The 288,358-nt window shown below is 32.0% G+C and overlaps 9 protein-coding genes and 4 long non-coding RNA genes across 23 annotated transcripts; 7 read left to right on the forward strand and 6 right to left on the reverse strand.

Moving 5' to 3' along the window:
- Positions 1 to 277: 277 nt before the first annotated feature.
- Positions 278 to 2,070, forward strand: LOC143072653 (uncharacterized). The gene is made up of 3 exons (XR_012977269.1): positions 278 to 506; positions 916 to 1,001; positions 1,784 to 2,070. It is a non-coding gene; the product is annotated as an uncharacterized LOC143072653 (long non-coding RNA).
- Positions 2,071 to 3,077: 1,007 nt separating this feature from the next.
- Positions 3,078 to 9,374, reverse strand: LOC143072652 (uncharacterized). Its single transcript, XM_076247695.1, has 5 exons — positions 9,299 to 9,374; positions 6,465 to 6,495; positions 6,018 to 6,167; positions 4,102 to 4,383; positions 3,078 to 3,308 (listed from the first exon to the last, which is right to left on the reverse strand). Exons 1-5 carry the CDS (start codon positions 9,299 to 9,301, stop codon positions 3,160 to 3,162), a joined length of 615 nt encoding a protein of 204 aa, XP_076103810.1. The 5' UTR covers positions 9,302 to 9,374; the 3' UTR covers positions 3,078 to 3,159.
- Positions 9,375 to 13,179: 3,805 nt separating this feature from the next.
- LOC143072656 (G protein-coupled receptor kinase 5-like) lies at positions 13,180 to 43,462 on the forward strand. Of its 3 annotated transcripts, XM_076247702.1 has the most exons (18): positions 13,180 to 13,372; positions 15,598 to 15,693; positions 16,543 to 16,655; positions 23,516 to 23,647; positions 25,957 to 26,034; positions 27,139 to 27,242; positions 28,236 to 28,328; positions 30,030 to 30,234; positions 31,367 to 31,557; positions 33,842 to 33,879; positions 35,352 to 35,441; positions 36,337 to 36,425; positions 37,288 to 37,410; positions 37,901 to 38,038; positions 38,648 to 38,785; positions 39,189 to 39,320; positions 40,253 to 40,276; positions 42,601 to 43,462. In XM_076247702.1, exons 1-18 carry the CDS (start codon positions 13,321 to 13,323, stop codon positions 42,616 to 42,618), a joined length of 1,854 nt encoding a protein of 617 aa, XP_076103817.1. In that variant the 5' UTR covers positions 13,180 to 13,320; the 3' UTR covers positions 42,619 to 43,462. The 3 variants fall into 3 exon arrangements, with proteins under 3 accessions (XP_076103817.1, XP_076103818.1, XP_076103819.1); XM_076247703.1 differs by lacking the exon at positions 40,253 to 40,276; XM_076247704.1 differs by lacking the exon at positions 23,516 to 23,647.
- An 18,552-nt stretch (positions 43,463 to 62,014) lies between these two features.
- Positions 62,015 to 64,864, reverse strand: LOC143072658 (uncharacterized). Its single transcript, XM_076247707.1, is given in 2 exon segments — positions 62,015 to 63,754; positions 64,498 to 64,864. Coding segments are annotated over 2 exon segments (1,101 nt in total). The 5' UTR covers positions 64,570 to 64,864; the 3' UTR covers positions 62,015 to 62,725.
- Positions 64,865 to 75,371: 10,507 nt separating this feature from the next.
- LOC143072657 (uncharacterized) lies at positions 75,372 to 85,941 on the reverse strand. 2 transcript variants are annotated; one of them, XM_076247706.1, is made up of 3 exons: positions 85,891 to 85,941; positions 77,449 to 78,323; positions 75,372 to 76,791 (listed from the first exon to the last, which is right to left on the reverse strand). In XM_076247706.1, the coding sequence occupies exons 2-3, from the start codon at positions 78,295 to 78,297 to the stop codon at positions 75,763 to 75,765; spliced, it is 1,878 nt and encodes a 625-aa protein (XP_076103821.1). In that variant the 5' UTR covers positions 78,298 to 78,323; positions 85,891 to 85,941; the 3' UTR covers positions 75,372 to 75,762. The 2 variants fall into 2 exon arrangements, with proteins under 2 accessions (XP_076103821.1, XP_076103820.1); XM_076247705.1 differs by lacking the exon at positions 85,891 to 85,941 and adding an exon at positions 80,335 to 80,472.
- Positions 85,942 to 92,753: 6,812 nt separating this feature from the next.
- LOC143072659 (ubiquitin carboxyl-terminal hydrolase 3-like) lies at positions 92,754 to 118,085 on the forward strand. The gene is made up of 16 exons (XM_076247708.1): positions 92,754 to 93,120; positions 94,565 to 94,625; positions 95,268 to 95,354; positions 95,909 to 95,995; positions 96,258 to 96,311; positions 96,932 to 97,073; positions 97,192 to 97,277; positions 97,796 to 97,903; positions 98,519 to 98,632; positions 99,572 to 99,792; positions 101,003 to 101,083; positions 101,552 to 101,670; positions 112,535 to 112,654; positions 112,971 to 113,047; positions 113,556 to 113,596; positions 114,829 to 118,085. The coding sequence occupies exons 1-16, from the start codon at positions 93,036 to 93,038 to the stop codon at positions 114,966 to 114,968; spliced, it is 1,623 nt and encodes a 540-aa protein (XP_076103823.1). The 5' UTR covers positions 92,754 to 93,035; the 3' UTR covers positions 114,969 to 118,085.
- Positions 118,086 to 120,003: 1,918 nt separating this feature from the next.
- Positions 120,004 to 121,315, forward strand: LOC143072660 (uncharacterized). Its single transcript, XR_012977271.1, has 2 exons — positions 120,004 to 120,521; positions 120,987 to 121,315. It is a non-coding gene; the product is annotated as an uncharacterized LOC143072660 (long non-coding RNA).
- A 6,379-nt stretch (positions 121,316 to 127,694) lies between these two features.
- Positions 127,695 to 165,785, reverse strand: LOC143072661 (uncharacterized). Of its 2 annotated transcripts, XM_076247710.1 has the most exons (24): positions 165,695 to 165,785; positions 162,501 to 162,696; positions 161,695 to 161,789; positions 160,760 to 160,953; positions 159,013 to 159,071; positions 152,808 to 152,977; positions 149,062 to 149,120; positions 146,152 to 146,231; positions 145,396 to 145,541; positions 144,125 to 144,244; positions 143,241 to 143,726; positions 142,944 to 143,017; positions 142,334 to 142,404; positions 141,328 to 141,461; positions 139,946 to 140,475; positions 139,274 to 139,350; positions 137,744 to 137,916; positions 137,157 to 137,234; positions 134,592 to 134,806; positions 133,456 to 133,574; positions 132,814 to 132,965; positions 131,259 to 131,338; positions 130,672 to 130,710; positions 127,695 to 129,032 (listed from the first exon to the last, which is right to left on the reverse strand). In XM_076247710.1, the coding sequence occupies exons 2-24, from the start codon at positions 162,683 to 162,685 to the stop codon at positions 128,991 to 128,993; spliced, it is 3,378 nt and encodes a 1,125-aa protein (XP_076103825.1). In that variant the 5' UTR covers positions 162,686 to 162,696; positions 165,695 to 165,785; the 3' UTR covers positions 127,695 to 128,990. The 2 variants fall into 2 exon arrangements, with proteins under 2 accessions (XP_076103825.1, XP_076103826.1); XM_076247711.1 differs by lacking the exon at positions 130,672 to 130,710.
- On the forward strand, positions 154,638 to 155,747 carry LOC143070929 (uncharacterized). Its single transcript, XM_076245028.1, has one exon. The coding sequence runs from the start codon at positions 154,674 to 154,676 to the stop codon at positions 155,745 to 155,747; it is 1,074 nt and encodes a 357-aa protein (XP_076101143.1). The 5' UTR covers positions 154,638 to 154,673.
- A 331-nt stretch (positions 165,786 to 166,116) lies between the features above and the next one.
- LOC143072666 (uncharacterized) lies at positions 166,117 to 220,904 on the forward strand. Of its 7 annotated transcripts, none has more exons than XM_076247715.1 (20): positions 166,117 to 166,328; positions 188,901 to 188,984; positions 189,447 to 189,563; positions 190,145 to 190,201; positions 191,550 to 191,843; positions 192,333 to 192,376; positions 193,206 to 193,355; positions 194,437 to 194,506; positions 196,800 to 196,947; positions 198,344 to 198,379; positions 201,041 to 201,112; positions 201,555 to 201,581; positions 205,828 to 205,941; positions 208,111 to 208,203; positions 209,803 to 209,961; positions 210,577 to 210,672; positions 211,146 to 211,523; positions 212,999 to 213,124; positions 215,302 to 215,370; positions 219,004 to 220,904. In XM_076247715.1, the coding sequence occupies exons 1-20, from the start codon at positions 166,284 to 166,286 to the stop codon at positions 219,174 to 219,176; spliced, it is 2,352 nt and encodes a 783-aa protein (XP_076103830.1). In that variant the 5' UTR covers positions 166,117 to 166,283; the 3' UTR covers positions 219,177 to 220,904. The 7 variants fall into 7 exon arrangements, with proteins under 7 accessions (XP_076103830.1, XP_076103831.1, XP_076103832.1 ...); XM_076247716.1 differs by having other exon boundaries at positions 215,305 to 215,370; XM_076247717.1 differs by having other exon boundaries at positions 209,815 to 209,961.
- On the reverse strand, positions 220,875 to 221,791 carry LOC143072668 (uncharacterized). The gene is made up of 2 exons (XR_012977273.1): positions 221,715 to 221,791; positions 220,875 to 221,002 (listed from the first exon to the last, which is right to left on the reverse strand). It is a non-coding gene; the product is annotated as an uncharacterized LOC143072668 (long non-coding RNA).
- A 14,156-nt stretch (positions 221,792 to 235,947) lies between these two features.
- LOC143072662 (uncharacterized) lies at positions 235,948 to 241,903 on the reverse strand. Its single transcript, XR_012977272.1, has 7 exons — positions 241,656 to 241,903; positions 240,914 to 241,164; positions 240,471 to 240,539; positions 239,917 to 240,119; positions 239,479 to 239,547; positions 237,308 to 237,372; positions 235,948 to 237,060 (listed from the first exon to the last, which is right to left on the reverse strand). It is a non-coding gene; the product is annotated as an uncharacterized LOC143072662 (long non-coding RNA).
- Positions 241,904 to 263,000: 21,097 nt separating this feature from the next.
- Positions 263,001 to 267,752, forward strand: LOC143071064 (uncharacterized). The gene is made up of 6 exons (XM_076245140.1): positions 263,001 to 263,055; positions 263,258 to 263,434; positions 263,857 to 264,189; positions 265,089 to 265,171; positions 266,966 to 267,257; positions 267,544 to 267,752. The coding sequence occupies exons 2-6, from the start codon at positions 263,260 to 263,262 to the stop codon at positions 267,750 to 267,752; spliced, it is 1,092 nt and encodes a 363-aa protein (XP_076101255.1). The 5' UTR covers positions 263,001 to 263,055; positions 263,258 to 263,259.
- The last annotated feature ends 20,606 nt before the right edge of the window (positions 267,753 to 288,358 follow it).

The raw sequence follows: 288,358 nt of genomic DNA on the forward strand, positions 1-288,358 counted from the left end.
TAAAAAGCAAACTAAACGAATGATTAACATTTTGATGCACTAAATGAGAATAAATGAATATTTATAAACAATGTTATCGATAATGTGATTATTTGCACATTTTTCTTCATGCTTTTACTTTAATTAATATTTTCCCCCTGTAATAACGGTTTAAGAGAATATTATGTAATGATCATTGTTTGTTTATATAATAAGTATGAACATTGTAATTTCATCTGTATATCCCTTCTGTATTGAGAAAAATATCTATATCTGTTATATGCACGAAACCAAAACATAAATGCTAATTATATTCTTTCAGTGAGAGTCAATCTTCAAAATGAACACAAAAGTCGCCATTTGTCTGATCCTTCCGTGTATTATCGCACTGGTTTCCTGCGCTTATTACCCAGGATACTCCGGAATGGGATATTCTGGATACCAACAACCAAGACAGGTAGCTCCTTATGCAGCATATGCTGCCAATAGCTACCAGGGTCTGAAACAGGCTAGACTCTTCAACTACCGTGAGTATATCTTATACTAGTAGGTCCAAATATTAATAAAATGGTCAAATTGGTTGGGTTTGTAGCTAAACACAAATGAAATCGTAATAATATAAAGCAAGTATGCTATACATAAGATTTGAATTATCGCGGCAAGTCAAACTCAATATTAAGGAATACAGTAACCAAGAATTAAAAAAAGATCTTATCCTTTTTTTATTTATTATTTGTTAATAAAATTACGAAGATATTCCCATTAAAAGATAGAATATGAATACTTAAAATGCGAATTTCAAATGTAATTATGTAAGCATGAAATCTATAGAATGTAAGTATGCAAAAGTGTACGTTTCATATATATATGGAGTCTCAAATTTATTATTTTTCTCATGTTATTATTATTATCTATATCTTGTATTTAATTTTCTAGTTCTCGGAGGATTATACTTCTTAAACCTCTTTAACGTCACTGGAAACAGAATCGCTGGTTAGAAACATTTTTCATGAGCACCAATGGTAAGTTATTGTATTAGAATTTTCTATTTTCAACAGAAAAGTTTTAAAGGGGAACCTCGGTTTGCCGTGACCAAATTTGTCCGCCCAGTTTGTCATTGGAATTTTACAAAGAAAATAAAACGTTAATATAAATAGCATTTAAAATCATTTCTGCAAAATTGAAAAATGGCTCATTTGTTCTGTTCTTGTTATAGTATTGCATTATTAATGCTTCAAATACTAACATCCTTATATATAAATAGTGTTTCATAGTAATTGTTTTTTGTAAAAGACCCCTTTCCTGTAAACATGCTTTCGTATTTAAATTATGTAAGATAAAAAAAAGTACAAAACCCTTTAATTGTAAATGAAGGGAATCCAGGTTTTTCTGTCAATCAAAGGCCATAACTCCAACAGGTAAAATTATAAATATCGACAACCCTCTCCCCGATACCCCCTACCCCAACACGTCCCATTTTGTCATCAGTAACAACATTTGAAAAGCTGCCCAATTTATTGCACACAAAAAAACCGACATACAATTGTTTTGCCAATCAATCAAGGATGGCAGAAATGAAAAGAGTTAATATCAAATTGATCTCTATTTTGTCATCAGTAACCAGAATTTACATAAAATAATGATAAACATTGTTTGAACGGTCCTATATTATTGCAAATCCGTTTAAAGTGATCAGAAATTTCAAGTTGCAGGAATCAAAATTTAAGATTACGCTTATACAATGGTATATGCAACATTTCTTTTGTCGCTCAAATATATTTCAATCGTGATATGTTTATTGTAGGTTTACTAGCAGTACCTTTTACAGCCATGGAAGTGCTAAATTCCAGACAGGGTGATGCAGATTTTACTTCAATTCGGATGGCCTTATGTAAATTTTATACTATTATATGAATTGTATCATACATTACTTTGAATTAACCGATCAGTACTTGTGAATATCTGAATTTTTTTTTTTAGATTAAAAAAATGTCTGTCCTTTAAACCCTTCACTATTTTACAATACTTCTATTCGGCATTTTTAAGATCTAAAATGTTTTACAATTGTTAATAAAAACGTACGTAAAAATATTTTTGTTATTTGTAATGTCGGTGTCTTTACATCGGTTATGGCTATCAACAAATTTTACAAGAGTAACAATAGCGGTGTCATTGTTGTGCATAAACTTCTGACCCTTCCGGGTCATTTGAACGCAGCTCCGGAATTTTTATATCTTTAGATTTGTGTAGCTAGAAATTTCATTTTTCTGTATACTATAGTAGTAGCATGTGCCTTATTATTAGTCAATGTGTCTATTTTCTGTATCTTCATGGTCATTGTCTAGGCTGTTTTCAATCTTCGACTCGTAAAATGCCCACACGCCCTATTTATTTTTTCTTTATACTGCAAATGCAATGAATGTGTTAATGTTTGTGTTCCTTAAAAAGATTGAGTTCCCCTGCTGTTCAAATCAAAATATTGAATCAAGCGTCAACGGCAAGTGAATATATTCACACTCAGCACTGCATGCAATATAGCTTTCAGCTGTAATCTTAGTGTTCAAGCATTATGTTTGCCAGGGAATTGATATGACCAACTCCGTGCATATCTGTAGGGGTATATAAATAAAGACGCAAGATACTAAAGGGACAATCAAAAAATCTCAATCGTAGATAAATTAATTATAACATGGCAAAAAAAAACGAAAAGACGAACAAAGGCTACATAACGCTAAAAAGCAAACTAAAGACTGAACAGCATAAACCCCACTGAAAACTGAAGATGATTTGATGTGCGCCGGAAGGGTAAACATATCCTGCTCCACATGTTGCAGTTGTCGTGCTACTCATGGTATGTACAATTTCAGTGTTGTTTCATTCGGCGATTTCATAATCGAGGGAAAAAAATTATGCAGACATAAAGGGATTCAATTTATAAGTGTTTTCTTACTAGTAACTATCACAACGAACAATGCGTTTACCAAAAACTGAATGCAACGATGTATACGAACTGGTAAAAGATCGATAATATATGTTTTTGGCTGCATCAGATTATGGACTTTATTTGTATGACATTTTTTCATAAGACACACAACTACTTGTACGTTTTTGTATCGTGTAATTTGCAAATGATATAAATATAATGAGACTTCTTCACGAAAATAGTTTATGTTGTTTTGTCTAATACTGGTCCCCTGTTGGCGTTCTCTCGATCTCACCAGTACTTTTTGCCATTTGTCGTGGTCCACCTCTCGCCGTTGCTAATCCTTTCCTGACACTATCTCGAGCTGACAACGTCTCGTCTTCTCCGTGCAGAAAGGTTACCAAATCTGAAATGTATTAACACTGTACCTGTACCAAGTCAGTAATATGACAGTTCTTGTCCATTCGTTTTTGATGCGTTTTGTTATTTGATTTTGCCATGTGATTATGGACTTTCCGAATTGATTTTCCTCTGAGTTCAGTATTTTTGTGATTTTACTTTTTATACTAAATTAGCTAAAAGTTGCCACTTCAAGTAATTTGAAAATGTTCTAAAATAATTCCTTCGTGTACGGCGATTTTGTAATGTCTGGCAAAAAAGTAATAATTATGTTTTATCGCACCTGCCTATAGCATACACCTTTGGTGATACTTGTTTGTCTGGTCGTGAAATATTAGTTTCATAAAACTTGTCAAAACAAGTTAAGTGGGGATGGAAAATTCCATATTTTACAAAATGTCAATAAAATTACATATTCGCACATCTAAATGAAAAAAATATATATGAAAACATGGAAAATATCTTAAAAGAAACATTTAGCCATTTGATGCCAAATAGGTGTTTCAATTTGTATTTTTACAATGAGTATTTCATGGGGGGGGGGGGGGGAGGGGTAAAAATTACGATATCGACCACTTCCTATGCGGAAATTATCACAGGACGGCTTATGGCAAAACAGCAAAATTCAGACAAGCTTTCCAATCGCTACAGCTTCGTATAATGAGGGTGCATTTTAGACCTCAACTATGGAAATGACACTCGATTAAATTTTAAAATACCCGTTTAATATTATAGTTACTTTATTGACATTTTAACATTAACAATGTGGTTGGAGAAGGCAATGTACATCTTTTTCATACCTTTTCCATCTAATATCCCAGTTCCTGATGTATCAATTGCGGAAAGCTCTGTTCGAATAAGATCAGCTTCCGTTTTATTTAAAGGTTCGCTACCAGCGTTTTGCAAAGCATCCATGAGATCGTTGAGTGGAATTTTCAGATTTCTCATATCACGTGATGGATTGTCAGAATATCTTGAGAACAAAACTTCAAGTGACGAAAATAATCTGTTTTCCATTTCATCTTTTGTATTCCACCTATTCTTCATCCATGATTTGAATTCGTAAAGACTTATTCCATCGTCTACAAAGAAATATAAATGTTCAACATATTAGATGAAGATGACCAGAAAGGAGACACACAAAGCAGTGTTGTTTATCCAATAGGATTTTTGGATTTTTAATTTCGCATATTTTTTTTTACCTTTTTTGACAATTGCATGTTGTTGGGTTGTCTAGTCCATTGACTTTAACCCAATAGTCTCTATTCAGTTCTGTCAAATTGAGTATCACTACTCAACAGACATTCAGAAAAGAGATCATCGTTTGTAAAAAACAATATTTAACGAACAAAAAAAGGTCGGTTGAATCTTGTTACAGGATATTTAGGATGATAAAGTGAAAGTTAGTTATGAATATGTCCTGCTTTGTGCAGGACAGACACCCTGGGTTGTTTTTTAAATGATCTAGCTCATGATGTACATATCCACATTGCGTCATTTAACCCTAACCGACCCATCATTCAGACTCCGAATAAACCTGTTTTAGGTCCTTGTGTTCCTTAATACCGGCTGATTGTGAGAAAAGAAGCATTTGCAATTTTTTCAGTTTTTGGTTTTAGTCGTTCGGGATGGAACTATGACACACGACTGTATTCACTCAAGGCGAACTCTTCTATATATAGAGGAAAACAAAAAGAGCAACTATGAATGTTATCGCCATGCAGTTGAAACAGTGACTTCATACTAACATATAATTGTTATTGTGAATTTTGTATAACACGATTTAAAATATCTATATAAAGGTCGAATGGTAGGATTTAGAAGAAGGTGTTATAAAATCTTATTTAATACTAGTAGTCCCTGTCGACCTGCTTTGCCAAAAGATCAAACTGACGTATATAATTTGAATATGCATGACATATTCGGCATAAAAGAGGGACGAAAGATACCAAAGGGACAGTCAAACTCATAAATCTAAATCAAACTGACAACGCCATGGCTAAAAATGAAAAAAGAAATAACAAACAACAGCACACATGACACAACATAGAAAACTAAAGAATAAACAACACGAACCCCACCAAAAAACTAGGGGTGATCTCAGGTGCTCCGGAAGGGTAAGCAGATCCTGCTCCACATGTGGCACCCGTCGTGTTGTTTATGTGATAACAAATCCGGTAAATAGTCTAATTCGGTAGGTATAAGCTATATGTTATAACTAAACAGGGATATAAACGTTTGAATGGTTTAACACTAGTAATTTTAAGGCCCTTTATAGCTTGTTGTTCGGTGAGAGCCAAGGCTCCGTGTTGTAGACCGTACATTGACCTATTATGGTTTACTTTTATAAATTGTTGGAGAGTTGTCTCATTGGCACTCACACCACATCTTCCTATATCTATAATTTCTTGAATTTGTACTAGCAATATTCTCTTGGAAAATGTCGGTCTCTTTTCTCCATGATCAAGCAACCCATCTGACTGAGATGTATAACGATGAAGAGGTATTTGAATTAGTACAGTTGTCCAGAAACATCATAAAATTGGTGAATGTGTAAGAGAACACAAATCGTCATAAGGAAACAGTCTGTTTTATGTCAGCCTGTCACGGTAAATCAAAATATATTTTTGCGGGGGGAAAATACCGCTCGCTTTCAAAGATGTTCAGAACAACACACATCTTTATATCACATTTCCTAGATAATTTAAGTACATACCATTTCCGTCTTTATTGTGTTCAGTGTATATAGATTCGATAAAGGTGTTAGTCGGATCTAGATGTAGCCCTCGTAACACAGAGATGAACCCCTCCTTGGTGAGTAACCCAGAGTCGGGATGACAGTACATGTAAAACAACTGTTCAAGACCTGAATAAAAAATCATACTCATCATTTTTCATTATATAACACTGCATATTTATTTTGCTAACATGAAGGCTGAAATTGGATAACTAATTTTCTAATATGTCTGCGTCATCTTCAAACTCCTGTCCCAGTGATACTGATTGTGGCTTTAATTTTGTCGTAAAATTATTTTTATAATGAAACAGAATTTTTAACATAAAGATTTTTTAATACAACAGAGAAAAAAAAATAATATGGAAAACATTCATGACATTCATATTTAGGAAAATATCAAACCAATAATTAATCATATATATTTACGCTCTTTGTGTTCTTCAGGAACGTCGTCCTCCTGTAAAACAGAAATTATGAGCACGTATATAAATAATAAACATAAACTTTTGAACATATATCGCTTTTTAAATGCCTTAATTGATCAGGAAAAATGGGGGTTCCAACGGCCCGGACCCACCCTTATGGATCCGCCACGGTATATTCCATTTTGGTCGATTCAGACAGTTGAAGTTATGTTTTTACTGATTTAATGAAGGTCATTTAATTTGACTGAGTATGGTCAATGCTTGTGTTCTGTATTTCAGATTCGGTCGACTCGAAGAGCTAGGCGGTTTGACAAGATTCATGAGATCAGTTCCATTGATCTTATGTATGACGAATGTATTGCTACTATCGCCATTATAATAGAGAATTAATAGAGTTAAGGAACTATGTTATTCTAAAAAAGTAGCCTTTAGGTTGAGAAAGTCAGTTCAATTGAAACAATCATAATTGCATCATTTGAAGCTAGGTTCACACTGCCTATCAGATCAACTCGATGATACCGATTGTCCAAATTTCCACGACCAAGCTCAACCAAATTCTTGATCGGGCCTGTTTACGACTTCTACCCGACCGCCATCCGACTTTACACGACTTTAACTCGACCATTCACGACTCCTTAATGACTCCATCACGACTTCACCCCGACAACAAAATGAATATTTATTCGATAATTCCGATCAATTCACCATCTTTACACGATCTGTACTCGACTATCTAGACCAAATAAACTATTCACGATCTTAGCCTGATCTCGACCAGACCAGATCGACCAGATCGTATATGTGTTGTAGGGATAATCGGGATTTGGTCGGGTATGCACAATTTCAGTATAAAAACGTCCGAAATTTTTATTCCCCTCCGCTTCCGAGTGGGCTTTAAGTGTAACCCTTGTCCGTGTGTACGTCCCAACAATATTAATTTTTATTTTGACTCAACCAAATTTTATGAAACGCACAATGCTTATTACCATAAAACACAGATCAGATGCGAATAATGACCCTTTATAATGTTATATATGCTAGCTGGACACATTCTCCGCTTATTTGGTTATATATTCAGTAGAAGGTCCGAGTAAAATCATACATTTAAAATATCTACATAGAAATAAAGCAGTTGGATTTGTGGGCAAGATGGTAAGAGCTCAGATAGACAGGTTAATATTTATGACGAAGATTGAAGAGTGCATAGAAGAATGATGTAGACAGCAATGGGCGCCGAGAAATCTAGGTGAGGCAGTGGCTGACACGATCGAGTACTGATCGGTAAAATTTTTGTATTCCGACCAAACTCGATCTCTACACGATCCTTTCTCGATCAATTCGACCGTTACTCGACGAATTCTCGATCTCTTCTCGAGGGAATTGCTTCTCGATCCTTACTCGAATGTTTTTGACATGTCAAAAACTCTCGGGTAGAAAGTCAGATCGATAGAGATTAAGGTAGACTATCCCGAACATGCTTGCCGATTGAGTCAGACAAGTCTCTCGATGACGTTATTTGTCTTGATCGGGCTTGATCGAGTTGATCTGATCGGCAGTGTGAACCTAGCTTAAGATCAAGTGGGTCGTATGAGTAAAAAGTCAATTTGGTCTAATCATAAGACAAATTAACAATTAGCTGGTTTAAAAGGATTAACTTCAATTGCATTAGCAGTATCAAATGAGACCAGGCGAGTCAATTTTTCAATTCAATTCTTTATTACTTTAAGCACATTATGCTTATCAGTGCAATAAATACAAATACATTTCTATAACACAACATGACATAATACATCAGAGAAGCAAATAAATATCAAGTATTGACCAATAACAGTTTGGTCCTATGATTAAGTACATTAAACAAGAATTTAAACAAATTACGCAAATCTTTTACATTTTCAGTGCTGAGAAGTTGCACTAATTTGAACGACGATGGACGTCTATAATAATAAAGTTTAATAAACTGTCTCCTCAAGTCTCTATAGCTTTCACATTGTAAAACAAAATGGAATCCATCTTCAGTGATATTCAAAGTACAAAGAGTACACTTTCTATCTAACATATTTACCCCATGATAACGGCCTACTTCAACAAACAAATTATGAGATGACAATCTAAGGCGAGTTAAATACACTCTAAAATTCATATGTTTAGTTAGATAATTCTGTAAACATACATTATTGACAATATATTTATATAAATAACACTTAGATGAAACGTTCAGTTGATCATTCAAAGTCTGTTTTGCTTGATCATATATCCTTGTTTTTACAAATAATAATAAATTTGTATCAATAATCAAATTGTCTTGGTTATACCAGATCTCATTTAAACCTAAGTTAAATAATAATTGTTGTAGTTGATAAATCCAACTGCTTCTAATATTACAGAAATTAAACAGTTGTTCCCTGTAGCAGTTTTTAGGAATACAGTTGCTTGTGGATTTGTTGTACATTGTTTGACACCTAATATGTTTTTGCAAAAATCAAGTTGTATTTTTTTCAATATTTGGAGCTTTATGGAAGCCCCATATTTCACAAACATAACATAAAATACTGCTAATGTAAGTATCAAATAAACAGTCAACACAAACAGTTTTACAGTCAAGATTCAACTGAGTTAAACAATAGTATAAGTTTAATTTGGTTAAGTAAGTAGATTGTTGAAACAATGCAATATGTATATATTGAATACGGGTGAGGGCTAAGTTTGTCTTTCGGAAACAATCCGCAGTGTGAACATGGCATTTAGTTGTATCTAACAAAACACAATTTAATGTCATGTTCAAAAAACAATATGAAAGATAATTTGACAATAAGTTGAAAAGCAGTTTCTTACCATTTTGTGTTGTGTAAGTCCTTAGATACAACGAATCCGTTTCACTAGTGACCCATGCTTTTGTCACAAATACAACAGAAAGAATTTAAACCCTTTTCAGAATTGTGAAATGCATCATCGCTTTCATAGTACTCAATTACAAACTTAGTATCGGAATACATTGATTAAATATGTGAAAATATTCAGTTTATATCTAATATTTTCTTACCCTTTCTGTGTGTGAGTGTTTGTGGGGTTTAGGAATAGCAGGTTGTGCATTTGTACTATTAGAACGTTATTGATACAAAAAAGAATCGAGATACTAAGAAGATGTTGTATGATTACCATTGATACATTTATCCACCAGAGTCCAATTAATGTACATGGAAGATAATGATATATAGGTAGCTACCCATACCACATAGTAAGCTTCAAAATGTTATTAAATTCATAAAAGACAACATACAGCATGATTTAACGAATTAAAATATAACAACCATCAAATAACTGTGGCAAAATCCTGAATTGGACACACAAATAAAGAATGCGGCGGGTTAAAAATATTTCCCCTAATCCGGGACTTTGGTGTAAAAACACAGCTTTGTTTTACATGTAAAAAATGCTGAACGGATTATGTTACAAACGTTTTGGGCATGGATCACGCTTGGACATTTTCTTCCTTTTTCTAAATATTCTCTTACGTTTAAACGTTGTTTTCCACTGAAAAACACTTGAAAGTACTGTTTAACTACTGTTTTAAACAAAAGTGCTAGTTAGTATATGCCCTGAAAACAAAGTACATGTAGTCTAAATTAGTCTGATAAACTTCTTTTTAAGGCTAGAGCCCTAAAGTTTAAACCTTTAGACTATTTGGAAATATAACCAGAGCAAACAATGCATCCATTGAATGGCGTCGGGCTAAATGACCGTATAAGTTTAAACTTAAAACCAGTTGTTGGCATTACACGGGTTATGTTCTTCTCATATATTTTATGATGGTATATTACTTAACCCCTAACGGGAGGGATTGTGTCTGATATTCATATGATGAAGACATAATCTTTCAACCAGTGAGGTCTGGAGCTGGCATGTCAGTAACTGCTAGTAGTATGTTGTTAATTTATGTATTATTGTCATTTTGTTTATTTTCTTTTGTTACATCTTCTGACATCGGACTTGGACTTCTCTTAAATGAGTTTTACTGTGCGTATTATTGTGCGTTTGTTTTGACTACATTGGCTAAAGGTATAGGAGAGGGTTGAGATCTCAAAAAACATGTTTAACCCCGCCGCATTTTTGCGCCTGTCCCAAGTCAGGAGCCTTTGGCCTTTGTAATTATTGTATCATTTTTAATTTTAGTTTCTTGTGTATAATTCGGAGTTAGTATGACGTCCATTATCACTGAACTAGTATACATATTAGTTATGGGGACAGCTGAAGGATGCGGGAGTTTCTCGCTGCATTGAAAACCCATTGGTGGCCTTCGGCTGTTGTCTGATCTGTGGTCGGGTTGTTGTTTCTTTGACACATTCCCCTTTTCCATTCTCAATTTTATTGTATATATCCAGGTCATGTCAGCCTTAATCCTTTTCAATTGCACAGGTTTATGTATAAACTATAAAACAAAGCCAATTCAGTATGAGGAACCTTAATTACTTTACTCAGTTGTATTAATGTGCCAATAATTTGTATATACCCTCAGTTCGTGAAGTATAATGTATTTATTTATAGATAAAGCTTATACCATATATGGTTCTCATTTGCCCCTATAGGCAAATAGATGATACATCACACGTTTTGTTCTGATCCACATCCAATAGGAATAAGAAACAGGCGAGGTAAACGTATTTCATTTTCGGGTTTACCCAAAATATCACATATTTTATCAGTCTTTCTGTTCTTCAAAATTTGGAAATATATTTATTTATAGTGTAAATCATAAGAATCACTTTAAATGCTCAAATTATATAGTCTTATTTTCGTTTGATATTTGATTAAATATTCTACAAGGCATATGTCTATATATTGAAATCCGCAATGCGCCTGGCACATAACAAAAACTGTTCAAAGGGAGATAACAAACTTTCTTTTTATCTGTTTTTAAAACACTGGGTCTTCATCAAATTTACTGGTGCAAAAGCTGATCTGATCATCTGGGGAGACTTCCTCTGGAGCTAAATATTAAATTTTTATTATGCATCTTATTAGAATATATTCTGATGAGATGAATATGTTTGCTAAAGGATCCTTTGTTTTGTCTCAAAACTTGGACTCTTTGGGAATAAATATTTTTGGTTTTCATATGTAAAACATGTTTTAGAAGAACGGTACGGATTTGGATACATCAAAAGAAACATTCCTCAAATAAGATAAGTAAAACTACGAGACAACAAAGAAAAAAATGGAGCGTTTTTATGAAAAACTCATTATTTATCAGTAATCATGTAATACTAAATAATACAAAAGAAAAAGAGAAAAGTTTATTTAGAATTTTTTTATGATAAATGAGAATATGGCACTACAAATTTTTAATGATAAAGATAACATTACATACATATGCAGCCCAGGATCACCCTTTCAGATAATTAAGATCTGTTCTTTTTTAAAACAGTTTGTCGAAAGTTCGATAAAATGGAACGTTGGTCACGAAATTTCAAAATGTTTTCAAGTATATATGCTAGTTTTTAAATGTTTTTAAACAACCTAAATATTCTAAGCTAGTTTCCATTTTCGCATTTTTCTGACGTCAAAACATCAGTAATCCATTCTTTCTCACTGGTGAACTACAGTTTAGTATGATGACATTTTGGTCTTATTCGCATTTTCAACTATCAGAAGTAGTAATATATTTTAATGCCATGACTGTAGTTTCGTTATACTATGATTATTATTTCAACTTAAAGGCCATTACTAGAGTACCGCGGACTTCCGGTTTCATGTATCATGAGTCCGAACTAAGTATTCTGTCTTCTTGTAAATTAGAAACGATTTAAACTTCGGAAAAAATCTAAGAACTACAATGTTTCATGTATAGTCCGAACTAAGTATTCTGTCTTCTTGTAAATTAGAAACGATTTAAACTTCGGAAAAAATCTAAGAACTACAATGCTTAAAGTTATCATGACTTTTAATGATTGTAATGTTACCCGTTAATTGTCGTTACATATTGTGTATCTCGTGTATTCATAGAAAGATATAGTAATTTTTATTGAAATAAAGTACAGATATTTGACTTTCATCAATGAACATCATGTGTTTACATAGTTGAAAAAAATAATTTTAACAACAGCACATTGAACAGAACAATTTTCACTCAGGAATGAACTAATTGGAAGTTGAAAAATGTTTCAACTATTATATTGTTTCAATCAAAAATCATAAGCTGGGACTGTTATAGTAAGTATGGTTAGTATAGTTAATATAATAGTCCCAGTCAAAATGGACAAAGTTTTTTTATAAATCCCTTTTCCTCACCGACCATTTCAGAAAGAGCGAACGTCACTGAAGACACCTACCGATACGCGAACGTCATTAAAGACATTGTTGCTACACCTGGTGTGAAAGTGAACGTCACTGAAGACACAATTGTCATTAAAAATTAAGCAAAGGCTAGACATAGAAACTAACAAAAATTATATAATTTCTGTATTAACTTCTAGATTTATTGACATATTTGTAAACAAACACAATAAAATTTGATTTAATCAAAATTGTATCAATAAGATTATGTTTGTAATCTTTCCCTTTTGCTTTTTAAAATGACATAACACATTTATTTGCTACTCTTAAGTACATGTTGACAAACATCAATGTTATCGATTATTATTTGAACAGGAGTAGTTTCCCTTTCTTTTGCCTTCATCGATTTCGTCGACAGAAACCTATTTTGACCAATCAGATCACACGACTCTCTCATTTTCTGAATGTTCGCCATATTGTTGGATTTCTTTACCACACCCTGGGATTTTAATAGCGAGTTAGTGGACTCAATTAGGGTCGAAATTGACCCTTGTTGATCTCCATTATCTCAAAACAATAAGTAAATGGAATTGGAAAATATCGTTGCAAATACTGTGTATTTAAAAGCACGCGAGGGTAAAGTATCGACACAACTGTCATTTCTCTCTGTCATAATATTCATTCAATTTATATTTTAAGTCGACTATATTTTATCGGTATTGTGTAGCACTATTTTCATTCAAAACAAAAGAAATTCATTGTTTTCTCAAACTCTTATATCATTTGCATATAAATTTTCCATAAATTTTTGTTTTCATATGTGTGTATGGTGTATAAGTTATTCGGAATAGCTTTTCGGAATACACATTTGTATGCAGACGTCAATTTTGGTTGACCAATATTAAAAATTGTAAATGAATATGGAGCTTCAAATGATGTTCTTTTTATTTATTTATTAAATGGAATGGAAACATGAAAAACCCCTTTTGCTAATTTCATAATAAATGCATGCATAATGATTAATACATAATTGTGACTGTATGTATACAAAAGATGAGAAAGACCTCAGACCTTTGTCTGGTCAAGCACTGCTTTCAAACTAGCAAGGTATCAAGTTAATTGACCTATGATTACAGGATTTATTCTAAATAATGAAAAAAATAACTCGTCTAGCAGTTTACAACATCTATTAATCATGATTATGTTTATATAGGTGCCTCAAAACTTATATGTGCATGCGCGTGTAACCCCAAATTCAAATGTGGAAAAATATTCATTAAGGGAAAGAAAAACAGTTTAATTCAGGAATGTGATAAGTGATTAAGTCAATTATCTCTGTCGTAAAAGCATGAATTGAAAGATATTTTTGAAATTTGAATTCTTGACATAGATAATAAGTCTATTTTATGATTGACAGTCGGATAATGTCAAGAACATGTAAATTGATAAGTTAATGCAAGGGACTACATCTTTTTCTAACCGTTCCTTGGTTCATTTTGATACAACCTCATTTGAGAAGGTCTTGACAGTACCAATTTTTAAGTCCAGAGAAGTGAAATTATCAATATTTATGCCACTAGGAAATCCAGTTAATTCATTACAACTATAAACATGATAAATGCAATAATTTTAAATATTGAAAATTTCAAATTTACCGATAATTTGAACACATTCAGCATTGATGATTATGTGGTAAACATTTTTAAAAAGAAAAAAATCTTGATTCTTTTACTTGTACATGTACATTGTAAATGCATGTACAATGTACACAGATTACTGAACATGCTAAGGTGGCAACTATATACGTATATGTACATACATCTTATTCTAAATATCTAAATACATGTAATTCATTCTGTTTGAGAAAAGTTCAAGAATTACATGTATATTTATTCACCTGCATGTAAATGTACATGTACATGTACAGTTTTTGTACAATGCGTAAGCCCATGGTTTTATAGCTTATAATATTTATTATCATGTAAGCATGGTAAAGGTCAGATTGTAATTAACCATTTGAGGTTATACATGTATATACTCCCATTAATTTACATGTACATTTTGTAGAAAAAGCATGCCAAAAATTGAAATTTATATTTGTTACTCTTCTGTTACTGTATTAATGGAGATAATGACAATTACATTTAAGCTGATTTGAACAGATGTTTATAAGATAAAAGAAAATTATTTAAATGTACAATGTATCAGCAACATTATATTTTATTAAAATTAAAGAAGAAAGGTAAAAAATGTAATGCATGTTAAATGGCTCCTTCAGAAACTGTCACACAAAGACCTAAAAAGAGATTAAATGTGAACAAATGAATTTAAAATTATTGTATATCTATGATAGACATACAATTGAAATTTAGTGATGGCAAAGAGCGCTTCATTTACCACAGAATATTTGAAATCAATAAGAATTGAAAAAGAGGGTTTATACATAAGGGTGAAATGGTTTGAATAACCTGAAAATCATGGATGCAAGTTTGCCTGATGACATTTTAATATTATCATATAAACAATGCATGTTTTTCTGATATATATAAATATATTACAGTTTTTGTTAGATACATGTATTCATCTCAACATGTTCATTTATGAGAAACATGTACATTGTATACATGTATGTTTTGATAAAAAAAAGGTGGCAAAAATCTTTACAAGCAAGCAAAATACTCTAGTGACCACTTTCAATTTTAATAAACATTGTTTCAACTTTTTCTTATTGACCTGCAAAACATGATTTGTGCACGAAAACAGGTACATTGTACATGTACATGTAAATATTTTTAAAATGTAGTTATTTCAGCATAGCCAAGGTTATAAAAGTATTCAAATATTTATCATATTCATTACAGGGGGAGGAGGAAAAAGAAAAGGAAAGAGTAAAAAATGGAAACAGATACTGAAATTCCCACACATTTCAAAATGCTTACACAAAAAAGATGACATACGTAAGTAAAGCTCTAAATTGCTTTGTTAAATTTCAGTTTTCATGTCAAAAATAAAATCTTAATTGCATACATGTACATTTATTGATTAAAGAGCATAAAAAATGTACAAAATGGGATGGTTGGGGAAACTTGGACTGCAACCTCTCCACAAGTCATCAGATTTAATGTCTCTATAAGCTCCACTTTGGAAAGGTTATAATGTCAGTTGGAAGAGACAAAGCATGGCCATATTTCTATTACCCAGTATCCTTCAGGGGGTATTGATAAAGAAGATGGTTACAGGTACAAATGTATGTTGAATGTAAGTTTATTAGATGTAGGAACAAAACTTTAATATTGTTATCTGGTGAGCAATTGAGTTCTCAATAAATTTCATATCAATGCAAGCCTGACTAGATTTGAAGGATACCCTAGAAATATTTTGGTACATCTTACATGTACAATATTATGTATGTAGGTTTTGATTATACATATGCATGTACCCAACACCATGCAAATAATATTCCTGTCCCAACGTTAATGTTGTCTGTTTGGGCAAACCACATTTGGAACTGACAGGAAGTAGCAAATCCAATGAGGAAACAACTTTGCTCTGTGTTAAAGAGCTTGGGTCTTGTAAGTAAATGAATAAATTTATACAGTTCCATTACTAAAAAATGTTTCATAGCAAAGAGTTTTAAGTAGATTAAAAATCATGGGTATTAGCAAACAAATATGGTTGTAATTGATGGAAAGGCCAGGCCAGGGGTGTTAATGTCAATTAACGTAATTATGTTGGGTTTTATTTGAATTTCTTAAATAATGAATAGACCACCTCTAACTTCAAGTCTTTAAATTAATTGATTTCAGATATATCCTATGAGTTTTTAGTGGAGCAGCAACCAATAGGGAACCAGTTATTTAGACTATACTGTAGCACCAGGCCAGAGCTTGCCAAAGCCATCAAATTCCTTGACCAAGTGGTAAATATCTTTCTATTATAATCACAACCAAAATTTCTACGAATGTACATGTAAGTGTTTTTTAAAGAGAAATCGGTGCTCTGCTTTGTCTGTTTTTTTCCAATGCTACATGTACTTCATTTTTGATTTTAGGGAAACAGGCTATTGGACTGACTTCAATATTAAACCTGTATTATAATTCTATGATTTGACACACTTCAATACACATGGTTTCTGATTACCTGTGTACATGTACATGGAAGTTGTTTATTTTGTGTTATGTCATTGTTGACACTTCCTGTAGTCTATATGTATAATTTGTAATATAAATATTATGTTCTATACAGCCTGCGCTGTGAAGCATAAATGTACCCAGCTTTAAATTTCATCTATGTTATTTTATAACCTATCAGATACTGGTTTGTCCATTGTCAAAACACAGGCAATAAACCTTAAAAGAGTATTTCACTGGTTTTATGTACAATTTATTGATAACATGTACCTTAACAGGATCTTTCTTTGATATTCATATGCACATGTAATAGTTATCAATAAATATCAAATGAAGAGAATGCTTTAAAGTGCACTCTAGATAATATCATGCTCTTATTGAAAAATTAAATATGGGTTATTTACATGTTAACATCCTTAAAGGCCCTTTAAAACTCAGGGAATAAGCTTTACAGGGGCTTGGTAGCCAATGCTATTGAAAATGTGGTGGGTTCCCTAACTTTTTACAGATCTAGAATATTCCCATATGGTCCATGCCAGATATTCACATTTTGCCAGTTGGGCTCTTGGAGTGGAAATATAAAGCTTGTTCTCTAATTTTAACTGTGCCAGAACAATAAAGAGCTGTTGGTCATAAGATTACTTCGTGGTATTTTTGTCCCAATGTCAATGTACAATCAACTTGTATCTTTTCTTTCTACTGATATTTTTATTAAGAAATTTTGATAACATTTGAGTTGTACTGGACATTTGGGTTTTTCAAAGTTCTGCAGCAATGCAATATTTCTGTTTGAATGTTGAAATAATTTTAGTTTTCTGTGAAGTTCTGAACTGTATACTGTAAATTCAGAAATTAGTGATTGCATTTATTTGTTATTGTACATGCATTTGATTTCTAAAGAATGGACCAAAATGCGAGATTAATTATTGCAATGCAAATTCATATTATTTTGACACCTGCTTAGTCTCATTATTCACATTTAAAATCCCATTCGATAATTTCTGAATTTATATAGTAAACTGATGATTGTAACGTTACATCGAACTCTCACAGTCCCACTTGCGGATTGTTATTATACTGTCCCAATCACATTTACAAAGATCTTTTATTGCTTGAAAAAAAAAACATAAAGTTTTGGGAAAGAAATCCATTTGAAGCCTTGGCCTATAAAGTCATTTGAAATTATGACCAATCCAGTGTGGGACATACAGACCAGAGTTAATCAATATGAACAGCAGTCATTGCACCATAGGAGTCACATTTTGTAAGAATAGATCTGTTTCAGTATATATGTGTTTGCAATAAGAAACTCAATGGAATTGCTTTTGCCCTTCAGTTGTGTACATGTATGGTATCTATGAAATACAACTCTTTTTGCAGTACAGTTTCTAATGTTAGTAATAAAATAATCTTTGTCTTGAGTTGATCACCATTTTACAACGTATCCCAAACTCTGTCTGAACGACAAAATGTCATTCGGTCAGACAGAACTTTTAAGATTTTTTGGTTGAATATATAGAAGAAAAGTTCAAATTTCTCTTTCGGTCAGACAAACCCTAAACATGCTAAAATAGTTTGGCACAGACTGATTTTTAGTTACTGTAAATTCAGAAATTATTGCGTGCATTTAATATTGCGATTTTGTCATTTTAGACTTAAATCAATTTTAATTTTTACGATTTGAGAGAAAAACGTGTAATTTCTGAATTGACAGTACTCTGAATAATGGTTCAACAATTTTTGCCTTTATTTGGTCTAAAGAATCTGTTCTATATAACAAAGCCCTTCTAATTTGACCTCATTTTTATTTTTCAACAATCCTTGTTCAGGTCATTTTTAGCTCACCTGACCTGAAAGGTCAAGTGAGCTTTTCTCATCACTTGGCGTCCGTCGTCCTGCGTCCGTCGTCTGTCGTCCGTCGTCCGTCGTCCGTCGTCCGTCGTCCGTAAACTTTTACAAAAATCTTCTCCTCTGAAACTACTGGGCCAAATTCTACCAAACTTGGCCACAATCATCCTTGGGGTATCTAGTTTAAAAAATGTGTGGCGTGACCCGTCAAACCAACCAAGATGGCCGCCATGGCTAAAAATAGAACATAGGGATTAAATGCAGTTTTTGGCTAATAACTCAAAAACCAAAGCATTTAGAGCAAATCTGACAGGGTAAAATGGTTGATCAGGTCAAGATCTATCTGCCTTGAAATTTTCAGACGAATAGGACAACCTGTTGTTGGGTTGCTGCCTGTGAAATGGTTATTTTAAGGAAATTTTGCAGTTTTTGGTTATTATCTTGAATACTATTATAGATAGAGATAAACTGTAACAGCAATAATGTTCAGCAAAGTAAGACCTACAAATAAGTCAACATGACCAAAATTGTCAGTTGACCCCTTAAGGAGTTATTGCCCTTTATAGTCAATTTTTAACAACTTTTCGTCATTTTTTGTAACTTTTCTAAAAATCTTCTTCTCCAAAACTACTTTGCCAAATTTAACCAAACTTGGCCACAATTATCATTGTGGTTTATAGTTTAAAAAATGTGTCCGATGACCCAGCCTGCCAAACAAAATGGCCGACATGGCTAAAATTAGAACATAGTGGTAAAATGCAGTTTTTGCTTTATATCTTTGAAACTAAGACATTTAGGGCAAATCTTTCAAGATTTAAATGTCCATCAGAATAAGATATATCCCCTCACAAATTTTGAGTTGAATCGGACAACCTGTTGTTGGGTTGCTGCCCTAAAATTGGTGATTTTAAGGAAATTTTGCAGTTTTTGGTTATTATCTTGAATACTATTATAGATAGAGATAAACTGTAAACAGCAATAATGTTCAGCAAAGTAAGATCTACAAATAAGTCAGCATGATCAAAATTGTTAGAGGACCCCTTAAGGAGTTATTGCCCTTTATAGTCAATATTGAACAACTTTTCGTCATTTTTGTAACTTGTATAAAAATCTTTTCTAAAACGACTTGGCCAAATTTAACCAAACTTGGCCACAATCATAATACTAGGGTATCTATTTAAAAAAAAAGTGTCTAATGACCCCGCCTACCAACGAAGATGGCTGACATCAGTAAACACATTAACAGGTGAGCGACACAGGCTCTTGAGAGCCTCTAGTCTTAGTTCCTAATTAGAATATAATTAGGTCAGCTTAATTATGGGTATTTATTTATCAATGTTTGGAGACCAAATGTGTTACTGATAAAAAGTTCAGTTTTCTAGATACACTTGTACCTGAAGTAAGTGACTGCCAACATATTAATAAGCTATACTCAATAAGGCAGATGATAAGTTTCACTGTATATATGAGCACATGTACTTATTTCACTCAAGTTGAATTCATAAATTGTTTACGCTGGAACTGAGTGTATATTTTATTGTATATAAATATAAGTATACCATTGACAATTATTAACACTTAACATCCAAGTCTAATAGAAGTGATTGTCAATTCCTTATTAATAATTTATTACCTTTCCTAAGTTTCATAAGTGACGCAGCTCCTTAACTTCACTGTATGTTGTGTATGGTACGTGGAAAAGTATTAAAATGAAATATATCAATTCAACTATTCGTATTTTGAGACATTTTGTTGTTATATCCTTTGAAAATGAATTAAATTTCTATGTTTTTTGGATTTAAAGGTTTAAGACACTCCTAAAATCACTTATACATGCATGGATTTAAATTTGACATTTATGCCATGTTTTTTTTATTTTTTAGAAAAAATTAACTTATAGCAAAATTATTTGTTCAAAGAAGTGGTCAAATTGATGTGTTTCCACTGAATTTTGAATATATATAAATTCTATATTTATTAAATTTATAAATATAGACAGGTGATCACAGGTGGTAACATTAGTTATAGGTCAATGATACAGCAACCAAATGATAAAAATAACTAAACATTATCTAAAGAGCAATAAACAGTCATCAACTATAGACAGGTGCCAAACGAAATATCAAGCCTTTAATCACAGTTAGTCTAAAAAGCATTTTCACAGTTAGTCTAAAAGATGGAATACTAATAAACTAAGACATTCAAACATATATGTCATTATCACCAAAGTATTCAATTGAAAGAAAAACATTAAGGTCAAGATTTTCCCAGGTTGTTTATGATGTCTTTAACACTAAGTGCATTTGTTTCTAACCCGAAATTTTGTCATCGATGACTATCGTTTAGTAAACGTTAAGCTGCTAGAAACAAATACATCGTTTAATAAACTTTATCGACCCCACGTTGTCAGACAAAAATAGATTACACTCACGCACTGTAAACAAACAGTTGAAAGTGCGGGAAATAAATAACCAGGACTTTGCGAAAACAACACGTGCTCGTAATTATTTAAACGACAGATGCAGAAACAAATTTATCGTTTACACTTCTCAACGATAAACGATCAACGACTACGCGACTATTTTGCGCGTACATCGTTTATGTGAACGATGTCAACGTTGACCAAAAAATGTAAGAAACAAATGGATTAAACGACTACGTGCGTAGTCGTTTACATCGTTTAGGTTAGAAACAAATGTGCTCTAAATCTGATGGTTGTTTGCTGATTGATAATTATTTATTTATTTGTTATATTTGGCTTTAAACTAGATTTTTCTGAGATCCATATTTTGTGTCAATTGTCTTTATGTAAATTGTGTTAATTGGCTTTGTGGCAATCTGATAATTCAATCCATTTTAAAATGATTTTGACATTTTGTTCTTATTTTGTGGTTTTGGTCAGTTAAAACCCCTATGGTGACCTACATGTATAGTCATCTACAGCCACTTGATTTGACTCTGATATATAGTTGTCTGATTGGAAGTTGTACCTCGTCACTTTATTCATGTATATGGGAGTATTAAACAATTTGGGGGGGGGGGGGGGGGGGGGATTTTCCCCTCCACTTTTTATCTCCATTATAAAAGTCACAAGCAAACTCAGAAGATGGAAAAGACGATGAAAACAAGCACAAACAAAATAATGATAAACTGTTGTATCCAAAATGCTCCAAGTTACCAAATTTTTAAGCAAGCGTAAAGTTACCTACTAGACTTGTTGATTTTAATTCATGCCTGGCATACTACACACTGGATTTTAGATACTAGGTTATACATGTATGTTTATACAGACTTAAAACCTTAAAAAATTAATTGGACATATTATCTGCAAAATGATGACCCTTCCTGGTGATCTATAAGATTAGAATCAGAAGTAATACAGTTCCTTTGTTTTATCAAGTACAAATTGAGCAAAGAAATCAAACAGGTATTCAGAAACATGCTGTGCGTGTTGTAGTTTTTGCTATCATTTCCATGATTTATAACTTTAGCTGTTATATACATGTAGATAGATATTAATGATATCCTTAATCTTATATTCATCTTAAAAAATGTAGATTTTTATAGGCACTTCATGTTACATTTTCCCATTAAATTAAGATAGGAGTAAGTAGGTAAAGAGATACTGATCAGGGGGAAAGCTGATTACTTGATAGAGATATTGCTATAAATACTTAAGGGTAACAGCTTTATAATTACAGAGGTTGGAAGTATTATACGTCATACCGCTTGCAACTAGTTGTACTTGTTTCATCCAAAATATCATTTATAATGATGGCTTTGTAGAAGAACTTGAAACATTTTTGCCGATTGTAATAGAAATAAGAGAAAGCGTTGAGAGATTTTTTATCACTGGAATGTTATTCCAATAATGTCTTAATTGTGATTTTAAGATAGTTATTGCTTACTTAAAATGGTTAATTGAATGAAAAAGACAGCATCTAAGTATAAGAATGTACCACATTTGGGGTACTAATTCCAAAAATTGAAAAAAGTTTGAAATTATATTTCGGCTTTATTGGGTCTGTTATTATTATTTTACAAAATTGTTATGGTGCAAATACTACAGAAAAATACTCCTCGATCAACCAAATACTAAATACATGAAAATTGGCAGGCTACCAAACAAGATATTTAAAGATTTTTTTTTTCTTGAATCTGAATAAAAACAAATGGTATTTCCTGTTCTCATTTTCTGTATACAAATTTTATAAATTACGCAGGTAATCAGATAAATTCACAAAGGTTTTTTTATCAAAGATTAAAGATTATTTTGTTTTTCGCTAAACATGCTTAATAGTCTGAACATGTAAAGTCAGCAGTGGGTCACTGACAGACAAAATATGTGTACATGATGTAACTTCAGTGCGTAAATTCAATTGTTTAAATTCTTTGTACATGTATAACTAGTCTGATCCATTCAAATTTATTATAATCTTTTGTAAATGTGACATAAGATTTTAAGATTTTTTACAGGTGACAAGTTCTTAAAAGAGCTTAAAAAGTTACGTGTTATGCATTTTTAACAACCAAGATATTTTCAGGGAGGTTGTTAGTTTAAATGGTGTTCAAGATATAATATTCAAACTTTATGCTTATATTATTTTCTTTGAAAGGCACTTACACATATTGGGTCTCTAAAAATATATGATTCCTTCACAAATAGTTAATATTATGCAGTGATTAACAAATAGATTGATTTGCGTGTGTGTGTAAAATCAAAATATTGCTAGGATCATAAATTAAAAAAGACCATATTAAATATACATTCTTATAGTTTATTGTGGAAACCTTTTTATAGATAGACATGTACATGGATCTGGCTGATAATGTCAAAAAGGGAACCCAGACAGTCCAATTGATGACTGCCCCAAAACCAAATGATTACCACCACAATCATTGTAGAACCATAATGAACTACATATTGTTGAAGGTATAAAACTAATGAAATTATTGTGTGGGTCTGAAATTTTCAATCATATAAGGGTATCATACATTCCAATAGGTAAATGGAAAACTTTTTGGATTCTTTGTGATCACCTTCTATAAGACCTTTATGGTCCTCTTGTATACTTGTATTTCACATTTCAATGGATCCTAAAGTAACATTTTCCACTTGGCTTGTTTTCATTTACCAATCAAAATGTATTAATCCTTTCCAAAATATTTTCTCATTTTGAGAATAAATCTTTTCAACAACTATTTAGATATTGAACGAAAGATGAAAGAGCTATTTTAATCATGGGTATGTCAATTTCAGGAATATTTTATGAATGTTTGAGACCTTTTTTTTCCTCATATTGATTTTTTTCTACCATATGTTCAACTATGAAAATTCCTTTTATTTTGCCTCAGGCAAGGACATCTCGTTGGTTTTACAATAAGTATGTCATGTCAAACAATATAGGACTACTACCTTCCCAAAACTGTTGAGGAAGAGAAAAAGATTTAAAAAACTTGATTTTTAACTTGAGTCACTTGAGGCCCATTTAACATCTAGAGGGAAAAGAAAAATGATTATTTTACATAGATCAGAGCAGACAATTTTTCTGGAATATTTCAAACAAAATTTTCATGATTTGATGTGAAAATGAACCCTGTTTTGTGATATTTGTACTAGACAGACCCAGTGTTTTAAATTGCATGCTTATATTAATGGTAACGGTCACCAGGAAGACTTATCACCAAACTTGGACACATTATCCCAACTCCCAGTTGTCTAGTTATTGCTTTAAGACCTGAATGTCTTGTGATAAGGGTAAATATGCTGTATTCAAACCCAAAATACCACACAGATGGTGAAAAATTGCAAGACGTTCGATTCCTAATGCAATGTATACAGAAATGTACAGATGTATTCTTTTTGTGTGCATTTATTTTGAGCATGAACACTAAAGAAAGTTACACTTTGTATTGTAATTGTGAAATTTTTCTTATGTATTTTTTCTTATAAATTGAAGTGTATATATTTAGTGCATGTATAAAACAAATGTGCATTTGTTTTTATCGTTCTCTTAAGGATTGAGATTAACTGGTTTACATCTCTCCATAAAATTGGAAGTTACAGCTTGAGATATCACACCAAGCTTTATTTGGCTATTCTCAATCACATTATCACTTTCTTCAATTTTCGTCTCCTCTATATATGCTTCTCATTTTTCAAATGTCGTGCACATATATATGATTTTTTTTACATTTTTCTTTGTAAGTTTTAAGCCAAAGGCTATTAGCTTTTGATTTATAGCACCAAGCTTCATCTAGTTATATTATGCAGTGCAATACCTATTTTAATTCCTTCAATTTTCTGCTTCCTCTCTGCCGAAAACTTCATTTTGAAAAATTAATGTACATGATCAAGGTCAATATTCTTTTGCCTCTGTATATATCACTTTGTGGGTCCTTGATAGGTAACAATGTATGTTGGTGATGTTGTATCAGAAAATTTTGTCTTATTTTCTCAGCAGCAATAGGTCATTCTTTTTTCATGTAGAGGGTATGATTAATGAGCTCATAGTATTGGTTTGCTGATTTTAATACCTGTTTTTAGCAGAGGTTCATAAATCAACAAACATATCAGACATTTTAAGGGTCAAGCACATGCTGATTTTATATCAAATTCATGAACATGTATATCTTGTGTCTGACAGTGTATTGCTGTAATTATTGATAAAAGTAGCAAAAGATCCCCATTTAAAATGTCCATTATTTCAGGAGGAAAAATGTTTAAGTATATGTTTATGCATGTAGGAAAAGGAAAATTAACATTTAATGTTGAGCTTTTCTTATTGTTCATTGACAGTTACTCAACGCCCATAAAATTTTGTTTAAAGTTAGTGTATTCTTTATTCACACCTAGGCCTTTAAAACAAAGATAACAAACATAATGTGATGTTAAAGGTCTTATGTCTTCATTCTCACTATATGTTCCGGTCCTAAATATCATTCACAATGAAAATTTATGTTTTTTTTTCATTTAAGAGGTGGAAAATTGAAAGTTATTGCAATTTGGTCATTAAAAATATCTGATGCTAATATATTCCAAAAAGACATACCTATATAGCTTTATAGTGATTGTTTTAACTATTTTCATTGTGATAATTGCCATTAAATTCTTATTTGAATTTTAGCTAGAAACTGGGACAATGTTGGGGCTTTATCTTAAAAACTTTATGTATTATTGTAAGTGTACATAAATGAATGAATGGATGAATTTCAAATCTGTTTATTTTATTTTATTTGTAGTCCACATTTGAAGTCAGTCCTGCCGAGAAGAGATTAACAGATGCTACTTCTATATTTGACAAATATTTAGACACAAAGGTATGTTTTTAAATTTGAAAAAAGCCAAATCCAGGAATTTAAGAATTATTCATTTCCATTTCTTGTCTAAAAGAAATGCACTACGAAATAACTGTGTTTTCAGACCTAAGAGTTATATCAAAAGAAATGAAAGATGAGTTTTTATAGAAAAAGAAAAGGATGTTTCATATTTATTCCTTATTTTTGAGGAATTTTATATAAAAGAATATTTTCAGACCATAAATGCCACATTAAGAGACAACATAGTATCAATGTATATCTGAATCTCTTAGTTTCTGCAAATGTAATATTGCCCCCAAAAAATATATAATGTTATAAATTTTCCAAAAATGTTTGATACATTCTGGTATTTCGTCAGAAATGTCAAAATTATTTGATATAAAAAGTTTGGTGTTTCACCAGAAATGTCACTACAATTATTGAGGTTTATAGATAGATGTTGATATTCATAACCTGTTGTTTATTGTTAGCTGATATATTACTTGAAACTTAAAAGCCAATAAACTGAAAATAATGGGTCACATTTATATCATTGTTTATATCATCTTGTATCACATGTTCAGTCTCTCCAGATTGCAACTGCATACAAGTTTAAAAGGCAAATCACAATATTTTTGGTAAAATTGTTGTAAAAGTGAATTCAGACTTTTCAGCATTTAAGGGAATCTTATTATGTACATTGTACATTGAAATAATAGGTTTAACCCTGCCACAATTTTTAACCTGTCCCAAGTCAGGAGCCTCTGGCCTTTGTTAGTCTTGTATGACTTAATTTTAGTTTCTTACGACGTCCATTATCACTGAACTGGTATACATATTTGTTATGGGGCCAGCTGAAGGACGCCTCCGGTTGCAGGAGTTTCTCGCTACATTGAAGACCCATTAGTGGCCTTTGGCTATTGTCTGCTCTATGGTCAAGTTGTTGTCAAGTTGTTGTCGCTTTGACACATTCCCCATTTTCTTTCTCTATTTTACTTGAATCTTTGTCCTTGCAACACTGAAATGAGACATTGCTTCCATATCAGTTTTGATGTTTTTATTAGGGTTGCAAGATAATTAGGAGGAAATTTATTAATAACCTGTATGCTTTCTTTCTACTTTCAGTCTCCGGACTATGTTAGTCATTTAAATGGCGTCCAGGTCTCAAAAATAAAGGAAGCCATTGCAGATAATAGTGCTAATAAGGACCTTTTTACCTCGTGTGTTGAGTAAGTATGACTAGTTAAGGCAGTGTATCCCAAACTCTGTCTGTCTGACAAAATGTCAGCCAGAAATTTTAAATAATTTTGGTTGAATATATAGTAGAAAAGTCCAAATTTCTCTTTCGGTCAGACAAACCCTAAAACAGTTTGGCACAGACTGTAAAAACATATTTGTTTTATAGATAAGGGCTAATCAGATCCTTTATTAGCTGAACATTAAACATTTTATGAATTTAAGGAAAGATAAATTAGGACCTTGCAGTGTGATGTCTGTTTATCTGTGTACAAAAGCATAGACAATATAGATATAAGAAAACATAGTATGAGTGCCAATGAGGCAACGCTTCAAACAAGTTACAATTTGTAAAAGTAAACCATCATAGGTCAAAGTATGGCCTTCAACTTGGAGCCTTTGCTCACGCCAAATCAAGTTGAAATGAAAATATTAAACCCATGATGGAAAAGTTATAACCCTTTGGTGATCCATACATGACCTTTTTCAAGTCAAAATTTAACTGTAATTTTCCCATGCCAAACATTCATGTACCTCTTTTTAAGAAAGCTTTATATTATTTCTGTCCATCATTGCAGTTAACATGGTTAACTCCCTTTGTAAATATCTTCATGATTATTATATTGGTTTATTGTTCTTGACCTATACATACTTTATATGGATAAAAAATATTTTACATAAGTTATGATGAGAAAAAGACTGGAAACAATCTTAATTAAATAGCAAGTAACCAAAAAAATGATAGCATTGGTAGGAGGAGGCAATTGAAGTCTTATCTACTGAAGACTGTACGACTCAAAAATACATTAATTTATACACTTTTATTGTCTCTCCATGTATTCTGACCATAAACCATGCTTACAAGCCCTTCGACTTTCTGTGCCCCTCTACTCTTAAATTCTAGATATCAAATTCTGAACCAGTTAAACCTACATTTAAATGTAATGTGCAAACTTAGATCTTATTTTATGATTTATTTCCAACAGAGCTGTGACAGAGCACTTGCGGAGAGATCCATTCTCAGAATTTCTAGAATCATTGTTTTTTAAAAGATATCTGCAATGGAAATATTTAGAACAGTAAGTAACACAGTGATTTAAAAAAAAAATAATCCAATTAAAATGCAGATCCTGAGTTCAAGCTTTGCTTACATTGATTTGTAACCATTTTACTTCCTGATCTCGTAATTATTCGAACAGCCAATGAAATTTCAGCTTTCAAATTTTTGAAGGTGTATATTTATCTTAAAGAACCTGAGGATCCCAAAAAGGCTTTAAAACAGAAAGTAGAATGGGGGTTTATCAGATCCTTGTAAGCAAAGCTTGGACACAGGATTTGTATTTTAATCTGATTGTTATAAAAAACATGTAACAAGTTTGTGACCATGGCTGGTGCAATCTCTGTTATAAACCTTTCAAAAACATGACTTTCAATAAAATGAAATTGATATAAAATTGAACAAAATAAATATTCAAATGTTTACAAAAAATTCCACTTATATAAATTTCTGCATATTGGCTTGTGTAATTTAAAACTTTAAATTCACACTTTTCTTTTAAAAGGTCATTAAACATACATTATGGTATTTGTGCCAGAAATAGAATTTACCTACTAGGCATGACAAAAACGGCTTACATAAAAAAAAAAATGTTCTTTCCATTTATAAATATTTACAGGTGACATTGACGATCCATTACATGAACAATAATATATATTGATTTTTGGTAATAGGATATACCTGTCAATATAGATTGGAGCTTTTACAGAATTCCCTAATCTGCTAATTTAAATACAGTAGAGAATCAGTTTAGAGATGAAAATGTGGACTTAAATGTCAAAACTGTCTCGCACCTGTTTGCTAATACCATATGACTTGTAATATTAATTAGCTGTTAGTATCTCCTACTGTGATTATATTGATTAGTTTACCAAATTGATTTTTTGTTTGGTAAATGTGTCGATTGTTTTTAGGACAACTGTTGAAAATATAGATATACATACATGTATGTATAAGTTTTTTGGTTATTATTAGGATAGATATATAACTAAAGAAAAGAATTGTTATACCACAAATAAAGAAAACAATAGATATCCATGTATTTTATAGTTATTTGGTTACTATTTATAGGATAGATATATAACTATAAAAGATGGATTTTTTTGTTGGTTAATGTGTAGATTATTTCATGAAAACTAGAAAAAAATAGAATACATTTATAAATCAGTCTTATCACACACTTGTAGGATTGATATATTGATGAAAAAAATATTTTTAGTATCTCCTCTTAGAAATGTGTACATGAGAGCAAGATTTTATTGTCATTGTTTTCATTTTTTTTTTACAAGTGTTTACATAGAAGTTGACTATAATTACCCAATCTTCTGAATTTGGACTGTCAGAACAGAAAGTATGAATACACGTTTGTTTTTTTCAGTTTAATATTGAAACCATACCAATTTGAGATTTTGTCATTGATTTTGAATATGTGCAAATGTCTGAACCATGAAGATAATTTGTTACAAGATGTTATGTGCAAATATGCTTTATGGTAAGACCTTGGTTTATATTTAAATTTGCCAAAATTATGTTTAAAATGGTCAATTTTATTACATCATAATGACATAACAACTGATATTTGTGTTCTAAATTGTCAAGATTATGATATTCTTTTCAATTATGAAAAAGAACCCACATAAATTGTAGCCATGGATAATTTTTTTTGGGGGGAATTTTAAGGTTTACATATAAACTCTTTTCTGACTTATTTCATTTATTTCAGGCAACCTGTAACCAAGAACACGTTTCGTATGTACAGAGTGTTAGGGAAAGGTGGCTTTGGCGAAGTATGTGCTTGTCAAGTACGAGCAACTGGTAAAATGTATGCATGTAAAAAGTTAGAAAAGAAAAGAATAAAGAAGAGAAATGGAGAGAGAATGGCTTTAAATGAAAAGCAGATTCTTCAAAGGATAAACTCGAGATTTATTGTAAGTGTTGTTTCAGAATATTCACAGTTTTTGTTTTGCCTGCTATCAATGTCTTCTAAATATATTCTATTCTTATGTCAATAACATGTTAACAATTGTATAAGTTTGATACAATCAAAAAGGAAAAAGGCTAGACAAATCATTGTAATGGCCCGCCGCTATAAGAAGGGGACATTTAGTGGTACGTTAACCGTATGATCGTCTTTCCTGCATTCAATTTTATGTAACTGTAACACAATACTAAGAACAAAACTTAAAAAAACTTCAATTGATATCAAATGCTGTCAAAAAGTATTTACGAATATCATAAGCAAGCTTTGGTGAGAGCATTGGTGTCCTCATGCATATTCTTCTTTTAATTAAATATGAATAGATTATGGTCTTAGATTAAGGTTTAAGTTTATATTTGTATAATTCTTATATGATTTGCATATCTATAAATACTTGAATTGGATTGGTCAATTAGAATTTTTCTCTTAAGTTTACACTTCGATAAATCATGTTTCCGAAACTACTTTTGTAATCTATTCATGCGCGATACACAAGCTTGCAGTGATCCCGGGATTTTCAGCAAATTGAGATTTAAAAACAATTGCATAACAGTTGTGAATATTCTAGCGCATATATAACAAAACAAAGAAATAAGTTTACAGCACTAAAGCTTCGAAAATGTATAAAAATACAATTTAATAAAATTCCGCGAAATTTCATGAAGGATTTGGCGAATTTACGTCATGGCAAAACATGACGTCATACGAATGGAAATTTTCAAGGGAAGGATTATTTCGTTATGTGTACGCTTCAAATTTGGATAACATTTAATTAAAATGAAGTTTTTCAGGTAGGTGCTATTCCATTTAAGATTCCGTTGTATTTATCGGACATTTATGGTTTTTAGAAAGTCAAGATGGCGGCGTACTCCTTCGTTACGACTTGCCATTGTGATTTTGATGGTAAATATATATAGTAGCCATCAACAAAATAAATGTTAAATATCACAAATGTTTGGCTGAAGAATTATATGGATTAAACATTTGGACTTTTATTCAGTTAGTGAGTTAATCGCCCTGGTTTACACATCAATAACCTCTAGAAAAAATGTGTTTAATCCTATAATATTTTCTTTTAACAGGTTAATTTAGCCTATGCATTTGAAACAAAAGATGCACTGTGTCTAGTGTTAACCATTATGAATGGTGGAGATCTGAAGTTTCACATACACAATATGGGCAACCCTGGCTTTGAAGAAGATAGGGCTGTTTTCTATGCAGCAGAAATAACGTGTGGTCTTGCTGACCTTCATTCAAAGGGCATTGTTTATCGGTATGTAAAAGGCAGTTTATCTGTATGTGAAAATATGGCATTATAAATTACACACTGCAAGGGGTTATTTTTTTAGTTGTTCTATTTTATTTCTTTATAACCATGAATTGAAAATGAAAAAAAAAAAAGGAAACCAACACTTAATAATTTCAAAAAGCTTGTTATAAATCATGTCATTACTGAAGTTCTGACCACTGAGCTGATGATATAAGGAGAAGGATTAACAGCACTTGTATGTAGGGCAAAATGTCGCAATACAAAAAGCCACCAGAGGAGGGACTACTTTCTGTACACAGTACACAGAATTGTCTTATATTATTGATCTATCTCTATGATGATGTGTCATTTATTACTACCAGTCCATGGTGTGAATATCACCTGGACATCAGAAATTTGTTGAATGAGATTATAAACATTACCACTAATCTACAATCAATGATTATACAGTCTACATACATATGTACTCAATAAATGAATTCAATAATTGTCTTTATTTACCAGGAATGAACATATTTATCCCCATTTATTTTTATGCCCCACCTACGATAGTAGAGAGGCATTATGTTTTCTGGTCTGTGGCTCTGTTTGTCTGTCCGTCCGTCTGTGGTTCCGTTCGTCCGTCCAGGTTAAAGTTTTTGGTCAAGGTAGTTTTTGATGAAGCTGAAGTCCAATCAACTTGAAACTTAGTACACTTGTTGCTTATGAGATGATCTTTCTAATTTTTAAGCCAAATTAGACTTTTGACCCCAATTTCACGGTCCACTGAACATAGAAAATGAAAGTGGGAGTTTCAGGTTAAAGTTTTTGGTCAAGGTAGTTTTTGATGAAGCTGAATCCAATCAACTTGAAACTTAGTACACTTGTTGCTTATGATATGATCTTTCTAATTTTAATGCCAAATTAGATAATTACCCAATTTCACGGTCCATGGAACATGGAAAAGGATAGTGCGAGTGGGGCATCCGTGTACTTTGGACACATTCTTGTTAGACTGCTAATTCTCTGGGACCTATTTCTGATTAATTCAGCATGGATGTACCTTAAATAATCATTCATTGTCTTGATTTATTTGAGATTTTCATTTTTTGATACAATACAAAATGCTATTCTTTTTTGTTTTTTTAAATAAAATCATAATTTTTAAAATTCTATCACAAAAGAGCTATTATTATTATTATTAGGGACTACATCAAAAGTTCAATGTAGGATAAAAAACTTAATTCACATAGTTTTTTTAATGACCCCCCTACCCCCCTCTTAACTTAATTTGGGAAAAATTGATTGACCCATATGGATATATGTAAAATCGATGTAGGATAATCAAAACTTGCAGCAAGTTTAACCCCCCACCCCCAAACTATTTGAATTAAGTTTTTTATCCTTCATTGATCTTTTGATGTCGTCCCTTATTATTATTTGTTTATTTTCTGTGACTATATTTGTCCAATTAGCCAGTAATTGAGCTAGTAGGGACTGGTTTTAATAGTAATGTCCTATTTAAATTTCAATTTACCAGTATTTGCCAGTATTTCCTGGTATTTTCACAGGTATATACCCCGGACCTGGTCAACACTAGTGTTGACTGGTATTATGCAAATGTTGGTGGCTTTAAAAGGTTTTTCATTGTTATATAATAACTAATTAGATGCATGATGAAATATCATGAAAAATTATGAGAATTTAATTAACATGTATTAAATAGTTATTTTCACATCACTATAATTTATATTTATTTTTGGGGTAAGATGTCATTAATAGTTACAGGTATGTAACGCATACGTGATAAGTATGTGCGACATGAAATGCCATTTTTATAGAAATTGTGTGTCATTAGCATGAAGTTTTGATCATGTAGTAGAACTTTTCCAAAGGTACATAAGTATTTTCACATAAGATCTTGTTAAAATCTAAAAAAAATAATTAATATTTTGAAGCATGTAGTTGTGTTCCTTCTCTTTAAAATTTCTTTGTAATTTAAAGATAAAAAATAGAATTTATCTTTTGGTGTAAAAGGATCTAATTTCCAAAACTTCAATGAGCTGGAACTTGATTCACAATTTATATGATATATTTCAAATTAAAACATTCTGACAATCCCTCTGGCATGGGTATGGGTCAATAGTGGGTCCAAAATACTACAAATTGTTCAGCTTTTCCTGAAATCACAATAATTTATCTTGCTTTTTTGTCCATTCTGTAAACATTGCAGTAACAAACATGACAAATGCACACAATTATTTTCTGAATTACAGTATCATTAATGTTTGAATGTATATTATTTCAGAGATTTGAAGCCAGAAAACATATTGTTAGATGACAATGGTGAGTTATAAATATCTAATTACATGGTTATTTTCAGCTGTAATTAACGTCTTCTAAACATAGATTGTGTATAATTGTTTTCCATTCAGAGAAAAAAACAAATCATTTCATTTAAAGTGAATACACTATTCTTATTGAAATCTGAAGATGAACACAATTTTCCTGATTGCTCTTCAAAAATTTTACTTGCTTTAATAATAATCAGAAGTTGATGGGCCACCTGTCAAACGTTATTTATGGTTGCATATATTTTCATGCATGGTATGGGTTTAGCTGCAGTGCCTGCTTTGTTTCTCTGCTATGTTAAAAATAAAAGAAAAAAACATTTTAGGAAATTTTAAAGAGTTCATTTCTAGTTTTTATTTCCCCATACATTCTCTTTGTTTTGCTTGGCCCATTAAGTATTAAATTTGATATTTTCTAACTTCTATTGTAAAACTGCGCCTGGAGAATAAACTTTCAAAAATGTCAATTTGAATTAGTAAATACAAATCCATTTTTAAAACAGGTGTGCTTTCTCTCCTAGAGACTTCTTTTCCAGACAAAAATATAATATTTCAAGCTTATTTACCTAATTTGTGACCTTTAATTTTGATGTTTTCCCCATTATCTATTAAAAAGAGGTCATTTTCTTAGATAAATAAATATCCATGATTACCCTAAGTTGTTAAATATAATACCAACCAATTCAGACCTGCCAACTATCCCTATTTATGGGGGATATCTCCCATGATAGGTGCTGACCTGAAGTTTGCAATTCTTTATTATATAAACCATGCAGCTCAAAACAGGAATTCAAATGAGTTAAAAGGGTATTTAAGCACATATCATGCATATATACTAATTTAATTAACATAGTATTAGTTTCAAAACACTAATGTTAATATAAGAGGAGCATCTGCTCCTTTCGGGTTCAAATTGACCATAGAGATTTTGAAAATTTGGCAGATATGCCATTATGATTTATGCTTCAGAGTATCATGATTGAAATGTCAATAAAACTGTTACTTGGTACCATCAATGCCTTAACAGTGCATGTGTTCCTTAATTCTGTCAAAAGGTAGCTATAAACAATCCATATTAACACTTACTACTGTTAATCAATATCATTCTATCTAAAAGGCAATGTATAACTACATCAGTAAGGTCAATCCTCAACAAAGCAAGTTAGCTAATATGGACTATAAAATTTGTAGACAAAAGCCTATATAGACTGAAAAAAATTGTTGAGGTAGTCAAAATTTAGCAAATAATGGTTTCTATGTCTATATATATATAGTTACTGTTTACAGTTAATTTGAGAACTTGTCAAAGGAGTCATGTTGTATGGGCAAACACTGTCTATTTTCCTTTTCACTCTATTTTAAAATTAATTTATAAATACTTCCCTCTACAACATTTAGTTTACATGTGCTTGACATTTTTTGTGGTATAGAGCTCTTACAATCAACTAATTATGAATATAATTACAGGTCATGTTAGAATATCAGATTTAGGACTAGCAGAGGAAGTGCCGGAAGGGGAGACAATTAAGGGTCGTGTAGGAACTGTAGGTTATATGGGTAAGTATTACAATGAAGATTTGGAATGGTCTCCATAGCAAAATTTAGGGTATTTATTGTCACCCTATATATAGAGACTACTAAATTGGTTATTATATATATGAAATGATTTGTGAAATAGCTGAAAGAATGTTGATTGAGCAAATACAAGTTTTTTATGTCCTCTGCATGGATATTTCTATTAAAAGTAAAGTACCATTTACCAACTAATGTTTGTAAGTAAAATTGTGATTCGTCTGCAGATGGTCTGTTGTAAGGCTGAATATGTGCTTATCCAAAATGCAGGCATTCTTTTTTAAGTCACAATTCATATTTTTTGCTCTTCTTCAAAGTGACCCACTTTGGGGAATCTAATTCTTTGATGTATTGCTTAATTGGTTCTTATCCTTAATATGCATGAAAATATGCATGAAATATTTATCATTGACGTAAATCAAACAAAAATTAATTAACCAAACTCTAGTATAAATATATTTTAGAAGATATTAGAAAACTGTTGTCTAGGTTTGAATGCGATTAAAGTTTCAAACAAAAAATGCATGAAAAAAAAGTAATATACTTAAGTAATGACGTAATTTTCTTCAACTTAACTTTAAATGATATTTCTTTTTGTGCAAAGTGTACTCTTAGTTTGAAGTATAAATATCCATTTACACCACTTATACCTGAGTATATACTTCATGCATCAAAGTATTGCACCAAAGTAAACTATATTTGTTTGTTAGATGAACCTTTAACTCATTGCAAGCTATTGTAGATGTATAAATAAACTGACCAAACAAAAATTCCTGGCTTATCTTCATCCTACGTGAACTTGTTTTGCCTTTATATATCTAAGTGTAATGGCATACTTTATTAGAAGATGTTAAAACAGTTACTTTTCTTTATCTTTCAGCTCCAGAAGTAGTGAAAAATGAAAGATACTCATTTAGTCCTGATTGGTGGGGTTTAGGTTGTATTATTTATGAAATGATAGAAGGCAAGGTAAGAGTTATCTACCATTGTTTAAGAAAGTGGGGGTATACTATTTAACCTCTGTCTGTCCATCCATCTCTCCTATAAATATTTTCGTTGCATCTTTCTAAGGAACTACAATACAAGGTTTTCTGAAGTTTGGTTTTTAAGGTTTATATGAGACAGCTATACTGTGTAATGCATTTTCAGATTCATCACTTGACAACTTCATGTTTACCGTAAACTTTTAGGGGGGTATTTTTAGTGAGCAATAACTCACAGATTCACTTGTTAAAGCTGAAAAAGGGATAAGTTTTATTCTACATTAGAAAAGTTATACTGGGAGAATTTAAATTAATTATTTAGGATCATTATTTAATAGCTACTCCAAAAAAAAAATTATAAGAAATAAAATTTCAACCGTAAATCCGAATTGTGACCTTTGTAAATATTTTCTGAAGTATGACTATCCAAATTAAAGATTACTAATCATATGAGAGCTCAATCTAAGCTGATTACACCTGGTTTATAAAGCTTTAATTATTTAGAAGTATTTTAAGCACACTTTTATATAAGAATGTCAAAATAGTTACTATTTAGAAGTATTTTAAGCACACTTTTATATAAGAATGTCAAAATAGTTACTATTTAGAAGTATTTTAAGCACACTTTTATATAAGAATGTCAAAATAGTTTATCATTTATTCATACATCAAACTTGTGATCCGGTTATAGAAAAAAAACATGTTAGGGAGATGATAAAAAAACATTGTCAAAGAAATGCAAAATTCCCAAAGTTATGTATAATATTGTTGATATATAAATGTCAAAATGTAGTATTATATTCTGTTTAGGTAAAATTTAATCAACTGTTAAACTTTATACTTGACAGGGACCTTTTAGGGCAAGAAAAGAGAAAGTTCGGCGAGAGGAGGTGGATCGTCGAGTCAAAGAAGATAGAGAAGTCTACTCATCTAAATTTTCTAATCCGGATTGTTGTGATATTTGTCAACAGGTAAGGTTTCTTTTACAAACTTCATTTCATTTAAAATCAAAACAAATTACAGAATTACTACTTTTGACAGGCTTATTGGATTTATCAGAAATATTTTTATCAAATTGGTTAGAAAACTAAAGAAATGTAATACAATAAGAGTAGGTTTATTTTTTTTGTAGTTCAAAATCTGTCTGAACAGAACAGAATTATATCCAGACATGTTTGCCTATGATAGTTGGAACCTCTAAAACTTCTGTTGGCATGAATGAAGCTTTAATGTTTTATAATATTTTAAATTGAAATTTAGACTTATTTAATATAATTTCTGTACTAATAACACTATCATATATATGGTAGCTCTTACTCGTGAGTATAAAATGATCGGGAAACATATATTTGAATTGACCTTTTTAAATGCTTTCTAAAAATGAAATATATGGAGAAAGATTGATTTATTCCACATATATCTTGATACTAAGTATTTACATTATGTTTTCATTTCTTTCAGCTTCTACAGAAAGATCCAACAGGTAGATTAGGTTGTTCGGAGTCTGGTGCCAATGCAGTTAAAGCCCACCCATTTTTTAAAACAATCAATTTTAAACGATTAGAAGCTGGAATTGAAGATCCACCATTTGTTCCAGATGTAAGTTTGTGTAATATGTGTTGAATGAATTAATCTGCCTGTAGAATTTACAGAAAGTTCTTGAACATTTGTAAGGCAACAAAACTATGAGATAAGTCATTAAATATAAATCTTGTAAAAGTTACAACAGATAATCTCTTACCAATAAATTTAAATCCTATGGTTTTATCCGTGTCCATCTACAAATTCATTATTTATGGCCTTCAAAATTAATATTCACTGTGTACCACATTGGTAGTAAATGTTGGCCTCTGAATTACAAATCTTTCTTCCTTTTTAGACTTACTTCTTTTTTACAAAGTATGACCTCTTGACAATGCAAGGGAACACTTTCTTTATGCAGCAGTCTTATAACTTACATTAAAACAACTTAAAATGAGAAATATACCAATGCATTGGTGACATTTTCTAAGAAGTGGGAGATTTTAGCTTCTGCACAGAAGACCGAAACAGACTGGTAATTTCAAGAAAGCTATAGCAGAATCTGTATCTTTACATTATGTCAAGTTCTAAGTTGTGAATAAAATTCAAGCTATAAAGTTAGTTGTAAAAGTATGTCTGTATTTTCTCAATGGCCCTTTATATGATGCATATATCTTTTATTTTCAGAGAAGAGCTGTATATTGTAAAGACGTTCTAGATATAGAACAATTTTCTACAGTAAAAGGAGTAAATTTAGATCCCACTGACGATAAATTTTATGTAAAGTTTAATACAGGCAGTGTATCTTATGCTTGGCAACAAGAGGTATGTTTAGTTTAACTTATTTCTTGACCTTAGTCAAACAAGAGACTCTAAAATTAGTATTTAGTATTTGCTTTTATTGATTAAAGCAAAAATCATATTGGATTAAAGGCAAATCTAAGTTAGATTTAGAGTTCACATAATTTGACTAGTTTGGATGATGTGCTATCCTGCAGTTTAAAGATCTGATACTTTGTAAGCTACATTTTCAAGTCCATTTAGTTGTGTACATCAAATAAATAGCAGTCTATATTTATATCACACTGTCCTCCTAGATATGTTTGAAAAACGATCAAATGCACAAATAGTCATTTGTTTTGAATACTATTGAGAGATAATTTTCCACAGTATTATAATTAAATATTCCTGTAACTGTCATGACATTTCATAAGCTATTTATTTGTAGATGATAGAAACAGAGTGTTTTAAAGAATTAAATACTTTTGGTCCCGACGGTGGTCCATCACCAGATTTAGAAGACCCACCTCCTCCAGAAAACAGAGGTGGTTTATTAGAGAGATTGTTTAGACGACCGAGGGTAAGTAAATTAAGTATAGAACAAAAGCCTTTTTATATTATTTGATTTATCAATATCAACTGCTAGTAGCTACTTCCATCACTTTATGTCAATCATCTGTTAAACTTTCAACAAATTCCTATAACCTTTTGTACAACTGAACAAAACAATCAACATTACCTTCAGTGAGTTTAGTTTTAAAAATGTATCTTGATTTTACATTGACAAACCTGAAAAATCAATATTTCTAAAAATAGGACATATCCATAAGTTTGAAACTAAATATAAAACACACGTAAATCATCATATAATATTTCGCTATTTGCAGTCAGATTTGGTTTAATTTTGTCAAAATAACCTCAAAAGCTTAGAAGTCTATAATTCATGTTATTTAAATTTATATTCATGTGAACTTCAATTCAACCCTCAACTTGGGTGGGTTAAGCATTATTATTTATCAAAAAGAATAGATTGTCAACATTGACAAGTGAAACAAGGCAGCCTCTGGGAAAATCCCTCTTTCTCTCCTAAAAATATTTGTTCAAATATAGATAGAACGATTTGACATATTTTTTATAGTCTATGGCATCAAATCAAAGACCTAGAAACATCATCATTATATGATTGCACTTGCTTGCCTTTGTATTTATATTTATATTCATTTTTACATCGGGTCATATGACCTACAGAATTCTCAGAAGATTATCTCGCTAGTTAATTAGATTTAGAATCTTCTAAGAAAACACACAAAAATGTTGATACACTACTACAAATCCATGCTAGTAACTAATTTGCTTGTGATTTTCAGTAATTTAGATAGACTTTTTATTATGTTATAGATATTATAATGAGATTTTGAGTAAAATACATGTAGGTGAACATGAATTTGATAGCAAATACCCCTTTAATACTTTTCCATATGGTGTTAAGTTTTAAATTGACTATTTTTGCAGACAAACCAGCACACTTGCTGTTATGTAAGTAGAACATAGGTTTAAGCATGTATTTATAATTTCTCCGACTCTGGCCACTCTTAAAAAATCTTCGTTTGATGTTGCCTACCCATGCCTGGTTTAAATGGATTTTTTTTAACAAAATACACAAGTTATTAGGCAAGAAAAGGACATTCAAGTAGGGAATTATTTAAATAAAAAAAAAAGTGAAGAAATTGAAATTATTTTGGGTCGTAGAATTTTTCTGGTAGGTAGATAGGCAACATCAAACAATTTAAATTTTATTTTTCGTTTCATGTCGGACATGTTATTATGAATAACCTATTCAGTTTATGGACACATTTTTCGAAAAGTAGTTTAATTGAACTTCTTGAAAGATTCAAATTGGAGATGCCTTAATCTAGAGCCTGTATGTAATATAGTACCAATGCAACCATACATGCATTACAAATATTGTATGTGGACCATCACCGAAAGAATACTATTGTGATTATACAGAAAATGATCAATAATGGTTTATACCCACTATATGCTCAATGTTCATCTTGAATATTGGTTGAACTTATACTTCAAAGCAGGATGAAAGATGACTAGTGTTTAGTGGTTCAATACTCCATATCTTATCCTTACTGTAGCCATTTTTGTCTAGCGAGACATATGTGTTGCTTTTCCAGCAGTGTCAAGTTTTGTAAAAGTTTTCTGTGGAAGTCTGTTTGAAGGATGGCTTGTGATAGATCAATGATAATTTCTATAAAGTTGCATTGTTATCAGTACATATGAGAGTGCTGTCTTGTTTTGATGCCCTGTCCCATTAGCCATGGTCCATTGACTTTAAATTAATAAGCAATTTTCAATCTTAAGTTTTCTGCTCAAAGGGACATTAGCTGTTGAATTCATGTTCACCGATTTGACTCAAATTCTCATATATTTGATTTGATAATGTACAACAATGTATCTCCAAATGATAAAATTCTTAAAATAACCAATTAACAATGCATGGACTCCTTCAGCATTTCATGTGTATTTAAACCAGACGTCATCTTATTATTCATGGAGATGACCATTGAAAAATGCAGACAGTAATATATTGGATAAAAACATAAGTTTAAATAGATAGAAAGCACTTTCAATTGGATTTTCTAGGTCTGTTTGTTTAAAATAATATGTTAATCAAGGTATTTAGCTGTATAAGAATGATTTCTTTGTGATTCGAATCAGTCAAGGAAATGGTTTATATTTCACTTTCCATGTCTACATTGTTTTCCTTTTAATAGCTGAACATACCTAGTACATGCATAATCCATCTCTAGCTACTGGTTTAAATAATAGGTCACATGAAAATGGATTCAAGAGACGTTAAATTATTTACTTGCAAGTAAATAAAAAACATCAGTGATGAGATTGTTTTGGACAAATTTGGACCAAACTGACTGCTTTATAAAGAAATATTATTTCAAAATTTTGCTTTGATAATTACTTGAAATAAAAAGAATTTGTCTAAATTAAAGCTTATGTCCCATTAAGTTTGTTTGTTTGATAGGAACTGCTTGTGATAGATCAAAGATATTTTTTATGAAGCTGCATTACTATCACTATAATTACAGGGGCAGATCCAGCCATTTAAAAAAGGGCGTTTCCAAACCCAGGACAAAGGGAGGTTCCAACTATATGTCCCCATTCAAATGCATTGAGCGGTCAAAGAAAAGGGGGGTTCCAACCCCCGGAACACCTCCCCCCCTTTGGATCCGCCAATGAATCAGTACATATCAGTTTGACAACAGTTAGAGGCCATCCCCCCTATGTCACGGTCCAGGGAATTTGAATTAATTAGCAATGTTGCTGTCCATCAGATTGGGTTTTTTTTTCCACCATCAGGCGAGACAATTCTCTGTGTTAACAGTTTATGATTGACTAATGTTGGGTTCACATACTCAAGATAGAAATAGGACTGAATCACCTAATAATGAACTAATTACAAAAGTATAGATCTACAGTTCTGTGTTAGAATGATGAAGAATTATGTATTAAAAAGAGAGGCAAAAGATATCGAAGGAACATTGAAACTAACAAGTCGAAAATAAAAGGGCAACACCATGGCAAAAAAAGAAAAAAGACGAACAGCAAACTAACACAACATAGAACACAAAAGACTGAGCTACAAATATTTTTTTTTACAGATATTTAAACTTTTGATTTTTGAAAGAGGTTTGAAACATGATGATAATTGTCTTTGGTAAAAATTCAGAACAAATCTGAGATATCCAATTTACTTACTTCCTACATATGTAGAAAAAATATTTCTCAAGTTACAAAATCATTTAAATGTTTTTTTTTTCTTTTTTTAACAGAATTCAGAAGGACACTGACAGAGGTATTTTACCTGGTGTTAAAGACACTCAGTGATATTATTTATCAAAGCTCAGGATTATGTCCAGGGAGATAAACAGAGGATAAACTGTCTTAGGGGAAGATAACTCCAGACCCGACAGCCGTCTCTGAGGAATGATTTTTATAAATTCCCTAGTATAATCAACAACTTTGCTAGTTCCTTACTTTATTTTTGTTGTTGAGAGAGATCTTGATATAATCTTATTGTGTTTATCCAAACAGAGATAAAAATATATGCCATCATTTTTTTCTGTGAAGGTGGATTATGCACCTCCAGAATATGTGAGATTTAGGATTGTAGTGCTCCTGTGATAAAATGTGAATAGTGGTCACTTGCTTAGATGATATTCAGTAATAAGGTCATTGGTCAGCTAAAGAACTCAGGTTCCTTACCTAGATAATGCAGGGTACTACTACTAGATATCAATCCAATGTCTTTTTTTTTTTATTTTGAATGGAATCCTTATTCCTGTAATTAATTAAGGGAGGCTTGCCTTGGTAAAGGGATGCAACTATATGATTTATTCTTTTTTTGAGTAGAAAGTTTCATCAATACTTTTAAAGCAATCTTGTGATACAGAATTTCAAAATCTATGTTACTTAGAATCATAGAATATATTCAAATTCTAAAAATTTATAATTGATACATTAGTACAAACGTACGTATTTTTGTTACTGATTTAGAAAACAAAAAATCAATTTCTTTTCATAGAGAAAAGGAGTACTTTAAGAAATTCGACATGGGTTCAGTTCCTTAGATCAATCCCCTGCATGTTTTGAAAAGATAAAACTTAACACAAGATTGAGATATTGTTATAGAATCATATTCAAAACAGTGTGGCTGCGGCCATTGATTGACGACCTAAATTATCCTTTGAATTGGACAGATTATGTGAACGTTTGTCTGTAACGACCACTGCTCACTATGTATTTGTTGAAGACACTTCAATTGTAGAGTCACCAAAGGTTCTCAAAACCTAAATAAAGTAATTCGATAAATTAATAAGGAATAACACGATGTTTTTATTTATATCAATAATATAAATCAAAATATAAAGGTTATTCCTGATTAATTTTTCGATTTCTAAATTATTAAAGGCATTAAGAACCTTTGGTGGCCCAAAAGTTTAAATTCTTTAATAAGTAAGTAGTGAGCAGTTATCCTTACAGACAAACGTTCACCTAATCTGTCCCAGTCAATGGGATAATTTAGGTCGTCAATCAATGGCCACAGCTACACTGTTTTGAATATGATTTTATTTTAATAGTGTACATTTATATATTTTGTGTTTCTTAGGATTTGCATATTATAGCAGACCTGTATACTTCTTTGCAGAAAAGAGAATAAAAATGTTTTTTTCTTTCCGTTGAAAGAGTTTTAAAATGTAGGCTAAGTGGCTAATTAAAAATCCAGTAGTGCTTGGAAATTTGTATTCCTGATTTAAAACTGAGTCCCATTTCTGTACTGGTTCAGTAAAATCCAACCTTGTTTTACTTCACACTTTGAACTAAAATGAAGTTATTTAAACTTCTGATACAAAACTGAGATTACATGTGAAATTCTTAGTTTTTAACTTTCATAAAGCTGTAATAAAATTAGTGCAATAAGACAAAGGATTGCTTAAATAAATCTTGTTGCATTCACAAATTATTATTTTCTTTTAGCTTTTTCCAAGTTATAGACAATGAACAGAAAATAATGTTAATAAAAAAAATCACACACCTTTTTCAAGGACTAAATTTTTTTAAAACTATCAGAAACATGGTTTTATTTTGTAGTTATGAAGGATTAATTAAGACAAAGAACAACAATAAAAGTGCTGTGTCTTTGCTAATCGTTTTGTCAACTAAATGCATGTAGGGATTTTGAAATGAATTAACACCATGTCCCCTCTTATCTTTTACTCAAAAATATGGGAGTAAGTTTTTGACCAAGTCCAGGTCCATCATGGCATGGGAACATAACTATATATTATACCAAACATTATATAATCATTATAGAATAGGGCATTTATTTATTCTGACCACTATTTAATAAGACTGAGTTGTGACCAAAGTTGAGATGAGAAGTTTATTTACTTTCACACAATGGCTGTCCCATATATATACACATGGAGAGAGGGACACACTTATGGTCTGATCCCCAAACATAAAGTGTGCTCCTCTCTAGGAGTATGTTAACATGGGATGGCTATAAATGTGACCAAAAGGTAATTAATGCCTGTATCTAATAAGTGATAGGAGCTATGATGGCAGCTTGCTAGTCAAGATTATTTGTACCTGGTGTTCATTTAAATGTTGTCTTCCTATAAGGAAATTTCGTAGATAGAAAACTTGCCAGTATTTTGTCAAAAAAAAAAAGAATTTGTTTACATTGCAAGGTAATGTGCTCATAGTAATATGTTTTGTTATAATTGTTAGATTTTTATTTCTCCTCAGTTATTGTATCATTGGAGTGAGAGAACGTTTTTATAGTGTGAATGATTATCTGCCAGTATTTAAGATGTATGTATATTCTTTGTTATGAAACCCATTTGATGACTGTCAAGTTTTCATTTGTAGTAAATAATGCATCAAATATAATACAAGGATTTTATTTTGTCCAGCGTTGAAGTTATTTTTCATTTTTGCATTGTAGTTCTGATTAGGCCAGACTTGCATTGTTTTTTAAGGAATTTATATATATATATATATTGAATTTTGCTATAAAACATAACTCACTTTCCTTAAATTTTTTTTTTAGAGAGAAAAAAAATCTTATTAAGAAAATACTTGGCTTTCTAACTGGAAATGTTATTTTAGCATTTAAAATTCTGCACCAATTGTGGTTAACCTAAAGATAATTAACATGCTTGTAGTTGATATATTTTTATAAATTTGGATGTTAATGGTCTTAAAGTAATTAACATACTGTCACTGGTTAAAATTGTCACCTGTAAGAAAGTTATAATAGTATTAATGAATCACATACATCATCTGTCTCTCGCAGAGCGCTCCCTTTCTAGATCTAAACTACAAACTTAGACAGGCATAGCAGTATGTTGGTATGTTTGCCACAATCTAAGACAGGCATCACAGAATGGTTTGTCATGAGATAACATGTGCCTTAGCCCAAGATTATTCAGAAGGTAAAGGTCACAGATAATCAATTAATTCAAATGATGCAACAAAAGGTTCAACAAGATGCTGTCATAACCATGACACATTATGACTACATTATTCAGTTTGTGTGAAACTTTACAAAATCTACAGTCCAGTACTTTAAACAAATCTAGCAATGTTCACAGACGTTGCATATTGAGTGGTTTTATTTCTTTACAAATTCTACAGTCTGGTTTAATCAGATAGATCATTCGTGACCATTTGATAAAGTTGATATATCTTCTACCTCTTAAAATGATATTAACACCAATAATTTGTTAGAGCTTTACGTAATGCCTGACCTAACACACAAAAATCTATGCTTTCAATACACTATAGATACCACACATCTAACATAACTAGATATTTGTTTATAGCCATTACGAACAAACATATTTGAAGCATTGTAACTATATTTTGTTTGATTATAACCTTTCTTTTTAATGAATTTACTGGGTAACACTCTCAACCAGGAAGTGAAAATAACAAATGGATTGTAAATAAACATGGTGAATAAGAATAAACAATTTTCTATTAAATTTAGTTTCTATTTAATGAAATTTATAAGAGAATTAAATATGGTTATTAAATATTAAATCATGAGATTAAGAAGAAAAAAGTATTAAGACTTTAATATTTTTTGTCAATAAAGGTTGGTGAAGGGTGCTGTGAAAACTGGAAATAGGATAGTCATTTTTCATGAAAGTAATAAAAAAAATCTGCCTTCAAAATTGCATTTCTACCTATTAGCAGGAAACATTGCCAATAACCGCCTTTCAGCAACAACAAAAAAAAATTAAAATTTGCAAACATGGTTATAAAAAGCAACCTTCAAAACTCTTTACCAACTTCTCTATAATATTCTCATTATACATATTTATGAGAAGTTTTCCTTTGATAAATAGAATTCAAATTTTTCAGATAGCATATTCCAAGTTAAAAAGTCCAATATTATAGCATAGATATAGAGTACTCTTTGTAAATAAGTAAATTATGAGGATTGTGACTACATAATGAGTTAATAGTATTGTATGAATGTGAATGTGACAAAAATGTATTAATACCAGTTAATTATTGTTATGTGCTAGAGCAATGTGTTCAAATGGTAGATTTGAAATATAATTAAATAGAGAATCTCATTAACGAATCTCTGCTTCAAAGTGCCAGGGGCGGATGCAGGAATTTTCGAAAGGGGGGGTGCTAACCCAGGGCACCCAGGGCAAAGGGGGGGTGCAAAACATATGTCCCGATACAAATGCATTGATCGGCAAAAATAAAGGGGGGGTGCGCACCCCCGGAACCCCCCCCCCCTGGATCCGCCACTGAGTGCTGGAAGATAATTTAACTTTCATTTATCCAGCCATGAATTAAAATCATTAGATTCAACTATGTATATATTTTCTTATAACATCTCTTTCTGATTGAAGTTTAAGAAAATCTGATGGCTAGGTAAATAAAATGACAAAAACATATATAGGTAGAATTTACCTTTAAAGCTTTTTCAGTACAAGATATCCACTCCAATGAATGCAAAATATTTCTGTTCAACAAATAGTACTTATCATTGTTAAATTATCCATATTTAAAAAAAATACTAACTACAGGTATTTTAAGTGGACATTTATTAAGCTGATCAACACTTTCTCATATTGTGGTTAGATATAGCGGAATGATGTTTCCATCACATTTTTGATAAGGAGGCATTGTTTTGTCACATTTTTCTACTTGATTCAAAGCTATGTCAATCCTGGTTTACACAAAGCTTTTTTCAATTTTGCTTGACACAAAAGTTTATTTTTAGAAGGAATCTAGGTGCTCATGGTAAATGTTGTCAGTGCAAAATCTTGTAAAGTCTACATTCAAATGAAATGAGAAATAATTTAAGATATTGCTTTGTAAAATGTGCATTCTAAAATGTTATGCCGACAAGAGATTTATGAGAGTTACTTAACTTATCTTCCTTTGTTAAGTGGACATGATAATCTGATTTAAAGCTCATTGATATTTTGCAAATGAAGGTACATTCTTGCTTGGTTATATATCTAATGTGAATTTTTCAATGAGGGGTAAGAGAATTCAAAGATTTTCCTTTTTTTTTGCATAAGCCCAATTTCGCATTGAAAAATATTACCAACGTCAAATTGATTTTGACATTGAATGAAAGAAATTTTTGTTACTCAAAATATAAAATGAATGTTCGTACAACGGTTTCTATTGATGTTTGTCATATGAATTTCTTACAATATATATATATAGCTATAAAATTTGACTTGTACAAGAATAATCTTTTTGCATGGTAAATGGTGTGGATGTTTATCAACTTTTAATATAATAATTGATCTCTTTTATTTGTGTTTGGAGAAAGTATTTTATTTGCTTCATCTGTTGCTTTCATGTTTTTACCAATCATTATTAACATGATAAAGATCCTATAAATTGTCATTAACTTCACATAACAATTTTGTGTTGATTTTCTAACGATAGGACTGTGTATAATTGTAGAACAATAAAAAAAAAAATACACTAATTGAATATAGATTTTACCTAAATATAACTGAGAATTTTGTCCTTTACATGTTTGTTTTAACACGTGTCTTTGAAAGCACCATTTACCAAGCAAATTTTGATACTTGAATCATATTTATTATTGTATGTATGTGCTGCAGGATTCAGCTGTGTATATATGTCCTGATTATTTTAATGTGAATGTTTTACATTTTATAACTTGTCCGTTTCTCTCGGTAACCTCATCAATGTTTAGAAATAAAATGTGCTGTTTTCTTTGTAAAAAAATATATATTTCTCCGGTGTAATAAACTGTACATTGGTGCTTTTCATAAAAAAAAAATCATTTTGAACTAAGAAGTTTACATGTATCACCTTGAAAATTCTTTTAACAGATTAGTATGATTTTAAGAGGTTCTCTAGAAATTAATATATCAAAATACTTTAAAATTCAGGTATAAAGTTTGGAGGAGGAGGCATAATAAGAGCCATTTTTTGTGACCCATGAAAAAAATTATATCAGCCTTGTAAAATAAAGATATCATAATGATGATATTTTGGCAGTCTTTGTTTAGCCCCTATGCCAACACAAAATACAAAATTCAAATCCAAATACTGATGGCTAACAAACATCTGAAGATTTTTTGGGGAAAATTTATAATCCTTTTGACTTTTTGAATTCAAGGGACCAAAATGTGGTCTTAACACACCTCCTTTTTATACGACCGCAAAAATTTTAAAATTTTTGGTCGTATATTGGTATCACGGCGTCGTCGTCCGAAGAAGGATGGTTTCTGGATAATAACTTTAGTATAAGTAAATTGAAATCAATGAAATTTAAACACAATTTTTGTAACCACAAAAGGAAGGTTGGGATTGATTTTGGGGGTTATGGTCCCAACAGTTTAGAAATTGGGGGCCCAAAGGGGCCCAAAACAAGTATTTATCTAGTTTCAGGACAATAAGTTGTGTATAAGTATATCAATTGATCTGATATTGTACCACAATGTTCATACCATATAGTAGTAGTTTGAGATTTATTTTAAGGGTTATGGGGCAAACAGTCTAGGAATTAAGGGCCAACAAGGGGCCAAAAACAAGCATTTTTGTAGTTTCGAGACAATAACTTATGTATAACTGTATGGATCTCTCTGACATTGTACCACAAGTTTCCATATAGCGAAGGGAAGGCTTTAATTTAGTTTGGGGTTAATATCCCTGAACATTTTGGAATAAGGGGCCAAAAAGAAGCATTTTTCTAGATTACAGGCAATAACTTGGGTTTAAGTGAATGGATCTCTCTGAAATTGTGCTACAATGTTTCTTACTACAAAGGAAAGGCTGGAATTGAGTTTCGGGGTTCTTGTTTCAAGGTGGGAAGGGGGTTTTAATAAATGAGGATTCTAAAAAGGGGCTCAAATAAGCATTTTTGTAGTTTTCAGTCAATAACTAGTGTTTAAATGTATAAATCTCCCTGAAATTATACCACAAGTTTCCATACTACAAAGGGATGGTTATGGGGGGTTATGGCTCAAATCATTAAGCAATTCGGGGCAAAAAAGGGGGAAAACAAGGGTTTTTCTGGTTACAGAACAATTTAGACAATTTAAAAGCAGTGTAAAGGAGGTAATGTAATTAAAATTTATGTCAAAAATTTGATCACAATCCAAATTCAGACAGTATCAAGCTTGAATATTGTGACCAAATTTGCCCCGTTCAGGGTTCGACCACTGCAGTCGTATAAAGCTGCACCCTGCAGAGCACCTGGTTCAACTTAAGGTACCAAATGTTTGAGAGAATTGTTTTGATTAAATGAATAGAAATGTCGGATAAAGACAAAATTATAAAATAGCTTTCAGGATAAAAAGATTTTTCATTTTCATTAAAAAAAATACAGATGTACAAATGTATAAAATAAAATTAAATATGTGTTATTACTGACAGAATAATTATTTTTTCAACATATGTAATATTTCAAAACAGCACAGGGTATATTCATTACATTCACTTTATTTTACTACATTGACAACTTCCTGTATTGACTGCATTTGATCAATACTCTATAACAGCATTATAGGCTATATTTAGTAGGTGATGTAACCTCTTTTGATACCTTTCTAGTAGATAAGAGAATGAGAAACGTGTAAAAGTTATATGAAAATGTGAATGACAGCTCACTAATAAAATGTTAAATTATACATGTATTATGGTTGTGCTTGACATATGGCTTGGAAATGGTTTAAATAGTTATCAAAGGTACCAGGTTTATAATTTAGTACACCAGAATCTGGTGACCAGACGTGCATTTCGTCTACATAAGACTTGATCAGTGATGCTCAGATCAAAATAGCTATAAAGCCAAACAAGTACAAAGTTGAAGAGCATTGAGGACCCAAAATTCCAAAAAAAAAATTCCAAATACAGCTAAGGTAATCTATTCCTGGGATAAGAAAATCCTTTGTATTTTGAAAAATTCATACTTTTAACAGGAAATTTATAAAAATAACCATATAATATCTTGATAACCCTTGTATGATCACAGAGACACATTAGGGACAATACCTCATGTAATGCACCATATTTGGCATCAGTTGTTTCAAGTCAGGAAAAATATCAAATTTTAAAGGAGTACAAAACATATGAAAAAAAACACTTTTGGTCACAATAGACACAAGTCAATATTATATATAAAGTTCTAAAACACAAAGTTTAGTTAAGTGGTTGATTTAGGAATAGGGACAATGAGCCTATATTTGGCCAAAATGTTGTCATAAAAAATTCTTAATTTGTCCGAACTTAACTAAGATAAAAGTTATTCATATTTAACAAGTTACCATGGCAACAAATCACGACAAAAACTAGATAGTTTGTAAAATTTCTTCAATAGTTGATGTGCAGAAATTGTTATACAACCGCAAAAATTGAAAATTTTTTGGTCGTATATTGGTATGACGTTGTCGTCGTCCAAAGACACTTAGATTTTTGATTATGGGCCCAGTTTTCAAGTTGATCCAAATCGGGGTCAAAATTAAACTTTGTTTGATTTCAACAAAAATTGAATATATGGGGTTCTTCAATATGCTGAATCTAACCACAATAACTTTAGTATAAGTAAATAGAAATCTATGAAATTTAAACACAAGGTTTATGACTATAAATGAAGGTTGGGATTGATTTTGGGAGTTTTAGTCCCAACAGTTTAGGAATTAGGGACCAAAAAGGGCCCAAATAAGCATTTTTCTTGGTTTTCGCACAATAACTTTAGTATAAATAAACAGAAATCTATGAAATTTTAACATAAGGTTTATGACCACAAAAGAAATTTTGGGATTGATTTTGGGAATTTTGGTCCCAACAGTTTAGGAATTAGGGGCCAAAAAAAGGTCCCAAATAAGCATTTTTCTTGGTTTTTGCACAATAACTTTAGTATCAGTAAATAGAAATCTATGAAATTTTAACTAAAGGTTTATGACCATAAAAGGAAGGTTGGGATTGATTTTGGGAGTTTTGGTCCCAACAGTTTAGGAATCAGGGGCCAAAAGGGTCCAAAATTTAACTTTGTTTGATTTCATCAAAAAATGAATTATTGGGGTTCTTTAATATGCCAAATCTAACCGTGAATTTGAATTCTTAATTTTTGGTCCTGTTTTTAAATTGGTCTACATTAATGTCCAAAGGGTCCAAAATTAAGTTGATTTTAACAAAAATTTAATTCTTGGGGTTCTATGATATGCTGAATCTAACCATGTATTTAGATTTTGGATATTGGACCATAATAGGTAAATGTCCAATTTTAAATTTTTAAGTTTTTAAGTTTAAGTTCTTAGATTACATTCATTCTGTGTCACAAACCGATGTTGTGTCAACTATTTAATCACAATCCAAATTCAAAGCTGTATCAAGCTTAAATGTTGTGTCCATACTTGCCAACTGTTCAGGGTTCGACCTCTGCGGTCATATAAAGCTGCAACCTGCGGAGCATCTAGTTACTTTATACAGACAAGTGGTGAATAATTGAACAAAGACAACTTTAAGGTCTGTTGTCAACATATAATTCATGAAATCAACAAAAAACACAACCATTATTAAAATCAGGAGATGTGGCATGATTGTCAATAAGACCAGTAGCCACCAAAGATTAAATAAAGTGGATGTAAACAAATATTGGCAATTAAAGGTAACCGTTATTGACAATTACTTATTACTTAGAAGAAGAACATTTACATGTGGCAGATATAACTAGATATCATTGAGATGGGAGCCATCTCTGTGGGCCCCGCTGTGAATAATGTGCATTAAAAAATTGTATCTTTACCATAGGACATGGGTTTGTCAACTGAAATCAAAGTTTTTGACCTTGACCTTTGACCTAGGAAGTTGTAAATAAATTATGACACACCCTTTGGTGTTGGTTTATATACATGTCAAGTATAAACTTTGAAATGATAACGGTTCTCAAGATATAGAGCGGACACGATCTTTACCATAGGACATGGGGTTGTCAACTTAAACCAAAGTTTTTGACCTTTAACTTTGCCCTAGGCAGTCGTTCATAAATTATGACACACCCTCTGGTGTTGGTTCATATACATGTCAAGTATAAACTTTGAAATCATAACGGTTCTCAAGATATAGAGCGGACACGATCTTCACCACAGGACACAGGGTTGTCAACTGAAACCAAAGTTTTTTTACCTTGACCTTTGACCTAGGAAGTTGTACATACATCATGACACACCCTCTGGTGGTGGTTAATAAACATGTAAAGTATAAAGTATGAAATCATAATGGTTCTCTAGATATGGAGCGGACACAAAGTTAAAGTGTTACGGACGGACGGACGGACGGACGGACGGACAGACTGATCACTATAGGGCGACCCGCCTTTGACCTAGGAAGTTGTACATACATCATGACACGCCCTCTGGTGGTGGTTAATAAACATGTAAAGTATAAAGTATGAAATCATAATGGTTCTCTAGATATGGACGGACGGACTACGGACAGACTGATCACTATAGGGCGACCCGCCTAAAGGCGGGGACCTAATTACAGATTTTTCCACTTTAAACCTTTCAATGGAATAAGAATATGTAAATATACAAAGCACTGTGTTCTATGATATGTCAATAATAATCACAGTAAAGCCCCGGTCACAACAGATTGTACGATTTTTTGTCGTGGAAGATCTATAAAATAGTAGTCTTGGCTTTGTCGTGCAAAATGTCAAAAAAATATGTCGAGTAGTCACATCAGCTACGATATGTCCACGATAGGTATAGGACAGGTAAAAACATTGTATTTGTACTGTCGTGGGTTTGTCGCAAGTCGGTTGTGGAACAGTCGTGCGACAGTCGTACGACAATCGTGAGTTGTTTGGGGCTATTTTTCAGGTTTTCATGTCATGGGATGCGTATGTTACTGTTGTGTTACTATCATGTAACTGTTGTACGACTGTCCCACAACGGTCGTGGGTCACTCGCGCGTTTGACTACTAACTACTAGTATGTAAAGAAGGCCCAATTTATTGCGTGCCATTTGCCATTCGCTTTCAATATTATACAGTGTCATTATATAAGTTCATTCCAAGTAAACGAGTTATTTCATATTAGTTTATATTATAATTGTTCAGCGAATTTAAACCAGAATGCCCCCGAAAAGAGAACGGTGGTAGCAACGCTAACAGGACCATATTTTGCTCTTGTAGGAGTCCGTCAAGTCGCCTATTCAGCAGGGTCAAGCGTAATCGTTCTGGTGGAATAGCCATCCTCTTTAAACGGCAGAATGTATGTTTTTCCAAATATTCATTCCCGCCGAATTGTATTCTTCTTAATAAAACGAAAATATGTTGCACGATGAACGTACCACTGGCATACGACAGACAATCAATGTTGTGCAGGCATCGTACGAAATTTAGTATTCGTGAGATAATCGTGCTACTGTTTCACGAGTGTCTTGCGACAGTCGTGCGATTGTCGTACGACGGTCATGCGACAGTTGTACGATTTATTTGTATTAAAATGGTTTATGTTGGTATCCACGACAATGTGTTTATTGCAAGACAGTCGCACGACTGTGATAACTTAAGACACTCACGACAGCCACAAGACAAAAACTGTAGAGAAAAAAGGTGCATTTTCAATTTCCGTCCCTCGACACACGACAGCGCCGCGATGCTCAAAATATCGTGCGACTGTCGTACGACGATCACAGATGACCCGCGATTTGATGAAAATTCATGTTGTGGCGCTGCATAGATGTGTTTAGGGTTCGTTGTGACCAGGGCTTAAAACAATGCAATAATAATAATCAAAGTAAAACAATGCAAAACTACAGGTTATTTGTTATTATATCTGTCTGATAGTCAAACACATAACTGGATAAACGCATTTCTTTCGAACCGTACACAAACTGTTGTCATAGATGGAAAGTCATCATCCACTGTCCCTGTTACTTCTGGTGTTCCGCAAGGTACTGTACGTATTGGGCCCTGTCTTGTTTCTGGTCTACATTAATGACCTACCAGACTACTTGACCCACAGCAATTAAGCTCAGGCTATTCACAGATGATAGCATTATATACAGACTGATCAGATCCCAGAGTGACTGATAAACTCCACAAGTAGATCGAGACGCGGCAGCTAGGTGGGAGAGGGACTGGTTGATGGCTTTCCATCCAGATAAATGTACTGTGTTATATGTCACCAAAAAGGAACAACATATACAGCAAAACTACATGTTTAAATTGTCATACATTTGAATCAGTAACATCTGCTAAGTACCTTGGTATTACAATACATTTAAACATCAAATTGGACAAAGATAAATGACATTACATCCAAAGGTAACAAATCACTGGGTTTTCTAAAACGAAATATAAAAATAACAAACCCACACATAAAATCCAAGGCGCACCATGCACTCGTCAAACCCATTTAAGCTCTATGGTCGGATTGTTGTCGCTTTGACACATTCCCCATTTCCTTTCTCAATTTTATTGGATATTCTTGTTCTGTTTAGGACCATTACACAACCGAATCGGTCTCCAAAATTGAGATGTTCCAACGACGAGCTGCTCGATATGTCTGCAATATATACCATAATACGCCGAGTAATAAATGTTACAAACATGCTCCCAACATTAAAACCATCCCTAGGAGAACGTATGCTACGCACAAGATTGGTAAAAACTAATGATGTACAAAATATCATACCATCTTGCTGCTACATGTATTCCATCAGTCATACTCATAAAAGCAGACTCAAGAACTAGAGAAAAAAAACATCCACTTCATATAACATATTCACACACCAAAAGACTCATACAGATATTCATACTTTACGTATACAATACCACAGTGGAACCAGCTCCCTGTGGTACTAGTTCGGGCACCATCCATTGATAACTTCAGGGAACAGCCCACTTCGGTTGTTTTCTGTTCTATTAATTAATAGCATAAATTTAAATTGTACATAGTTTTAATCACTAATTTGATATTTTCATTGCACTTTTATTACATTTTTTTTTAAACTGAGGTACACATTTTGTAAATATGTCACGTATGCGAACAGTATGTAATCATCGGATGTCGATGGAATATTGTATATCAAAAGAAGAGAGAGAAGATGGCAATGTATGCCACACCTTAATTCTATACGCCAAATATAGTTGATTTTCAGACCTGAAACAAACGTTGATTCTAGAACCATAGACATTTGGTAATTGACACTTGCAACCATTCTTGGGAGAAACAATAGTGTGTCTTACACCTAATATAATGGTATTGGTGGAAGTACCGGCAATACAGACCATACTAAAATACTATAACAAATGGACCATGAAAATTCGGTCAATGTCATACGAACCTTGCCAGACAGACACTTACACCTTAAAATCATTGCATGTACTTAATATTGTTAAACGGACAAAATTAAGAACAATTATGATTGACCAATGAACCAAGAAAATGAGGTCATGGTCATGTGAACCTGTGAGACAGACATGTACACCTCACAATTGTTTCAGTACACTGAATATAATAGACCTATTCAGGGACTGACCTATTGCTTATAATATCAGATATTGACAAAACCAAAAAAAACTAGATTTGTAATTGCTAGCAATAACGGATGGCACCCTTCCCCCATTGCCAGGGTAACGGCAGCCATTTTGAAAATTCCAAAGTCAGACGGGGCATCTACACATGTCATAAAACATTGATGTAAAATTTTATAAAGTTTGGAGCATTTTGAAATTTTTGAAATTTTTGCTGTTTCCATGGTAACAATTACCATTTCCAAAATTCCAAAGACAGGTGCCCCTTTGAAACATGCCATGTTACATATCCATGTAGTTTCATTGAGTTTGACCTTCCTTGTTAACGGAGTAAATGGTACTTTCAGGTTTTCCCATAGGGTTTAATGCTAAAGATATTTAGTTTCTATGGCAATTTAGTAGTTCCAAAGATTCTCAAAATCCTCTGAAACCTGTATATGGTGGACACCAACAATATATAAAAATTTGATAATTCTAAGTTCAGGCATACTCAAATTATTAACCAAAAACAAAAATTATATTTTTCACATATGTTCTGTTTCCATGGTAACGGTGGCCATCTTGAAAATGCCATACCCCGATTGCAAATCTGCACATGCTGGTTAACATTATGGTAGAGTTCCATAACATTTGGTTCATCCAATTCCAAAATATAAGCTGGACAAAAAAAGTGGAAGAAAAATAATAATAAGAAAAAAAGAAACGTAGAAAAGCAATATGTCACCCCAACTCCGTTGAGGGTGCCATAATTACTAAACGTGGTCCAATGAACCATGAAAATGAGGTCGAGGTCAGATGAAACCTACCAGAAGGACATGTACACCTGACAATCTTTCCAGACGCCAAATAAAGTGGGGATTTTGCTTACAATAACTGAGAAATATACAAAACAACAAAAAGTTAAAATTGCCAAAAGAGCTATATGACATTGATGTCAAATTCAGATGAAATCTTTCAGTCGGATATGTACACCTCACAATCATTTCTTACACCAACTAAAGTTAATCACCTATTGCTTCAATATAGTTTTGAGATACGGACTTGACCACGTAACTTAAAGTTAAACCTTGATCACTGGTAAATAGACTAAGGCCAGGTCATCTGAACCCCACCTGATAGACTTGTAGACGTTGCAAGGAATCCCTATATTAAATGCAGTTATCATATTACTCCTAATAAATGAGTATTTTTAGTATTTAATTTATTTCACTTTACAAGAAAACTGTGTAATTTTATTTTCATGCAGTCACCGAACCATGAAAATGTAGGTCAATGACAATGGACACATAACAGACGTGAACTTTGCAACTTAAAGTATCTGCACACAAGGTATATGAAGCATCCGGGTCTTCTAACTTCTAAAACATTAAGCTATAAACAAATAGTTTACTCTGTCGCTGCCGCCGGGTGGTAATAACTAGGTCTCGCATAATCGAGTGATTTCCGATGTTGCATACGTACTCTCCACCTTCACGCACTGGGCTTTAAATCTTCAGAAAACATAACCAAGTATTGTATAACCTATATAATACTTCAAGTCATGATAGAATTGTATTTTTAGTTGTGTAATAGGTCATCATGGTTGGTTGACTCACAGAAAATAAACACTCATAACATAAAGTCAAATTCAATACTCCTAATTTTATTTTGGTTTTCTTACGTTTTGCATTTCTAAAAGAAGCCGCTGAAAAATATATTTTCTTTAATAACATAAACCAATATAATGTATGTTTTTTACACTGCTTAATCATGCTATTCGAAACAACAAATATTTGTTAAACCATCTATTGTCTGTTTTCCTCAATCCCATCAAATTATCCTAACTAGGTCTGTTGATTTTTTTTCAGGAAACTATTACTCAAATACAGGTAATTAGTTATCAAAGGTACAAGGATTATAAGAGAGAATGGCTTCTTTCTTCCCTTAGCTTCTTTCTGTGTTCATACCAATTGATTCAATACATAATGTGTCCCAGTTTCCCCTTTTTACTTATCGAAGCAATTTCATATGACCGTACACTTTTAATGAAGTTAATTTTATATATGAAACGTCAATAGATATGTCTGCTTATCAAAGAACGACTTCATGTATTTTGAGGAAATGTTTAAAGTTACTATTCGGGGGGAACTTTATTATTGAATGGGAACTGTTTTACTTTATACGTCTTTATGATGCACAGGTTCTTGTCTCTGAAATGTGTTCCCCTATTTACGTGTTATATCAAAGTATATAGAAGGAAAATTTCAGAGCCAAGTGCATGAGATATAATATCTATAAAACTATACAATATCTAAATAAATCAGTTGATGTATTGATGCTTCAACATGATTTTCCATCAATTAAATGGTACCTATCGTTAATTAACCATTTTTAGATGATGACGTTCCCTTGTCACCATCTTATGGTGTTTATGTATCTCAATTTGTACGATTCGCTCGTGTATGTAACAACGTATTAGATTTTAGCGAGAGAAATTTATGTATTACTGAAAAATTATTACACCAGGGTTTTCGATATCACAAACTAGTCAAAACATTTACTAAATTTTATCATTGGTATAAGGAAATAATTCGTAAATGTAACTCAACATACAGACATCTTATATGTTCAGTTATTTCACATCCAATCTTTTATGGTAATATTCTTTACAAAGCACAAAAAAGTATTCACCTCAAAAGCTAACAAAACCTTTTAACAGGTCATTAAAGATTGCATATTTTGGCTTTAATATTGATTCACTTATAGGGTCTTTGCATCGGAATTTAACACATTTATTCTAAAACAAGTTGTTCGCATGACACGGGTTATGTTTTTCTCATATATTTCATGATGGTATAATACTAAACCCCTAACAGGAGGGATTGTGCCTGATATTCATATGATGAAGACATAATCTTTCAATCAGTTAAATTGAGGTCTCGAGCTGGCATGTCAGTAACTTCTGGTAGTCTACTGTTATTTATTTATTATTGTCGTTTTGTTTATTTTCTTTTGTTTCATATTCTGACATCCGACTCGGACTTCTCTTAAACTGAGTTTTACTGTGCGTATTAGTGCGTTTGTTTTTCTACATTGGCTAGAGGTATAGTGGGAGGGTTGAGATATCAAAAAACATGTTTAACCAAATTTTGCGTCTGTCCCAAGTCAGGAGCCTCTGGCCTTTGTTAGTCTTGTGTGATTTTTAATTTTAGTTTCCTGTGTATAATTCGGAGTTTAGTATGACGTCCATTATCACTGAACTAGTATACATATTTGTTTAGGGGTCAGCTGAAGGACGCATCCGGGTGCGGGGGTTTCTCGCTACATTGAAGACCCATTGGTGGCCTTCGGCTGTTGTCTGCTCTATGGTCGGGTTGTTGTCGCTTTGACACATTCCTTTCTCCATTTTACCTTCTAGGTTTTTCAGTTACCTTTTTAAATATTCAATAACAAAGTAAGACTACCTATTCGTATTTCTCAAACCAAAACCACGTATATAATAATTTGACAAATTGTAAAGTTGTATATATTAGTGTCGGTATAGGTTCAGGTAACAAATAAAGGCAACAGTAGTATACCGCTGTTCAAACTCATAAATCCATGGACAAAAAACAAAATCGGGGTAACAAACTAAAACTGAGGGAAATGCATTAAATATAAGAGGAGAACAACGACACAACACTACAATGTAACACACATAGAAACGGACCAAGCATCAGACAAAATCCCACGAGAAAAACAAATGTAACACCAAAACCAAACACATGAATCTGGGACAGACAAGCACCGCGACACGTCTCACCGCAACGTGAACCCACACTCAAAACCAAGAGAAAACAAACGACGCAACGCCAAAATGTAACACATACAGAAACGAACTATAATATAACAATGGTCATATTCCTGACTTGGTACAGGACATTTTTAAAGAAAAAAATGTGACGGGTTGCAAAAGAGATAATCTACCTGAGAGGTTTTAAGCGAGAGGACAATCATCCGATAATTATAGATTATCGTTGATCATCTGTACGAGATTGATTTTCTCTAAGGCTTTTCTACCTCAAGAATAGAATACCTTAGCTTTTGTATTTGGCAAAACTTTTAGGAATATTTGGTCCTCAATGCTCTTCAACTTTATACTTCATTTGCCAAATAATCTCCATGGAAATGAGATATGCCAATGTTTATACAACTGCAATTATCATTAACTAACCACTAGTGACCATAAACTGACTTATCACAAACAAATATATGAAAACAAAGGCTACGTATTAACTATAAATATCAACGAGTACTCGAATGCTCGAGTATCGTCCGGTAGTACCAAGTATCAATTACAAAAATGATTCTCGACTAATCAGTTTCCTGTTGTTGCTTTCTTAAGTTTAAACAAAAAATATTTTTATTGAGAGCACCTCCCGGGAAATTATATATTATTCAAAATTTAAAAATAATAAAATACTTCAAATGTTTGCGTTTAACTGTCATTAAAAATACCTCCAAACAGAGATACATGTAGTATTAACACATCTCAAATTCTATCATCATGGTTTTGATGAAAATTTTGATCGCTTTTCTGAACAAATTTCAGCCCATCTTTAATTACTTTGACCTTGACCCTTGATCTGTTGGCCTACTATTCAATGGGGATTTCCTGTCATTATTTGTGACCATATATTCAAGTGTAAGGTTGCAATCTGATAATAAGCATTTAATTTAGCACTGACGGACTGGCTGTTACACGGATCAAAAGCTGTATCCCCGGCTTAGTATATTTCTAGAAATTCGATTGGTTAACGAACGTCGTTACAAAACACATAGCCCCTGGGTGTTGCTAACCCATATCCCCGGACGTTGCTAATCATTATCCCGGGGAACTTCACTCAAGTTTTCCTTAGTTCCATGATTGCTCCTTGTGAAATATTGAATTCTGTAGATTATCCATGACGTTTGTAATTTAATATTTAATTCATTAACGATTTTGTCCTATTATGCCGATCATTTACACTCATTTCATTAAATGCATTACTTAACAGCCTCATTGACAAGGAATGGGACTACTGACCTAGCTATGCAAATGACCCACGTTGACGTCACACCATCTATGACGTAACTCTCAAATCATTGAGCGCAAAATTTGACTCAATCCAGTTTCTCTGTCTCCATATTAAAAACGTCTTATATTTGACTACCTGTAGGGTTCTACCAACGGTAGTACCCTATACCCCGTAAAAAATATGTAAAATTTCCAAATTTGAATAAAACTTTTTTAGATAATGAAAAAAAACGTTGTTTTCACGTTACACTTTGTACCCGAATTTCCATAAAACTCGCCCGATTCGGACTAAGACCGGGGATAAATGCGTTATCTACGTTTATATCCGTAGATATGGATATTTTAACACCCTTCAGTACCCTGTACACCCTTCGGCTACGCCTCAAGGTGTACTGGGGTACTTCAGGGTGTTAAAATACCCATATCTACGGATATAAACGTAGATAACTAATAATATTCACTCGCTGCTTCGTAGCTTATGGTATAATAACGGAACCATATCACAGAGTTAAATTCCAACAGCATATAATTGAAGAACAATGTCATTTAAAATATATCCTCATCATTTTATAACAACAGCACGACATAAAATCAAATTTTGCAACACAAGACAGCTGTAGCGCTGATTAGTTTTATTTTTAATTTCTGCATACTCTCAATATTACTTATAAAGTATATTATTATTATTATAATTATTATATATATATATATTTATGTATATGATACTTGTTTCCAAATAATAGGGACAATGTCACATTTATGTGAAACTTGTTTTAGATCTCCAATGAATGAATGAATTGGCACATTATTTAATCTAAACCTTTACATAATATTGTAATAATTCTTATCAGACAATCCATACATACAGCGTACCAACCGATTATTACAATATTACACAATTAAGCAAAAATTTGCCTTTACTGGCTTAGTATGGAAAATAGATGTATTTCTGAGAATATCACCATGTAAAATTTCTTCATTATTCTATATAAATTTAAAATTTTTAAGCTATCATTTACAGAAGCTTCACATGATCGTTTCAATACTGAACAACACTGAACAAAATATACCTCATCAATGAAATTTAGTTTTTAGTATGTATACGTTCAAAGATAATAATCATGATAATTGTAATCACTATGAAAAACATTTTTTAAAAACATTTCAGTCACATACTATTGAACAACAAAAACAGCACTATATTGTCTAACGGCTAACTACCTGTAACATTAAATCCAAGTATTTGAAACTTTATGTCAATATCACATCTGACTATAGATATATGTAAAATTGATATAGTAAGTTTATAAATGTCTCAACTCAAATCTGGGCATTTTTATGTCCTCTTTCAATTAATTTGATAAAAAGCATCAAACTGCAATGCATTCTCAGCAAAGCGTTTGGCAGACGGACGACGTCTTGACTGACGGTCCCAACATTCATGCAGCAGACTAAGTACGTTACTATGCAGAGAGACACCGGGAGGTATTTCTGGAGTAAGGCCCAACTCACCAACTTGTTTTCTCAGCTGGTGGTATGTTAAATTGTAAAACGGTTCTTCTTCGCAACACACTTCGAACACAATTAATGAATATGAATACATATCTGACATCTTTAAGTCCCCAAGGTGGAGATATTCACCTCTCAAATTCTCTGGAGATGAGTATCGAGGGGTTCCAATGTTGCGTACGCAATCTCCACCTGCTGACGTTGACGTTTCAGTTTAGTTTTTCATCATACTTAGTCCAAAGTCTGTTATCTTAGCAACAAGTTGTTTACCAGCAACATTGTCAAGTAGAACATTCTGTGATTTCATATCGCAATGAACAATTTTTTCATCATGCAAATATGCTAGACCAAGCGCAGTGTGCTGAATTATCTTAATTTTTTCTTTCTCTGAAAACTCCACGTCATCTTTGATATGCAGCGCATCAAACAGACTCATCTGCATATATTCCATAACAATGCACAAATTTGGAGTGTCGATTGAAGCACCGATGAACTTGACAATATTAGGATGTTCTAATTTGCAGAGAAGAAAAATCTCATCTGTAAATTCCTTCAACCTACGCTTCGACACACTCTGCTTACGAAGTTTTTTGGCAGCAACAACAGTTCCTTGCCACTTAGCAAAATGAACGAAACCAAATCCACCAAATCCGATCTTCTGCATAATTGCGATGTCTTTAAAATCAATTTTAATTCCTCTGTAATTCTGCAGCACCCGATCAGAAGTATGTGGTTCACGTGTCGAACTAGTTTCCTTTTGCCATCTCATCACCTCCTCCATTCTATGTATATGACTAAGGGCCACATCACAAGCTTCGTTTTGCTGTTCTTCATTTAATCTAATACTGGAGTAATCGATTTCACCCGCCTGAAAATAAGATTCAAAATATAAATCCATCATTATATTATTCAATAGTGCCCTAGAGTGAAAATGTTCACATACAATTTTTACAATCCGAGAAAATCCTGTTAAAAAACAGGTGAAAGGTACTAAGGGGATATTCAAAACACATACCAAAAGAACTCTCAAAACTCACGAATCGCAAAAAACCAACAACGCAATCGTGAAAATCGAAAGAAGATGAGAAGACAAATACATGTACATACAAAAGTATATAATACTTCAAGGAGACACTCAAAACGCATACGTTGCGAGAAACTAACAAGACCATGACAAAACACGTAAGAAGATGAAAAGACAAATACATACAAATGAGTTAACATCGCAGACTTCAGTGCACAAATAGTGGTACAAAACAACGTTACAGTTACTAGTACTCACTGCCTACTAAGTTAATGTAATTATAGAAAGCCATGTGCCATGTTGCGGAGGAAGCTGAAAACAATGTAATATGAAACTGGTGGTTTTTATCTCCTTTTATGTAAGAATTTATTTAAACAATAACTACACGATATATTTTTTTAAATTGATCGTGATCATAACTGTCGATTATAACTAATATACATTTTATTTAAAACCCTAATTTAAGTTACATTGAATATCGTGATCCCTTCCCAAAAGTTTCAAACAAGCGCAAACGATACTAAGAAACTAACGAAATTATAACATATATTTTCATACACTACAAAATTAGAATAAACCCAACTTACTGGATTCCTCATATAGTTTCTGTATATATTCGAAGCTTCAGAAGTAATTATACTCTTTCTGGAAATAGGCATAGATCTTAGAGGCTTTCCAACTCTCCCCTTTGATCTGTTGAAAGAGTTGTCAACATAGTTTTTGGTTGCCTGAGAGGATTTTAAAGATGAGTTGTTTGAATGTACAGCAGCACCATGCGGTAAACCAACTCGCCCAAGGCGACGATTGAAATGATTATCTTTGTAGCCTTTGACTGTCGGTGATGGTAACGGAGATCCATAGAACGATGCCCCAATACCACTATCGCTGCATTCGCGTCTGTCGTATAAGATATCATTATATGACTTCGTTCCACTGCTAAAAAGTAAAATCACAAAAATACTGAACTTAGAGGAAGATCAATTGGGAAAGTCCATAATCACATGGCAAAATCAAATAACAAAACGCATCAAAAACGAATGGACAAAAACTGTCATATTCCTGAACTAAACTTCGATTGGAAGCGTTATCTACATATGTCTTTGTATTTCCTCCTCCATAACTGCTACCACTGCTGTAACTACTGCCACCGCCACTGTAACTTCTGCTACCACCGCCTTTTGAACATGATACAGGCCTACTTCCGTGGGCCATCCCGACTCTACCCATACTTCTATTCATTGAATTATCAACGTACGTTTTCGGCTTCATTTTTATTCCAATCTGAAACTGAAGAAGGAAAATTATAATCGTTTATTTGAAAATGTATAAGTCTGCAACCTTACAGTCTGTCTTGAAGAGTTATTCAATTTCCGCAATAAATCTTACGATCAAGATTTGTTTTCGCTGATCGAATAGCTGTATGGTAACTACAGCCAAACTAGGAGGAGATCGGAATGAACTTAATTGTTATATCTTTTCTTGGAATTTATTTGAAAACGTTTTGATCATCGATGTTTACAATAAAATTGAGAATGGAAATGGGTAATGCGTCAAAGAGACAACAACCCGACCAAATGGCAAATAAAGTTTTTCACATACCTGACGTACAGGTTTTCTAACTTTAGCATTACAATTTAGAGGTTTCAAACATATTCTTATTTTCGAGAGACATGCACGTGATTATTGTTCTCTCTCATTTACATGCACGTGTTGGTAAGCCCTTTAGATATTTAACCACTTCAGTAAAAATTAAAGAGACACTAGCTACGAGATATATAAAAAATCTAATATATGATTTTTTTGTTTTTTGTTTGTTCAATTATTAATGAAAGTGAAATAGTGAAATATTAATTCGCCTTTAGAATCCAGTATGGTTTAATTTTGAAACATTAATGATAATTTTTTCACTTGCAATTGAATAATTCGACCTCATTAAATCCATATTCATGTGAACTGCAATTTAACCCTTTACCAAGAGATGGATAACACGTGAATAGTATGTGTAAAATTATTTAAAGGAAAAGAATGTCAACATTGAAAGTGAAACCAAGTTAAATCATTTAATAGACTGATTCGATAAAAAAAAACGATGATATTAAACATATATTTTTAATATGTAATATGAAATAAAACAGACCTAGACAAATCAAATAGCACGTGTTCGGTTAATCTATTATGTTATGTTTACATCGCTTATATGGTCATCGGATGACTTAGGAGGTCAACTTATTATACGTATTATCATACCCATGCAAATTGGTGAACATGAGTTTGACAGCTAGTGTCCCTTTACGTGGATTCAATGGTATTCAAGTTTGTTTAATAATGTTTACCAAAATTTTGTCAACAAAAACAGGTCATCATTGTTGGTTGACTTTCAGAAAAAAACACGCATAACGCGTAGTCAAAATCAATGCTAGTACTTTTATTTTCGTTTTCTCACGTTCTGCATTTCAGGAATCTAATATAATGAGAAGCAACCTGATTTTTTTATTTAAATAGTATTAAATATTATTGTATAGCAATATAATATTTCCCACAGAAAGTTACCAAAAGGGTGCGTGCAATAAATTCCAATATTGCACTAGTGCAATAAATCTTCAAAATCATGACGTCATCAACGACAAAAACTTAGTTTAAACCAATTTTTTCTTTCAAATATTATATTGCTATACAATAAAAGGGTTATTGCATGAATATTGGGGAATAATGTCCCTCGTAGAACATATATTGCACTCGCAAGCTCGTGCAATATAAAATTATACACGGGACATTATTCCCCAATATTCATGCAATAACCCTATAAAATTAAATAATATTAAATGATGTTAAAACACAGCTTTATTATTTTTTAAATAATAGTTACGTAGTATATTGATATGATAAACCATTTATTGTTTGTCGGATTTCCTCAATCCCATCTAACTAGGTCGGTCAGTGGATTTTTCAGAAGCTACCACTTGAAAGAATGGATTCTTTTTCCCAAGTTGCATCATGTGTTCATACAAATTTTATTTTAAGACTTATGTCCCAGTTTTTCCTTCATAGTAATCTTTTATGAAATAATTTTATATGAATTCCAACGAAAGATTTTCTACTTTTTAATATAAGATTTTAATATAAGATTTTAAATATTTTGTGGAGGTTTTTGAGTTGACGGCTCAAGAAACATATAGTTTTGATACTATGTTTTTAATGCATACGTCTTTATAATATAATGTTACCAGTGAATAATGAATGAAATTTTAGTAGAATTTGGTTGTGATTTTAAACCTTTAATCTGCTATGTTTTGTGAATACACTTACCTCTCAAAGAGTTTTTAATAAACTTATCAAATATCTAACTAAATCAATGTCTTGATAACAAGATATTTCCCGCAAATAAATGGAACTTTCCGAGTGATTTCGGTTAAATACGTTCTAAAAATAAAAAATACCAATATACTACCTATTCGTATTACACAATACACCGAGTATAACGCCACAAGCAGGATGTTGGTTATGTTTGACACGGGTGATGGTTTTTAAGCACAGAAAAGGCGAAGAAGGGAAGTAAAGTATCCGAATTTCTTTTTTGAGAATTGTAAGCACCAAATAATATACTCCACGGAAGGAACCGAACCATGATCTATTTCCAGCAAGCAAAAGGAGACGTTTCCAGTGCTCCTTTTTCTCAAACATCCTAAGCAAACACTTCTACCCAGTTTTCCGCGGAGCAGATTTTGCAAGTTTCAGGAAAAACACTACTTTTGGTGATTTTGTTTCAAATGATATATATATATATAGAAATGAATTCTTTCAAACAAAATTGAAGAGAATGCCAGTTTCTTAGGTTGAACTTTTTTTTTTTTTTTTTTTTTTTATAAAATTGTAATGTGTCGTTGGGGGTGTCGGGCGGACGGTTTTTGCGTCTTCATTAAGGACATTTCTTAAAACAAGGATCGATTTGCCTTTACTTCATTCTTTATCTGATAGTTTGTAATTCAAACTCATCTACTATGTTATTATGACTCGTTACAAACTTATCTTTTTTCATTCAGTCCAGGTTTGACGTAATTAGATATAGGAAGATGTGGTATGAGTGTCAATGAGATAACTCTCCATCCAAATAACAATTTATAAAAGTAAACCATTTTAGGTCAATGAACGGCCTTCGACACGGAGCCTTGGCTCACACCGAACAAAAAGCTATAAAGGGCCCCAAAATTACTAGTGTAAAACCATTCAAACGGGAAAACCAACGGTCTAATCTATACAAAAAAAACGAGAAACGAGAAACACGTATAAATTACATAAACAAACGACAACTACTGTACATCAGATTCCTGAGTTAGTAATGTTCATTTTTTAAAGTTTTATACCTGAACATGGTTTTGTTTTCCTTTTCAGTTACTATCATGATCAGCACGAATTCACGACTATGCTTTAATTCTTCAAAACGAGGAGGAAAATCAAAGAGCAGAAAAGCCGTAGAAGATTTGCACTAAGTTATCGATAGCTAAAATTCAACAAATGTATTCACCAGTTTCCTCTTCAAAACACACGTGCACGACGTAAAACGGACTTCCTACAAAACAAATTCTCTTTATACTCTACACACAAAACTAACCATCAGCTTCTATATTGAAAAACAAGAACTATCTTTATAAAAGATATCCGACGTATTTAAATTTGAGGATATGTTTAAAACTATCATTTCGATAACCTTCAAAAAAAAAATATGCATAAAGACATGAAGAGGATGACACACCTATATTTTAAACGATTTCAAAACAGCAATTAAAAACATAGAAAAAACATACTATTAACATGATGGAGATATAAATAGTTTGGTATTTGTAGAGTATTATGGAAGAATGTTTGAGGTTACTTTTAGCAGAAATTTAAACTTGTAAAAGACCTCAACTGAGGTATGTGAAATACACAAAACAAAGCGTATTGCATGGCGTGTCAATACAAGTAATTTCTGTTCAAGATAGACATAGATATAAGAAGATGTGGTATGAGTGTCAATGACACAACCTCTCCTTCCAAGACACAATTTGTAAAAGTAAAACATAATAGATCAAAGTACGGTCGTAAACACGGGGTCTTGCTCCTTTGGCTCACACCGAACAGCAAGCTATAAAAGGTCCCAAAATTTACTAGTGTCAAACAGGAAAACCAACGGTCTAATCTTTATAAAAAACGAGAAACACTTCAAATTAACACGAAAGTATGATTTGGGAGTACTCGCAGTTACTTTTTTATTTTTAGCCATGGCGTTGTCAGTTATTTTTAATCTATGAGTTTGACTATCCCTCTGGTATCTTTCGTCCCTCTTCTACTGAAAGCTAGTTAAAAGCCGAAAGCAGTTAATGATAAAAAAAATCCTGCATCAGAGACTAAAATCAACTCGAATCACAGGGATTTAGTATTTTTACGTCATGGACAGTAAAAAAAGATATGACTTGTACAATGCTAAAGGTTAAAGTATCGATGTAATGTAGTACATAGATAGAGTAATATCTATATAGAAAATAATCGTGGGTGTGTATTAATACATCCCAAAATATAAAACCCGTTTAAAAAGAATACAAATTTAGTAATGTTTAATTTGCTGATGACAAAATCGATACTTGTGCCAATGTGAACTATATTCAAAGATCTAAAATACAACATTGGTAAGATAACCTTGGTAAGATACCTGATTCACGACAAGTATACTAGTTAACTATCTTGATTCGGAAGGAGCCACAGGATACCAGTCGTCTTGCTCCCCAAAGGGACAGAGGAAAACAAAATCAAGAAAGTGCAGCATGATCATGTTAGTTGAGAAGGGTCTTCCGTCTGGCAGTTAAAACTTGCCAAAGTGTATTATTCGTTTGGTTGTGTGGGATTTATAATTACACAGCCACGCCCAGTTTGGTTGTGCGAGATGTATAAATGCCTCATGTAAAGAGAGTGCCAATCTCCATCACGTTAAGAACCTTTGCAACCAATCTTTTACAATCCCAAACGTTACCGGAAATCTTTCCAATGCTTAGCTTTTTTTTTTAGTTCAAAACGACAGGAAAGACCATTCAAGGGATTTATTTAGGTATTTTCGTGCATAAGTCGTGTATTTTGATTAAAGATCGTCAAATATTGTGGGTATAATTGAGGTTGATTTTTTTTTTTATTGAAAATAAATATTAAGATAAAAAACATATTTGTCATGTGATTTGAATCTGAGGAAACCGCTCACCTTGGTCTGTTTAAAACAACATTGTAAACGAGAATGCATGACAAAAATCCTCATTTAGGGGCAATTATCTCACAGTCTTCTAACTGTATCGGCAACATTTTACTTGTTAGTTGATCCTTTTTGATCATTTTGAAAATTTAAAGTGTCTATATATCTATTATAATTTTTATCATATAAATTATATATAATTAATTTCAACCTTAATTAAAGAAAAGTGATTCGTTATCACATGAGGTTAAACAAGCTGGTGTTGGTTAACTTAATATACATGTCAAGTATAAACTTTTAAATATAACGGTTTTTAAGATCATCTTTACCATAGGACATGGATTTGTCAAATGAAACCAAAGGTTTTGACCTTAACCTTTGATCTAGGAAGTTGTACAAACAGTATGACACACACTTAGGTGTTGGTTAATATACATGTCAAGTATAAAGTATGGAATTGTAACGGTTCTCTAGATATAGAGCGGACACAATATGTTACGGACGGACGGACAGACTGATCACTCTAGGGCGATCCGCCATTCGGCGAGGCCTTAAATAAACAACTTTTATTGATCAAGTTCACACACACACCACGCTTCTTGTATAATGGAGGAAAGCTTATGGCATAGATTATTTTCTGCATGCGCAGATTCTTTTCTGAAATGTGTTCAAACAATATACTAGTAATCGTATTAAACAAAACTTTTTTTTGTCAATTAATCTGAAACTTTTAGTACAAAGTATATGATTTAGCATTTGGAAATCACTTTTCTTACAAATTCAGCCTTTTTTTTGTAACTTTGACCTGTTTACCCTATATTCAATAGGGCCTCCCATTCATTATATGTGACCATATATCCAAGTGTAAGGTTGTCATCTGATATAAAGGTCACATTCTTGTAATTAATTGCTCCTTATGCTAACATGAAAAACAGCTGATCTTTTTTTTTTAGTTAAATGGTACATAGGAAAGCAAATTCATGTACATATCCTGTATTTAGTAATGTGAAATTGTGATTTAATCGAGATAAAAGGGGTTCATGCCACGAAGAATAACTTCAGGCTCCAGCACGAATAATGCAACCATTATACTTTTGCTTTAGTTTCAGAGATATAAGTAAAAAACTGCATTTCCCCCATATGTTCTATTTTTGGCAGGTACGGTCATTAGACACATTTTTTTAAACTAGATACCCTAATGCTGATTGTGGCCAAGTTTTGGTTTAATTTGTCTTAGTTGTTTCAGGAGAAGACTTTTGTAAAAGATTACAAAAATTTACAAAAAATTGTTAACAATTTACTATAAAGAGCAATAACTCCTTAAGGGGTCAATTGACCATTTTGGACATGTTGACTTATTTGTAGAACTTACCTTGCTGAACATTATTGCTGTTTACAGTTTATCTCTATATCTATAATAATATTCAAGATAACCAAAAACTGCAATATTTCCTTAAAATTACCAATTCTTGGGCAGCAACCCAACAACGTATTGTCTGAATATTTCAGGGCAGATAGATCTTGACCTGATAAACAATTTCACCTGTGACGTCACTTTTTTAGCTTTATCATCGTGTGCCAATGCATGGTTTTTTGTGCTGTCCTGGGTAGTTTTGTGTGTTCCTTTTTATTTTGTGATTAGTCATCACTTCGATGTTAACATGAACATCAATTATATAGTAATTTTAATAAATTTACTGTTTGCAAAAATAGCGAATTATTCCAAATACTAAGGATTTTCTTTACCCAGGCATAAATAACCGTAGCCGTATTTGGCACATTTTATTTGGAATTTTGGGTCATCAGTGCTCTTCGACTTTGTACTTGCTTTCTTCACGGTTTCGATCTGAGCGTCACTGGTGAGTCTTATGTAGACGAAACGCACGTATGATGTATTAAATTATAAGCTTGCTACCTTTGATAATTATTAGCATGTCGAAATGTTCTATTGTAATGTTTCTTTGTGTATTTCTCTATCCGTAATGTTCTTGCATTTATTTGTACTGTAGTCCTGTCATGTAGTGTTATCGTTTTAGTGTTACATTTAACATTGCCACAAAAGCGCGAGGTTTGGCTAGCCGCAAAACCAGGTTCACCCACCTTTTTTCTTAAAATGTCCTGTACCAAGTCAGAAAAATGGCAGTTGTTATCTTAAAGTTCGTTTCTGTGTGTGTTGCATTGTCGTTTTAGTTTAGTGTTGCACTTCATTGTTTCTGTTGTTTCGTTGTTTTCCTCTTAAAATTGATGTGTTTACGTCAGTTTTAGTTTGTAACCCGCATTTGTTTACTCTCAATCGATTTATGACTTTGAACAGCGGCAAACTACTGTTGCCTTTAGAATGAAATTCAAAACAGTGTAGCTGTGGCCATTTATTGACACATTAAAACCATCCATTGACTGGGACAATTTAGGTGAACGTTTGTATGTAACGACCAATGCTCACTATGTACTTTTTAAAGACACTTAAACTAAGGGGTCACCAAAGGTTCTCAACACCTAAATAAAGTAATTCAAAAAATTAATCATAAATAACACGATATTTTGATGAATATCAATTATATAAATCAAAACACAAAAGTTATTCCTGATTAATTTTTCGAATTATTTTATAATTAAAGGCGTTAAGAAACCTTTGGTGACCCCACAGTTTAAATGTCTATCGTAGGTACGTCGTGAACAGTGGTCGTTACAGACAAACGTTCACGTAAATTGTCCCAATCAATGGATGATTTTAATGTGTCAATCAATGGCCATAGCTACACTGTTTTGAATTTCTATTTACCCCTGTCAGATTTGCTCTAAATGCTTCGGTTTCAGAGATATAAGCCACAGGCTACATTTTACCCCTAAGTTTTATTTTTAGCCATAGCGGCCATCTTTGTTGGTTTGTCGGGTCATCGGACACATTATTAAACAAGATACTCCAATGATGATTGTGGCCAAGTTTGTTTAAATTTGGCCCAGTAGTTTCAGAGAAGATTTTTGTAAAAGTGAACAACGACGGACGCCAAGTGATGATAAATGCTCACTTGGCTACAAAGAACTGAAACCCTGAAATCAAAACTATTGTTTTCTTTTTTCTGTTGGCTGTTTATACTATCCATCACCACTTACAGCAAACATGATGTCTTCAATTCTGCATAAACTTTTAAGCAAATAGAAATAATTGAGTCCAGATAAAAAAAAAATTTATAGAAAAAATGAACTATTTTATTCCACTCCATGTTTCATGCACCGGAAACTGGAGTTGTAATACAAGACTGGTACCAAAAGCATTTGATTGAGCACTGACGGACTGACTGATGAACGGATCAAAAGTTATATATACACTCGCTGCTTCGTAGCTTGTGGTATAATAACAGAACCATGCCAAAAAAAAAAAAAATTCAAATAGAATATATTTGTAGAACACCAACATGACATAAAATCAAATAATGTAACACAAGACATCTATGGCGTTATTTGGTTTTATTTCTAATTTCTGCATACTCTCAATGTTATAATATAGATGATGTACTATCTATAATACTAAGGCAGCAACCATTTGATTTTCTGGGGGGGGGGCTATGTTTTTTTTTGGAAAAAAAAGTTTGTTTCCAGTTTTTGGAGAAAAAAATAATTTTTTTTGAATTCTGAAAAAAAAAATTGTTTGTTACACCCTCAGCTGCCACTATATGTAATGCTAAAATTGAAAGAAAGAAATTGTTTTCAACTTGTCGCGAAAAAAATAGTTTGTTTTTCGGCGCAGGCGAAAAAAAAAGTTTGTACAGAAAAAAAAACCATAGTCCCCCCCAGAAAATCAAATGGTTGCTGCCTAAAATAACGAGGTCCAATTTGTCAGCCGTCATCGGGTAAAAACAACAAATCAAAGAATTCAACTTTATATATAGATAATATAGGACAATGGTGTAGATTAAAAATTACACCACTCCAGACCCTTTTGTTTTCCACATAATTAATATTGCCAATAATTAACACGTTCCGGGTCGAATCCGATACCGATACCAATAGTATATTCACCTGTTACCTATTACCTTATCTGTACGCTCCGCATCTGACAGGCGCACCACCAAACGCGTATTTAGGATTTTCAGAGGCGGATTAAGGGGGGTTTGCAGCCCCCCCTTTTTGGGAAAAAAATTGGTTGCTTATATAGGGAATCACTGAAGCGTGATGGAGCCCCCCCCCCCCCCTTTAGGCAGTCAGTGGGCCCCCACTTATGAAAATTTCTAGATCCGCCAGTGATTTTGCTATATACACGGGTCATAATCACGGGATTAACACTACTAAATTCAAGCATTGTCAAATTGTTCCCTGTTGTAGTATTTTAATCAGTAAGACTTTCTAAGATAACAATACGAATACTAAAAATCTGGACTTAAAATAAGGCGTATAGGTACAGTTTTCAATTTGATAGCGGACATGGCATAAAACATCGAATCAAAGAATTCAACTTATAAATAATATAGGACAATGCTGTTGATTAAAAATATTCCATTCCAGGACCTTTCGTTTTCCAAATAATTAATATACCAATAATTGATAAGTTCCAGGTCGACGGGTTCAAACAGAAAAAAAATGAAAGCAGAGAAAACAATGTATCTTATAATCGGCATGACTTTTAATATCAGATGACAATACCAATACTAAAATAAGGCTTAGCAGGGCCGTAACTACATTGAGGCAAAAGAGGCAAATGCCTCCTGTTGAAAATTTAAAAAAAAAAATGAAACAAAAGGTTGTCTTCATATCAAATTGTTTTCATGGAAAGTGTCTTGCAAGAATCAAGTTCTTTTCACTCTGATGTTTTAGTTTTCAGAGTTGATGGTCAATTGTTTGTACTTCTGTGTCCCGGGTTTGTCCTTGTATTATTATAATCATTGTATATACATGTAAATGATGTTTTTTTACTATAGAGACGGTGTCACAATTATGTGTAACTTGCTTTAGATCTGAAATGAATGGATGTATAGGCACATTATCAAATCATATACCTTTGCAATAATTCTGTAATAATTCCTATCTGACAATCCATATATACAGTATACAAAATGATTCAGATTAACTGACTAACGTGATCAAGGAATTCTTGGCTTTACTGGCTCAGTATGGAAAATAGATGTATTGTACAGGCAAAACAAAAATCCCGAATAGCTCATTCCTGTGTATAAATAATAGTTAATTTATGGCTGTAAAAATCGTCTGTATTTTATAGGAGTGTAAGATTTTTTAAGTTATATACAGGAACTTCAATGATCTTTACTTTACTGAGCAACGATATACAATCAAGACTCTCACGAATGAAATTAACTGTTTTTAATTTACGAAAAACAAAAAAAATCGTTCTACACAAAATTCGTGATAATTTTAAGCACTAACAAAAACATTTTGATTCATTTCAGTCACATAATTTTGAACAAAAAAATAACAGCTAACATATATAAACATTCAATACAATTCTTCGTTCTTGAACAACACAAACAGCTAACATGTAACAGCTAACTACTTGAAACATTAAATTCAGTTTCTTTGCATGTAACGTTTTATCATTATCAAATCCTACTGTAGATATAGGTAAAGTTAATATAACAAGTTTTTGAATGTCTCAACTTAAATCTGGTCCTTTTTATGTCCTCTTTCAATCAATTTGATAAATAGAATCAAACTGCAATGCATATTCAGCAAAGCGTTTGGAGGTTGGACGCCGTCTTGGCTCACGGTCCCAACATTTATACAGCAGACGAAGCACATTACTATGCAGAGAGACGTCAGAAGGTATTTCTGGAGTAAGGCCCAACTCGCCAACTTGTTTTCTCAGCTGTTGGTAGGTTAACTTATAAAACGGCTCATCTTCACAGCAAACTTCGAAAACAATCAAGGAATATGAATACATATCAGACATCTTCAAATCCCGAAGTTGAAGATCTTCACCTCTCAAATTCTCTGGGGATGAGTATCGAGGGGTTCCGATGTTGCGTACGTAATCTCCACCTGCAGAAGTTGACGTTTCAGTTTCGTTTTTCATCATACTAAGTCCAAAGTCTGTTATCTTAGCAACAAGGGTTTCACCAGCAACAAAGTCAAGTAAAACATTCTGGGATTTCATATCGCAATGGGCAATATTAGCATCATGCAAGTATTCTAGGCCAAGAGCAGTGTGCTGGATTATTTCAATTTTTTCTTCCTCTGAAAACTCTACGTCATCTTTGATATGTAGCGCATCAAACAAACTCATCTGCATATATTCCATTACAATGCACAAATTTGGAGTGACGACTGAAGCACCGATGAACTTTACTATGTTGGGATGCTCCAATTCACAGAGAAGGAATATCTCATCTGTAAATTCCTTCAACCTACGCTTTGAAACTCTTTGAACACGAAGTTTTTTGGCCGCAACGACGGTTCCTTGCCACTTAGCAAAATGGACGTCACCAAATCCACCGGAGCCGATTTTCTGCATGATTTCAATGTCTTTAAAATCAATTTTAGTCCCTCTGTAATTCTGCAGCACCCGATCGGAAGTGTGCGGGTCACGTGCCGTACTAGTCTCCTTTTGCCATCTCATCACCTCCTCCATTCTATGTATAAGACTGAGGGCCACATCACAAGCTTCATATTGCTGTTCTTCATCTATTTCCATTCTTGAGAAATCGATTTCTCTTACCTGCAAAATTAATTTCAAAATATAATTCAATCATTAATATGTTACTTTACAGTACAGTAGTGTGAAACTCCTCTCACACAATGTTTGCAATCAGAGGAAAAAACATAAATAAAGAGATGGAAGAAACCTAGATAGCACTCATAATTCTCAAAACTCATAACTCGAAAGAAACCAATAACGCATTAAAAAAACGAAAGTAGACGAAAAGACAAAATCATACAAATATATGATAATATATCAAGGGGACACTCAAAACGCATGTTGCAAAAAAAAAAAACTGACAGCATCCTGGCAAAATATGAAAGAAGACGCGTTCATATGACATTATTTGTAAAGCAAAGACACAAGGATACATTTAGAATAACTCAATGAATGGCGTACTAACTTAAACGGTGAATAGAAAGCCATCTGCAAAGCTAGAAACATTTCCATAATTATTAAACTGATTTTTTAACATAAGACATAATTGTTTTTAATTTCTCCGTGTCAAGAACTGTCTATTATAGATGATATACAATAATTCAAAACTCTTGATTACATTAAAAATCGTGATCTCTTCCCAAAATTCAAAAAATCGCAGTCGATACTTGCAAACTAGTGGACGAAATTACAACAAATCCATATTTTTTCTAAGGCTAAAAAATAATACAAACTTACAGGATTCCTCATATAATTTCTGTATATATCCGAAGCTCCAGACGTTGTCTTACTCTTTCTAGAAATAGACATAGATCCTAGAGGCTTTCCAACTCTCCCTTTTGACCTGTTGAAAGCGTTGTCAACGTATTTCTTAGTTACTGGAGATGCTGGTGCAAACGAGTTTCTTGAATGTACAGCAGAACCATGCGGCAAACCAACTCGTCCAAGACTACGATTGAGAGGATTATCTTTATAGACTTTGGCGGCAGGTGATGGTGACGGAGATTCGAAGAACGAGGCTCCAATACCACTATCATTGAATACATTTTCTCTGTAACTCATTGGACTTTTGCCAGATACCACAGCAGTACCATGTTCCAATCCTACTCGTCCAATGCTTCTGTTGTATGAGTTATCGACATATGACTTGGTCCCACTGCTAGATGCTCGACTCGAGTTATCACTTGAGCCACTCTTTGAAACAACCATGCTACCAAGTGGCATTCCGACTCTACCTAAACTACGGTTAGACGAGTTATCTACATATGTTTTGGAACTAGTATCACCAGAACTATAACTACTCCCACTAGAACGAGATACTGGCATGCTACCATGGGGCATACCGACCCGACCTAAACTTCGATTGGAAGCGTTATCTACATATGTCTTTGTATTTCCTCCTCTAACGCTACTGTAACTACTACCACCGCCACCATAACTACTACCTCCGCCACCATAACTACCACCACCGCCACTGTAACTACTGCCACCCCCACCACCTGAACGAGAAACAGGCATGCTGCCGTGGGCCATCCCGACTCTACCCAAACTTCTATTCATAGAATTATCCACGTACGTTCTCGGCATCTTTTTTTTTTTATTTCAATCTGAAACTGAAGGAACATTTTAATTATTTTATTGAAAAATGTATAAATCTACAGGTGTCTAGAAGTGTTATTATAAATTTCTGCAACACATCTAATAGTATAAAGTGAATTTAACAGAAATACCAAGCGGGAAGTCTCTAAGCAAATGGCAAAATCAAAACCTCAAACACATCAAACGAATGGAAAACAACTGTCATATTCTTGACTTGGTACAGATTTTTTTCTTTCGTAGATATTTTGAGTCTTGTAAGATTTGTTTACGCTGGTGAATAGCCATCTATGTTATAATTTGTGCAGAGCGGAACAAACTTGATATAAGTAAGATAAGATAAATTTTATTTCCAATAGAGGCCCATGCATTATAACTAGTGTCAAGTTATCTAGCAATTCTCATCCTACAATTCTCTTTATAAAAAGCTATCCTGCAGTTAAGTCCAGGATGTGATTCGTATTAACGCATGTTTAACCAACATTTGCGATTTTCGAAACTCATATTAACGACTAAAAATATAGAATCTATAGATTTGATGTAAAATAATTTGTTTCATGGTATACCCGACTTCTATTTGGTACATTTTCAAACCGATTGACTCGGCAGTTTTTTCTGGCTAGGGATTTTATAAAGAACTACCAAGACAATAGGTCGATAAGTGGGTGTCCCCAATGCGTACAAATGTATTTGATCGAATTTGGCATTTATTTCCATGTTTCAGACGACATTTTCGGCCTTTAAAATGCTTACCACAGAAATTCATTCCCCTCCCGCTGTAGTACTATCCAGTAGCTCGTCGGAAATGTGAGTTATGAAGTTGTATTGTCGGTATACCATGAAAAAAAATCATTTTACATCAAAATTCTATATTTTTAGTCGTTAATGAGTTTTGAAAATCGCAAATGTGGGTTAAACATGCGTTAATACGAATCACATCCTGGACTTAACAGATAATACTTTGTTTGAATCGTCGTCAGGATTTTTTTTATATATTGTGAATGCTAATTAAAAAAAAATCATAATTAGAAATCTACAAACTAAAGTTAGAATTTTGTTAATGGGATATAAAAATCTTTATATAAATCTGACGTACAGGGGTCAGGGGTTTAACGTTAGAATAATTTTGAGGTATCAAACACTTCGAATTCTCTCTCATTCAAGTGCACGTGTTGATACGACCTTATGTAATAAACTAAGGATGTGAAAATTATTTAAAGGGAATTCAATGCCGATACTTAAATTTTAATTATTTCTCAAAATTAAATTTAGTCCTAAAAACTCAACAAATAGCATATGAACAATGAAGCGTAAAAGTCGTGTAAAATTTGTGTATTTTATGGGGTGTCATATAGGTCATCATGGTTGGTTGACTTGCAGAAAATAAGCACGTATAACGTTATAAATACTCGTGAACATTTAGTCAAAATCAATGCTCACACTTTTCTTTCGTCATGTTCGTTTTCTCACGTTCTGAATTTCTGAAATCGAAAATAGTGAAATCCCACCTCATACGTTAATTAAATATTAATAACATACATCAATATAAAATTATGTTTTAAACACAACTTTATTAATTTTAAAATAGCAAGTATAATATTGTTAATCCATTTGTTGTCTGTTTTCTTCAATACATTAAATAATCTTAACTAGGTTAGTCTGCTGATTTTCCGGAAACTGCCACTTTTTAATACATATGTAATATGAGAGTATGGCTTCTTTCTGCTCAGTCTCAGTCCAGTTTAGGCCCCAGTTTGACTTTTACTAAATTGTAATCATAGCAATTTTATATGACATTACAATTTTGAATGAGTTTTATATGAAACGACAGCACATCTTTTTCTGCTTTCCAATTCATGAACGACTTCACGTATTTTGAGGAAGTTTTTCAAGATTCTACTCGGGGAAACATAAGTTTTACTGAACACGTCTTTATAATGTCAGGATCGAATGAAATTTCAGAAGGACCGTCTGCCAGAGATTTTAATCTTTCAATCTGCGATATTTTGTGTTTACACACTGACTTACCTCTTAAAGATATAACACTATTCAATATCTACAAGTCAAAACATAATTTTCCCGCAAATAAATGGAACTTCTCTGGGTTTTTCAGTTACGTTCTAAAAATAAATATTCAATAACAACGTGAGACTACATATGCGTATTACACAAACAACAAACACGTTTATATATAAATTTTATTTTCCAAATTAGGTCCTCAGGGGGCATATACACATAACATATATGATTGATACAACATACTGTATTTTACATAACATTGTAAAATAAACTATTGAAATAGTCATACAGGTATTATTTGTTAAATAAAAAAGTATTTGAGAGTTGCTACTCCAGAGATGTGGCAAAGCCCCATTTATTTATTTACTTTTTTTTTCTCACTTGATTTTATAATATTTTGCTGAAAATGTATAAATATAAAATATAAAATAAATGATTGTTTAGCTGCAACAGACACCAAGGGACGATGCTCTAGGATTGTGATCTTAAAAGCTCTAACAATCCTCCTCGTATCTGATGCAGAAAAACAAACATAAATGAAAAAAGTTTGTGTATATTCACAGCGAATAACATATACTGCAGTAAACAGGTATTGAGAATAGTGTAGGTTTCCCTACTGCAACAGACACCAAGGGGCGGTACTCAAGGAGCTGTGGTATTTACACAGTCCTCCTCGTGTCTGAAGCAGACAAGAAAGCCACATAATTAACAATTTTTCGAAATAAATTTACATGCAGCAGTGAGAATAGATTTATCTTCTGTGTTCATAAGCCATATCAGTTTATCTCTTGCGTTAAGAGTTAAAAAGTTGGGGCAACTTTTAGTTATCTCTTGAAATAGATGATTGCGGTCATCATTAAATTTAACACATTGGAATAAAAAATGATATTCATCCTCCACATCTCCGGAGTTACAACGAGTACAAGTTCTGTCATTTAGGAGAGTACCCTGATACCTTCCGGACTCAAATCTTAAGTGGTGTGATGACATTCTGAGCTTTGTTAAGCTTCGTCTCTGTTCAAAATTCCCAATAATGGAAAGATATTTTTCTCTTCCAAAAACTGATTTAAATGTAACATAAGTTCTAAGTTTACCATCTGAATGCTTTACCAATTCAGTGTTCCACAAGTCTATAAAATATGATTTTAATATTTTTTTCATATTAGCTTTGAAGCTATTAATTTTTGGTAATGGTGAAGATAGATGATTGATGTCTGGGATCATTTCAAGAATTGACTTCATAGAGCCATACCAAGATGTTTTTTTTTGAGTGAGAAAGATTCTGTGATGTTACATAAGCATCTTTAAGAAGAGAAAATTGGGAATCAAGATTTTCCAAGCGATACCAGTAATTTAACATGGATTTAATCACATCATAATACAGTGGGAATCGTCCTAGCTCGGATAAAATTCCAAAATTCATGGATTTTTTTATGAACACCTAAAACCAGTTTACAAAATTTTATATGTAGTCGCTCACATTTTAAACTGGAATAGATTTTTTCAAATGGTAAAGTTCCATTTCTGAATCTTGCTGCGAATGGATTAAAAGTTCCCCATATTTCAGACCCATATAGGAGTATTGGTTTTATGGTATGATCAAATACATGTAAGCTGGTACTTATGCTTTGATTAAGTGATAATAAATTCTTGTACAATTTATAATAAGCCTTCAAGGAATTTTTATACAGTTCATTCTGAGCATATGAAAATGACCCTGATGCACTAAAGTGCAAACCAAGATATTTATAATTATTAACACTCTCAATCAACATATTTTCATAAGTAAATTTTTCACAAATGTGTCTGCCTGCTTTGTTGAATATCAGAACATTTGTTTTGGTGTGATTTACACTTAAACACCAATCTTTACAATATTTTTCTAGGATGTTTAGTCTTGTTTGCAATCCTTTAGCAGATGTTGATAAAAGGACCAAATCATCTGCATATAATAAGCAATCAACTGGTTTCTCATTAAGTATAACAGGGTCTTCACTTTCTTTTAAATACTCTGGCAAGTCATTTATAAATAGATTGGGACTTAAATGGTCCCCTTGTTTAACTCCAAGTTTTATTTGGAAAAAATCTGTTACTCTGGATTGAATTTTAACACAAGATTTACTTGATTCATACATGTGTTTAATAACATTATAAAATGAAGTACGCAGATAGTAATTTCAACTTAATACCAGTATGAATGACTGTGTCGAAAGCTTTCTGAAAATCCACAAAGCAGGCATAAACCCTTCCATCCTTTGAATTACAATATTTATCAAAAATACATTTAATAATAAACATGTGATCTGAAGTTCTAGCTTTTTTTGTGAAACCTAATTGACATTCATGAATTAATTTATGTTTCAATAAAAAAATCATCAAACCTACTATTTAGAACACTATTAAACACTTTTCCAATGGCACTGGTCACTGTGATTCCTCTATAATTGTTAGGATTTGTAATGTCACTAGATTTGTGAATTGTTGAGATGCAACCATCACTCCAGCACTTGGGATAAATTCCAGAAGAAAGACAAGTGTTAAAAAGTTTTTTAAGAATAGGTAATAGAATTGATTGACCATGTTTTAACATATTGTTTGAGATGTTATCCATCCCTGGACTTTTGTTAGGTTTTAGTTTAGCTAAAGCTTTTGATATTTCAGTGTCTTTTATGGAAATATCAAGCTCATTAAAGCATTTTACTGTCTCTAATTTATCTAGCTGTTTTTGTAATTCTTTCAGGCGTGCCTTGAATTTGTCCTGTAAAGTATTCAAATTTTGAAAATGTGAAAACCATGTAGATGAATCAATTGTAGAATAATTTTCATCATGTTTTTTGGTGTCCTTCAAGTCATTTATAAGGTTCCAGTATAGTTTTGGATTGTCTGCGTGTAAATTTTCTAATTGATTAAGCAAGGATTGTTTGTATTGTCTGTATGTAAAGTGAACTCATGGTTCTCAAGCATAGATTGTATTTAAAAAAAAGCTGTACCGGTACATACACACATACTTTTATTTTTGGCATTGTACTACAACTACAAGTCATGTCTTATTTGACTGTCCATGACGTTAAATACTATAAAACCCTGGGATGTGTTTTAGTTGATTTTATAGTCTCTGTGGTGCAAGATTTTGTATTCATGATTAATTGTTATTCGCTTTTAACTAGCTTTCAGTATCTGCGAGTACTCTCAAATTGTACCTTAGTCCTTGTTTATTTGACCTGTCAGGGGCGGAAACAGGATTTTGGAAAGGGTGGGCGAAGTAATTTTTATTTTTACCTTTTTAGGCTAAAAAACATAAAATAAGTGTACAATGAACTTTTTACACGGTTCCTGAAGTTGGGCATGCATATTTTATAGTTGCTGTAAAGTGTAAGGGTCGGACATTTTTGATGCCGTATTCTCCCATTATAAAATGATTGGATAGATCGAAAGCCATGTACTAATATAATTGATGCAGTAAAAAATGGACATGGAAATTTCTCGTTTGTTTATTTAGTAAAACCTCACAATTTATTTGTTGTAAACAACATAGACGCCCAGTGGCGGATCCAGAACTTTTCCTAAGGGGGGGGGGGGGGGGCGCTGACTGACCTAGGGGGGGGGGGGGCTCCAGTCATGCTTCAATGATTCCCTATATAATCAACCCCCAGCCCCCCCCCTGGATCCGCCTATGACGCCGGGCTATCGATGCATGGAATTTACAATAGACCTACACGAGATAAGAAACAAACAAACATTTTTTGTCCAAATGTTTGGTTGAAATGATTCAGCCAACAAGGGAAGTGAGGGTTCCAAATTAACCAAAGTCTACGAATGAGTCTGAAAGGACAACGAATTTATGAATGACGGTCGACAAATGGAGACATAATGGCCACACCAAGCAGGCAGGTTGCAGTCGGGCCTTAAAAAAAGTATTCAATATATCAGTTCGGCGAAACAAATATTCCGGTCAGATATGGGATTTACATGCAAACCCCGGCAACAAAAAATAACACCCGTTTAGTATTCATCATGTTCATTTTATGCTAAATTATTATGTTTGAAATTTTTGTTTCTAATAGCAAATAAGTGGACAAAATTATTGTTTTCAATCCAGATATATACGACCAGAATTTTTGATTAAGACAAAAATCAGGGTAAGATTTTTTCTCTCAAACTTCTCAGATCATTGCCCCCTCAACGCCACCCTCTGGATCCGCCACTGCCTGTTGATACCATTTGTAGTGTGTTTTTTTTTTTATTTATTTAATGTTTACTTATAATCATAATTAAGTGTTTCTCGTTTGTCGTTTTTTAGTATAGATTGGGTCGTTGGTTTTCCCGTTTGAATGGTTTTACACATGTCATTTATGGGGGCCTTTAATTGGTGTGAGTCAAGGCTCTGTGATGAAGACCGTACTTTGGCCTCAAAAGAAACTTTAAGAACAACAGTTCAGAACAAAACCGCCAAATTTTGAAATCTTCGGAGGAATACAAAAAAAATGTAGATAAAGCAATTATTGCACATAGAAAGAAAATTTACACATTGAGACTCAGATCCAATAAATCAAAACAGTATTGGAAACTACCTAACAGTAGAAAAAGAGGGACCAACCTGACATCCCTATCAACAAATTGTTCGATTTTTTCAAAAGTCTGAACGTCGCCTCAGTTGACGAAGAAAATACAAATATTCCAACTCTAAATTTCACACTGGTATTATTCCTGACTGTTGGTTAATTGGTTACATTAAGCCTGTTTATAAAAATAAAGGTAGCAAGTTGGACCTCAAACATTTTAGACCTATTATACCATTTGTTCATGCTTAAACAGAATAAAGACTATTCTAAACGAATGTGGTATCCCAAATGTGTGTGAAACGCAATCTTTTATAAATTGCAAATGGTTAGTTTCATTCATCAAACTCAGACTTATAAAGATCAGTTTGTACACGTCTGGCATTCTTTACTTGAAAACTCACCAAAAGCAATATATTACAAACTTTAAAAAAAAAATTGGGAAAAGAAGGTTATTTTGAAATTCTTGGGAACAAACTGTCCATTGATTTGTGTATATTTAGAACACAAATCACAAGCTCCTTCTGAACAAAGTAGATGGAATAATATAGTTAGAAACAAACGACTTCTATGTAAAAACAATGATATTGGCAATGAATTGCATTATATATTAGAATGTAAATACTTTGAAGAAAACATGAAACATTACATGTCACATTACTATTTAAAAAATGCAAATTTCGTCAAATACAAGCAGATTACGTCTTAAAAACCAAATCAGAATTGATTAAACTATGTAAGGTCATAAAGATTATTAACACAGGTGTATGTGCTCCTGGCTAAAACAGACTTCATATTATATTGTCTTAGCAACTATTTTGTTTGTTCTGTCTTGTTGTAAATATTGTACATAATTGTCTTCTCTATACCTATATGTATATGGTTAATTTAGAATAAAGATATATTTATATTTACCTATAATGATTTATTTTTACAAATTGTGACTTGGATGGAGAGTTGTCTCATTGGCACTCATACCACATCTTCTTATATCTATATGTATTACATCAACTTCCCAACCAGTATCTACTCCTTTGCAACATTTATCAAAGATAAGCTAAATAGAAACTCTCTCCATTTCTGGAAGGAAAATAGAAATAAAAATATTTCAATCAGATCAAGTAAAGGCAAGCTCAATGCTTATTTTTCCTTTAAAACTCTATTTTGTGTTGAAAAACAATTGGATCTGTGTATTAGATTAGCACAATCAATCTGTAAGATTAGAATAAGTGCTCATCCATTAAAGATAGAGACTGATAAATATGCAGAACTCATAGAAAATGTTTACACTGTACATTGAATAAAGTTGAGGATGATATACACTTGGTGACTGAATGCACTGGCACTATTTGTCAAAAATAGAACCATAGATGTATGGGTTTACATCTATGATAGAACTGAGTGCTTTACTGAAATTTCATTAACTGCAATAATTTTCAATTTTAGACAATTTTTCGAAGTTTACATGTATATTTACACAAGAAAATTTAGATGTATGTAAATGTTTGGGAAAGCATTTAAAAAAAATATGGAGATATGGATGAATATTTAATTGAAATGCAAATAAGTTACACGTATATTCTTATTTTGAGTGGTATAAGGGCTATAGTAATGGACTGTTAATGTTATTTGTATAATCTGGTTCTGTCCCGGCCTTATATAAGTTATTGTCTAACAAAACTTTAGTACATAAGAGATGATTTCAACTTCCAAGTTGTGAACTTTACATTTCTATATATAGCAACGTTCAAGTGGAACCTGCATATGGAGTATATATCTCCAAGTTGATACGATCTTTCAGAACTTGCATTTCCCATCATGATTTCCTTGAATGAAGTTTCTACTTACTAGGAAGTTATTAAACCAACTTGAGTCCCAAGTATAGGGAAGTTGACAGCATCCCTTCAAAAATTTTAAGATCGCTATCACGAATTGGGTTTAGTTTAAACATATTTTATTGTTCAAAATGACAAAAGGATCAGACACAAGTTCTGTCCTCTTTCCCTCGAATTTGACTTACCTAATCACTCTCAGACATAAGCCCGAATTTACAATATACATTGTATTTCTACAAATTTATCTCAGCATGTGATCAGTAATCTGTTATAGATAAATAATGTGGTCACACTTTCTAAATGGTTCACAAAAATAGAATTGCTAAAATTAACTTTTATTTGCCTTTTAAAATCAATTTGAAGTTTGTCATACACAGCGTGAAATGAATAGAAAACAAAAACTAACAGATTTTGGGAAAAAGGGGGAGGGCTAACAAAAATTGTCCTTGAGTACTTTGATATATGGTGCAATATTCTTACTTTAATAAATTTTTAAAGATAATTATCGAATTTTAACTTATTTTGGAGTAGACGGTTTAGGTTTTATCATGTATTTGACTTTTAAAATTATGAGTCCTAGGGATTTTTCTCTACACGGCATTTTTTTGGGGCTAAATTCATCTTCCCGAGTAATTTATTTCCAGGGACCAAAAGTTTTCCCTTAATGTCTTTAGCAAAGGATTCAGGTCTAAAGTTGCATTCAATTTCCCCAGACTATAGTTTTAAAAGACACCCTTGGCCCTCTACAAGAAAATCTGGCATAGACCTGTGCAAAATGAAGACCTTCTGACAAGTAATTCTGTATAAAACAATTTTCATTTTTTGGCATTGAAACTCATATGCCATTTGTTTTCCCAGTCTACCAATGCTGATAAGTCTTTCTGGAGAAGTTCAGTCTGCTTGGTTGGCCCACGGTGATGTTACGAAAGAGAAACCAGTCATCCGCGAATTATTTGGTCTTTAATGTAGATGCTGTTTCTAGCATGTCGTTAATATAGGCCAGGAGCAGTAAAGGTCACTGAATTGTGCCGTGGGGGTACTACAGAGAGTAATGGTACTTGGGTGGAGACAGCTCTCTCTAGTATTACGCTCTGATTCCTGTATGTAGGAAGGAGCGAATCCATTTGTTGGTTTAAGTATATGGTTTTAAGTTTTATTATATAAACTGACATCTGTACGCTATGTTCTAACAGACAGATATATAAATACAAATGTACCATACATGTCTCTGAAATTAAGGTCTCTTTTAAGTCATTATTCAAAATTTCGTGCTAGTGAAAGAACTACAAATTTTAAATAGCGAAAATAAACTTAAGACTTAACAAATAAACTCATCATAGATACCAGGATCCAAATTTTATATTTACGCCAGACGCGCGTTTCGTCTAAAAAAAAGACTCCTCAGTGACGCTCGAATCAAAAAATGTTTAAAAGGCCAAATAGAGTACAAAGTTAAAGAGCATTGAAGACCAAAAATTCCTAAGTTTTGCCAAATACAGCTAAGGTAATATATTTCTGATGATTAGACTTTTTTTTTGCAATGTTGCATGATGTATTATTTTATTTTGATTGGTGTCAAAGTCAATGGAACTGAGTAATTGGAGAACTACACGTAGGGTAAAATGTCAATTAACAACGATATTTTAATTTCGATGATATATATGTATAACGGCTTGAATATGGGTCTTTAAATATGTATTTTTATTTCTTCGCCCATAATTTTGTTTCTTTTAGTTTTAGAATTAGAACCCTTTCAAAATATCTCAGAGTATTTTTTCTGTACTCTTTACTCTTGTATTTGAAATTATTCTCACGCAAAAACAATTTGCCTGACTGGTCAAGATATTCGACCGAAGAAGGCTCACAAGCTAGATGATCATCTATATTTATCTGACTTTGCTTTGGATATGATTAGTTAAATCTCGTTGCTTCAATATTGCCCCCTCCCCTTCCCAATGTTGTCGATGGTTTTTTTTTACTACGACATATTTATACTATCGCAAAGAGGATGTCCGGGGAAGGAAAATGTTCCATAAGACTTGAATTTGTAAAAGGTTGTGAACCAATAACAGCAACTAGACTGTACAAGTCGACTCGGTATATCATATAGTGTTAAGTAGCGATTCTACTACATAAGGTAGAAATAGTTTTAAAATATTGAAAAGGTTTTTTATTTGTTTACAGAGGCGTATAGTTGCAACGTAAGTTACGACGACGCCAATGATTCGAGCAACCTTTTTTATAGGGGCTACCCCGGCGGCAACTTAGAAATTTCTTACTTTCCAAACTTCTTACTTGCTAAGGACTGGATTCTTTAAAAGAATGTTATAAGTCCACTAGACGGAGAATGAGACAGCAATTCTTCTGTAACTATTTATGTTGCCGTCCTCACCACGCTCTTCTTACGACCTGACTACGTTCATACTACGATCATCATTATCATTGTCATTTTCACATAAAATATATTAAATCTGTTCATACTACGATCATCATTATCATTGTCATTTTCACATAAAATATATTAAATCTGTTCATACTACGATCATCATTATCATTGTCATTTTCACATAAAATATATTAAATCTCTCCAGGTTTTGTTTGTCTGTATGTAATTAGGACTTCTTGTCCATTTTCTCTAACGGCTCAACCATGCTTATCGTTTTTATATAGATTAGACAGTTGGTTTTCCGTTTGAATAGTTTTACGCCAGTAATTTGTGGGGCCCTGTATAGCTTGCTGTTTGATGTATAGCTTGCTGTTTGGTCCGTGTAGAAGGCTGTACCTTGGCTTATAATGGTTTACTTTTATAAATTGTTACTGACTTGAATGGAGAGTTGCCTCATTGGCACTCATACCACATCTTCCAATATCTATTGACAGACCTGTGTCATCTCTGCTATCGTTCACTAAAATATCGTCATTTATGCTTGATGGACCAGCAATAGTTTGTATATTTGTTGGGTTGGTCAAACCGACATCTCTGTTGGATCAGGATTCGTTACTATCAGAGCTCCCTCTCAGGGGTGGATCCGGCCATTTTAAAAGGGGGGGGGGGTCCTAACCCAGGACAAAAAAGGGGGGTCAAACTTCATGTCCCCATTCAAATGCATTGATCGTCCCCAAAAAAATTGGGAATTCCAACCCCTGGACCCCCCCCCCCCCTGGATCCGCGCCTGCCTCTGCCTCTACATCAACCTCTACCACCACGCCCACCGTGTTCTAGTAGATTTTGGTGGAATAACTGTATTGTTTCCGAAAAATCTACGTATTAATCAGAAATAGAAGGAATGGAACTGTATTTATATGGAACACGATGTTGACGTTATTGCTAAGAACGTAGTAAAATCGCGGTATGAACGTAACGTTAGTATAATCGTGGTATGAACGTAACGTGCTATAATTGCAGTAGAAGCATGGTAAGATCGTTTTGCAATCGGATAATTCATTGTATGGGCGTAGTAAGAATTAACGTGATGAGCGTACAGTGGGGTGCTCATTTTCGCCATATCTTTCCGCATGTTTTTTTTTCAGTTTATGTTCAGGTCTTTATGTTTTTGAAGTATACAGATATTTCTATATGAAGATAACTTCAAATGCAAAATATTCTTAGCTTTAAAACGTGTTTGTTTTGAGAAAAATCATTTGAAATGTTGGATTAAAGGGTGTTTGAAATTTCCTGATGTTTTGTCAACGGGGGACACATATTCGCCGTTGTTACACATCTATTTAAAACCAAATAACTGCAGCTTATATTTATCAAATACATATCATTATAGATGAATAGCAGACATTTGAAAGGTGTAAAAAACTGAAATTTAGGGCAATCAGTCAAAGAATTACTAAAGAAATACTTCTTTGAAATCGTTCTTTCATTCAGGAAATTGGCTGAAAAGTTTTGTCTGTTTTTCGGTCCCTTTGGTCTCATTTTCAAAAATAATCATTTTTGTTATAAAAATATAATTTACCGGCATCATATTTCTTCAACTTCAACCATCCTTTGAAGTTTTTACACCTCAAAATCATAAAACGGCGAAATTGTGTCCACGGCGAATATGAGCGCCCCCACGGGGGGGTGGGGTAACTTCCTATTTTTGGGTATACGGGGATGTGCCAAAAATATGGGTCATAATTTTGCGAGATTTTATATAACAAGAATGTGTCCACAGTACACGGATGCCCCACTCGCACTATCATTTTCTATGTTTAGTGGACCGTGAATTTGGAATAAATTCTCTAATTTGGCAATAAAATTAGAATGATTTATTTATTTATCAAAGGGAACATGAATACTAAGTTTCAAGTTGATTAGACTTCTACTTTATCCAAAACTACCTTGACCAAAAACTTTAACCTGAAATTTGCACTATCATTTTCTATGTTCAGTGAACCGTAAAATTGGGGTCAAAACTCTAATTTGGCATTTAAATTAGACATATCATATCATAGGGCACATGCATACTAAGTTTCAAGTTGATTGGACTTCAACTTCATCAAAAACTACCTTGACCAAAAACTTTAACCTGAAGCGCCGGGACAGACGGACGAACGAACGGACGAACGAACGGACGGACGGACAGACGGACGGACAGACGGACGGACGAACGGACGCACAGACCAGAAAACATAATGCCCCTCTACTATCGTAGGTGGGGCATAAAAATGACCCTACTTTTTAATGACATCCTATATTAAAATGCATTTACGTTTGATAACTGTATATTGATTTGGGGTATGATCTACATATCATATATAAATATGCTATTGAGAATATATAACGATAAAATATATGTGCACCAAACGATGTCAATTCATATAAAAACTTATGGGTAGCTGGTATATTTGTGAATTATGAGTGATGATGAGTTAGTGCTTATATACAAGCATGGGTCATATTTTAAATATTGTATATAAGTATAGGTCATTCTGTCTTGAATATTTATATAACTATAGGGACTGAATTTCAGTGAATGTTATATTAAAATGGGTACATTTTTTGAGGCAAAAATGGCACACCCTACCAAAAAAATATCGAAGTTACCCCCCCCCCCCCGTGAGCGCCCCACTCTAGCCTGAAAGATCTCGATAAGCGTAGTGAGGTCGCAGAATAAGCGCGGTGACAACGTGGTATAATCGTAGCGGGATCGCTGTAGTGTCAACGTATATTTGTTACACCTAACAGAAGTTCCAATTGAAACATGTGAAACTTTGTTATAAACAATGTCATAATATCAATTCCTGTTAGAACACATATTCTGTACCATTTATTCCGTTAGGAACATTTACTGTAATATTTATTCCAGTGGAAATAATATTCCAGAATGATGTTTCCATTTGGAACTTATATTATGAAGGAACTTCTATTCCGTGACAGTAGAAGTGTAACTGGATGAGGACGTAGTTGCATCTTGAAAGCAACGAAAATTTACATTTTCATGCCGCTCATACCCGGCCGCGACCTCACCACGATCCGTTAATTTATTTTAGATCGCGGTGAGCGTGGTTCGATAGTGGTCTAGTGAGACAGGGGCTTTATATTCTAAAGATTGACATGTACATGCACAAACTCCGAAACAGTGATCTGGCTACGCTTCTTTTGTATGACCCGAACGATAACGCTGTATGGAGTCCTATGGAGTTTGGCACATGCATAGCCGACATCTATGGACTATCTTCAATCATGAACCTATCCCCCTTTTAATGATAGCTGATTTCAGGGGACGGACAGATATATGTGAAGCATCTTGGTTTTTTTGCGATATGCATGGCCGATTGACCAGATCTGACTTATTGTCAATATTTTATTTGAATGGCCTACAATCGGAACAACTCGGCCTTTCTGGTTGCACGAAGAAATAAGCTATTGTACTGCGTAGCGAGAATGGCCGAGTAGTTACGATTGAATGGCCTAATCAGTCAGTTCAAAGGGAGATAATCGCACTTTTTAAAAGACTTGTGTAAAAGTGATCACATGATCTAGCCAAATAACTACGTTTAAAAATATAGTTACCAACAATTTTGCATTGAAAAACATTACCATTGATTGTCACACAGAATGAAGACGATTTCGTAAATGAATTTAGTTCGTTTATTTATGTTCCTTATTGACATGAACGATACTTGTTCAATCATGATTATAAAATCATAATGAAAGGCGGAATAATTTTAGCACTGGAATATGCACGACACGCAGTCTGAGGAATCGCTGTTGATCATTTAGAGCTAAGTTCCATTACAGTGGTACGCAGTATTTCATAAGTGACTGCATTTATTATTTGTCCAAGCACAGTATTAAAAAAATACCTACATTTTGCATTTTATGGAGTGTCCGCACCTCGAAGAAGCCGTGAAAATATTAGCGCCACCTACAATTGCAGACACAAAAACGCATTTTGTTTGTGCAGGTGAGATATTTGTCATTTCCCAGCAAGATATCCAGTTTTCCTCATTATATTTATTGAATTGCAATTTATTATTTTATTGTGTAAATGAATCGTTCCATCTTCAGAAAATTTCAAGAACCATGTGCTTGAAAAATTGGGTCACGCGCCGTCATTGAATGGCCAAATGTCAGATTAAGTTAAAATCGTTTGGTTACTCGAAATTTAAAAGCCGATGCATAAGTATTGAAATGTGTGTTTTGACCGTCATCTTTGGTATAGCTTTACAACAAAGGATTTATTTATAGCGTTACTATACATAGTTGTGAGCAATCAAAACAATGGCCATTCAAAAGATTAGGGGCCATTTCAAAGAAAAAAAGGCACAGCAAGGCCATTCTAACAAAAAAAATTATAATAATAATTTTTGATCATCACTTAATGAAGTATTGGTGAAGCAATAAGGAGTGGTGGCATGCAAATAAATCCAAAATCGGAATACCAGAATGAATTTGTTTCAATTTCTCTCATACAAGTTCAAATTTCTATAGTACACCACAGTTCAAGTCTGTTGTTACATGTATTATTATATTATTTCATTACAATATTATAAATAACCTCCATGCTTAACTTCCAACACAGTAGTCTAAACTTTAATACCAATGCAATGTCTGAAAAATTAAAATGTGTTACCATTATCATCTTTGAAATTTTCCCCATCTCTGACAGTTACTTTGTTATAATGGGTGGCTATGTAAACACAGACATATGCACCAGTGTATCAGTCAACTGTAAAATCCAGAAGGACAAAGAACATGAAATCTACACCTTAAATTAGATGTCGGCAAACCTTGTTTAATTTCTGAAAATATTTTTTATTGCAGCTCATTTACATATGCAAGCATTCAACTCTGACATTAAGATTAAGATGAATAAACTATGAAGGTATACTTGAGGAAGTGAAGATAACATTACTTTTCTCTAGTCTACAATATTATTTTACACATATTTTAATAATTTATCACAAAAAAGCCATGGATAGCAGGGAAAAGCAGAGTTCTAATTTTTTTTTTATGTCTGGTGGTTCACGAAGAAAAATTGCTGGTCTTCTACTATTTCTATTACAAAATATCAAAAATTGTGTCTGTCCTTTGCCAAAATTGGTGATAAAATCTCTTGTACCATGACTTTTCGTGAACTCTGGAACAGGGTTCAAACATAATTTCAATTATACACATTGTATATTTATACATTATATGGAAATGAAGGTAAATAAACATGCATGGAAAACTTCTGGAGGGGGTACTTAGCATATTTGAGTTGTATTGTGTAGATATTTATACATGTACATGCACTAGTATTTACATAAATTTGTGTCATTGAAGTCTTTATTTTTTTAAATATTTAAATTTTGTTTGTATTTCATGTTTGATTATAGAATTGAAAATCAATATTTTTTCTGCTGCAGTATGTAACACAGAAAAGAATCCATGGATTTGCACAAACTGTGGAAAAATACACTGTGGGCGGTGAGTAGTCAATATATGCAGTTATATTTTTAATACCTAAAAAAAAATCAGTTCAGGACCTATTATTGTTGCAAAATTCAATCACTCATCAAACTTTTATTTAGAGGTGATGTATTTTTTTGCTGATAATTTTGTGTACAAAACAGTATCACTTGGAAATATTTGTTATTTTACCTGTACAACAGTTGTGAACAAACTTTCAAAATCAATATGTCAGACCATAGAAACAACGTTTCATACCAAATTATATTACAACTGATGTAGATGACTGATGGTTATGTTGGTGAAATGAAATATGACTTTTTCCTTGGGTGGAAAAATATTTTTAATGATTATTGTAAAATTGAGTTTAGTAAATGTGTTTAGATTTACAATTATAGAAAACCATATGCTAATTCAGTAGAAAATTACAATGACCTCTAAGTTGTGGTATGGCTGAAGTACAAATGAACAGTAAAGAGATGATTTGGTCAATCCTTACAATCGTCATTTGAATTTAAAAACATGTCATGTAAATTATTCACATTTGCTTAAATCGTATCCATTTTATCTGGCTGCACCCTTCTGTCAAAAGATATTTCATGGTAAACCACAGAAATGAGTCTTTAAATTTAAGATTGTATTTCAATTTGATATATTTAGGTATGTTAATGGTCATGGAAAGTTACACAATGAAGAAAATCCCAACCATTCAGTATGTATGGACTGTGAATCCTTTGCTGTATTCTGGTAAGTATATCATAATATTATACTTGTCATGCCCAAAATTACAAAAGATAAGCACAAACATATTCATTAAACTATAGAAGAAAACAATCACTTTTAAGAAGCCTATCTTGCTGTTAGTTGATTCCAAAATGATATTGAAATCATGAGTAACTCTATAGAATTTACAGAACTGCAGTATTCAACAGAAAGAAAAAAAATTAAAGATTGCATGAATGCTTATGAACACTTATGTGGCTAAGAAAGTTACATTAATATGTTAATTTGTGCATGCAATAAATATCTGTTCTTCTACAAATCAATGCCATTGTTTGTGTGGGAAGTAATATTTAAGATTAGAGTTGTCTTCCTTTGTCCATAACTGCAGTATAACTAATAATGCTAAATACACTGCAATGTGTATTATTTTTTATTTCTCACTGAATAATGAATGATGCAATTATCACCCTGTTGCTTTTTCTACATTATTTTAATCTACTGAAAATAAGTTGGTATATTAATAAAGTTTGAATTGTAACACTCCAGTTTAGTGTCTAATAGATTACTTTATATTTCAGTTATGCCTGTGATGAATTTGTAATAAATGATACAGAACAGGGCCACCTAGACAAGTTGCGGAGACATGTGGTTCAGCTGTTGATGAGGTAATGCTATACTATATCAGTCTCCGTTAATAGTTTTCATGATAATTAATGTAGCCATTATGCTTTAAGGGAAACAGTGTTTTAATTTGTTAGTTATGCTCACAGTTATTTAAGTGCATTTTATGACTAAAGTTGAAGAAGCAAGAAGTAACATCCAGAGTCACAAGACTCAACAAGTGTTAAAAGTTTGATTTATAGATACTTTTGTATAAAACAGATTTTTTTACTGGGTTGGTAATTTAAGCATGTTTTAATTTTTCAGAGTTGACACATGTTCAAAGCATGAACATTGTGATGAAAATTCAGAAAATAAAAGGTAAGTGAAAAGAAGTTGATCAGTAAAATACTCTATGATTCTTTTTGAGGATTCAAATTATCTGTCTGCACTGTTTTATTTTACAGAGGCACATTTACAATGGGTCCTTTTTATTATCCTTTCAGTCAATTCAGATTTGCCAGCTTATATGTGAATGTTACTGTTTCAAACTCCATTCCTAAGGATTTGGTTTTACTTTTACCCCTTTTAATTTGTCTATAATGTAGACAATGTGTAACTGAAAAAATTGAACCAATCACAATTACTAAAAACATCCTTATACTTATTATTTATTGTGTACATCTTTCTCCAATTTTTTGAAAGTTGTAAAAACCTTTTATTATCTCCATAGCTATCATGAAATAAAACTGATGTTCAAGTGATAAGAATTATTAAAATTTTCAACCTTGATATTACTGACTTGTATGAACATGATGAAGTTGCCTTCCAAGATTTTAAGTACTAATCATGTGATGCAGAAATTTTTCCTTGAGAAATATTGCTCTCTGTTCAGCACATTTTCAGTTGTATAATGATTCAAGTTACCCTTGTATTAGTAAACATGTTTGGTATTTCATGTAAGAAAATAAAATGTGTAAGTTTAGATGTATCTTTTGCAGTTCACAGAATCGCACACAGTTAACATTACGACCAAAAGTTAGAAGAAACTCAACAGAATCACAAGAAAATGTCCCAATCAGTAAGCGAAGAAATTCAACAGAAACGCAAGAAAATGATCCAAAAAGAAAAAGATTAAAAAAGGTAATGCAAAAAAAAACTATGCTCAACAAAAATCATTAAATCACAAATAAAATATGACTTGTATTAATTTATAAAAAATTCTACTTGAAAATTTTAAAGTTATGTTTTCTAATTTCAGGAAGATAGAATATCTCGACCCAGATCATCTGGTCTCCGTAACCTTGGAAACACATGTTTCATGAATGCAGTATTACAGTCACTAAGGTAGAGATTATATATAATTTGTAATAGTTGATATATTTGTAATGGCTTTGGTACAGCTTTTATTCAGATTATATAACCATGCATATATGTGACTAAAAACAAACTATGAGGGAGAAGGAATAACATCAGTTCTTTGGTTTATCATGAGTATTTCTAACTTGTCAATCTTATGCAAAAAACAAAATTGATGTGTTACAATGTATCTATGTTGTAAATCTATGAAAACAAACAAACAGCCTTTGTTGCTTAGGAATCGAGTAATATTTTTGAACTACACTCTTGGTTTTAGAAACAAAAAAGATTGTATGTTCATTGTATAATGGTAATTATTAATACTGGTAGCAGTTATATATTTATAGAATATTTTCCAGCATGCTGTATGTGATATGTACAAATGTTTCTTTGAACTTACTTTATTATATAATAGGTTTATATAATTACATAAAATCAGATTTGACTGTGTATGAAATATTTTTTTAGTATAGAATATTAATAAAGCATTCTCTCCTTATTTTTAGTAACATACAGCAATTCTGTGGGTATATCAAGCAGCTGCCATCATTAGAAGAAAAGTCAACAAAAAAGAAACACATAACAAGAAAAGCCTCAAAAACAGAAGAGGATATGTAAGATTATATTAATTGGTGTACAGATAATAGTGTTTTTGTGATGTTTTAAGATTTATAGAAAGTTCTGGCTCTTTATTTTTCATTGAGGAACTCTTGTACAGGCCTTCATGCTTAATTTTTGAGTTCACAAGCCAGAAGCTCGTTTTTTGGAAAATTTTAGTTGGATTCTGTTTGCTTGTAGAGAAGAATTTTACAAGCCAATGCCTTTCGACTTGTGGTTAAGTGTGAGGACTGCTAGTATACCATTAAGATTTGTTAAACTGCATGTTTATGATGTCTGTTTTGACTTTATTAGTGTAGAATTATATATTGAAATTTCTTCTCTGGTGGAAATGTATCTTAAATTCAATGAAAATTGGACTAAGTAATGTGGACTTTGGCTGACCTAAAAAAACAATGTTGAGTGGGAAAGTGTTAAATTGAATTGGATTTATAAATAGAATGAAAATAAAGTTTGTAGCCACACATTTCACACAGCATTCTGGTAAACAGATTGTTCCAAACAGTATTGGTATTTTTTTGGTAATTTTGCTTGTTTATCATGATTTCTATAGGAATAAGACCCATGGCTTTGTTCAATGAGTATTACATTTTCAACTTTTTACTTTGTAGATTGTTGATAGAGGAAGTGAGAAAAACATTGATAGCATTATGGCAGGGAACAAAAGGAGCCATTTCACCTGAATCTCTTTTCTGTGTTATTTGGAAAGTAGTTCCTAGGTTTAGGTAAGTTAGCCAAAAATATAAGTTATTAATAAATTTGTATTTATATATTGGAACAAAAATACTAATAAAATTGAGAATGGAATTTGGAAATATGTCAATGAGACAAGAACCAGACCAAAGAGCAGGTAACAGCCAACAATGGGTCAACACAGCAAGAAATCCTGCACCCACAGGTGGGCCTCATTTATAACCATACACTGTAATGAAGTTGTGGTATTCACAGGAAGAAGCCTGTTTTTCCCCCAAGATAATGAATTAAGTTTATTGTGATGTTTTCTTAACAACATTTGACAAAGCTGACTAATAACTATGCAATTTTCTGTTAATCCCCCCTTCTGAAAAGAAAACCAACCCTTAATTATTTACAGGATAGTCATATATCATGATATATAGTGTAAATTTTGATAGTCTATTGATAATGTTACACAGAAGGGACTTAGGCATGCTATTTTTTCATCATTGGTGCCATCTCTGTATATATTATCAATTCTGTCAGTTTAAATTGAACCCTTTATTGTTAGACGATGATAAGCCGTTCTTGAACCATGATGCAAATCTAATAAATGGTGTTATGTATAATGTAGGACTAAACAGATCAGTGACGAATCAATCAGCCGACATCCTTACTCATCTGATAAACTGTGATATCAAATGATAGGACTGAGATCTGTCCAATATTCTATTTGATATAGGATAACTTTTTCGTGATCTATTCAGGGGGAGAATTTTTTCCTGATCTATTGAGTGGGATTATAGGTATTTATATCCTGTGAAACCAAATAATTATTTTATACTGAAGCGTTCAGATTTTTGTTCTAATTACTTTTCCTACATGATATTTCTTGATACTACTGATGTTCCAGGTTGAGTAATCAGTATGTATATATGAACAATTTCAACTAATGTACATTTTAGTCATTTATTCTTTGTTCATTTCAGAGGTTATCAACAACAAGATGCCCATGAATTCATGAGATATTTATTAGATAGACTGCACACAGAACTTCTTTCATTGTTACCATATCCAAATAATAATAGTCCGTTTATAGGTCCGAAAGGAAAAAGTACAATTGTAACTGCCATTTTTGGTGGATTACTTCAGAATGAAGTCACATGTTTGGAATGCCGAATGGAATCTAAGAAACATGACCCATTTCTAGGTTAGTAATGCTGACACAGACACCTACAGTGTTCTAGGATTTTTTTGGCACCTTGACTTACCACGGGTAAGATCAATAAAAAAATTACTTACCCACATCTAAAAGTTAAATCCGCCAACCAATGTGGACGGCGCAAAGTATACCCCCTGGTCCTTTTTTCAACATCATACAGTTTGTCTCTCTGCTTTTTGTCAAGTTTGGGCTTTTTTGGTGGGGGTGATGCTTGATTTATATCGTTTAACCTTTTTGAAGTAAATCCAAACTTATGCAAACTCATGATCTACAGATTCAGTTTGAATTTTCCGCCATAATAACTTTGAATATTGTAATTTACTGAACAAAGCTGGATTCGGATACGATTGAATTTTGTACAAAATTTAAAAAAAACGATTTCTTACTAAATTTGACAAATATGTTATAGTTATTACTATGTCATTTATTAAGAGCTATAATAAATGCAACTGTAAGTTTATTTTCCTCCGATGACAAGAAAAAAAATCGTTTATGTCCCGATTTAAGCACCAGTTATCAATCCGGATTTTCCGATTTTACCGACACCGTGACCGACTTTGAGAATGATAGGAGAAGAATGTGGTCTCTTTTGCGCTTGATTACACCTAGTAAACGAGTGCTTGAATAAAAGCGCTGATAGACATCGACAAAATCTTCGATCTTTTATCAAAGTTTTTTCTCGTGATTTAATAAAAATAAAAAGCAGATATGGGAAAATTGAAGAGGACCGGGAAATTTCAAGAGTTTTTCGGCTTCCCCGAACTTGAAAATTGACTTACCACCGGGTGACAAAGGCTAAAAAATGACTTACCCGTTGTCCTAATCCACTTACCCCGGGTAACGGGTAATGGGAATCCTAGAACACTGCACCTAGATTACATGCATAAACATTGAAATAGGAATAGTTCATAGAAGTTATCAAATGGAGATGTGGGTAAAAAGTACCATTATATTAATAATACATGGGTGATGGGTATCAGAGCAACTTTTCACACTATAATGCACTATAATTCTAAATTACAATAGTCTGGGTGGCGGGTGCTGACAAAAACTGCCTTCCAACCCCCATACATTTTTTTCCTGGAGTAGCCCTTGAAAGTACCTGGATTGGATACCTCATACATGTTTTAATGACAAACCATTAACATACATGATTTATATAACCACATTTAGCTTATTGTTGGTTTTTTTTTTACAGATCTTTCACTTGATATTCCACCTCAGTTTAGTACCAGATCCTCAAAAAATAAAGAAGGTGATCCAGTATGTCGTTTAGAAGGTACACAATAAAATAGTAGAACCTATTCAAATATATTGCAACCCTTATACCTCAGGAATTATGAATATAGTTTGTCAATTTCTTAGTAAAATATGACTCGAACGCATTGACAACAGCAAAATTTAAAAATGTTTAACCAGTCATACTGTTAATTTGTTAATGTTTGTGAATTGAGGAAAAGTGTTTTCGAGGATACTAGGAATTTGTGATTTTAATGAAATTTTGAAGTCATGGTTCACCTTTCTGACTAAATCAAGCAGTATATGTCTATTGAACTCGGCATATAATAATGATTTCAAAGTACATCTGTTCACAATAATGATTTGGGAGTTAAGTTGAAAATTCTGTCAACAAAATTAATGAATTGTACATAATCTGTAAAATAACTGTTTATTGTCCTGAATAAATGATTTGGTAAAGTAGCATTATTTGTTAAAGAACAAACATGTATTCGTTTTCTTTTTCCAGATTGTCTTTCAAGTTTCACTGAGTTAGAAGAATTAGAAGCTTCTGAACTGTATATGTGTAGTAATTGTAAAAAGAAACAACGTTCCACAAAGAAATTCTGGATCCGCAGGTTGCCAAATGTAAGAAAATTCAACAAGTTGTTAAGACAGTGTTGGCTGTTTGTTTTTTTTCTACCTATTTTTAGTGTAAAGCTTGTGATTAACAGTAAACTATATCATGTATGTATAGCAAGTAGGTACTACCAAAGAAAGATACAGATTCACTTAGAAAAATAGTTAAGTGAATGCAGAAAAATGAAAGTAAACAGATCAGTGATGAATCAATCTGCCGACATCTTTTTTGTCTGATAAACTGTGATATTAAATGATAGGACTGAGATCTGTTTTACTTCATAAATATCCCGTTTCAACATCTTGAAGTGTAGCTTTTCTGATCTAAAATGACATGAACAACAGCTAATAATCTTTTCCATTGTAAAATTCAAGGATTTACTTTCCTACGCTTTATTCAGATATAATGAATCTGGCCTTTGCATTATTATTTTTTTGCATCACATCAGTAGTATTGTCTTTTATTACACTGCATACACCTCTGTTGAAAGTAGGGAAAGTGCATTCTCTGGAGAAAAGTGCTCACCAGGTCTTGGAACTGCTCAGCTTTTCATATGTTGATCATCATTATCTAGAGATATTTCCTCTCTGTCTCTCATGATTATACATTAATTCAACTGTAGAATTAGATTTAGTGTTTAACAACGATTAGAAAAAGGCAAAAAAAAAGAATTCTGTAAAGGCCTTAAACTAAAATAAAGTGTTGCTATGCAAAGGAAATTAAAAGAGTATTATTTTTATTAAATAAGAAATGTTATTTGTGACACACAGTAATATAAGTAATCAGATCAGTGATGAAATAATCAGCCGACATCTTTTTTGTCTGATTCACTGTGATTTTAAATGATAGGACTGAGATCTGTTTACTTTGTTTCATTCCATTTACCATCTCAAAGATTGTCTGATTTGATAAACATGGACAGCAGCTGAATTTTTAACCTCCATAATAATGAACGAGGGTATGTTTTCATCGGAGTACCAGAGGATTTGCGTTCATATGTTTTATCTTTATATGATGTGACAAGCCTATGAAAAAGATCAGCATTGCCTTTTTATCAAGATGTAATTATTGCATTGCTTCTGTTGTTCACTTTGCTTGTTTCAATTTTGTGGCATCTAAAGAGATTTTGTGAGAGGGTTGTGGATATACATGTTAACTCCCTGACATCCCAACCATATTTAACAACAATCCTAATCAGCTTGTGCTTTTCAATTAATTTTTTTATTTCTAAGTGTGTTTTTCAATAGAGGCTTTAACCTTGGATATTTTTCCCAACGGGAATTGAAAATATTGTTTACTGTTTTCTTTAGAATTGTACTTCTGTGTTGGTAATGTTGTACCCATGTTCATTTCATAGTTTTGAGAAATTAACATGAAGATTTATTTCAGAAAAGTTTCTCGTGTGTCGAGAACTGTTGACTAAGCTTCAATACCACTGTAAAATTTTCTTTGGTGTTAATCTATACATAGATGCCAACCATTACGATTTTTCCGTAGTTTTTCTGATTTTGCGAAAAAAACTACGCTATTACGGTCAAAGTCGAATAGTTACGGATTCCCAATCATCGACGTTCAATTTTGTAAAACGCGGATTTATATCATTACTTTTCCGTCCTGGTCCAGTATTTAGGAAACGCCAATGTAATGCTTCTGGTTTCTCGGGAGTTATCAACCTATTGTTGGGTAACTAACTGACTTCCGAAGAGGCAAACTTGCATTTTATTAAGTAGCTTTCCCCCTTTCTCTACTTCTCCTTGACAAAACAAAAATGTTTGAGTCGAGAACATCTGAACAATTAATGAATGGAATACACAATTAGAAAAAAAAAGACAATAACAGAATTATTTAAAGGTCTTAATGTGATAACCCTTTTATTAAGAAAACTTTGATTTTAAAAATAACTAGTTTAAGTAAAATACAGTAGAAGAAAAATAACAGATCAGTGATGAATCAATCTGCCGACATCTTTTTTTGTCTGATAAACTGTGATATTAAATGATAGGACTGAGATCTGTTTTATTTCATTATTCTTGATTCATTCCATTTCTAATCATGTAAGTACAGATTGTCTAACATAACAATGTTAGAAGTACAACAACACTTCAAGTTCAGGTCAGGAATTTTTTTTTTTACCAAACATTGACCAAACATGTCTAATAATAAATACCTGGTAAAGACTTTGATAACTGAACAATATAAACTTTTTATGGAAGATTAAAATAATACTTAACACTAAAACTACATCTTCTTGTATATGTTTTCTCTGTGGTTGCAGAATTGCAATCATATTGAAAATATTAACCTCCCTTTTGTACTGAATTTAATTATTTCTCGACTTTCCCATGTGTAGAACTCAGGTTATTTTTATCATTGAATGTCAAGGAGAGTACCTTGATTTTGTCTTCTACCATATGTAATCTGGTTGCATCTGTGACAAGTAATTTGAGAATTTTTCAATATATACATGGTTCTAGGGAAAATAACATAGTGCAATGCCAGTTCAGGCACAATATTGCTGTTGTTATGTTTAATCTTGCTTGCTGTCTCTTTCTGGTACATTTTATAATTTGTTTAAATGGTGTTTAATGGAAAGTGATGATAGAAATGTTACTATAATATCAAATTAAGTACCAAATTCATATTAATATTTGAAATACAGAGCCTTTTAACACTGAGAAATGTTGCTGGATCTATGATGAAATCAAACTGCAGACATATTTAATCATCTGAAAAACAATGATACTTATTGATAGGACTGAGATCTGGCATTAGTTATTGAATTCTTCATTCTGATAGAATGCTACATTTATAAACTTTTGCATGTTTATATTGACTTTTAAAAAGATAGTAAATACAGTTCAGAAAGGGTTAAGCTCAGTACACATGTAGAATATATCCATTAATTTATGAAAGAATGTATCTGAACATGATAGAATGACTAAATCATCAAAGTATTTATTGTCCCTAAGTAAACATATCAAAGGCTTACATAGTCCAGCCATTACACATGTAGAATATATCCATTAATTTATGAAAGAATGTATCTGAACATGATAGAATGACTAAATCATCAAAGTATTTATTGTCCCTAAGTAAACATATCAAAGGCTTACATAGTCCAGCCATTACACATGTAGAATATATCCATTAATTTATGAAAGAGTGTATCTGAACATGATAGAATGACTAAATCATCAAAGTATTTATTGTCCTTAAGTAAGCTTATTTGGTTGTAAACATGGCCTATTTATCCTGTTTCATTACATTGATAAATTTCCATATAGAAATTAGGTAGAATTAAAGAAAAGAATTACTTATTAAGATAATTGTGAATATTTGTATAAAAGAAAGTAAACAGATCTGTGATGAAATAATCTGCCGACAGCTTTTTTGTCTGAGTAACTGTGATTTTAAATGATAGGACTGAGAACTGTTTTACTTCATAATTCAATTAGCGCTTCAACCTAGGGTTTATCATTTTTCATTTAACTTTATTCTTACTTTGCACAGAGATAATAATTAAATTGAAAATGAGGTCTCTAATTTTGGACCCATTTAATTATTTTTTTGTGGTTGTCATGTGTGGAACTCAGTTATTTTTGCCATTTAATAATGAAGGGGGAGCCTAGTTTGTGTTTTATGTCAACAACTTCTACAATATGTATTTTGATTGTTTGCATAATCCATCCCTGTGTAGGGAACTAGTCATAAATAGGACATATTTTCTTCAGCATCTTAACTTCTTATGAGGAAAATTGTTTTTAAGTGAAGTTCAGTTAATAAAAGTAAACAGATCAGTGATGAATCAATCTGCCGACATCTTTTTTGTCTGATTAACTGTGATATTAAATGATAGGACTGAGATCTGTTTAAATCATGTTTCTTCCATTTCATCAACTTAGTGCTGAATGTCTGATATAAAAAAAAAACATATTTATATCAGCTGATGTAAGAAATGCAACACCTATTATAGCCGATTGCATTGAGGGTGGAGACAAAGGTAATATCTTTAGTTAGCTTGCTTGCTAGCTGAACCGTGAAGTAATTATTAGGTAAGGTATACCATCCTTATTTCAACATAGCTTTGTCCTTCAGACAGATAGATAGGTTATCTGTTGGGGTAGTCAACTCGTAAAGGAGGATAGTTTACCTAACCTAATAACAACTTCACAGTTCAGCTAGCAAGCAAGCTAAACAAAGATAAAACCTTTGCCTACACACTATTAATTTCAGATTTCTTTTGTCTTTCGCACATCATTATGTTGGACTATGAAATCCTTTGATAGTTCATGGAACAATATAAACTTGATGAAAGATTGTCACATGCAACTCTGCTTGATCTATGATGAAATCAAACTGCAGACATATTTAATCATCTGATTAACAATGATACTTATTGATAGGACTGAGATCTGGCATTAGTTATTGATGGGTCGCCATTTAGTCTTCATTCTGACACATTAAATTTTATAAATTTGATATTAACTTGAAATTTCTAATATGGAAAAAAACACATTGGCAACAGCTTTATGTTAGGATTACAACACCATCAAAGTTGTTATGCCCCATTTATGGGCATTATGTTTTCTGGTCTGTGCGTTTGTTCGTTCGTCTGTCCGTCTGTCCCACTTCAGGTTAAAGTTTTTGGTCTAGGTAGTTTGTTTTCTGAAATGTTTTGTCTACCAACCATCAACCAATGAAAGCCTTTGATACTGTGTATTCATTAATCTTTGTTGGAAATTTTTTTTCATGGATTTTATGGGAACAGGGGAACCAGGAATTTTACTGTTCAACAAAATACAAATACCCTGACAAACATATGCAAACTTTTCCATAACAACAAATTTAAATATCCACAAATATGCAAGTTTCCCTCAATCCATGAAAATAGGTTCCCACAAAAATAGATGAATCATTATGAATCCACAGTAATTCATGGAACACTTATCAACTTGATGAAAGATTGTCACATGTAACTCTGCTAGATCTATGATGAAATCAAACTGCAGACATATTTAATCATCTGAAAAACAATGATACTTATTGATAGGACTGAGATCTGGCATTAGTTATTGATGGGTCGTCATATATTCTTTATTCTGACACGTTATAAAGTTATTATAAACTTACACAACTCTGCGGACTTAGTTTTGGTTAAGAAGAACTTTGATATTGTTCTTCTGTGTAAAAAATAAGTCCTGCATGAATGACGTTTATAAAATATAAACAAAAAAGAAATGATCTCAAATGAAATAATCTCGAATTAGGATGATGTTAAAGTGAAATACAGTACTAAAAGTAAACAGATCTATGATGAAATAATCAGCCGACATCTTTTTTGTCTGATTAACTGTGATTTTAAATGATAGGACTGAGATCTATTTTACAAATTCATAAATGTCTGCTTCCGTTGTTATTGTGTTCTTTGTTCTGTTGAATAAATAATGTATGGCAATTTGTCTCTTTCTAGGCAATTAGTGAGGAATAGGACATATTTGCTTGTATTCTATTAACTTATTATTAAATCAAATGGTTTTAAAACTTCTATACAGATTTAAAAATAAAAATGATTGAATTGTTTTATGCTCATTGTTTAGTCTTGCATGAATGACATGTTTAACAAAATAATATAGTAGTATTATATTTAACCCTTTCCTCCATTGACATTTTTTTTACACATACCTGATTCGCATAGGATTTTTTCAATTAAAAAAAATCATCAGGTTTAAAGTATCAATGCATTGCAAAAAGGAATATTTCATCAATGAAATTCCAGTCAAATATTCTCTTGAATATCATTTTTATATTAGATACAAATTTTATAAGTTCTGATAAAGATTTTTCCTTGGTAAGATGTTTCAACTGAAGCACTACACAGGCGTCAAAAGGCGTCATTATGGAGTAAAGGGGGTGGCGTCAAAAAGCGTCATTATTGAGGAAAGGGTTAAGGAAACCAAAATATCTTACAGAAAATTCATGTAAAGGGGGAATATACAGAAAAATGTAAACAGATCAGTGATGAATCAAACAGCCGACATCTTTTTTTGTCTGATTGACTGTGATATTAAATGATAGGACTGAGATCTGTTTAATAATAATTAAATTATTATTCATAATTCATTCCATTTCACATCTTGAAAGTACAGATTGTCTGATATATAAAAAAAAAACCCATTGCTAACAGCTGAATGAAGCAATTACATTAACCCTGTACTTCTGTTGTAATTTTTCAATACCAACCAAAGAGGAAACAAATCTTGACTAAATTACCACAATTAAGAATTATCTAGTCTGTAAGGTGCTGAAAGCTGTTCTCCAAAATAAACAGTAAACTGCATGTCAATACACAATACTGGTAATGTTGAATTAACTTTAGCTCTAATAGTGTTTAAATAAAGTTTATGAAAACATCAAAATTAGTAGTTTGTCATTTAGAAATGTTGCTAGATCTATGATGAAATCAAACTGCAGACATATTTAATCATCTGAACAACAATGATACTTATTGATAGGACTGAGATCTGGCAATAGTCAATTATGGCAATGTAACAACAAAAAAAAATATATTTTTATTTTTAACTTTTAAGCATTATTTTGTGAAATCACAATAATTTCCTTTGCATATTTGTACATTGCTAAAAAGAAAATGCACTCTTAAATTTCTGATGAACAGTATATGTTTATATATTAAAGTTGCACATCTTAGTTTAAGTAGAACCTAAAGATAATTTTATCAAAAATCTAGTACAGCTACTGACATGTAGAAAAGTTTAAAAAAGAAAAATAATAGTATTATAAAGAAAAAAAGAAATCTGTTGAAAAAAGTTGTGGAATACATTTGAAAAAAGTTGTGGAATACATTTGAAAAAAGAAATTAAACAGATCAGTGATGAAATAATCTGCCGACATCTTTTTTTGTCTGATTAACTGTGATTTTAAATGATAGGACTGAGATCTGTTTTATTTCATTCCATCTAATTATCTTAAAAAGTAATAACAATAATTTAAAACTTATGCAGTCTGATATTTAAAAAATTGCATGAACATGTCTTGTGTTTTGATCGCAATTACACTGAAGTTCATGTTTTTAAATGAAGCATATTGTAAATAAATTATATGATTGATACCAATCATAGACAAAACAAGTCTTGACTTGAAGATAAATATAAGTTTGACGAAACATTAACATTGTCGATGTGCACCTCTAATTTGGACAGCTTTGAAATGATTCTCAGGTTTAATTTTGGTGGAACTTGGTCAATTTTGTCATTGAGTTTATAAGGGTACCCTATTTGTGTCATATGTTTGCAACTGCCTTTAAATTTTCATACTGAAGCACTTTGATTGGTTGTACCTTTGACACACTAAATTCTTACTTTTGATCATTTTACTAAATATGTTAATAGTAATGGCTGTACTTTAAAGCTGCACAGTGCATTTCAGGTCCAGGCACACTATCGGTCTTGCCTGATTGACCTTGTCTTATTTTTCTGTGTATGATACACATTTTATAATTTATAAATGGAGTTTAAATAAGGTAGATGAAGAATATTTATCTCTTGTAACAAATCTAAAATCAAAACTGTTTTAATTTATATATCTTAAATTGTGTTTTTTTTTTCTTTTTATCACTGAGAAATGTTGCTGGATCTATGATGAAATCAAACTGCAGACATATTTAATCATCTGAAAAACAATGATACTTATTGATAGGACTGAGATCTGGCATTAGTTATTGATGGATAGTCATTTAATCTTCAGTCTGATAGAATACTGTAAATTCTTAAATTTTTCCATTGTTTTTATTATTGGAAAATTGTGCTGTGATAGGTGTGCAGAAGCTAAAAACTTTGTAATTACACGTTTGTAGGTGTGCAGAAACTAGAAACTTTGTAATTACACATTTGTATGGAGCATTTTCTGTAATTACAATTATTTTTGTGCATTTTAGTTCATTGATCAATATTAGCAATATTTATTGCACAAAATCCTGTAATGACATGTAGAAAAAGAAATAAAAGTAAGTTGGAGTATTGAAAAAAAGGTACCAAAATCTCTCTTCAAAAAAAATATTGAGTGAAATGCATGTGTACAGTAAAAAGAAAGTAAACTGATCAGTGATGAATCAATCTGCCGACATCTTTTTTGTCTGATTAACTGTGATATTAAATGATAGGACTGAGATCTGTTTAAATCCTGATTCATTCCATGTCATCAATTAAATGCTGAATTTCTGATATAGAAAAACAGCAACAACAGCTTGATGTAAGGATAGCAACACCAACAAAGTTTAATTCAGAACTTTTTTTATCTTCCAAACATTGAACAACCATGTCATTCTATGAAAGCTTATGATAAATCATGGAACATTATAAACCTGATGAAAGATTGTCACATGTAACTCTGCTAGATCTATGATGAAATCAAATTGCAGACACATTTAATCATCTGAAAAACAATGATACTTATTGATAGGACTGAGATCTGGCATTAGTTACTGATGAGTCGTCATTTCATCTTCATTCTGAGATATTATAAAGTTAATATAAACTTGCACAATTCAGAGGACTTATCAGAGGCGGATTTAGGGGGGGGGCCCAGGGGGCCCGGGCCCCCCCTTTTTGGGAAAAAATTTGGTTGCTTATATAGGGAATCACTGAAGCGTGACTGGAGCGGGCCCCCTCTTAGGTCAGTCAGTGGGCCCCCACTTATGAAAATTTCTGGATCCGCCACTGCTTATAGTTGATATGGTTCTTCTGTGTCAAAAATAAGTCCTGCATGAATGATAGGTATAAACAAAAAATATTATCAAATGAAATAATTTCATTAGGAAGATTGTAAAGTAAAAAAACAGTAAAAGAAAGAAAACAGATCAGTGATGAAATAATCTACCGACATCTTTTTTGTCTGATTAACTGTGATATTAAATGATAGGACTGAGATCTGTTTTGTGTTATATTATTCCATTTGATTATTTCAAAGACAAATAATGTCTAATGTTTAAAAAAAACCCAAGGAAAACAGCTTAATGTTCATGTCAGAAATCATGTTTCAATTTGTTTTGCTGTGATGTGTCTGTTTTTAGTTTGGTCCAAATCACAGCTGTTCCTCAGTGTCAATTGAATTTCAGGGACCTTCATGTACTTTGTGACCATCATGTACCTTGTACTTAATATTTTATATTGAGATAATCAACAGATGGAAATAATAAGTGATGTCATCTAGGAGTAAACAGATCAGTGATGAATATAATCAGCCGACATCCTTACTCATCTGATAAACTGTGATATCAAATGATAGGACTGAGATCTGTTCGATATTCTACTTGATATTTGAAATTTTTTTCGTGATCTTCACAGGGAATATAAGTCCATATCCCTTGTGAAGCCGAACAATTATATTATATTTGACTTTCTGGATTTTTACAGGAATTTCAGTTCCTATATATGTATCTTCTGTTTTGATCAGAGTATATGGACCAATACCCTTTCAAGGTAACCAATCAAAATTGAATGATTAGTTGGGATATAAGTGATGCTTTCTTGAATTAAACAGATCAGTGATGAATCAATCAGCCGACATCCTTACTCATCTGATAAACTGTGATATCAAATGATAGGACTGAGATCTGTTCAATATTCTACTTGATGTAGGATATTTTTTTCATGATCTACACATGGAATATAAGTCCCAATCCCTTGTGAAGCTTTACAATTAAATACTGGAGTGTCCTTATTTTTACACTAATTACATTTTCCTAAATGTATTTTCTGTTTTGATCACAGGATATATCACTGCAGTGTGAAATTGTTATTCATACCTGTAGTTGAAATATGTTTATATGATATTAACACTCCCCATTTAGTTCAGTTCAGCTGGATTGGTGATTGTTTTACACTGCATCAGTTCAGTTCTGATTTGACTCTTAAGCAATCGTCAGAATAAACTTAGATTAATAGGTATATGCCCTGGCACTTATTTTTGGATATTTTTGTATAGATTATATTGGCTTGTAGAATTTTTTTTACATGCCAGTATTAAATTTTATTGACTGGGCTGTTAGAGACTGCCTAAAAAATAGATTAATGGACCCTTTGTTGAAATCCATGAAAACTGTCACTGTCAGTAGGTAAACAAACAGATCTATGATGAAATCAAACTGCAGACATATTTAATCATCTGAAAAACAATGATACTTATTGATAGGACTGAGATCTGTTATCATTTTGCATGAACATGACAAAAAGATTGTCTATTTTAAGCAAAGTGTAACCTTGTTAAAACTGCACTAAAATTATTGTTTGGATATACTTTCTTGACTTATAATCTGTAACACTTGACTTTTGAAGTTATCAATAATATTCCATTATTATGAAGTAATTCTAATAGCATACCAGCGCTAGCATTGCTATTAATTTTGGGGAAGCAGAGGTTTATCATGTTGTAACACCATGAACACATGGAATGACATTGGGTAAAGAGATCAATGATGAATATAATCAGCCGACATCCTTACTCATCTGATATAACTGTGATATCAAATGATAGGACTGAGATCTCTTTTACCTTTAGATTAAAGCCTGACATAAACTGCATTTGTCAACAAGATCAATTTCAAATATATTAAGCTCATTTGGCATATTTGATATATCATAAATATGTTAAATAACAGCTAACCTTTTGTCTCATAAAATGATAATCTGGTTTTATTTTATTTTTTCGTGAATTCAACATTTCAAGGATTGAGGAAAAAATTGTAGTCTTGGATATTTGATTTCTTGGTTTTGCCAAAATCTGCAGACAAGCACATAGAAAATTTGTGTTATAAGTTGTGTTGATCGTTTTACTTTATTATACAATTTTTCATTTCAGGTATTGTGTCTCCATATCAAAAGATTCCGATGGCAGTCCTATTTCAGGGTGAAACTGGATACATTTGTGGAGTTCCCGCTGAAAGATTTAAACATGAACAAATATGTATTAAACAATCTAGTAAGTATTGGAATCACATTAAACTATTTGGATTTATTTTGTTAGACATTATAATTGTGCGGGGGAAAAAGTTTTCCAGTTTATGGCAGGTTTTTGTCTCTGTTAAAGAATGTATTCACTTATCTGGACTCGATATAAAGCTCACAAATGGTATATGGTAGACATTTTGTTATTGTTGAAGATAAAATTAAGCCTTTACATTTCTTTTATTTTTACTAATGTTTGTGTAACTGTCTGTATCTTGTATAAGTATGAATTAAGCAATACTATTTTATTTAATACATTTTTTTTAATGTTTATTTTTTCTTCATTTCAGCATGAGACGCGAGGAAGTGGTAAGGGAGCAGCCAATGAGTATGATTTAGCAGCAGCAATTGTTCATCATGGTTCTGGGTACGTTAAAGTAGAATGTTGATACCTTATTAGATCACAAAATTAATATAAAAATTCACTTTTCTTTCTGACAACCCACTGTTTTATGTGTTGACCCCATATAAGGCCACAAAGAAGATGGAAAATTCAATTTTCTTCCAAAGACCAATCCATCTAGTGTAAGCACCTGTTTTGTAGATACAAAAACACAAAATTCTGTTCTGAGAATTCGCTCAAGTACAAATCATGATTAACATGTTTTCTGTAGGAAATTTGTAGGTTGACCGACATCAAATATATGTTCCAGCAATACCCCCTACTAAATTGGACAAATACCAAATTTACTGGACTAATGTCAAAAGATATTCTGATAGCATTTTCTATTACTCATATCTTGCTATAAATGCAGCCTTGATTTGTTTCAAATATGATCAAGGGGAGGGAAGGGTAACAATTGGAATTTATAGGATACACAATTGCAAAAACCAATGGATTTAGGTAGCGTTCATTTGTCATTATTTTATTTTAGGGCTGGATCTGGTCACTATACAGCATATGCACAGCATGATGGTAAATATTGAATTCTTAAAACTATCTTTCAAATAATTCTTAAAGTCATATGAAACCTCAAATTAAAAAAAAATATGCATCTGTTTTTTATAACTAAATGGATAGTTTTCATTATAAAACTTTTGTACATATACTTTTTTCTGAGGAAAATTCTTTAATTTGTCCACATTTAGAAGAAGTTCACTTATTTTTAATTGCTTGCTTCCAGGAAGCAATTCGCCGACATATTTTCCGTATGCATAGTGACCTGAGCGTAACCCTCCTCGTAAAAATCCGGTGATCGCAATACGCATGAATCTGTCATTAAAATAAACAATTATCTGATTGTACATGTTAAGCACGTGCTCAATACCCATGCTTTTTGTTATTTATTTACTATAAGGTGACAATCGGTAAACTTCGGCTTCAAAACACGGCATTTAATGAGCAGCCATATTTGTTAAATCATAACAGACAGAGAGAAAAAAAATTGACGATTATACGATATATTTGCGTAAATAATGATAAAATCGTGCACAGAGGACTTAGTTTGTGATATATACATGCATTGGTTCAAGAATTGGAAAAACATTATTTTTCACCACTCACTCGTTTCATATGACTTTAAAGAGGATAATAACATTATTCAAAAGAATTTCAGTTTTCCTATTCATAGTATGGAAAATGATTACAAGTCTTTATTATAATGAATACCATAATAAAATAACTATTTTTCAAAAAGAGTGCAAAAAACAAAGATAAATGACAAGATTTTTTGAAAAAGAACACAAGTGGCTTGGATAATGATATACAGTTGACAATCTATCATGTTCTCTGATAACAACACTAAAATGACACAAGTTCATATACAAGTGTAGAAAGATAAGATTTTTTTAATATAAAAAAGAAGATGTGGTATGATTGCCAATGAGACAACTCTACATAAGAGACCAAAATGACACAGAAATTAACAACTATAGGTCATCGTACGGTACGGCCTTCAACATTGAGCAAAGCCCATACCACATGGTCAGCTTTAAAAGGCCCAGAAATGACAATGTAAAACAATGTAAAACGAGAAAGCTAACAGCCTTATTTTTTTTTTAAGAATGAATGATAAACAAACGACAACCACTGAATTACAGGCTCCTGACTTGGGACAGGCACATACATACATAATGTTTCAAAATCATAAAAGTACAAGATATTAATTTTCTTTAATAGTAAAATTTATCACCATTTATATTTTTTAGGTCAGTGGTTTAATTTCAATGACAGTACAGTAACAATGTGTGAAGAACAGACAGTAGCCCGATGTAAAGCTTACATCCTGTTTTATATACGACGAGAGTTTAAAATTCCTGATTACTTCAATGGAACCTCACACAGATGAACCTTGTGACCTTGTTGTAAAACGTGTATGATTGAGTAGAAAGTCCAAGGTGTTGGGTTGTGTTCTCCAGGAGAAATGTCATTGTCATTGATTGTAAGAGAGAGAAAAAGATAATGGAGTCAACACTGAAATTGCAGTGAATAAATGTAAACATTACTTGAATGAATTTGTCATACACATGTAATGATAGAATTGATTTAACCTTCATTGTAAACAAATTTATTGTAATGTGGATACAAATAATTTATGAACAAAAACAAAAAAAATACTAGTCGTACAATCTTCTACTATATTTGTCATCAATGTCAGACTGATTAATTCTTTAGTCTTTTCAATGGGCATTTTATAAGATGTACCTATTTTTGTTTCTTTGTTAGACTGACATTAAAAAAATTGTAGTGTCCATGCCATAAATTAAGTTTCAACTACTATCAATTCAGAAATTATTGCAATGTTTTTATTATTGCAAAAAATGCAACAGGGTCATCATTGCAATTTAAACTAGCACTTTGAAGTTTTAATATGAATATAAATAAAACAGGATTTTTCTCAATATCATGAATATCACAAAAATTAAAATCGGCTTTTAGTCTAAAATGACAAAATCACATAATAAATGCTCGCAATAATTTCTGAATTTACAGTTTTGTAGTTTGACAGGATGTCTTGTAATTATGGTTTATAATATTTAATTTAATTTATTGCAAGCTTGCAAGTGCTTTTTCCTGTCTCTAAGTAAAGGCATGTAGTATAAGGAAGTCAAAAGAAAACCACCAAGGTATTATTTATTTGATTTTATGTAATGCTAATGGAAAAACATTTCTATCACTCTTAACTTGCACAAAACAAGAGTAAAAACTTTATAAACAAATCCTTATAAAATCTCGGGGGTAAACTGCAAAAAAACATTTGAAGTCATCTGGTCAGATGTATGTCAAATTCTTTGATTGGAGTTGTGTGTTTCTACTGTCCTTTATATTGAAAATGCCAAGATGATTTATTTGAAAGTATAAACACTTTTTAAAAAAAAGATATACCACCTTGATGGGTAGGCTTAGTGATAAACATCCTGTTTAAATAGTTTTCTTCAAGTTTTTTGAAAACTGAAAATTTCACCTTCTGCCACTGCAATCATTGAGTGGGTACATGATAAAAGCTTCAAGTATTCTGTTCAAATATTTAGTTTAAGAAGTCACTTGTGTAAACATGATAGATGATACATTTGATCCTGCAAGTCATTAGATGAATACCGGTGTACAATTAAACTTCTGCAATATTTATATAATTTTCAAAATTTGTCCTGCAACCAAGTGATAGTTATGACGATATCAGATAAAAAAAGACCTTTTACCTCTAACCATAATTAATCAATTGAATGATAAAACCACCATTTTGATACTGTGAGATGTGCATGAAACATTGCAAAACATAAAGTGGTTTAAATATTTAAGTTGTTACAAGAAAAAAAAACTTGAGGGCAAAGCATGTCCTGTTCAATATTATGTCAAATACATGGATGATGGATATATTATATTTTCCCTATCTTGAACTTTTCTAGATTTATTTGGTAAAAGACTTTTATTAAGAATTTTTTTTAGACATTAAAAAACTAATATCAGTGATATATAGAGTGTGGAAGTAGAAACAGAAGTGTGCCAATTTTAAATTCCTCAGTGGTTTGTCATATAAAACTTGTTGAATTTTGTAAACAGTTCATTTTACTTAATGTTGATCTAACTTCTAAGGAAAAAAGGAAAAAAATAGTCTGAAATTTTGTTGTGCTTGCGTGTCAAATGTAGATATTTAAAAAATGACAGCTTATTGTTTTCTTCATAATCTACATGTAAGTTCGAAAATCATTCAAAATAAAAACAGAAAAAGAAAAGAAATAGAAGAATCATCAGATTTGACCTTTATTTTAGAATCAGAAAAAAACATGGAACTAGAAGATGTTTTGTTTTTATCATTTTCATATGAAACACTTTAAATGATGGATTAAAAAACCTAGAAAGTAAAGAACACGAAAATGTTTGATTTTGTAAAAAACATATTTTTAGTCTTTATTTAGTTACACAGGAAAGTTTTCACTCAAATTAGTTGTGTTACTGTGTTAACATACATTTATTTTAAATAAAAATATGATGTAGATTGAATTTTTATGTCTTTAATATCAACTTGTAAATTTTTTGTTAAAGTAAAGCAGAATTATCTCTGCAAAATGTTTATAATAGAAGTACTTAAAATTTAAGGAATTTTTTTTTGACAACCTGTTAATATGTGATTTTTGAGTGTGATAAAAGTTTGGAAGTATTTTTCTTGTAAATATGAATGTATTTGATAAATGTACATTTTTTCCATTGTTTGTTTCATTGGCTTTCAAAGCAAGCATTAATCATCTATGTTAAGTATGCTTTGAATTTCTAATGGAAAGGGTCTTTCAGCTCTGCAAATTTTAGTCGTTGGTTCTGTGTATACACCTTATTGCTATTTGTCGGCCATTACTGGACACCACAAAAGTTCCCCTAAATTTTAAGGTCATACTAGAAACTATTTGAGACCTTAAGTGAAAAGTGATTGTTGTACGATGTCAAAAGTTCAAAGAGGGAATAGCGATAAGGTGTATAGTTTTGTATTATTAGACTCATTTGACAAACAAAAAAAAAGAGGAAATATCTGTATTGATGTAATTAAACCAGTTCAGTATTAAATGTATGTTAGAATTTATTTTACATCATTAGATATGCAATACAGCACAATGAATATTTTCTAAAATTGGAACTAACTTAGATATGGAATTCTTTAATGATGAAGTACATTTATTTTTAAATGTTGAAATGTAAAGATTTACTTCATAACCTGAACATTTCAAAAAATTTGCAGTAGTAGTCTTAATAATTTTTTATTTTCATTAACTAGAAAAATTTGCAGAAGTGGTGTTCATTTTTCATTTGGTTGCTAGTTCCTGCATGCATGTAGTTGATGAGAGAATGCCATAACCACAATGTGCTGGTCACTGTATGACTGTAGCTGTAATCATTGTTCTGTTGTAGAGAATAATGTACAAATGAAGAGGTTATGTGGCCATGTTTTTGTCAATAAAATCACTAACTGCCAGTCTTTACTTTTATCTTTTCTTTCTTAGTTATAGTCCATTAGTTGTTTTACTAGTTACAAATCTGAAACCAAATCCAAGATGTGAATAAATGACAGGATTTAAAAATCTTGATTCAGACCATACATGATTATTTTCTTCCTACATAGCCCCCAATGTATTTAATAAAAAAATATGATTGACATGAACACAAGAAATAATAGGGTTAAAGGTTTTCTTCATCAATGAGAAATCAACCATAAGGTGTTTAGAGCAAACTAGTCTTTCCACAAGCAACCAGTGTCTAAATCTTCCATCTATAGTAGTTGTGAATAAATAAAACAGACATTGAAATATGACATGGCACTACGGAAAGGTTCGATAACTTGGGACATTCACATGGATATGTGGATGAGTCAAACCAGTTTCTTGCCAGCAACAGTTGCAAGACAATAGGGTGCTAATCTGTTTGTGGCAATTACTATAAACCATATGTACAAAGCTTTATAATTTTGAGTGTCGGAATACCTGGATCTTGTATACATATGATTTGTGTAAGAGTCTGTTGATCTTGACCAAATAATCGCTTTAGAGAATACCAAAAATTAATTTCATATTTATATTTTGTCTTGGAATCATTGCAAGGTCTACATGCATGAATCCTAGTTGTTCAGATTTAATGCCCAAGGTTATAAGCAATAGGTCAAATTGGTCAATTATATGTGGTATATGGAATGATTGTAAGGTGAACATGTCCTGTTGGCAGAGTATATCTAACTCTTGCTCTCAATTTCATGGTTTATCAATGTTTATTTTTATATGGTTAAGTTTATTACTCGCATACTATAGGCATTGGTCTTCAGTATTTGGTGTATAATTGTAAGATATGCATATAGGTACTATAAACACATGCTTGTTTATCAATAAAATAAGAATGTCCATAGAACAAGGATGCCCCATTTGCCATTTTCATTTTTGTTGTGCCTGTAACTTCTGTTGCTGAAAGCATGACGGGGATAGTGATCAGGCGGCAGCTTTCGATAACCTCTTAAAAGCTAAATATTTCAGAAGGTAGAAAACCTGAATCTGTCATACTTCATATATATAGATGCCTTATATTTGGAAGTTTCCGTCTGTCATTTGTCCATTGTCCTTAACCTCATTTTTAGCTCACCTGTCCTGAAGGGCCAAGTGAGCTTTTCTCATCACTTGGCGTCTGTTTTCGTCGTCGTTAACTTATTACATTTTGAATCTCTTCTAGAGAACCGCTGAATGGAATGAAACCAAACATGGCATGTATGTTCTTTATAAGGTGCTGACCAAGTGTTGTTACTTTGTAGCCGATCCATCATCCCAAGATGGCTGCCAGCGGTGGACTTAGTTTAACATAGGACCCTATTGGAAAAACATACAAATGTCTTCTTTTAGAGAACCACTGAATGGAATGAAACTAAACATAGCACGATTGTTTCTTATGATGTACTGACCAAGTGTTGTTACATTGTAGCCGATCCATCATCCAAGATGGCTGCCATTGAGGAACTTAGTTTAACATAGGACCCTATAGGAAATTCATTTCAAATGTCTTCTTTTAGAGAGCCACTGAATCGAATGAAACTAAACACAGCATGAATGTTCCTTATGAGGTGCTGACCAAGTGTTGTTACTTTGTTGCTGATCCATTATCCAAGATGGCCGCTAGCTGGGACTTAGTTTAACATAGGACCCCATGGGAAATACATACAAATATCTTTTTTTTAGAGAACCACTGAATGGAATGAAACTAAAGTGTCATAAATGTTCCTCATGAAGTGTTGTTACTTTGTTGCTGATTTACTGTTCAAGATGGCCACCAGGATTTATTATTGAATTATGAGGCCAATATTATACCAAATTTGGCCTCAATCATTATTTAAGTATCTGTTATATACAGACCTGATTTTCTTCCGTTTTTTAGCGGAATTCCGCTTTCCTCTCGACTTTTTTCCGATTTCTTGCTTTGAATTCCGTTTTTTTATTTATCACGGCAAAACCGGATATTTTTCCGCTCTTCTCCGAATCCGATAAAAATTATATAAAAAAACTTCCAAAAGCGGAAATAAGCTCATTTTTGATTGGCCATAGCTATGTTTTAATAAAAGGACGAACGTGATTGGTCGAGATTTCAAAGTCGAGATGAAAGATGGTTTCCCGTGTTGTACTTCAGAGGGACTCATACAATTTGGAAGTTGACAAAGGTGTCAAAAACTGTTGGAAATGGGATTGGGTTGAACGTTCGGTTTATGGCAACCCAGTAAGCCAGTTTATTAGGAAAATTAACTCAAGAGGAATTGCCAGATGTGAGTTATGTCAAAAAGACATCAATTACGCTGGAAGAGGCTGGAAAAGTTTGGAGCAACACTTAACCAAAAAACTTCACCTGGACAATTTGAAAATGAGAAAAACAAACCACAGCCTGTCTGGTACGTTGAAATTTCTTTATTTATTTGTCTAAATGTTCTGTATCTATCTTTTAAGCAATGAGGTATGTTCTTTTAGGATAAGGAGAACTGTCCTACTCTCTTTGCTTTTCTTTCTTTGACCAAACTTTAAGGCCTGGGAAATTGGGGATAGGGGGGTATAAATTCTTAATTTCTAGGGGCTACTATGCCCAAATTTTTTGTAGGTCTGGACTTAGTTTTTTTCTGCAAATATTTCTTCAAATGATGTATAAGTCAAAGGGATGAACACCAACACACAGGTTGGGAACAATCCCTAAAGAGGGATATCCCTTAAATGTCCCAACCTGACAAAAGCAATCATTACCACTTAATCTACAATATAAAAACATTTTAATGCTGTAGTCAGACATTTTTTCAAAATGCATCTCAAGTCTCTTTTAACTAGATTGACTTGTTGTTGTAATACTTAACTTGTTTTATTTTTAGGTACATGAAAAGATAGATCCTCACCTGTGTAAAAATATGAAAACTGCTTGTAAGCAGTACAAGGAAGAACTGCTCAAAAAGAAATTAATCAATGAGGAAAAAAAAGCAAACTTACAAATCAAATCGCAGGAAAAAACAGTTTCCAAGAGAAAAGCAAAAGAATTGATTGAAAAAGCAGCCAAAAAAGCAAGATTAGGACACATTACCTCAGCTTCTCAAAAGACAAAAGGACACTAGTGACAATGAAATCAATGAATTATGGAAATGAAATTGCCATTATATATTATTTATACACCATAAATGTTTACCCTTATTAAATATTAATTATTTCCTTTTCTTATTTATTATCAGAAGTTGGCAGCAATTGAGAAAGTATGTTTTTTCTCTTCTTAAAATCTAAAAATGATAGAAGTTATATCATATTGAACATTTTTTTGAAAAATGGGGAAAAATCTTATATAAAAACAATGTTTTTTAAAACTAAATTTAAGTGCCAGGAATAGCCCAGATTGCATAATTTTGCACCATTTATCCCAAAATTTTCTGGGGGCCTTAAGCGGCCCCCAGACCCCCGGCCGTGAAGGCCACCTCGCTGCGCGAGGTGGTTTGGGTCGCTTTGCGACCCAGTCTGTTTCAATATAATTATATTTCAGCTTTTTTTTTCTTACATCAAAATCAGGTCTGATTATATATATCTTTTTTTACATGATTTCAATGACCCAAATAGAGTCAGGTGAGCAACACAGGTTCTTGAGAGCCTCTACTAATGGTTAAGCATCTACTTGTAAAAAATGCAAGATTTTTAGTATTCTTAATTACTCTCTAATGAGTAATAGGATGACTATATTTGCAAGGTCCTCATGCCAGTCAGACAGTTTTGACATGGCCTCAATCTCATTTCATGGATCAGTGAACAGGGTGAAGTTTTCGTGGTTCAGTCAATATCTAGGATACTATTAGCATTAGGTCTTCTATATTTGGTGTATGGAATGTTTGTAAGGTATACATGTCCAACTGGCAGGTTTTATCTTACCAGGACTTCAATTTCATGGTTCAGTGGTTATAGTTAAGTTTTTGTGTTTTGGTCTGGGTTTTTTAAACTGCAATAGGTCTACTATATTTGGTGTATGGAATGATTGAAGGTGTACATGTCCATCTGGCAAGTGGCATCAACCATGAACTTATTTTCATGGTTTAGTGGTTATAGTTAAGTTTTTGTGTTTTGGTCTTGTTTTAATACTGCGTGCAAATAGGTCAACTATATTTGGTGTACAAAAATACTTTACAATGTACTGGTCAGTCTGGTATGTTAAGACCTTGACCTCATTTTTATGGTCATTGCTCAATGTTAATTTTTTGTTTTTTGGTCTGTTTTTCTTATACTTAAGGCAATAGGTCAACTATATTTGGTGTATGGAATGATTATAAGGTCCATATGTCTGTCTAGCAAATATCATGACCATGACCTCATTTTCACGGTTCATTTATGCTTAACAATTGTTTAGTAGAAGACCTTCCATAGGTATTTGCAAAATTAGCAAAGTGGTTTCAGAGAAGAAAACAAAAATATAAATGGTCTTAAGATGGTGGCCAAGTGAGGGCAATAGCTCATTGCCCCATGGATGAGGTATAAAAACAAAGATTACTGCAAAACTAATTCCTACATCTACATATCAAAATTAAACAAACAAGCAAATAACAAGAATTTTTTATTTCAGAAAAGTCTTCGTAATAAAGCAACAGAAACTACATTTCACATTTATAGATTTAGAATACATTTATGAAACAATTTAAAGAATTACATTTTGTTTAGATTTCAAACAGACTTTTTCAAAGTTATGGCAAATAAAGGTTGAATTATATTTCCTAAAATTCATTAGTATAATTTTACGAGTTATTCATACTGTAAACAAATACATCAATTGTACTGATAAATTCATTTTCAAGAGGGCAGTTGAAGACACCCCATACATTTTCATTACATCTTTAAAATCTAAAATGAGAAGGTTGTAGGTAAATAGATACATATGGATCATAAGGCAGAGGTAATAAAAAAAGAGAGACTACAAATGGATATTTCTTACAAAATAAGATACCAGAAAAATTTAAGTTCTTCCAAGAAAACATTTGTTTAGAAAATGATCACAATGTAAATCTGCAAATTCAGAGGAGGAATATATTTTGAAAGAAAATCTAAATATAGAAATCACGGGAAATTGTGTATCTACATATAAACGAAGCAACAATTTAAAGAATTACTGGGTAATACAAGATTATCAGAAAGTTGAAACTTTAAAATTACCGCTTGAAAATATAACATGTTTATATAATTTACTTTACACATATTTTTTTTTCTCTTTACACAAGCTAAATGAAAAGAATGACAATGTTTATTTTCCTGCCAGACTTGATAATTTGACTCAGGAGACATAGGAAAAGGCTTTAAAGAAAAAAATATCTTTAAAGGCTTCGAAAAAATTCAGAAACACAAAAAAACTTTTTTTTTAACTAATGCAATATCAATATAAATGGTTTTGTTAAACTGAATTATTTGTTCATACATGATTACACATGTTATTACAAGCATATTTACAAAATATAACTTTTTGATAAACACTTGAAAACGTTATTGTATGGTCTTCCTGACCAAAATAATATATACTTGTAATAATGAACATGTAAAATAAACATCCTTTCTTCAATATTATAAAAGTCTTATTATACAGAAAATCAATGTACTTTTAAATCTACAACACATTTTATATTTTTTTTCTCTCAATAACATACTGATATTTAAAGGAATGCTTTGTAAGGAACATGAAACAAATTCATATAAACATCCATTTTACACCAATGGCATGTCAATCTGAATAAAAGATATAAGCACATATTAAAAATGCCTTATTTATCAGACAAGTTTGATATTTGTTGTACTTGTCAATATCACTTTATTACCTTTTTATATTATGTAAAGTTTAAGCAAACCTTAATAATATCAAATCTAACAGCTTAATGCATATATGTTATCAATACATCTGACATATCATATAAAAACATTGATAAATTTTATTTAAGTATGTTAAATAATGTCATTGAGTTATTTTTTTTTTCATTTATAGAAAAATGTTTAAAACCTTTTTTTTTATAATGGAAACGAATGCTGCAAGTTTTAAGGGTCAAAAAGACTACAATAAGAGCCTCAGAAACATACCATGTAAAACAAATTATATCGAAAAAGAAGACATCACTGAAGCCGTTTTATTTTCTATTTTTGACATACTACGGCTTGTCCTATTATTTTACTTGAAAATTGTTATGTATAAATCATTTTTTTTTTGGCAACTGGTCATTTCAACTAAAATTCATCAAGTGGTATTTACAAAGTTATAAGATATTGAAATCGTCCTTTTTAGCTCACCTGGCCCGAAGGGCCAAGTGAGCTTTTCTCATCACTTGGCGTCCGGCGTCCGGCGTCCGTCGTCGTCCGTCGTCCGTCGTCGTCCGTCGTCGTTAACTTTTACAAAAATCTTCTCCTCTGAAACTACTGGGCCAAATCAAACCAAACTTGGCCACAATCATCATTGGGGTATCTAGTTTAAAAAATGTGTGGCGTGACCCGGTCAACCAACCAAGATGGCCGCCACGGCTAAAAATAGAACATAGGGGTAAAATGCAGTTTTTGGCTTATAACTCAAAAACCAAAGCATTTAGAGCAAATCTGACGTGGGGTAAAAATGTTTATCAGGTCAAGATCTATCTGCCCTGAAATTTTCAGATGAATCGGTCAATCGGTTGTTGGGTTGCTGCCCCTGAATTGGTAATTTTGAGGAAATTTTGCTGTTTTTGGTTATTATCTTGAATATTATTATAGATAGAGATAAACTGTAAACAGCAATAATGTTCAGCAAAGTAAGATCTACAAATAAGTCAACATGACCTAAATGGTCAGTTGACCCGTTTAGGAGTTATTGCCCTTTATAGTCAATTTTTAACCATTTTTCGTTAATTAAAGTAATCTTTTACAAAAATCTTCTCCTCTGAAACTACTGGGCCAAATTAATCCAAACTTGGCCACAATCATCTTTGGGGTATCTAGTTTAAAAAATGTGTGGCGTGACCTGGTCAACCAACCAAGATGGCCGCCACGGCTAAAAATAGAACAAAGGGGTAAAATGCAGTTTTTGGCTTATAACTCAAAAACCAAAGCATTTTGAGGAAATCTGACGGGATAAAAATGTTTATCAGGTCAAGATCTATCTGCCCTGAAATTTTCAGATGAATCAGTCAATCGGTTGTTGGGTTACTGCCCCTGAATTGGTAATTTTGAGGAAATTTTGCTGTTTTTGGTTATTATCTTGAATATTATTATAGATAGAGATAAACTGTAAACAGCAATAATGTTCAGCAAAGTAAGATCTACAAATAAGTCAACATGACCTAAATGGTCAATTGACTCCTTAAGGAGTTATTGCCCTTTATAGTCAATTTTTAACAATTTTCATTAATTTGGTAAATATATGTAATTTAAATTTTTACCAAATATAGTTCTCTGTTACTAATGGGCAAAGTTCATTATAGATATAATTGTAAGAAGCAAAATCGTCCAGTAAAGTAAGAACTTCAAACACATCACCATCACCAAAATACAATTTTGTCATGAATCCATTTGTGTCCTTTGTTTAATATGCACATAGACCAAGGTGAGCGACACAGGCTCTTTAGAGCCTCTAGTTTACAGGTGTGGGGGGTATGTAGAAACTTTATACATTTTTTTTTATAAAATAAACTCAAAAGTAGCCTATCAATTTTGTACATATTACAAATGTAGAGAGAATTCAACTTTGAAAATAAGACGATATTCATTGAACTTTCAGATTTTGCAATTCTTTTGAGTATGTTTTTTGCCACACAAGATATTTTAAAAAGACATAAATAGTACTGCTAGAAGGTTGCACATTAAGTTTGCGGGAATAGATCTTACTTTTGCACTAAAGAAATTCTTAATTGTCTAAAAGGCATTACGTTTGCACGTAATTAACCTGTTGAAAAGTCGCTACTTTTACACAGATTAATTAAAAAAACAAAAATGTATATCTTCAAGACAAATAAAGGACAAAATCCTTCATTTTTAATGATATACTTTACATTTAGATTCTAAGTTGAAAAACAGAGATATTTCCTGGAAATGCACCAAAAAAATAGGCAAATTTGTAGAATTTGGACTGACCGAGAATGCAAAGTATAACTAACAGGTACAAATGTACATAACCATGATATTGATAAACGCAAATTAGAAACCCGGCAAATTGGAAAGAAAATGATAAGAATGCTTCAGACATTTCCACCTGTCTGTCAAAAAATTATTTGTTAAAAACTTCAGGCAAATGGTGCTTCTGCCACAAGACTTAATGTGTTCTAATAATCATATTCATGTATAATGTGTTTTATTCATGACTGTATCCTATGAATGTTCCATTCCCAGATATTAACAGTATTTCAGTCATTAATCTCATAAGATAACTCACTATCCTCCAACAAAAAAATAAAAAATGTAAAATTCAGGTTATTCTTCTCAGGATTAAAATCTTCTTGCAACCGTTAAACTATTTCTTTGCACAAACATAATGCTTGTTATATTCTAATTCACACAAATGTAGGTCACCACTAAAGGAAATGTTGGAAATTTGTGTGGTCTATGTAGGATATATAGAAAAATAGTGCTTTATAAAAACATTTGTAAAATATGTTCTAATTTCCAGGTTAAATCGTCTAATACAAAAGATTTTCAAAAATGTAAACAATAAGTTCACACACTTCAATATTCCTATCAAAGAAAAGGCAATTGGTAATCCTGATTTATTTACTTTATATTATTTAAAATATCTGAGTGCATATTGTTTCATATATTCATCTTTTTCACTGCATTATTATTTGTCATCAATTCTATAACAAAATATTTGGGGACAAACCAAATATCACTTTAGCTCTGCGCGAAAACAACAGAAGTTTATTTAACACTCTTAGCATATTATTATTACAATGTACTGTAACATATAAAATACATAATTTACTATTCTTTTTTATTTATTTATGAAAACATATACCGGGTGAATTGAACGTACAATTTAAAACCGAGTAAGAAACATAATTTTGTAAGAGCAGATTTCAAAAAGATAAATACTTTGCAGACTTGAATAACTATTTCTATGGAGAATAAGAAGTAACATATTAACATTTTAAGATTGACTGCAGCAACAGGCAGAATAAGATAATGGACAGACTTAATTCTTCAATGTCGGTAAATAAACTTAAAACTGATCTTCTTTGAAATATTGTCAATCAATGTAAATTTTGTGAAAGATGCTATGACATACAAAATGAATGTTAAATAATTTTAAAATTATTGAGTTTTAATTACCTGGTACATTGCTAATTCAAGGAAATTTGCAAAACATCAGTCCAATTTCAAGATTGAGTGTTCGTGTAATATCCAGGGTAAAATATTTCAAACATATTTAAGTGCAAGGTACAGCTCCCTAATATAAAACTTTTTTTTTTTTTAGTTTAAACACTTTTCTGCTATATCATAATACATTTTATACTATTTGCACTAGGAAAATGTTCATGTAATGCAATTTTTGAATTAGAAACAATCAGTCATTTAACAGATAGCAAAATATTTAAAAAAAAATTACATTACATACTACTCATGCTCATTATGATATGTGTTGCATATTTTTTTTGCCACTGTTTTCCACTTAAGATATCTTTTTTAACAATTTTAGCAATGAATCATTCATACTCTGGTTCATGAATATTTAACCAAATACATAGCTGAAAAAAGGGGCAAGGTACAATATATAGTGTGACTTTAAAAGAGCGGTTATGATATTTTCCGTGGAAAAGTGTCCATGAAAACTTATTATATATCTGAGAATAAAAATGACACTAATTTTTCAATCAAGTGGGTTACCTAATGTAACTTCACAAAGACTATCTACGCTTTCAAGTATTTGGCTGAATAATATGAATCATAAAAATTGAAAAAGGGGTCAATGAAACCCTGTGTGAACCCTGTGTCTAGCCTGTCATTGTCATGCTGGCTGACAATGTCATTTACAAAAAAATATATGGAAAATTGAAATTCAATTCAAACTCACTGTAGACTGTATTTTGATATTGACAACACTTAACATTGTTTAAGTGAGGCAAAAATTATCTTAGAGGCAGTATTTTCTACAGAATCAGGAAAGGTGTACAAAACCTTAGCCTAGATGCTATCAATTTCTTCCTCAGACCAACATAGCTTTTAGTGGTGATGCTGCATTATTAAAGCAGTCATCTATCAATTTGATTTAAAGCTAAAATAATATTCAAAACATTTTATCCTTATATCAACATATACAGCATGGGTGTATTACATAACTAGATATCAATTTTAAAATATATAGGATGTCACATAAGAGTCTGGAAAGGGTCATTAGATTCAGCATTCTTTAATTTTTAAAGTCCATTTTTCTGTATCCTTTATTTATTTTACCCATTTTTCTCCTTTTTGGCCTTAATATGCACTTTGAACGCTTTTATTTCATTCTGTAAACCCCATCCAAACCCTCATATATTCTTAAATGTATATTCTTATCAATAAGTCTAAACAAAGTCACATATAATATGTATAGTATAACAAACTGATTGGCTAATTGAAAAATACAAAATTCTTTTATGAAATTCCTCATTCATACAAAAAAAAAATAAACAATAACAAAACCATATGCTTAAAAGGTAATAAACTGATAGTTAATAATGATATAAAACTTTATATATAAAATAGATGTTCCATAATTCAACAAGATTTCATCCACTATCCACAAACTTCTATAAAGTCTTCCTTCTATAAAACTCAATCTGTAGCTTAATCTGAATGATTAAAGGGGCTATCCAACTTGAAACTAATGAGCTTTTCAGGCCTCCATATTTAGCATCCGCTTACAATGGTTTTTGGAACTATTCAGCAGGGCCTAAAACTTCTACTTCTGTTAAAAATCCCTGAAAATATAAAATTTAACAATAATGAAATTGATTAATTTCAAAGTACCAAGTAAGTGATATTATGGCTCATGTTTTTCCTACAATTATAAATTGACCTGACAAAAGTTCTTCAAGATTAGAAACTACCAGGCAAATGTTCTTTAAGATTATAAATTGACCAGTCAAAAGTGCGTCAAGATTAGACATTTACCTGTACTTAAGTGTTTCTAGATTATAAATTGACCTTTCAAAAGTTTTTTAAAATCTAAGATCAGCCTTAACCTATTATAAAAGATTTAAATTCAAAGAATTCACCTGTAGTAATTGCATCAAGATTATAAATTGGCCTGTAAAAATGCTTTAAGATAAGAATTTGACCTGTAATAAATGCTTTACAATAAGTTCACATTGTCAAATGCTGTGTAAGTTTTGCCAGAGTCTGAGAAAATGACTAAAAGGATTAGTAGCATCACAAAGTGATGTATTTCTGTTTTTATTCAAGAAGGTAGTTTCCTATATTATGTTCTGCTACGATAGATGGGAAATTTCAAATATTCCTCAGTCGAGCATGTTAAAATCAATTATTCAGGTATTCAAGCATAAACTTTGGACTTGAGTACACATTGCCTTTTTTTATCTTATAGAATCCTTACGAAATAGACAAATGTTAATCCCACTCAAAGAGGATGTGTTAACCTTAAAAATATAATCTGCAACAGTCTTATCAGCACTGCCAAGTTTTAGTCTTCTTTTTAACCTTGGCCAAACATAACCTTGAACCATTTTGAACTTCAAGATTACTGAGCACAGATCAAAGACAAAACAAGACATGAAAGCTGTTATACTGTACTAGCCATGTTAAGAGTTTCAATTTGGTATCCAATCTTCAAGCATTGTAGCATTCAGAGGAAAATTAGAGTCTTTGATGGGCTACAGAGATACAATAGCTATGAAACTATGATGTTAGTGAAAATAATGTCATGCAGAAGTTAAGACAACATGCTTGTAAAAAATTTAAAAAAAAAATGAGATGATGAATGATGAACTTCAATTTGTGCAATGCAGTTCAAGACTACAGGTATTCCAATTAATTTTAACAGACTTCCCAGAAAGCATTATATATTTAAACTTTTGTTCATGCCTGCTTTTGAATTTACAGTTATACATCATTCTCCCATAAAGACCTGCATTATCTAAATGGAAAAGTATCAATTAGATGTAACCAGAACTCATTGTGAATCTACCTATTACCATTGAACAGATTGGATACCATTAATACACTCCTACCCCCTGCAATCTTAGAAGGGGTAAGAATAATCATCAAACATTATTCACTAAATAGTTATTTTTCCCTAAAAATCAAATTTGGAAATGGGGTAGGTGTCTAGAAGACAGCAGCCGAAAACATTTTTTTTTTTAATTTAGCCGTTAGAGTATTCAGTAATCCCTTCATATATGGAATGTATCCATGTATTTACACATCTAGTATACCATTTGTCTCAGAACAGATTATAAAAGCAAACAACAAAAAATCAATAAAAAAATCAGCACATGCAGCTAATATTATGCTGAGCAAAAATATTTCTAACATAAAATTAAGAAATGCAAAAGCTTATAAAGCAACTAAGTAAACTTGATAATGCATGCAAGGTTATACCTTAAATTCTCCAAGCAATGAAGAATTTTCTTCATTTTTCTACAACAGTCAGTAATACTAATGAGCCAATTTGCTATAGCATCAAATACTTTTTAAACTTCCAAAATCAAACAAGCACAAATAAGACACCTAGTTTCAGTCCATAGCGACAGTATACTGAACAAAGGAAAGTACAAAGAAAGAAAGGAAGGGGCGAAGGAACAAACAATAGAATGAATGAATGGATGATTATGAACTTCTATTCTTTAACTTGACTTTTGTCAAAAACTTATGTTTAGTAAGATTGTAAATAGTGTAATATAAAAAGTATTTGTTAATCACTATAAATTGCCTAGAAATGATGTAGTAAATATAACTAGAAGAGTAGAAATTACTGAATGAATGATTAGTAAGAACCAGCGATAGATATAACATATTATATGAACCATATTTACAACTCTTTTTAAAAAAGTGACAACAAAGTGGGATGAACCAATTTCAGACAGCTAAGATCAAAATTATTGCAGAACTGAAAGGTACTAAATGGGAACTTTGCCGATTGCGTATAAAGCATACACATTATTCAATACACAGATCTGGTAACTTACGGTTTCGTCAGCATTTGTAGCAGTCACTTTCGCTTTAAACAACATCTGTTCCATCGTCTTATCCATCTTATGTGATCCCTCTGTAAATAATTAAGCAAATTTAAAACACATACCGGTATACTGAAAATTTATATAATCTCATTTCTACAGAAATTTAATAAAACAAGAATGTGTCCATAGTAAACAGATGCCCAACTAGCACTATCAATTTCTATGTTCAGTGGACCGTGAAATTGGGGTCAAAGCTCTAATTTGGCACAAAAATTAGAAAGATCATATCATATAGGGAACATAGTTGATAAGACTTAAAAAAAAGACCAAAAACTTTAACCTGAAGTGGGACAGAGGGATGAGCAGACGAACAAATGGACATACAGATCAGAAAACATAATACCCATCTTTTATAGTAGGTGGGGCATAAAATAATAATCTTAAATCCAAAGAAGGACTGATGATACAGCTTCTTTAGCAGAGAGGAAAAACATTATTTTGGTCTTTGGAACCAGAGAGAGCCAGTATTGAAGATAATACATAAGATATCTGAATGGACGAAAACAAGAGCTTATAAATCTGATATTTCAGGTTCAACATTGTTTATCAACCCTTATAGATCAATACCCTTAATCCTGAATGGTTGGTTAAACAAGAGGTTGTAAATCCCAGATTTCAGGTTCAATATTGTACCTCATACTATAGATAACCTTGCATTTAATCCTAAACAGTCGAACAGGAGGTTGCTACTCCAAGATTTCAGGTTCAACAGTGTCCCTAATACCTTACAGAAATGTAACCTTTAATCCTAAATGGTCGAACAAGAGGTTGTAAATCCCAGACTTCTGGTACAGTAAGCGATGCTTCTTGTTAATAGAACTTTACCTTTAATCCTAAATGGTCGAACCAGAGGTTGTAAATCCCAGACTTCTGTACAGTAAGCGATGCTTCTTGTTAATAGATCCTTACCTTTAATCCTAAATGGTCGAACAAGAGGTTGTAAATCCCAGACTTCTGGTACAGTAAGGGATGCTTCTTGTTAATAGATCCTTACCTTTAATCCTAAATGGTCGAACCAGAGGTTGTAAATCCCAGACTTCTGGTACAGTAAGGGATGCTTCTTGTTAATAGATCCTTACCTTTAATCCTAAATGGTCGAACGAGAGGTTGTAAATCCCAGACTTCTGGTACAGTAAGCGATGCTTCTTGTTAATAGATCCTTACCTTTAATCCTAAATGGTCGAACAAGAGGTTGTAAATCCCAGACTTCTGGTACAGTAAGGGATGCTTCTTGTTAATAGATCCTTACCTTTAATCCTAAATGGTCGAACGAGAGGTTGTAAATCCCAGACTTCTGGTACAGTAAGCGATGCTTCTTGTTAATAGATCCTTACCTTTAATCCTAAATGGTCGAACAAGAGGTTGTAAATCCCAGACTTCTGGTACAGTAAGGGATGCTTCTTGTTAATAGATCCTTACCTTTAATCCTAAATGGTCGAACGAGAGGTTGTAAATCCCAGACTTCTGGTACAGTAAGCGATGCTTCTTGTTAATAGATCCTTACCTTTAATCCTAAATGGTCGAACAAGAGGTTGTAAATCCCAGACTTCTGGTACAGTAAGGGATGCTTCTTGTTTACTAACTACAGCTGTTGTTCCATAGTCTACATTAAATACTTCTATCGTAAAATCTCTTCTGTCCGCTATTATCCACGATCTGGAAAAGAAATTTGGCAAATTCATTTCTTTGTAAAGACATTTAGTAACGTAATGGAATAGTAATAGGTAAAATTTGTAAGGGTTCAGCAAAACCCAGTGTCTTGCCTACTTTTGCTGTTGTCTATGTTTTTCAGTGTGATAGGGGAATGCACATAATAGCTTTACAGTTAATGAAATGGTTTATGAATCTTATAAATGATTTAAAAACTTTAACTGCAGACTGTATGTAAAGTTAACTGGACAAGAAAGTCCATTTATAAGTACATGTGTAATATTCTGAAAAACAGGAAATGAATTTTTGCAAAATTCCTTACAGATACTAGAATTTGATCATTAACAAGCTTCTGTGCCTTTTTTTCTTTTTTTATAAACAAGTCCACACCTGTAAAAACTATCTAGAAACACTGCATAACGTAACACCTGTCTTCTATCCTAGGCAGGGCATTAAAATATTGTAACCCTACTTTGAACCCCTATAATAAACGTACCTATACCATTCATCATCAACCTTAGCAGTACATCTCCCTAAACCTTTTGTGAAACCTATTCTACTGTCAGGGTGTTGTAACTGTTCCATTACGTTTTCCAGATCTTCTAATGATGACACCTACAAAAACAAAATAATTCATTGAATACCTGGTTTAATAGAAAAATAATTCAGATCATACATTCAGACTGTTCAATGGTATGCTTTAAATTTATTGATTTTTTTTCTTTTTCAGCGATATATCAATATGTCTTTCAGATAAGATTTCAATAGATTTGCCCTGAGGGTTATCAGTTGGGAAGATCCACATTTATGAATCGAATGCGTTTTGGGTAAAATTTGCAAAGGCTTACACCTAAACAATCTGATAATCTTATAATTTTCCAAACAATTGAGAAATTCAACCAATGACCTGACATTGTTTTAATTTTGGGGTATGAACCTAACTATGGTCCTTTCGATTCTGAAATTGAATTCCGAATCATTAAATCATTAGTGAAATTAAGCAACTGAGTGGGGATCTTATGATTCAAGTCCTTTTCAACTTATTTCAACTTTGTTTTTAGGTTGTGCTGTTACATCACTGTCCAAGGTAAGGATTAAGCATCACATAAAAGTTTAAAATCACCATATCCTTGGTTTTCCCGTTTGAATGGTTTTACACTAGTAATTTTGGGGCCCTTTACAGCTTGTTGTTCTGTGTGAGCCAAGGCTCCGTGTTGAAGACCGTACATTGACCTATAATGGTTTACTTTTTTTTCAAATTGTTATTTGGATGGAGAGTTGTCTCATTGGCACTCACACCACATCTTCCTATATCTATATCCTTTATTACCTGAGCCAAGTCAGGGACCTGTATTTCAAGAGATGTCGGTGGTTGCTTTACGTCATTTTTGTTTTTGCATTTGAATTGTTTTTAATTTTGTAATTTAAGGGCCTTTCCTAGCTTTAGTATACAGAATGGGTTTTAATCATTGTTGAAATCTGTACATTGACCTATAATTGCTTATTTCAATATCCTATAATCTTTGCTGGATAGTTATTTCAATCAATATTTGTGTTAAAGGACAAAACAGATGCTTAATATTGATTCCTAAAGATCAATATCCTGAACCACAAAAAAAAGTAACTTCTTACATCAGCATCCTTAATAATCTGTCCCCAGAAAGTCTTCTCATCAAACACTGAAGTGATAAAAACCACGATTTCTTCATACGGTTTGAACACAATATCTCGAACACGGGTTCCCAACTTGTTCATAACTAGCTTGTATGTAACCATTAAATTTCTGAATGACTTTCCTACTGCACCAGTTGAAGCTGAAGACTTCAATGAATCCATACTTTCTGCACCTGAAATAAAACATGAAAGTAGTCATGTGAATGCAGAGTACACAATGCAACCGTGCTTAAAGATAATGTCATGCCGGATTTGTTTCTTACTGGACCATCTTCAGACGTAATAGTGTGGCATAAGTCTGAGGCTCATTTGATAGTTTTTTGGCTATCATCTGTTCCAGATAACATATTAAGTATATACAGTTATCAGTTCTGCATACAAATATTATCCTTTTCAGGATGAATACCCAGTCCATTCAAAGAAATTCTGCTTACTGGATCATTTATTGTGTTATATGTCAATGGTTAGTCAGCTAATAATTCAGCTAAATACAGTAATTTTTGTGCTAAAAGACATTCCAGAACAAGTGTATAACATTTAAGCACCAGTTTTCAAAGGTAAAGGCCATCAACCAGTTATGCATGCAAAATAATGCATTTTTAGGCATAATAGAATAAACTGTTATCACAGAGATATGTCTCGCCTTTTTGGAATTTAGATTATGCAAATGTTGACATCAAAATAGCAATAACATCTTACACAAGTCATGCAAATATTCAAAGTCAATGAACCATTACTGAGTTACATGGCTCAACAATCTCCATGTAAATGAGATGTGCCAATGCTAATACAACTGCATACCAAATACCATTGACTTATTATAAGTCGTTCCCAAACCTAAATACAAACATTAACTTGTAAACTATATAAAAGTTTCAAAGTCAATGAACCATAAAGAGGGGGTGAGGCTATATAATCTCCATGGAAACGATACTTGCAAATGCCAATAAATATGCATACCAAATATCATTCACTTAACATTTAATAGAAGTTCATCTTAAGGTTCCACTAAAGTCAAAATATAGGACACTTCATAAACATCAAAACTTTGCCTGTATTTTTCAACCTAAAAAGAACAAGTGAAACTGCGAGCTACTGCTCACTGATGATACCCCCGCCGCAAGTGGATAATATTAATAGTGTAAAAATATGCAAGTGTTCAGTAAACAGGAAGTTGTCAAGTGATGAATCTGAAAACGCATCACACGGTATAGCTGACTTATAAAAATCCTGAAACCAAATTTCAGAAATCCTTGTATTGTAGTTCCTGAGAAAAATGTGACGAAAATTTTCAACTTGGCTATCATGTGTAAAATCATACAAGTGTTCGGTAAACAGGAAGTTGTCAAGTGATGAATCTGAAAACGCATCACGCGGTATAGCTGACTTATATAAATCCTGAAACCAAATTTCAGAAATCCTTGTATTGTAGTTCCTGAGAAAAATGTGACGAAAATTTTCAACTTGGCTATCATGTGTAAAATCATACAAGTGTTCGGTAAACAGGAAGTTGTCAAGTGATGAATCTGAAAACGCATCACACAGTAAAGCTGACTTATATAAATCCTGAAACCAAATTTCAGAAATCCTTATATTGTAGTTGCTGAGAAAAATGTGACGAAAATTTTCAACTTGGCTATCATGTGTAAAATCATACAAGTGTTCGGTAAACAGGAAGTTGTCAAGTGATGAATCTGAAAACGCATGACACGGTATGGCTAACATATATAAATGTTGATACCAAATTACAGAAAGGGTGGATGTGTAGTTCCTGAGAAAAATGTGACGAAAATTTTCAACTTGGCTATCATGTGTAAAATCATACAAGTGTTCGGTAAACAGGAAGTTGTCAAGTGATGAATCTGAAAACGCATCACACGGTATGGCTAACATATATAAATGTTGATACCAAATTACAGAAAGGGTGGATGTGTAGTTCCTGAGAAAAATGTGACGAAAGTTTCATGGGACAGACTGACTGACGGACGGACAGACAGAGGTAAAACAGTATACCCCCCCCCTTTTTAAAGCGGGGGTATAATAAAGTCCTAAAACTATGAGAGCATATGTTCATTTAAACATACTTAACATATACACACTTTGTAAATTGTAAATAAACTTGAAATTGTTATGTTGTGGCCAAACCGGTTCTTGGGGTGAACACTAAATTTTCAAAAAAATCTGGAGGCCTGCGAGACGACTTAATTTGTTTAAAATTGGTATGGACGAATACTGTTATATCTTATGCAGGGCAAGTTCATGAATTTGTCTGAAATTATCTCCAAGGAAATGAAATATGCCAATGCATATACAACTGCATACCAAATATCATTGACCTACCACTTGTGGTTCCCCAAAAAACTAGACCTAATCACAAACTAATACATTGTTGACGCCATCGCTGCTGTCGCCGGAAACAGCATACCTTTGTCTCGCTTTTTGACTTCGTCAAGGTGAGACAAAATTAAATATAAGGTTTTTAGTTTAAGAAGGACTTTATGTATTTGAACTTTATCAACTTACCTCTTATGTGTTTATTTGGTCTGGGAGTATGTCTGTGTGTGTTTTGATCTAAGCTGACACATCTAGACCCACCAGCACCTACAATTAGTAAAATTGCTTTTAAATACCTTTTTGCTAGCACTATTACTTTCAGTGAGTCATGAAATCTTGTTCAAAATACAATTTGATATGCGACATCAAAAGTCCACATCATTATGAATATGTGTATTAGGTTTCAGATTGATGTGACCATAACTTACATTCTGATTTCTTATAGTCAGTGAGATTTTAAACCTCTTCTGATAAATAATGATCGACAGGTTGCTATATTAGACAGATTTAATGTTGCAGACCATATGTGATTAAAGTATTTTTTTGTTTTTGTTTAGGTGTAATTGGGTTGCTGTATAAATGACTTATTTGTATTCATACTTTCTTGAGTTATTTTTAAGCATCAAACCAAAACCTAGAAGATCAATACAATTTCAGTTCCTTAATATGATTTTATCTCTTGTCATTAAATTTATCCACATATTTCATTTTTTTCTTTCCAATCCAATCCAATCATTATTCTATGCATAAAATATGTTAGCTTCCATAAAATTTACCTGTTTTGACAGATATACTCAAATTTAGGGTTTCAGTAGTATTGCTTCTTTTATTGGGATCACTTTCATATATCTGTACCCAGAGTAATCTCCCCTTGTACATTTCCTGATGAGTTTGAAGTATTGCATTATCTGCTGTGTCTTGATCCAGGAAGTAAACAATTGCTGCAGTTCTTATGTAAAACAAAAAATATAATTTATTTTACATTTATTCTTATGTGATATTCTATTATCATAGTCCTTTTCATCGTATTATGACGTAGTGTAACATGAGACAATGTGTCTACAGCAAACCAATCTTGTTAGTGTTGACTTATTTCAATTAAATATGTTTGAAACTTTAACAATGTTAATTAGGTTTTTCCACATAATTTTTGTGATTTTATATCAATTGAAAAAACAGAAATTGTTGGAATTAACCGTGAAAACTTCAATTATTTTACAATGATCTATGTATCTGTTAATTCCAATATACTTTAACCCACATTTCCCAGTCATTTTGATGAAAAGTATGAAAATATGATTTCAAATGAAAAACACAACTCAATGTATAAGATTTTGTAGCAAGCACTAAAATTGTGTGCATATTAGTAATTTTCTACATGCTGTTCTTCAGATAAGGTCTGAATTTCCTTGTATCTAAATAATATAATACTGTTTACACTATCTACTGAAATTGAAAACACAATCATATTAATTTCTGAAATTAAAAAAAAACATTACATGAGCTACACATGTAAAAGAAGTGAGCTACGACAGAATGGTTTCAGTTATAATTCAGCATCTAAACAAATGAAGAGATCCCTTATGTTTATCTTTGGAGTCTTGAACATGGTGGGTGACAAATGTGGAGCCAGATCTGCCAACCCTCCTAAACAGCTGAGATTACCCTTAATGTTTGGTGAGGTTTGTGTTGCTTGTTCTTTAGTTGACTTTGTTGGGTTTTGTATACTATTGTTTGTATTTTGGTCCTTTTTACGTTATTTACCATGATGTTGTCAGCTTTGTCTTTGACTTATGAGTTTGAAAAACCTTTTGGTATATTCCACCTCTTATTTTTATATAAATCAACTAAATCAATAGTCATTCAGATGTTATTTTAAAAAAAAGTTTATTTTGTGTAGATTCATAGAACTTGACCAGACTTAATCAATATACAATTCCACTAATTTTCAACATTTAACATGAAAGCACTTATTTAAGCTGTTTTTTCAATAAAACCAGATGAAGGTTTTAAATTGTGTTCGTGTCTTGATAAAAAAAAAATCTGTTTAAAAGATTTAAAAGAAACAGAATTACTATGTTTAACATATATTTGTTGTTAGAGCTATTTACATAAATTCTATATAAAGAAATGTCCCTTTATGCTATTTCCATGTTGAATTGTTAAAACCAAAAGCAAGTTTGCTATTTTTTCATGTTTATAAAATTTTATTTCATGTAGATTAAAATACATGATTTTTTAATGTATAGGTCCTAGCAGTGCATATCATTATTTCAGAAGAATTAACTAAAGATAACCAATGTTACGTTTTATTTGTGTTGCTGGAGTTCATCATATGCATATCTACAGCTCCTACTGATTCAAATATTTCATACAAATCATCCTGCAAGTACAAAACATATAACATAGATAATCATTCTGATACACGAACAGTGAAACCTGGCTAAACTGAATCCTGCATAAACCGAAAACCTGTATAATCCAAACATGTTCCTTAGCACTGTCATATCAAATTATATGTGTTATGAACCTGAATATCGTTCAAAACCGAACCAAATTTAAAGTCCCGGAAAGGTTTGGTTAAAATAGTTTTCACTGTATTACCAATGTTATTTCAACTGATCAGACGGAGCTTACAATTCAATCTGCATAAGGACAGGCTATTTAAAGATGTATGTGATAAGGATTATTGCCATTTTAAGAACACACTGATAATACTAATTCTTCCATAAGATAACTTTTTCAGAATTTGTGAAAAACAATTGGAAAAAAAAGAAGAAAAATGCAAGCATAATCTATACCATGTATACTGATGATCATTTCATAGAAAAAACTTTCAGTTTGAAGTATCCTTTATGATTTCAACTCTTATCAAACACCTAAATTTCATTTTTAGTTTCAAGTGCTTTCGGTGAATTTTAAACCAAGGGATAAGTAAAATAATAAATATAATACAGAAAATAAAAGGCCAAACTTACTGTTGTTTCATGATATGGAAAATTAGCAACAAACACTTCAACAAGCTCTGTTTCAGTATCAATTGGTTCCAAAGGTGGCATCTCATCTACAAATGCTGGTTCCAGGGGTGGCATACCAGAATAATCAGGCATCTGTGGTTTCTTTGGACTTCGACTAAATTGTTCTAAATTGGACGGATTTAATTTTGTAGGTGACTTCTGCTGGAAACTAGTTGGTGACTTCTGCTGGAAACTTGTAGGCAACTTCTGCTGGAAACTTGAAGGTGACCTCTGCTGGGAACTACTTTTAGGTGATGCCGCCTGGAGTAACTCTGACCTTTGTTGTCTATTTGGTGGAGAAGCTATTTTTGATGAAAATGAATTTTCACTAGTTTGTATTGTCAGATTACCGAACTTAGCATTCACATCATTATGATTTTTGTCGGTATCCCCATCGTTATTACTTAATCTTTGACCTCTATTACTCATATTTGAACTTTGATCCCCACCAGATTTCCATGGCATACTACCACTTGATGATTCTGTCTTTGCTGAAATAATACATTAAAAAAAATCATTTTACTTAAAATTCTAAAATTATTGTGAGGTTTTTTATTAATGTGTATAATGTGACTAAGTGAGTATCACAATAAAAAGAAAACACGTTCTGATATATGATACATATATATCGACATGCAGATTTTGGTGAAATAGTAATAAATAATCTTGCATTTTTGTCCATATTTCATAAATCACAAATAAAAAATGCAAGCAATGATTTCTAAATTTATTGAATTCTTATTGCTAATGTTATTTTGTTCAACATGAAAGAATATAATAACTAATTTGATCATTATATTAGTTTGTTGGTGTTTTAAGCCATTTTCACTTGGTGTAGGAAGCCAAAGTTTTCATCAAAACTTGCAATCCTAGTCACATTTAGCTGCGGAACCATAGCTCGTAGGTCCTTATGTTATTTTTTGACTATTTCAGGACCATAGAGCTACGGATTTTTCCTATTTCAAAACGTTCGGAATTGCGACCCAGGTTCAGGTCGCACTTATTTCTCAAAAAAATATTGTTTATAATCCATGCAAAACTTGTCAATATATATAGTTCGTTTCGTTAGATATTTTTCTAGGATATGACGTACCTATTTATGTTTGAATATTCATTTCCTTAACACTATTATCTAATTATTTCCATTTGTATACATTCTCCGCCTATTTTGTTCCGCAGCTAAGTCACATTAAGATATCTTCATCACAAGGGACACTCACAATATATCCCTGATGGGAATTTTTTACTCAGTTACATATCTTTCCCCATTTTAAGTTCAACAAACTGATTTGATCAAACAATTAAAACATTGTTATAACTGTCAAAACAGCTTAATACATTACCATTATTCTGTTTTTCTGGTTTGTTTTCAGAACAAAGTTTACAGGCTATTTTCCTCCCCTTCCACTCCATTTGATTAAATTTATTTATACACTCATTGCAAACTGCTTCTGACTGGACTACAACAAAAGCAAATCTGAAAAAAATGTCGATTCATTATTGAGCATTGTTTACCCTTAGTGGGTAAATTTTCCATGATCTAAAAATAAATAAATCTATATATAGGATATTATCTCTCTAAGAACAATAACCCCTATAAGGGTTGACAAACTAAAATGTTGGAATTTATTAAATGAAATGAACTCGCAAATTAAATAAACTTTCAATTAACTGATTATTCTTCCACTTTTAACAATTCATAATGAAAAAGAGAGGCTTGCATTTATATGCATTCTATATACTGTGATCAAATTGAATTAGTAAGGTCTACATGTTAGTGCGCTTGTAACTAATTCTGATGTAAATATTCCAAACTTTTCATGTATAATTTCTAAGCTGCAAACTGAATCCACTAACTTAAATGATAACTGGAAATACGATTGGGGTCATGTAATGTATGTCAGATGAGCTAGTGTTCTTTAAAACAAAATGCCATTCAAAAGATTGTTGACCTATATAATTAATGTCAAGCAATTTTCTTACTTACTGTGATTTTATCTCAGGAAAATCAAATATAAAAATTTAAACTGTGAGCTACTGCTCACTGATGATACCCCCGCCCAAATATTTTGGTAAAAAGGAAGATGTTGAGTGATGAATCTGAAAACTAATCACAAGGTATAGCTGACTTATATAAACCATGAAACCAAATTTCAGAAATCCTTATGATGTAGTTCCTTAGAAATTTGCAAAGAAAAATATTCATAGGACAGATGCATGGACAGACAGACAGAGGTAAAACAGTACACCACCACTTTTTTTAAAGTGGGGGTATAACAAAAATGCAACTTTGTTATGCTCAGCATACCCTAATTTGCAAGGCTTGGTATAAAGATATATATAACTTACACTCTACGTCCATCAGACTTAAATCTAATCTGAGATGGTGAGAACTCTTTCACAAGATCTTCAAGATCTTCCTAATAAAAAGATAATAACAATTTGTTACAAAATATTATTACAGACAATTCATTCAGTGTAATTCTAACCTATTTGAAATTTTGCATTGAACTATTTTTACCATTCGATTGTATTTCATATTTCTGTCAAATTCAAAAACACTTAATTTGCTACTTTGGCAGTTCTTTCGTATGGTTACAATTTCATGTATGCTCAGAGACAAAGTCAAAGTTGCTGTGGACATACCAAAATATTGTATATGTAATTTACATGTCAAAACTAAGTGGTTTATTATGACCCTTTAAGAAATCTGTTTTCAGATGTCAATTACGTTAAAAATGATGAAATTGTGGTGAAAATGAAAAGATATTGACTTACATTCCATAAAGTGTCTGTTACCCCTTTTTCTACGTTTTAATTCATTTTGTTTCAGTTAATTAATGGGTACTACAGGGTTGAATATTGATATAAATATAAAAGGGTTTTGAAAGGGAAAACTTTTATTATCAATGAACACATTTGTGTCAACTGCAACATTAAAATTAATTGTAACATATACCTGTGTAATACTTGAATGAAGATTGCCAAAGAACACAGTAGCTGGTTCTGAATCTCCGTTTGAAGTCTCTGATCCTGTGGAAATTAAAATTGTACAAGTAATAAAATTGAATATACCTTGAAAATTTAATACGATTTTGTAAATAGAGCTATTTTCCTAATGTGTTTAAATTTTTTGTTGGCTCTCTTGCTTTGCTTTTATAAATGTTTGCTCAAGCATTGTAATTAAGAGTTATTATCAAAAAACTGCCTTCCAACCCCCCATACATTTTTTTCTGGAATAGCCCTTATTCATTACCTTTTCCAAAGGAAGAAGAACTCTGACCAGAACTCTGTCCAAATGACGATTTATTTTGTCCAAATGATGAAGTTTGCTGAGGTGATTTTTGCCCAAATGATGAAGTCTGTTCTGATGTCTTCTGCCCAAATGATGAAGTTTGCTGAGGTGATTTTTGCCCAAATGATGAAGTCTGTTCTGATGTCTTCTGTCCAAATGATGAAGTTTGCTGAGGTGATTTTTGCCCAAATGATGAAGTCTGTTCTGATGTCTTCTGCCCAAATGATGAAGTTTTCTGAGGTGATTTTTGCCCAAATGATGAACTTTGCTGAGATGTCTTCTGTCCAAAAGTTGAAGTCTGTTCTGATGAATTCTGCCCAAAAGATGACGTCTGCTTGGATTGATTTTGACCAAATGATGAAGTCTGCCCAAATGAAGATGTTTTCTGGGCACTATCATCTGACTGGTTTAAAGCAGATTTCCATGAAAATGTAGATGCAGGCTTGGCTAAATAACCCCAATGTAAAATATAAATAAATATTATACAGTCTTACATAAAAGAATGTTTTCTTTTACTTAATAATGATTTTTTTTAATTATGGCATAGACAATAATTCTTGTACAATTTTAAGTAAAATGTGCACCATTGTCTTAGGCCATTAGTTTTCTCAATTGAACAGTATCATGATTCTTAAGTCTGAGGCCTTTTAAAGCTGACTATACATTATGAGTTTTTCTCATTGTTGAAGGCTGTACGGTTGCCTTTAAATTGCTTACATTCACTTCATTTGAACTTTGGTAGATAGTTAGTCTAGGTGGCAATCATATCACATCTCCTTATTTTCGCAGTACCATTTCACCCTTTTTATATTGTTAAGTTAGAGATAAGATTTTAAATACATTACCACTACTAGTACTGCTACTTTTGTTTTCATTATCCCACGATTCATCATCGTCTACTATCACACTCCTCCCCGAACTTTGTCCTCCTCCTCCAGACCCCCACGATGTTTTACCACCTGAATCTAAAAAGAAGTAAATGCATTATTATACTAACTGCCACTGACTATGTTTCCCTTCATTTTAAATTTGGTGAGTAGACTGATTCTGCTTTATTAGTTGGTTAACGTTTCTGACAAGTTGAACAGTTTGATTTGAAGAAACAAAGTGCAATTTAGTCAAATCTAAAATATATGACAATAGGTCGAGAGCAACAATAAAATAAATAAATAAATAAATAAATAATCTTTATTTCAAGAGGATGATCCCATTAGTTAAAACTAATCTTCCTGAGAGTCCTCAAAATAATAATAACATATTTATAAGTATATAGAGTATTACAAAGTTATATTATACACAATATACAATTGTATTTAAATAATAATGAAAAAGCATATTAATTTGCACAATTGATGAAAAATTTGTAACATTTTGTTTTAAAAGATACAAGTGTATTACTCATTTTTATTTCATTTGGTAAACTGTTCCATATTTGAGAACCTGAATATGTAAAAGTGTTCTTTAAAAAAATTGTTTTTGGTTTTGGAAGATTTAATAGTTTTTCATCAGCTGAACGTAAGTTATAATTTTGATTATCAGTAATTACAATCAAGTAAAAGAAAAGGGTTAAACTTTTCATTCTGGCATTCCCTGACTTAGAGTCAAAATTAATTCTGTTGATCAAATGTATAAGAAGTCAATAAAAGTACAGTAAAAATTAAGTACTGCAATTCAAAGGATGTACTCAGATAATGAAATCCACATATATTTGGTCCAGTTTTGAATGCCGTTATTTTGTTGATAAACTTACAATAACAAATATAGACAAAAAGTTTGTCCTTCAGTAAAATAAAAAAAATAAAATTATCAACATAAAGAATTAGGCTGTTAGTTTTCTCAGTTGAATTGATTCATATTTTCATGTTGGAAAGCTTTTATAGAAGCAGTATAGGTTTTTCTCATCATTGAAGGCCATACAGTTGCCTATAATTACTTACATCCACTTCATTTGAACTTAAATAGTGGATAGTTGTCTCATTTGCAATCAAGCCACATCTTCTTATTTTCACATAAACAATTAATGATGGCAATAAATCATACAATCATTTTAGCCCTGCGTAGTAGAGCAGCATCCCACTTTAAATCTTCTACATGTATGTACATTATATCCTCTTACCTTCATTTCTGGTATTTTGTTTTGGTTGGCCACCATCTTTAACTGCAATTCTACAGTTCAATTTGCGACCTTTATGTTCAAGGTTATCTAACTTTTGTACACAACTCTGAGCACTACTATTATCACTAAATGTAATGAATGAAAATCTGAAAAAAAGAAGCAATAATTACTGTACTAAAAATGCACATAATGTCATGCTAAGCATATCCAAATTATGATTGAAACTGACAAAAGTATAAAAAAACAGGGAGTTTCGAAGAACCACAAGCACTATAACTCATGCCTGTTGAGCTGACTTTTTTACAGTTCTTCTTATATAGAACAACTTTATATTTGGTAGAAAAAGTCTAACAAAAAAATCAAAGTTCAATAAACTTATTGAAAACTCACAGTATCAACAAACATGTGTGTACAAGTGTTATTTCAATGTACCAAAAAAGATTTATAGAATTTGTCTCCTTCAAGTCTAAATGTCATAAATACCTGAAAAGTAGGAAAACAAAACACAAAAGTTCAGAAGAGAGAAAAGTTTCAAAAATTTGCAAGGTCAAGGGTCCAAAAGTTTTGTTAAAAGTAGGTTAACTGGAATGAAATGCAACTTGGTTTGCATCTACAGCATCTGCACCAATGATAGAAAAAAGTCTGGTGAAGTATAATTTCCATGAACTGTGAATTCACATTAGGCCAGTTGAACTATAAAAGATAGTATTTAAAAACCCAGTTTTTATTCTCAATGAGACAGTATTATAAACTTACACTTTTTTGTCATCATTTCGAGCTTTTCTAACCCTGACATCAGTGGGATTAAATTCTTCACAAAGTTCTCTAACATCATCCTAAAAAGTACAAAAATTAAACTATACATTATGACAAGAAAATGTAGATAAAGTAAAACAATTAGTATATAAATATATATCAGAATAGATTCTACTGAAAGTAATGTCATCCATGCATTCTTCTATAAGACAATAATAATTACAGATCAGCAGCTTGAAGTGCAAAGTTTTAAGCCCTCAAGTCAAACTAGAGGCTCTAAAGAGCCTGTGTCGCTCACCTTGGTCTATGTGAATATTAAACAATGGACACAGATGGATTCATGACAAAATTGTGTTTTGGTGATGGTGATGTGTTTGTAGATCTTACTTTACTAAACATTCTTGCTGCTTACAATTATCTCTATCTATAACAGTACTTTCTGTGGAAAATGTTATTGAAAATCTTCAAATTCTAAGAAAATTGTTAAAAATTGACTATGAAGGGCAATAACTCCTTAGGGGGTCAATTGACTATTTTGGTCATACTGACTTATTTTTAGTTCTTACTTTGCTGTACATTATTGCTGTTTACAGTTTATCTCTATCTATAATAATATTCAAGATAATAACAAAAAAACAGCAAAATTTCCTCAAAATTACCAATTCAGGGGCAGCAACCTAACAACCGATTATCTGATTCATCTGAAAATTCCAGGGCAGATAGATCGTGACCTGATCAACAATTTTACTTCCTGTCAGATTTGCTCTTAATGCTTTGGTTTTTGAGTTATAAGCCAAAAATTGCATTTTACCCCCATGTTTTATTTTTAGCCATGGCGGCCATCTTGGTTTGTTGGCCGATTTACCGGACACATTTTTTTAACTAGATACCCCAATGATGATTATGGCTAAGTTTGGTTAAATTTGGCCCAGTAGTTTCAGAGGAGAAGATTTTTCTAAAAGATTACTAAGATTTACGAAAAATGGTTAAAAATTGACTATAAAGGGCAATAACTCCTAAAGTGGTCAACTGACCATTTTGGTCATGTTGACTTATTTGTACATCTTACTTTGCTGAACATTATTGCTGTTTAAAGTGTATCTCTATCTATAATAATATTCAAGATAATAACCAAAAACAGCAAAATTTCCTTAAAATTACAATTTCAGGGGCAGCAACCCAACAACGGAATGTCCGATTCATCTGAAAATTTCAGGGCAGATAGATCTTGACCTGATGAACAATATTACCCCATGTCAGATTTGCTCTAAATGCTTTGGTTTTTGAGTTATAAGCCAAAAACTGCATTTTACCCCTATGTTCTATTTTTAGCCATGGCGGCCATCTTGGTTGGTTGGCCAGGTCACCGGACACATTTTTTAAACTAGATACCCCAATGATGATTATGGCCAAGTTTGGTTAAATTTGGCCCAGTAGTTTCAGAGGAGAAGATTTTTGTAAAAGTTAACGACGCCGGACGACGACAGACAACGGACGCCGGACGCCAAGTGATGAGAAAAGCTCACTAGCTAAAAATGGTTAAAAATTGACTATAAAGGGCAATAACTCCTAAAGTGGTCAACTGACCATTTTGGTCTTGTTGACTTATTTGTAGATCTTACCGTGCTGAACATTATTGCTGTTTACAGTTTATCTCTATCTATAATAATATTCAAGATAATAACCAAAAACAGCAAAATTTCCTTAAAATTACCATTTCAGGGGCAGCAACCCAACAACGGAATGTCCGATTCATCTGAAAATTTCAGGGCAGATAGATCTTAACCTGATGAACAATTTTACTCCTGTCAGATTTGCTCTAAATGCTTTGGTTTTTGAGTTAAAAGCCAAAAACTGCATTTTACCCCTATGTTCTATTTTTAGCCATGGCAGCCATCTTGGTTGGTTGGCCGGGTCACCGGACACATTTTTTAAACTAGATACCCCAATGATGATTATGGCCAAGTTTGGTTAAATTTGGCCCAGTAGTTTCAGAGGAGAAGATTTTTCTACAAGATTACTAAGATTTACGAAAAATGGTTAAAAATTGACTATAAAGGGCAATAACTCCTAAAGGGGTCAACTGACCATTTCAGTCATGTTGACTTATTTGTAAATCTTACTTTGCTGAACATTATTGCTGTTTACAGTTTATCTCTATCTATAACAATATTCAAGATAATAACCAAAAACAGCAAAATTTCCTTAAAATTACATATTCAGGGGCAGCAACCCAACAACCGGTTGTCTGATTCATCTGAAAATTTCAGGGCAGATAGATCTTAACCTGATGAACAATTTTACTCCTGTCAGATTTGCTCTAAATGCTTTGGTTTTTGAGTTATAAGCCAAAAACTGCATTTTACCCCTATGTTCTATTTTTAGCCATGGCGGCCATCTTGGTTGGTTGGCGGGGTCACGCCACACATTTTTTAAACTAAATACCCCAATGATGATTGTGGCCAAGTTTGGTTTAATTTGGCCCAGCAATTTCAGAGGAAGATTTTTGTAAAAGTTAACGACGACGGACGACGACGGACGACAGACGCCGGACGCAAAGTGATGGGAAAAGCTCACTTGGCCCTTCGGGCCAGGTGAGCTAAAAATAAATATTCATGAGATTATTTGTAGTGAGGGAATAATAAAAATGTTAAAATACTAATAATATCATATTATGCAATAGATACAATTTCCCACTTCCCGTATTTGAACAAGAGCGCACACTCTGAAATGCTGGCTTTACTCTTCTTGATTGAATTTATGTTAAAATCTTAAAGGTTAAACAATCAGTATTACATAAAATAAATATTATCAATGACCCATGTAAATAAATACATTGTCTGGCATTCTGCAACTTTCGTCAAAGACAAGACAATAAATAAAACGCTGATGCAATTATGTTCTTCTCACCTCTGTTGCAGATTTATCTAAATTCCCAACGTATACTTCATTGTCTTCCTCTGTATTACCTGAAACAAAAACTTGAACATTAAAGAGTTTTATCTTCAAGTTGTCTATATACTGTCAAAGATATTTCAAAGGTGCAAAAATCAAGATATGAAACACTTATTTTTTAAATAACATGAATATGAATGATTACCAAAATCAAAGGTTTTCCGAGATATAAAAAAGAAGATGTGGTATGATTGCCAATGAGACGACTCTCCACAAGAAACCACATGACACTGAAATTAACAACTATAGGTCAACGTACGGCCTTCAACAATGAGCAAAGCCTATACTGCATAGTCTTTTAAAAAAAATATATATCTTAGTTGAATGAGAATTTTTATATAGAAATTTTAGCTTTTTTCGTTAGGCTTATGTTAAAAAGTCTTTTACCTGCTTCAGTATTAGGTAACCATTGGTACCTTAATGACAACATACAGTTGCTATCAAGATAAGAACAAGTCATTTTCATAAAAGTAAGTGTGGATACAGAATTGTGCTTTACACAATATTCTGAAAGTCTAGTGACCACATTAAGCCTATTTTTGATTTTAATTCAATTTGGCTGATGTTATTTAGCTTTAGGGACGACATCAAAAGTTCAATGTAGGATAAAAAACTTAATTCACATAGTTTTTTCACTGACCCCCCCACCCCCCCTCTTAACTTAATTTGGGAAAAATTGATTTACCAATAGGGATATATGTAAAAATCGATTTTAGATATACAAAACTTGCAGAATTTTAACCCCCCCACCCCCAAACTATTTGATTTAAGTTTTTTATCCTACATCGATCTTTTGATGTCGTCCCTTACTGCCAATTTTATTGAGGGCATGGCGAAAGGTAATATGTTTGGTAAGCTTGCTTGCTAGCTGAACTGTGAAGTCATTATTAGGTTAGGTAACTACCCTCCTTTTATAGACTAGTCCGACAAATAAACAATCTATCTGTCTGTAGGAAAGGAGGGTAGTGTACCATACCTAATAATGACTTCACAGTTCAGCTAGCAAGCAAGCTTACCAAAGATATTATCTTTCGCTACACACTCAATAAAATCGGCTTTAATATCATTTAGCAGGTTTACCAAGGGAAAGCAGTGTCTTATGATTGTAGCAATATATTTGATTGTTGGAGATAAAGTTATGTTACCAAGGAAAGTAAAACTTACATAATAAGGAAAATAAAATTAAGCTTGATCAATGTTTGGGTTAGAACTCTTATTAATGTTTACCAAAACAGTTGCACTTGTAAAGCTAAGGCCTAAAAAAAATAATGTTGTGTTTCCGATCACCCCCTTGAAATTTTGAAGGGACGGTAGGTAGGGATTTTTTTTTTTTTTTTTTTTTTTTTTTTTTTTTTATAATATTATGCTTCATTGCTGTCTCGGTTTTGTTTAAAGGCATGGACACTTTGTTCATTGCTGAAGACCATTTGACAATTTTCAAGATTATTGTGTGAGTTTTTATCAGCCTTATCCATTCATTTTCTTTTGTATTTTATATATGATAACTTGTATACCTATGTACCAATGTCAAATTCATGTTTATGACCAAGGGAAAAAATCTGTATTTTCTTGTAGCTGCAATATCATTAAGAAAGAAAAATGTACGTGCTGGATTTTCAAAAAATACTGGACATCAAATTTAACCATTTCTATATCAACAGATATTATAGACAAGTGCAAAGACAACTGACAATTTGACAACAAAACTTGCATTCACAATCATAGAGCAAATCTGAATTGACTGAAGACAAATCCAAGAGCTCTGATATTTTAATTCTTTGAAATGCACAAGAAGTAAATGAAGTTTGCATGCAATTTAAAACAAGAAAAGTTTGGAGTACATTTTTGAAAATATCAAATACACATTAACATTAAGGTCTTCAGTATATTATTACAAACTGAAGTTTAATAGAAGTATACATGTTTTTCATTTCAACAGCATGTTAGTACTAGTGATATTGATTTTTTCTACTTTTTATATTAAAATGTTTGATATCTATTTGTGTTGTCATATTTTTTACTGATTAATAAAGTATTTTCAACTTATATGAAGACGAAGGGTGGTTAATAGTTTACCCCTTTTAAAATCCCCCTGAAATAACTTTTAGTTTACCCCCTTTTAAAATACCCCTGAAAAAAAAACCAAGTCCAAACCTAAAAAAATTTGGGCAGCACTTCCCCTAGGAAATAAGCTTTTTAAACCCAATTCCCCTATTTCAGGACCAAAAGTTTGGGATTGTCAGAAAAGAAATTGAGAAGATGTGGGGCAGATTCATTTATAGGAACATGAACCAAACATCATCCCAAACCTAAAGATAGACAAATATATTATATACACTGTAACTGGAAGGACACTTTCTTCTGGCAAAGCATCTGTAGCTTTTCATCAGAATGTCTAAAGCGTTGATTGGCTGACCAGTTTCAGATGGATTAATATCAGGTTCATTTTGAAGAAGGGTCTGGCATGAAAATTTGATAAATTTAATTCCAAAAGATTGCATTGTTCAATCTCGGTCCAGTAATTTTTGCCGGTGGCCGAGCACAAAATTTGTGTTGTGTATTTTTTTTCATCGATGTTAGACATTGGATGAATTTCATTGCTAATGTCAAAAAAGGTGTTACTTTCTGTAAAATTTAGAAATATTTTTTTCTCCGCGAAATGGTCACACTTTCCGCGTTGAACATTGAATAGGACGCGTTGTGTTGCCATGTTCAAACACTGCATGACAAATGAAAATAACTACTGCGCATGCTCCCGCATATATAATTAGCCAAGAAGATTCCACTTTCCAGTACATTCTAAAAATAAGCCTCGAGTTTAAAATTAGCGTTGTTTTCTTTTGGGGCGATAAAAAGATCGAGGGACTTAGAATTTTTTATTTTCTTTCAGAAAAAACGGTCAGTAGGTATACAAATTATTTTTTTCCCCACATCAGCTTTAAAAACTTTTGAGTCTGGGGTCTGAAGGACGGTCGGTCGGGTGACCGGAAACACAACATTTTTTTTTTTAGGCCTAAGATCATAGTTTTAACTATCATTTGCACATGATCATGTGTAGTAATAGTTATGTTGATACCCTTCATTTGTTGTCCAGTAATAACTCTTGATATTCCTTAGAGCTTTTTTCTAATGCATTTAGTTATAAGGTTTGGTTGGCTTGCTTGCTTTGTAGTATAAATGTTTGCTCAAGCATTGTAATTAAGATTGACATTTACAATCAACAGATAGGCAGGGCTTCAGCTTGTATAATGTTCTTGCATATTGAGCAAACATTTATACAAACAAAGCAAGCAATCCAACCGAAATCTTACTCTACATGCATTAGGATATTAGCTGTAATAAAATAATATACTAATCTATCATTGATAATATGCATATATTCTATTTAACACTGAATGCAAATACATTAAAGATCCTGTGTTCTTGCTTTGCATTATTTTCTATATTGTTGACCACTTTGAATTCTTCATGTTTTGTCATTATGGTAATTAATGCATTCTTATCAAGTTGAACTCAAATAATGTCATATTACGAAGAACTAAAGTTCACTTACAACATTGCTCATGCAATATGACAAAGTTTGAATTCTTCTGCAAGTTCTTAAGGTTTTCGATATTCACTAAGTAGTATTATTATCAATAATAAAACCTTGGAATATTGATTTCAATGTAAACATTTTGGCAGACTATGAAATGACTTACCAGTCTTTCTCTTTGACATTATCATATCATCATCCCTTTTCTGGCCTCTTGGTTGATTTGTAGGACCCTTTGAACATTTCTCTTCTGCAATTCTTAAAGTTTTTTCACTCTCATACTTTTCAAGGCATTTAATGGCACTTTGTTTCATAGTATATCGAAGAAAAATCATTCTGAAAAAAATAATATACTAAAAAATTGTCACATATTATTTAACTGGTGCTGACCTTGGAATATATCAACTGTGTAAAAAGGTTTGCATTTGTTTAACATCAAAATTTGAACCTTTCTTTACATATTTCAATTACAAGTTATTATACATTAAATTTATCAGTAACATTCATGTCACCCAAGTATCTGTGTATCCAACAGAATCATCTGTCTTAATCTAAGGTTAACATTTATCTGTTCAAACTTGAAAAACGAAGTGTTGATGAACAGACAAACGGACTATGGTTCTCTAACAGGTTAAAATGTCACCAATTAATTAAGCCTCCTTGATTTGCATAACAATATCTATGACTTATTTTAGAAATCTTTAGTTAGGCTAATCAAAATTAATTGATAGATTTTCATCCCCGCCCGCCCCTCAAAAATCGTGCCGCCCCGATTTTTTTTATTTTTCAAAATTTACGATTTCCGGATTTTGTTCATTTCCGTTACCGATATCTGTGTCGAAAACTTCGTTTTGTTAACTTCCGGTAACAATATTCAACATGGTTTTCGTGATTCTTAGAGTAAAATGCGGTGTAAACGAAAGCGTGGTATGAAAGCGTGGTATGCTACGAATTTCAGTGATGAAAAAACCATTTTTGATTTGTATAACGAGTTCGTGTCTGGAAATCTGGACAATAAATCGCCTGTGAACGAAATTCAAAACTCTAGAATAACGGCACATATTGGAACCCAAAAAAGTGAATTGAATACGGAAATCGATCCTATCACAAAGTTGTGCGACGCGGTTCCTTGCCTTGGCCCCTACATAGAATACAGAGTTATAAAGATGTAAATGAAAACTGTGAAAAAAATGCTAAAGCTGATGCTTTTACTATATTAATGCAGGGGGCAAATAAAGCTAATCATCTGCCTAACATAAAACATGAACTTAACCAAAAGAACAAATTATTTAATGATATAATTGAGTGGCTAAGGGCACAAAATGTGGGCTTTTTGTCAACTAACAAAGACAGTCTTGGGGTGAATTTGGTTAATACGTTAACAGACATTTTGTGGTATGTGGACGGTAACCACTATACATTAGCTAGCCGAGCATGTGATATTCCCGAAGCACTGACTCATTTTAATGGGTACTATAAACCTGAATTAAGAAAGAGAAAGAAAATTGATTCAACTAGTCTTCAAGAAAACATTTTACGCAGTCATTCAACTGCACTTTTACTTCTTACGGAAAATGGCTTTTTAAAACAAGAGAAGTGGTTGCCAATAAAAAGTATTCTTTTAGAATTTGGACAAAATTTGAAAAAGTATGCTGATTTTTTAGTTTCGCAGCAGTACAGAACAGAATGCAGTGCTTCGAAAAAAGTTTTCCAAGGGGACAAGGAGAGGTGGGAATATTTAGCACCTGTCTCTAATATCAATCCTACAAAGCAAGCAAAATACAATTTATTACATACTGCTATTATACATAGTGACTTTTTTGCTCCTATTGTGGTCAATGACTACAGTCCGGGTGAACCAAACAGAAGATATGACTATTTCAAAGGCCTAATAGTACTTGTAAAATGCTGTCAATTTACATACACAGGATCAAAAGAACACTTGATGTTTCTGTGGAAAGTTTTACTTACTAAGAACATGCAAATAGCATGCAATTTGAGTAAATCACTCCCGGTGTATCACAGTCGGGCAATGCGACATGAATTTCTTTCTTTGTTTGGTCGCACAATTTCCAATAAATCTGCGTTTCTAAGAGAGGCTTATAGACGTCTGACTGGGGACCAGTCTGCATCACTTACGGCATCACAGACAGAGGTTGACAGGCGCATTAGTGAAATTTTAGACAATGCAGACTCTGAACTTATTTGTGACTTAAGACTTAATAACCGGGGTCAACCCGAAAAGTATAATGAATTTCTTTCAGAATGCCAAAACTATATAAATGAGAAGCTTGAACTAGCTGTAGATGACAGACGGCATGACAAAATTGATAAGGGGGGTGATGTTATAACTCATTTGGCAGATGCGTTTTCAGTTAGAGATCTTTATGAACAGGTTAAAGCTAAATTAGCTCCAAACATTTTAGTCCCTTCACAGCAATGGTTGCGTTGGCAATGTTGGCCACGTCATGCCAATTTTCAATCTTCTCATAGATATACAGGCAAGTTGAAAGTAAAATTTATGATTCAAAGTCGCCAATTTAGAAAGACTCATGTAGATATGCATTATGCTTCTGCTATTTTTAGGTACCAAAAAGAGTGTGCAATAATGTATAAAACATTTTGTAATTTTGTGTGTATGGATGATAAGCACAAATTAAAAGTTGGGGAGCCTGGATATCCAGTTGCAACTGTGGAAAGGGGGAAGCAAGTCATTGTTGCCATGGGAAAGAAATTTGAGGTTGCTGATCACGACTTCACAAAATTTTCAATAACTCCAAGTGTAAATTTATTTTCAGAGATTCCTGATGAAATTGAACAAACATTTTATGGTGGGCAAGTTTTTGTTGGTGTAAAAGAAACAGCATTTCAATCTTCTTCCCCATGGCGACATGCAACTGAAATGTCTAAAATTTTGAAAAATTCATTTTTAGAAAATGATATGATCAAGCCCATTTTAATTTTTTACAGCGATGGGGGTCCCGACCATAGATTGACATATGTTTCAGTTCAAATGTCTTTGATTTGCCTGTTTCTTATATTTGATCTTGATATGATTTGTGTTGCTAGAACCCCTCCACAAAATAGCTGGAAAAATCCAGCTTAATGAATAATGTCTATCTTGAACCTGGGTTTCCAGTCATTAGGACTGATGCGTGAAAAAACAGAGCACTATGAAAAACAATTAGATTCTGCAAATTCATTAGGTGAAATTAGAAAACTAGCAGAAAAATATCCTACTATTGAGGAAGAGGGTGGTAAAGGGGGGTACTGAACACGGAAACACGTGAAATAAAAATCGCAAAAACGTAGCACGAAAAATAAAAATCGGGAAAAACGAAGCACGAGAAATAAAATCGTAAATATTAAGAAAAAAAGTACCAGCAGTTATTACTCAGCCGTTCATTGTTAATGGACATAAAGACCTTGTGGTCACTTTTTAGGCTAGCCTATGCTACTTGCATCTGATTTGAAAAAAAACATTATTATGATGGACTCTATTACATGTATAGCATACATATACAATAGAAAGTAGAATGGTAACAATATACATCAATTTCTATTATATTACACAAGTTTCAAAAGGTACTATAACTCACTGACTTTGAGTTAGTTCCAATTTACTTTTTAATCAAATGCGGAACAATGCAAGAACGAGAAATTAAGAGCACCGACACGAAACACGGAAAATAAATAAGTGGAAATACGAAGCACGCACATCGAACCAAACACGAGAAAACGAGAAATAAAACACAAAAACACGTGAAATAAAAAGGCCGAAAACGTTGCACGAAAATAACCCTTTACCACCCTCGAGGAAGAGGTTTTAGACTTGGTTGAACCTGTTCGTATTTTATTGTCAAATGTAATAACTAGGCTCAAATGGAAAGATAAAAACTTAAAGGTATTTAATCCAGCAACAGAGGGTGAAATATTTGATCTCAGACAAGAAATATTGAAAATAGACCAGGATATTAAAGTTACAGATAGTACTCAGCAGGATATTAAAAAAAGAAAATTGTTTGTCAGTTTTTTGAATGATCATTGTAAAATTGCTCAGTACATTTTTAGTGTAAAAAAATGTGGTAAAACATCATGTCATGTTTGCAAAAAACCTCGTTTAAGTAATGAAATGTTTGAAAGACTTTATCATCTTCCAGACCCAGAGCCACTTAATTGTGACAAATACAAGTGAAACTGCGAGCTACTGCTCACTGATGATACCCCCGCCGCAAGTGGATAATATTAATAGTGTAAAAATATGCAAGTGTTCGGTAAACAGGAAGTTGTCGAGTGATGAATCTGAAAACGCATCACACGGTATAGCTGACTTATAAAAATCCTGAAACCAAATTTCAGAAATCCTTGTATTGTAGTTCCTGAGAAAAATGTGACGAAAATTTTTAACTTGGTTATCATGTGTAAAATCATACAAGTGTTCGGTAAACAGGAAGTAGTTGAGTGATGAATCTGAAAACGCATCACACGGTATAGCTGACTTATATAAATCCTGAAACCAAATTTCAGAAATCCTTGTATTGTAGTTCCTGAGAAAAATGTGACGAAAATTTTCAACTTGGCTATCATGTGTAAAATCAGACAAGTGTTCGGTAAACAGGAAGTTGTCAAGTGATGAATCTGAAAACGCATCACACGGTATGGCTGATATATATAAATGTTGATACCAAATTACAGAAAGGGTGGATGTGTAGTTCCTGAGAAAAATGTGACGAAAGTTTCATGGGACGGACTGACTGACGGACTGACTGACGGACTGACGGACTGACAGACAGAGGTAAAACAGTATACCCCCTCTTTTTTAAAGCGGGGGTATAATAAATCATTTGATCAGTTATATGGAAAGCCAACTTCAGAGAAGTATAGACCATCACTTGTTGGTAAACCATCATCTGAACATGGATTACCATTTTCTCCATCTTCTCAGTACGCTAAAAATGTTGAAATGGTTGTTTTATGTTCCGATTGTGATAAACCTAGAGTTCTTTACTCCAAAAAGATAGTAAGGGGTGTCAGAAGGACACAACTATCAAATTGTTTAACTGATATTCAGTACACATGTGGTTTTTCATTTGATGAATTAGATCTTGAAGAAGAAACCCATGTTTTGAAAACTGTGTTTTTAAGAAAAAACATAACATGTAACTGTACTATTGAATTAACGTATTATTCTGCTGGTTTTGAAGATGTTTGTTTCTTTTGTGGAACTGATGAGCTTGAACCTGCTGAGGCAGGTGATGAAGATGAAGCCAAAAAATATTATCCTTTATGCACTGGTTGTAAAGATAATGGTAAAAAACTTGTTGAAAGACGTACTAGGAACAAATTTAATCCTAAATAACCAAATTTTTTTATAAATGATACAATATTGTTACAAAAATGTTTGAACTCTTTGTTTTAATATATTCATGTAATATAAGTATCAATAATTTTCAATATATTGCAATTCAATGTCATTTTTGTTTTGTTTAATAAAACAGATAGTTTTATTTGAATTTAGCTTTTATTGTCATTCACTTTGATATGGTCAAATGTTGGATAATTTTCCCATTGGATATTTGTCAGAGAAATGAGATTTTAATCTTGTAACATGAGATGGATCATCTGATATTGAAGACTATTTTTGTGACTTTGAGATGTCTTTTGGTCAGTTTAATTCTGAAGAGATTGGAAGTTGAATTTTATGTGCAGCAGCATATGTCTGGAATAAAATATAATACATGTATAAATAAAGAAGATGTGGACTGATTGCCAATCAGACACTATTCAAAAGAGACCAAGTAACATGGAAATTAAGAACTATAGCCAAGGTTATCTTATGGCCTTTAATAATGAGCAAAATAAGCCATTTTATAACGTTTATATATTTATAAAACCTTACAAAATAGTTTCATATGAAATAAAAAATAAAAAATAAAATCCTCCCACCCGCCCCATTTTTTTTCAAAAGTTGGATGAAAATCTACTAATTAATTTTAGTTGGCCTTACAGTGGTCATGTTGGTTGGTCGACTAAGTCTTGACTCAAATTCCCAAAAGAGGAGCATCCATATTCAATAAAACATTAGATGATTTTATAAACAATTTATGATAAAGCAAAGACAACTTACTAAGTGATCACAAGAATGGTCATATACCCATTCAGGTCTAGTGAGTAAAGATGCATATGACGGGAAATACCATCATGTGAATTTTTGTGAAAACATAGCAATACCATGGCACAAAGGCGTCTTATATACACCAAAGAAGCTTGAGTCTTCATAAATTCATATATATTCTTTTATATACAATGCTTAACCTATGAATCTTTTTTTTTTTTTAAACTTATTCAGTGAAATGACTACCATATTTTACCTGGGAATCATATGCACTTCAAACAATCCTGGAAATTCACCATATTTTTCTTCTAAGATCTAAAAAGACAAAATGAGATATGTCAAGTCAAGTCAAGTCAAAAAAAAAATAAAAAATGCCATAGTGTAATGAAACCCTTTTCTATGTTCCCTTTCACAACATAATTGTTTGAAACATCTGGGATAGTCTAGGAAATAATGTAGATGTACATGGGAAAACATTTCATTTATACCCCCATCACAGATATTTGTGTTTCCATTTGTAACAAATTTATTTTGGATTCCAACAGATTTCTCACAGAAATAAATGGGAAATGTGTCCCATGCCCCAGCTTGCAATATATTATAAAGGGACATAACTGAAGAACGGTAAAAGTGACGCTACCCAAATTTAAAATTGATCCGAGTTTTGTGGTATTAAGTATTGTGTAAAAGTTTTACAACATTCAGTTGAGGCAAACTTAAGTAACAAAACTGAAATTGAAAATTCAGCAATTTTTCCATTTATAAAGGGGCATAACTCTAAAACAGTTAGTGCGACGCCACCAAAATTCAAACTCAGTCTGTGTGTTGTGGTATAACTAGAGGTTCTAAAGAGCCTGTGTCCCTCACCTTGGTCTATGTGCATATTAAACAAAGGACACAGATGGATTCATGACAAAATTGTGTTTTAATGTTGGTGATGTGTTTGTAGATCTTACTTTATTGAACAATCTTGCTGCTTACAATTACCTCTAGACTACAGCAGAATTTCTCTAAATGCTTTGGTTTCAGAGATATGAGCCAAAAACTGCATTTTACCCGATGTACTATTTTTAGCCAAGTCGGCCATCTTGGTTCACGGGCGGGGTCATTGGACACATTTTTTAAATATGTTACCCTAATGATGATTGTGGACAAGTTTGGTTAAATTTGTCTTAGTAGATTCAGAGGAGAAGATTTTTATAAAACATTACAAAAATTTACAAAAAATTGTTAAAATTAACTATAAAGGGCAATTACTCCTTAAGGGGTCAACTGACCATTTTGGTCATGTTGACTTATTTGTAGATCTTACTTTGCTGAACATTATTGCTGTTGATAACAGTTAGCTCTATCTATAATAATATTCAAGATAATAACCAAAAACGGCAAAACTTCCTTAAAATTACCAATTTAGGGGCAGCAACCCAACAACGGATTCTCTGATTTATCTGAAAATTTAGGACAGATAGATCTTGACCTGATAAACAATTTGACCCACTGTAAAATTGCTCTAAATGCTTTGGTTTCAGAGTTATAAGCCAAAATATACATTTTACCCCTATGTTCAATTTTTAGCCATGGCGACAATCTTGGATGGTTTGGCGGGTCACCAGACACATTTTTTAATCTAGATACCCCAATGATGATTGTGGCCAAGTGTGGTTAAATTTGGCCCAGTAGTTTCAGAGGAGAAGATTTTTGTAAAAGTTAACGACGATGACGGACGCAAAGTGATGAGAAAAACTCACTTGGCCCTTTGGGCTAGGTGAGCTAAAAAGCATAGTCTATAAGTTTCATAGTATTTGGTTGAGCCGGAGGCAAACTAAAGTTAGAGAATGGAAACCAACTTTGGGATGTACATACACATGTACAGACGGACAAGGGTAAAACTTGGACAAGGGTAAAACTTAATGCCCCCTCCGCTAAGGCGGGGCATAAAAAATATCATGTGGTGTGCAACCCTCTATACATTCTGCACTGTAAAAGTCATAAGAAAATCCTACCTCTTTTGTTACATCATCGTTTTCTTTAAATTTAGGATAGCACAGTGTGTAATGCCCTCTCATATTAGGTTGAAAGTGTCCATATTTATCATCACCATTAGCATTACTGTTGTTCATGTTTCCAAAACTGCTGCTTTTATTTGTGTTACCAAAATTATTTCTTCTCCGATCTGCCTTTCCTTCAGTGGAACTTTCTGCAATAAAAAAAAATTACCTCTACCAACAAGAAATTTGGATTTTCTATGTGGATTTTGATACATAAAGAAGTTGAAACTATTTTTTAAAAGTTTCATATACCATGAGATACATTTGCATAATATGATTATCAGCACAATTTTGATTGATTGATAGTGTTAAAGCATCTTTTAGAACTCTTTTCTATCTAGTGGCAGCCATTTTTTAGTTAGTGCAAGACGTGGAGTGGAAGAGAAAACCTGCCCAATAAACACATGCTGACATAGAGCTTTACCAATTATGCATTTCTTAAAATGATAAATTAAGTATGTACAAAATGAATATTGACAGTTAACATATCAAAAATATCCTTAGGGATATTTATTTAACATCAGGTTTTAATAATAGTTACTGCATCCAGTGTTACACCATTTGTTTGCCGAAAAGAAGAACTAAGTACCTCACATGAATAACCTAATTGCGTAAATCCCTTATTTTTATTAACCAATTCCCAACAGAATCTGGTCGAATGAGAAGTGGTGGCTGCCTTTTCAGTGCCATGTATCAATATTTGAATAACATTGAATAAAAGGCTATGTTTTGGGAATAATGTTACCAATGCAACACAATAAACACATGCACTTTTTTAACTTAATTGTTTTTTATCAGTATACGTAATATAATATGTCAAATGAAAAACCTCAAATTGTGAACTTTTTCACAATCAATCTATTTCTAAAATTATTAAATAGTTCCTTTACCAGCAGCTAACTTGGCAGCAAGTGGTGTATATGAAGAATTAGGATCTACTTTCCCAAACATCTTGTAGGCCATATCTTTATCACTGAATTCTAACCTGAAATAAATTTTATTAAGAACAATATCAAAATTAGAAGATGTGGCATGATTACCAAGGAGACAAGTCTCCAACAGAGATCAAATGACATAGCAGTAAGCAAAATTGATTTCTACTTACTTTCTGGTTGAACAGAACCATCTTTTAAATGTATTGTGTCAATGGCAGTAATAGCAAATATAAATTAGGTTGAAAAGGAATAATTAACACTTAATTTCCACATTCCTACACCCTTAAGAAAAGGCATTTCTTCATAGGTTGCAAAAACTACAAAATCAGTATATTATGTAATGATATCATGAGCTTGGAGAAAAATGGTCTTATTAACTCTTTTTTTACCTAAGGAAATGCCTACTCTAAGTCGGGAATAAAACAATTGTTTTCCATTCATTTTATGTGTTTGAGTTTTGATTTTGTCAATTGATAAAGGACTTTCGGTTTCCTATTCGAATTTTCCTTGGAGTTCTGTATTTTTGTTTTTTAACGTTTTACTTTCTTTTCTCAAGATCATCATCTATTTTTGTAGCCTCACTGCACATCTAATGGGAAAAGGTTTGCTTTATTCATGCCTTTATAAGGGACAAAAGTTCCAGGATATGACAAAGAATTTGATTTTTTAATAAGAAACGAACTAATACTAGACATTGTTTCGAATACACTAACAACTGGGAAAAGTATAAATCAGGTAGGAATTGGATATATATGTTTTACCTCACAACTTCTGGCATGGCTTTAATCAGATCATTCATGTTATCAAATCCAATCTGTCTCCAATTCAGTTGCTCTTTCAGCAAGCTCTTGTAGTCTTTTGAAAAATCACTGACTAGAATACCTCCTACTTTTGACAGAAGTACAGCTCTGACGTTTCTCTTGATATTTTCTGGAACTGTACCCATAGTGTTTTTTTCTGTAAATAAAGTGGATCATTTAATATATATGCAATTCATTTATCATAGCTATTGACAAGATTGATGAAATTTTTATAAATAAATTCAAAATACAATTTCATTGAAAATGATTATATATTGGTTTTGATGTGTAAAGATGCACAATAAAAGATATACAACAACACAATAAAATAGGTACATGGTTCCACAGAACTGTGTTGCCTGTGATCAATGCTACTAAAGTGTAATGTTGACTGCCAAAACACATTTATCAGTAAAATTAAGTCGAAAAATTATGTTTTAATTAAACTTTTTTCTTAGATGCTATTTCTTGATCTAGAAGGAGCTTTAGACCAAATTTTATAACATTCCATCATGATTTGAAGAAATTATTTATGTCTAATAACAAAAAATCCAGACTGAATGCAAATGTTTACTGCAAAAAAACAAACCTTGTATCAATAAAAGTAGATGTGGTAAAATTGTGTTAAGTGTGTGGAGACTTCATGTAGTGGTATAATTGTGTTAAGTATGTGGAGACTTCATGTAGAGTCCAAATGACCAGGATTTAAGCAACTTTCAAAGTTCAGAGTACAAGTTCAATTTTCAGTAAAATACTATTATGAAAAAAAAAGCTTCTTCAAAAGTTTCATTGAATTCAATGAAGGTTGCCATTGTTATTGATGTTTAAAAAACTTTCACAATGGACTTGTCATAATGGGGAGAAACAAATGACGTCCTTTTATCAGGAAAATACAAAATAACGAAGGAAAAAAGACCAAAATCTTAACTTAAAAGAGTGAAAGCTGCCATAATGTGTAGGATCCCTATTTCTAGCTTCCACAGCAAGTTGTTGCAAGCTCCAAAAAAAAATAACAAAGATTATGAAGATATCGAAATAATTTGCTATGAAATCACTAGCTTCTAAAATAATATGTTTTTCATGCATTAATATTTTTACATCAAATAGCAGTAAGTAAATGGTTTGATATTGATAAGATACCAAAATGAAGCATGATAAATCTCCCTATCGGCAAAGTAGTTTTCTGATGGTACATGTATTTGTGGGATCTATGGCAAGAGAGGCACTGGAATATTAGTCCAACAATGTGTGAGCAACCAAAATATTTCTCCACTCGAGACAGTTGAATTTTATTATTTAAAGCCCGATACTTGCCAAGCTTTTTAAATAATCAAAATTTAACTGTTGAGAGTGGAGAAATATTGTGATACACGAATTATATTGTTGGAATCTGTTTATCTAATGATTTTTTTTCCTTCTTTTCTAATGATTTTCAGAAAGTTGTGTTCTTTATGTGCGACGCGAGGTCATCAGGTATGGTCGCCTTTATTCATGACGTAACAATAGGAAAATTCAGAAGAAGCCAAGAAAACTTGACGTCACAATTAAATTTCGACCAATCATTTGCAGAGGAACAGATATTTCACTAGTGAGGAGAAATATTTTTCTCACACGGCTCAAGAAATGTGAAAATAGCACAAAAATTTGAGAAACCAAAATCCCACACTTGATTGTGCAAGATGACAAATTTAAAAGAATGACAATTCAAAGTTCAAGAAAAATGGTAGACTCAATAGTCTTCTATCAAAGTTTTAAATCCCATCCATGTACAGTTCTAATTTGGCAATTTTCAATTGAAGCAATAAAAATTATCTTTAAAACTTAATATATGTTTACACAACAACAACAAAGTATTAGGAAGATTAGATTTATGAAGCTCTGTAAATACTAAGTGAGAATCTGAAATTTTATACAAAGAAATTGCAAAAGGAGATAATTTTGTAAAGAATTGAGCACCCAGATCAATTAAGCTATATTAGCTCATAACAGAATCCTTTTTAGATAACAATGTTTGTTGTAAATAACAACAGCAAAGTGATATACTACACTTGAAATTTTGATTTAAAAACTCCTTAGGGTCATTTGGAAACTCTTACAATTCTAAATTGCCCATATTTTCAAGTGATATTAAGCCACAAATGAAAAAATAGAACAGAATTCCAATGTCCCCCATGTTTCACATACATGTATTAATCTGTCAACATTATATTATGTTTTGTTTGGTTCTATTAAAGGGCATTCAGGAACAATTTCAATATATCTATTTTCTGTGTTTTTAAAATTCTGGAAGATATCTTACCAAAGCACTGCATGTGTTATTTGTAACACACTGATCGAAGAATCTAAGTTCTTTAAAAATCTGACAGCACCTATTTTCCAAAACATTTTTTAATCTTTGATTATCTTGTTAAAGAAAATAAATTACATTTCAAACAGACTTTCTAGGGCATGACTAATTGTATACTACAAGTTTTATAAAAAATCTTTTTTAAGAATTGTACTTGAGAGGGTGCTAGTGAGACTGAGGGGGCATAACTCTTCATAAAAGTCGATCACCCACCATTATAGAACCTGTCTGAAGATTGTCCCAGATATAACTGATATTAACCGTATGTATAAAGTTAATAAAAATCTGTCAAGAATTGTACCTATGAAAGCGCTAATTAAAGACAGAATAAACTAGCGAACGCACAGTATTACTCTGCAAAAGTATGCACAAAGACAATAGTTGATGCTGTTATATATTTTTTTTATCAATAAAACTTTTTTATGGACTGGTATTATTACAAATTATGTGCATTCTTTTTTTGTAAACATGTAAACAAAGAAAATGAAAGTAGCCATACTTTGTATTTAGTTTACTTCACTTCATTTTCACTACCAATCTAAGTTGAAAAATAATGTTATTGATTTTCTTTTTCATATGAAAGCAACTTTAAAAATCAACCTTCACCAAGAAAGAGATATTGTTGTAGATGTGTATGTCATCTGTGAACTGGCCGACAGGTATCCCATAATTTTGCGATTGTAATTTGTAGGCAAATCGTGCAAAAATGTGTGCCTAAAAGCATAGCTATAAACAAGTATCATGTCACAAATGCATAAATATTGTATTTAGAAGGAATCGTTTTTAAAATTATAGCATCTTCACATACTATAATCTCTGCAAAAATGTAGAAATTAAGGAGAAATTGTGTTGATTCCAAATAACTTCTGCATGCGTGTTCTCCATTAAAGTTTATGTTTCTCGGTTGAGGAAAGGAAAGGTTATGTTCCGGAAATCTGTTAACTATTTTCTAGTTTTTACAACGGTAAATAAATGAAAATAGTATATTTCAAAGATTTAGAATTCAGTGTTTAGTAATTTTAAAGAATTTGCGTATTGAAATATAAATTGCGTTCACTTTTCAAGCAAAATTTCTGTAGAATTAGGTCGGGGCGCAAGACTTTTTATATACTATGAATTGATTCCCGCGTAAATTTCAGTTTGCCATGAAGTGAAGCGTGACAGGGTCAATAGGTAGTTATTAAACTGTTTAGGTAAATGCAATACACAAATCCCACACAGTCACAGGTACATAAATGAATTAAATAAAGAACTTCCTTATTGTAAGCGATAAAACTGTCAATCGGGTTCAGTGTTTCTCATATCTCAGACTTACGATTAGTTAAATATAAAATATTAAGTATACTAACATTGACTATTGAATATTAAATGTTTAATTAGCATGATAAAATTGCAAAATGAAGGAATATAGATTTCATGAAGGATGTCTTGAACACAAATGGGTATGTTGATTTAAAAAAAAAATAATTTTATAATTATAATAATACAAGAAGTTGTAGACATGACATGCTATTAATTGTCTTAGATACTGGTACATTTGTACTGAATGTTGTTTATTTAATATTATCAGTATAATAAATAAATACATGTAACAGTTATAACTTCTGTTCTTAAATTAAAAAGATTTCTGCTTGTTTTAATCCTTAAACAATTAGATTTTTTTTTAGATATAAGAAAAATAAGATTGAAAAATTCATTTATACCACCCATACATACAGAGGCAGAAATCTGATGAATCTGATAAATCCTTCAAATGCAAATCAGAAATCTTTTTTCCGTTTTGTATATAATGATTCAGCATAGACCTTCACACCATACATATCTGTACAAAGTATAATGATTAAAATTAAATAATCTGGAACTTTTAAGAAATGTTTGCTCTCTCAAATGCTCTTCAAAAGTGAAGAAAACATCCACATGCCAAGTTATCAATGAACTTAAAAGATGAGGTTGACTTGAAATTTTTACAAATATATATATAAGAATACTGTAAGAGTAGATGTTAAATCATATATGATTGTTAAGAAATACTAGTGCATTTGTTTTTTATGCAATATATATCTTTTTACTGCATTTAAAATTGTATAAGAGATGCCAGTGCAAAATTTTAGCGTTCATGCAAATGCCTTATCACTTGCTGATAAAAAGCTTAAGGGCCATAGCAAGAATGCCTCAAATATAAAAGAGAAATCTACATAATGTTGTGTTCTTTTTATCATCAAATCCTAGATCAGCCCTGATATTAAAAAAAAACTCTATATGCTTTTGTGTGTTAAGTTTGCTGTCTTATTTAATAACAATGTTAAACCCAGATTTTTTTTTATTCACAACCATAGTATATCTTACTACAATTGATAGTAAGTTTTATTTGCTAATTGTCTTCCTTACAGATGATTTTTTTTAGTAATTTTTAAACAATAGTTTCACATTTTGTATGTCATTTTATGTCATTTTTAACCTGGCATAACTTTTTAAAGATAGTACAGTTATGCAGTCTGTGCGGGTGCCAATTTCAAAAGATTAAATGATTAGATAGTGGAGACAGTATTGTCAATTACCTATCTTCTGAAAAAATGAGGGATTTTCCCCTGTGTCCATTATCAAGTCAAAAACTTGAACCAAGTCCTCTGAAACTTATTAGTGTTCACTACAATTTACTGATAGGGAATTTTTAGTGATGAATTAAAGATAAACATGATACAGATGAACAGCTATTTGTTTACACAGGATTTCACCATATACACCAGTTATGGTGACGGGACTATTTTTATAATGCCAGTGCAAAATTCTACAAATCTCAATTTGTTTTACTCAATAATTTAAAAATACTAAATAGACAAAAATTAATTAAAATTATAAAAAATCTGAAAAATTTCAAACTTATCTTAGTTGGAAACATTTTTGGATAAATATTTATGTAAATCATATCACAAGTTTTGAATAAGATAAAGATAAGCAATGTTTACTTTTGATAAACAGGTTTATTTGGCTTGCTAGTTAATACTGCTCTAGGTCAATACTATATATATATAGGATTACTTTTTGCTGACGTTTGTCAGCTCATTTTTTTTTTACAAACTCAACCAAAGATCATCATTTGTCATCATGATTTTGATTATTTTAATGCATGACTTTTAAATAGTTGCAAGAAGATTTAAGTGTTTCCTAGCAGTGGTGGATCTAGAACTTTTTGTAAGGAGGTGCCACTAACTAACCTAAGGGTGGGCCTGCTCCAGTCATGCTTCAGTAATTCCCAATGTAATCAATCAAATTTTTCACACAATAAGGGGGCGGGGGGGGGGGGGGGGGGCGTCATGGTCCCTCTTGAATCTGCCTATGGCTAGTATGAATGAGAGTTGATTTTAAAGAATATATGCTTCCAAATACAATGAAATAAATAATCCTGCAGTACTATTTAACCACTTCCCACAATTTGATACAAATATTAAATATTTTCCTGTCATCTTTTTTAACCCTTTTTAGCTCACCTGGCCTAAAAGGCCAAGTGAGCTTTTCTCATCACTTGGCGTCCGGCGTCCGTCGTCGTCCGTCGTCCGTCGTCGTCGTTAACTTTTACAAAAATCTTCTCCTCTGAAACTACTGGGCCAAATTAAACCAAACTTGGCCACAATCATCATTGGGGTATCTAGTTTAAGAAATGTGTCCGGTGACCCGGCCAACCATCCAAGATGGTCGCCATGGCTAAAAATAGAACATAGGGGTAAAATGCAGTTTTTGGCTTATAACTCAAAAACCAAAGCATTTAGAGCAAATCTGACATGGGGTAGAATTGTTAAACAGGTGAAGATCTATCTGCCCTGAAATTTTCAGATGAATCGGATAACCCGTTGTTGGGTTGCTGCCCCTGAATTAGTAATTTTAAGGAAATTTTGCTGTTTTTGGTTATTATCTTGAATATTATTATAGATAGAGATAAACAGTAAACAGCAATAATGTTCAGCAAAGTAAGATTTACAAATAAGTCAACATGACTGAAATGGTCAGTTGACCCCTTTAGGAGTTATTGCCCTTTATAGTCAATTTTTAACCATTTTTCGTAAATCTTAGTAATATTTTACAAAAATCTTCTCCTCTGAAACTACTGGGCCAAATTAATCCAAACTTGGCCACAATCATCTTTTAGGTTAGTAGTTTGAAAAATGTGTCCGGTGACCCGGCCATCAAACCAAGATGGCTGCCATGGCTAAAAATAGAACATGGGGTAAAATGCAGTTTTTGGCTTATAACTCAAAACCCAAAGCATTTAGAGCAAATCTGACATGGGGTAAAATTGTTTATCAGTTCAAGATCTATCTGCCCTGAAATTTTCAGATGAATCGGACAACCCGTTGTTGGGTTGCTGGCCCTGAATTAGTAATTTTAAGGAAATTTTGCTCTTTTTGGTTATTATCTTGAATATTATTATAGATAGAGATAAACTATAAACAGCAATAATGTTCACCAAAGTAAGATTTACAAATAAGTCAACATGACTGAAATGGTCAGTTGACCCCTTTAGGAGTTATTGCCCTTTATAGTCAATTTTTAACCATTTTTCGTAAATCTTAGTAATCTTTTACAAAAATCTTCTCCTCTGAAACTACTTGGCCAAATTAATCCAAACTTGGCCACAATCATCTTTTGGGTTAGTAGTTTGAAAAATGTGTCCGGTGACCCGGCCATCAAACCAAGATGGCCTCCATGGCTAAAAATAGAACATGGGGTAAAATGCAGTTTTTGGCTTATAACTCAAAACCCAAAGCATTTAGAGCAAATCTGACATGGAGTAAAATTGTTTATCAGGTCAACATTTATCTGCTCTGAAATTTTCAGATGAATCGGACAACCCGTTGTTGGGTTGCTGACCCTGGATTGTTAGTTTTAAGGAAATTTTGCTGTTTTTGGTCATTATCTTGAATATTATTATTGATAGAGATAAACTGTAAACAACAATAATGTTCAGCAAAGTAAGATTTACAAATAAGTCAACATGACCGAAATGGTCAATTGACCCCCTTAAGAGTTATTGTTCTTTATAGTCAATTTTTAACAATTTTCATAAAATTTGTAAATTTTTACTAACATTTTCCACTGAAACTAATGGGCCAAGTTCATTATAGATAGAGATAATTTTAAGCAGCAAGAATGTTCAGTAAAGTAAGATGTACAAACACATCACCATCACCAAAACACAATTTTGTCATGAATCCATCTGCTTCCTTTAATATTCACATAGACCAAGGTGAGCGACACAGGCTCTTTAGAGCCTCTAGTTCCTTCTTGATCCTTCTTAAAACAATTCACATCCTATATTTTTTAATTTCTAAAAAGCATGTTTCCTCATCATTTATAAACTACTCTGTAAATTGTTTGTGAAGGCCCTAACATTATAGTTCACGTTTTAAAACCTATTGTAATAATTATCAGTGTTTGAAGTAAGTGCTTGCTCATTTACCCACTGAAGTTGAAATTGGCTGGTGCAAATCCAGATAGAATATATTTATTATTGAAGGACTTTCAAAACTACTTTATTAAACAATCATCAACCAATGAATAACAGGCTCCTGTCGTAGTACAGGCACATCAAGTATGTGACAGGGTTTGACATGTACATGTGTGATAATGTTATTGATTAATCCCCCTTCAACCAGGGACAAAGGTGTATATGAGCTAAATAGAAACAGACTGAAAAAATCAGTTGGAAAGGGTTTCAGATCAGATTCATAATAAAAGTAAAAATGTGCTAAAAACAACTAACAAAAAAGAAGAAAGACACCAAAGAATGAAACAAAGGTATCTTCATTTACTGAAAGCTGGTTCAAACCCAAGAACAACTATAAATCATGGTTTCATAGACTAAAATATCAATCAATTAACATCAAATAAATTTGGGGTAAAGACTTATAAACATTCTGAGAAAATTCCAAATTCCAAAACATAAGCTGATAAAGTATAAAATATCTACAGGAATTTAGAACCATAAATTTCCATAACTATATAGCAATACATGATTAGTTATATTTTGATTTTTTTGAATTTTAGTCAAGGTTTACTCTGAACATAATTGACGGGTTTTTACTTTGCTTGATGTTGATGTCCAGTGACAAATATTTCAAGTATTTTCTAGATGAAATAGGATAAAACAACTACTGAAAAATCAGAAATTATTGTGTTTCCATTTATTATATTGAAATTGTGTCCAATGAGCAGAAATGAGATATGTATTTTTTCAGTTTCAGGAAATGCTTACATGTAATACTATAAGCATGATAAGGCTATCAAGATTAGAAATTCAAATTTTATTTTTGCAAAATATGTTCTGTAGCAATTTTTCAATGATAAAAACATTGCAACAACCAATTCCGCAATTTAAAGTAAGCAACAATATACTAAGTAGGTTCTTAAATTCTGAATAGAGGTTGGAAAGAAAAGGATTTATTTTATATATTAAAATGAATTAGAAATATCTTAATTTGTATTATCTTTGTGTTAGACTCAATGTAATGTTATTCACAAGGAGAACTTAATACATAAACAATAAGTAATATACAATAAACATTTGCATATGAGACGTAACCATATTTTTATACTTGTACTTTTTGCATACAAGAGAAATTCATCATAATGCTTGTCACTTGAGGATTTTTCCAAATATGTTTTTACATTTTAGTAGGTTGAAGTGTTTCCAGTGTTTAGAATATATTGTGATTTATTAAATCAATGATATAATGATTATCAAAAAACTAAAGTCTAAAATAGTAGGTTCATATTTTTAGCATATACACAATTTTTAGTAAAAGGTGTGTGATTTTTTTTCTTATTCTTAGAATCAGATACTAATATTGTAAAAAATAGGGGAAACAAACATATGTAAGGATGCCTTCTCATGTGACAGTGGTGTATATTCATGACTATTCTAGGAAAGGGATACAAATTTACAAAAGATTTAAAATCTTTACTGCTAAATAGATTGTCAATGTATATAAGAAGTTGACTGATTAAATTACATATTTAGGTTAAAATTTCAGTTGATTCTGCTCAATTTAGCTGACAGATGTGAATTGGATTTGGCATCTTTAATTTGTGCATTATGTTTTTAGGTGTGTGCATCTGTTTGTCCTTCCATTCGTCCGTCTGTCCCGCTTCAGATTAAAGTTTTTGGTCAAGTTAGTTTTGATGAAGTTGAAGTCCAATCAACTTGAAGCCTAGTACACACATTGTTCCCTATGATATCATATGATCGTTCTAATTTTAATGCCAAATTAGAGATTTTACCCCAATTTCACAGTCCTGTGAATATAGAAAATGATAAGTGTGAGTGGGACATCTGTGTATTGGGGACACATTCTTGTTTGTTTGTTTTATTGCACTGCATTGTTGATGTAACTGATGAGAGAAAAAAATCTAATTGCTTATATGTTGCATCCAATTAAATTTTGTACTAATATATAGTTATTTCGTCAACTAGTATCATCATAGGCTTAGATTGATTGATTGTTGTTTAATGTGACTTCTAGCTCTCTTGCCCTTGGCTATATCATGGGGTCCATTTTTTTCATTGAGGAAGCCATAGTACTGCAAAGTTTCGGATCACTTTAAGGTGGTACCTAACACTACAGGGAGGTAACTCTGTAAAATCAGCTAAACGTTTTAATTACGTTGTGTTGTAAAAGGAATAATAAGCTTCTCAATGATCAAAATTGGTGTTTGTCAAATTGCTATATAACCAGTGTATTTTTTCTGACAAAACGGTTGGTTCAAAATTTTTAAAAATTTTATATTTTTATTAAAGTCTCAAAGTAAATACTTTGACAAAATTTTATGAAAATTAAACGAGCCAAATAAATTTCAGTGAAAGTGTTGGGTACCACCTTAAGTTTTTTAAACTCACAACCTGTGTTGAACTACTTAGACCACTCTGTCACTGAGGCAACTATTGGTTTAGAAGGATGAGGTTAATAAGGACATTTATATATAGCCTAAAGATAGCCACCATTGGTCTTTCAATTTTAAACATATTGACCAAGATTTTGAGGTCAAAACTTGAAATGATTACATAGACTACTGGAATAATTGATTTAGAAAAAGTCCTTAGTTTTGATATGTGTGTTTAAGAAATATATATCAAGCACATTCAATTTAACAAAAGTCCTGTCCTGTATAAATGCCTGCTTTCATTTTATAAATATTTTTTTTTTTTTTTTGGATAAAAATGAGATAAAGTTACAACTTACAATTTGAGATATATTATATATTATATTATGACAAATTTGGAGATTATAACACAATGATAGCATGTAAGATTTTATTGACATTTATAAGTCTTTGATGTAGGTATCCTTAACAGATCTATTTCATTTTATTATCCTAAATAACAGAACTTGAGGAGTACACTACCATGTTGTTGTTCTGTTATTTGATAGAAACCAGTTTTGTAGTGAAATCTTATATTTTATCTTTACAAATTTTATAAAAGCTTGATTTTCCTTGAAAAAAAAAAAAAAAAATAGAAGAAACTAGACGATTCTTCCTAGTTTGTCTCTTTAATAAATTAGTTTCTGAATCACTGCATAGATATATATGGTTGTTGCTTTATTATATATAGGCATGCAAACTTTATAATACAGTTGGTTGCGTTCTATTCATTGATTTCTTTGAAGTACATAAGAAATGAACTTATTACTTCCTGGTTCAATGTTTTCAACCATTGTAATTAAAGGTATAGTCTTAGATTAAAACAAAATATCTCGATATCAGTTTAGATTTTATTTTGCATTAGATTTATTAGTGTAGATTTAAATAGTGCAATGAAAATCATCGTTTTGTATTTTTATTGGGGTGTACACTTTAAGGCACCTTTTGTATGAAGATTGGAAGGGCTCCATACTAAAAATGTGCTCACCATCAAGACTTTTTTTAACCCTATAAACTTACAAAAAGAAACATTTGCTTCTTATAATAACATGTATTTGCTACAATCATAAAATAAACAGTCATATGAAATGTTTAGTTTGTTTTCCTATGCATTGTTGTGATATTGACATGGGAAACACATGCTGTCATGAATGTTGCTGCTTGCACTTTATTGGGAAAGAAAATTAAATTTTGAAACATCTTGGGAATATTTTTTGCCAATCAAAATTACACCTTCGACATGAGAAAAATACCTATCAAAATGACATCAATGAGACAGCAACTTGACAACTAAAAATCTAAAAGACATGTTCCCATGGGATTTTGCACTAATGTTTGAATGTTTTCAGTATACTGAATTTGTTTGTTGATAGGCTGGTCCTAAGCATATGTGCATAGGTCATCAATTTTGTTCATTTATTTTCTGAAAAATCTCCTCTGGAACCAGCAACTTTGTGACTAAATTTTACTGCACACTGTATAATGTTATTAGTTTATAGGGTAAATAGTTACCTTTTATGGATATGATTGAACTTATTGTTTGTTTAAAGTGTTTAGAGATAACATCTGTGAGTTTCCTGCTGACAATTGACCTAATCTTTGACCAATTGAAAATTTTTATGAAAATGGCAGTAATCCCCTTATTTGTCAGTTATTTTAAATCTTTTATGCTTGGTTTTTATTATTAATGGCATAGTGAGAGAAGAAGATCTTAATTACTTGAGTTTTGATCCAGAGGGAAATATGGACTTCTCATTTTTTTAACCTGGGTTGCCACCCCCCCCCCCCTTTTTCCACACTTTTCAAAATGACTGGATCCCCCCTATTTTCAGAACACTTTTGATACTAATTTTATATACATGTTATATACATGTTTTATATATATTTATATATTTACCTGTTTAAGAACATTTTGAAATTGAAATTTTATGCATGTCACCTATATTGATCATTAATAAATCTTGAAGTTTATTGAAATTTTAATTTAAAAGATTGTGCTTACATAACAATACAGTTTTACAATCAATGTCTTTGTTTGACTTTTGATTTTCAATAATTTATCATGATTCAGAGACAATTTTTTTGGGCATATGACTTGTTACATGTCATGATATGTAATGAAATGTTAGGATTTTTTAAAATTAAGATGTGAATTTCTTAATATTCGTATATGTCAAAAGCAATATATAATTAATTACATTTGTATGCAGCTTCGTGATTTAATTTGTGTTTTGCACAAAAATTATGATGTTTTTGATGCAGTAAATCATTTTTGGGCAATGATTGAGTTATATCCCTAGTTCAGAAATATTGTTTCAAAATGTTTCTTTAATATTTTATAGTATATTGGTGCCTATTTACACAATAGATAAATCTCAATTTATAGATGTTTCTTTTTTTCTAACAGAAGGCTGTTTTTCCTTACTTGATCAAATTAAAATAATTACTTATATAGTTATTTATGTTATTAAATATATAATGCAGTAAATCAGTATATTTTTAGGCAATGATGGAGTTATATCCCTTGTTGAGAGATCTTCTTTCATATATTTTTTTATTATATATTTTGTGGTATTTTGGCCCTTATTTACACGATAGATAAATCTCAATTTACAGTTTTTGTTTTTTTTTCTAAAAGAAGGCTGTTTTTCCTAACTTGATCAATTTAAAACAAGTGAAACTGCGAGCTACTGCTCACTGATGATACCCCCGCCGCAAGTGGATAATATTAATAGTGTAAAAATATGCAAGTGTTCGGTAAACAGGAAGTTGTCAAGTGATGAATCTGAAAACGCATCACACGGTATAGCTGACTTACATAAATCCTGAAACCAAATTTCAGAAATCCTTGTATTCTAGTTCCTGAGAAAAATGTGACGAAAATTTTCAACTTGGCTATCATGTGTAAAATCATACAAGTGTTCGGTAAACAGGAAGTTGTCGAGTGATGAATCTGAAAACGCATCACACGGTATAGCTGACTTATATAAATCCTGAAACCAAATTTCATAAATCCTTGTATTGTAGTTGCTGAGAAAAATGTGACGAAAATTTTCAACTTGGCTATCATGTGTAAAATCATACAAGTGTTCGGTAAACAGGAAGTTGTCAAGTGATGAATCTGAAAACGCATCACACGGTATGGCTAACATATATAAATGTTGATACCAAATTACAGAAAGGGTGGATGTGTAGTTCCTGAGAAAAATGTGACGAAAGTTTCATGGGACGGACTGACTGACGGACGGACTGACGGACTGACGGACTGACGGACGGACTGACGGACAGACAGAGGTAAAACAGTATACCCCCCCTTTTTAAAGCCTTTTTTAAAGCGGGGGTATAATAATTACATATAGTTATACTTATGTTAATATTTATCAAAAGTACAAGTTATATTGACAGAAAATTCCTTATAGAGAGAATCATTGAGGTTCCAATCATATCTAAAACCATGAAGTTGTGGTCACATCAATTTGACACTTAATTAAACTCTGTGCACTTGCACATTTTAATGTGAAACTAAAATATGCCAAATCAGGGTTATTAAGTACTGTATGCTTTTTCTTTGCTCCTGTCAATTTTGTGGTAAGTGTTAATTGGAATAAAAAAATTGTAGTGAAAACGTTTTTTTTATTTTTAAATTGGCATATTTTGAGAGAACATCTTGAGAGGGGGTAGGAGGGGTCCTGATCCCGAAATCCCGGGCTTAAAAACACCAGATCCCGAAATCCCAGGGTTAAAAACATGAAATCCAGAGGTCCCGAAATTCAAAAAAAGAATTCCCGAATCCCGAAAGGGTCAATCCCGAAATCCTGACCTTAAAATACCTGATCCTGGAGTCACGATAAAGGTCCTATCCACCCCTCATCTTGTTGCGATAGGATTTTAATGAAAATGGATCTCTATGTATAATATGCTATTCTGCTGAATTGACTCCTTATTTTATATTTTATAATTATATTTAGGCAGCCATGATTGAGAATTGAACTACAAAAAAAATATCATAGTGACCGGATTTTGTTTTAACAATAGTTGATATCTAAATTGAACACATCTTAAAATAATTCTTGGTGACAACATTTAAAAAATTCCCTGGCTTCCTCCACCAGCAAAAACTGACTGCCACAAAACAGCGCAATAGTGTTGAAAGTGAGGTTAAAGTTAAAGACCTATCAATCAATTATTCAATCTGTTCCTCACTTCATAAAAATCTAATGCTGACGCTTTATAGCTTGCCAAGGCTCCATTTTGAAGGCCTTACCTTGACTTACTTTTTATAAATTGTTACTTGGATGGAGAGTTGTCTAATTGGCACTCATACCACATCTTCATATATCTTTATCACTTTTATTATATTTTTTCATAATAAAGGGGAAATTCAAAGAAATGTTTTCATCAAACTTTTGCAAATTACCCTTGTCTCACTACAATTTGTTATTCGAAATAAAGCTTCAAATATGAATTAATCTCCTTCCAAAGCAGTTATACAAAAGATTAAATTTTGAAACAAACTGTTTGACCATCTGAGAACAAATAGATTTGTAATTTAAAAATTTTAATTTTCAACTGTTCATTTTTACCAAAAATTTATGCTGACAACGTTTTGAGTTAAAAAAAAACAAAAAACAGTTTGTGAAAAACATTTCCCTAATTCTTCGTCAATTTATCCATTTCTGCACCCATTGTATAAAAAAATTTAATCAACGTGTGGTTCGTTTGATCTCAGCTCTTCATTGGTTAAAATCCGATTATGACGTCAAATTTTCTTGTTTTCCTCTGAATTTCCTATTGTGACGGCATGAAAAAAAGCGACCATGCCTGATGACGTCACATAGAAAGAACACATTTTTTTGCAGATCAGTCGCAAAAAAGGAAAAAGTTTGCCTGTACTATATTGTTAGAAAATCATTAGAGAAACAGATTCCACCACCACATCTCGTGTAATACGATATTTATCGACTCACGACAGTTAAATTTTAAATATTTAAAACGCTCGGCGAGCCTCACGTTTTAATTTGAAAATTTAACTGTCTCGAGTGGATAAATATCGTATCACACTCGATCCAGTGGTAGAATCTAGATATATACATGTACATTTGTACCCTTATGAAAATCTATTTCATCATAGACAAAAATATCTATTGAATTGACAAATGTAAATAATTTTCAACTAACTTCAAATTCTACAGTATAATTATATTGAAAATGTATGTACATTATTTTGTCCGATATATAAACCAAGCTTTATGAAATATAAGTCCTTGGAATTTTTTTATGTAAGAATATAATTGACACTGATTCTTATCAAAAACCTTATTGTAGATGATTGCTCTTTGATAATAGGTGTTCAAATATTTAATCTAGTGTGTATTGCATCGCTTCAATACTAAAATCAATAAACCGTTAATTTCTTCCTGGTCTGTTAGAAATTTGAAGAAAATGGAAGCACAAAAAGGATTTAAATACATGATTTATTCCCTAAATTATAAAAAAAATAGAGAAAGGTACAAATCCAAAGCTTTATAAAATAAAATTATAATAAAATATTATGTCTGAAATTTTCAAATTAAAGGTGCTTTTGTTTTTCTTTAATAGGATTCAAATGTGTTATGAATAACAAATGAACAATTGTTTTGGAGTTCCTTACATAATAATGAAACATCCTCTCCATCCAACCTTTTCAAATTAAAATTATCGCATGATTTATTGAAAAAAGAAGTTTCATTTCTAAAGTATATTTATTTCCACGTTACTTTGAAATGGAAAGTAGATTTTAATTAAATTTGGAATTTTAAACAGATTTTTTTCCTTTCAATTTCGTCTTTATTATTTGGAAAGTTAATTTATGCACAGCTTGGCATTAAATTATTATCTGGAAAAAAAATAAAGGAAAGCAAAGGATGATTTAAAACATTATACAGATTGTTCGATTAAGATATAAGGAAGAAAAAATTGAAATATTATGCTAATTATGTACCAGTTTGAGATATTGATGATTTTTTTGAAGTGTATTGACATTTATTAACCTATACTGGCTGCTAGGTACATTTGTATGTATAAAGTATATCAAACAAATCTGCATTAATTAATTTTACTGAACGTAGGCCTCAAAATCTATATAAAGTAAAAACTTTTTTTAAATTGTTATTTGGATGGAGAGTTGTCTCATCCCGTACGAAAAACATGACACGTACTCCAGCTGGACAGCAGCCGTACTGAGAACCGTACTTATAATAATCATTTTGACTTTTCTTTGAATGTCTTTTAATGGATAACCCGGCTGGACTTTCAGCGAAATTAGCCGTAAACCGGCTCGAAATATTTAAATTAGCAGGAGTCCGGTTCAAAAAGTCCAGCTGAACTTTCATAAAAGTACGTCTGAAAAAATCCAGCCGGCATTTCTGGCAAAAAATATGGCCTCTATAAAGTTCAGCTGGACATTACAAAGTCCGGCTGAACTTTAAGAAGTCCAGCTGAACTAATAAAAGTTCAGCTGGACTTTAAAAAGTTCTGTTTGACCTTTAAAGATGACCTCAGCAGGGGTTGATACACAAAAAATGTGGGGGGGGGGGGGTCCACCCCTGCAGAACCCTCCCTCTCGATTACTACTGCTTAGTTTTTCTTCAGATGGTGGATTCTTCTGATTTGATATGCATCCCTTGTTATAATCTGAAAATAAAAAAAAAACAGATGGCATTATGCATATACTGCTTATTTCTTTTTCTTTTTTCTTACTGTCTTACTTTCAAAATCAAGAAACGGGGAATTGAGAAGCTCAATGCTTACTCCTAAAAATGTGTGGTTATAATTATCATGATTTATATATATTAAGACTAAATAAATCTATAGTGCATAAAATAAAAGTAAAGCTTTGAAAATCACTCAAACTGAAATATTTTGCATACTTAAGTATTTAATGTAGTTTTTTTAATTCTTTTTACTCTTCAAAAATAAAAATTAAGCTATTTTTAATGTTGTAATCATTTCATCAATATGTTGAAGAAAAAAGAGCATATCAGATTGTACTTACCAGAATATGCAATCCAAAAAACATGCAAACAGCAATCTTTGATGCCAGTCAGAAGGATCCATCTTCTCTAATAGAATGTGAAAAGAACTACTTCCAAACCTTTGCTTTAATCCAATGTAAATTTCTCATTTTGTTTAAGAAAGAAGACACATCTTCCTGTTTATTCCAAATTCAAATTTTGTTGTATTGCAATACATGAGGTTGATTGAGGAGCTGTGAAAATTTTTCTTCTTATGACTTCTTGCATATGTCTTAATTTTGAATATGTGATATATTAAAAAAAAAGAAAATCAATTATTAATTTGTTCAATTATGAAATGTTTAATAAAAGTGATAGTGATTGCAGATATATGTATTTAGAAATGTGTTATCCTTCAAATGGCCTCATGATCAACCTCTGTGTAGATGCTACTTCCTGTGACCTGTCCAGACTGAGGTTAATTGAAAACAGATGGGCACTCTCTACAAGACTACTGCTATTAAATCACTGTTATCGCTCAAGTTTCTAACTGATATTAAAGAATGATGATAATTATTTATTTTATGCATTCATCTTATTAAATATAAAAATACTAGAAAATGTATAAATTTAACCAATTAATAGATGTAATTTTGCTAGGGGTTTTATTTCATGAAAAAGTAAAAATGTTAAATAATTGTTGAAAACATATTAACTGGTATATAATTCAATCAAAATTATATCACCTATATTAAATTTCAACTTTCCATTTACAGTTTATTTTAGATATTTTATAATGGAATTGAAAATTTTAAGGGAAAAGATCACATCTTATAGTTTGATCTTAAAGTATATTGTAAAAAAATATGATATCATTATTATAACTTGCAAATTTTCATTTATAACTCTTTTCCATTTTGAAAGAAATTGTTCCTTTCAAAGAACAGAATCCTAGTGACAAACTTTTTATTTCTGTAAGGGCAGATTTGGCTGATGAAAATTTTCTAAGTCTTAATTCCTGCTCATAAAAGACTGTAAAATTTTCTAAGACAAAAATCCTGCTGATCATTCTATAGAAAGAATAATTTCCCTCAAAAGTCCAGCCGTGTTTATTTTCTTGTCAGAATTACAAAAAGTGCGGTTGGACTTTTAAGAAAATACCGGCTGGCAAATAACCAAAGTATAAAAAAAAGTACGTGTACGGCTCATGTCAGACTGGACTTTTCAAAGTCTGACTGGAATACGTCTCAAGTCCAGCTGAAGTCCAGTTGAACTCCTGTTGAAATTTTCGTACGGGATTGGCACTCACAGCACATCTTCCTATATCTATCAGTAATTTTATGCCAGACTTATTTTTGGGCTACTATGTCAAAAAAAGAATTTCTAGTAGACTTGTTATACAACATAAATCTGTCGGTAATCAGCATACATGCTTTGATAAACCTTTCAACCCTATTGCTCAATTCTTGAAGTGATATGTATGCCCTTTCTATGGATTTGATTTTCTATGTTGAAAAGTCAATGATCAAATGACAAAATCAAAAGCACAAACACATCAAATGTATGGAAAACTGCTGTCATATTCCTGACTTGGTACAGGCATTTCCTTATGTAAAAATGGTGGATTGAAGCTGGTTTTATAGCTAGTAGGTGAACTTCTGTCTTTTCTGACAGTCACACAGGTTCTTGCAAGGTTTCTGTTCTGTAAAGTACTGTAATTTCATAAATTGTAGAGTGAATTAAGTCATGCAAATGTTGAACAGTGAACAAAATGTATGATTTCAAGAAATGCTGAAAAACATAATTCATAGATCTGAAGTCTTCATATACAGATCAAGAATTTAGGAAACTAGTTCATTATTTGCAATGGGCATGTGCAACAAGTTTCCCCAAATTCTTGATCTAGTTGACTGCAGTTCTATGAGCTAAATAGATGGTGATTTTATAATAGAATTCTTTTCAATTAAATAGGAAGAATAAAAGTCTTTGTGTGTAAAGTACGTTTTGATTATAGTAGCTGTCGAAAAGACATACATATGATATACTTATTTTTTGATAGATTACTGCATTTAAATAGGTAAAAAGAGACAGTTAGAACTTTTGCTTTTAATTTATGCATTTTATTGTTGAATTTTGTGAAATTTTAGACAGTTATATTTTGAAAAAAGTCCCCTTAAAGTTAAAATTTATCAGGTGTAATGTAAAACAAGTATTTTTCTAAGAATAAGGGGACAATAAATACCAGTAATTAAACTGATGACCTTAGATGTGACCTATGTAAGCTTCCTTGTTGTGACCTTGTAGTTAAAGTACCCTGCGTCTGCCAAAATATATGTATTATCCATCTAGATTTACTCATACCATTATATAGTAATATCGGGTAAAAGTTTAGATTTCGTCAATCTTTAAATATTTTATCACCATTTAACAACAAAACCTTCAACAATACTAGTTACATGTTCTCCATGGGTAGCCATTTTAATGAGTTTCTATAGGAATGATCAAGGCAGTTGTTATCAATGAAAAAGAATGAAAGATTTTAGAGCTAAAATAAAGTTTACAAAAGGATTATCTTGAATCATTTTAAAATAGGCATGTTCGCATTGTATTTGTTATCAATGGCTATTTTAGGCATGTCCTCATTGTATTTTTATGAATGACTAATTTTTATTTTGAGAATATGTCTATAAATTTACTATAGAGTACAGGTTATTTTTTTTGAATGATAATTGTTTTCTATTGCATGTCTCAATTTAAAATACTGTACAGGTTTATTTTCACGAATGAGATTTGAATTGCGATCTTTTCTTGTGTGTGTTTCATTTTAAACATGCAGTAAAATTTATCTATTATGAATAAGCTTTTAAATTATTTAATGTAAAAAGTTTAAAGATATAAATTCTATTACATGTATTTCATTTAAGCTACTAATTTTTGAAACTATTTCTTAGGAGAGAAAACAGATTTGAACTGATATATAACTACCGATCTTTTCTAGTTAATTTTTTTCAAAAGTAAATTTCTAGTAGATGTGTAGATCATATATGTAAGCATTTGGTTAAAAAAATCATAGTATTTAAATAATGAACATTGATACGAAACACACATTTTAAAAGAATGATAGAAGGGTGGAAAGAGATGACTAGAACTTGTCCTTTTAATGTAATTATTGTTAAATAATGTGTAAATCTGAAAAGTTCCCTTGAAGTTAAAATAGAACAAGTGCAGTTTGTTAACCATTTCCAGACCCTGCCTACCAGTTCATGGTCCAGCGTCTTTGAATTAATTAGAACTGTTGCTGTCCATCAGATTGTCTTTTTCTGAATTTTCTGCTGACAACAGGTGAGACATATCTCTGTGTCAACAATTTACCAATAAATTACTGCATTTCAAAGTGTAAAAAGAGATTATTGTTGAAAAATATGAAATTTTAGACATTATTTTTTTTTAAAAGTCCCCATAAAATTCTAATTATAATAAGAGTTATGTAACATAAGTATTTTCCCAAGAAAGAGGGTACAATGAATAGAATAGAATATTTTAGAATTTATTAAGATATGAAATGATTATGAACTTTGAAGTTTTTTTGAATAAAAAGAACTTAGCAAATTTTTTTATATTTTGCTTCAAAATTTTTTAACTGCTCGTTGGCAGACTTTTTATGCCCCACCTACAATAGTAGAGGGGCATTATGTTTTCTGGTCTGTGCCTCCGTTCGTCTGTGCGTCCGTTCGTCCGTCTGTGCGTCCGTCCTTCTGTGCGTCCGTTCGCTTCATGTTAAAGTTTTTGGTCAAGGTAGTTTTTGAAGAAGTTGAAGTCTAATCAACTTGAAACTTAGTACACATGTTCCCTATGATATGATCTTTCTAATTTTAATTCCAAATTAAAGTTTTGACCCCAATTTCAGGGTCCACTGAACATAGAAAATGATAGTGCGAGTGGGGCATTCGTGTACTTGGGACACATTCTTGTTTTAGCTTTGCTATGAAGACCTTTCTTTTTGATAATTGTTGTTCAAAATCACTTCTATTAGAGGTGTAGATTTGGTTAGAATAGGTATACCGGTAGTATACAGATGAGGAACAATGGTATTGGACAAGTTTTTTTTTTTTACCTTAAAATATAAAAATGGAACTTTTATCGACTACTGAATCTAGTAAACTATTTTGATTTCTGGCCCTTTAATAGCTAATATTATTGGGCATTGGTTTTGCTCATTGTTCCCATGTGGGGACTGATAGTTGTTTACTTCTATATCATTTGTTCTCTGGTAAATGGTTGTCTCATTGGCAATAGTGCGGCATCTTATTATTTTATAATCAGATTTTTTAAGGATTGATGTATAAATTTGTTTTTATTGATGCTGCATTAAAGTTCTGTACTAAACTTAAGTATATAAACTTAAGTATATTCGTAAAGCTTTTTGAAATTAATTTAAATTATTACATTATATTGCATTGAATACACAGACTCATAAATTTGATATCTTTTCATGAGAAGAGACGGGTGCATTTATTATTATATTGTTAAAAAATAACATGATATATATATATATTTGTAAGTTTAGCTACTAGTATACAGAATAGCTGTCAGAGCATGAATGTCAATTCTGTTTTGTTTTGATAAGGAAATGTAATTCAATACAAATTGGCATTAGAAAAAAAAAATTACTTTACGGTTCAGGAATGCATTAAAGAAGCGCTTTCGTATCAAATGTTACTATGCTTTCAAAGAAATGTGGGTCAATCTTGGAGGGTAATTCCCAATTTTGGACAGGGAAATTCCCATTTAGGACAGGGAAGTTTTGAAATAAGACCACCTTATGCTTTCTCACAAGTATTTAATCTTGGATAAAGCAATCATTTTGTTATAAACATATAGTTAGACTTAGTTGGTATTTTGCCAAATATTTTCAAAAGAGCCCAATTTAATTTCTGCAATTTTGAAATAAAAATTGAAATATCTCTTTGAATTTTGTAAAGTTGTAAACATAAGTTTAAGGTTATAAAAAGCATACATTGTATTTTGACATATAATATTGTTAAGTTGTGTTATTTCTCTCACATAAATTAAACATGTTAAATATCTCTTGCATGCAATGTGTGATGAATGGATATGGTCCTAATTTTGTTTTTAATACTAATTCAGTGATAATTTTTTTGAAAACTTTTACATTTACATTTGACATTTTGTCTTTGGCATTTTTTGTTAAGTTCACAAACGTGTTTGCCGACTTCTGTACACCTAAAAATAAGTTATCCTCATTTTTACTTGTCTGCACATTTATAATTGTTTATGTAATTCTCCACATCAGTAATTATGTATTAAAGTTCTAAAGGTTTTTTTTATACAGTTTTCTTTAGACACATAATTCATGTAATTTAACTAGATCTTTAAATTATGCATAAATATATATACATGTACATGTAGTGTTTTTATTTGCAACATTAACCTCAATAGCAGACATAGTCGGGCAAAATACTGTGTTTTAAAAGAAAATTATAATTCAAATTCTGTAACACTTTGACTGATTCTGAGTAGGTATCTTTAACCTTTAATCAACAAGATGAAATCTTGATCAAAGTGAATAGCAATGTAGTATCTAAGTATCTATGTCTAAGTAGAGGGGGGGATAGGACCTTTATCGAAACTCCTTGATTGGGTGTTTTTAAGCTCGGGATTTCAGGATTAACCCTTTCAGGATCGGGGAATTCTTTTTTTCAAATTTCAGGACCTCAGGATTTCGGGATCAGGACCCCTCCTATCCCCCCTCTAAGTACTATGTAAGGTATGTTTAAATGAAATTCTCAATGTTTCTTATAAGGCATTTATACAAAGAGTAAAAAATAGCAATGACGGCAGTTTCCTGTCTAAGTTTACCTAATGTAGGGCATGTTTTAATAAAGTTTTCTATGTTTCTTATATGGTCTGAGGACACAGTTATTGTCCTTTGATTTTCCCTGTCTTCAAATATTGTCCCTAGTGTGAACAGTGCATAACTTGCAATTTTTTTCATAAACTTTCCCAATTTGTTTCTTGATATTTTATGCATAAAATGTTAAGTAAAGGGATGAAATTAAATGCTAAAAAAGTTAGGGGGCTGAATCTTTATGTTTAGTAGTGATTTGGTCCAGTTTATAAAAAAAGGTCAAAAATTATTATCTCTGAAGCTGTCAAACTGAATTTTAGACCTGCTTAACATAGAATTGTCCATATTTTGAGTTAGAGCTAGAAGACTGTTCTAAAATTTTATATACTTATATTTGTCCCAATAGTGGTACACTACACTGTAAATCTTTTTGAAAAAGACCAGGTGCGATTTTTCAAAAAATTGAATTTATTGTCTTAAAAAATTACACTACCATAATAAAATAAAATTGAGAATGGAAATGGGGAATGTGCCAAAGAGACAACAACCCAACCATAGAAAAAAACAACAGCAGAAGGTCACCAACAGGTCTTCAATGTAGCGCGAAATTTCCGCACCCGGAGGCATCCTTCAGCTGGCCCCTAAACAAATATATACTAGTTCAGTGATAATTGACGCCATACTAATTTCCAAATTGTACACAAGCAACTAAAATTAAAATAATACAAGACTAACAAAGGCCAGAGGCTCCTGACTTGTGACAGGCGCAAAAATGCGGCGGGGTTAAACATGTTTGTGAGATCTTAACCCTAAAAGTCTGTTTAACTGTGTTCCCTGGCCATATTAACGCATAACAAGAGTTACTGAGTAAAATATAAATTTTATTGCAACCTTGTTGTACTGTACATGTGATGTTTTGTATATATGAGGGTCGTAATGGGGGAACCTTCATGACGAATAATGGTAAAAATTCTTGCCAAATGATGTGAATGGTATTTTTTGGTGTATGACAATAAAATGTACACTTTCTTTTAGACAATTTTTTTTCCAAAAATGACGGTATTGATAACTATTAGAGACTTCTGACGAATCACGATGAGGATATTTTGACAAATCACAGTAAAATTTTAACCAATTTGACGCTAACGGTAGCCATAATGACTGTTTGACGCCTGACGATAAAGGGCATTACTACCCTCATATATGTTCTAGTTGGTTGTAAGAGCTTTCTTAAGCTCATGTTGGTTGTTGGTTATAGAAAATACTGACTCTAAATAAAATATTCTTACTAAGTACTTAGTGAAATGTGTAGGAGTTAATGTTATTTGTATTTCTGTTGTTCACCATGTCAATCAAAAGTGTATAAAGAAAGCAGAATTGTCAAATTTTATTTGTTTACAGTTAGTTGATTATTAAAATAGGCATTAAACAACAATCAATCAATCATATTTATCTAAATAAGTGTAAACAATAATTTTATTCGGCTGAGAAGGAAGTGTACAAAGTCAAAGGTAAAAGAAAAATTCTCACAGGAATTTAGAATTTATAGAAGAACAGTTATATAAAGGTGATGTTATTACAAGAATAATTTATTTTCCTATTAATTGACAAGCCATTACCGTAATCATCTATTACATTGTTTCCTTTATGACATTTTTTTATATTATGGAAACGATTTCCTTCAATAATTAATGTCTATCAAATAATGATATCTTTAATATTTTGAAATTTTTTATTGGCTAATCATGATATTTAATTGACAATATATGTATGTTATCTGTAGGAGGAATTTAAAAATAATGGTGTTTTATAATAGGTTTTATATAGATATTTATTAATTTTGATCAATGCTCTTTATTACCTCATAGATTATAATAATATTTTTATATCTGACTCAAAACTGTACTTTGTTCTCTTTTGTATATCATGATAAATTCAACCTTGTATTTAATATACATGTAGATTAGAATCAGAAAACTAGGGTTTTATGACACCTATATTCACCTTGCATTAAGGTGACTTAAGGACATTATTTATGCAAAATACTGTTCCAGGGTACTAATGTACCAATTAAATTTAATGTAAATGTCTTGATAATTAATCTTATTTTCTGACTAAGAAATTTCCTAGTGTACATAATTAGCATTGCATAGGATAGAAATCAACATTATGCAAAAATATAACTATACATCTGTTATTCTATTTTGAGATGAAAATGTTTATGCAAAGTCTGTAACTGTCTGAAAATTAAGTTATTATAAGAACCCACAAAACATTCATCTTTTATTTTGTATTTAAATGTTCCAAAATAATCAAAGTCTTATACGTGTACATGTATATATGTGCACTTGCATAAAGGTGATTTCTATCACTTACGGATCGCATAACTTTTAAACATAGTGTGCATGCTCTTCAATCATTTTCACTTGAAAATGTTGGCAAAAAGTGAGAGAGAACAATGATGAAATAGGGTTGATTTCCATGTCATACAAATACAAAGACATATTTGGTGAACATTGATGAGACAACAACCTAGCAATACTAGTTTATCAAAGTAGACAACATAGAGGTTAAAATACTGTAAACCAACTTATTTTCGCTGATACTTGGTTTCGCGTTTAGCCCTTTCTAACTCATTTGCGGCGAATATTTATTTTCGCAATTCTCATCTTTGTTTGATGTAGTTAAAAATGAAAATAGATACAAGTTTTACATATTTGCGACAATTTATATTCGCGATATATTTCTTCTCGGGAAAGTTACAAAAATAAATCGCTCGCGAAAATTAGTTGATTTACAGAACTCCCCTTAAATATGGGCAAATGCATTAATCGAATTGGAACCTCTATAAAGTAAGACATCTTATGAATACCTATAGCCAAGTGAGGTTGCCCAATTTGGTCTGACAGCAACACTAAATTTGTAAAAAGGCAATAACAAAAACACCCCAAAATAGCATAAACCAATGACATGACTTGGGTCATTTTAGATTTCAAAAGTCATTGTTAAACTTAGGCTATCAGGATTCTAAAAAAAATCTTTTAACTTTCTATGCATTTCAAGAGAACTTTTCGGACCAGACAACATGAAAATTGGTCCTGGCCTTTTGGGCCTAATGCTTTTCATGGAGAGTGATAAGGGAATAAATAGTTTTACTTGCATGCTTAAAACAGATGCAGCTGATGAGAAAATATGAAAGATATTGGAGTACATGTAATTTTTTTTTTTTTTCATTTCAGCAAAGTTCCTACCGTCGATTATGGATGGTAATGAAGAACAATGTTATTTTTATATTTAGAGATCGACCATTCATACCAGAAAATGTAAGTTTTCATGTTTATCTGTATTGAAAAATTTGACAATTCATATTAGAAAATGTATGTTTTCGTGTCTATAGGAACAGAAACATCTGACACAGCTAAGCATTGAATAGAATTTTAAGGGCTCAAAACAAAATTTATAGTAGTAAAGTACATTGTGTATTTTTTATAGTCACAATACAATGATGTTTTTAAGATAAAAAGACAATGCAAAACCATCTGTTAAATTCAAGGCCTCAGTTTCATAGAAAAATTATAACTTTTATAAATTAGTTACTTGATACTGATTAGGAAAGATTTATTAATGTCAGTGCGGTCAATATAAACTTGACATGAAAAAAGCATAACAGATATACAGACCTCCAAGATAAATACAAAAAAGGGAATTTTATAAAAACTTACTAAATCAAATATTAGACCTTTTCATAATGGTAGTCATGTAACTGATACTGATTTCTGTTACAGCATGAAGGCACCTTAACAATAGACCCAACCACAAAGTTTGAGGTTAGACCAGAAAAAGCTAACAATTACAAGTTTATATTGTATACTGGTAACAGAAGAAGAATTAATACTTTTAAGGTAAGAAGACTTGTCAGGCGACTCAATTAAGAGAGAGAGAGAAAGTAAAAAAAGGTATATCTTTTCTGGGGTAATCGGCAATGCAGAGAGAGTGAAATATATAAACAAACTTATATAATAAAACTTTCCTACATTATTACATTGGTAATTTATTTTTTGAATATTCCACAACTTTACAAAAACCATGAGCTAGTCAAAACTTAAATTTTTTAGCATCTTCTTCTAATTGCCATCTTGTATCAAGCTCGGTTGTCTTTAATGTTGTTATAAATAATATATACTGTGGGTTCATTTGTTTTCCGTAAGGTACCAATTTTCATGGTTTAAGGAAAATTTCTGATTTCATGGTTTTACTTAAACATGTTAAAGTGTGCATAGACGATTTTTATTTCGTTGAACATTTAAATTTGTCGAACACCTTTGCCTTTCAAATCCGGAAAAATTGATATCCCACAAATAGTAATTAATTCACAATAACAATGTAATTTATATTTGTGGAAAGCCATCCAGGAAGTGATTAGACCTGTATGACTTAACAGTATGTCTAACAAGCTATTAAAGCTCGTATATCTTTTTTTTAGAGTGACAAAAAGTCTGAAAGAGATTTATGGAGAGGCTATATAGTTGGCGTTGCTAGGGTAAGGAAAACATTTACTGCAATTTAGAATAATCATAAAAGCTTATCATTACTTATGTTTAAAACTTCTGTTTAAAGGTTTTTTTGACATTTTTATGATGCAGTACATGCATGCATTTATTGTTTTACCACTTTACATATGAATTCTTAAAATAATGTCATTGAAAATTGACCGAATTAATTTTTTTTATTGATGGTCATAAGTTTTTTTAGTTACCTCAGTCATACAGATCATCTGTAATGGTCTGTTTAATATATACTGATTATTGTTTAAATATAGTGAGATGGGATGTTATGTTTAATAATGAGACAGGATTACAGTTGATTTAAGCTTTAAAACACATTTTTTGTCGATTTTAAAAGCAGTTTAATTTTATCATGCGTGATTGCAGTGGATATTTTTGTCCACTCAGACTGACGGCAAATAAATTTTAACATCAAAAAACTTTTTTAGATAAACAAGTTTAGCCCACACATATGAAGCTGTTTTTTTGTAGGTATACCATAAATTACCCTATAATTAGAATACCCTGCAGCTACAAGTGATACATTTCATTAGCATGATTAGTTCAATTATACTTTATCAACTGGTCGAAAATCTTTAAAGTATTGTTATAATGTGTCTTTTTCACAGCATGGCATGTATAGAATATTGTTAAAAGTCCACAGCTGAACAAATTTAGACTGAATTTTAAACTTGACTGCACAGGAACAGTTACATTTTGTGTTGTTTGAAATAAAAAATGCAGTTACTTTCACGTCTTTGAACAATTTTATAACTTCAAAATACAATAAAACAAAATCTGTCTAATTTTATCAGATTTTTCACTGTCAAACCTTTGATTTAAATTGCAAATTTGAAATAGATGGGTTATGTCATACATTTGTAATGTCTTTGTCATTTTGAGAATTAGATGTGCAAACATGGCAGGTCTCTGAATGTCTCTGTTTTATTAAAAGTACTTTGTAGTCTAGACAATTTAGAACTAAACATTTTGCATTATACTATAGACACATGTCTTGATGTCTTATTGTTGTTGTTTTTTGTCATTGGGTTGCTGTCTCATTTTAAAAGTATAAGTCTCTGTTAAATGTATTCGCAACTTGTTAGACTCTGGACAATTTAGAACTTTGAAAATTAGCAAGGACCTAGTCCTGATGCCATAGCATGTTTTTTTTTTTTGTCATTTAGGTTGCTGTCTCATTGAAGAATATCCTCCATTTATTCATTTATTCATATTCAGTAAATTGCTTACTGTATACTTACAATTTTGGTCATACAAGCGCTTTCAAACTTTTTGATCTAATTCAATGATTACAGATATGTAATATTTCTTGATTATTTTCAGCAAAAAGTGCCAGATGACCTTGATCTTCCAAGAGATATTATCAACAAAATCAAACAAGATGTTGCTAATTACCATTTGCTTAATGGTTCAGAGCCTCCAATTCAATTTGATACTGTTAGCCAAAAGAGCAACACTGAAAATAGTCCAAGACAATCTTTAATTAGTGCTAGATCTAACCCCAACAGAAAGAGTGTATTATCAGACGACAGTGGAGTCATAAGTCATAGATCTAATTCTCGATCTAGTGGAAGTGGATCCTTGACAATCGATGGTGTTGGCGGTGGTCCAGTTATGGTAATTTATAACCAAATTTGCAAACCGGGCTTTTATTAAACTTGGTTTATTTTTATAAATTGTGACATGGACGGAGAATTGTCTCACTGGCACTTATATCACATCTTCTTATATCTATTAGATAAACAATGCTCTTTTGATTTCTCATTCAAAACGATATATCATTTGGTCCCTGGTGGAGAGTTGTCTCATTGGCAATCACGTGATACCAATCATCTTATATTTTTAATTTTATGAACCAAAGGGAAATTTCCAAAAGAGTAGTAATACAGTATGCAAATTTCTTTCCAAAACAAATAAATCATGACAAATATATGATAATCAAAATCTAAGGTTAACCAATACAACCACAATACCAGATGGCGTACTAAAAATTACGCATTTGATAAATGAAAATTTGATTGAAAATTATACCATGTTGTTTCAATCTCCTGTGTTGAATTTTCAATTTCTGGTTTTTAAAAAGAATTATTTTTTGTTTTTTTGTAGAGACACAAGTTTTCGAACCACCAAGATGATACTGTTACCCCTAGGTAGGTATTACTAATTGATATACCAGTTCAGAGATGCATGAGCTATATATGAGAATCAAAGTTTATTTAGAGTTATCCAAGTGGAAGAAATTGAGTGAAATTTTCTTTACTAGATTTGAAAAAAATGATCTTAGTACTACATGATCTATTATTCAGTGAAAGGGATTCTGAAATAAGAAGAATACTATGTCATTGTTTACAGAAGATATTATCATTATCCTATTCTAAAACTATTGCAGTTGCCTTGTTTGTCCTTCCATATGTCCATTTGTTTCAAAAACAGAATGACTTCGTTTTGATCAGCAACTCGTTGACATTACTGTATTTTTTTCTACCCAAACTAGGGGCATTATGTTTTCTGATCTGTGTGTCTGTTTGTCCCTCCATTCGTCCCTCTGTTCATCCGTCTGTCTCTCTTCAGGTTAAAGTTTTTGGTCAAGGTAGTTTTAAATGAAGTTGAAGTCAAATCAACTTGAAACATTAAAACACATATTTGTTCCCTTTTATATGTCAGATCTTTTTAATTTTGATGCCAAATTCAGAGTTTTGACCCCAATTTCACAGTCCATTGAACAGACAAAATGAAATTGCAAATGGGGCATCCATGTACTATGGACACATTCTTGTTTCTTGAAGAGGCAGACAGTGGAAGTTATTTTACACTAGATAATTTGATAATATATTTCTTAGCATTGCACCAAACAGACATTAACAAATTGACGCGAACTGTCTGCTTGGTTGCACAGGCTTAAATTTACAAAAATTATAATATCTTTAAAAAATTGTCAAGCACAAGCCATAGGACAATGGATTTATTTGTTTGTTTCAGTTGGTTCTTTGAGGCTTGTACAAGAGAAAAAGCTGAATCATACCTAGCCATAGCAGCAGAAAGAAAATATGGTGATACACTTATGAGGGAAAGCAACAGGTTCAAACAAGATGGCAGTTATGTTATAAGTAAAAGACTTGTGAAACAAGGGTATGTTTGTCTATAGCTGAAGTGTAGTATATAAAAGTAAGGAGATGTGGTATGATTGCCAATGAGACAATGAAAAAAAAGTTCAAATGAAGTGGATGTAAGCATTTATAGCCAACAGTAAAACATAAAACAATGAGAAAAAAAATATACTTTATAGTAGGCTATAGAAGGCTCATACATGATAATATGAAAGAAATCAATTGAGAAATTAATAAATAACAAAACAATTTATGAAAAATAAATATGTGTTCTTTAGACATTTAGAAATAGTCATCTTGGAATACAAATTAGGATCCAGGAACTTTGTAGCTAGCATTATATATGTAATTATGACACAGCACTTTTGTTTGATTTGAATGCTGTGTTATAAGGGACGATTTGTAAATTGAAGGATTTTTATGACAGCATATAATACATTGATAAAGACTGATTAATTTAAGAATAAATCTTGAATTTACCAATGTACAAAATTTAAATAACTTAGCTGCCATTTTGGATCTTTTATGGAAAATTTTTCACTAAAAATGGTGCTAGTATTCAACAACGAAGATTCATGAATTTTCCTTCTTTGTTTAGTTAGGGAGCTACCATTTGATTTTTATGGGGGGGCTAGGATGAAATATGAAAAAAATAGGCAGGACATGAGTTTTGAGTAAAAAAAAAGGCAGGATGAGAAACTTGTTATAAAAAAAAAAGGCAGGATGACAATCTGTGTAAAAAAAGTCAGGATAAACTAGTAAAAAAAAAGGCAGGACCGAATAGAGTAAAAAATAAAAAGGCAGGACAGAGATTACAACTAAAAAAAAAAGCAGGACAAAATTTTTCATCCTAGCCCCCCCCCCCCAATAAAAATCAAATGGTAGCTCCCTTAGTAGAAAGTAAATTTCTGTTTGTCTGAGGTCAATATAAAAGAAAATAAGTGTATACTGGACAAACAATTAAAACCAAAAGCTTCAGCAATACAAAATTGTCCTTATATCTCAAGTATTGTGAAAGGTTAAGAAATCTTGCTTTGTTAATAGCAGAAGTTTCTAACAAAACGAACATATCACAAATTATCAAAGTCTATGTCTACTTTCAGGAGGTCTTCTATAGAACATTATGAAGTTATACGTGTTGAGAGAGGCTACAAGATCAAAGTTGAAAATCAAGTTAGTATTAATAGTGTTATAACAGGGTGTTTCTGTATTTGCCCTGGTATAAATTCATATAGATTTTAGATTTGTGAATCTCTACAATGGGCCAATACTAACATTTCTTTTGAAATGGTGCATTTTTAACCGGATTTTTGTGACAAAAATGTCGGTTATTGATTTGGGGATGTACAGCGGGCTGCCGGGCGGCCGTGCGGCAATCAAATGTTGTCCGTTCATTAATTCATGAACCGTTCAACCAAAGCTTTTAAAATTTTAATATGTTGTTTCTGACAACTAAATGAAGGTCAAGTTCAATAATGGCGATTTTGACTTTTACCATTCAGGAGTTCTTGAAAGATTGAAAAATGAGTTTCCAGTCGTGTCCGTGCATTTACGCATAAACTGTTCTACCAAAGCTTCCCAAATTTTAATATGTTGTTACCGATGACAAAATGGAGGTCAAGTTCAATAATGACGATTTTGACTTTTACGGTTCAGGAGTTATGGTTCTTGAAAGATTGAAAAATGGAGTTTTCAGTCGTGTCCGTGCATTTACATATGAACTGTTCTACCAAAGCTTCCCAAATTTTAATATATTGTTACTGATGACAAAATGGAGGTCAATTTCAATAATGCAATTTTGACTTTTACCGTTCAGGAGTTATGGTTCTTGAAAGATTGAAAAATGGTGTTTCCAGTCGTGTCCGTGCATTTTCTCATAAACCATTCAACCAAAGCTTTTGAAATTTTTATATGTTGTTACTGATGACAAAATAGAAGTCAAGTTCAATAATGACGATTTTGACTTTTACCGTTCAGGAGTTATGGTTCTTGAAAGATCGTAAAATGGCGTTTCCATTCACGTTGTTGCATTTACTAATGAACCATTCAATCTAAGCTTTTCAAATTTTAATATGTTGATACTGACTACAAAATGGAGGTCAAATTTGATATTGACGATTTTCACTTTCAGCATTCATCAGTTATGGTTCTTGTGGTATTGCCAGGACACAAATAAATGTTAATAAATCTGGTTTGCTGTCGTTGTGACAGCCTCTTGTCTGTTGTCAATTCAGGAGTTGGTCGACTTCCTGTCAAAAAACTTTATATATGCTAATGCAACTCATTAGCAATATGGCTTACTGAGGGGTAAAACTGATGTATTTTGGAGTGACTTTTCCTGTATTGTACCTGTCCAAACTGGTCTATTTGTTTTCTTTACTGGCTCAAAACTCTATATGAATACCAGTAGGGCAAGATCATCAGTACTGAAAAATGGATTTAACTAAAGATTGGTTGATTTTATGATACTATTCAAAATTTTGGTCAATTTTGAGAGATTTGACTTTTCTTTTTAAACTAACACAGGCTACAAAGGGAATTAACTCTTGCTCAAATAAAAGTTGATTGAAAACTATATATAAAATAATGTTTTGAATAAACAGTTTCATATCTATGTCAAGCCCGCAACAGTTTGTTGTGGAAATATGACATACCTTTCATACTGTCAGCATTTAGGGTCAATCTATTTAAAGTTTTACAGACATGCATAATATAAAATAAAGAAGATGTGGTATGATTGCCAATGAGACAACTGTCCACAAGAGACCAAAATGACACAGAAATTAACAACTATAGGTCACTGTATGGCCTTCAACAATGAGCAAAGCCCATACCCATAGTCAGCTATAAAAGGCCCCAAAATGACAATGTTAAACAACTCAAACAAGAAAACTAACAGCCTTATTTATGTAAGTTTGTCAAACCTTCTGCAAATGTAATGAAACTTCTGCTGTTTGAAGAAATAGCATCTGAAGAATTTTTTAAAACTTTCACTCTAACTGCAGAATTTCGCCACCAAGACTCATTGTTTCGATGAAACAGTTAGCAATTTCTTTTTATACTTTTAATTGTTATTTTGATATAATTACATTAGATGTATGTTTCATTATAATACGTTATTCTGATTGGCTAACTAGCAATCTCGTGATATTCCTTAATCAATTGCATTACACAATGCAACTTTTCATTCATGATGACACGAGGTCCCACAATAAAGTGCACAGGTAAATGAAATAAAAACTTGATAAAAGGCGTGTTTTCATATCCTATAGGTAAAAATGTAATTATAAGTATTGAATGCTTTTTTTTGTAACTTTATAGGGTTGTAAAAGCGTTGATTGTTCGCACATTTTTAGTACGAAGCGCTTCCGCGCTTCATACAAATGTACTTCGGTCAACGCTTTTACACCCCAATAAATTTACAAAAAAGAGCATTCAATTCTTAAATAAGTGATCTCTTTTACAGCATGAGGCAATGAGAAATTTAACCAGTGTAATGAATTACTTTGTGACCACATCAGGAACTTATGGTACAAACCCTCTAACCACTAATCGCTTGAGTGACTTTGGTATGGTTGAAGACCCATATAATACTGGAAGATTACAACCTGCAGGTATGCAACATGCAATGGACATTATTATCTGTAAAAACTAATTTTAAACGGGGGAAAATGTCCCTTTTGATGCTGTTAATTTGTGAGCACTTACTTTTAAGATTTCATATTTTCAAAACCTTTCCCTTTACAATTTTTACAAATTTATAAGATAATGCAGTATTATATTCTACAGAAGAAAATAGTCACTAATATTCATACCAGTAAAATATTTAGCGAAAAAATGCAAACACATCAAGTATTTCATAAAACATGAATAATTGTAACGAAATTGAATGTATTGAATATTTTTAACAGAAAAAGAAGGTGAGAGATACACTGCAGAAAAGCTTAGTTTAAATGATTTGACTTAACACAGTAATATAGTCTTATTGTGTTTTCACTATTACATATACTATGGATTTCTTTATACATTGGATACTTATTCCTACCAATTTAGATGCATGAATCTAGAAATACTTTTAAGCTGATATTATTGGTATAAATCATGATTAAAATAGAATATTTTCTTGGAAGCAAAAAATTGGTAACCATAAATTAAATAAATCCATTGTATAATATGTTGTGGCCTTCTTTTATGTTAGAGGACCAATTACTTTGGGGCTAGTGATTAAGTGTGGAAATTTTAGACTCTCTTTATGTTTACGCTCAAAGCCATAAATAATGTTTGGTCTCAGGTAGGGGTTTGGTAAAGAATCATCCGTGACACTCAAATCAGGGTATGGTTTCAAGTAAGGTAAAGGCTCTATTTGAGCTAGAGGCTTGTGAATCAGGTTATGGTAAGGAGTAGAGTTATATTTCACTTAGGTTTTTGAATAAGTTATGGCCAGAATGAGAAAGGGAAAGAGTGCAGATAAGGGTTAAGGTTATGTTTAGGGAAAGTTTAGTTAAAGGTGAAGATATTGCAAGGGTCAATTATAAATGAGGTCAAGTTAGGTTTATGGTTGAATAAAGGTTAAGTATTATGATTAGAGTAAGAATTGTGGAAGATATTAGAATAGGCCTATATAGTAAGGGTCCTATAATGTAAAAGAAGGCCAATGTTGTTCTCTGGTAGATCACTGCTGTCATTGGTGAAGTACATTTACATTTTTATATTTTTGAAATACACTCAACTCAGCACTGATCTACTCAATAGGATGCTATAAAGGGGAAATGTTACATGACAACAGAAAATTTTGATTTGATTGACATTTACTGACATGACCTTGGCATTTACCCTTTGACCTTTATGTGAATTATCATACATTTCACAAGAATAACAAATAAAAATGTTAACGAAAAAAACTAATTTCTTCAAATTATCTGCTAACCCTTTATAGCAATGGAGTTTATTATGTTAGGTGTTCGCATGTTTCTGTTGCTTTTTCTAACCCACTGACATTGTTTTATACAGATACGGTAGCAGACATACTGAATGAACCACCACCAGGTAATGTTTGTGTGTCATTCCACTCTATGGGTATTTGTTATTGAATAGACTATTTTGACTCAGGCCATTCATTAGCAGGCTGTACCCGGTACTTTTACCCTCCTATGCTATTGACAAGTACCGCCTAAATGTAGAATTTTTATATAAGATATTCATGGAATAAATTGAAAAGTACCACCTAGAAACGTGGAAAGTACCAGTCAACATGAAAGATAATGAAACCCCTGCTGACTCTGTGGTAGGTCAATCTGGTGCTCTGTTGAGTGAGAGCATCTTAAAGAGTAAAATCTAGATTGGGGCAATTTGGGGGGAAAATTAAACATTTTCCTATGATTTTGTGGTGTATAGAAATCATAAAACATATACTTCTTATCCCAAGATTTCACCGACTTTAAGCTTAATTTACCTTCTTTCTGTGCTCTTACTTGACTTGAGAACCAGAATTCCTACCACAAATTTAATTTAGAAAACCTGCTGAAAAAAACATATACTCCAGAGTCAAAAGTTTGTATTATGAAAATAGACTATTGTATCTTGAAACTGATTTATGTATGATAATTACTGAATTACTGTTATATATGCACATTACAAATGTTATAAATTGTCTCCCTGACAATTTTCATAAAAGGTTACATCAGTTTTGAATGTTTTTTATTACACAACAATCAGTTATTTATAATGACAACAAGGAAAAGAATCCATAATCTCATGTCTATAGCACTTCAACATAGATAGAAAAGTTAAAGAATATATAGATGTATAAAAACAGTCATTTTGATTCTAAATGTACATACCATTAACACTTTTATTAAGTCTGAATTTTCCATTATAAGTTTTTTTTTAGAAATTACTCTAAATAAAATTTAGTTCAGCAAAAAGTTCAAAATCGGACTAAAGTTCTATCAAATATTTTTCAGAATTTCTCTGAACATAGGTAAAAATGCTTTATGCCTCATATTAATTTTAATGGTACAAGAAAAGAAAAAAATACTTTTTATTTACTACAATTTTAAAGTTGATTGGGTTACTTTGCATGAAGTTTCTACAGATGCAGTTAGGCTTGGTATCGCTTATTTTTATATATTTCTTTGAACATTAGAGTCTTCTCGTAAGTTATTTTTTTTATATAGGTTGTTTGGTTAGAGGATATTTTTTTAACCTAAGCATTTGATAACAGCACCAATTTTTAGCCGAGATAACACACAGGAATCACGTCTGTTATCTTGTTTCTGTGTTGTCTGTTTCACACTTTGTTATTACACCAAACAAGCACAGATTTTTTAGCGGGGGTGACAGGATGCGTAGACTTTTGTTGTCTTGCCTCTGTGTCTTCTGCATCACTCTTTGTTATTCCTCCAAACAAGCACAGATTTTTTAATAGGACATGAAGTTGTGCACCTGCTTTTAGCTCACCTGGCCCAAAGGTGTGATTTTTGAGAATTACCATTCCATAACATTGAATCTTCTCATGGTATAGTGCCATCCTTTGGACCACATAACACTTCGAGTAATGCTTTAATGGACCTTCTCTTACGTATGAAACTCTCAAATTAGAGCTGTATTTGCCAATTCTCTAAACTTGGAAATTGATTCTTTCATGATCACTTTAAGTTCCTGGAAAATACCCTGCAAAAATGATTTAAAAAAATCAACAATATTAATGTTAAGGTTGCTTGTATATTCAATGCTTAAATTTAACTGACTGGTGATAAAAAAAAGTTTATGCATTAAAATGAAAATAACAATCTGCCAACTATTAACTCTTTACTGTTTAATCTTAATCTTAATCTTAGACCAAAATTCCTTATCCTAAAAGCCTTCCCTAACCAAGACCTAACTCAAGCCTAAAATTATTCTTTGAATGATCTCTATTACGTAAGTGATAAGTAATTTAAATAAAGCAATGGCTGTAATTTGTCACTGTATAAAACTGAATTTGATTTTTTTAAGCCATTTGCACATGCCTTGCAGTGATAGCAAACATCTTTTAGGAGTTATGCTTCATTTTTTTTTAGAATAGATCTTTACATGTACTTTTCAAACCTGTATTTATTCAAATATTACTGTACATAAGTATTTTCTCATGCATTTGGTCTGGGTTCACACTTTGGATAGTGGTTATATAAATAGACTGGTAATATTATTTAAATAGTAAAACATAGTTTTTACTTCAACTAGTGACCATACTTTTCATTAGTGACTTATCTAATTGTTTTGTGTTGTGAAAGTACCTATGATCTTAATCAAGACTGTGTAATAACAAGGAGAAAATATTCTACTCATCTCTTTGAAGATATTGAAATATATTTTACTTACAATCGAGAAAAAAATGAAATTGAAATCTAAGAAATTAAATTACTTTTTACAATAATTGACAATAAAGACAAGAATACTTGCAAAACAACAGAGAATTTTTAAAAATTTGAAATTAAGCTTTTGGTTTTGATAATATTCTTTCATTACTAAACAGTTGAATATGTTGAGTTTATGATATAAATGATTTGATAGTAAACATGGTTACCAAGAAAAGTTATTAAAGATGCAATTAAAACTATTCTTTCTTAAAGTTGAATTTGATACATAGCATCCTGCCAATTGTTTTGGATAGCTGATACCCTTTGACTTATATTAAAATAAATAGTAGTACATTTTTTCATTTAGATTATGAAGAACCAGTTCCGTCCAGACCACAGCGACAAGTATTCAAAACTGTGACGCCTTCAACTGCCAAATGTAAGTTCTTACAATAGAAGATACAAAGATCTGGAAAAAAATTAATACACCAGTGTAAAAGCAACCCTACAACATATTAATCAAAATAGAAAACAAACAAAAAAAGACCAAGATAACATTTAAAAAAATGTTTATAGAAGAATTTACATGTTCAATATTTTGACCATGAAAAAAACTTTGAGTCCTAGGATTAATTTCTGTTTGTTTTTAATTTGATTTTTTTATGAATTATGTGAAAAAGAAAATGATTGCAGCCCAAATTAAAGATAGAGATTTTTGCAAGAAACTCCAAAACGTGAACATTCAGTAATTTTTTTACTTATCAACTGTATCTCCTTATTTTAAAAGCAATAGAATTGACTAAAAAGTTAAACCAAATGTCTCTCCCGTACTTTTATTGTTTTTGCACAATTTAAAAAAAATTGATACATTTAAATAACAGCAGTAGATGATGATTATGATAATAGTTGTAAGTACAAGTTTTGAAGATTCTTCAATCGTAAATAAAGCATGAATTTCTGCATGTGGAAAGCTAGATATTTGATTTTGGGTCAGGTAGCATGACAATTGCATGTAAAGGAATGACACTGAACAATAATGCACTTTAGGTCCTTTGCCAGAAATTGTATAATTCTTTGTTATGCAATTATTACCACTACAAAAGGGGGGACAACTCCTGTCTTTAAAATGTTATTGCCAAATATGAACTTTTCATCCTAATTTTAATCAGCAATTACAAAGTATACCTCGATATTATATATGAGAAGTAAGAGAATGAGAAAAAGCAAATTATTCATCTCGTGCTAGAACAACCCTTTGTTGGATTTAAATCATGACATAAATGTTTAGGAAAATGAAATTATGACCAATTTTTTTTTACCACCATACTCTAAGAATATTGTTCTTCTTTAGTAATTTTACACACATGATATACATATCTCATATTACAAATTGGAATGGGTTGTAATTTTCAGTAATTACTACATGCATCAATGCAAGGGTGTTTTGTGTATATTTGTAGCAAGTTACAGTGAAGAAAGTTCTGGTATATACATATTCTATTGTTCAAACTTTCTGAGGATAGAATAGATTTTAGTTTGATATAACTTATTTTGGTCACTATAATACATATAATACATATAATACGTGCATTTGATTCAGTTTCACATCTCCACCTTTTTTACAAACTTAAATGTATAGGTGTTGGAACAAAATTTTATGACATTATAAAATGTATGTATGAAAACACAGAAACTTGTGTGAAAATAGACCAACACAGGACAAACCTTTTTAAATCAAATATAGGAGTAAGACAAGGGGATAATCTCAGTCCCTGTCTCTTTAATATATATTTAAATGATTTGCCAACCTATTTTGACCAAACATGTGACCCAATCCCATTAAATACACATCCTTTAAATATTTTAATGTATGCTGATGATGTAGTTCTTTTATCATCATCAGAGCAAGGACTTCAAAATTGTGTTAACAAATTAAATAAATTTACAGTTGATTATAAAATGACAGTTAACATAAAAAAGACCAAGGTTCTTGTATTTAACAAATCAGGAAGACTTAAAAATATTAAAATATCATTAGGAAACCAGACTTTAGAATGTGTACAGAACTACACATACTTAGGTATAAATTTTTCATCGTCTGGGAGTTTCCAAATAGCAAAGAAAGAACTTTATAACAAAGGAATGAAAGCATATTTCAAATTAAGGAAGACCTTTTCAGTGGAAAGCCCAAAACCTAGTACTTTATTACACATCTATAACCATACAATCCGACCAATCTTGTTGTATGGATCTGAAATTTGGGGTTATATACCACATAAGAAACAAATACATTTGGATAACTTTATATCAAAAGAAACTGATTATCTTGTACTAGAGAAAATTCATACTAAGCTTTGTAAATTTTCACTTGGAGTTAATATAAAAACATCAAATATGGCATGTAGAGGAGAACTAGGTTCACTCCCTACACTGTATTATGTAATAATGAATATGGTAAAATATTGGATCCATCTTATGAAAGATATTGAACCTTCAAATATTATTCTAAGGGAAGCCATAAATCTATCTCATTCTATGGACAAACATAACCAGGAATCTTGGATAGGAAGCATTAAACATATATTTAAATTTCTAGACTTAGAATATCTATTTGTTAACCAGTCAAACTTTAAACAAAACCATATTCTAAAAAAAGTAAAAACATCTTTAACTATTAAATTTAAAGAAAGCTGGTTAGCGAGTTTAGAAAGCAATTCTGGGAAGTGTACTAATTTACAATCTGGCAATAAATTAAGAACTTACAGAAAATTTAAAAATATTTTTATGTTTGAACCATATTTAAAAATGAATTCAAAAAAAGACAGGCAAATAATCACAAGATTTAGAACTAGCTGTCATGATCTCGAAATAGAAAGAGGGAGGTATATTGGAATTAAAGCTGAAGACAGAAAGTGTAAGCTATGTAAGAACGCAGTTGAAGACGAACTACATTTTCTTTTAAAATGTCCTGTTCTAAAAGATACTAGATCTCAACATCTATCTAATTTAAATTCTAAATTCAAAAATTTTTCAAGATTACCTGATGAAATGAAATTTGTTTGGATTCTTTCATCTGAAGATTTGTTTGTTACTTCAAACTTATCTAATTTATTGCACTCCCTTTTTGAAGAACGAAAGAAAATTATAGAAAATATTGTTGTTTAAAAAAAAAAAAAAAAAAAAAATAGAAGAAAAAATATATATTAGATATATATATATATAAATTAAAATTGATCAGGAGTTGTCTCCCATAGACCTAGAACTATCCTAAAGATTTATGTAATTTCTCCAGGTCACAGTGGCACCCATAACAACTATGTTTTGTCAATAACTTGGTTTATATCAGGTTAATTAGTGTAAATGTGTATTCATGTGGTTTTTTGTCTAATTGTACTTTAATCATTCTAATCATTTTCTGTGCTTTATTTTGTAATTCATTTGATTGTATAGCTCAAATTTTGGGCACCATGATTGGTTAATAAAATTATCTTATCTTATCTTATCTTACCCTGCACAAAGTATACTCGATTGCCACATTCTAATTTTTTTTTCAATTATTACTTGCTAGTAATATATGCTTAAAACAATCAAATGGCTATAGATTTTGTCATGCAGGAGCATTTAATATAATAATCAGAAGATTTGGTATGATTGCCAATGTAACAACTCTCCACCAGAGACCAAATGATATAGAAGGGTGTTGTTATTGAGCAAAATGAAACAAATAGCTTGATATATGGTATGGGTTTTGTTCATTGTTGAAGGCCATACAGTAATCTATACTTGTTTAGATCTTCATCCTTTGGTCTCTGAAGAAAAGTTTGCTTAATTGACAAATTTCAACATATTTTTATTTTCATATAGATAATAATTACAAAGATTTTATTTTTGCAAACTCATTTTACCTGCTAAGCTACGGTTGAATATAATTTTTCACTTGATTAATTCTTATATATATATATACATTTACATGTATGTAGTGCCAAGACTTTCAAATAACTTTTACATGTACTTGTTAAAAAATTCTGACTGTCGATCTGTCCAGAACGTAAATCTGTCAAAAATTTTCTAAAAAACTATGAGTCATATATGGAATCCGGCTTCATTTGATAACGCCATATCATGTGACATATTTTCAGTTCCTTTGATGTTTTACCTCCTTTTTGCCAAAGAAAACTATATTTTTTAAATGATATGCACATATATGAACTTACCGGTAATTATAATTCAATTTTTATCAGCAAATACAAGTCTAACCTCAATAAGATATAGGTGTGGTAAGTTAGTGATGAAAAGCAATTGTACTTTTGTGCTAGAACAACCCATAGTTACAATCAAATCATTAGATAAATGTTAGGGTAAATGAAATTGATGTTTGTCAATAAAACAAATGCTTTTGTCCAAATTTAAGTTTAAAAAAATGTATGATGGAGAAAATACATTATTTTAATGTTGGTCCCTTGACAAAGTCATGTAGGCAAGCTTAGACATGCTGTTTTCAGCAGAAACAGCTTCAACAGTTGTTAAACTTGGTTAAGGCAATTTCAATGAAAATAATTTTCGATCTTTGTAAGACATTAGTATTACCGCTGGCACATCTTATTGCTATGGATATTAGGCCCCATCCCATCAGTTTTTGCCAATGGACTTTGAAACCTTTGCAAAGTTACATATAACTTGGACGTAACATATCTCTGTGTCAAAGTTTTATATATAATGTGCATGTCTGTTAAGAATGACACAATCTCGAACCACATCTGTGTTTATGAATAGAAAAAGATTAGAATAAAAAAATATTTACATTACCGTATTTATGTTGCATGTGCACTTGGAGTAGAAAATATCTTTAAAAATCCCTGCCTACAATACAACTTAGATACTTGTATGTATATGTTTAGCTCATTATTTACAGCTATAGCAAACTATTCATATAGTCTGCTATGGATGGATTTCAAAATAAATGCAATGTTTAGAAGGGGTGAAATGAACTAATTGCAATATATTAAACACTCAAAATTTTAAAAACTGAATATTGATATTTATTTAAATTTTGGTAATTCTAATTGCATTTATGTTGAATTTATTTATTTGGTGTGCTTTGCCTAATTTCAAAATATCCACCCATAAATATATGGCTGCTATTTTTGCCTGTAGTTCCTTACCAGCAAGCATGCCATTCATACAACACAACAAGAGCTGCTAGTGATTATAAAGTACGAGCAGGGAAACCATCACTGGATGATATCCAAACAAACATCAAGGCAGCAGGTTTGTCATGGGGGTTATCTTGTATAGTATGATCTGTGTGGATATAGATGTATACTGTGGATTCATTTGTTTTCATGTGTATAAAAAAAAGAAGATGTGGTATGATTGCCAATGAGACAACTCTCCACATGAGACCAAAATAAAACAGAAATTAACAACTATAGGTCATGTACGGCTTTCAACAATGAGCAATTATGTACATTGAGAAAAAAATATATTTCATGGATATTTGACTTTTTAGTTGTGGACAAATTCTGCGAACAAAACTTCAGTCTATTTTGTTGAAAAATCGAATTAGTGCTTCAGCTTTATCAATGAAGTCAACGAAAACTACAGCCCCTCAAAAAAATGAATCTGCAGTATAAAAAATGGTGGCAGACCAAGGTTTACATGAATAAATGTGAAAAAGAGCCTCTTCACTCACATATGTCCAATTTACATGTTAGGTTATGTAATTTATTTTACGCAATACAATATGAAGGCAATGTTTTTACTTCAAACACAATTGTAAAAAGAGTAATTTAGTAAAGCTATGTGGTGTTTGCCTTTGTCTTTTGAAATAAAAATCTTGGTCTGCATCTATCATCACCATTTAACTTTCAATAATAAACATTATATTATATGCCGTGTTTAGAGGTTTTAATCATGAACATAAGAAACTGTATATTATTAACATTACTGAGACATTGCTTTTTATACTATAAACATTTATATATACATGTATTTTCTTTATTTTGTAAAATCCTTTTTATAATAGAAGTTGCTTTATTTATTATAATAAGTTTTAAATTTTTAGATCCATTGAAATTACATGATATAATTAAAACGTACTAGTTTTTCGACTTTGCAAAAGATGCCAGATGATTAAATTTGACCTGAATACTATGAATTTAAAAATTATTGCATGCATTTTTTATTGGGACTTTGTGAAATGGGCAAAAATTGGAGATTAATTCCTATGATTATGGGATAATTTTCATTAAGATATATGTCTAGATTTTCAGGTTTTCTTCACATTAATATCTTTAAATATCAGTGACAAGCCACTATATTAATTTTTTTCGCAAGTGAGCACATTAAACGGGCAAAAATATTACATAGTGTTAAGCCGTATATATTTTATGATAACTATTTATAGAAAATCAGATAATCTTTTTATAGTTCTTTTACTGGTTTGTTCCCCCATTCCTTAGACAGTTTTATAGCGACAAAAGCAATCTTTATAATGTCTCCTCACACAATGTGACGTTGCAGATAATACCTGCTTATGTCATTATAAGGCAAGACACAATAACTACTGATTCACTAAGCAGAGTGATAAGGGCAAAGGGAAGGTGATAAGTATCAGATATCAGATTGTGAGTTACTATTATTGTGAAACTCATTCAAATGTATTCCCTCTCAATGATTTCTGAATTTACAATAATCAAAAATTATCACATGAAGACATTAAGAATGATGATTTCCAAATCCTTTTTAGCTCATCTCGACATAAAGGGGAATTGTCAGCTTTTGCATATTTTGCTCTCTGTCCGTCCATCTAGCTTAATAGTTGTGAGTGTAAAAATTTATGAAGCAGGTGTAGGTGTCTTGCAATGTAGAACTTCAGCATTGCATGAGTCTATTTTAAATGGGCTAAGCTTTAGAAAGTCTAGGCCATGCTTACAACAGATATTTTATTATATTGATATTTTTCTTTTTTTTTGTCAACTCTCCTAACAGGTATTTAACTGATATTTGGTATGAAATTGCATAATGATTAGTTACTGATGAAGTTTAAAAATTGTTCTACTTGAACACATTCTGTTCAAATTTCTTGTCAAAAGGGTTCCAAAGGTGGTGTTGTGGTGATTTTTTTACTGTGTTTACTTCATTTTGAGGTTTCAAGTGTTACTATCAACAAATAGATTTATTTTAAAAGTATAAGTGTGTCAATAGTATGAAGCTTTGACACAGTTTTCTTAAAAAACAATGTCAAGGAGTCAGAAAAACAAGTATTGCTTGCGCCTGAAAGAACATTCAGGTTTCATTGCCACGGCTTTAATAACTACCTGTGTATGAATCAGTCTATTATATTTTAAAAATATTAAAAACAACTGTCTTTTTGTCATATGTTGTTAAAAATTATAAAACTGAAATGATATATATCAATATTTATCTTATCTTCAGCTGCTATAGATATGTTTGATAAAACAATAGACCCATTTGATGAACCTGCTAGGGCTGAGGATTATATCAATTTACAAGATCTACAAAGACAAGGTAAGAGATCACTGAAACTCTATGTTCCAATATCTGAGCCTTCTACACATTTAGGACAATTCAGTGCTTGACATATTAAATTCAATTAAGTTGACGTATGAGCACTTTAAACCATTCTTCATTAGAATTTGGGCCATTTAGAACTTGACATGTGAATCCCTTAGTTGACATATCTGCGCTTAAAACAAGATTTGTTTAGACTAAGGGTCATTCAGATATATATATTCGAAAAAAAGACCTGGTCTATTTTTAAAGACTGTGTAATCACCTCTTAGATGTTTTTGTTCTTCAATAATGGAAGTATACCTGATTTTGGTCTTAGATTAACAAGCTAAGCTGTTTTCTATATGTTCATTTAAAACATGCAAAGGTTTCATATGTAAAAAGTAAAATAACGAAAAATACAGGACTCTGAGGAAAATTCAAAAACGGAAAGTCTGTAATCAAATGGCATAATCAAAAGCTCAAACACATCAAACGAATGGATAACAACTGACATATTCCTGACTTGGTACAGGCATTTTCTTATGTAGAAAATGATGGATAAAACCTGGTTTTATAGCTAGCTAAACCTCTCACTTGTATGACAGTCGCATCATATTGACAACTATGTGTGAACAAAACAAACACACATTATAGGTAAAAATTTCAAAAATTAGGTTACAGTAGTCAACATTGTGTTATAATCCTTATGACAAAAAAAAACCAACAATATACAACAAAGAAACACAAAGAACCACATAGACAAAGCACATTAGGAAAAATGAAAGACTTAAGTTTACCAAAGGACAATAACATAATGAAGGGATGTATAAGTACAGAGCCATGTCATATGTAACAAAGAAATACAAAAAGGCATATAATAGACAAAGCACATTAGCTAAAATGATAGACAAAAATAGAATTTTTTTTTTCCATGCTGAACAATAACCCAATGACTGGTTGTATAAGGACAGAGCCACATCAAATGGATATCACAAAAAAAAATATAGTTAAAGTTTTAAACACAAGAAACTTGCAGTGCAAACAAAAAGTACTGTTCACTGATGAAATTTAGGGCCAAAAGGCTTGTTGTGGGCAATATTTTTGTGTTTTAGTTTTTTGTGTATTGTTAAGCTGCTGTTTCATTGACTTATAGTCTACATCTGCTTGCATACCTTCTTCTATACTTTTTTTTTAAATGCACATAGATATCTGTTACAACAATCCACAAAGTACAAACCTTATTCAAAAATATAAATCCATACTGATTAGATATTTATTTTCTAAGATCACTTCACAAATTATAACTAATAAGGGTAAGGGATTGTTCTCTGAATAAAAATGAATCATAATAAAGTTTCGTTTTGTTTTTGATACTTAGAGTCTGAGACTAGTTAGTCAATGTTATACCAGATGAAACAATACGAAACCACCAACTTTCTTCACAAATATTCTGATATTTTGTATCTTAACAACATTAGCTGTTCACAAAAATTTGAGTCAAGGGAGGGAATATTTATTTGAGTTTCTATTGAGTCACAGAAAAATGAATGCTGAAATTTAGAAAAACAATATTTGTACTGTGGATTTTAGATATAGCTTGACATTTTATTGTAGAAGAAGAAGTAGAAGAAGACTCCCCCTTACACCCTGCACCCCCTGTACCACGATCAACTATACCCCCTGTACCAAACGCAGTTATACCTGCGCCACCAGCACCACACCAACCTATTTCAAAAATATCATATGTCAACGAAGAGCCAATAATACCACCTGGTAAGTTATCAAGAGAAGAGGACAACAAAGAACCTTTTTGGCCTAGAAAATGGAGTCTTTGTAAACTGCTGATAATTTGCACTTACTGTGGATTCATTGTTATTTAATGGAAACCAATTTTTTGTGGAATTTGTGGATGAAAGTGTCACCACTAATTTCAATGTTCAATGTAATACAAATTTTCTGCAAGGTGGTATGCAGTCTTTGTCCAAATCGGGAAATCAAATATCCATGAAAATGCAAGTTTTCCTCAATCCACGAAAATTGATACCCACGAAAATAAATAAATCCACAGTAACATAAGTTAGATGTAGAAATTTAGAAATAATTATTGCAATTCATGCTTTATACTCATTTTGACATGGGTAGGCTTTATATATATATGCACTGAGCATAGTTATCTGAGTAATACAAACTTTTTTTAGACTTTAGATTAGTTTTCATGAAAAAATTACCGATAAATACAACAATGCTTGAAAAACTTTGCATGCTTAATAGAAAGCAAATATAAGAAAAATGAGTGCAAACAGAAGTCGTTCATTTCTTTAACTAAGGATATTATTCTTCATTGAATACTTTTAGAACTGTGTAAAATATGTTTTTTCTTTCCTTTAGCACCTCCACCACCACGACATGAGAGGGCTAAGTCAGTGCCAAATTTGGCTCAACAACTACAAACTGCCAAACTCAACCCAGTGTTGGAAAAGAAAGGTAAGAAGCTGTATGTTATAATAAAACAATTCAATGAAATTTTTAAAAAAATCTAGAATTTAGAATTGATACTTAAAGTCAGAAGAGCACTAGTTCTACTACTAGCACTGTTATGCTTCTATTACTGATACTGTAAATTTAGAAATTATTGCATGCATTTATTATTTCGATTTTGTCATTCTAGACTAAAATACGATTTTATTTTTTGCAATATTAAGACAAATCTCTATTTAATTCATATAAAAAATTTCAAAATGGGATTTTAAATTATTGCGATTATAACCCTGTTGCATTTTTCGCAATAATAAAAACATTGCAATAATTTCTGAATTTACTGTAGTTTAATCCATTTATTTTTTATTCATGGAGTAGGGGGAAAAAATGAACTACATGTATAAAGATGTAGGCTTCATAATTAAAAGGTTGATCTTTAATTCCACAAGAAAAAATATACACAAATGATTTTTTTTCAGCTGTTACAAATGCACCACCTCCATCTGTAAAACATGTACTGAGTACACCAACCTTTCAACCGGTCAACAACTTCGAAGTTAATGTCCCTACGCCACAACAGTTAGGTCTGAGAAAAACTGACTTTACAAAGCCAGATCCATCAAAGGGTGCAATCATGACATCAGCACAAAAATCACCCGTCACAAAGTCCGATTCTGTTCCGTCTCCACAACAAATGGGTCTTAGACCTGCTAGAAAAAGTGTATCTTTGGACACTGAACCAGAGAAAATAGACGATGAGCCAGCAATTGATGTTTCTCACCCAGGAGGTGTATCATCCATAAAATCTCAATTTGAGAAGAAAATAGAAAGTATAACACCACAAAAACAATTGACAGGTTTGTACTTATTAATTAAAAATATATTTTGAAATTTTCTGCTTCATTTGTAAAATTTGAATTCAAGATGTTTTAAACTTAGTGGCTTTAAGAATAGACTTGTATAATTGCATATTGTATTATATTGTAAGAAGGCATATTTCCTCCACCCATACAGTAGACTTGCTTAGAGAGATTGTATACAATGTATATAAATTCACTTTTAATTTGAGTAGGTCATGCTTTCCAATTTATGATAACATTTAATAAAAGTATTTATATAAATCTATTACATGTATGCAATTGTAAATTTTATGGCACATTTACATATATAACCATCTTTTTACAAATAACCAATTGAAATACTTTTACTGTAAATTCTATATTTTTGCAATGTTTTTTTGACAAAGGTATCGCCAAATAAATCTTGCATTTTAAATTTGGATATTTTATTAGTATGCAGCATTTCCTGCATTCTTAGTAATCTAAGGTGGTACCTAACACTACAGGGAGATAACTCTGTTAAGTCAGCTTAACGTTTTAATTACATTGTGTTGTAAAGGGAATATTATGCTTCTCAATGATCAAAATTGGTGTCTGTCAAACTGCTATATAACCAGTGTAATTTTTCTGACAAAACGGTTGGTTCAAAATTTTTGAAATTTTTTATATTTTTGTTAAAGGGTTAAAGTAAATACATCGTCAAAATTTTATGAAAATTAAACAAGCCAAATTAATTTTAGTGAAAGTGTTGGGTACCACCTTAACTTGAACTTGTGTTGATATTTTAATAATTGCAATTATAAATGCACACAATCATTTATCTGAATTTTCAGCATATATTGTAAATAGAAAAGAGAAAGAGGTCAAAATGTTTGATATTTTTTAAACTGAAGTCCAATGTCTATTTATCTTTATTTATTACCAATGTAACTGAAAGTTATCAAGCTGATATACATGTATTACTGGAATTAGAATAGAGTATTGCCCTATAAGTTAAAGCTTACTTTTGCTGTATGCTATGCAAGATAATTATTTTTAATGGCAAAATCTTTGCGCAAAATAAAAAAAGTATGTAAGGTTTCAAAAGACATTCTGCCATTTTGATGGAGAATATTTTAATAAATTAAACTAAATTTCATCCTTTAAGCAGCATCCCTATATTTATAATTTAAATTTCACAATTCTTAGCATATTTTCTATGTTGTTGGTATATGTATTCATTACAAGAAAATGTTGTATTGTGGTGTATTTTCCTACACTTATTTTTGAACTAAATTAGTTTGTAAAGTTTTTTGTCTTTATTTTCTTGAAACAACAAATTTACACAGAAAAGAAGGGTTTTTCAAGATTTTATTTTATTCTAGTGAGATTAAATAAATGTAAAACTTTCATGAAAACGCACCACTCAACAATATTTCTAATAACTCAGCTCTTGAGCTTTATATTCTATGTCTAATCTTTTACATATTATATAAATGGTATATCCTATATAGGTGTTGGATCTGTAATTAATCAAGCCCCTCAGCCTACTGCTTGTCCTAACACTTCGGATCATTCCTACCTAAATACACAGAGTCAAGAAAACAGTGATAATCCTTATGATGATGCAAAAACACCAGGTAAGACAAACTTATTTCAGTTTTCATTGTTTTTATTCAGATGTAATCGTTTTATATAGGTGTGATTATTTGTATTTTTTTTTGTGGGGGGGGGGGGGGGGGAGGGGTATGTTAATGGATCAGATAGCTAACAGAAAGTAGAATTTGTAAAGTGTAACAATATATGACCTACCATGAAGATTTCTTAATTCATTGAATAAAACTATAATTTATTGGGTTTGAATGACCTAAGGAAAGTTATTTATTTTCAGAAAAGATTGAATTTTCCAAATAATTAAAAGATTGTTTCTGTCTCCATGAAGGATTTATTAAAAATGTCACTGGTCATACTTGAATCAAATAATGATGAAGAATTTCACACAGGAAAATCAGTTTTCAAAATTTTAACCCAAAGTTTCAAGCAATTGATATTGATAGTAAATGCTGTTGACCATCTGATGGTAAAATTGACAACTATTAATGGGGAGGTGGGTGTAATCCTCTGTAAAAAATAAAAGCTAAATCTTGATTTCAAAAGAAAAAAAAAACTTTTTTCCAGGATCCTAAAGTCCCAATAAATGTAAATCCTAAATTATTGCAAAAATTTAAAACAAATCCTGATATCCCCCCAAAAAACATCCTCCTACCCCTTTATTAGTTTAGCCAAAACAAATTTGGCAATGTCATGATACTGGTTATATATTGTTACATTGTAAGTTACATGTGATCCTAATGAGTTATTCGTGTGTGCAGATATTCATTGACCTTTTATACTTAACTATCAGAGCAATTGACGACACTATAGTATTAAAATGTTCTGAGTTAACATAACATTGGCTAAAATACCCAGAATCAGAAGTAGTTTCAATAATTTGCTGAAATCCAAATTTGAGATTTTAGTTAGCCATGATATTTGTTGTACAATATTTTGATGACAAAATTATATATGGGTTTTTTTTTATTTAAAAAAATAAAAAATGCACAAATCTGAAAAAAAGAAAGGCATACAAAATTACCTTTCATGCAACTCTATATACCCAAGATAGGAGACATTAGAATATTTGGCATACACAAATAGTTCATTAAGTGGTCTGTATCAGTTATGGTGGAGGTATAGCGTTTTCTGCAAATGCATTCACATCACAAGCATATTTTTCATGCTCTTGATAAAATTGACCTGAAAAGTTGCAAGAAATTCACAAACCAGCAAGAATGTTTTATGCTGTACATAAATAGAAATCATTTTTTCCGTATTCAGCGCTATTTATAAGATAATGCTTTTCTGTGTTTTTCTTCTTATTTCAGTGCTACATTCTTCCTAATGTTTATATATAATTCTATTCTTCAAACTTCATAACAAACCAACAATCTAATATTAGATTTCTGTCTTTATTAATGAATTTTAATCCTACTAACCTAATGTAGCACTGAAATAAGATTGTGTCATGTGATGTGTCAATGCATTGTACTGTATGATACTGTGGATTAATTATTTTTTGGGGGATACATGTACCAATTTTTGTGGATTCATTATTTATTGGGGATACCAATTTTTCTGGATTCATTGTTTTTTTTGGGGGGGATACCAATTTTTGTGAATTCATTGGTTTTTTTGGGGGATACCAATTTTTGTGGATTTTGTGGGTATAGGTAAACCGTAAATTTAAATGTTAAAACTAAGTACACATTGTTCTTGTATTCAGACTTTGGCAAAACCATGAAATCAAATATTCAATAAATTGCAGATTTTCCTCAATCTATGAAAATTGGTACATGTACTAAAGAAAATATATGAATCCATATTATCGGTATATGTAGGCTATACAAATTATACTTCAGTCATCAGAAAAACAGTTTTCTGTATAAAATATCTGTAAACTCCCTTTTGGGTGTCCTTACAGTGGCAAATTAGACTAGCTATTCTTCAAACATACTGAATTTTAGTATATATATATGACAAGTCTTCTGGAATATTTTCAAGGCACTTTCAGTGTCCGGAAGGCAACTACATCAGTTCCAAAAAACATTTTGGCAAAGAAGTTTATTATAGCAATTTATGAAATACTATATATATATATATGCAGACAGTCTATAGTGCCATTGCATGTGTCTTAAATGTTTTGTGTTTGTTTGATGTTTTGTGTGTGTTTTATGTTATGTGTGTGTTATGGTTGCACAATCCAGTTTGCTTTTTGCAGTAGCATGTGGAAGACAAAGGTCTAAGAGCACACCTACAATCAGCCCTGAGATAAGAGAACAATTAAAAGGTATTGCAGTCACATGGGTTTTGGACAAATAATTCCACAATTAGCATTATATATAATATATGTATATATGTGTTTCTCACAACCCACTTAAAACCATGATTGCTGTTGCATATTTTATTTTCACATATAATAGGCATATACTATAGTGCTAGTGTGATTATTCAGCTTTCAGATTTCACTGGGGGGAGCAGTTCACATTGTAGGCCAATTGGGTTCAAGTCCTACTTGTTGCTCAGCTTTAAATACAATACAGTTATCCCAATTGTGAAGAAAATTAAACAGAACACTAAATTTTAGTGATTATTTTGGTGTGATAATTTTTATGCCCCACCTACGATAGTAGAGGGGCATTATGTTTTCTGGTCTGTGCGTCCGTCCGTCTGTTCGTTCGTCCGTTCGTCCGTCTGTCCCGCTTCAGGTTAAAGTTTTTGGTCGAGGTAGTTTTTGATGAAGTTGAAGTCCAATCGACTTCAAACTTGGTACACATGTTCTCTATGATATGATCTTTTTAATTTTAATGCCAAATTAGAGATTTTACCCCAATTTCACGGTCCACTGAACATAGAAAATGATAGTGCGAGTGGGGCATTCGTGTACTGAGGACACATTCTTGTTTATTATCAAAAAATTCTGTGAAACTTTCTTGTCTGCAGTGCTTTAACAATCTTTATTTCAGAAACTAATGGTTGTTCACTTTTGCGATTGTAGTATTCTTTATACCCTTTCATTTTCTTCTTTTATCTCATGCTTAACCTAAGGAAAAGTGCTTTATGTTGTATACTACTAATATCTATTTACTGTAATTCAGAAATTATTGCGATGTTTTAATTTTTGTGAAAAATACAACAGGGTCATAATCGCAAAAATTTAAACTCACAATTTGATTTTTTTTTTTAAGAATTCAAAAGGATTTTTCTCAATATTGCAAAAATTGAAATCGCATTTTAGTCTAAAATGACAAGATCGCAATAATCAATGCTGGCAATAATTTCTGAATTTACAGGACTCAAACTTTGCTTTAAATCATTTTTAATTTGTTCAGTTACATTTTAATACACTTGTATAAGACCCAAGAGCACAATTATTTCATGTGCATTTCTTTTGTACAATAAATTCAAATTAAAAAAAATCCCACCTCAACTCTATCTCAATTAGAGTTTAACAGTGTAGTATACTTCTTTTGGGACAAATAATATCAAATTATAGAAAAGTCTTACCCACTCGACTCAAATTGTGGCCAAGTCTATGTTAATGGAGTCTATCATTCAGTTTGACAGCTTCAGACATACTAATTTTTTCCTTTTTTATCTGAACAACATCAACTTTACATTAAAATTCACCATCCAAAATTTTTTTAACATATTATTCAACCACCGAAGAAAAATATCCCCAACCTCCTACCCTCTACTTAATATATCATACATAAAACATTAAGATATAGATTTGGAAAGTGTTAGAAAAAAAATTGCAAATTATACACTGTGCACATTAGGGACTATATTTGTAGACAACAAAAATCAAAGGACTATAACTGTGTCATCTGACAAGAAAATTAATAATAATTCTTCACAATTTGCTTTTATTAAATGTTTCATATATTCACTCTTTTGCTTAAATGGTAGTTCAATTATATCAGTTATAATATCATTCTGCCTTTTCTCTATTTTCCCTTAAACATAATTCTGTGTATTAATCAGAATCTAATACTTGCTTTAAAAAACATAAGATAACAGAATCTTTAAAACTGAAAAGATCCGTGAACGGTGCCCAAATTGCACCCAGTACCCAAATTTCACCTATTCAAAATAAACAGATCAGAAATTCTAATGCAACAACGTTTGTAACGTTCTTTTTGATTGGATAACGTCACTTTTGTACATGGCATCAATTGACAATTGATGCTATGGAACGTACGCGCAAGCGCAGACGTCATTTGACAGATTTTAAATACATGTTTTAACGTTGTTTTCTGTCAGTTTCATTAGAATAGAGATAACAATATTGTATTTTAAGCTCCAACGGCATCAATTTGGGATTTGATGGTCGCAAATACCCGTTTACTGTCTCCGCTAACGCGTCGCCAGTAAACTTAATTTGCGACCATCAAATCCCCAATTGATGCCGTCGGAGCTTAAAATACAATACAGTTATCTCCTAATTATTAAAAGTTGTCTTTGAGTCTAAACAATTTGTGTATTTGGATTATTTGACTTTATGCATGTCTTACAAAATAGGTGAATATATTCAAATATACACTAAATGTTCACAATTTATATCAGCAGATAAAGCTTTCATTGGAAAAGAAAAATTTACGAAACATTGCCATGCAACGTTCACCAAAAGTCATCTTTTAAAAATGAAAAAAAAAAAAATGTTACAAACATCCATCTTTAAAAAAATGAATAGTGAGCTTGTACTAACGTCAAATTATTACAAATATTTGAAAAAATAAATCAAAACATCTGTTATTCAATTTTTAATGATGTGAAAAGCATGGTACTCCTTATAATTCTTGGGTATTTTGGGTACTCCTCATTAAAGAATCATGGATAGTTTGGAGGTCGATTCCAACCCATTTTTCTATGACTCAATAAGGATTAAAATTCAAATTGGTGTACCTATATAATAAAGAAGGATACAGCTACAAAATAAACACAATGGAAATTGTTATCTTGATCATTAAAAAAAAATGGTGAAAAAACTGTCAAAATAGGTGCAATTTGGGTACATATCACAAAATAATTCTGTTCAAAGTTTAAACAGTATAAAGTGTCATAATATTTACAATTCTAATTATTTTTAAGAATTCAGATATAACTAATTGTGTTATATTAATTTTGAAGAATACAATGAATTAACATTTAGAATTTTAACCGATGATTTACAGATACTTAGCTACTGAGCAGACTAAATATTGACTCACTTAACTTCCTTTTTAGAATTTTCATTTCTTGGTGTCCATGGTCTGTTAAGGTCTTAACTGTTAAACAGATATTCTCCTCCAATAGTTCTTTTTATTACCCACCTACGATAGTAGAGGGGCATTATGTTTTCTGGTCTGTGCATCTGTCCTTCCATCTGTCCGTCCGTTCGTTCAGGTTAAAGTTTTTGGTCAAGGTAGTTTTTGATGAAGTTGAAGTCCAATCAACTTCAAACTTAGTACACATGTTCCCTATGATATGATCTTTCTAATTTAATTGCCAAATTAGAGTTTTGACCCCAATTTCACGGTCTACTGAACATAGAAAATGATAATGCGAGTGGGGCATCTGTGTACTATGGACACATTCTTGTTACCTTTAAAGTTGAAGTGTAACCATTTTTTTTATTTCTGGCAAAAAACTTAGAGAGAATATATGACACAGAAAGTTATCAGCTATACAAGATCAACAGAAATGTGATCTTATTCAGGATTTTTAAAATCTTTTATGTTGAAAATGCAAAGATCCAGGTGAGCAACACAGGCTCTTTAAAGCTTTTTGTTAAAAACAGAAAGGCTGCTACTGTATCAACTGATACTTAACTTTTTTAACAATTAAAAAAAAATGGATTCAATATAACATACAAGAAAGGGTAGTAATGTTGAAACAATGGTTTATTTATATTGATATTGACATGCATACTATCTTTCAGTTTCCAAAATAGGTCCAGAACCATCGTTTATGAGGCATTTAAACAATGTGCTTGGTGGACAGCAGCAACAGCAAAGAAAATCCACCATTCCAGCCATTCCAGGCCGCCAACCTCAAAATTTCATAGAAGATGACGATGATCTGTATGAACAACTACCTGAAACAGATGGATGAATAAACATTTGCATGCTAAAACTCTTTTTAATTGTAAAAAATGTGATATAGTTTTGCATATTGCTGTAATGTTAGTTAATGAACTTTTTGTTTTTACCAAAATCATCAATAAACAGGGTTTTGTCTTATAATGTTTTGTTTAATAAGATTGACTCATGAAGTCAACCAATCCAGTGATCGTAGTTGTGGATTCATTATTAATCATTGGATATGAATTTCTGTGGATTACGTGGGAATATGTGAAATAAAATGTTCAACGAATTACAAATTTTCTATTGCCTTGTACCTAGATATTAGAAAACCACGAAATCAAATACCCACAAAAATGCAATTTTTCGTCAATCCATGAAAACTGATACCCATGAAAATAAATGAATTCCCAGTGTTAAAATTTTTGGATTGATATGATAATGAAAAAATAGTTTTAGCTCACCTAGGCACAACAATATTTGTTTCTGACATTTATAAGTTTGTTAAACCTAACCTTCTTAAAATTGTATGAAATAGTAGCAATAGCTTTTTGTATGAATAAGCAATAATGTGTGAAGTAAAATTTTAGAAGTACTACACAATATATATAATACATGTACCACAAATTGGCCAGTTACTTGCTTTTTTTCAAAGCTGTAGGTAGATTATAATTTTGCCAGGTCAGTTTATTATGATATTTTGCTCATTGTTTACAGCCAGTTAAAATGTACATTTTCACCCTCTATTGTTCTGAACATGCCTGAAATATTTGCCACTGGAAGTTAAGCAACCCACAATCATACTAACAATCTTACCGGTGCATTCAATATTTTAAGAGTTAGTTATATTATATGTTATAGGATGCTGTAGATAATTTAAATTCATTTAGCGTGATCTGTTAATACAGGTCTCCAATTCTAATATGATATTTGTAATCATTTGATACCATGACAATTCTTAATTCGCTGTTTCAGAATCTAATGTATTCTGGGTAATGTTTTTAAAAAGCGTACACTACAAGGTTGTGATTTATTTAAAAGGTACTGAACAATGGAAATTCAACTGATGACGTATCATTAGTTTCTTTCTGCTTTGTGTACGCACAATGAAATTACCCATAGTCCTTTAGATTCTATAGAGGAAATTTGTACGCACAATGAAATTACCCATAGTCCTTTAGATTCTATAGAGGCAATTTGAGCTTATTGATTTTATTCATGATATATGATAAGTTGTAAGATTTTTACATTATTTTTATTATTTTGTTGGTTTGATATTCATCATACATAAGTGATGAATGTATTTTGTTATCAAGAAATGTGATATAAATAAGACGTGCATCTGTTGTAAAATATGTTTTTTTACTGTACTCCATTCAGCTGTGATAATTCAGATATCAATATTATAGCCAGGATATTTTTATCATATATATGTATACGTAGATGATATATATTGTACAGGGTTAAAATTTTATAACTACATGGTATTTTTTAAGCTATTATTACCATTTGACATTTTAGTTGAAAGACACATTACAACATTTTTAAACATTGAACAAATTGCTTGAAATTTCATATAACTTGACCTCAACATTAAATTTTATATCTTTTGTACCTTGCGGTGTAAGGTAATTGCAAAAGAATCCTTTTTAATGAGAATGGCAGCATCCATGCAAATTAGAACAATTTAAAACAAATTTGATGCTTTTCTTACTTTTATTTCAAAATACTGTCCAGCTGAAGATTGATGGTTCTCTCTGGATTCCATCACTAGTAAACACTGGCCACCAGAAAACATCCCATAGCACTGAAACTGACCTAAAAATACAGGTTATATCTCATGTATATAGACAATAACTGTTTAGTGTCTTTAAATATCAGCTGTATTTGTACCAGGCTAGGAAACAAGGTGTATGCGAGCTTTTAGCAAGCTACTACACCTGTTTCGAGCCGAGTACAAATACAGCTGATATTTAAAGACACTAAACAGTTATTGTCTTTATTCTGCAATTAATTCTGTATATTGTTTGTGTTTTGAAAGACACAAAAACTAACATAATTAGCATTTATTTTCGATTTGTAATCCCTTGAGGCCCGCGTAGTATAAATATCAAAATCACACATTACGCTGAAGACGGGTTCGCAAAAAAGAATCTCGAATGGTCAACAATAGTACATCGCTCAAGGTGAATAATTATCTATTTTAACATAACAACTAATTTCAACAGTAAAAAAAAAAATAACAAAACATTGTCAAATTTGAAACAGAAGTGTACGAGTTGTCCTACGCTTCAGACTTGACATTCACTAAACATGCATGCTGAAATTGACATGGTTGATTTTGTAACACAATCATACACATTCAAGTTTTGAAATCGACAATTGTCATCGTCATTGGAATGCAACTGGAATACACATTCTGAGGTCACACAGGTTCAAACAATACTCAGTCCGGCAGTGGGTGGAGCTTTAAAGCGATATCTGTATAGTATACAGATACAGCATAGTGATATCTGTAGGGTTGTATCTGTATAGTAGGACACCCAATTGCAGGATAAATATACAATACTAGGTCAATGTCAGGAAAATATAAACTTTTTTGTACGAGGCTGAGAAACTGGGGAAGGGCGTGGTTCTACGAGTTTTGCGTAGAGTACAAAAAAGTTTATATTTTTCTGACATTGACATAATATTGTTTTTATACTGCAACTTAAATTAATAAATTGATAGCTTTTCAAATCGTAACACAAATGTAAAACTTATTTTTATCCCTAAATGGACCCCTGATTGTGGAGAAAGTGTTCCATGATGAAATTGACATAGTACAAAATATAGCTTTGTTACTATATTTAGGAAATAAACATAACTATTTGCAGTATAAACTGACATAGAATCATGTAAACTTACATGTTTCTTGAGGAAGTTAGTTTCCAGACTGAATGATCAGTTGTAAACCTCTTTTCATGCTTTGTTGATGTTTGTTAAAGTTTATAACAAAGATTGTAAAATTTAGAATTTCCTATTTCTTAATAGTTAAGTTTTATTCCTATAACCAGTAGTCTTAATGTGAAGTCAGAAATATTTCATACCTGTTCGAGACGAGTGGTCTATTCTATTAATCATGCTTGAAAGGCTGTAATTGTCCTCAAGATGTATGAAATATTTGCCACTGGATGTTAAGCATCTATCAATCAATCAATCATTAAGCTATAACCCAATGACTTTATTTGTAGACTGTTATATATAGTTAAGAGTTGCATTCACAGTAGTTTTGACCACCATACATTTTATGCCCCACATACGATAGTAGAGGGGCATTATGATTTCTTATGCCCCACCTACGATAGTAGAGGGGCATTATGTTTTCTGGTCTGTGCCTCCGTTCGTCCGTCCATTCGTCCGTCTGTGCGTCCGCTCGCTTTAGGTTAAAGTTTTTGGTTAAGGTAGTTTTTGATGAAGTTGAAGTCCAATCAACTTGAAACTTAGTACACATGTTCCCCATGATATGATCTTTCCAATTTTAATGCTAAATTATAGTTTTGACCCCAATTTCATGGTCCACTGAACATAGAAAATGATAGTGCGAAGTTCAGGTTAAAGTTTTTGGTCAAGGTAGTTTTTGATGATGTTAAAGTTACATCAAGTTGAAACTTAGTACACATGTTCCCTATGATATGATCTTTCTAATTTGAATTCCAAATTAAAGTTTTGACCCCAATTTCACGGTCCACTGAACATAGAAAATGATAGTGCGAGTGGGGCATCCGTGTACAATGGACACATTCTTGTTATTTAATAAATGACACAATGAGACTAACTTTGTAATTATGTAATTTTATCTCTGTTATACAGAAAAATACTTTCTTCATAACAAAATTTTTGTAATTATTTTTTAACATTAAACTGGTTTCAAATAAATGGAACCTTCATTAAAGGCATTATTTCGAAGACTATTGTGATACTATTATACTCCTTTATTTTATGAACATGGGTAATTTGGCTGAAAAAATATCTGTTTATATTCTCCATATTTTTTATTTCATATTTAATTACTGAACACATATAAATTACCAGAATTGATATTACACTAAATATCTTTTTGAAACCTTTAAATAAATTTATTAGATAATTTTTCATTACATTTATTAGATATTTTTTCATTTCCTTCATTAGATATTTTTCATCACATTTTGATATTTTTTCATTACATTTATTTGATATCTTTTCATTACATTTATTAAATATGTTGTATTACATTTACTTGATATCTTTTCATTACATTTGTCAGATATTTTACATTACATTTATAAGATATTTCTTCATTACATTTATTAGAAATATTTTTTCATTAACCTTTCAAAGGTATTGTCCACCTCATTGTCTATACTCATTATAATCATGTTTTTTTAAGATGCCATTTTTAACTACATACCATATATCATATATATATATGTATATGTTATACTGATTTATATAAATGTTTATTTTGATATATATTAGTTAGAAAATAAATTTCTAGATTTTCAACCTTTTTGTTGCTTTATGCCCCTAGATATCTTTACCTACAGTTATTAATTATTATCTTACCTCCTATACATTTCTTGGAATAATTAATAGCGTCCTCGTGGAGACCGTGTATATTCAATATTAGGTTAGAAGGGAGGCGGGGCTTAATTCAATACATGGTTAGAAGTGGATTTACGACTTTGGCACTGTTTGATTACTTAAAAGTATTGAAAGTTCTGTTTAATATTGTTATATCAAGGTTGTTGATAATAAATAGTTATTGTTTGCATTATTTTTTTAGTGCAGACCAATTGAAAAAGGTTCTTAAAATTGAACACTTGAACCCTTTAATATAGAAATAAGAAGATGTGTTATGATAGCAAATGAGACAATTCTAGTCTAAATTCAACTAATAAAGACAGTCAGTAAGATAATTTCGCTAGTGATCTGACCTGTCACTTTAATCACTAAGTGACTATAATTTAGGCATAGTCACTTACAACAGTTGGTGGGTGAATGGTTGAAAAGTTTTATACTATACTGCACAAAATATTTGGGAAATAAAAATTTAATCAGTTGAAATATCTTATAAATGGAATGAAACTGGTATTAAGCATACCATTTACCTACAGAATATAAATAATTTCTAAACTCTTCTGAAGATGCTTGAAAGTTTAATAGTGCCAGGATACAGGTGTACCTTCTATCTGGAAAATGACGTCACAAGGGAGTTTTCAATTGCTGATCTTTTCCCCTGAAAGACATACCGGGGTAATTCTGTCCAATGTCAAAATTAAAAAAAATAATTGTTTTTTCTTTTTCTATTACTGACCATTTACACCCAGAACTCATCAGCAGACAGCACAGATGTTTTTTTTTTTTTTATTAAAAAGTTAAAACAAAACAACCTAGCATCATATTGATAGTAGCACAAATAGCATTATTTGGTAAATTTGTGTTTTTTTTATTTTGCTTCTTGACAAAAAATGTTAAAGTGTAAATAAAATAAAATGGAAGGTACAACTCCTGACAGTTTTAATCATCTTACAGCAGATCGTGTTCAAATATGAGGTGTATATCAAATCTTTATTTCACAAAGAATGCACTTGCATAACAATGAACTGAGCTCAAAATAAAGCACATTAATAGTATACTTAGACAAAAAAAAAACTCAATCCAGTCATTCCAGTGATATACTTTGTTAAAGAGGACTGTCGTGAACATCCACTCTTCTTAACCACCTCTATGATCTAACAAACATGTCAAACTACATGAATCAGAACTGATTTTTTATATTATGTGTATGTATCCCAGTAAAAACACAAAGATGTGGTGAAACATTCAGTTTCTTGTATACTATTTCTCAAAGAAGAACTCTGCAACCTGACTAGGCTGTATTGTCCAAAAAAAAGAAAGAAGAAGATTTAATTCATTTTAATTGGTTACTTACATGAAGTATAATCAAAATAAACACCTCGATTTTGGCAAAAATAGTTAACAGCAAATTCAAAGGATGGTTAAATAAAAGAATAATTGCTGGTGAAAGATGGAACCTGGAAATTAGACTTTTTCAGATATTGCCTCATATCTAGAAATAAGATAAAGTAAAGATTTAACGAAACTAAGGGGGACAACTCTTTATTGGTTAATGTCAAAACCACCAAAATGAACCTTGAACTGCATTTGACGATCCATGATATTGTGTACAATTTCAAAAAGCATTTGTTCAAATGGTTCTACATTTATTATCCAGAAATTAAACAAATACCATTTTTTAAGGGTAAACTATGGGCATAAGTATTAAATGGTAAATGTGAACAACATCAAATCCACTGTTTTTGTTAGATGTGTTTCTATTTTTATCAATCTAATGAGTTATACAAACCTTTTTCAACTGATTTTTATAGTTCGTTCTATGTTGTACTGTTACACCATTGTCCAAGGTTAGGGAGGGATTTGATCCCCCTAACATGTTTATTTACCCTGCCACATTCTGTATCGTTGTATATGCCTGTATCAAGTCAGCAGCCTGTAATTCAGTGGTTGTTGTTTGTTGATGTGTTACATATTTGTTTTCCGTTCATTTTATTGTAAATAGATAAGGCCGTTAGTTTTCTTGTCTGAATTGTTTTACATTTGTCATTCCGTGGACTTTTATGTCTATGCGGTATGGGCTTTGCTCATTATTGAAGGCTGTACGGTGACCTATAGCCCAACTTGGCAAGTCAAAGTGGACAGCAGTTCTTAAGCAATTTATTATAGCATTCACAGTTCTTACTTGATAGCTGTTCATTAGCATTCATAGTTTTCAAATTCAAGGCAATGATTATTTGCATATAGGCATTCAAATAGCATTCCATAGCTGTTTCTTGGCAGTTTATTTAGCAATTATTGTTGACGAAAAATTTAAATGAGATACCCAAAAACTGATGTCATCTTTGAATATTCATGAGAACTGCTACTCTCACAAACATTGCTATATTTTTCAGAAGTATGGATGGATGTACAAGTGCATCCGCCATCACTATATACCGCTATTTATAGCAGGGGTATTAACATAGGTTTTGTCAAATTAATTTGATTGATCACATGCAAAAAATATTAACAAGTCTAAATTGAAAACAAATTTCAAACATGCTTGCGTTGGATAAAAACTGCAATTTTTTTTACGACTATGTGTGCATGCAAAACAAATTTCTTGGCAGAGGGGTCTAAATACAGCACAAACAGCATTTTCAAAAAGACCAAAGGGTGAAAAAGTATATTTTAACAAAATACATTTGACTAGCAGGTTGAACAAGGCATGTTCTTAAATCCTGCTGACTGCCATTTGCAATTGCCAAATAAACAGCTCACTAGATGTAATAAAATGGATGTGAATTATCAATTTAATCAAACAGAAAACAGAAAACAAAAAAATTGAGGAAAAGATGGTATACATATACTCACATCTGGTGTATTAAATTATAAGCCTGGTACCTTTAATAACTATATATATAACCTTAACTTCTTACCCTCAAATATATAGGCTGTCTATGCAGTATGGGCTTTGCTCATTGTTGAAGGCCGTATGGTGACCTATACTTTATTTCTGTGTCATTTTGGTCTCTTGTGGAGAGTTGTCTCATTGGCAATCATACATCTTTTTTATATTAACAAACAAATGTTTGAATTGTTTTACATTTGTCATTTCATGGCCTTTTATAGCTGACTATTCAGCATGGGTTTAGCTCATTGTTGAGGCTGTACCGTGACCTATGATTGTTTATTTTAGTGTCATTTGGTCTCCTGTGGAGAGTTGAGCCTAAATGGCAATTATACCACATCTTATTTTTACCAATAACTCAGACAGCTTGAATGACATAGGATCTTAAATTAATCTTTTTTCCACAAAAAAACCATTTAACCTTTAAATCCTTAAAGAAAAACACAACACAAACTTATGTTTCTTGACTAGCTCGAGTACAGCATATTGTGAGCTGCCATTTAATAAGACAAATTATCAATATAAACATACATTATACAATATGAATTCAATAACTTGTACCAGTACTAGAGAAATAATCTCATGTCAACCTTTTGCATTTGAATAACTATATGTATACCCTATATGCTCATATCTATTTATTATAAGGCATGAATGAATACAATATATAGTGTTGCCAATAGCCCAGCAAGCATAGCGGACAACAGAATTTATTAAATAATTACATACATGTGTCTTAATTTATATATATATATATATATTTATATAAACATATGAAAAAAGCAATAACCACAATTACTACTAATAACAAAAACCTTGAAATATACTATTAGGTACAATTTAGCTAGAAAAAGTAAACCTTGTACGAACAAGAGATATAATATGGTTGACATGAATGTAAACTGAATAACTGAACAAATGAATAACTCGATCATGAACGACCTCGCCGGCCAGGAACAACCAAACAAACCCAATAATGGGAAACTGGAAACCTGGGTCCGACCCAAGGGTCTGGAAACAGTCATATATGCTCCGACCCAATGCGACAAGTCGTCTCACGAGACATACTCGGACGTGTATTGTTTTGAAAAATATATAAATGCATGTATCAAAGTATATTCATAATATGAATGGAACTTGAATGTTGCCCTGTCTGCAGCGGGCTAGAAAGTGATAATCTTGGGGAAAAATTTCCCGTTATAATGTTAGTCATGCGTCTTATACCTACTGACGTGAACTTAAAAAAATACTACGCTAGTACCTTATATACAATAATTTCTCCCTTTACTACAAAATGTGAGAAATTATACATATTTCAGTATGTTCTGTGGCGGACCAGGAAACCCTATTTTAGGAAACCTGTGTCCTTTTGCCAATGCTAGTGAAACTCTATTGTTTGACCTCACTAGGTAAATGAGAAAAAGAAAAAATAGTTTTGTTTGTAAATATGTAAGTAAAAAAGAAATCTTGTCATTAGGACTACAGCTATAAAATATTTGGTACAAAAAAGTCAAATACGATTATGTTTGTATATATAATAGCCATTCCACCTACATAAAATTAATCTAATATCAAAATACAAAATTATGCAAATCTTTGTTCTTTAAACATCCCTAAAAATACAATGTTCAAAGTTCAAACTAGAACTAAAATACATAAAGATGTCACTTAAAAAACAACCCAAATATTTTGGTGCTAAAATTCCTACGCCTAGGAAATTATTATCCATACAATATACATGAATACAACTCATAAGCATAAAAATATACACATAAAGAAAATCATTATAATGATAATTAATGAAATAATTGTTAACTGAATTTAAAATGAGATAAAATCAATGTAGTGGAAAAATGTTGGAAACCTTTTTTGAAACTATTTGCTTGGAAGAACTGTCTCAGGAGGTATACTTTGTACAGTATAAAAAAGGAGAAATATCCAAAACAAAAAACACAATCACATGTAAATATAATATAAGTTAGAGTATATAAAAAGAAACTCGACACTCTGGGTACAAAGTGAAGGTTTTCAAACTATTTCCAACTGTAATTTGTCTATGAAACACAAGCAAAATTTAATTATAATGCACCATGCTACAAAATACCTAAATAACAGTTAATCTGCTTCCACTATATTAAAAATAAATGGGGTGAATGCCTCCACAGATGATGACCCTGCTAGCATATGACGTTATAAAGGGACATAACTCAAGAACTGTAAAAGTGAAGCTGCCAAAATTTGAACTTAAACTGAGTTTAGTGATAATAGTCATTATGTATATACATTTCATTAAATTTAGTTGAGACAAACTTAAATTAAGAGGACAGAAACGAAACCATTCAGGAATTTTTCCATATGTAAAGGGGCATAACCCTAGAATGGTAATCAAAGTGCTTGCAAGCACAGTGAATGGTAAAGATTGCTTTAATTTACCTATCTTTTAGGGGGGAGGTTTTGCATTGTAGACAGACGAACAAAGTGAAAACTGTAGGGCTCCCACATTCTCACCGGGGAGTCCTTATGGTGTCCGTTTTGAGATATTGACATTGTGATGATTTGTTTCTATCAAAGTAAAAGAGTATTTTATATCCAAACAATAACTGAAATAGCAAAAATTTTGAATTGTTTGTAAACACACCACTTTTGGAGAAAACTAATGTATCTTTTTGTTTGGTGTTCAATAGTGTGAAGAAAAGAAGTTCAAGCCTCAAAAGCAACTTTCTAGAAATCCATTTCTTTATACATGACCCAAAGACTGAAAATAAAAATCCTCTTTTTGTCAAGTAAACAAATACCAATTCCTAGTGTGAAGCTATATACATTGGAAAACTTTGAATTCATTTTAAAATTATTAATCCTTTAGCTGCTGGTACACATTTTTTTTCTTTTTCTAATCTAAAGCTTACTAGGGAATGTAAATAAAAATAATGAATTTATCATGTCAAATCTGCAATTTGAATTTAAACTGAAAATTGTCAACTTTTTTCTTCATTTGTTTAAAACAATTTTTTTAAAGTTTATAATTCAAAATTGTTAAAAGAAATATTAAGGGTTTCCATTTTCATTTAAACTACTTCATAGCAAAATAATTTCTAGTAAAATCTATTTGGTGCCATGAGTAATTATTCTATTTCAAGGATATCATGATTTTTCAAGACCACAAATATTAATTAACAAACTGATATGATTGCAAAGCCTGTTCTTATAAATAACTGATTATTCCGCCCCATCCTCTGACAACTTAATCTGAAAAAAATTAATTTATTGTATTTTACATTTGAATAAAATTTATTGAAAATAAAAAACAAAGTTTGCTTACAAGTTATTTATTCACTTAGTCAATTCAAATATGTAAAAATACAGGTACCTTAATTTGCTACTTTTATAGATGAGTGGTCAAATTTCAGAATTCATTTTCATGTTGAATCAGTAAATAAATGGGTCTTTTCCTGATATGTAACTATTTGAGATGGCTAAAAGTAACATTTGACATTAGCGACATCATTACCTCCCCTGTTACTGTATCATATGCCCTTGATAGCAAACTTATATCAGCCTCTATAGATCTTGAGGAACCTTAGCTATCAAAAAGTTAAAAGTAAGTAAAGTTATCGTTTAAAGGAGCATAAACTAAAATTATTTTACTCTTATAACAATACTTAGCGTGTGTTGTAGTAATTTATTAGAATGATCTACTAAATGGTGGAGTGATAATTTGCACATCACAATGTCAACAAGGGGAGTAATTATAAATAGAAAATGAGAGTTGGTATGAAAGTAAACATTAAAAAGAATGTTAAATAAAATTGGTTGAATAATTTTTAATCAAATTTTGCAGAGGTACTGCTTCCAATTGGCTTCCCTCAGAGTTACATGCCTCTAATTGGGACTGCTCTGCCAGGGGTACTGCTTCTAATTAGCTTTTGCAGACAGAGGTATATATGTACTGCTTCCAACTAGCTTCGCAACAAGACAGAGGGTGTGCTCCCAATTAGCTTCACTAAGAGGTACGTGCTTCCAATTGGCTTCGCTCAGGCAACCATACTACTTCCAGTGTTGTAATGGTACGGATTTGCAAGTCTATACTACTTCTATTGTTGAAATGGTACATAATTGCAATGAATTGTCGTCCAAATTTGCAAAAACATATTTTATTTAACATTCTTAATCCAGTTTACTGTCATACCTACTTTCACTCTCTATTTGTAATTTCTTCTTATGGTGACAAATTGTGAAGAACACATTATCACTTGGGAATTTTGTACTCTTCTGTTACGTTTTAATCCTGATGAGGGTGCGGTAGGAACCAAAACGTGTCTATCTTATTAAATAAGACAACCTTTGCATTAGTTGATTACTGTATACCCCTATTTCTTATTTAATTTTTTCGATAAAAGAAACAATTGTTCATCATTTTATAAGGACTTTCTTTACAGTTATCCCATTTGCAGAGGACATGGGGCATTGACAAGCATATTAACTGTTCTGCTAAGTTTAAAACAAGGTGTTTGATGAATCAAGTTTGATTTAGGCCTTTTGAAAAACTTGAAGCTGATTATTTGATAACTCTCATTTATCATATATGTTTGTCACCAATGTATGAGCAAAACAAAATTATATGAAATATGAAAAGGCTGAAATCTAAAAATTTTATCATAGCTGTTATGTGGTGGTTCTTTTTTTTTTTAAGGGAAAGCAGTTTGCTTCTCAGTTTCAAAATAATGAACTTTTCAAAACACTAGTTTATGTTGATAGATGATTAATAAAGGAATCAAAAGAGCAAAAATAATTTAAATGTCAATGTGCTCGTTTCCGAGATATAAACCATTGAAATTTTTGCGGGTAAAATATTCTCTCTAGACTTATCATAGCTTTAACATTGGCAGGTTTAAGTTTTAATGAGACTTTAATAAAAAGATTTATAAATAAAAAAATGGGGGTCAATTTTTTTTAAGACATTCAAATGAATAAAACCAGAGAATTCTGAAAATTTGACAAATATCCCAAAACATGACAAGCGAACTTCCTTAATTTCATACATACATAAAAAAATGTGCTTTCAGATTTCAGCTTACTAATTCAAATTGTATTGAAATCCCTCCTTTACAACGAAATATTTCAAATAAAATTCCTACACTGGCACAAGTTCTTTTTAACAAGTAATAAGAGGAGATAATCACAAATTCTGATAACCAAATTGATATTATCCCATTTCACCTTATATTAATAGGGGCTTGTTATTTTATGCATTACATAAAATGTAGTGGGGTGGGGTTGGGGATGTAGTTGCTTCTAAAAAATTGTAATTTTGTCCATCAAATTAAAATTTGTAAAGCAATTTTGACATAAATAATTCTTTCAGGATGGAAAAGTTGCAATAGCATACCACACAATAAGGAAATGGTCAAAGGCCATGCATGACTAAAAATAAGTTGAGGTCAATTTAGGCTGTAAAACATATTTACATATAGAATTGCATATAGAAGCTATAGGAAAGAGAAATTTGTTTCTTTTTGGTTATTTCTATGCTTAATTGACATGATACAAAAAGTTTAAGTGCAATAAGACTCTTGCATTGAACTTTTGCAGACAGGGTACTTTAATGAGGGTGGTAAAGGGTTATTTTCGTGCAATGTGACCGCTGTTTTTTATATCACGTTCAACGTGTTTTTACTTTTTTATTTGACGTTCAGTTGTGCAGAACGGGTGCCTCGTTCAACATGTTCTGCTTACTTAATTTTACATGCATCATGTTTTTTAAAGTCTTATTTTGCGTGCTCTGTATTTTTGTAATAAAATTCAAACACTTGGCAGGGATCGTCAAGAAATACTTTTTTAAAAGCCGTAAATCAATTATATCATAAATGTGTATACTAAATCGGGAATATCAAGTAAAACAAAAAGTTAATATATACAAGAAGACAGTGACTCAGTCACAAAAGGTTCAAATAAACTTTAAAAACTTTAAAAAGAATGTTAAATAAAATTGGTTGAATAAGTTTTAATCAAATTTTGCAGAGGTACTGCTTCCAATTGGCTTCCCTCAGAGTTACATGCCTCTAATTGGGACCGCTCTGCCAGGGGTACTACTTCTAATTAGCTTTTGCAGACAGAGGTATATATGTACTGCTTCCAACTAGCTTCGCAACAAGACAGAGGGTGTGCTCCCAATTAGCTTCACTAAGAGGTACATGCTTCCAATTGGCTTCGCTCAGACAACCATACTACTTCCAGTGTTGTAATGGTACGGATTTGCAAGTCTATACTACTTCTATTGTTGAAATGGTACATAATTGCAATTAATTGTCGTCCAAATTTGCAAAAACATATTTTATTTAACATTCTTGATCAAGTTCACTTTCAAACCTACTTTCACTCTCTATTTATAATTTCTTCTTATGGTGACAAATTGTGAAGTGCACATTATCATTTGGGAATTTTGTACTCTTCTGTTACGTTTTAATACTGATGAGGGTGCCGTGGGAACCAAAACTTGTCTATCTTATATGCAATCAATTTCAAAAGAAATTTGAAACTATGAATTTACTTATTGAGGTTATGCAAGAACCAAATGCATAAAAAATATTCCTCAAAAGATCAAGTTAACATCAACATCAGGAAACCTCATTCATTCTTCAATTAACAATAACTTTCGAAATTTACACTTTTTTGATTTAGGTCTTCAAGCTGATGATTTGATAAGTCTCATTTATATATGTTTGTCACCGATGTATGAGCAAATAAAAATTATATGAAATATGAAAAAGCTGAAATTAAGATTTTATCATAGCTGTTATGTGTTTTATGTGAACAGTGTACAGAAAATTTAATTTGACGTTACTAAGAAAATTTATAGCCTCTTAGTTTTTACCTAATTTTAAAATTTTATGGAGATTTTGCCAACATAATGCAATAAGAAATATACAAATGTCACTTGAAATTAGAAATAATCCCCCCTTTTTTATGCCTTAATGCATGCAAAGAGAAATGCCTAAAGACAAGGTCCTTGACAGAATACTGGTTCTTACAGTGAATCCTACCCCTTGAACATAAGAATAAAAAAAACAGTAAAAATTTGATATAGACTACCGGTATATATTCATGATGATGAGCAATTTTCTTCTGATACAGTTTACTACCTAGTAGCTTATTAATTTACCTTTCCTAATTCTAATATATCTCGAAAAATATAGTGATGTGCCAGAAATTGTTATTTCGCTTTAGGTTTAAATGAAGTAATTATTTACATAGGCGACAATGATAGCCTTTTTGGGTTCTGCATTTTCAATATAAAAGATTTCTTGAAATATCTGTCAAATTCTGAATTTTTAACACTTTATAATAATTTAGCTCATCACCGAGGGTTTCCTCCAGTGTTCTCGCTATTTCTAATTTACAGGGCAGCAGAAAATAACTTTACTTCTACTTATTATCTTGGATTTAAAAATTACTTGCTTTTAACATATAAGGATGACATGGTGTAAAGTTTACTCGTGAAAACTGATAAATTTATTCACATGGCATAATTATGCTTTTTAAAGATCAATCTTATCTTTTTGTGGATATTTTTTAGTGGAATTTATGCTTAGGCACCATCCAGAAGTATTTCCACTTAATATATATAAAAAGACGATGTGCTATGATGATCTATGATTTTGAGACATCAGTCCACAAGAGACCAAATGACACAGAAATTAACAACTATAGGTCAATGTTCAGCCTTTAACAATGAGCAAATAAAAAGTCTAAGTGTACATGGTGTAAAACAATTCGCTTTTGTTTTGTGAAAATTGTTCTCAATTAAAAAGTTAACAGATATATCTAAGCTGCGTACTATAATTCTAGTACAAACATGTAAACAAGATGCAAAAAATCATAAATCTGTGTTTGCATTTGCCAAAATTAGTTCACGTGAATTCCAGTCACTAGATAATCGTCAATAAAAGTGCAAATTTAGGTCATCTTTAATTGAAAAGCATCATATTTTTGCAAGGATAATAAAAAGAGAAGTTCTGATGGTCAACAATATAGCAATCAAATACTCTGTTCAGTTTTGTCTTCAAGAAAGGGAGAAGAGTCAGAAAATATGACAATAATGTGTTATGATATAATATTAGTCAAAGAATAGAAAGTGAAATATATAATGGTGTAGGGAATCTGGAAAACAGCAACTAAATTACTTATGAAAATTGGGGATGGGGGGTGGGTTGCTTATAAAAAATTGTGATTTTCTTCAACCGAATTAAAATTTGTGAAACAATTTTGCCATAAATAATTCTTTCTTAAATATTTAATGTGCTTTAACTGGAATGAAAAGTTACAAATAGCACACCACACAGTTATAACCTGGTCCTAGGGCATGAAAGACTAAAAATAAGTTGGGGTCAATTTAGGCCGTAACACATATTTACATATAAAAGTGCATATTTTACAGACTAAGTGAACTCTTTAAAATGGAATTCAACTAATTCAACTTATATGTATATAGCTCTTAATCAGGGAAATTGTAGAATCTACATTTACTGAACTCTTCTCTTAGGCCCAAGAACAGTTATTTCAAAGTGCATTTCTTTTAGACAATAAACACAAATAAAAAAAAAATAACACTTGTTTTGATATTTTTTAAGGTGTAGTGCACTACTTATGGGACAAATTATATCAAAATTATAGAAAAGTCTATCGGCTCTAACTCAAAATATGGACAATTATAAGTTAAGGTGGTTTGTAATTCAATAATATACAAAATTTTACATTACATTTAGCTAGTTTCACACTGCCTACCAGATCAACTCAATCAAGCCCGATCAAGACAAATTACATGATCAGGAGACTGGTCTGACTCCATCGACAAGGATGTTTGGGATAGTCTACCCTACTCATCATCGATCTGACCATCTACCAGAGAGTTTTTGACATGTCAAAAACAATTGAGTAAGGACCGAGAAGCAAGTCACTCAAGAAGAGATTCAGAATTTGTCGAGTAACGGTCGAATTGATAGGGAAAGGATTGTGTAGAGATCGAGATTGGTCGGAATACAACAAGATTTCTGATCAGTACTCAATTAGTCAAGCAAAGGTCGAAATGATCGAGTACTAATCGGAAATTTTGTTGTATTCCGACCAATCTCGATCTCTACACAATCCTTTCCCTATCAATTCGACCGCTACTTGACGAATTCTGGATCTCTTCTCGAGTGACTTGCTTCTCGGTCCTTACTCAATTGTTTTTGACATGTCAAAAACTCTCTGGTAGATGGTCAGATCGATGATGAGTAGGGTAGACTATCCCAAACATCCTTGTCGATGGAGTCAGACCAGTCTCCAGATCACGTAATTTGTCTTGATCGGGCTTGATCGAGTTGATCTGATCGGCAGTGTGAACCTAGCTTTAAGTACATATAGTACACAAATTATTGTTTTACAGAAACTATATTATTTTCCATTCCCTGAAAGTAATGTGTTTCATCAATATTCTCCTGTTTTTTGGATTTGTCAAAAATTCGGTTAAAGATGCTTAGCATAACTCAATGCATGAAAAGTTTAATGGCTGATGCTTTGTAAAACAGTTCCAGTACTCTGGTACTGCTCAAATCACAGAAGAGAATGTCTTAGTTATATTGGTAAACTGTGCACTAAAGAAACTTCTAGTATGAGGCATTAAACAGGTGCATTACCTCCCCTTGAAAATGTTAAACTTATGATCAATTACAATGGAGTCGAGTACCTGTAGCAATAGGCTTGATATTTAGTCAAGAAATGTCTGACTGGTAGTAAATAAGGATAACTTACATATTGCTACATGTAATCTCTTGAATGTATCATTACACCAATTTTGACAATAATATTTTTGATTTCCATATAAAACCATTGCCATACTTAAATTATTTACAATATTTTTGTTATTTTTAGATTCTCCATTCTTAACCAATGTAAATATTTAAACTTAAGAAACATTTTATCTGTTGAGCCACAATAATAAAAATTGATTGCATTTATTGGTAGAGAGAAAAAGAAAGTTGAGTGAAAATTGAAACAATACATTAACCTTAATTAAAACTTCCACTCTTGTTGAAAATGGAGAATCTTTACATTAATTATTTTAGAATTTATCAACTACATTCTTTCTCTTGTTTATGCAAGATTTATTATGAACCGTTCATATTGGAAACTGTTCATTAGAGTTAGAAAGACCCTGGTCACTCTTGGTCTTCTTCAGAATGGCAGTAAAATCCTTGCAAAAGTAAGGCATCTGTTTGGTAGTACAAATTGGAAGCCATGTCCAGTGTCAGAATGGGGATGTTAAATCTGATGTCTTGTGAAGAGAGAGTCCCAACTGTCAACATGTTAAGAACCTTCACAACATCTCTAAGGAGTATGGAGAATTAATCCCACTATTATATCCTTCAGCCACAGTAATTGTTATCTGAAAAAGAAATACACTTTTCAATTTTCTGTAATATTTTAAGAAACTGAAATAGGCAAAAAATAGCAAACTGGGAAATAACAATTAAAGCAGAGAGACTTTTTTATAATAATAATTTTTCCCTTCCTAAAACTTGACAGGTCATTCCAGAAAATATTAAATTGTAAAAAGATTGTACAAATCACATGGGAATTTACATGATCTTAAATAGAAAATTTTATAAATCTATAAAATAGTTCTTTCTTACTTTTAAAAGTCAACTCTAATAGCCATTTCCAACATCAATCTGTAAGTACAAGCTGGAATGCTAACCTGAAAAATAAAATGCTTAGTCATTGAAAATAGTAAAAAAGGAATCACTGTTGGTATACTAATTTAGATATAAAATAGATATACAACATTTTAAGGGAGTTGGCTTCTCAGTTTCAAAATAATTAACTTTTCAAAACACTAGCATCTATACTATTAAACGAGAAGACCTCATTTTGTGTGTCGCTTCTCTTCCTTCCACACTAAATTAATCATCATGCCTCTGTGTCCTATAGGTACCATATATTGTCGCATTTGTCATCCATTCTTATGACTATTCAGTTTGGGTTATTTTTGGAGAAAATTGAAAAAAACTGCGTCCGGATATTTTTCCGCCATTGGACGAAATTTTAAGTCAGACTAGACATCCGGTTTGCGTTTTTTCTGTACTATGTACATACCAAAGACAATGAATAAGGTGTATTTGCTATATCTGCTTTGGAACCTTTTCTGAAATTCTTCAGTCATGAAATCTTTTTAAAAAATTCATTGGGTCGCTGAGTATATTAAATAGAGAGAGTCTATATAATATATCAATGACTGCCGTGGATTGATTAGGTAACTGAGAATTGAAAGTAAAAAGCAAACACTGTATTTATAGTAATGTATGTTCATAACATACTAAACGTATGCTCATATTAAAATAAATAGAAAACAAAATTTGACTTTTTGAGAAATATAAGACTTCCGCTGCCTTTGGCCTGTCACAGTTTTGAAATTAAATATAATTTGCATAAGTACGTGGGACAGAACAATTATTTTTTGCGTTTTTCTGTATCCTATGATCATACATATACTATAGATAAAGTGTATTTGCTATTATTATATATTATCAATTCCAATAGTTTTCCAGTGGCGGATCCAGGGGGGGGGGGGGGGGGGGGGGTTCCAGGGGTTGGAACCCCCCTTTTTTTGGACGATCAATGCATTTGAATGGAAACATATAGTTGGAACCCCCCCTTTTTAAAATGGCTGGATCCGCCAGTGTTTTCTATCCACGGCGGTCACTGAAATATTTCTGTATACTACATACATATATATATACTATGAATAAAGTGTATAAATTTGCTATAATTTACTATAAATTCCAATAGTTTACTGGGGTGACTTTTAATATATCAGTGACCGTTTTATATAGTAATTATAGTATATATATATATATAATGTATGTTCATAGTATACAGAAAAACAGAAAGAATAAAAATCGGTATTTGGATAAAAGGGGGAGGGCAAAAGAAAAATGTGCGCAGTCCCCAAGTACCTTTGACTTTTGATACCTCTTCTGGCATTCTCCAGTTATAATTAATTTTACAGTTTACATACGCTCTATTTCCCCGTGATTTCGCGGGTGTGTTCTAGTATATATTGATAGGAGATTAATAAAGGAATCAAAAGCAAAAAAATACAAGTTAAAGTCCTCAAAAACTATTTAAAAGTAATTAAAATTTTATAAGATTTTAACTGACAGCTTATCATCATACATGTAAATGAATTATAAAAAGAAAAATGGGGGTCACCAGGCTTAGTTTGTTAATGCATTCAAATGGATAAAACTAGAGGATTCTGAAAATCTGACCAAAATTACAAAAATGACAAGCAAGCTTCCTTCAGGTAAAAGAAGATGCAAAGAACACAATGTGACAACATCCCAACAACACTAACAAATACGACATACTTTCCAACATCTGAAACCTCAAAGAGTGAGAATCCCCGTCAGCCTTGACACCTTAGGGGGAGATTTTGCGTGAATCACATTTTGAAGTTAAATATATGACCTGTACACTAACTTATCTACAAAACCAGTGGCGGATCCAAAACTTTTCATAAAGGGCGAGGGGGGCCCCGCTGACTGACCTAAAGGGGGGGGGGTCGTTCCAGTCAAGCTTCAGTGATTCCCTTTGGATCCACCTATGAAAATACCATTAAAACCAGACAAAGATCTCTTATCTAGTTGGAGTTGACATAGCAAAAATGATTTGCAATTACCGGTACTAACAAATTAAACATTAAAACTACTGACCAAAAGTTTTCAAGCCCAGTGATAGCTGACTGTTTCTTTTTATTGACAGTATGATAAAATTTGTTTAAATAGAGGAATTATATACTTACTTGTATTTAAGATATCTTATACCACAAGTCTTACTCCCCTTCATGAAAACATTGGCACTGTTTTATAACCTAAAATGGAATTAAAATTGACACAAATTATATATTTGACAAATTTGTTAAATTGCCAGCCTAAATTTTTATTAATCTATTCTGTATTCTGACTGAGTAATAATGAGTTATCTCCCGATGAAAGAAACATTCTAGCTGTTTATTGTACTAGTCTCCCTTGAAGTAAAAATTCTATTTGGATTTACTTTTCATGGTATAAAATTTTATTTGTGTACCAGACAAACATTTATCAAACTGATAAATATCTATTTTTGTGTGTTGTAAATGTGCAAAATAACAAAACTGTGTGTTGCCTTACAGATATTCCTTATAGACTTTATCACATTTTTCCTGATAATGTACAGAATTAATTGGCTTAAATATACTTGCATTATTTCTTTCATGACAAAGCCTCAGACTTGTTTGAAGATCAATGTAATTATTAATCTTCATTCCAGCTGCTATCCTTGCTGCTTGATTGCTTACATGGCAAAGCCTTGGACTTGGTTGAAGATTTAAAACATCTTCCATGGAGTTGCTACTCATCTGCCATCTGGACTGAAACTTGGACTGGCCGGCTTCTTGAACAAAAACTAAAATTATCAATTAAATTATATTTATAAGACTTCTGTTGGTTAATATAAAGGAAATAGACATATATTCCTTCAAGCTTCATATCCTGACCTACATCAACGGGGCCATTTTCAGTGTCTTATTTGTTGAACAATTGTAATTTTGTTGGTACTTCATTTTGTGGTTTAGCCAAAGCCTGCATACAAGTCTTTACAATAACATCAGTGTGACCAATTTAAAATTTTAGAACCTTAAGTCAACAACAAAAAACCATATGACCTCTTTCAACTTTAAGCCTAGTGCACGTTTTTATCCTGTAAACTTGTTTTATGACGATAAAATTTGTTTAAATAGAAGAATTATATACGTACTTGTATTTAAGATATCTTATACCACAAGTCTTACTCCCCTTCATGAAAACATTGGCACTGTTTTATAACCTAAAAAGGAATTAAAATTGACACAAATTATATATTTGACAAATTTGTTAAATTGCCAGCCTAAATTTTTATTAATCTATTCTGTATTCTGATTGTGTAATAGTGAGGTGAGTTATCTCCCCATGAAAGAAACATTCTTGCTGTTTATTGTACTAGTCTCCCTTGAAGTAAAAATTCTATCAGGGTTTATTTTTAATGATATAAAATTTTATTCCTGTACCAGAAAAACATTTATCAAACTGATAAATATCTATTTTTGTGTGTTGTAAATGTGCAAAATAACAAAAATGTGTGTTGCCTTACAGATATTCCTTATAGACTTTATCACATTTTTCCTGATAATGTACAGAATTAATTGGCTTGAATATACTTGCATTATTTCTTTCATGACAAAGCCTCAGACTTGTTTGAAGATCAATGTAATAATTAATCTTCATTCCAGCTGCTATCCGTGCTGCTTGATTGCTTACATGGCAAAGCCTCGGACTTGGTTGAAGATCTAAGTAAACATCTTCCATGGAGTTGCTACTCATCTGCCATCTCGACTGAAACTTGGACATTCCTTTAAGCTTCTTATCCAGATCTGTGTCAATGGCGCAATTTTCTGTGTCTTTGCTCTTTTTGCCTGTAATTCATTAACCATTTTCATTTTATCTTTTAATCAGTATTATGAAGACTGTTTATTATGATCACATCATTAATTCTGAAATTAATGTATGCAGATAATTATCAGAATGTGGTGGCTAACCAAAACAATCTGATGAATACATTTTGAACAAACAATCTAAACAAAGTCATATTTTCCCAATTAAAATGTAAATAAATATGTAAATAAATATCCAAATTGTCAATATTAAGTCTATTTGTTGTAATAATTAAATTAGAAATTAATGTGATGCCTGTTTTATTTCAAATCCTAAATTGGGGGGATCAGTCTATTTACAAATACAATAATTCTTTTAGAATTATATTTCATTAGAGAATAAATTTGAACAAGAAATTAACGACAATTTTGTAATAAAATTTCAAGTAGACTTTCAAAGGAAAAACTGATTTTTCTTACCTAAATTTTTTTTAAAAATAGTTTAAATACAATTGTTATGACCAAATACTTACATCATCATTATCTGGTAACTAAAATGAAACCATCTTCCTCCAGGTGTAGGACTGAACTTTCCTCTGTGCTCATCCATCTGTAATACAAACTTAAATCATCTTAATATTTATGAGACAACAGTTAGTAAATTGAAAAAAAATACATACTTAACCTTGTGGACAACCTGTCAACCAGGAAAAAACACCATACACCTATAGAAAAAAGAAAGAAAAAAACACCATCCTGGACGCCACCTAGAAGAAACCTGGGCAAAAGGCATACAAACATGCACACAATCTTATCTTAACATACCTTTCCGTTGGATCCTTTGACAGCACCTACAGGAAATTTGACAAAAATGCATACAAACACACAATCTTATCTTAACATACCTTTCCGTTGGATCCTTTGACGGCACCTAGAAGAAACTTGGACAAAAATGCATACAAACACACAATCTTATCTTAACATACCTTTCCGTTGGATCCTTTGACGGCACCTAGAAGAAACTTGGACAAAAATGCATACAAACACACAATCTTATCTTAACATACCTTTCCGTTGGATCCTTTGACAGCACCTAGAGGAAATTTGGACAAAAAGGCATACAAACACACAATCTTATCTTAACATACCTTTCCGTTGGATCCTTTGACGGCACCTAGAGGAAATTTGGACAAAAATGCATACAAACACACAATCTTATCTTAACATACCTTTCCGTTGGATCCTTTGACAGCACCTAGAAGAAACTTGGACAAAAATGCATACAAACACGCAATCTTATCTTAACATACCTTTCCGTTGGATCCTTTGACGGCACCTAGAGGAAATTTGGACAAAAATGCATACAAACACACAATCTTATCTTAACATACCTTTCCGTTGGATCCTTTGACAGCACCTAGAAGAAACTTGGACAAAAATGCATACAAACACGCAATCTTATCTTAACATACCTTTCCGTTGGATCCTTTGACGGCACCTAGAGGAAACTTGGACAAAAAGGCATACAAACACACAATCTTATCTTAACATACCTTATCGTTGGATCCTTTGACGACACCTAGAGGAAACTTGGACAAAAAGGCATACAAACACACAATCTTATCTTAACATACCTATCCGTTGGATCCTTTGACGGCACCTAAAGGAAATTTGGACAAAAAAGCATACAAACACACAATCTTATCTTAACATACCTTTCCGTTGGATCCTTTGACGGCACCTAGATGAAACTTGGACAAAAATGCATACAAACACACAATCTTATCTTAACATACCTTTCCGTTGGAACCTTTGACGGCACCTAGAAGAAACTTGGACAAAAATGCATACAAACAGACAATCTTATCTTAACATACCTTTCCGTTGGATCCTTTGACGGCACCTAGAGGAAACTTGGACAAAAAGGCATACAAACACACAATCTTATCTTAACATACCTTTCCGTTGGATCCTGTGACGGCACCTAGAGGAAATTTGGACAAAAATGCATACAAACACACAATCTTATCTTAACATACCTTTCCGTTGGATCCTTTGACGGCACCTAGAAGAAACTTGGACAAAAATGCATACAAACACACAATCTTATCTTAACATACCTTTCCGTTGGATCCTTTGACGGCACCTAGAGGAAATTTGGACAAAAATGCATACAAACACACAATCTTATCTTAACATACCTTTCTGTTGGATCCTTTGACGGCACCTAGAAGAAACTTGGACAAAAATGCATACAAACACACAATCTTATCTTAACATACCTTTCAGTTGGATCCTTTGACGGCACCTAGAGGAAACTTGGACAAAAAGGCATACAAACACACAATCTTATCTTAACATACCTTTTCGTTGGATCCTTTGACGACACCTAGAGGAAACTTGGACAAAAAGGCATACAAACACACAATCTTATCTTAACATACCTTTCCGTTGGATCCTTTGACGGCACCTAAAGGAAATTTGGACAAAAAAGCATACAAACACACAATCTTATCTTAACATACCTTTCCGTTGGATCCTTTGACGGCACCTAGAAGAAACTTGGACAAAAATGCATACAAACACACAATCTTATCTTAACATACCTTTCCGTTGGATCCTTTGACGGCACCTAGAAGAAACTTGGACAAAAATGCATACAAACAGACAATCTTATCTTAACATACCTTTCCGTTGGATCCTTTGACGGCACCTAGAGGAAACTTGGACAAAAAGGCATACAAACACACAATCTTATCTTAACATACCTTTCCGTTGGATCCTGTGACGGCACCTAGAGGAAATTTGGACAAAAATGCATACAAACACACAATCTTATCTTAACATACCTTTCCGTTGGATCCTTTGACGGCACCTAGAAGAAACTTGGACAAAAATGCATACAAACACACAATCTTATCTTAACATACCTTTCCGTTGGATCCTTTGACGGCACCTAGAGGAAATTTGGACAAAAATGCATACAAACACACAATCTTATCTTAACATACCTTTCTGTTGGATCCTTTGACGGCACCTAGAAGAAACTTGGACAAAAATGCATACAAACACACAATCTTATCTTAACATACCTTTCCGTTGGATCCTTTGACGGCACCTAGAGGAAACTTGGACAAAAAGGCATACAAACACACAATCTTATCTTAACATACCTTTCCGTTGGATCCTTTGACGGCACCTAAAGGAAATTTGGACAAAAATGCATACAAACACACAATCTTATCTTAACATACCTGTCCTTCCGATCTTTTGACACCACCTAGAGAAAATTTGGACAAAAAGGCATACAAACACACAATCTTATCTTAGCATACCTTTCCGTTGGATCCTTTGACGGCACCTAGAGGAAACTTGGACAAAAAGGCATACAAACACACAATCTTATCTTAACATACCTTTCCGTTGGATCCTTTGAGGGCACCTAGAAGAAACTTGGACAAAAAGGCATACAAACACACAATCTTATCTTAACATACCTCTCCGTTGGATCCTTTGACAGCACCTAGAGGAAACTTGGACAAAAAGGCATACAAACACACAATCTTATCTTAACATACCTTTCTGTTGGATCCTTTGACGGCACCTAGAAGAAACTTGGACAAAAAGGCATACAAACACACAATCTTATCTTAACATACCTTTCCGTTGGATCCTTTGACGGCACCTAGAGGAAATTTGGACAAAAATGCATACAAACACACAATCTTATCTTAACATACCTTACCGTTGGATCCTTTGACTGCACCTAGAAGAAATTTGGACAAAAAAAAATAGAAACACACAATCTTATCTTAACATACCTTTCCGTTGGATCCTTTGATAGCACCTAGAAGAAACTTGGACAAAAAGGCATACAAACACACAATCTTATCTTAACATACCTTTCCGTTGGATCCTTTGACGGCACCTAGAGGAAATTTTGACAAAAATGCATACAAACACACAATCTTATCTTAACATACCTTTCCGTTGGATCCTTTGACGGCACCTAGAGGAAACTTGGACAAAAATGCATACAAACACACAATCTTATCTTAACATACCTTTTCGTTGGATCCTTTGAAGGCACCTAGAGGAAACTTGGACAAAAAGGCATACAAACACACAATCTTATCTTAACATACCTTTCCGTTGGATCCTTTGACGGCACCTAGAGGAAATTTGGACAAAAATGCATACAAACACACAATCTTATCTTAACATACCTGTCCTTCCGATCTTTTGACACCACCTAGAGGAAATTTGGACAAAAAGGCATACAAACACACAATCTTATCTTAACATACCTTTCCGTTGGATCCTTTGACCTCACCTAGAGGAAATTTGGACAAAAATGCATACAAACACACAATCTTATCTTAACATACCTTTTCGTTGGATCCTTTGACGGCACCTAGAGGAAACTTGGACAAAAATGCATACAAACACACAATATTATCTTAACATACCTTTCCGTTGGATCCTTTGACGGCACCTAGAAGAAACTTGGACAAAAATGCATACAAACACACAATCTTATCTTAACATACCTGTCCTTCCGATCTTTTGACACCACCTAGAGGAAATTTGGACAAAAAGGCATACAAACACACAATCTTATCTTAACATACCTTTCTGTTGGATCCTTTGACGGCACCTAGAAGAAACTTGGACAAAAATGCATACAAACACACAATCTTATCTTAACATACCTTTCCGTTGGATCCTTTGACGGCACCTAGAGGAAACTTGGACAAAAAGGCATACAAACACACAATCTTATCTTAACATACCTTTCCGTTGGATCCTTTGACGGCACCTAAAGGAAATTTGGACAAAAATGCATACAAACACACAATCTTATCTTAACATACCTGTCCTTCCGATCTTTTGACACCACCTAGAGAAAATTTGGACAAAAAGGCATACAAACACACAATCTTATCTTAACATACCTTTCCGTTGGATCCTTTGACGGCACCTAGAGGAAACTTGGACAAAAAGGCATACAAACACACAATCTTATCTTAACATACCTTTCCGTTGGATCCTTTGACGGAACCTAGAGGAAACTTGGACAAAAAGGCATACAAACACACAATCTTATCTTAACATACCTTTCCGTTGGATCCTTTGAGGGCACCTAGAAGAAACTTGGACAAAAAGGCATACAAACACACAATCTTATCTTAACATACCTCTCCGTTGGATCCTTTGACAGCACCTAGAGGAAACTTGGACAAAAAGGCATACAAACACACAATCTTATCTTAACATACCTTTCTGTTGGATCCTTTGACGGCACCTAGAAGAAACTTGGACAAAAAGGCATACAAACACACAATCTTATCTTAACATACCTTTCCGTTGGATCCTTTGACGGCACCTAGAGGAAATTTGGACAAAAATGCATACAAACACACAATCTTATCTTAACATACCTTACCGTTGGATCCTTTGACTGCACCTAGAAGAAATTTGGACAAAAAAAAATAGAAACACACAATCTTATCTTAACATACCTTTCCGTCCGTTGGATCCTTTGATAGCACCTAGAAGAAACTTGGACAAAAAGGCATACAAACACACAATCTTATCTTAACATACCTTTCCGTTGGATCCTTTGACGGCACCTAGAGGAAATTTTGACAAAAATGCATACAAACACACAATCTTATCTTAACATACCTTTCCGTTGGATCCTTTGACGGCACCTAGAGGAAACTTGGACAAAAATGCATACAAACACACAATCTTATCTTAACATACCTTTTCGTTGGATCCTTTGAAGGCACCTAGAGGAAACTTGGACAAAAAGGCATACAAACACACAATCTTATCTTAACATACCTTTCCGTTGGATCCTTTGACGGCACCTAGAGGAAATTTGGACAAAAATGCATACAAACACACAATCTTATCTTAACATACCTGTCCTTCCGATCTTTTGACACCACCTAGAGGAAATTTGGACAAAAAGGCATACAAACACACAATCTTATCTTAACATACCTTTCCGTTGGATCCTTTGACGGCACCTAGAGGAAATTTGGACAAAAATGCATACAAACACACAATCTTATCTTAACATACCTTTTCGTTGGATCCTTTGACGGCACCTAGAGGAAACTTGGACAAAAATGCATACAAACACACAATATTATCTTAACATACCTTTCCGTTGGATCCTTTGACGGCACCTAGAAGAAACTTGGACAAAAATGCATACAAACACACAATCTTATCTTAACATACCTGTCCTTCCGATCTTTTGACACCACCTAGAGGAAATTTGGACAAAAAGGCATACAAACACACAATCTTATCTTAACATACCTTTCCGTTGGACCCTTTGACGGCACCTAGAGGAAATTTGGACAAAAATGCATACAAACACACAATCTTATCTTAACATACCTTTTCGTTGGATCCTTTGACGGCACCTAGAGGAAACTTGGACAAAAATGCATACAAACACACAATATTATCTTAACATACCTTTCCGTTGGATCCTTTGATGGCACCTAGAAGAAACTTGGACAAAAATGCATACAAACACACAATCTTATCTTAACATACCTTTCCGTTGGATCCTTTGACAGCACCTAGAGGAAATTTGGACAAAAATGCATACAAACACACAATCTTATCTTAACATACCTTTTCGTTGGATCCTTTGACGGCACCTAGAGGAAACTTGGACAAAAAGGCATACAAACACACAATCTTATCTTAACATACCTTTCCGTTGGATCCTTTGACGACACCTAGAAGAAACTTGGACAAAAAGGCATACAAACACACAATCTTATCTTAACATACCTTTCCGTTGGATCCTTTGACGGCACCTAGAGGAAATTTGGACAAAAAGGCATACAAACACACAATCTTATCTTAACATACCTTTCTGTTGGATCCTTTGACGGCACCTAGAAGAAACTTGGACAAAAATGCATACAAACACACAATCTTATCTTAACATACCTTTTCGTTGGATCCTTTGACAGCACCTATAGAAAATGAAAATAGATAAAAAAAAAAAAAAAAAAAGAAGAAAGAAATACACCTATAGAAAACAGAAAGAAAAAAACACATACATATGAAAAAATAAAAATGAAATATACTGAGCCAAAAAAGTTTAGCAACACTTTTTTTTTCATTGTTATTTGTTGTTTCTGGTTTTTTTTTTATTAAACATCATTGATATAATCCTTAGTTTTACCTGAAATTTTAAACAGTCGTACTTTTTGCCAGGTGATTGATTTCGTGCCATTTCAGCTTTGCACGTGTAATTGATGTTTTACGTTCTGTACCTGTACTTTTAAAACAAAATTTTTTTTTTTTTGCACACACGTTCAGAAACACACCATTAGTAAGAAAAACACATAAAAGTTTGAAAAAATTGCATGAAGCGTCAACCATGCCTCTCGGAAAATGACGGTCAGATGGCTCTTGGAATGGTTGATGCCGGCATGAGTGTTGCTGACGTCGTGGCTCGATTTTATGTGCACAAGTCAACAGTTTAGGGACTAGCAAACAGAAATCAACAAATTGCAACAACACAGGATAGGTCGATATGCCGTAGACCAAAAACAATAATCGTCAACATGTGGTAAGTTTTTTCTGGCCACAAGAGTAGTGCATTGACTAAGGGTAGCTGCTGGTGTTCCTGCCAATCCTTCATTGATGCACTTAGAACATGGCAGAGAAATTGATTTTGAATAACACTATACTCATTTCCGCATTTTGACCCTCCCGTGCTCCATACAAAAAATATCCTAATGAATATGAGTGTTCAACATTCATGTTGCTTCTGACATGTCATAATTCCATTTTTTTATTATCATTTTGTAATAAAATTTCATATTTTTGTTGCTAAACTTTTTTAGCTCAGTATAGATAAACATACATCACTTTCGATTCTTTGAAGTTACCTATTTTATATATTTTCTATAGGCTATAAAAAATATAAAGAAACTTAAAATCCAATTGTTCAGAGAACAATTGCAGGTCTTTCCACAAGTAAGGATAATTTTAATAGTATTCTTAAAATTTTAATTGGATTACCTCCCATTTACTAGCAAATTTACCTGACGATATCTGGATATAGGTATTTAGTCGGATCTTAACACGTACTTGTGATTTGTTTAAAACCAGTTTTTCATCAAAATAAACGAAGAAATGTCGAAATGTTCAGAACTTAATTAAATCTGTATTTGGGTAAGATGGTGCAAGCATACGATTTTTATTGCTACTTACACTTTGAGAAGTGAATAATCTTTAGCTACTTTATTAAAATATTGTGTAAAAACGTTAATTATGAGCTATGAAAGTCAAGTGGCTCGAGCATTTTTCTGAGGAAGTTTCAAAAAATTGCAAAGAAATATTTTAACAGTGGGTTAGCTTTCATTAGTCTTCACTATCTATAGATTAACAAATTTTGGTTATATTTATAATTAATTTAGAATCATCATTGAAGGTGGAGCACGATTGTAGAGTTAATTAATTATATTGATGTGCCATTTGTAAGCAAATTGTGTTTTGGTGATGGTGATGTGTTTGTAGATCTTACTTTACTGAAAATTCTTGCCACTTACAGTTTTCTTTATCTATAATAAAATTGGCCCTTTAGTAACAGAGGAAAATATTTTGTAAAAATTAACAAAATTAATGAAAATTGTTGAAATTGACTATAAAGGGCAATAACTCCTTAAGGGGTCATCTTGACTATTTTGCGCATGTTGACTTATTTCTACATCTTACTTTGCTGAACAGAATTATATTATATATTATTATTAAACATAGATATTGATTATTTTAACAATTTAATTCCCTGTCAGATTTGCTCTAAATGCTTTGGTTTCAGAGTTATAAGCCAAAATCTACATTTTACCCCTATGTTCTATTTCTAGCCATGGCAGCCATCTTGGTTAGTTGGCCGGGTCACCACACACATTTTTTAAATAAGATACCCTAATTATGATTGTGGCTAAGATTGGTTAAATTTGGCCCAGTAGTTTCAGAGGAATTTTTGTGAAAGATTACAAAAATTTAGGAAAAATTGGTAAAAATTGATTATAAAAGGCAATAACTCCTTAAGTGGTCAACTGACCATTTTAGTCATGTTGACTTATTTGTAATTCTTACTTTTCTGAACATTATTGCTGTTTGTAGTTTATATGTATTTATAATAATATTCAAGATAATAATCAAAAACGGCAAAATTTCCGTAAAATTACGAATTCAGGGGCAGTAACCCAACAAGCCATTGTCCAATACAACTGAAAATTTCAGGGATAGATCTTAACCTGAAAAACAATTTTAATCCATGTCAGATTGCACTAACTGCTTTGGTTTCAGAGTTATAAGCCAAAATCTACATTTTACCCCTATGTTCTATTCTTAGCCATGGCAGCCATCTTGGTTGGTTGCCCGGGTCACCAGACACATTTTTTAAACTAGATACCCTAATGATGATTGTGGCCAAGTTTGGTTAAATTTGGCCCAGTAGTTTTAGAGGAGAAGATTTTTGTACAAGCTAACGACGCTGGACGACGCCATACGCCAAGTGATGAGAAAAGCTCACTTTGACCTTTGGGCCAGGTGAGCTAAAAATGCTTATTTGGGCCCGTTCTTGGCCCCCAACTTATTGAAACCCTTCAAGCAAGAACCCAAAAACTCAATTCCAGCCTTTCCTTTGTAGTAAGGCAGCAACCATTTGATTTTCTGGGGGGGCCACAGGCGAAAAAAAAGTTTGTCCAGAAAAAAAATCCATAGTATGAACATTATGGTACAATTTCAGAGTAATTGAAATACTTATACACAACTTATTGTCCTGAAACAAGATAAATGTATGTTTTGGGCCCCCAAAATCAATCCCAACCTCCCTTTTGTGGTTATAAACATTGTGTTAACATTGTGTTAACATTTTATTGATTTCCATTTACTTATACTAAAGTTATTATTGGGAAACCATCTGTCTTTGGACGCCGTTGACGATGATGACGTGATACCAATATACGACCGCAAAACTTTTTGCAGTCGTATAAAAACTTTTACCACAGAGTGAATGTAATGTTTCCTGGCAGAAAAACTTAAGTCCATTTATGAGTAAATGGGAAAAAACAGGATTTTTTTTTAACAAAATTTACTTCTGGATACTATCTTATGATCACAAACAAGCTTCTGTCAAAGTTTGGTAGTAATCCAGGATAGGTGTAGAAAGTTATTAAAATTTCAACAAGAGTGCACACCCTGAAATGTCTAGCCTTCTTTACTAATGATTGATATTAAGTTGACAGTCCTAAGTATAAAGCTTTAGTACAACTGTCACATAAACTTAACTTTAACCAGGACAAGAGTGCACACGCTGAAATGTCTCGCCTTCTTTACTAATCATTGATGATAGTCCTAAATATAAAGCTTTATTACAACTGTCACATAAACTTAACCAAGAAAACTAAACATTGACCAACGAACCATGAAAATGAGGTCAACGTCAGATGAACCATGCCAGGCAGGCATGTACAGCTAACAATTCTTCCATACAACAAATATAGTTGACCTATTACTTATTGTTTAAGAAAAACAGACCAAAACACAAAAACTGAACACTGAGCAATGAACTGTGAAAATGAGGTCAAGGTCAAATAAAACCTGTGTGACTGACATAAAGATCATACAATATTTCCATACACCAAATATAGTTGACCTATTGCATATAGTATTAGAAAAAAAGACCAAACTCAAAAACGTAACTGTGACCAATGAACCATGTAAGTTTGAGGTCAAGGTGAGATGACACCTGCCAGCTAGACATGTACACCTTACAAAAATGCCATACACCAAATATAGTAGACCTATTGCATACAGTATTAAAAAAAAAACAGACCAAAACTCCAAACTAAACTATAACCACTGAACCATGAAAATGAGGTCAAGGTCAGATGACAGCTGCCAGCTGGACATCTACACCTTACAGTCCTTCCATACACTGAATATACTAGACCTTAAATTGCTTATAGTATCTGAGATATGGACTTGACCACCAAAGCTTAGCCTTGTTCACTGATCCATGAAATGAGGTCAAGGTCAAGTGAAAACTGTCTGACTGGGATGAGGACCTTGCAAGCTACGCACAAACCAAATATAGTTATCTCATTACTTATAATAAGGGAGAATTCAACATTACAAAAAAGGAGACACTGAACCATGAAAATAAGGTCAAGGACATTGGACATGTGACTGACGAAAACTTCGTAACATGAGGCATCCATATACAAAGTATGAAGCATCCAGGTCTTCCCCCTTCTAAAATACAAAACTTTTAAGAAGATATCTAATGCCGCCGCCTCCACAGCCACCTGATCACTATCCCTATGTTGCAGGCTGACTTGTATTAACCCTAAAACCAAATTTCAGAAATTCTTGTATTGTAGTTCCTGAGAAAAAAGTGGCGAAAATTTTCAATTTGGCTATTGGGTATAAAATGATACAAAAGTTCGGTAAACAGGAAGTTGCTTAGTGATGAATTTGAAAACGCATCACTTGGTATGGCTGATATATATGTAGGACTCTAAAGTGCGATGGTCTACGCTAAAGTACGATGCTGTATCACGCTAAAGTGCGATGGCTGTTTGTTCGCTAAAGTACGATGGTTTATCTCGCTAAAGTGCAATCGGACTAAAAGGGTAATGTTAAAGGGCTTATAAAGTATTAAAGCACACGGATTTAAAAAATAGACTTCTTGCGAAAGCTAGTACATGGTTTTATGACATATTTGATAGGCTTTATGTGACAAAAATCTATATATCCTGTATATGTTTTTTTTAACTCAGGCTGGTATCACATATTTGGATAATTGGTGTAGCTTGCCGTTCACACAGTCTAAATTCGAGTATAAATTTGAAAAAGAAATTTTGGACTAATTTGTAATGATTTCTCAAGCTGTTTCTCCAAATAATTTGAAAACTAATTTTCAAGCTGTTTCTCCAACTAATTTGAAAACTATTTTTTATTATCTAACAAATTTTAACATAGTTTCAAATACAATTGTAATGAGCAAATACTTACATCATCATTATCTGGCAACTAAAATGAAATCGTCTGCCTGTAGGTGTCAGGACTGAACTTTCATCTGGGCTCATCCATCTGTAATACAAAATAAAATTATTCTTATATGTATGAGAAAACAGTTAGTAATTGAAATAAAAAAACTTAAATCAAAGTAATATGAAGATATCCAAATTGACAATCAGAAGTTTTTCTTTCGTTCTGTTAGACTAAATTAGAGAAAAGATTTCCAAGCGCATGATACGCTGGACACTTTTGAAGAATAAAGTTCCATAAGTCCTCAATATTATAAATTTATAAAAAAAAAAATAATTAAAGGAGGTTTAATTTAATATTTAGATTCCCGTCACCAAATTTTCATGAAAGCTGTTCAAAGCACTTGAGTTATTGTCTGAAAAACGGGAAAATCCCCAATATTTATGAATAAAATCTCATGACTTTTAAAACACAAAATTTAAAATTTATAAAGATTGAAAGGGAGCTTACGTCAAAACATTTTAAAAATAATTATCAAAGTTTTAATGACAATTGGTTAAAGCATTTTGGAGTTATTGTTGGACAAGGTATACCATAATACGTCCCTTAAATGGGCGTATAAAAATAAAAAGATGGGGTATGATGAGACAACTCTCCACAAGAGACCAAATGACACAGAAATTAACAACTATAAGACAGCCTACGTAATGACAATATGTCTGGAGGATATGATATTTCAATAAACCTTCTGATCATCACAAGCCAATGAAAAGTGTTCAGACCCTGCATGCAGCTAAAAGACATTAATAAAGATGAGTAAACAGTCCAACGAGAATTCAAATGATCTAAAATAAAAGTTTTGACATTCATGCACAGCCCATAATTCACAATTTTCAGGAAGTGATATTACAATGAAAGATGACCTTAATATCACTCAGGTAACAAACTTTTAGAAAACATGATATGCTGAAGGCCACAACAAATTAATTTCTAGTTCTTCTTACACTTATCAAAAAAAAAAAGGTAGCAAGAGAGCGAAAGTTTGTTGGGTTTTTTTTCTTCAAAATTTTATTACTTGGCAAGCTAAAGAATTTTTACTAACGACCAATATTATTTTTGAAATATTAAAAAAATAAAATCTATGAAAAATATTTTATGCCACCTACTAACCTCTCAAAGAGATAATGTTTAAGCAAGGGTTTTTAATCCACAGAGTTCTGAACTCTGTACACAATGCATCATATCTAACATTCATATTTTTTACCGCATGCAGTGATATTAATGCCCCACTTTGGGGTGGGTTTTACTTTCAGTTTGAGAAAGCCCTATGGTGACCTGGTATTTCTAGTCCCCAGTCACCCAAAGGGGGGAGGGGGAAGAAAAATTTAATAGCAATCAGATCTTTATGTATATGGGATATATTGTTCTGTGTTGTAGGCTATATTGTGTGTGAACTGTATTGGTTACATACCTCAACATATTTGGTCTCTGGTGAAAGTTTGTCTCATTGACAATCAAACAAATTATTTTTAAAAGAGTAATTACATTGTTCAGTTGGATTGAAGTGCTATTTCAATTACCACAAACACTTTCTTATCAATTTCCATGCTTTATAACTTTGTAATGATACTAAAAAATATAAATTAAAGTTTGGAGGAAAAAAAACTTGGTCAAGGTCAGATGAACCATGCCAGACAGACATGTACAGCTGACAATTCTTCCATACAACAAATATAGTTAATCGACCTATTGCTTATACATGAAGTTCATGAAAAACAGACCAAAACACAAAAACTTAACAATGAGCAATAAATCATGAAAAAGAGGTCAAGGTCAGATGAACCATGCCAGGCAGGCATGTACAGCTAACAATTCTTCCATACAACAAATATAATTGACCTATTGCTTATAGTTTAAGAAAAACATAAAACACAAAAACTCAACAATGAGCAATGGACTATTGAACATGAAGTCAAGGTCAAATAAAAAATGTGCGACTGACATATAGATCATAAAATATTTCCATACACCAAATATAGTTGACCAATTGCATATAGTATTAGGGAAAAAAGACCAAAACTCAGAAACTTAACTTTGACCACTGAACCATGAAAATGAGGTCAAGGTCATGACACCTGCCAGTTAGACATGTACACCTAACAATTATTCCATATACAAAATGTAGTAGACCTATTGCAAACAGTATAAGAAACTGAACCATGAAAATGATGTCAAGGTCAGATGTTACCTGCCTGAGTTGGACATGTACACCTTACAGTCCTTTCATACATTGAATATGCAACACCTTTTGCTTATAGTATCTGAGATGTGGACTTGACCATCAAAACTTCACCTTGTTAACTGATCCATGAAATGAGGTCAAGGTCAAGTGAAAACTGTCTGACGAGCATGAGGACCTTGCAAGGTACTCGCATACCAAATATAGTTATTCTATTACTTATAATAAGAGATAATTTAACATTAGGCAAAAATCTTAACTTTTTATTACAGTAGTCACTGAATCATAAACATTAGGTCAAGGACATGAGGCATCCATATACAAAGTGTGAAGCATCCAAGTCTTCCACCTTCTAAAATATAAAGCTCACTATCCCTAGCAACAAAAGTTGCAGGCTCGACAAAAACAAGAATGTGTCCAAAGTACATGAATTTATACTATCATTTTCCATGTTCAGTGGACCGTGAAATTGGGGTCAAAACTTTTAATTTGGCATTAAATATAATATCAAAGGGAACATGTGTACTAAGTTTCAAGTTGATTGGACTTCAACTTCATCAAAAACTACCTTGACCAAAAACTTTAACCTGAAACTGGACAGATGGATAGATGAATGGACAGACGAACGTAAAGACGGACGACCAAAACGGACACACAGACCAGGAAATATAATGCCCTCCACTATTGTAGGTGGTGCATAAAAAAGGATAACAAATATATTAGTATCATTGAGGTACCAATCCAATGCATTGCACTGCCATCATTGGGATTATCTCTTCATCCATGTTATATTGTCATCAAGAGATTGTAAAATCTTCCAAATTATTCAGAGGCTACAGTGCTTAATATAAAGTGCCTAATTGTGGTCTTCCACTAAGCACTTTAAACATATTGCATTATCAGTCTGATTAAAATTTTGATTTTATGAATTTGAAGACGCAGGTTTCTTTTATAAAAAAAAGTACTTTTTTCTGAACAGAAATTTCAGCTGTATAAATATGTTGACTCTATTATTGAAATTCAGGTGGTTTATATTATCAGACAAGAGGAATTACTTTCGGGAAAGTGTTTACTTTTGTGAAATATAAAATAATTTGAGTTTTAATAAGGCAAGGATTTTTAATTTTTTGGTTTATTGATAGGCTTAATTCTTTGAAATTTTCATGCAGAAATTTCATTTTTTTTTTTATTTTCCATTTAAAACTTTCTGTCATGAAGTCATGTAAAATAAACTTATCTAGTTCTCCAGAAAAGTTATGTTTGTTGATGACCTGTGCCTTGACATTTTAGTAATTAATGTTCCTTTTCATTAGTTAAATTTATAATTTCATAACTATAGCTTGCTTGGCATTTTTAGACAAGAGAAATCATATGGAAAAATAAACATGCCAAGTTAATTTATTCAAAATAATGCTTTAGCTTACCTCACATATTGTGCATGTAGCACATTTCCAGTGACCATAAAATATGATTTTGTTGTATCATTCATGTTTTTGGCAGGACCTACACAAATTAAAATACAGGTTGCCACACCAGGTGGAGATAACCCTTAAATTTGGGACTGTCCATCAGTCAATGGGGTAACATTTTACTAGCTGTTGAAGAAAAACTTTGATTTTTTTTAACTTATAAGGGGGAAAACCACTGAATATGGTTTATACTACATAATACTTTATAGACCTGTTTCTTTTTTTTTATTTCTATTCATTTCTATGGCATGTTATTTCAACTCGATTTACATAAAAAAAAAAACACATACAGGCCGTGCGGGTCGAGTAGACCCGCCAGGGAAAATATAGTAGTGTAACAAATTCAAAGCAGATTACTGAATTATGAAATTTGAATGTTGAATCTTCTTTCTGTCTGTTTATAAACTCGTTTTCGACATCCACCAAAATAAACTTGACATTCATTTTGTGCAACACTTCTATTACTTTTCCATTATTATTAAAGAAAGAATACAATCTACCTTATGCAAGAGACTTTCCAACCAAAGTTATATTTATCCTAAATGAACAGCCTGTTTCGTGTAACTAGTAATTCAAAATGAATTCCATGATAAAGTGTTCACAAATTAGAACAAAAGAACTATCCCGCCAAATCATAGTGCCCAATAAATAGCCGTGAGGCATTTTGTCCAATGAACCATGTAGCCTAAATACAGTATTGTGAAATCTGTTCAAGTTAAAAACACAAGATAAACCTTTATAAAGCCGTATCAAAAAGATACGCCAACTTCTGTTAGGTTTTTTTTTGGTGATTTTTAGGTGCAAAGACACTAGAAAATAAGGGGGCTAGGATGAAAAATTTTGTCCTGCATTTTTTTTTAGCTGTAATCTCTGTCCTGCCTTTTTATTTTTCACTCTGTTCGGTCCTGCCTTTTTTTTCAGTTTATCCTGACTTTTTTTTACCTAAATTGTCGTCCTGACTTTTTTTTTGTAAGTGTCTCATCCTGCCTTTTTTTTTTTTTTAACTCAAAACTCCTGTCCTGCCTATTTTTTTAAAATTTCATCCTAGCCACTCCATAAAAATCAAATGGTAGCCCCTTAAATTGAGAAAAAAACTGTTTTCAGTCCTGAAATGGTCAAGTAGGCTGTTCTCTGTTCCACAGAGTAGGAACAGAGTAGCAGCTGCAAATTTATAACTTTTCTTACCAAACTGTGTAGATTTTACATATGTTATATCCAGTATATTATTATATCTGAAAGAATATTTACATTACAATCTTTTACATTTAATAGATCATGTAAACAGACAGGTACTAATTCATTAACTATATATATTAAAAGTTTCCATTACCATTGATAATTGTCTGTTAATATGCAGTGGATGCATCTTAACCTTTTCAAGCAACTGTTGATATGAGCTTGAATGGTCTTCGTACACAAACCTCAGTGCTCTTTCTTGCACTTTTTTATTTTTGGAATTTTTATTGTTACAGAATTGCCATGCCAAAGGATAGAACCCTGGGGAACCCCTTTATGAATGTAAGCCTAACTGCTAAGAATACTATTAATTTTAATTTGTTGTTTCCTGTTTGTGAAATAAGATTGAAGAAGTGAAATAGAATGAAAAAAGACAACCCCGCCGCATTTTTGCGCCTGTCCCAAGTCAGGAGCCTCTGGCCTTTGTTAGTCTTGTATGACTGAGGGTCTTGTATTATTTTAATAACCCGTATATAGCTGCTGTTCTAGGGGACCTTTCGAAGGTCTTTGATTGTCTACCACATGAAATTCTGCTTGATAAATCATCACCATATATATGGTAAAATTGAGAATGGAAATGGGGAATGTGTCAAAGAGACAACAACCCGACCAAATAAAAAACAACAGCAGAGGGTCACCAACAGGTCTTCAATGTAGCGAGAAATTCCCGCACCCGGAGGCGTCCTTCAGCTGGCCCCTAAACAAATATATACTAGTCCAGTGATAATGAACGCCATACTAATTTCCAAATTGTACACAAGAAACTAAAATTAAAATAATACAAGACTAACAAAGGCCAGAGGCTCCTGACTTGGGACAGGCGCAAACATGCGGCGGGGTTAAACATGTTTGTGAGATCTCAACCCTCCCCCTTATACCTCTAACCAATGTAGAAAAGTAAACGCATAACAATACGCACATTAAAATTCAGTTCAAGAGAAATCCGAGTCTGATGTCAGAAGATGTAACCAAAGAAAATAAACAAAATGACAATAATACATAAATAACAACAGACTACTAGCAGTTAACTGACATGCCAGCTCCAGACTTCAATTAAACTGACTGAAAGATTATGATTTCATCATATGAACATCAGGCACAATCCTTCCCGTTAGGGGTTTAGTATCATACCATCATAACATATATGAGAATAACATAACCCGTGTCATGCCAACAACTGTTTTTAGAATAAATGTGTTTAGTTCCGATGCAAAGACCTTATCAGTAACTCAATATTAACGCCAAAATATGCAATCTCTAATGACTTGACAACAGTATCGTAATTATATCCCCTCTTAATAAGTCTATTCAAAGGTTTTGTAAGTTTCTGAGGTGAATACTGACACCTTTGTGCTTTATAAAGAATATTTCCATAAAAAATTGGATGTGAAATACCTGAACGTATTAGAAGTCTGCATGTTGAGCTATATTTACGAATGATGTCTTTATACCGATGATAAAATTTAGTAAATGTTTTGAAAACCCTGGTGTAATAATTTTTCAGTAATACATAAATTTCTCTCGTTAAAATCTAAAACATTGTTACATACACGACCGAATCGTACAAGTTGAGATATATAAACACCGTAAGATGGTGACAAGGGAACGTCACCATCTAAAAACGGATAATTAACGATAGGAAATGAAAAATCATCCCTTTTATCATAAATTTTAGTATTCAGCTTTCCATTAGTGATATAGATATCAAGATCGAGAAAAGGGCAGTGGTCATTGTTAGTATTAGCTTTATTTAAAGTAAGTTCAACAGGATAAATTTCATTAATATACATACTGAAGTCGTCATTATTGAGAGCCAAAATATCATCCAAATATCTAAAAGTATTATTAAATTTGTTTATCAGATGTTGTTTCGATGGGTCTTTGCTTATTTTTGTCATAAATTGTAACTCATAACAACACAAAAACAGGTCCGCAATAAGTGGTGCACAGTTAGTCCCCATTGGAATTCCGATAATCTGACGATATACGGAATCCCCAAAGCGAACAAAAATGTTATCTAGTAAAAATTCAAGGGCATATATAGTATCAAAGCATGTCCAATTAACATAGTTTTTTTGTTTATTGCTACTAAAAAATGACCTAAAAGAGTTGGAACATATATATTCACATTCTGATTTTTTGAATGCCCATTTAATTAGGTGTGTGAATTTTTTCTTAATGAGAATGTGAGGCAATGTGGTATACAGGGTAGAAAAATCAAAACTTTGAACAGATTCAAAATCACCAATATAAGCATGCAATTTATCAAGTACTTCCAACGAGTTCTTGACACTCCAAAAGTAATTTATTCCACTATTTTCGAAGGCCTTATTTGAACAATTTATTATCAGGTTTTTAATTGTACCAAGTGTGCTGGTAAGAAGAATAGACAATTTAGTAGTTGAACAATGGCTTGAAGACGAAATAAATCTATATTTGTAAGGGGTTTTGTGTAGCTTCGGAAGCCAATACATAGTTGGGACTTTCATTGTATTTGGCTCTGCTTGTAAAGCGGTGGCTAAAAGTTTATGTTTGTTACAGATTTCGTTTTCTGAAAATGGAGTCAGTTGGAATGTTGGTGAATTGGTGATTTCCTTTTTTAGAACCTCAATGTAAAATTTACGTCAAACAATAATAATATTATTAGCAGCTTTATCTGCCGGGACAAAAACAAATTCCTTGGCTAGTTCTTTTAGTTTATGTTTGATACGAGAAATAGGTTTATTGTGGTTATTGTTAATAGTAAAATGTTCTTTAAAATGTTGAATACGTATATCAACTATCTTCATTACTGAATTAAAAAAAGAGTCAGTCTGTTTGTTTTCGACTTATGAGGTTGTGTATGATACTAATCCCTTGCTGGACGGAATGAGCTTGATTTATATACGATGAAGACATAATCTATCAATTTTTAAAATGTGCATTCAAACCACTGCCAACGTATATGTGTTCCGCCTAACAGAAGTTCAACTGGAAACTTTGTTATAAGCAGTGTCATTATACCTATTCCTGTTGGAAAAAATATTCCATACTATTTATTCCATTAGGAACATATACTGTAACATTTATTCCTGTGGAAATAATATTCCAGAAAATTTCTTTCTTCTGGAACTTATATTATGAAGGAACTTATATTCCGTGACACCACCAATACTATACATACCATACAATACACTGAATGTGAGCAGCATAAGGTAACCACCAATACTATACATACCATACAATACACTGAATGTGTGCAGCATAAGGTAACCACCAATACTATACATACCATACAATACACTGAATGTGAGCAGCATAAGGTAACCACCAATACTATACATACCATACAATACACTGAATGTGAGCAGCATAAGGTAACCACCAATACTATACATACCATACAATACACTGAATGTGAGCAGCATAAGGTAACCACCAATACTATACATACTATACAATACACTGAATGTGAGCAGCATAAGGTAACCACCAATACTATATATACCATACAATACACTGAATGTGAGCAGCATAAGGTAACCACCAATACAATATATACCATGCAATACACTGAATGTGAGCAGCATAAGGTAACCATCAATACTATACATACCATGCAATACACTGAATGTGAGCAGCATAAGGTAACCACCAATACTATATATACCATACAATACACTGAATGTGAGCAGCATAAGGTAACCACCAATACTATACATACCATACAATACACTGAATGTGAGCAGCATAAGGTAACCACCAATACTATATATACCATACAATACACTGAATGTGAGCAGCATAAGGTAACCACCAATACTATACATACCATACAATACACTGAATGTGAGCAGCATAAGGTAACCACCAATACTATACATACCATACAATACACTGAATGTGAGCAGCATAAGAAAACTATCAAACATGGCGGCAATTTTTTTTTTTTACATTAAAAAAACCCGTTTAGGTCGAATTCAACTACCAAACGTTCATGACCCACTTTCAAAACTTGAAAAACCTCTACCATGCACCAATTAACAATGCTGCTACCAATATTCATTTTTTAAGACGAATATATAACAGTTCATATGATAAAGTACCACACAGGAAATTAAAGAATGCGCAACTTATACTCCATCCAAAACAGTGCTCATGAGTAAGCAGGTCTTGTTCCGCTAGTGGCACTGTTCGCGTTAATCATTTGAAAAAAATCCATTTAAAAGTCTCATTCGTTGATGTCATAAAACAAGAATTGAGTTACTATAGTGGTCATCATTTTATTGTTGTTTATTGTTATGTCTTTGCTTAAACTAAAATTATGCTGTGAACATTAAACTCATGCAGTTATGATTGTCTGAAACATGCATGAAACATTTGCCACTGTACGTTAACATGATTGTCTGAAACATGCATGAAACATTTGCCACTGTACGTTAACATGATTGTCTGAAACATGCATGAAACATTTATCACTGTACGTTAACATGATTGTCAGAAATATGCATGAAACATTAGCCACTGTATGTTAACATGATTATCTGAAACATGCATGAAGCATTTGACACTGTACCAGTGTACGTTAACATGATTCAATGTCTGGAACATGCAAGAAACATTTGAGACTGTACGTTAACATGATTGTCTGAAATATGTATGAAACATTTGACACTGTACGTTAAAATGATTGTTTGAAACATGCATGAAACATTTGTCACTGTACGTTAACAACCAATAAATCAATGAATTAATGAATTAATGGACTGAAGCTTATACAAATGGAAATGGCTGCATTTGACCACTGTGACGATGACATTTATAAACGTCATAAACATATCCGATGGTAACGTTATCGTCGACTTGTCGCCGATACAACAAAGCCGGATAAATTTTAGCGCATTCTTATCATCTTTTTATTTCGAGTTCATCGGTAAATCGAAGTAAAAGGAAGAAAGTGTGGTGAGTTTCCTCTCATGGTTTCAGTCCTTGAATATGTACAATAGCCGGATATTTTTGGCTGCCGGGTTCCTATTTATAATAATTTTAAATCTGTTTTCCAATGCTGGTTTTTTAATTTTGTGTTGACCTTTCTTTTTTTTTTTAACTACAACGAATTTATTTTAAAAAATTTCTAAAGATAATTATATTATTTTTTATACAGATATGGACATGTCAGCAAAGTTTAAGGATGACGAGCCGAATCAGCAGGCTGTGGTCAGGTTTTGTAGGGGCATTATAAGAGTAGCTCAGTTCGAGTTGGCACTTAAAAATTATGAGCAGTTAGAGAAAGCTATACAGGTTGCAGAAGCCAGAGAAGCAGAACTGGCAAAGGAATTAGGTAATGATTTAATTGAAATTCACTTATTTGCGCATGCCATTCAGTCCTGCATCTTGCTGTGTTGGTAGTGAAAACTTTAGATTTTCTCTAACGTCTCAGTTTAATCATGTTATACACATTATAGACCATTTAACACATTTTTTTTGTGTGTGTGTATGTCCCTGGTACACGGCTTGTCTTTCATATCAATAACCAAAAAATGTAAATTTAACTGTATGCTCATGTGAGGAAAATTTATAAATTCAATGATGCTTTCTCTTTAGCAAGCTAATGTTTTAAAAGCAAAGAAAATGGTGGATAGATGTTTGAAACCAAACAATTTTGCGTTTTAATTTTGTATTTTCCGCATTCCGCTTACAGTAATTGTTTGTTTGTTGTATGTACGCAATTTTTACAAAAGAAACTTTCTATTGTACTTAAAGGAAGGTACAGATATGGGGACAAGTTTGATGAAAAGGAAATGTCGATTTTTAGCAGAGAATTTTCTCCAGCGAAGCAAAGTGTTGCTGAATTCAAATTTACTCTTAATGAGTTTGAATGCATCGCAAGAGAAATAAAGGAATCGGAAGAAAAGGATAGAAGAGAAATACTTGAGGAAGAATTAAAGACAGAAACCGAGAGACATTCTACCGACATAACTGAAACATACAGTGAGATTACAAGGACAAAATCAGATGAAATTGACACAGTGGCAGCCGAGATGATAGATTTAAGAGCATCAGTAGACCAGGACAGTACTTGCACTATAACACCAGGTATATTGATAACTACAAGAAGCCAAACTAATTTTTCTCAATCGAGTTCTTAAATCGGACTCTGTTTACTGTTAATTTCTATGATTTGTACTTCGTATTACTATTTCATTCTATAAGTGTCGATCGTAAAGAAATTAGTGACACAATCAACTAAGTCAGAAAAACTGATAATCAATTTTAAATTGATAGCATAACCTTAGACTGGTTCCTGTATCTTTTTATGGATTCACGATGTGTTGTATGTTTTCTATAGGTAAAGTATTACAGCCGATTTCATTGACAGTGTAGGTAAAGGTAATATCTTTGGCTAGCTTGCTTACTAGCTAGCCTAGTCCTACAGACAGATAGATTGGTTATTTGTAGGACTAGTCTATTCTCAAGGAAGGTAGTTTACCTAACCTTATAATGACTTCACGGTTCAGTTCATGCATCGTTGACAATGTAATGGAATTTGATATGACTGTCATACAAGTGAGGGGTTTAGCTAGCTATAAAACCAGGTTCAATCCACCATTTTCTACATTATAGAATGCCTGTACCAAGTCAGGAATATGACAGTTGTTATCTATTCGTTTGATGTGTTTGGACTTTTGATTTTGTCTTTTGATTTTTGATTTTCCTTTTTGAATTTTCCTCGGAGTTCAGTATTTTTTGTGTTTTTACTTTTCAGTAAGCAAGCAAGCTAACCAAAGATATGACCTTTAGCTACACACTCAATGAAATCGGCTTTAATCGATATATAAATATGACAGTTGTGTTGTTGCTTCAGCAGTAGTTGTAGTAGCAGTATTATTATAGTAGTAATAGTATTTTGGGGTCTTTTTCTGAACATATATTTTAATTTACCCTTTCAGACTATAATATTTAATAAACATTTATAATGAGTTTTTATTTTTAAGGTTCGGTGATTCCAAAAAGGAGTGGGAAAATAATTGCAGTGAACCCCTTCATTACGAGGAATTTCATCAATTTCAAATACCGGGTACGTGACACTAAACCTTAGTACACTCTTATCAACAATAACACTGAACAAGAATTTACAGCAACATGCATTGGGTGTGTAGGTAAAGGTTTTATCTTTGGTTGCTAGCTGAACTGGGATTAGGTATATTACCCTCCGTTAAGAGTAGACTAGTTCAACAAATAACAAAACTATCTGTCTGGCCACAACTATCGGATACCTAACACTGATCGAGAGCTAGGATTCTAGAAAACACTTTTAGTATAACTCTCATATTGTACACATATACAGACACAGACAAATAAATAGCAGGATAAAGATGTTAGAGATATTCAGAAATTAAGTTGGTGACAACACCGGCGAAACTTTAAATCGCATTTGTTCGAATAATACACTAGAAACGTTGGTTTATTTCCCCCATAGAATCTTACTTTCGGAACATTCTAGTAAATGAAATCCATAATAGATAAGATTTTGACAATTCAGACGTAAGGGCATACGATACAGTTTTGATCCTGTATTTACAAGTTCGTGGAAATTTGCATATAGGCTATTTTTTACCTGATTAAATCAAATATGTAATAAAAAATATACCTTCATGTGCTACTTTTTGAGTAAAATGAGGTCGAAATTTTGTATATTTGCTCAAAATTCAGATTTGTAGCCGTAATTTCTTTTTCGAAAGAAAGACATAACTTTTTTGTTATAAAAGATAAACACAACTTGTTTTTTGTTAAATAATCGGTAATTTCTGTATTTTATAAGTATTCTAAAAAATTATGCATTTTTTGTTCAGAAATAACTCATATTTATCAAATGTTCATGAATTGAGGAAAATACGTCATTTTTTATCATTATATTTTTTTATATGTTTATCAAAATTAAAAAAAATCCTCTATTTACAGTTTTATAAAATTTGGGTCACATAATCTCCCTGTAAAATGAAACAAATTGCTGTTTTGAAAAATAGGGGTCCATGAACTCGTTTTCAAATTAAATCAGTTTGAATGATAAAAATCAGTCGAAAAATGCATCTTTTCCCGATATGTCACAGTTTGACGTCGCGAAAATAACATTTTACGTTAGCAACGTCATTACCTCCCCTGTAACTGTATCGTATCGTATGCCCTTAAGGGCATACGATACAGTTTTGAACCTGTATTTACAAGTTGATGAAAATTTGCATATAGGCTATTTTTTACCTCCTTAAATCAAATATGTAATAAAAAATATACCTTCATGAGCTACTTTTTGAGTAAAATGAGTTTGAAATTTTGTATATTTGCTCAAAATTCAGATTTGTGTCCGTATTTTCTTTTTCGAAAGAAAGACATAACTTTTTTGTTTTAAAAGATAAACACAAAATGGTTTTTGTTAAATAATCGGAAATTTCTGTATTTTATAAGTATCATTAAAAATTATGCAATTTTTATTCCGAAATAACTCTATATTTATCAAATGTTCATGGATAGAGGAAAAAACGTCATTTTTTGCTGCATGTTTATCAAAATTGAAAAAATTGCGCTATTTACAGTTTTATAAAATTTGGGTCACATAATCTCCTTGCAAAATGAAACAAATTGCTGTTTTAAAAAATAGGGGTCCATGAACTAGTTTTCAAATTAAATCAGTTTGAATGATAAAAATCAGTCGAAAAATGCATCTTTTCCCGATATGATACAGTTTGACGTCGCGAAAATAACATTTTACGTTAGCAACGTCATTACCTTCCCTGTAACTGTATCGTATGCCCTTAAGACGAATAAAGGTACGCTGTACAATACAACGTGTGACTATAACATTCTTTCATTTCAGGAAACATTTCAGCCAAGTATATCACAAAAACAAAATGAACAGATTGAAAAAGGAGAAACTCTTAAGACGAAAAAGGAAACCAAATTGGAGAAGAAAATGGTAAAGGAAGAAGAAATGGTCTTTAAGAAATACTTAAAGATAGCCAATAGGAGGATGAAAAAATACAAAAAGGAAAGCAAGAGACAGCTGGAAAAAGAAGAGAAGGAAAACAAAAAGAAACTGAAAAGGGAACAAAAGGAACGAGCAAGAATTGAAAAGAACGAAATGAAAGATAGAAAGAAATTAGAGAAAGGTATTTTCTGCAACCTACTAATTATCATACTTCGATTGTTTTCTGATATGGTTATTCGGAAAACAAAAAGAAACTGAAAAAGAAACAAAAGGAACGAGCAAGAATTGAAAAGAACGAAATGAAAACTTTATTTTAGATATATTTTTCTATCTGGTCTTATCAAGTTCTATCAATATAGTACTAATTCGAGAATAAAATATCTGTTTTAATTACTGTATAGGTATGAAAATTTTACACACTCCCTTAGATGTATGTCTTTTTTTAAATCTATATCAATCTTATTCAGAAATGAAGAAGAAAGAAGGATCAAAAGAGAAAAACCACACTCACGTGATACACATGCCGGTAGTTATAGACCACATGGACATTGCCATGAAGAAGAGTGATGTTGATTTTAAAGATGATAGAAAAGGAAATCTAAATAACGAAGAAAAGAACACAATTGGCAAAATATTTCAGGATTTCTTCAGATCTTTGACATGTGCAAAGAAATGATGTAGACATTTTAGAATTTTGTTATTTTAAATTTTATTAATTTTAGTTATATGTTAGTTTTATCTCAATACATTATTCAGTTCATTTTTCTCTCTCCATATATAAACCTGTTTTATGTTGCATTAACATTTTTCATAGATTTGTACTTTCTCTTTCCTTTTTTTTTTTTTACTTCAGTTGCAAATAACAAGTATCTGTCTTTGATCTCAATATTGATTTTTTGAGAGAAAAAAAATTTCATTAATGAAGTTATTAAAATTATTTTATTAATAGAATTTTGTTACTTATTACTTACATTAAGCAAATTTCACAACACAATACAGCACTGGTAAATCTAATCAGGTGCAAACAATATCAAATCATTCCGAAAGAGAAACGATCACATAGAGAGACAGTTTTTTTTTTATGCAAGATATCAACACTTTCCTAAATTATTCCTTTCTCTAGATCTGTTAAAATAAAACCACTAGCTGTCCTAATTTGAAACTTGATGGTCTCTTCCAATTGCAATATTACAGTTAACAAGGAACAAACTGTCAAATCGAGTCCATCAATGGCCATAAATTCTGAATGGAACAAAAAAAATTTCGTCCATTCCCCTCATTTTGTTATCAGTTACAGAATATAAAATTTTCAAGAGCAATGGTGTAACAATTTAAAAGAAATTTTCACGTAAACTGCGACATATATTTTTGTTTGTAAAGCGCCATTTAAACATTTCTCTGAAACTTTTTAAAATTCCTGGACGACAAAATTCCTCAATATCAAAATTGACCTTCAACTTTTCATTAGTGTTGGAGACGAGAAAGGTTCAAGATATTGAAACTCGTAAGTCGAAAATACTGACTACGCCATGGATAAGAAAAAAAAAAAAAAAAAAACACAAACAAAAGTTAACCAAAAGACAACATAGAAAAATAAAGACTGAACCACATGAACCCCACTAAAACCTAAGGGAGTATGTGATCTCAGTTACTGCTGAAGGAGAATCAGATCATGCACTTCACAAGTTTGCAACCGTCGTGTGAATACAGATATTCCATAATGATAAACCAACTGGTGATGCCGTCCGTAAAATGCCAGAAGAGATTATTTCAACTTCAACACTTGAAACTCTGGTTTCAATAGCAACATACAATTATAAAAGCATTGATTGGTCAAGTGGTTTATGAGAATATGAAGTAACAAGGAAACAAACGAGTTTTATTCTAACCTTTTGTTATCTGAATGATAGGTTAGTTTCAAATATATTAGAACAGTCGAAATTTTTTCGAAAGTTTTTTCTCCAATCATCTATTAAAAATAACCCGTTTAGTTTATAAAAATTTTGAAAGTTGCTTTTGTTGATCTAGACAAATGGACAAATGAAGTTTGAACCCTTAAATTGAAGTCATGTTGCATATCATATCTCAATTGGGGCATTAAAACCATTTAGTCGAAACAGAACTTTTATTTACTGCGGAACGTAAGTAGACTATCCGTCAACCCCACGCAGACACAATCAATGTAGAAAATCTTTGAATTGTTTTGAGGTTTTAATAGGAATTCATTTCTATATAAATCATACAGGAAATTGTCGTCAGAGGTAGTATTTTATCCTAAAACTTGCATAGGAAGGCTCGAAATCTGTAACACGGAAAACTAGGGAGAGGTGTTTAAGAAAACAGGCCGCTGAAAGCGTCTACTTCTGCTTGCAGGAAACAGATTATGGTTCGGTTCCTTCCGTGCAATATATTACTTGGTACTAACAATTCTCAAAAAGTAATTTTGATACTTGAACTTGTCGTGATCGTTTTCCCCGCTTCAAAACCGCCATCCAGTGTCAAGCATATCCGACACCCGCATGTGGCGTTCTACATGGTGTTAAGGGACAATTTTAGTAAATTTGATGCTTCTTATCAGAACGATTGAATTTTTAAACATCGGAATTAAATTTTGAAATTAATTGCAGTGTTAAAAAGTAATTATGTTTAAATATTTCAACGATATTGTTGCAAAAAACTTTTATCTACCTAGTAAATAATTGAAAGTAATAAAGTTCCCGAACAAAATCAAACTTTACCAATGATAATCAACTGTGTCTTTTAAGAAACAAAGTTTTAACCAACTGCACTGAAAAGTGAAGTCAGATTTTGTTATTTTATTATTTTCAGGTTAAACTTGTTCTTCCATTGCATATTAATAACATGCTTATGTGGTTAACCACACCATAAACAATTTATATATATCATAAAAAAAATGAAGTTTATAAGGACAGATAGTCACTCGTATAATTATGTAATTTATTGTCCAGTAGTCATCACTTCTATGTTGACATGCATTAATATTGATGTGGTAATACATATAACACTTTTACTGTTTACAAGATTTTGAAATTATTTGACAAAAAAAATATGGATTTTTACCCAATGAATATATTTCTTCATCTGTATTAGGAAAAATATGTTTATTCTTTATTTGGGCTTTAAATTCTTTCATACGAGTGTCGCTGAGTTTTTTTTTAAACAAAACGTGCATCGGGCATACCAAATGATAAGCCTGGTAGCTTTTATGAGTTTTTGTTGATGTTGAAAATAGTAAGAAATGGTAAAAAAACAAAATCAAATAAAATCCGCAAATAGTTATGAAAGTACCAGGCTTATAATTTGATACGCCAGACACGCGTTTCGTCTCCACAAGGCTCATCATTGGACCTCATATCAAAATAGTTAATCAAACCGATATAAAGTTAAAGAGCATTGAAGACCCAAAATTCAAAAATAATTGTGCTAAATACGGTTTAGGTAATCTATGCCTAGGAGAAGAACATCCTTATTATTTCGAAAATTTCAAACAGTAAATTTATAAAAATGACCATATAATTGATATTCATGTCAACAACGATGTGCGGACTACTAGTCTTGTGATACCATCGGGGACGAAACGTCCACCAGCAATGTCATCGACTCAGTGAGCCTCATATCAAAATAGTTAGATAACCAAATAGATATAAAGTTGAAGAGCATTGAGGACCGAAATAAAGCACAAATTACGTCTAATATAAAAACAACCAAAAGAAAAAGAAAATACAATACAGTCGCACAAGCAAACAAAAAAAAACCATATTTTTTATAAAGATTTAGAAAACCTTAGAATTTTATTAAAAAACAAAAGAAAGCAAAATCGAAAGCAACACTTATATTTTCATTACCACCATACATAACACAAGAACAAAGTGAATGAAGAGCTGTACAACGACAATTTTACTAAGCAAGAAGTTCAAAGGCACCAAAATGGACTATAAAAACAATTCGAAGAATATGTTACAAAACAGTTGCAAACACAAAACGACAAATAAACCCCCCCCCCCCCCCCAAAAAAAACAGTCAATAAAATACGTTATACGATACAAGTAAAAAAGGAGAATTGAACAGTTTTCCTTCTCCAGTTGTGGTAACCATTTATACATACGTTTTAACAACAATTTGGAAAGGAGGTAAAGTGTAACAACTATAAATGATATATATATATATCACCGCTAAATTAAATATCAGTTTACAAATCATCATGCATTCTATTCATATTTAAGAACCTTCAGCTTTATATCTAACTTGTCTGCAGCTACCCTATATTACATATGGAAGTCATCATTAGAATCACAAACCCTGGTATTCTTTATGAGCATTAAAATGAACGCCATTCAATTATTATGTCTGTGGTTTTCTAGAATACTTTCCAACAAATTATTTGTGAAATGGTATGTATTTAGTAATGAACTGCTCATTAACTAAAAGAAGTATCGCACTGGAAATATTTGGCTTTGCAAAAAGGACCATGACATTTTACCTATGATGTCTATTTGTTTTGCTCACACATTGTTATCAATATAATGGAAATCTATTCGACTGTCACACAAGTTACAGGTTTGGCTAGCTATGAAATCGGGTTTAATCAACCAGTTTCTACATGAAAAATGCACGTACCAAGATAGTAGTATGATGGTTGTTTTAAATTTGTTTGATGTTTTTGAGCTTTTGATTTTGCCAAGTTATAAAGAACTTTAGCGTTTTGGATATCCTTGAGAGGTTTTGTTTTATTATCTATTTTTTCAAACAGTTGTTCTTAACGTCCCACTCCGAAATGGACTGGTTGCATATTTGATACATTATTTATTTTTTTAGCTTTTTTTCATTGCGAACACTCTTGACAAAGTCAGTGTTTGTTGTAATGAAATACAATGACTTCCGAGAATAAAACCCACTAAACTATGTTAAAAGATCAAATTTAAACAAGGAATCTTACAAGTATCAGTAAAGTAAACACAATTTTCTAACAAATAGACAGCAAACTTGGGGGGGGGGGGGAATATAGAATTATTGTAAAACTCGAATTTACAGGCGAAATCATTTACAAACGTTGACACAAATTCAAATGTTAAGAAAGTTTGTAATGCGTAAACTTGATAATCTCAGGCATATTATCGGACTTATTTTTGTCTGTGAGCGAGATTGTTCTAATAGATTCGTTAACACCACCATATAATGTATATTTAATTTGCAATGGCTTATTTCCTTTTGTGACAAAAAGACAAATTAATTCTAAAAGAGCAAACCAAAACCTCGCAATGTCTGTGGCATTAATGATTCTAGTTTTGGGAATGTAAAGATCAACGCATCTATTTTGGAATGGGTTGTGACATAAATTGAAGAGACCTTGTTTTGATTGTTCTCTTGTAGTTCTTTCTTATAGCATTTTCATCAAAAATGCGAGAAATATCACTCGTTATGCCTAGACAATAAGTATAACTTGCAACACTGTCATTAATTTGCAAATTGAGTATAATTTTCATAACTTTGTGATTTCCTTGATAGAAAGAGGGACGAAAGATACCACAGGGATAGTCAAACTCATAGATCGAAAATAAACTGACAACGCCGTGGTTAAAAATAGAAAGACAAACAGACAAATAATAGTACAAAAGACACCAAATAAAAAACTAAAGACTAAGCAACACGAAAACCATCAAAAACTGGGGGTGATAGCAGGTGCTTCGGAAGGGAAAGCGGATCCTACTCTACATGTGGCACCGGTTGTGTTGCTCATGTTATTACAAACCCGGTAAAAAGTATAATTCGGTATTTCACAGTCGTAGTGAAAAAGGAAGTGGATTGTAGTTACGACATAAGGAACATATCCGATATCATCTGTGAAACGGTTATTTTTTATTACGGCCAACTAACTCGTGAAAGTTGCTACCTTTGTTATATATAGACGCTATATGATCGAGTGTTTTCAATGGTAAAAATTATGTCATCCTTCGAGCGAATTATGAATACCTTCGTGTCTTTGTTGTGTGATTTGGAATTTTCACAGCTGACAACTGATATTTTTCCATTGTCATGTTTTCGACGATTTTTGGTTTGCAGTTTGATCAGAAGCAACACACACACAGCTAGATAATACAATTAATCATCTAATTAGTACTACAATTAGATATTAATTAGTATTATAATTTTCACTGTTATTAATATAAGTTAGATAAGTCATACAAATATAATCTTAAATTTCATCAAAATTCTTTCTTAATTTTCGGAACACGTTTTAGAAATTTAAATGTGACGTCACTTGGGCGTTGCATTGACTATGGCTAACAGGGCTGTGTTTTTGTAATGTATTCGTTTTTATTCTATAGCTAGTCACCACTTCAGTTTAATCATGTATATCTATTATATAGTCATTTTATAAAATTTACTATTTGCAAGACTATGTATTATTCTTGATAATAATGATGTTTTTGTCCCAGGCGGATAACACTGGCCTCATAACTTTTTGGAACTTTTGGTCCTCGGCAATCTTCAACTTTGTAGCTTTTTATTGCTTTCAAACTTTTTACATCTGAGCATAGTTTTGTGTGGACGTAGCGCGCGTCTGGCGTATAAAAATATTTTTTAACCTGTTACCTTTTGATGGCTATTATTCTTTTGTTCCTCTGTCCTATATTTTCTCCCATTTATCTGTTTATTTATTGTAACCCTGTCGTGTTATGTTATCATTTTAATGTTATGATTAACACTGCCATTAAAGCCGGAGGTTTGGCATGCCACAAAACCAGGTTCAACCCACCATTTTTTCATAAAATGCCCTGAACCAAGTCAGGAAAATGGTCATTGTTACATTATAGTTCGTTTTCTGTGTTTGTTACATTTCGGTGTTGTGTCTCTGATGTGTCGTAGTTCTCTTATATTTGATACGTTTCCCTCAGTTTTAGTTTGTAAACCGAATTTGTTTTTTTTCTCTATCGATTTATGAATTTTGAACAGCGGTATACTACTGTTGCCTTTATATGCTGACAAGAAATTAAACTTACCACTGATTTGTGAATATCATTAGCAACACGACAGGTGTCACTTTTGAAGATATAGCTAACCTTTCCGGAGCTGCCAGATATCTACCTCATGTTTGTCTCCTGTTTGTATGTATGGTCTCGGTGTATCACCATACCAGGAGTAAGCACTCGTGTTGACAGCAAGTTTATATGACCATTTCAAGTAATTCACTGATTATGAAATAGTGATTTTTTTGGATAAAAACAGCTTTTTATCCAAGGTTTTTCTAGGGACAACTAGACTACTCATGGAGTCCCGTACGGTTTTGCTCCCCATGCATATCGGAATAAATTTATATTTGACATAACGGTTCTAGAACTTCGGTTTTCGATACTTTTCAGCTTCGCATTTATTCAACCTTCAAATTGTTTATAATAAAACGCTGCTAATTTGCCTACTAAATTTGAACTGCAAGAATGCCATTACAATTTATGAGTCTTTTATCAGAAGATAGATGAGGTACATGACACACTTTTAGTGTCAAAGCATTAAGAAAATCTAAATGTTTTGGAACAAAGCAGTGTTATGACGATTTCGTTTTAGATTCCTTAATATATATATCATTACTTGTTGATGTTAACAAATTATCTGAGATGCATTTGGTGCATGCTAAATACAAAATTACCATAATTATTAATTTAGTATTTGTAACATCTGTTATAACATGGGTTCGTGTAAACACGTGCTATCGCAATGAACTACTGCCTTATTGTAAGTACGTTTTTTTACCTGACGTTCTACTATAAAAGCAAGTTTGTTTGTCAAAAGATATGTGACTGCTCCTTCTGATTCTTGACAAAGTGAACTGTAAGTTTGTCTATTTTTGATGATTTCATAACTTTAGTAACTTTCATCTTTATTGTTTAGTGGATCTTTAGCATGCTCAACTTAGATGGTCAAGATAAGGCAAGAGGTCTTGAGCTCTTTGATACTAATATTCGTTGTCCTCTTCTAATTTCTTTTAAAAAAAATCTTTTTTTGGCTTATAATTTTGGAAGCCAAAAGCGTGTTTTTTTCTGCTAAAGACTCATTAGTGACGCTCGATCTAACAACATTTAAAGGGCCAAATAATGAACAAAGTCGAAAAGCATTGACGTTCAATAATTCAAAAGATACTGCATGGATGTGTAGTATCAAATATTTATGTTTATTACTTGCATTTGGACATTTAAAAAAATGATGAATGAAAATTCGACCGCATGGAACAATGCAAAAGCTAAAAAAAAAGGGGGATGACTTTGTGTGCATGGAATTATGTTATACCCCATGAATAGATTACATTAGGCTTTCGGAATTTTTACCCTTAGTTCTCTCAAACTTCTTATATTATTTATATTGTCAAACTCAGACAATTTGATTTATTCATTCATTCATTTGTTTTATTTAATCATGTTCAAAATCGAATAGGAAGAAATAAATCGAGGTAAAATGCGACAATTTGGGTAATCACGAGAACACCAAAATGTGCACGATCGGGTGCGTCGACAGGTAAGTGTATCCTATTATGGATGCATCACCCGCCATTTTAATTCTCACTTAGTGAAAATTTTAGAAAAAGTTATTCGTGTGCATGAAATTTTTAAATATCTTTATTTCAATGTTCGCATTGTCATTGTACAACTTTTGCATGAGTAAAAATTTGTGTACTAAATTGGTAATCATCGTCATACAAATTGTAAAATGTTTATACAATATCAAATATGTAAATGACTCAAAAGAGTTTTTGTAAGAGACGATATGGTCGCAGGACTATAATTTTATTCATTTTCTTTATTTAAGAAAGCATTTCAGTAAACAAGCATTATGAAGGTTTCTGTTTGTATTGTTCTATGTCTGTTGTTGGCTTTTGCGGGAAGTAAGTATTATTAAACACAACATAAAGTCTAACGGTGAAGGAAGTCTACACTGAGCGAAAAAAAAACCACAATAAATTTATATAAATTGTACTCCTTATCCATTTGATAAGTCTCAGTATCTTATCGATCAATTTCTCTTCAGGTCTTGTATCAAGAAAGAGAGGTGGAATATGTCAAACGGATACTGAAATTCACATGTTGTTAAAAAATAAGCTGACAACATCCTTGTGAAAAACAAAAACGATCAAAAGACGAATAACAGTATACGAACAACAACGTAGAAAAATTAAGGACATTGTAGTCTCTGACTGCCTTTAAGTACACTGGAACATCATTATCATTAAGCTGTGACGCATAAATATTAATGCTTTATTTCATTTATATATTCAAAATGTAATGAACGGCTCGGCTCACGCTTACGTCATACAAGTCTTTATATGGGTTTTAGTTCAAATATTAACATAATTATGCAAGTCTTTGTAATTAGCCGCATTAACGTTGATTTCGATATGTAATTTGATATTTATCTTACGTTAAGCTAGCACAGCCAAAGAAGAAACATTTGGAAAACGTCTTCTAAGGTATATATCTAATAATGAATATAAATAGATTATAACAAACACTTAATTAACTGATAGACTTAAGGGAGTAGTATATTTCCTATTGTATTATAATTATAGATTTTATTATACTTATTATATAAAATGAAAATTACACTTTCTCAATATCGTGCATCTAGAGCGCTATTAGGATTTGCTTTCATCAGGAACGCTCAAACACGAATATACAACTGTAAACAGCCTAATGATGTTTAAGACCTAGGTAGATAAAGAGTTTTATCCTGCAATTGGGTGTCTTACTATACAGATACAGCTCTACAGATATCGCTATTCTGTAACTGTATACTATACAGATATCGCTTTAAAGCTCCGCTCACTGTTGGACTACGTTTTTGTATTGCTGTTGACGAGTGTTGTATGAACCTGCGTTACCTCAAAATGTATATTGCAGTCGCATTCAAATGACGTATTGTTGGACATTATGCGAATTAACGATTACTTTTATACGTTCTGTTTGTTTTCAACATTTCTTTTGAGCAATAAGAATTAAAGTAATTTTCTGATAACAGACATGAACAGCAGTATTTTCTACGACGAAAATCATTTATTTCAAAACTTGAATGTGTACATGTGTAACAAAATCAACCATGTCAATTTCGGCATGCATGTTAAGTGAATGTCATGTTCAGTCGATATTATTATGAAGTGTAGGACAACTCGTCCACTTCTTTTTTTTAACTTGGACAATGTTTTGTTATTTGTTTTATTTTCTGTCTCCAGCTGAATTTGTGATTTTATTGTTAATACGCGGGCCTCAAGGGATTTTAAATCGAACATAAATGCAAACAGGTGAGTCTTTGTGTCTTTCAAAGCACAAACAATATACATAATTAATTGCAGGATAAATACAATAACTGTTTAGTGTCTTTAAATATCAGCTGTATTTGAACTCGGCTCGAAACAAAAGTAATAGCTTGTTAAAGCTCGCATTACACCTGTTTCTTAGCCTCGTACAAATACAGCTGATATTCAAAGACAATAAACATGTATTGTCTATATATTGGCGCTCTATCAGAATAGATTAGATTTTTTTATTGTATTGCATGACCTTGTTCCAATATTATACCCAACAGAATATAAAAAAAATAGTATACTTTTTTTTTTTATGAAACTACATGTAAATTTTTTAACAGTACTCTGCAGAATTGAATTTGGAAACACCTAAGTCTGATGTCCTATCTAATATATAATAATATTGACATCTTGCTCATCAGCAAAAATGCAGGCAAAACAATTTATATGTTTACAACCAAATTGATTATGATAATGCACATATAGAATGTAAAACAACTTTACAAGTATTGATAAAGTTTTTGTCCAAGCGGGATAATTACTGAAATGCCTAATACGAGCAATGTTAATTCAAATTCGGCTTTCTTGCAACACGTAAACATCTATTTAGTTGGGATGGAAATATGTGAAATGGTTAGATATAAACTGTATGTACATGATAAAAACCCTTTAATATCAAAATTTCTTTTAGATTTTTTGGTGATGTTTCAAACACAAAATCTGTATTATTTTCTTATCATGTTTTCGAGAAAAAATCACCAAGAAAATTATCAGTAATCGACAGATCCCTTTGACACAATAAACATTCAATGTGATTTTTTTCTTTTAAAAGTATTATCTCTATGTTGTAGCCGTATGAGACGAGCCGGTTACTGTAGTGCAGTAGGAGTGAGTTGCGGATCTGACTTGGCTTGTTGTTCTAAAAAGTGTGCGTACGGAAAGTGCTTTTAATGGATGGTTTAGCAGCTTTGGAGAAAACGGAGTTAACAGTCATCATCTGGATTTATTATGTAGTGGATTAAATAAAAATTGCCATCAAAATTTCAATTAAACAAGATGTTAATTGAAGTATATGTCACATCATTTCTTTAGATGTTTTCATTAAGTTCATAAAAACTCCTCAACCACAGAGGCAAAACTACATAGATATATATTCTAGCTCAGAAATATATTACCTTAGCTGTATTTGGCAAAACGTCAGGAATATTTGTCCTCAAAACTCTTCAACTTCGTACTTTATTTAGCCTTTTTAACTTTTTTTTAGCGTCACTGATGAGTCTTTTGTAGACGAAACGCGCGTCTGTCGCAAATATAAAATTTCAATCCTGGTATCTATGATGAGTTTATTTGTACCGCCTATTGTTTTTTTTTTCAATTGGAGATACAATTTGTATTTGCAAAATGTTAATAATATACTTTTTTTATCTTATTAATTTTCTAACGTATAACTTCACATAAGTTATTAAGCTCAATTTTTAAATTCGACAAGTGCATCTTCTTCTTATTTTTTCTACATGGGGATGAATCTTATTCACTTAGTTTTTTAATAACCTTATCGATTTCGGTCTTCTCTATAGAAGTCAACAGTAGCATACCACTGTTCAATAGCAATACATCGATTAAGCGAAAACAAATCCGGGTCACAAACCAAAACCCAATGGAAACACATCAACTACAAGTTGAAAGTAACGGAACACTGAAATGCTAAAAAAACGAACAAACATACATATTCAATATATACGAAATAATTCAATATAATCCACTAATTGTGTACTTTAAGACCTCCTTCCAGCATGGTAGCTAGTGATTTCATACTGACTCGGTCAAATACAAGATTCTGTTTTACAAATTTAAGTTTAGTTACTTAGGAAATATAATGGCACTGAATTTACTTTTGATTGTAAATGGATAAGATTATATAATCTAGACGTTCAGTACAGGCTTGTTAGTCGTCATTTTTCTATGACGACATACATTGTAATATCTTGAAATTAAAATTTTGGCTTAAACAGGTAATTTTTTCACATACTTTAGTCACAATTGAATAGTTATAGGCCAAGGTCCTACTCCAAAAATATAATTTTTACATTAACATCTCCAAATAAGATTTCTCATGGCAAGAAACAGCCTGGACTTATAAAAAAAAAAGTCAAGAACTGAGGCTATTTTGGAATGTTTTTGTTTATGAATTAAAGCACAAAATTCTAAAAAATAAATAAAAACTGAAATCTGACATGTACTGTATATTAGGTGAGTGACATTCAGACCTAAAAAATATTTTTAATGCACCTATCTAACACACAGCTATATTATATATCATTCGAAAGGAAAAAATGTGAAGATTCCATTTTTCCCGGTCGTAAAAGTGAAATATGGTGCAATTTTTTTTTAAATTGGGGTCAAAGTTCATTCATAAAAAAATGAAAGAATAACACTTTTGTAGTATTATTGTCTTATTTGAAGCAGCTAGTAATATCGCTAATTCAAATTTTACTTTACACGATACTATGATAACGTCTCTCTGATGCTTAGTTGCCTATCGTTCATGGTTTGGCGATAATTGACGTCATTTTGACGTCTTCACTCTGCTATAGGTAAAACAGTACTTTCTACAAAAACGAAAAATAATAACAAATATTTGACCTTAAATGTGTTAATATTTACTATATTTGATGGTGTGCAATGCGAAATAAAAAAAAATATGATGAAATATTTGCAAGTTTGACGAGTAAAAGGGAGAGAAAACAACGCAATAAAGAGAGTAAAAAGTAGACGTCTTTGTCACATCAACAGTGACAATAGTCGCCTGTTTGTTAACAGCCTACAAACCATGTCAAGATCGGAAATTACTATCTTACATGTTTAATACAACCACAAGCAAAGTTAAAGAGGATATATGAACCACATTTTAAGTCTGTCCATCCGTCAGTCCCCACTTGTTTACGGCCCGTGTCGAATTAAATCAGGTAACTTATACATGTATACAGTTCATCCAAAAACCAATGATTTCAAATATAAAATGCATTGCCTTGAACTATAGAACTGATGTTAAACACACTTAGTTCAGAGATGTATTATGGGATGGTGGTTCTTCATAAATTAAATCAGTTCATTTTGACATTGGCATTGGCATTTGAGCCGTTAAGTTTTCAGACATTGTTTGATTCGTCCTTGTCTGGTGTGTGTCCGATCCATATCTTTTGAACCGTTGAACCTGGGTTTTCCAAACTAAGTATGCATACACATCATATAATAGGGGATGGTCATCAACTAAAATCAGGTCACTATGATATGGATCCAATCATAATGGAATCCTGTCCGCGACATATATAGCTGCAAAACTAAGGTTTACCAAACTTCAGATACAGAAGTCGGTTTCACAAAAAACCTTAAGACAAGATTAATCGTAAGTAAACTGAACTATTCATGACTTATAAGTCGAAAGATTTGTTATGAAACTGATCCCAATGCAAAATTAGAATGTAGTAATTTATTAACTAAAGTTAGATCCCACGATGACCTTTGTTTTGACATTTGGGATTGTATACTTTAGAAACACTTTCATTTCTTAACGTGTTTTTTTTTATTAGGACTGCATTTATTTTCACTCACGTTTGTGCAGTCAAAAGGTTTGCAGTTAAAAATGCAAGCATTAATGTCTTACCAGTATTCAAAACATAGATATATATAGATATTTATCAACTAATATGAATTTGCGGGATAAAGTTCGGCTTAACCTATATATAGTTTTTTTTCCATTTTGGAGGAGTTTCTGTGAATAATCTGTTTCTTTAAAATAAACGAAATCAATCTAATTTATAACAAATAATGCAATTTTCTGTTTGTGATTTTTAACAATATAAGACAGTCGAAATTCATATTTTAAAACTGCGCCTGTGAGGGTTTTGCTTAACTAGAACGATTCCTGATACTTCATACTTACTGACATAATTCTGTGTAACAGATGCTTACAATGATTTTAGTACATGTACAATTTCCCTAATGCATATAGTTTTCCTTCACAAGAACAAATTTATCAAATCCTGAAGAAAATATGCCGTATTAAACCACCTTTGTCTTCCGTATTCATACTTAGGTAAGTCTACTGCCGTATTTGTTTGTTATGACGCCATGTCTTTGTTTGCCAGCTTTCAGAACATGTATTTGAATGATGATGCACTTGGTGGTAGGCGTGACACGATGACAATATTTTTGGTTGGAAGTCTGATATTATATAGCTTGCTCAAATCGTATTGCTTAGACTTAAACATACTTCTTGTTGGTTTCGGACACCCGCCATATATTGAAGATTTCGATAGCGTTAAAAGAGAGTTTTCTTTGGAATAAAGATAGATGATGAGCTATAGAACCTGTAAGAGCATGAACTGCTGGTAAAGGTACATATATTTAATAAAAGAAACTATACATGCACAATAAACATGGTCCATTGCCAACCATAATTCCCACTGGTTATAGAACTCGTAAACAGCACACAGTTGTTCAATGTCTAGAATACAACGAAGTGTCAGGTCATCGTTGACCCTCTGACATTACTCCTCTTAAATTGTTAATCCGTACTTAGAATAAGAAGCCTGATGATATTATAGTATAAGCCCGGTACCTTTGATAAGTATGATTAAAAGGACACTATGATCTCTGTATACAAGAGACTAAATGCTTTGAGGTAAACAACCAAAGCTTATCGCATGGCTTAAAACAAGAAGCAATAGCCAACACTGTATAATAAGCTACAAAGGTTCTTAAACAATTTTAATTAGATACCCAAAAGCTTGATTCATGCTCAAAACTTTAAACAAAAGCAAAAATCATAAAAAGCAACTAACGACAACCATAATGAATAACAAATTAATTTGAAAGATATTAGGCATATGATCGATTGTTTACGTTAGACACACGTTTCGCCGACATAGGAATCCTTGGTGACGCTCAAACCAAGTAAAACTTCGAAGAATATTTAAAAAACACGTAATACTATTTAAAATACGGCTTAGGTAATATATAGCCCCTGAGGTAGAACATTTATTGTATTTCAAATATCTATACGAAGAATTCAAAATTGTCAACTGAATGAATAGATATCCCCATATATTATTATAAGTATTATAAGTATTTATAGTATGTCAACATTCAGGCTCTTGGGGTGGCCCTAGCACATACGCTATGCTTCCTCTAAAATATTGATCAAATTTGCACCATCAATAAGTCTACCGTATGCGATGGTTAAAACGGTAGGAAATTTAAAAGGTGGACATATCTCACGTTCAAGTTCATGTGGAAAATATCAGATTTGACACATTTTTGTGTACTTTTAGTTGCAAAACTAAAATGTGCATTGATCCAATTGAGAAAGAAGTATTTTTCAATAGTTATTCATAATCTCTGCTTTTTGTAAGTGCAAATTGACTAAGAACAATAAGATATTGGTTTTCTACCAAGAAAAAACGTTGACATCTCAGCTTCTATGGTCCTTTTAATTCTTTTTATATACTGTGCATAATATTGTACCAAAAACAATGCCTTTATGGTTATTCATACTCTTTTTCGAAGCGTTTAGGTCCGTTAACTTGAGGGAAATTAACAGAGAAAGCGATTTCGGAAATTTGATTGAAAAGGGGGAGTGTGTAAAACTGTATAAAATCCAGAATAATACAGTGATAACAATATGTATTAAACAAGTAATGAACTTTTGAATAATACGAACATCATATATTTGGGTTTCAAGCCGAAAATATCTAAGAAATGAAGAAAAAAAATATGAAAATTGGCACCATTTTTATTAAAACATCCAAAATTGTTACAAAAAGCTTCTTTTTTTTTCGCAAAAATTACTTCTTTTATTTTTGAAAAATATTTTTTTATACACTGACATGTTAAACGTACATAATGTTTGCATTGTGACAACAGAAAATAAATCTACATGTTATTTTTTCACACTTCAATACTGTTGGTCATTTTTCAATTTGTAATTATTTCTCGATTTTAATTCAATTTTTACAAAAATTGCACCGTCGAATTTTTTACGACCGACCAAAAAAGGAAGTTCAGATATTATACTATAACATATTAAAAAATCAGCTGTGTGTTAGGTGGGTGCATTAAAGTCACTAACTAAGCGTCTTTTCTGAAAATGTCACTCGCCTATATCAGGGTGTCTGTTGGAAGCTTTTTGATAGATATATTATACTTTTTTATTTTACTTTCAAGGAAACAAAAAGTGGCCTAAGAAACTTCATATTTTCTTTTCCAATGAATTAAATTTGGACAACACATAGTGTATATGTTCTTTGTGTCGAAATTCAACCCCGTACTTTTTCAAGAATGTGACCTACCGAATTAGGCTTGTTACCGGTTTTGTACTTACATGAGCAACACGACGGGTGCTGCATGTGGAGCAGGTGGTTAACCTCTTGGAGCACAAGAGATACCCCCCCCCCCAAATCTTTGGTGTGGTTCGTGTGGCTTAGTCTTTAGTTCGTTATGTTGTGTTTTGTGTGCGTTTGTTTGTTTGTCTGTTTGTATTTTCTTTTTTAGCCCTAGCGTTGTATCCTCTGATATATGTTGCCCCTATTTATCAGTCGGTCTATAACACTATAATAACTGCATGGAAGTTCTACATAACTATATATCAATTGGACTACTAAGTATGATATATTTGAAATGGAAAGTCCCTCATCAAATGAATAATCAAAAGTCAAACGCATCAAATGAATGGATAACAACTCCCATATTCCTGACTTGCTACAGACATTGTCTTGTGTAGATAAATATTAATTAAAATGGTTTGATAGCTAGGTAAACCTCTCACTTGTATGACAGTCGCACAGAGTCCATTATATTTACAACAATGTGAGAGAAAAACAAACAGACATACTAAAAAATTGTACAACAATGAACATGATGTTATATTCTTAATCATAATAAGTACAAGCAACTATGCCAATAACGAAAAAAATGACATATATACACTCCTAAGACAAAGTACATATGCTAAGATTAAAGACAAGAATATAAAAAGTGACCATGGTTATAAGTTATGTATTTAATAGGGTTATTTGTACTATAAAATAGTTGTTTTTATTTTTCTAACGGATCATTCTAAAAAATGTGCATTTTTTGCACGAAATAACTGAATAAACCATGGTCGTATTTTAAAAACCTATTGACTGTGATGTTGTGCGTGCTAAACCCGCTCGTGACAAGTTACATTTGACTCCTTATAGACAAGAATTGCCATTTTTCTTGCCGAAGTTCTATAGTTTTTCCCCCTTATACTCTGATTACCTCCTTCAACCAAATTTGTCGGAATGATAACGCCAGGTGTGCTAGGTGAGGCATACAAAACACGAAGAGTGACTTTGTCAATCAATCAACCAGTTTGCTTTAGTTAAAAAATTGACTTAAATTTAATGTTTTTTTGCAGGGTGTTTGTGTTTTCATATCTGTAAAAATAAAGTTTATCGCTGCAATTAGAACTAAGAGGAAATAAAATAATTAATCAAATAGGAAACAAATGTGTGCAGTTTAAAGTTTCTTATGCAACCGAAAAAAAGACGAGACTAAAAATATGCACAACGACTGAAATAGAAATATACCGAAAAACTGAAATAGATATAGGACAACTCTCCATCCAAGTAACAATTTATAAAAGTAAAACATTATAGGTCAAGGTACGGCCTTCAACACGGAGCATTGGCTCATACAGAACATCAAGCTGTAAAGGGCACCAAAAATTACTAGTGTAAAACCATTTAAACGGGAAATCTAACGGTCTAATCTATATAAAAAAAAAGAGAAACACGTATCAACTACATAAACAGACTGTACATCAGATTCCTGACTTAGGACAGGTGCAAACATTTGCAGCGGGATTAAATGTTTTAATGGTACCAAACCTTCTCCCTTTTCTGAATAGTATAACATCACAACATAGAAAGACACACTATGAAAGTCTGATTTTACATACAGTATTTATATTTGTTATGTTTTTATAAATTAAACTCTTTCAATGCTTAAAATGAACACATCACGGATTTTGAAGATTGTTACGTGTTAATTAATTTGTGTCTGTCACACTGCTTGTTTGCTAATCAGAAAAATCACTCAAAACTGCAGCTGATCAGAACAAATAACAACTTTAAAATATCGAAATAAAAACAAATAAAAACAAAGCTACGTGAATAGTAAATAACACAACAGTAAGGTAATTGTTTCATCTGTTGCAAATTAATCACATTTCAAATGTGGTTACCCTCATGATAATTTTAATTTTAATTTCAAAAAGAAAATTCACTTTTGAAAGAACTGGTATTACTCTTTTAAAAAAGTGTTATGCATATTTTTTATTCCCCTTTTATTGAAAGTATTGATGTCCTGTATGGTCAGTTTACATGCTATTACTCAAGAATGTTCATTGTCGTCAGCTTCACAATAAGTCATTTTTCTATTTATTTACACCCCGATAAAGAATAGAATAGACCAGATAACTTCATTTTAACATTGTATGACCACGGCACAGCATAATGACTAATAACATATATCAGTTTATTTCATTCTTTTCTCTTGTAACATGATAGTATAAAGTAAAAAGATAATTAATTATTGTATACAGATGAATTGGTCAAAACATTTACTAAATTTTATCACCGGTATAAGGAAATAATTCGTAAATACATGTATAACTCAACATGCAGACATCTTATACGTTCAGGTATTTCACATCCAATCTTTTATGGTAATATTCTTTACAAAGCACAAAAATGTCAGTATTCACCTCAAAAGCTTACAAAACCTTTAAACAGACTTATTAAGAAGGGATATAGTTACGATACTGTTGTCAGGTCATTAAAGATTGCATATTTTGGCTTTAATATTGATTCACTTATCCACTTATAGGGTATTTGCATCGGAACTAAACACATTTTTTTAAAACAGTTATTGGCATGACTCGGGTTATGTTCTTTTCATTTTATGATAGTATGATACTAAACCCCTAACGGGAGGGATTGTGCCTGATATTCATATGATGAAGACATAATCTGTCAATCAGTTTAATTGAGGTCTGGAGCTGGCATGTCAGTTAACTGCTAGTAGTCTGTTGTTATTTATGTATTATTGTCATTTTATTTATTTTCTTTTGTTACATTTTTTGACATCGGACTCGGACTTCTCTTGAACTGAATTTTAATGTGCGTATTGTTATGCGTTTACTTTTCTACATTGGCTAGAGGTATTGGGGGAGGGTTGAGATCTCACAAACATGTTTAACCCCGCCGCAATTTTGCGCCTGTCCCAAATAAAGGCAACAGTAGTATACCGCTGTTCAAACTCATAAATCCATGGACAAAAAACAAAATCGGGGTAACAAACTAAAACTGAGGGAAGCGCATTAAATATAAGAGGAGAACAACGACACAACACTACAATGTAACACGCACAGAAACGGACCAAGAATCAGACAAAATCCCACGAGCATAACAAATATAACATCAAAACCAAATACATGAATTTGGGATAGACAAGTACCGTGACACGTCTTATCGCAATGTCAATTTACACTCAAAAATAAGAGAAAACGAACGACGCAACGTTAAATTGTAACACACACAGAAACGAACTATAATATAACAATGGCCATATTCCTGACTTGGTACAGGACATTTTAAAAGGAAAAAATGGTGGGTTGAACCTGGTTTTGTGGCATGCCAAACCTCCCCTTTTATAGCCATGTGAAATATAACATTAAAATGACAACTCAACACCACAGGACTACAATATAAATAAATTGGAGAACACAATTGACAAAGAAACACACGAACAACAGCCAACAAAAGGTAACAAGTTCAAAATTTTAATACGCCAGAAGTGCATTTTGTCCACACAAGATCTAATAGTGACGCCCAGATACAAAAGTTTGAAAGCCGAAACAAGCACGAAGTCGAACAGCATCGAGGACCAAAAGATAAAATAAGTTGTGCCAAAAACGGCCAGGGTTTTCTGTTAGTTACCAGAGCATCCCTATTATTTAGAATAATTTATACTTTTGCAAACAGTTAATTTATAAAATTACTATACAAAAGATTTACATGATGAGACTGAAGTATTAACTAATTACAGGAAACAACTGAAATACATTACATAACCAGACATTTGCAACACAAAATGTAGACACATCCGAATAAGTTTAAACCTCAACGCCAAGTGACGTCATATTTGAAATTGTAAAAAATGACAAAATAAATGACGTCATTTGAATTTGTAAAACAGATCATTAAAAAATGAAAAATGACGTCACATTTGAATGAATAAGATAGAATTAGGATTGATTTAAGATTATATTTGAACTAAATACTGATATTGCATTTAATAACAATGCACATTTTAATACTTATTAATAGCAAACTAAGGTAGCAATTAACTATATTATAAAGCTATGTCCGGTTTGTTTTGAATCTAACTTGAAACGTAAAATATCGTACTGATTACGTTGAACAAAATCAAATCTAACTAGTATCTCAATTGTTTGTAAAACAATTGAAAGGTCTTTCCTGTAAAAGTGATGTTTTCGTAATGTACTCTGTACGACCTTTCGTTTGATATACGACAAGTTTACCTTCTGAAACTTTTCGCTTACTTTTTTGCGATCGGAATTATGATATATGTTACATAGAGTAGATGAGCTTTCATTTGATATGCGACAACGCCATGTTCTAGAAAGTTTGCTTTTTGCACTTAATAACCCTATCCAACTAATTTTTGGAGGTCGGGAATTTGATATTTCAAATGTACACATCATGACCTTTCATTTGATATACAACAACCCTATCTTAAAAGAAATTTATTTTTTGCCCTCAATGACCCCATCCAACCCATTTTTGGGGGACGTCAATTTGAAATTTAAAATGTATGCTTTATGTTCTTTCATTTGATATGCGACAACCTTACCATCTGAGAAA

Source organism: Mytilus galloprovincialis, chromosome 4 (assembly GCF_965363235.1).
Source record: "Mytilus galloprovincialis chromosome 4, xbMytGall1.hap1.1, whole genome shotgun sequence".
NCBI lineage: Eukaryota > Metazoa > Mollusca > Bivalvia > Mytilida > Mytilidae > Mytilus > Mytilus galloprovincialis.

What these genes read in the sequence shown, in the direction of transcription:
- LOC143072652 (XM_076247695.1), bottom strand. An exon ending in ACACAATAAAGACGGAAATG is followed by an intron (nt 4,384 to 6,017) that starts GTATGTACTTAA and finishes ATTTCTTTGTAG; the next exon opens with ACGATGGAATAAGTCTTTAC. An exon ending in TGGGATATTAGATGGAAAAG is followed by an intron (nt 3,309 to 4,101) that starts GTATGAAAAAGA and finishes AATACATTTCAG; the next exon opens with ATTTGGTAACCTTTCTGCAC.
- LOC143072656 (XM_076247702.1), top strand. Translation starts at nt 13,321, where the DNA reads ATGGAATTGGAAAATATCGTTGCAAATACTGTGTATTTAAAAGCACGC. An exon ending in TCAAAGGGCATTGTTTATCG is followed by an intron (nt 31,558 to 33,841) that starts GTATGTAAAAGG and finishes ATATTATTTCAG; the next exon opens with AGATTTGAAGCCAGAAAACA. An exon ending in ATCCACCATTTGTTCCAGAT is followed by an intron (nt 38,039 to 38,647) that starts GTAAGTTTGTGT and finishes TTTTATTTTCAG; the next exon opens with AGAAGAGCTGTATATTGTAA.
- LOC143072657 (XM_076247706.1), bottom strand. Translation starts at nt 78,297, where the DNA reads ATGCCGAGAACGTACGTGGATAATTCTATGAATAGAAGTTTGGGTAGA. An exon ending in GAAATTATATGAGGAATCCT is followed by an intron (nt 76,792 to 77,448) that starts GTAAGTTTGTAT and finishes TTAATTTTGCAG; the next exon opens with GTAAGAGAAATCGATTTCTC.
- LOC143072659 (XM_076247708.1), top strand. Translation starts at nt 93,036, where the DNA reads ATGGAGTGTCCGCACCTCGAAGAAGCCGTGAAAATATTAGCGCCACCT. An exon ending in GGAAAAATACACTGTGGGCG is followed by an intron (nt 94,626 to 95,267) that starts GTGAGTAGTCAA and finishes TGATATATTTAG; the next exon opens with GTATGTTAATGGTCATGGAA. An exon ending in GAATCCTTTGCTGTATTCTG is followed by an intron (nt 95,355 to 95,908) that starts GTAAGTATATCA and finishes TTTATATTTCAG; the next exon opens with TTATGCCTGTGATGAATTTG.
- LOC143070929 (XM_076245028.1), top strand. Translation starts at nt 154,674, where the DNA reads ATGCGACATGAATTTCTTTCTTTGTTTGGTCGCACAATTTCCAATAAA.
- LOC143072661 (XM_076247710.1), bottom strand. Translation starts at nt 162,685, where the DNA reads ATGGGTACAGTTCCAGAAAATATCAAGAGAAACGTCAGAGCTGTACTT. An exon ending in AAGTAGCAGTACTAGTAGTG is followed by an intron (nt 143,727 to 144,124) that starts GTAATGTATTTA and finishes GGGGTTATTTAG; the next exon opens with CCAAGCCTGCATCTACATTT. An exon ending in GTTGATGATGAATGGTATAG is followed by an intron (nt 132,966 to 133,455) that starts GTACGTTTATTA and finishes TTTCTTTTCCAG; the next exon opens with ATCGTGGATAATAGCGGACA.
- LOC143072666 (XM_076247715.1), top strand. Translation starts at nt 166,284, where the DNA reads ATGAAGGAATATAGATTTCATGAAGGATGTCTTGAACACAAATGG. An exon ending in TGGAAGATTACAACCTGCAG is followed by an intron (nt 196,948 to 198,343) that starts GTATGCAACATG and finishes TGTTTTATACAG; the next exon opens with ATACGGTAGCAGACATACTG. An exon ending in GATAAGAGAACAATTAAAAG is followed by an intron (nt 215,371 to 219,003) that starts GTATTGCAGTCA and finishes ACTATCTTTCAG; the next exon opens with TTTCCAAAATAGGTCCAGAA.
- LOC143071064 (XM_076245140.1), top strand. Translation starts at nt 263,260, where the DNA reads ATGGACATGTCAGCAAAGTTTAAGGATGACGAGCCGAATCAGCAGGCT. An exon ending in TACTTGCACTATAACACCAG is followed by an intron (nt 264,190 to 265,088) that starts GTATATTGATAA and finishes TTTATTTTTAAG; the next exon opens with GTTCGGTGATTCCAAAAAGG. An exon ending in TAGAAAGAAATTAGAGAAAG is followed by an intron (nt 267,258 to 267,543) that starts GTATTTTCTGCA and finishes AATCTTATTCAG; the next exon opens with AAATGAAGAAGAAAGAAGGA.